This window comes from Podarcis melisellensis, assembly GCF_964234715.1.
Source record: "Podarcis melisellensis genome assembly, chromosome: 3".
Taxonomy (NCBI): domain Eukaryota; kingdom Metazoa; phylum Chordata; class Lepidosauria; order Squamata; family Lacertidae; genus Podarcis; species Podarcis melisellensis.
In genome coordinates, this window is record NC_138530.1 from 49,849,788 (window position 1) to 50,093,580 (window position 243,793).

Here is a 243,793-nt window from a genome sequence, read left to right on the forward strand (position 1 = left end):
TTGTAGCAAACCCAATGTCAATTAGAAAATGGGCAGCTCTGACTGCTTCAATAAAACAATAATAATCCCACATGAATGGGCATTAAAATGGCACATGTAGCTCAGTATAAGTATGTGTACATTCTGACAGCTTTGTTCTCTGAGCAGCTGGAACGTTTGAATTGTGAGCATTCCATATCATGACATGAATGCAGCCAATCAGTAGAGAATCTTTCAGAAAGTGTGGGTTTGATCATTTTGGCTTTAAATGCAAACTGATCAGAGTTCTCACCCAGCCCTACTCCTTGAAAATAAATCGGTATGAATGTTCAGTAAACAGGTTGTCTGGAAGTAACCCACATGCCTGTTGGGACTGATGGGAAATAACGGTGCGCGGAGCTGCTTTAGTCTAGCCCAAGTCCATTGCCACATAACCCTTCATTCTCTGCACCCTACTTCCTGGATTTCCTCCTCCCCCAGTGCCTGCACTCTCAGTGGCCCCTCTTGCACCTGGGCATCATTGGCAATGGACTCTGTTCCCTGGCTCCTCTCCTTGTGCTGGTTGGGGAGAAATCTAGAAGATGGTGCCAATCTTCATGCCTGTAGTAGTTTCCTGCGGTGTTCTGCCATATTATACCTTGCTGTCTTTAATCTTATAGCCTTTTTCTTAATGTGCCTAGAAACCAAGAGATCCTCATCTGTGATGCTCGATGATTGCTGCTTTATGAGACCATAAAGTATGTGCTGTGAGGAAACAACAGGCTCCCCGCTTAAATTTACAAATACTCCAGCAGTGAAAGAGATCTAAAATGCATAAATGAACAAGCCACATGAATAAAAAATGTGGTGGTTCAGTAATGGGGTCTGATTCACGATGTAATGATCATACTGGGAAGCCACAATAATTGCATAGTTACACCAAACTGAACAAAGATGCACATTTGCTCACAATATGAAGCTTGTGTTGTCAAAGGGTTCCTTTCACCAGGTTTATCAAGTCTTCTGCTCCGTTGGAAAGCAACTCATTTTTTCAGTAATTCAGTCCTTCACATTCAACAAACTGAACACAAGGAATGCAGAGAGCTATCTAACAATATAATCAAAGCCAGCTTGACTGTACACTCAGGCAAGGCAGCTGTTTTGTGTGGCACAACCCACTGGACAGTGGACAGCCATCTTGCCTGTTGCCCATCACAGTCCAACCCCGGAAGTGTGTTTTTAATGTAGGGAAAACTTAAGGTGACCCAACATTAAATTAAAATTTGAATTCAAAATGGATCCAAAATATACTAAAATGCACAGCTCGTGAATGTTTGCAGAATGCTACAACTCAGCTGTTATAATAAAGAGTACACTAACACATCGGTGTTGGGGGGCAGTAGGATCAAATGCACTAGTTCTGCTCCCATCATTATTCTCTTCAACTCGTAAGAACCATGGAAAACCAGGGTTGGCATTCAGCCAAGTTTTACTTAGAGTAGACCCATTGAAATTAATGGACCTAACTTAGTCATTTTTCTTAATTTCAAGGAGTCTCCTCTGAGTAAAGCTTAGCTGAATAGCAACCCAGGGCCTGAAATGTGCTGGGAGTTTTCGTAAGTCTCAACACTGCAGAGCAGACAGTTGCCTTCCACAAGTTGAAGAGAATGGCGGAGGGGGGGCGGAGATAGAGCTAGCCTCCTTATCTCCACTGCCCCCTTTCACATATTTAGTGTTCTGCTTATCATCAACACCCAAAAAGATCTCTAGAAGGTCACTCACTGTTCAGGGCTCAGCATCTCCTACTTCAGCCTCACCTCTGCCTCCCCACCTCCCCTCTTTCTCTTGCCACAGATTGTCTTTCTTCTCAGCCAAACTTGGCTCTCTCCAAAGCACAGCTTTGGTCCCCAGGAAGCACAGCAAGGCTGTTTTTTTCCTGATCATTCCTGGGTGGAGGGGACTGAGCTCCTCGCTAATCTTAGGGATTGCTATAGCTACCTCTCCTCCCCTTTCCAGGGGCCCTATTTGGGCTCTTCCTCTCCTGTCACTTCTTACACCTGAAGAGTCAACATGGTTCCAAGAGACCTTTGAAGATGGTACAAGATGCTTAACATTAACCAGGCCAGTCTCATATCAGCTATGTTGGTCTGTGGCTTCATGGAAACCCCACAACTTTGAGTCCCCTTTCATTTTCATGTAGCAGCACTGAAGGCTAGAAATCATTCGCAAAGCTTTTTATTAGTTTGGAGAGGCCCGATAGGTCAATCTGGGACACCTAATGCGCTGCAGTCATTGCCTTGCCATGTCATAGCTTATTTCCCCCCATAGCTCGTGCAGGCATTTATAATACACACAGAAAGAAACAAGAGCCGACAGAGCGATTATCCTATATTTAGGAATAGAACGTTGGGATTCTTGTTTTGTTCTGTTTTAACAAGGCAGAGAAATATAGGCCCGGACAGGTGTGAAACCGTGATTATGCATTGTTCAAAAATCCTGAAAGTCTCCGTTTTCAAGCCAAAGGAGCTTCCTTTTCAAATAAATTAACACTGTCAAGGGGATATTTTTAGAGCCCTCGTTTCCCCTTGTACTTTCACTTTTGATGAGAGTTGTGTGAACCCTTCGGCTACCAGTTCTGTCTCTTGACTCACTGTGATGGGAGAACCCTCTGCATCTGCTAGGCATGCTTGGCCTGCAGAGCTCTTGGAACTGTCAAAAAGATAAGGTGAGAAAACCATGGCTTTCAAGGGCCTGTTTGTCAAGGCACAGTTACATAGCCAGATGAGGTGGCTTCGGCTGTAGAGGGACAAAAAGAGTACAGTGGTACCTCGAGTTAAGTACTTAATTTGTTCCGGAGGTCCGTTCTTAACCTGAAACTGTTCTTAACTTGAAGCACCACTTTAGCTAATAGGGCCTCCTGCTGCTGCTGCGCCACTGGACCCCAATTTCTGTTCTCATCCTGAAGCAAAGTTCTTAAGCTGAGGTACTATTTCTGGGTTAGCGGAGTCTGTAACCTGAAGTGTATGCAACCTGAAGCATATGTAACCCGAGGTACCACTGTACATTGCCTGTGGCCCATAGTACTGGGGTGTGTGCCTTGGCCCCAATGTTGTGTCCTCAAGGGGAGTTACATGATGTCTCTGTTTTAATGACCCGGTTTCCCTGGAACGGTTGTATTGGGCAAAGAACATCTCAGGATTCAAGTGAGGATTTGATACGTTTCTGGGCAAAGTTGAATGATTTATTTCCGTTCTTCTCATGAAGGAGTGACTCCATAACTGCACAGGTACACAGCATCTCAAGGACGAATAGAACTAATGGGCTTTATGACAGCTAGAGCCTGCACCACGAGACGGAAAGGAGGGACGTAAACCAGCCAAAGCAGCCCCCCCTCCTCTTCACTGCCCCCACTGCCTCCTGTGGCAGTGAGTTCCATTGTTGCAGAAATTTGTAACTCCAGTCCCCTTTCTTTATGGGAAAGAGTGTGCTTTAAAAGTACAGGGTGTGTGCAGCTTACATTTCTGCTTAACTGGCTTCAAAGGGATGTTGCATGGCTAAAATGCTGCTCTGAGTTCCTTGGAGGAAGAAACATAATAATAAAGGAATAAACAAGAACCACCCGGAACGTTTAGTGTTTCGTCATCCAACAGCATTTTATGCTGAATCTACTTTCTTCAATACATGGGGATACAATTGCTTCCGCGAACAATAAATCAGCCTAGCTTCATTCATCAAGTATGGTGGAAAGCGAATGGAAGTCATCAGAATCTGTATCTTCACACCCACTGAATGGTGCAGTCACAGAGAAATCAATCTCTGCTTTGTTCTCTTTCCTCTGCTGCATGCTGAAGCAACACAACACCCCCCAATCCATCAACTTCCTCTCTTCTGGGAGCATCCAGATACTCATTCTGAACTTGATTTTGAACTATTTGACTTGGGCGTATCACTAGTAAATATTTGTTGCATGACTCATTTCTAGCCAGGATGCAGCCTGAATGCAGTCACATTCATCTACACAATAGCTTTGTGAAATAGTGCCCATTCTTCCCCTCTGAGGTAATAAACCCAGTAGCTGGAAGAAAATGAAACTGGTGTGTCAGGTTTCTGTTCAGATTCTCTCCCCACCCCTACAAACACACACAAACACACACACACACCCCTCATTGGCATTCTCCATAATACCTCTCCCATCCTACCTGGCAATGTCATGGCAGCATTCCATTTTTTGTCCTTTTGTTTCAATGGCGGTGCAAAAGGTTTGACGTAGTGATTAACTAATAGCTCAAAGCCCAGCCATGTGGGAAGAAGTGAGCTTAGCCAATCGACAGACAAATCAAGGCACTACTCCAAAAGCACTCCGTTTCCTTACAGTTCAAGAAACAAGTCAAATGAATCATTGGTAATGGTTGATTGCCATGCGCACATCCTTGGCAATCTTCTTGCATCAGGAAAGCTTTTGAAGTGTCATCTGGAAACAAGGGAAATTATGGTTGCTTTTATGTTGCCTGTTTTCACTATATCAAGCTGCCGTGATCTCAAATTCCTTTTACAAATCACAAGGCTTCTGCACAGGGACGTCTGTCCGTCCGTCCTCATCAACCTTCTGGAGTTCTTTGAGGGTGTCAACACACATGTCAATGGGGAGGTTCTGGCAAAGATTGTATATTTGGGCCTTCAAGAAGCATTTCACCAAGCCCTTCATCAAACGTTCCTGTGTAAGCAGCACTGCTGGGATATGACGGAAGTTCTTTTCTGGATCAGTGACTGGTTAAGCACCAGGAAGCAGAGAGTAGGAATCAACAGACAATGAAGGAAAATAAGAAACGTAGTCCTTTAACCATCTGTATTTGAACCAGTGCAATTGAATGCGTTCATAAGTGATATAGAATTAGGAGCACCTAATGAAGTGGCCAAATTTGTGGATGTCATTAAATTGTCCAGGATGGTGATACTAAATGGGCACAGCTTTTCTTGAACCAATTTGCCTCAGATTGGCAGCCCATTGGCCTACGAGCTACCTCTGCTGCGCCTTGTCAGTCTCCTCTCCTCAAGGAAAAAAACACACACAAGAGAAAGGAGTAACAGTAGGCTTGAAATATAATCCCTGGTAGGGAAAGAGGCATGCCAGTTATTGCCAACTTCTACCAATGAGGTACGTTCTCCCCTCTCACACACAAGCACCTTGGGGAATGGAAGGGAAGGGTTAGGCTACAATCAAACAACAACAAAAAATTAGAAACAGGAGCATGGATGAGCCATAAATCTCAGCATAAGTGTAAAAAGATGCACATTGGGATAAGAAAATAAAATAAATATTAATTTCACAGTGTGTGTGCATGTGATATGAATTGAATCATAGAATTATAGAGTTTGAAAGGGAACACAAGGGTCATCTAGTCTAGCCCCCTTCAATGCAAGGAATATTTTGCCCAACATGAGGCTTGAACCCACAATCCTGAGATTAAGAGTCTCATGCTGTGCCAACTGAGCTATCCCAAATATATATCTTGCGTTCGTAGTGGGTAGCTCAGTGAAGACATTGACTCAATCAGCAATTACTTTCAAGAGAGGGATGATGGGGAAAGGGGTATCATAATGTCTTCATTTGAAATCTATAGTCCAGTCTCAATTTTGTGACCACATCACGTAAAACTATTGTAGAGCGATTGAATGTGGATTGCAGGGGAGCAAGAGGGAGTGAGGGCTGTTGTCCTCAGGGCCTGCTTATGGCCATCTTATGCTTATGGCTGCTTATGGCTGATTGCTGTGCAAAATGAATGCTGGACTAGATGAGCCTTTGGTAAGAGTCCTTCTTGCATTCTTAAGGGCCACATTGGGCATGTCCATACGAGAACTTGCCCCACTCCCGTTTTGACGCCCCCAAACAGCATAATAATAAAAATATTAGTTGTAGCTGTGCTTGGGGGTTATTTTGAGCATATGCATTTTCCACATGCCTACAACCTGTGGACTACTGAGTGGCAGATGGGATCGGCATGGGAGCAACCTGGGTGTCTTCACTTTTGTAAAGATTGAGCATACCGAAAAATGCCCAAACTGGGATGGATAGGCCTTCTGCTGAAAGAAATTCTTCCCTGCAGTATATGGGAGGGTGTAACCAACCTTTTGCCTAATTGACAATAAGAAATATGACAGCTCTTCTTTGGCCTAGTCGATCAATCTCATTTTACTAGAGACTTATAATTAACCTTCATGTCAAACATAGTTCAGATGCCGGTGAGTTCTTTTTATCTCAGGGTGAGCACAGCTGTAATAGAAAACCAGAATTCACAGCAAATTCTTCAGCTGAGGTGTGAGTCCAGCCTCAGAACTGAAATGACAGACCGGGAGATACAGGACGTTGAGCAAACTGAACCCTGGCCCAGCTATGTGTCTGGCCCTTCCCTTCGATGCTTTAGGCAAGCTGTCTTCTTTTTAAAAAATAAACACTGAATTATCTGGAAAATAAGCTGAATAAAAATATGAAAAAGCCCAGGGGCCAGGTGTAGCCTTTTTACTTGTCCCTTGGAGACATACCTGCTTCCCAACCAAGCCTGTCTCTCCAGGCCACAGCCTTTCCTGGCTCTACTTTGGCACCCTCCTCGAGTGTTTTTGCCTGCCTGGAATGTGCCCTTGAACTTTGATCATGCTTCCTGCTTGCCTGGATGAAGGAACGAGAGGGATGTGCGGGTAGAAACTAGCCTGCTGCATAAACTTCACATTCCTTGCTTTGCCCACTTTGCCACTGGAATGTGACCCCAGAAGGTTGCACAGAAGGGAATGCAGTCCGCCCCCCCCCAAGGGGGCTGAAAAAAGTTTTCCATCCCTGTACTGCTGCAGCAAAGCTTTAGTGTTTACTGCTACTTAACTAGAAAGTCACTTTGGCAGATGGTAGTTGGTTTTCATCTTTAGTCTTTTTAGGGATGATATTAATTATTAGTCCCGTGGTATAGAGCCTAATACAATCTATCAGACCACAGGAGGTTGAAACCAATGGGAGCTTCACTATAGCACAAAATCTTCCACCGAGACCCCTATTTTTTGCTGCCACCACCCCCATAACTACTGCAACCCTCTGCTCCATATCCCATCCTGTTCTTCCATCCCTCAGAAGCAGTTTTTCAGGGGGGCATCAGTGGTGGGGGCATGCCAGATTTAGGTATAAGCTAAACAAACTATAGCTTAGGGCCCCACTCTCTTGGGGGACCCCCAAAAAATTAAAGGGGGAAAAACTGGGTGTACATTTCCAAAATATAAGATAAAAAACAAATAAAATATAACCTACTGTACATACAGCAACAGTGTTTTGTGTTGTGTAGACTCCTATGATGTAATTAGGTCCATAAATTACCATACAGCATATATTCAACACACACAAAACCAGCGACAATTTGTTGTTGACAAAGGACAGCTGGACATATAAAGGGCCCCATTACCTTCAGTAGCTTAGGGCCTCATCAAACCTAAATCTGGCCCTGAGTGGGGGCCCTGATGTGCATGAGCACATGCATTTTCCACTAAGGCAAAGTCCTGGATCCATAAGTGACAGACATCAAATGATGAGCTAATACCCTGAAACCGACTTGCTCATCTCCTTCAAATAGATCAGCACAGCTATCTTTCCCTCACAAATGTTTGCTCTGATGACACACTGTATTGTTGTGTTTCTAGAGCCACATAACAAAACACTGGCAGTGTTTCTGCTTAAATAACGTTTTACCCTTATTAATCTGCAAGCACATGCCCCCCCTCCCACCAGACTCTGGAGATTGGAGAGCGAAAAGAACATGAGATCTGTATCAACACAGACAGATAATAAACAAAGACTTAGCACTGTTTGTACTTCTCCATCATGAAAGAGATTGTGCTTCGGTGGAGAGGGTGCTGGAAGGTGGAACAATGAAAAGCCTGGTAATGGTGGGTGGTTTTCAACCTTCATAACACAGGCGGGGTGATCACCAACAAAGGGGAAATTGTCCCCCAATGTGTAAACAAGGGGAGAAGAGCAACTGAAGATAGCATGGTTGGATCTCTGTGTGATTCTTTTGTGTTGCTTGGCTTTTCGTCCTTCAACATGGAGAGAGAAAGAGTGCCTACAGAGCCTCACTAGCTTATGGTTGCAATACTTTTTGGCAGTGTGAATTCAAATAATCAACCAATTAGTTTCTAAGTTGCAATAGTACTCTTTGGGTATTTTCATGGTGCTACTGGAATGAGCCACTTACAAAAGCTGTCAGTGTTGGACAGAAAAGGACAGGCACAGATTTTTAATAACATGTAGTTCAGCGTAATGTAAGGCTTAAGTATGAATTACAGATGAAGATGGAAATGCATCGCTTCTTTGCTTAAACAGGCTTTGTATAGGAAACTGTCTTACACCAAGTCAGATCACTGGTCCATATACCTCAGTATTGTCTTCCGTGACTGGCAGAAAATCTTCAGGGCTTCAGAGAAGGGGCATCTCCAATCCCACCTGAAGGTGCCTGAGATTGAACCTGGGATCTTCTACCTGCAATGCATGTGCTCTACCAGTGAGTTAAGGATGGTTCAGATTAGATTCTTCATCATCTGTATTTTGTAACCTAGGGATAGAAACACACCAAAATGCTTCCGATTCAGGGGTTTCCCTTATGCTACACGTGGATGCGTGTTTGAAGCCACCATGCCACCATGAGAGGGCTGACTAGAACTTCTGAGACAACTGGGCAAGAGAAAGCAACACTGGAGTAAGAATCCTTGACAAAGTTGACTGTCATGAGCATGAATTGACTCGATCCACCACCTGCCTCCCAAAAATGTTCAGAATATAACACTGCAATGTTTTCGTGCAGTCCTAAAATGTGATCACTATGCATATTTTGAGAGAAAAAGTTTCAAAAACACACATTTTGAGAGTATATACCTTTAAAATACAATTTTAAAGACATGCACCATGTGCAGAACTGTTTTAAAAACCCACAGGTCTATGAATAACTGGGATGGAAAACATTTATGGATTAACACAAGGAAAAATAACAAGATCTGGAAATAGACCAACTTAATAGGCTCATCCTACTCATTTGCCTGATGAGTGCTGTGCTTTGTGGTTGTGCCCCAGTGGGGAGTAGGCCTCTCACTGACTCTGCTGAGATTTCAGTGCCAAGTTAAGATCTACCTTTGTAAAGTTGCTAGCATCAGTTGCTGTTGTGTGTCAGGCCAATGGGATGTTTTTTTATGGTTGATCTCCTGTAGATTTTAGATATGTTTTATCTACTTGTCTGTCATTGAGGTTCTTTGTATTTGAATTGATTCATAACCTGCTCTGAGATCATGAGACGAAGGGCTGAATAAAAAGATACCAATAAATAAGCAATTAGGCAGACTCCACCATAAGGAATACAACAGAAGCTGACCTGCTGTTTCTAAAATGTTCCTTTAATTTAAAAATAGCTCCCTTCCTTTTTAGATCCTGCATTATTACAGTTGACACATGCACATGGGGAAATGCTGTATGCACAGCCTTATTTCTGGCTCCCTTAACTATGTGTGAAACTGCCTTAGCTGGAAATATATGTATTATTACTGGGCCCTCCAGATGTTGCTGGACCACAGCTCCCATCATCTGCGACCATTGGCCACACTGGCTGTGGCTGATGGGAATTCATCAGCATCTGAAGGGCCACATGCTCCCCATCCTTGCTATAATGACAGGTGAAGACATGGACAAGTCTGATTACCTCCTACAACATACCTTAATACAGCAGGAATCCCTGTTTTTATGAGGTTAGTGCTGGAGGGTAGGAAAGCATTGTGCCCTACCAGCTGTTCAGATACATGAAGCTGAATATTATGCAGTCGGCCCAAGAACCTAAATGATTTAGTAAGCTCAGCATCACTGAAAAATGACTTCTTTTAGATTGATTAATAAGCCTGGCAGCATTTCTGCATGATTCTTCCAAAGAAAACAACCCAACAGTTAAATGACAAGGGCTGGAGTTTAATTCTGTCTTGGTCTGTTACTGTACATAAGGAATGCCATGCCAGTTACTTGTGCTCAGGAATTACCCTTGATCTCAGGATGGAATGTATGTTTTTGTGATTTTACTCCAGCATGCCCTATACCTGCGTAAATAGCAGCAAGAAGTTGTTTACAAAACTAGGAGCTCTGCATACTTAACCGTCTTGTTTGATGTCAAATAACTTATTGAGTGTTAAATAATATGGTAGAATATCTGTACACTCGGTTTAGCATTTGGTTTCTAACCTATAGAGCAAATATATCTGGGGTTCCCATTCACACTTTTTGTTATTTTCGGTCTATTTGGTTTTGTAAATAATTTTATCTCATTTTATTACAATTTTAATTGTGGGTTGTGATGACCTGCGGCTATAATAACCATTAAAGTTTTTTTCCCTTCAAGAAAGAGTTGGCACCCGTGATGCGTGGTGGGGTGGCACATGAGGTGGACTGCACAGATGCAGCTTTGTCTTGCATGCATGGTGTGGGGAATGTCACAAGTAGTCTGATGATAAAAGTGACAGAGGAGGGTGGCACCTTAAAGAGAAACACACGCATTTCCATGGGTCAAACAGAAGACTTTGTCCAATGCAACCCACTATAATTTTGTCACAGTCCACACTTCCCTACATAGGAGGCAGCTCCAGGGGGCTGTAGGTGCTTGGGCACCCACAATAATATAATTGTGGGGCTCTGATGGACATGGAGACAGAGTCTCTTTGCCTCCAAGTCTGAGAACCTCCCCCAAGGAAAAGGGTGCCTCGCTGGCTGTGAAGAGGAGGAAGAGGAGTCGCTACCGCAATGTGGACGTGCGATGTCACATGCACATGCCTGCACACTGTACATGTGATGTCACACGCACTATGTGCAGACGTGTGCATGTGATGTGGCACGTCTGCGTTTCGGTGGCAGGCTCCCACAATCCTGAGGAAAAGATGGCACCCCTGCTTCCCTATTGGATGTTACCTGGGGACTTCTCTGCACATGATTGGTAATATAGTCAGAGGTGGCATTCAGCAGCAGGCAGCATTGCAGAGTTGCTGCAAGTGGAATCCCTGATCTGAACTTTGCAAAGCAGGGGTCAGCAAACTTTTTCAGCAGGGGGATGGTCCAGTGTCCCTCAGACCTTAGGGGGGGGGACTATATTTTGGGGAGGAGAAAATGAACGGATTCCTATGCCCCACAAATAACCGAGAGATGCATTTTAAATAAAAGCACACATTCTACTCATGTAAAAATGCCAGGCAGGCCCCACAAATAACCCAGAGATACCTTTTGAATAAAAGGCCACATTCTACTCATGTAAGGACACGCTGATTCCCGGACCATCCGCAGGCCGGATTTAGAAGGCGATTGGGCCAGATCCTGCCCCCAGGCCTTAGTTTGCCTACCCATGTTGTACAGAGTAGAAATGAATGAGCTCCACCACAAGAATGAGTTTCAAAAAGTTTTACTGGAAACAGCCTTGAACTAGTTACAAGATGAAACATTGAAAAAAATTCAAAGTAGCACATTGCTCTTAAACAAACTAGCAATGCGGCCCCATCTTCTTCAAGTCCTTAACACAGTCCTGTAACTTTCCTCTCTCTGGTCCTAGAGAGAGATCCTAAACAAGCATCTTCCTTGTTCAGGATCGCTGAGCTTCTACTGCTGCTGGCTCCAAGGACTGGCTAAGATGCAAAGTTCTCAGGTTTCATCTCTGGCTGAGAAATATATGCTGGGGTTTCCAGGGATGAGTAATCAATTAGCCTTAAACTGTGCCCTTGCTGCATTTACCTAGAGACAAGCCTCACATGTCTAATGCAAACCTCTCTTTGCAAATGCAAACCTTTACGAAAGTTTTAAAAAAACGACAAAAAACACTTCAGTGCATGCACACATTAAACTTTTATCTTTACCTGCCTTACCATCTTATTTTAAAAGGTGGGCCCAGTGTATGCATCGCTGGGGAAACCAGCAGATGGGGTGGGGTATTCTTATCATTGTTGCTGCTATTTCATTGTTGTCTCCTTGTTTAATTTTTTACTTTTTGTGTTGGATTTTTTCTATATAATAGAGAATTGCTTTTTATTCTGTGTACAGGTAATAAGAAATTTCTGCAGATTTGACCATGGTTTTACTGCATATGTAGCAGCAGCTGTTTCACATCCTCCCTCCTTGGGATGTTGCCATGGCCTTTGGCTAGCACAAAAAAAAATGAATTTCCATTTTAAAAATAATAATTGTGGGTCACACACCACCACCACCACCACTAAATAGGCTACAGCAGGCTTCATAATACTTCAGAATCCCCCCCTTGGATTGTTTTAGAGGCTTCTTGGCACTCTCATAGGCATTTAATGCTGAAGGATGGCCCCTGAGGAACCACAATTTGATGCAATGTGTTTTTTCCTCTTATTCAGGGTGTGGGGAGAGGCTACCTTTTCCTTGAGTTAGGATTCCAAGCCTGATAACAGAACAGGATTGAGCAGACAGGGCTAGCTAACATTGGGAGGACAAGGACAATTGTGCAATGGTCAGTTAAGGAGAAAAGATTAAGCTCTGCACTCCCAAGAGACACTCCCAATGAGTTTTTTGGGGTTTTTTAATATTCACTTTATACTTTGAAAACTCCTTTTTAAATTAAATCCTTTAAATTACTCCCCACTCCCATTTCCATGAAGCCTTTGACATGTAAATCTGAGGAGTAGTTAAGCATCTCTATAAAGGAAAGGAAAGTAATTTCAGAAAATGTAACTCAGCCAGTCATAAAACGGGGGGGGGGGGGGGGACACACCATAGGATCCCAACCACAAAATTCTTTGACTGTTTCTGCTGTGCTGGTAGGGAAGAAAAGGGTAATCATGACACATCCTGATTAGCAAATTACTGACTTGTGTGTTGGTCCACATCAGAATCCATGCTTGAACGTCTGTGTTTTTCATCATGCACAAGATAGATTGCTATTTAACATTATGTATGAAGTATGGGTGTTCTCAGTAAAAAATAGCTCATTTCCACAGCTTTCTGTTTATCCTTCAGGACATGCTTAATTATAGGACTGCTTGGTGTCTTGTTTGTTATTTTAAAACTGCCTTTTTTGATTAGACTTTGTGGGTTCAGAGGTAGAAGTTTGCTGCAGTTGCAGGAAAGGCCCATCTTCTTCCACTTCTTATGGCTCTTCCTGTTTTCGCTTGGGTCAATGTGCCTTTTTCTGTTTGTGTGGACCTCTTCCATATTACCTACCCTGTTTGTGTTGAAGATTCATTCCCCATGTCTGCAGTCATGGGATTTTTGTTTATCACATGACTGTGTATGTTTTGACTCCACAGAGTGGGAAGGGACGGAGACAGGATGTTTGTGTTACTGTGTTCTGTGAAGTGGGACTATTGTCCTTTGTTCTTTTTCTCTTTGCTGTCTGATGCTAGAGAGAGAGGGAGCCATGTTGCAGTGTTCCGTGTGTGTTTATATGTAAATAAAGTAGATTAGCCAAATGCTGAGTTGCTGAGGTCTGTTACGGAAACTGTGAAGACTCTGCGGATCCCTAAGTGTGCCGGTGTCTTTTGGCATCAGTCGCTGTGATGTTCAGGCTGGAGAAAGCTTTTGAAGCTCCCGAACGATCGACCAGGAGGGAGGGAACATGCCAATCGGGCATGTGTCTCTGCCAGGGTCCTACTCGAGAGTCGGACGAGCTCCTGACAGTTTGTGTTCCTAACCCTCATGTTACCCTGCCATGAATGGCAACTGCCTCATTCCAGCACAAACCCAATAAGGAAACCCACCGGCAATGTCTCTACAGTCATGCAGCTATTTTCTTGCCACCACTCATTTATTTTTAGTCACTGGGGTTGGGACCCATCAGGCTTCCATGTGTCCAGTGAATGGACAAATCCGGGGCTTAGGTCCACCACTGACAACCATCCAGCTTCAAGACGGCGGTGGAACTGGAGCTAACCACAGCGTGGGATACTGTACCATATCAATATTGCCGAAATAATGCATTTGTTAAGGGTGTGACCCTTAAGAGCTGTGGTTTCTTGGAGTTCTGGATCTTGAGTAAACAAACAAAGCCCTTAAAGCAGGCATGGAGGATGTTTGGCCCTCCAGAGGTTGCTGAACTACAACTCCCATGATCTTTGGTTATTGGCCATGCTTGCTGGGGGGTTATTTGGGAGTTGTAGTTCAGCAGCATTTGGAGGGGTGTGCCATGCTCACCTTAACACAAGGTGTTAATTCAAAAGCTGTTGCTGTTCAATTAACCATTGTGCAGCAAAAAGTATGGCACTCTTTTCGCACAATATATTCTGCATACAACATAGTTTAAATCCGAGGAAATGTACAAGCTGCTTGATGACTTGAACACAGGAAATGCACTGCTCAGCAGTGGTATGCCACTAACCAGCAGTTTCTTTCATGTTCACAAGCCACCAAGTGGCCTGAAGACTTGTCTCAGAAACCAGGTTGTTTTTGTTTTGGGGTATTCAGCTTTGTAGTGGATTCTGGAAAACGTGTGGCCTGTGTGCAATTATCTCTTTTTACAACATACTGTCCTCCTGTCTTAATTCCACAAAATTCCCTATCAGTTCAATGTTATGAAAACCTCCTCAGCTGCCAGTGGGGACATTTTATCTTTCTGCTGGCATATTAAAACTCGACTCGCCCGCTCAGATTAGGCAGCTGTGTACTGGGTCTAGAAGGAGCAAATTTGTGGGGGCGGGCGGGCAAGATGAACTTAGGGCTACTCCTCCTTTGCCATTTCTATTTCTGTAATTCTTTAAAAGCTTGAAGCAGCAGAATGCTAATGTGGAGCTGATTCATGTACCAATTACTAGCTCAGCATCATGCAAATTTCCCGTAATGGCATTGAAAAAGATGGTGTGGGAGTGCAGCTGCAGGAGAATTGGAGGTTTGTATCAGGTTATTGAACTTTGGGAGGTTGGCAGCCTCAGCAGAGAGCCGGATACCTGGACCCATAGAATCAGAATGAGAAGGGACTTCACGAGCTAATCCAGTCTGATCCCCATCAGATACAGGAAATCTGGTCCATAGAATCTCTAGAAACCACTTTTTATTTCTTACCCTGCTATTTCTCAAGAGAGTTCTCTCGAGGCAGTCTCCCAATCAAGCATTTGTTTAGTTTCATGTGTTCTCTTGTGTCAGATGCCTTCTGCATCCTGCACCCTGGCCCATCCAGGCCATTTGATACACAACTGTCTGTGCCCAACACACCATGTTTTTAACCTGTGCCACCCCCAACATTTTTTGCCTGCAAAAGGAGTCAAGGTCAAAGTAAAACCTGTCAATTTTGGTTTTGCCTCATTTTTTTTCAATCTTAAGCTCAGCTCTTCACATTTCCACATCAGTTTGTGAATTTTTCAAATGCCACCATCAACATTTAAATGTAAAATTCCCCTGATATTAGCGCTTTTATATGCACCTTTGCCTAATATACATTGTGCAAAATAATATTCCCTGATATATTGCATTTTAATATTATTTTCACTAATATATGTATTTTATACACGCTTTATCATGTAACTATTACTTGGCTAGAGATCTCCATTGCAAGATTCAGAAAAGTAGGAATTTCAAAATATGACCTTTTGGTTTGCATATTGTCCTGGGAAAAAGAAACTGGGTGGGTTCACTGTTAAACAGGAACTGAAATTGCATTTCTTCCTCATCCCTAACCAAAATGCACCACTCATGTATAGCCTAAAGTTAATTTAGCATTATGCAGGGGTACATTAAGCACACGTTCATTCGTTCATTCATTCATTTTTATTAGGCATATTTATACTTCAACATATGGTTTTGGAACTTGGTTTTGATGACTGTCTGGAAGTTGTACCTAGTGCAGGATGCAGCCACCCATTTACTGAGAGGTCAGCTAAAGTGAAATTGTATTAAACCTACTCTCCAGTTACCAGTGTTGTCAGCCTCTTCATTTCTGGGTGCACTTAAGATGTGGACATCAACACAGAAGGTCCTTAAGGAGGGCATTAAGGAGCAAATATTTCCAGGAGTGCCTCTCCCCATATGAGAGAACTGCAGTTGAGAACTGCAGATGGAGCCCTTCTTGCAGTGCTGCCATTGGGAAATGCTCACCAGCTGGTGACCTGAAATAGGCCCTTCTCCACTGTAGCATCTCATCTGTGGAACTCCTGGCCTCTGGGGGATGCACCAGGCTGTCAACAGTGACTCTCTTTCAGTGCCAGCTTAAAGGGAACCTGCTGACCTGGGCTTTAGACATTCCATTTTCTGTTGGTATATAGCTGTAGGATTTGCTGTGTTATATAGACTGATGGTGTGTCTTGCATAGGCTTCAGTTGTTTTTGTGAAACCTCAGCGGCTAGGACTTGCCGATCGCATGGTCGGCGGTTCGAATCCCCACGGCGGGGTGCGCTCCTGTCGTTCGGTCCCAGCGCCTGCCAACCTAGCAGTTCGAAAGCACCCCCGGGTGCAAGTAGATAAATAGGGACCGCTTACCAGCAGGAAGGTAAACGGCGTTCCGTGTGCTGCGCTGGCTCACCAGATGCAGCTTGTCACACTGGCTACGTGACCCGGAAGTGTCTGCGGACAGCGCTGGCTCCCGGCCTATAGAGTGAGATGAGCGCACAACCCTAGAGTCTGGCAAGACTGGCCCGTACGGGCAGGGGTACCTTTACCTTTACCTTGCTTATTGTATTTTATGGTTTTTAATTTGTGTTTTATAGTTTTTAATTTGTGAAATGCTCTGGATTTTTTTAAAAAAGGAACAATATATATATATATATATACGAATCCAACAACAAATAAAAATACTACACACAACAGAGTGGCTGGGAAAACCCAGCCACATAAATAATAAATTTATTATTACCATTATCATTATCATTATCATTATTAACCTCCCATTTATGTGTGTTCAATAAGTGTGTGACAGTGCACACGCACATCACACCAAACCTGGAAATCACCCAAAAACATCACAAAAACATTAAAAAAAGCCAGGACTGCTAAGGCTTTTTCATTGCTAAGCCCTCCACCTAACCTCAGAAAACAAGGGCACCAGAGAACAGCTTGGGAGGGATGTATTGGAGGAATGTATTGGCAGTGAGGAAGCTTAATGTGGAAGTAAATGATCTTCCAGCTCCTAAACCATATGGAGTCTCAAAACCAGAAGTTTGAATTGTGTTCAAAAACCCAGTGATGTCACTTAAGAACTGGAAAGATATGTTCCGTACTGCCACTCCCAGTTCACAACAGCTGTATTCTGGACTAAACTGCAGTCTGAGTAGTCTTCAAAGAGAAACCCTTTAAAATGTCACAGTAGTCCAATCTGGATGTTACCAGAGCATGCATAATAGTGGCCAGGCTATCTATGTGTAGGAGGAGTCATAATAGGTGCACCAACCTCACCTGATAGAAAGAGCTTCATAGCATTATGGAGTCAACTACATCAACAACCTCAACTGAATTAGATGAAAATGTGAAGATCCTGGTGTTACCAACAAACTGATGGTACTTCACATCACCAGCTAACATCACTGAACAGCTTCAGTGCTCAGTGATAGAGCATCTGCTTTGCAAGCAGAAGGTCCAAGGTTCAATTCCTGGCATCTCCAAGTAGGGTTGGAAATGCCCCCAGGGCTGAGAATGCCCCCTAGAAAGTTGTTGCTAGTCAGTGTAGACAACATTGAACTAGATGGATCAAGGGTCGAAGGCACCTTTCTACATTCATGCAGCATGTAAGAACAAACTTCACAGCATAAGTATCACAGAGCAGAGCAGTTGTCTCCCAGCACCACCTTTCTGAAGAGACCATAAGAACAGACTTGCTAGAATGCAGCATCCCTAAACTCCAATCTTTAACGTCCAAGATGGCTGGTCCTGGAGGGTACCATAGTTTATTGCATCAAAAGTAGTCAGGAGGCATTCCACAGAGTCACACTCCCTTAGTCTTTCTCCTAGCACAGGCTACTCCTTAGGGTGACCCAGGCAGTTTCAGTACCAAAACCAAGCCAGAAACCGGATTCAAATGGATTCAGATATTCGGCATCATCCAAGAAGGTCTAGAGGAGATGTTCTGCAACTAAGTGCTCAAACACTATTAAAGGAAGATTTATGACTGGCTGCTTGAACAATATTGACGGGGGAAACTTTTTTGGGAGCAGCCTCATATCTGCATATTTCCAGGTAGCTAGGACCATTACCTCTTTCAAAGACGCATTAAACATTTTCTGGACCTAACCAGTGATCTTTAGCTGCATGTTATAAGCAAGGAGGGGCAAAGGTTGAGCAAGCACATGGGAAGATACTTCCCTCCACTCACTGTTTCCATGTCTTTCAGGTGTCAGTAACTAAACTTCATCAAACAAAACAAGAATAGACTGCCATCTGGACCATTCTGACACCATGTGTTATAGAAAGGGGCAACTGCTGCCAAGACTTATCAGTGAACTGGAGCAAAATTCCTCCCAAATGCTGATCAGTCAAAATGAAAGTGTGCAAAACAGTATTCTTCATAGTTTTTGTGGGTTTTTTGTGTTTTCCTTTTCCTTTTCCTTTTCTTGCTTGGGTAGAGCTTTCCAAGCATCTCAGTTCTGCCTGTGGCAATTTTCTACCAGTTTATAGTACAGCGGTTCCTCGGGTTAAGAACTTAATTCATTCTGGAGGTCCATTCTTAACCTGAAACTGTTCTTAACCTGAGGTACCACTTTAGCTAACGGGGCTTCCCGCTGCCACCACGCCGCCGGAGCACAATTTCTGTTCTCATCCTGAAGCAAAGTTCTTAACCCGAGGTACTATTTCTGGGTTAGCAGAGTTTGTAACCTGAAGCGTCTGTAACCTGAAGTGTCTGTAACCCGAGGTACCACTGTAATAGTGTTTACAAGGCAAATTTTATATATTCAAACTGCTTTACAATTTCTTCAATTATCCTTACAACAACTCTGTAAGGTAGGCACTCTTATCCTCATATTGCAGATCTTACCCCAAACTATCAAACCATGCCCCTTCCAGCCATCTTTGGCCTACCCATAGTACATCTGCATTCTGCATGCTACCCAGCATGCTGCTAAATAAATGTTTGTTGATAAATGTAATGTCAAAGGAGGTGGAGACAGAATCCAAAATCATAGTCCAAAAGGCCACTAATATGTCAATTAAAAATCATCATGCAAGCTCTGCTTATGACTGCCCTACTTCCAATAAGAGAGTGGTTTCTTTTCTTGCACAAGAGCTGAGAAACAATACCCAAATGAAAAGTGATTTAAGCATCCTCTACTTAACCTTATTAGGAAGGTCAGCCAGTTTTGAGAAAGAACACTCCCTGCTACCCACATGGGATAATAAAAAAGCACATGGAAAAAACACCATCTCCAGATGCTCAAAGAGCATTTGGTTTTGCCCTGCTGTAGCAAGTTTCACTGGAAATCTTTTCAGAAGTACAGAGTTTGCTTTGCTGAAGTTTTGACCCCTAATCTGCAAGAAGAGCTACCTTGTGAACTCGGAGCATCATCCATCTTGTTCAACATTGTGCTAGCATTATTGATCTGGAGTATTAACAAGCTCTTAAGGGAGCTATTATCCCAGAAAAGGTGCAGAGAGTATGGGGGACTTACACAGTCAATGCCTCTATCTGGTCCTCTGTTGGGTCATTGCCTGCAGCTGGGCGATGGCTTGCAGATCGGACGTCTCTATTCTTCTTGATTAGGCCCCTGCTGATCAAGCTGTCTGGCAGCCAAACTGATGTTCCTCCAACAGCTTCCCAGCTGGTTTACTATCACCATTGCTCCTGCGGCCCAAGTGTTATGTACGAGAACTGAGAATCAAGGTGGGGCTTGGGATGGGGTCATGGAGGGCAGATGAGGCATCTCTGATATAGTGCTTTCCAGGCTGCCCTTGGACTGATGCTGGTTATTCTTCTGTGCGAATGGGTTGCTGCATGGGGTCCCAATCCTTTTCCTCCTAAGAGGTCTGTGTCAACCAGGATCTTGACAACTAGGCATGCTTAAGACTGATCGATTTCAAGGAGACTTCAGTGTGTAGTGAACTACAGGAAAATACGAAGCAGCATTGGATGTTGCCTTATACAGTGGTGCCTTGGTTCTCAAACTGAATCTGTTCCGGAAGTCTGTTCCAAAACCAAAGCGTTCCAAAACCAAGGTGCACTTTCCCATAGAAAGTAATGCAAAATGGATTAATCCATTCCAGACTTTTATAAACAACCCCTAAAACATCAATTTAACATGAATTTTACTATCTAACAAGACCATTGATCAATAAAATGAAAGCAATAAACGATGTACTGCAGTCACACAATCAATCGATCAGTAGCTGAACTGAGTTCCACACAGTCACAAAAACAAAACAAAAAGAGCAGCAAAAACAAAAACACAAAATAATAGCAAAAACAGACAGACCTCAGAGTAACACTCGAAACGGATGTGTGGCACTCAAATCGGCAGTGTAACACTCAAAACGGAGCATGTTCAGCTTCCGAAAAAGGTTCGCAAAGCAGAACACTTACTTCCGGATTTGCAGCGTTTGGATTCCAAGTTGTTTGAGTGCCAAGGTGTTTGAGTACCAAGGTACCACTGTACCAGTCAGACCAGCTAGTACAGTATTGTCATCATTGACTGGCAGCCTGTTGTCGCAGCAACAAAGGGGCGGGGAAATCAGCCCATGATTTCCTGGACACAGAAAAACCTTTCTTACAAATGCAAGCCTTCCTTCCTCTTTCCTGTATTTCTTTTGAACACTTTTGAATCTGCCTTTTTAATAGACAAACCAGTCAACCCGCAATGGGCAAGACACAGCTTATGTCAGCCAGTCAAAGATGACCATTGCAAGGGGAAATTGGATTAAGCCCTGCTAAATATTGACTCGTTCACATGCCACTGCAGTGTAGTCTGCCAGGATGTCAGACCTTCATTTAGCCATCCACAGGTCACTCACACTTATTATAATCTCTGACCCAACAGCTTGGAAATAGGAAGACGTATCTGAGAAGTGGCCGGGCTCAATGACAGATTTTAATTCGCAAAGGAAATTACATGTGCACACACTTGTCCAAGCAAACCATCAGGCTTTAGGCAGGCCTCATATATGGATCTTGTCCAAGTTAGTTGACCAAACTTTAGAAATCCTTCTTATTCCTTCAAAATCACCTCTGGAGTACTGTTTACCTCACAAGGGAAGAGATTGCTAATGGGGAAGAAGAACAGGGGAGGACTGGCGAAGTGCTTAGTGATACTTCACTGGCTCCTAGAGGTTAATCTAAGATAAATGATTTTTGTATGTTTGACATAGGTAACACTGTGCAGCACAATTAGGATTGCCAGTTCTTTGCTTTCAGATAAAAAGAGCATCATTTTATGAGAGATGTAAACATTAATCAATGCAATTAATCATTTGATGCATTGACGTTGGACTAAAATGCCACAACTGATTTGTCATTTGAGTTTATATCTGTGTAGGGAAGATCAGTGCTGAGAGAATGGGCTAATTATTTGCGTAAGTATACCATAGATTAGGGGCCAAACTAATCTGAAACATCTTCTGTTGTGCGCAGTGCAGGGGAGGCAAACTCCACCTGTGGGATCTCTGCCTGTTATGCAAGTTATACAACTTTTGTCAGGGGGAAAGGTGGCATTTCCTGCTCTGATCTGATATAGCAGAAATTGCAAACACCCCCACAGAAGAGCTAAGATATATCTGGAATGAATTCTAAATAGTTTCACTCTTGAATGCTGCTTGACTTAAAGCTAGTGCAGCCTCATAATTTTACCAAGTATGCCAGTGGATAAACCCAAGAGTGCAGCCTGCAGCAGCTGTACCTGGCAGAGGATGTGAGAGATCTGCCTTTGGCACTGGCAAACTCTCTCATATCATAGTGAAAGCTTTCTGGCATTCGCCTTGTTTTGCAGTGCAATTAACTGGCACAAATTTTGTTCTAAGCACATTGAGACGGTATCTGCAACCAAAAGGGAGCAAAGTCCACATCCTTCCCCTTGGAATTATTAATTCTAATGCCAAGGCTACTGGGATTTTGCTTTCTGAACTAAAGCCAGCAAGGCAGCAGAGGCAATGTTGAATCTAAAATACTGATTCCCCCTGGAAGCATCTGATTCTATAAAGCTAAGTAGGATCTGGCCTGGTTAATACTTGAATGGGAGACCGCCTGGGAATACTGGGTGCCATATTTTGCCTCCTCGAACTGAAATGACTCAGTCAGTAGAGCATGAGACTCTTAATCTCAGGGTCATGGGTTTGAGCCCCATGCTGGGCAAAAGATTCCTGCATTGAAGGGGTCAGACTAGATGACCCTCGTGGTCCCTTCCAACTATACAATTCTACGATTCTATGAAATGGTGTGTGTGAGAGAGAGAGGTGTTAATACAGACAAACTTCAACCAGCATTCATCTGGAGGATTTCATATCGCGGTGATCCCTGGTGGTATTTCTGCACATTCTTTAATTTCTTATTTTGTCCTCACCTTGGCTATCTTCAGTTGTTACTCATATGAAGGAGGAATGTAAATAGGGTCATGCTTTTAGCCCCACCTTATCTTTTTGATGCTTTTGTGGGCTGATCACCCACAAAAGTTCAGTTGCAGCTTCACCAGTGAGGAGGTTCCTGGCCATCTGGGGTTTTAAACTGCATTGAGAGCCTTCATGAGCAGAAAAGGTTTCCATGCAGAAGTTATGGCTGAACTAGCAAGCAACCTGCACAATGGGGATGGAGCTAAAAGTGCAACTACAGCCCCTTTGTCCTCACTTACCCTCTTCCCATTAGTTACAACAGAAGAGGACTCCAGGGGCATGTTAAATGCTACTTAACAACATTATCGGTGGTGTTTAGAAACTTGCTCGGGCAAGGCTTCTCTGCACAATTAATTTAATAAGTCTGCGTAGCACTTTTATTCAAGGCAGTATAGCAGTATAGCAGCAGTATAACAAACCTTCTGATTTGTTTGGCATTCATATTCACAAATTGTTACATTTCTACAAACATATTATAACTAATTGTCCTTGAGGTTGCATTCCTCAATCACACACACACACACACACACACACACACACACACACACACACACACACACACACACACTTCATCCCAGGCCACTTTCTTACTGAGAAAGATATCATGTCACCTGGGCTACCCACAGATACATCTGCAGATTCCCAGCAGCAATTTCGACAATAGGCTGGCCCATATCACAGGCACGGCAATTGTTTCTCAAAGATCACATGCAGTGCACATGCACACAAAAATGCACATGGAACCATTTTTAAAATGCCAGAGCCATCTCTGTGAAAGGGGGAAGGACCTGTTCTCCTTCCCAGAGAGTTTCCTGGAAGCAGGAAACAGAGTTAAGAATCATTTTGGAAAACCTTGAGATAATGTCATTGAATCAAATCATTCATAGGACAAACAAAAGAGAAAAGTAAATAAAAACTCAATTTCATATTATTCCTGCGCACAAGACAGTTGCTCAATACAAAATAAAGGCACAACTTCCCCAGAAGTGCCTGGTGCTGTTTAGCTGTGTTTTTATGAATGCAGCTTATCTTGTATTTCCTGGTCCACTTAAGCCTGACAAAGAAAAAGAAAAAGAAAAAGAGACCTTGCTCAGTTCCCATCACCACTCCCGTACCGGGGGCTATTTAAAAAAATGATGTAAGTCTTGGCTTCCTTGAGGCCACCTGCTTTATTTTTTGCAGTGACCTGGTCTTGCAGGACACAGCAAGCCAGACCACAGCGAAGGGTTGTTCTTGGCTACAGCTGGTGGTTAGCAAGGAAAGGAGTTCAACCACAAGACTTGGTTTCGACACCGCACTAAGCCAGACTTTGGCTTAGCTCGACATGGCAGCATGCTTCTGAATACCAGTTACTGGAAACCACATGAGGCCAGAGTGCTCTTGTGCCCATGTCCTGCTTGCAGGGTTCCCACAAGCATCTGGTTGGTCACTGAGGGAACGAGATGCTGAAGGAGATGGCTCTTTGGCCTGATCTAGCAGGCTTTTCTCAGACCAGCACGAGGGGTATTTGCATGGTTTATGGGGTTGGGTAACACAGTTTGAGAGCCAGTGTGGTGTAGTGGTTAAGAGCGGTGGACTCATAATCTGGTGAACCGGGTTTGCTTCCCCGCTCCTCCACATGCAGCTGCTGGGTGACCTTGGGCCAGTCACACTTCTCTGAAGTCTCTCAGCCCCACTCACCTCACAGATTGTTTGTTGTGGGGGAGGAAGGGAAAGGAGACTGTTAGCCGCTTTGAGACTCCTTCGGGTAGTGATAAAGCGGGATATCAAATCCAAACTCTTCAAACTCTTCCTTTCCTCAGCTGGAAGAACTTTTTTTCCTACTTCTGCAAAGCAAGTACATTTTTTAGCACCAAGAGAAAGGAGACAACCACCCATGGTTGTCTTAAATTTGCAAGAAGAAAGAAGTACATGCTGGTTGTGCCTTACTGGAAACAGTCATAAACTCTAGACTGGTATTAGAGCCAAAGAATGACAACAATTTAGGGGGAAAAAGTGTGTGCATGTAGAATTGCACCTGCAGACCCAAACGCTAGCCTAAAAATCTCCCAGAGGCCTTGCAGTTATTGTTGTCAGCGGTGGAAATGTCTAAACCAGTTATTGGAAAATGTCATTCTATCAAATGTCATCCTAAATTCACTTGACTTGCTTCCACAGCTTTTAGGTATATCTATCCGCAGAGACATTTTGGTGAATGAGGTGGCAGAAAGTAATTCAGTCATACGGATGCTGTCTGGTTGGGGTTTTGTACTTGGATGGATTTTTTTTAATGGATTCTAGGCAATGCAATAAATTAACATTTCAGAGCTGTCTGTTGGTAGGGATGGTACATAATTCATGAAGGGTTTAAGGCATCTGAAGAGTCCACTGACTCCAAGGGAGGAATCTTAAGCATTCTGGCTTTATCATGTTACACTTGTAACCTCTCTGGTCAATGCTGAAGAATCTGAGATGTGTTGAAAAAAGTGTGATGGCACCTGAAGGTCATTCCCTTGCACAAACCGAATCCTTAGAAAGTCACATAAAGTAATGCTAACTATCTACCTATATGGGCTTTCAAAGTTTCCTGAGACTTTTTCTATAGACACTTAATTTTAATGCTGGCTTTTCCTTCCCTTTTATATTGTGTTTGTCATAAGAACATGAGAAGATAAGAAGAGTTTTGCAGGATCAGGCCAAATGCCCAGCTAGTCCTGCACTCCATTCTCATAGTAGCCAATCAGGTGCCTGTAGGAAGCCCACAAGCAAGACCTGAGCAAAAAAAATTGTCCAACAGCTCAGATGTGTCCATTAACCAACCAACCCCATGACCCACTTACTAGAGGGTATTAGCCACATGGTACATTGATGCAACATTTAAAAGACCCTTAGTCCATGACACAGATTCTAAATAGGCAGCAACAGCACAAAAACTGGTCTAGATGGAAGTCAGAGGAGTATCAGGATTTTCCTGTTGTTGCTGCTATTTGTTTTCATTGACTGCAGCTCCTTGTCAGCTTTTATCAGGGATGTGGAGAAATTTGGTTTAGTTTGCATTTAAAAGAGAATTTACCAAATTTGCTCTTTCTGGAGCAATATGAGAATTGAAATACAGCCATCCTGCAAAATTCACACGTATCTGAATTTTGTGGTGCAGTTTTCCAACCAAACTATGTTTCCAAAAATGCAGTTATTGGGGAAAGTGTGCCTAAAAATGAATATGGTAGTGGAAATAACATTAAAATGCATTCTATTAGAGGAAATTGCTTGCAAAAATGTGTCTATTAGTTCAAATTGCATATAAAAATGTATTTATTAGGAGAAATTTGCACTAAAATGCTGATGAATTTTCATGAGAAACATGATTTGGCTGCCAATCTTGTTTTTTGGAAACAGAATGCGAGAGGTGCCACTTCCGCCTTCAACTTAGGCAGCAAAAAGGCTCAGGCTAGTCCTGCACTTTGTTCTTATGTGTGAGAAAACCTGATTGGGTGCATAAAGCATGCATACAATCCCTTCCTAATATTTTCATCCAATCATTTTTTATGCCATATGTATGCACAGCACTTTGGAGACTAATTTAAGCAGCAGCAGAAGTCTGCTGCAGCGGAGGATCTCTGCAACAAAGAGATATTACATTACGCAGATTAAAATGTTCTGAAATAGAAAGCAAGTGTAACCATTAGATTGTTTGTTTTTGCTTTTGTTTGATTTTAATGACATAAACCCACAATTGTGCAAGGGTGAAATGGAACTTTCTAAGAAAAGCCCATCAGAAGGCAAAGGGTGCATGATCATAGGGTGAGAATAAGGATGGGGGGGTGGTTAAAAGAAAATATCTTTCTTAAAGCATGGAAATCCCTCAGAAATGCCACTAGAGTTCCTTAAATTAGAAATCCCACTATTGCCCAATGACCCCATGAGAAATGAAAATTAGTTTTTGAAAGAATAATTAGAGCTTATAATATTTCATCTTTGGCTGTGTTAAGGGACATTATGTTCATGTCTCTCACAGCTGGGTGATTCTGAGACATATTGAAAGGAAGGGAAATTCTCAGTTGATTTATTATTATTTAATTTTTTACCTGTGTGGGTGGATAGGCAGGTAGAGTGCCATTTGAATGTTCTGCCTCAGGGAGGATTGCCATATGTCCTCTTTTTCCAGGACATGTCCTCTTTTTCATGGGTATGTAAAATGACAGTTGTCATAGCGATCCATAGTTAAAAGTAGAAGTTGGCAAATGTGTCCTCTTTTTTGCTCTTCAAAATATGGCAACCCTACTAGGGGCCAATCAGCCTTGGGTTGACATGTCATGTCTTTGTTTGAATTTGGAGAAGCTCAAAAGTGCTCTCCATTCCTGTTTGAAGAGCTCTGAGCCTTCAAGGGCCATTCAGTTGGCGGGAATAACTTAGCGCACATCCAGCATGACAAACATCAACCTTAGCTGAGGAAAACAGGAAGAGCAAAACTTCCAACAAAATTGCCATGTGAATGTGTCCTATTTGGCACTGAGTTTAAGTCTCTTTTGCCATGAAGTGCTAAGCATTTCTAAAGAAGGGAGAAACGTTCATCAAGATTTACTTAAGGGTGATTTTCAATCAGTAGACCAGTTGAAATTAGTGTACTATGTCATGTTTATTCATTTCAGTAAGTCTAGTCTGCATAAAACTTAGTTGTTTACTCAGTTTACTGAGAATACCTTGATTCTGTTTTAAGGTTCCTCTTAATACAGGGCTGTCCCTACCATTAGGCAGAATGAAGCTGCTGCCTCGGGTGGCATGTACCAGTGGGCAGGCAGCAGTGGGTAGGTATTAGAGAGCAGAGCTGTGTGTGTCCCCTGAACAAGCCTGTTGCCCTCAGATGTGGTAGAAGATGCTGAAGAAAGGGTCAGCTACCAGTCTAGTTGGATTTGGTATGAGGAATTTGGGGAGGAATGGAAGCACCGTCTTTTCCATCATCTCAAGCGACATATTTGGAGCCACCCTGTCTTCACATGTTGTTTTTCTTTTTTTAAAAAAAAAATGAATGTAATATTTGAAGAAATCTCAAGCTTGTGTGAGTCAACCATGAAAAGCTTACAAACCCTTTTCTAAGTGGGTGGGAGAAAAAGAAGAAAAGCCATTGGATTAAGATCTGAAGGCGATATAGCTCTTCTGTAACTCCAACTTGACTTGATTATTAGGTGGCAATGGGAACAATTGGGGGCTCTGAACTATGGGAGGGGCATTGTTTATTGATTCTCCAAAAGAGATTCATTTGAGGGGTTAGTAGTTTTATTACATGTCAGGTCTCAGGCTGAGAAAAAGGAGGCAGAAAGGAAACATTTGCATTTTTTTAAAGGCTGTGTCCAATCAGCAGCCACATCCCCCAGGAACAGCGAATCGGAAAATGAGAGGCGTTGTTCGATTAGATGTAGCATTACCTGCAAGTGACCTTCTTTAAGCAGACAACCTCAGTGATAGGGGCAGGGAGGCAGGACAATGGACTGTTCACTTTGTAGACACCTGTCCACAAAGACATTTATGTTGGTGCAACCTCATGTGTGTAATATATAATAGCAGCTTAGTATAATGGGATTGCTTTTGAAAAAAAGGCAACACAACAAGCTGGGCCTCCTCCATTCACCTCTCAGAAAAAAACCACGAAGGACCAGGGTGCTTGGTAGGTGTATGGAGCAAATGCACAACAATAGTACCAGTCAGGGTTATTTTTGATCTTTTTAAATGATCCGTTTTGGTCAAAGCTGCATTTTTAGCAAGAAAACAGCTTAGCTGAAATTCTTCTCCAAGCAGAATTTAATCAAAACCTATCCCTGTTCTGGGATTTGGCTTTACTTACAAAGTAAACATAGCAAACATTCCAGACTCCACTTTCCCCACCGTTTGACCTCCTTTATATCCCATGATGAAGTTAACCATTCCGTTCCTGTCTTGCCATAAATCTTTGCTGCAGCAAACACATTCGTTCGGGGAAGAACAGAAAGGGCTGCAGACCTGGAAATTATCCTCCTGTTGCACACTATGCATGGTAGCGGATGGAAGAGCCATTTATTAAATAAAACCTGCATCTGATCCTATCATATAGAAAGCATGCAAGAGGAGGAAGTGGTAGAATGGACTGGGTCACTTCACAGTGAAGGTGTGTTCTACTTTTGAATCCTTTCTGTAGCCTCGTTCACACATTACACTGAACACATTTGCAAGGGGTTCTCTACACCTGCACAAGTGTTGGCGTGAAAATGCGTACACTCGTTGATTTGTACAGCTCCACTACTGTGTACACAGGCTGTACACTTGCTGAATGTTCACTTGCTGAATGTTACAATGTGAACACACTATTTGTGTACACGGGTGCACAGCTTGCACATTTGTTGATTGTAATGTGTGAACACCCCTTGGAAGTTGAATACTTCCAGCAAGTAAACAACTAGCATACAAGGGGGAAAGTTCTAGTATAAATGTTTTGGGGGTTTGTGAGCACATCTGGAACTTGGACACGGGGTCATGGGACCCCCCCCCCCGCTGCTCCTCACCCCTAGGTCAGGCCCACCCGCTTCACACAGAAGAAGCTAAAGCATGAAAGAAGTGTGCTTGCACACGAAAGCTTATACCCAGAACAAACTTAGTTGGTGTCTAAGGTACTCCTGGACAATTTTTTTATTTATTTTGACTGCGTCAGATCAACATGGCTACCTACCTGAATCATGAAAGCACACTTTCACGTTTTATACTGTATTTTATGCTGGTTTTTGTTGCATCAATTAAGTGTTTTAAATTTGTTGTTTTCCACCCTGAGCCCAGTTTTCTGAACTGGGAAGGGCGGGTATAAATAAAAATTTATTATTAGTAGTATTATTAAAACAATATTTATTCTGCTTCAGAGTAACTTTCTGGAAGATATCATCACTGGCAACAAAGAATTAGCTGCAAACTGAAGTACTGTTACCACATTGTGTATTTAGCTCTGCCGTCACGGGGCGGGGGCTTGACTTTGCAAAGCCTCCCAGATAAGTTTTCATTTCACTCTTTTTCCACTGTTCAAAACTTCTTTAAAAGTTTGTCTGCATTTTTTTCCTTGATAGGTTTTGAATCTCTGACATGCTCAAGGTTCCTCTACACCTCCCAGAAAAGCATCCTTGCTCTGCATCCTTGCGACAATTAGATCACCGCAGCTGAAAAATCAATCTGTGAAGCAAAATTGAAATCCTCTCAGAAGCTCAGCATGTGGTGTAAATGAATAGACTTGTCTGTACCAACCAGCAGGCAAGAGAGCAAGCCCGTGTGTCTGCTCCTGCCAGCTATTTTTTGTGGAGGTGGTTTTAAGTGTGATTGCTACCATAAATTAGAAAGAGTCACTATTAGGATGCATGCAGTAGTCACAGCAGCTATCCTCTTGTATGACAACATAGCTTGGCAAGGAAAACAGTTGGCTGTGCCATCTCTTGTGTTTGCCAGAAATGGTTGCTTATCATTCCCAGTAAGGGGGGGGGGAGGAAGTGTGGAGTGAAGGGATGGATTTAAGACAATAGTATACAAACACAGAAGACACTGCTAAAGCAAAGAGAGTAGGCATGGGATTATAAGACATCCTTCTGACATTATTAGGGCTGCCATCCTTTCCCCTCTCTCGGGGTTCCTGTACCTTTTAACAGCTATGTGAACAGGAAATCCAACAGGTGAAGCTGTCTTCCTCACATCATCTCTGCAACAGAGAAGTTCCATGTTGAATCTCTGCATGCTCTGTAGTCTTTAAAGGCCCAAGAGTGCTGCAAGGGGTGGGGGTGGGAGACAATTCTTAAACATAGGGATACCTGAATAATTTGATTTCTGTGAATTTCAATGCAGACCAACGCAATGTTCAGCTCCTGGCAGAGCATGTGGATCAGAATGTAATTTATCCTTTGGATTTCAGCCTTCTCCAAATTTTGTGAAATATCTTCTTCAGAGAGAGAGAGAGGGAGAGAGAGAGAGAAAGTGAGTGCAGGTTTAAAAGCCTATACAAACTAAGTGTGTAGTCTGATAGCATGTGTTCAGTATTAGTGACCACTGGCTGAGCCACAGTACACTTGTAAAAATTAGGTAGTGTATAAATCTGCATTTCAGTGCCGAAGGTTAACCAGATGCTATAAAAATCTCATTGCCTGTGCCATAAAATTGATCTCGGTGGACGTGGTGCAAAGCCTAAAACGCGTTGAAATGCATATATCTCCATATGTGCATTCATCTTGCAGGTCTAAAATGCACCTGGTATTAATCAGTAGAGCGGACATCTTTATTATCTGCCTGAAATGTCAGCATGTTAGTGATTTTACAAATGAAAAGGGGGTGGGCAGGAGGAGAGAAAATTACAAAGTGAAAGTGAGCTCAAACAAACATTAGGTAGCTTATGTAAACATCACATTTATTAAGGCTCCCATCTGCATGATACATTTAAAGCAGTATCAGACCACTTTAAACAGTCATGGCTTCTCCCAAAGAATCCTAGGAACTGTGGTTTGTTTGGGGAGCTGAGAGCTGGCAGGAGATTCACAGAGCTACAGTTCCCAGAGTCATTTAACAACCAATCCCTTTTCTCAAGGAACTCTAGGAACTGTAGCTCTCTGAAGGGTCTAGTGGTCTCCTAACTCTCAGCACCCTTAACTACATTTCCCAGGATTTTAAGTTGTCCTGCAAAGATATTTTTATTTCCCCGATGTTTTTTCCACTGTTGTGATTAGTTTCGGGGGCAGCTTGAAGGTGTAAAGTATGAGTGTTCATTATCGATCATCAAAGGGTCAGAAATATTTACAGAAGGGTGCAAATCTAGCATTTCATTAGAAGAATTTAAGATTACAGAACCTCTACTCTAGCCACCCTGTATTCGCAGACAACAAACTAGAGATAGAAAATGCATCATTTTAAAATGAAAGAAAGCTGGCTATGCTATGAAATAACAGAATACCAAAAAGACTTGAAACAGGTGTTCACGTGTAGTGGTTTAATAAGCTATTTATGAATGAAAGAGATGGCAGACCCCTCTAGCAGAGTATGGGCAAATGTTTCTCTGCTCTGGATAATAAAGAAGTGAAATGCTTATCCTCTCTGGAAAGCTCCAGTACACAAAAGGAGCCCTTGAGGAGGAAAGCAAACTGTAGGGGTTGATTCCTGCTCTGTGAGACTGAGGTTGACTCTTCCATTTCCTCATTGCTTCTCTTCTAAGTAGAGTTGGAGAAATTTGTGGATTTTGGTTTCCCTCGGTTTCTCCTTTTTCCAGACTTAACTTCAGTTGATCACAATTCACTGGCATTTTAATGCAAATCTCTCCTAATAAACACTCTCTGTAATTTTGCTCCATGTACACATTTTTGCCAGCAATTTCCCACAATATAATGAATTTTTAGATGCTGTTTTCACTAAGAGATGCCCTTTAATGCTCACCTTCACATGCAGCTCAGTGGTAGGGCATCTGAATTGCATGCAGAAGGTTTCTGGTTCAATCTCCAACACCCCAGGAAGGGCTTGGAAGTGGCCACTTCCTGAAACTGCCTGGAGAATCAGTGTAGCCAAGGACAGAACATTTTTTATGTACGCTACAACGGCGGCAAGGATACTTATTGCTAAGAGCTGGAAAACCCAAGATCTACCCACACTGGAAGAATGGCAGATGCAGCTGATGGACTATATGCAACTGGCTGAGATGACTGGCAGAATCCGCGACCTGGGAGAGGAGAGGGTTGAAGAAGACTGGAAGAAATTTAAGATTTATTTACAAAAGTACTGTAATTTGGTTGAATCCTAACAAGGAAGCCAGAGCAGAAATAACTGTCTACCATTAAATTATAATTTATTATTTGAGTTTAACCTAAATATTGCACTTAAGAGCATAAACAAGATGATAATTTGCTTGGAAAAATTCATTTTTAATGATGAAAGTGGAAGCGGGAGACGTGAGGGAGTCCGCAATAGAATGAAAGGATGTTATGAAACCTATTCTGTTTGTTAAATATGTATCTGTAAAAAATCTTAATAAAAATTTTTATTAAAAAAAAAAAAAAAAAGAGAATCAGTGTAGCCAATACTTCTTTTTTAGCCAGTTAAGTACAGTGGTCAGAGTGTCAGACAAGGACCTGGGAGACCAGAGTTCAAATCCCAGCTCATCCATGAAGCTCACTGGGTGCCCTGGGGCCAGTCATTTCCTCTCAGCATAACCTACCTCACAGGGTTGTTGTGGGGATAAAATGAGGATTGGAGAAACCATGTATGCCCCCTTGAGCTCCTTGGAGGAAAATGTGGGATATAAATGCATGAAACTAATTATTTGATTGTTGCATCATAAACTTATGGAGAAGTGTGGGTATTGAAGGATATTATTATTATTATTATTATTAAAATTTATATACCGCCCTATACCCAGGGGTCTCAGGGTGGTTCACAGAATAAAATCAAGATATAAAAAAACAAAATACATAATAAAAATAGAAACAACAACCCAATAGCCCCCCCCCAAAAAAAAACACATTTTAAAAGGGCTTAGGATGTCAATCAGGTCAACCAAAAGCCTGGTTTAAAAGGAACATTTTTGCATGGCACCTAAAGGTGTATAATGAAGGCACCAGGCAAACTTCCCTGGGAAGAGCATTCCACAGAAGGGGAGCCACTGCAGAGAAGGCCTGTTCTTGTGTTGCCACCCTTCAGAGCTCTCGAGGAGGAGGCACACAAAGGAGGGCCTCAGAAGATGACCTCAGGGTCCGGGTAGGTTCATATTGAAAGAGGCGGTCCTTGAGATATTGTGGTTCTGGCCCATTTAAGGCTTTATAGGTCAAAACCAGCACTTTGAATTGGGCCTGGAAACTAATTGGTAGCCTGTGCAGTTGGACCAGGATCGGTATAATATGCTCAAACAATCTTGCTCCGTTGAGCAACCTGGCCACTGAATTCTGCACTTAGCTGTGCTTCGGTTCTTTGTGTGAATTAAGTGGGCTCGCATCAAAATCTGAACCGAACCAAATTTCTCCACCCATCTCTGCTTTTAAGTCAGCTATGATCTGCATACCAGCTGAGTCCACTTCTAGTGGGGAAGGGCCATAGCTCAGTGGTGGAGTACCTGCCTTGCAAGCAAAAGGTCCCAGGTTCAGTCCCCAGCATCTCCAGGCAAGGGTGGAAGAGATGACTGCCTGAAATCCCAAAGAGCTGCTACCAAAGCATGTAGACAATACTGAGCTAGAGGAACCAATGCTCTGACTAGGTCTAAGGCAGCATCCTATATTCCCTGCAGTTAACCAGGAATCTCAGCAACCTAGGACAACAGCATTGTGATGCTGATGGGACAAAAGATGGGAGACAGGAAATATTTGCAGCCACTTGCTATTATTGTCCAAACTTATTTTGCAGTCCCCTAATCCTTCAGGGGTCCTGTGCTATAGCTTAATTTCAGTCCAAAGTCCTTTTCATCAGCTAGGCCTTTAATGCAACAGCACACAAAAATGTGAACATGCAGATGTTCGATAAGCACAAACAAGGGTGAGTGGGAGAAAAAAGGGGTTGGGAAAGGGTGTGTAAGGCTGGCAGCTCTGCTTTTATAACTCCCTGCTGCCCTTTAACTTCAAGGACAAAAAAACCAGAAGCAAGCTCTGCATTCAGGGATGAGTAATTACTTGGGGGAAAAATATCACGAGCCAAAAGGGTCACAGTTAATGACCATAATTTGGGCATAAATTGCATAACAGAGCTGGATGCCAGGCCACAGCTGGTCTAGGAAGAATATTGGTTTTATCTGCAATATTTTTCATCTAACATTTCCAGAGTCTGTGGCAACAGAAACAATATAGAGGTCTGTAGTAAGTTTAGGAGCCCTCGTGGTAAACAGGGGAAGGTTGAAGACTATGAAGGGGTTGGGTGCATTATAGAATCAGAGTAGGAAAGGACATTAGAGGTTAATCTGGTCAACTCACTTTCTTCATGTAGGGTCTGCAGTGCAGAATGAAACAATAGCATCCACGACAGATGGCCAGCCAGCCAGCCCCTAGGAAGGGGAAGTCCATCACCTTCCAATCGACCGACAGCTCTTCTCATTTGGATGTTTCCCCCAATTTAAAGGCTGCAATTTCTACTCATTGATTCTCATTCTGTCCTCTGGATCAAGCAAAATGGGGAAGAAATTGAATTCAGGTTGTGTTTAAAGGCAAAACTACACAATTGCCCTTTCTGAAACGATACACAAACCCGAAACACAGCCATCCTTTGGAATTTGCATTTCTTTGAATTTTGCAATGCACTCATCCAACCTCATAATGTGTACAAGAGGGGTAAAGTGAGCATAAAAATGCATATACTGGTAAATATAATATGCAAATATGCATTATATGAGGGGAAACTGCTTTGCAAAAACGTGTGAATTAGGCAAAGCTGCATACGAACAGGTATGTTTTGGAAGACATTCACACTGGATTACTGATGAATTTTACTGGGGAGTTTTCTTTTTAAAAAATACAAACAAATGTTGAAATGTGGAGAACTGAACTTAAGACTGGAGAAATGAGAAATGGAAAGAAATAGAAATTGACAGCTCCACCCATCCCTAGGAGCAAGAGAGAACAAGTCTGTTCCATCTTCTGCTCGAGGGCCCTCCAAGCTCTCTTCAGGCCTTGTCCTAAGCCACCCTGAGAACTTGCTTTTAAAGCAAAATTAAAAACATTCAAATCCAAGAGAGGCAAGAATCTCAAGACTTTGAAAACATTTGATTGGCACACTCACAAAGGCTCACGCCACTTTGAGGGCGAGCAGTGGGGTGCTCAGACCTCTGAATTTGGTCCCAGATGGAAGATCCCCTACAATGCACAAAAGGACCACTTTTGAGCAGAAATGGAATAACAGAAAGTGGCTGGATCCCCAAATCTGTTTGTGAAATCTTAGAAATGGTTGGCAAGAAGAAACTCTCTGGTTACTTGTGGTGTAGTGGTTAAGAGCAGTAGTCTCGTAAGCTGGAGAACCGGGTTCGCTTCCCCACTCCTCCACATGCGGTTGCTGGGTGACCTTGGGCCAGTCACACTTCTCTGAAGTCTATCAGCCCCACTCACCTCACAGAGTGTATGTTGTGGGGGAGGAAGGAAAAGGAGAATGTTAGCCGCTTTGAGACTCCTGAAGGGGAGTGAAAGGCGGGATATCAAATCCAAACTCTTCTTCTCTTCTTCTTCTTCTTCTTCTTCTTCTTCTTCTTCTTCTTCTTCTTCCCCATAAATGTCAGCTGAGCGACACCATTGGAGGCAGCCCTTCCTTTGGATCACATTTATATCACACTTTTCTTTTCTCTCTCTTTTTGTAAACCTCAGAGTGCAGTTTTTAACTTCACAGCCACAATACCTGGTAGTTTTTTGGCTGCAAGACAGAGATTTGCCTGGGGCCGCTCAGCACGTTTCACAGCAGAAAGAGGATTTGACAGTGTTTCCAGCTGGCTTCCTTAGACCTGGTTCTGTTGAGGTAACAAGCCTTTCATTTTTCTAGTTGCCTCGCTGCATCTCTCAAGGACATACCGGTACCTGACGTGAAACTTTGAAAGATAAGAGGCCCTTTGGTGTCGAGGGCGGCTGTTTTCGATGGCTGCATCTCCAGCCCCGGCAGACTTCTAAGGGCCACATCGCTCTCTTCAGAGCAGATTTGTTTTTCAAACAACTGGTCCCAAGGAGAGATTGTGACCTGCACAGCGTTTGTATACAACAGCGGCACTTTAAAACGGAGAAAATAATTATGTAACTTTTTCCCTTGAAACCCCCCAAAGCAGAACATGATACTTTGAAAGGATGAGAGCTGTTATAAGCCATTAGCTTTAACTTCCCCTTCCATTACTCCTCCAAAAGGCATTGATAAAAAGCCTACTCCAAAGGGACAGGTACTAATTCGATTCTCACAAAAGGACCTAGATTTGTGATTTCAGCACATCTGATCTCTCAGACAGTACACATGTCCAAGGTGCTGCAGACCACACTGGTGTTCCTGGGAATGCACATGAATGATCAGAGTGCTTCTGGGACCAGTGTGGGCTGTGCAATGTGGACATCCGGTCTCCTCTTGTAAAAAAGGCAAGTGCCTGGAGAAAACCATGCCTTTTGCAGTCCAATTGGCAGGACGCACAGCTGCAGTTTGGAACTTTTCCGATACTGATGAATGCACACACCCTATGTTTCATCCATGAAATATATATCAGCACACATCTTTATCTCATTAAAAAGTAAAACAGGCAATGTTGGCCAAAATCTTAAGCTACATATTCCTCCCCCTTCTCCTTCTCCATCTCCCTCTCCCCCACCCCCAGTCTCTCTTACACACCTAAGTTCTATGCCTCTGTCTTCCGGCACACAGTGTTGGCAAGAGGCAGGAAAAAACAGTGTTGAATCCTAGGCATGGAGGTGAATACACACATGCAGGCTGGTGGTCAAGTGTACACATTTTACGAGAGTCCATTCACAAATCAAATAAATAATCTCTCCTACACACATCCAGGGAGTCACATGAAGATACCTTTAGGGTTGCTAGGTTTTACTCATGGTAATGCTGAGGTGATGTCTGATAGTCAAATTTTTGAACTGGAAGGGAAACCAGTTCTAATTGGCTGCCATGACTTCCAGGGTTTACTTGTCCCTGAGCATAGCCTTTTGCCTGGATCTTTCACTAGAGTCACCTGGAATTCTCTGTTTGCTGGCACCTTGCAGCGTAATGTGTCTGGATTGCAGGTATTTATTTATTTATTTATTTATTTATTTATTTATTTATTTATTTATTTGCTTTTCTCTTTTTGCATCCATATACTGCCTTTTATCCATCATGGAACCCAATGTGGTGTACATATAGTTCCTACATGGTCACCCATCCAGGCAAGGGGCAGACCTAGACCTGCTTAGCTTCAGCGATAGCCTCATGTATCTTCAGGGTATACCCTGGAACCCAAGGAGGATGTGTGTTTGTGTATTGTATAGCCCTGCTTTATTACACCTCAGGGACAGAGAAGGGGATTGACCAATGGTCTTTTAGGACTTTCCAATCTTTGGCTACCTTCACTGTGTATTTTCTGTGTTCACCCTCAGCTGAAGACTATGGGGAGACGGAAACACTCCTCCCACTGGCTGAATGAATTTGCTGGCCAGCGAGAGAGAAGTCTGCCAGCACTGCTTGCAGTTTCAGCCCATTTCTTGCAGTTTGTGCTAACAACAACCACCAAGCCTAAATCTGAACCAAAGATAACCCAGGCTTAGAATACAGTCAGTGCTGGGGCTCATGGGGCATGTGAATAATGAAAGCAAGAGTGCTGTTGAGTATATACTGAGTATCTTTCACACAATAGTGAGGAAATGTTTCCATTCAGTAGGCAGGACCTGCAGACATCTCTTATTTTAGAAGCTAAGCACTGACACATTGGGCTACTGTTGGCACACAAAAGCCCTGGTTTCATCAGTGTCATCTGACAATTATTCTGATTGCCCTTGGCGCATCAATATTTTGCAAGTCTTCTGAGGCTCTGTTCCTCCTCTTCACTTGTGGATAATGTCCTCCTGACCCACAGTTTCAATAGAAAACACCTTCCAATGTCTCTGAAACAATGACAAGCAAATCTATCAATCACATTTTCACATCAGTTTGTGATTTTTTAAAGTCCTCCTGAAAATTCATCAGCATTTTTATGATAAACCCTCCTAATATACGTACGTTTGCCTACAACCTTCCCAAACATAACACATTTTGTTTGCTATTTTCAATCCTACATGCATTTTTTGACACATTACTTGGCTGAAGAGCTGCTTTGCAAAATTCAGAGAAGTGCGAATCGTGAAGGAGGGCTGTGTTCCAATTCTTGTGTTGTTCCAGAAAGTGTGAATGAGATGGGCTAGCCTTAATATTTGACCTGAATCCATTCCTTCCCCCACCTCTAATCTGATGTTACCTTAGTGGTGAGGCTGCTATTTATATTCTTTTGGCTGAGGAGTAATCATGCTGCCATGCTCTGTGATACCTGCAGTGAACATCTGGTGCAACCAAGCAGAGGTAAATGGGTAACTGTTGAAAAAGGTGGCAGCTGGCCTCACCATTTAGAGGAGGCTGCATCTGGTCTGTCACGTAGAAAAGCTCAGCCATCCAGGCCTGCCTCTGACTGCACTTCCACTTCATCTACACGAACCTCTTCAGCAGACATCGCCTAATCCCACCTAGAAATGGCAATTAAAATGATCGGTTTCTAAAATAAACCTGACGCAGAAAGGACACTCAGTGCAGCAGCCACAGCTAAACAACAAAGAGCTTGCTCTTTCAGCATTGACTCAGCTGTGGACAAATCTTCGGTGGGCGTAAATTAAGTGCTTACGCTGCTATACAAATCTCTTCAAGGGCGGATTAAGGCGTCTTTTAAATGGAAGCAAGGTTAAGAAAAGGAAAAGGTAGCAGCTGCGCCAGAACTAAATATGCATGCTGACCTTTCAGAAGCCTCGAGTTAGCTGTTAAGTGGCACCTGAACTTTGTTACATTGCGAGGCCTATATTCTCCTACTATCCAGAGAAAGCAGAGGGGAGTGTCATTCTCCCCCCCTCCTTTTATTGTGCAATGTACAAGAAAGATTATCCTTGTAGCCAATGTTCCGGTGGAAGAGAAATAGGCTTGGAAAAATCCCCTCCTCGTCCCACATTATAATTTTGTTGGGTGATATTCTCAAAGGGTCTGTTAGGCAGTTGCCAGCAGCACGCTTGATAATGCCTTCCAGTAGCTATCCAGGTTGGCCTCAAGGAGAGCCCATTGCTCCATTTGTAGAGCACAGTGGCTTACAAGGTGTCCGATACAATCCCTGGCACCTTCCATTTTAAAAGGGATAACAGGCACAAGTGCTGTGAAATCCCTCTGCCCGAGGGACTGGAGAATTGCTTGCAGTTAAAATGGAGAGGGTTGATGGTCCAAGTCAATATTTATAAAGCACTGTCATGTGTTCAAGATTAAGCTTTGAAATCCTTTGCCGTTTGAAAAATTGCCCGCTTGTCTAGAGTTCCTGTCTCTGGCATGATCCAACCTGTGTTGAGGTACATATAACCCAATTGTTGTCATACAGAACACACACAAAATGTACAACCACCAGGATAACTTGTAGGGCTGTGCAAGCCATTTGTCTGAATCTTGACTTGAACCAGGACCATTTGTCCTGATTTGTGCCAAATCCAGATTGGGTCAAGGCAGCTGCAAATAGCTATGGAGTGGGTCAGGTGGACCCAAATCGATTGGTGTAATATAAGGATTGTCCTAGATCTCAGTGAGCAGCCTACATCTCTGAATGGGCAAGGCCAGTTACCACCTAGCACCAACAGGATACCGCCAGAGTCACAACAGCGCTGTTGTCTGTCAAACAGCCACATGGTGCAGTCTTAGATGAGCCATATGCCACTCATGTACCTTTATAACAATTTTAAGGGCTGTGTGTAGGCTTCCTCCCTCAAACTGGTGATGGAGGAAGGGCTGTAGCATCTCCCTTGCACACAGAAGATTGCAGGTTCATTTCCAGGTAGAACCGGGAGGGGACCCCAGTTGAAATCCTGGAGAGTCAATCTAGGCAATTCTGAGCTAGACTGACTCAGTATTAGGCAGCTTCCTATGGTTTTTAAAATAGGATCTCATTTCATTTCAAAACATCTGCAGAGGTTCCAGGGGAGAGGGTGAGTACTTATATCATGGTTGGACAGTTCCCTTCATAGGGCAAATGGCTGCTTTTAGGAGGGGCTTTAAATCAGGAAAAGATGCAGGGATAAGGCCTCCTAATTAAGAACACAACAGCACACACGCATTCACACATGGCTGCTTATGTGGGTGAACGTGTCAATGGATGTGCCACATCACAGATTATGCCCACAGATTACTCTTCAGCCTATGATTCCCTTGCTCTTTAATCCTGAATCCTTAGGTAATAAAACACTTTTCTTTCTTTCACAAATGAGTACATAGCAAGGAATCAGTGAATGTCAATCCATGATTCTGAACTCATCGATAATCAAGTGACAAACGCTGCTCTGAATTTCAAGTGTGAAATTTGCACATCTAAAGCTACTTCATAAAAAGAGTTGAGTTTGGATTTCTGATGAGCTGTAATCAAGGGCATATTCAAAGACAGCAAGTCTAAGCACTATCTTGTGTACTTGATGAGAAATGCACAACCTTGAGGCTCTAAGAAGGATGCTCTAGTTTCTCTTTTCCATGATAGAAGTAGTGCAGTGTGCACTGTTTTCACTATAATTCTGTGCATGCCCCTGAACTACGTGATCACTTTGGCTTTTCTGGGTCCAGTGAGAGTGGTACCTCTGCAAACTAACAGAGGAAGCAAACCTTGGCTTAAATTGGCTGACCTCCCTAAACTACAAAAGTGCAAAATCTAATTAAATCCCTGGAATGCCATACTAATGTGAATTCTTCCATTCAGCCTGAGGGCTTCCTCCCATCTTCCACTGGTAAATAGACTGGGACTTAATATGTATTTCCTAGGAAGGCACCACCCACTTTCTCCATCTGTTAGTTCTGGTTGGCCTGAGACTGCTTGTGGTCACACTGCAACTATGCAAAAGGAAACATATTGATGTGCTTGATAACAACCCAGAACTTGAACCCATTAGCATTAAATATCCTCTCCATCCTGCTCTGCCTAATGAAAATAAGATTTTGCTTATGGTCTCACAAAGCTTTTTACAGCCTCAGCATAACATTACAATAAATAGAAAGCAACCAATTTACACAACTGCAGGCAGAAGCAGCACACTAGGTGCTAGCTTCTGGGTGTGTGCATCACTGTTGAGAGCTGAGGCAGTGAGAAGGTCAGCGCAGTGCAAATGGACTTGCAGAGCCAATTCAGTGCTCCTGTCAGTGACTTTGCAGAATGCCAACCTCATCACTTCCTTGTCCCCTGGTAAGCAACAGCACCCTATCTTCTGGGAAACTAGCATAGGGGCTCACCCCACTAGCAAGCTGCTTTTGACTGCATGCAAGGATCCCTCCCAAAAGCAGTAAGCTCTCTAAGAAAGAATGAGAAGGCCTGCACAATTCACTTAGTTTTTGAATGTTTCTATTTATTCTGAGTATTGCGGAAATCATGTGATTTAGCATAGATTCCTGCATTGCAGGAAGTTGTAGCCCCTTCCAATTCTCCAATTCCATGATTCTGTATTTCAGTTCCAACCACATGCATAGCTTTAAAAAAGAAATTGCATTTTCCCCCTTTCCACACTGCCACTGCCCTGCATCTTTTCTAGTTAGAAGCTGGGGTGGAGTGGGTGAGGAATAAGTAAAAAATACAGTAATAATAATCAGGTGGCATTTGGAAAACTTGCATGCAAAACAAAACATAACACTGAGGTCAGAAAGGCAAAGTTTGTAGGTTATCTATGACACTAATTGAGGGGCAGCATCTGGTGTTAAGTGCATTCTTAAATTCCATTGAGGCTAATGAAAGGCAGAATCTGATTCATCTTGTGACTGTGACTACTTCTTTAACAGAAAAAGAAAATCAGAGATAACAAGTCTTGCAAAAAATGTTCCAGGGTTCTGCTAAACACAAGTGAATATTGCATGCAACAGATGTTTGCATATTGATTTTTTCCCCTTGCAGTCCAAATAATCAGAAAACTTAACAAATAAGTTACAGTAAACTACATCTTGCATGCGGTGGTCTTGCACAGAGGTACTCAAACTCTGTGAGTCTTATTTATCAGGAAGTGAGCAACATCATCGGATGACAAATAACAAAATCCCTACAAGTGGCCTTGTTATGCCTGCTTACAGATAAAAGCATGGATTTACCCCATAGCAAAATCTTCATAGGCCACATTTCAGTGGCAGCAAGATTAACAATGACTAGGTATTGTAAAGATATGGAAGGCACCACTCTTAGATTAATGGTATGATGATTTTTGGCATGTTGCTTTAATAGTAAAATTCCTTTGGAAGGTTTGGAAAATATACTAGCACTTCCTAGGATTGGTATGACTTTATTGTGAATACGAATAAGAAAACGCATCACAATGGAGCACCTTCCTATTGTCTGATGGCTCACTTTTTGGGGGTTTTTAATAACAATTTATTAATTCCCACCACACCAAAAAAATAAAAAAAATCAAAACAAAACAAATTGACTTCCCCCTAGTCCCTTCCTTGGTTCCATTATTTATCAATGTACCCCATGTCCATTGTTAACCTTGAAATTCATGTAAATTACCTATTGTCCATTCTTAACAAAATTACAAGTATTCCTAAAACTCTGCTAATGTATTAATCTGTGTACAATGCTTCTGTATAAATGCAATAAACATTCCCATTCTTCCTTAAATTCATTGTTGTCTCTTCCTCTTAATTTCATAGTCATCTTTGCCATTTCAGCATATTCCATTAATTTGACTTGTCAGTCTTCTATAGCTGGGGCACCTTCTTGCTTCCAATGTTGTGCTAATAGTGTCTATGGCTAACTTCCTGGGGGCCATTAGCCAGTGATGGACAGCGCAGAGGAAAACAATGGGTGTGGCCAGAGATAAATGTGGGTGGAGCAATGGGTGGGACTTTTTCCTTTGCACAGTAGCCTACATTCCAGCCACAGGGAATCAGAGGTTTCTACCTCTCCCTCCCTCTTCCTTTTTTTACATCCAGGCAAGCAATAGGCATTATCCCACCTCGGAAAGTGGTATACACTGTTAGAGATCAGGTAATTATTTTATAGTTTAATTTGTACATTCCTTTTTATATAAATAAACCAATTGCCAGGGCAATCCTAAGTGCACTTACTCAGAGGTAAGTCTAGCTAAATTCACTGGGACTTACGCCTTTGCAGGTATGCTCAGAAGTGCAGCCTTAATGATCTCTCTGCTGTGCCAACTCACAGGCAGTGGGAAGACATGTTGCATGTCTAACACATCGCTTTTCTCCCAACACTCAGGTTCGTAACCTGAGTATTACCGATCCAGAACACCGGGGACTCAGCTAGAGTAGTAAAGAAAAAGCAATTTATATGCGTGGTGTGTGCGATAAAACCTTGTGCCCACAGATGGCGACGTGGAGTCCCGTTTGTCTCTACCTGTTTTCCCTGTTTAAATTTACAATGCTTTAAACTGAAACGCTTCTTTGATGTGTCTAGATTCAGCCTGGCTATTATCTAGCTATCTACCAGGGATCTGTAACATGCAGGCCTTACGCATTAATTTGGTTTTATAGATCTGCGGTGTTCAAGAATAGGTATCATCCTTTACATGAAAGGACAGCCCATAAACAGTGTATCTGGCAATTCTAGCTATAAATCACACCATTTCAGGCCTCCGCATGCTGTGTGAGTACCTCACTCTGGCTTACTCTTGTTTCCATTGATAAGGAATATCTGTCTGTGACCCGGTCAGAGCACTCTAATTGGAACCACGCCCCTCCTCTCAGTTTCTTTTCTTAGCCAGTTTTCCACACCTTCTGACATACGTCAGATAAAAATAGGCACACCAATTTTAAAGGAATTGACAAATGTGCATCAGGCTTTGTGGTGAGTAAGAAAACAGTATGAGCAAACCAGGTTTTTTCGAGGTGGAAGTGAACTGCGTACACACGTTGTTTGCTTCAAAAACTTCATTTCAATTTGCAATGGCACCAAAGTTTCTGATTACCTGGCTTGGGAGATTAATTAATTTAGCTCTCGGTGCTGAATTTCAAACAGAGGGTGCTTCCAAAAACAAACAAACAAACAAACATGTTAATTGAGCATTCATCCTTACTTTTTTGTGGGGAAGTTAGATGACTGTTGCATCAAAGCGTTACCTCACACTTTCTACTGCATTGTTCATTTTTGTGAAAAGTCTGATCTTTTGGGGAAAGTAGACTCATTTGGGAAGTCCCCCCCCCCCAACAAATCAACTGTCATTCATAGCCAGCTGACTCGCACCAGAGTGTGGGAACCAAAATGGGATATCCCAGGATGGAATCAGAAGCTACCCCATAGCTTCTGTAGTTCTGGGGTGTCCCACTTTAATTGGGTCAGTTGAGCGGTATGTCTCCCCTTGCAGACAGCAGCAAGGGATGAACGAATCTGTCCATTTCGGTTTCTTTCTTTTCTCTCTCTCTTATTTCAGTTCCCCACATTTCCACATCAGTTTTTCATTTTTGAAAAACCGAGTTTCTCCCAATAGCTTCATGAGCAATTCTGGCCCAATATATCATATTTTTCCATGTATAAGAGTATATTTCCCCCCATTTTTTCAAGTTTAAAATTGGGGGTTGTCTTATACATGGATAGTGCATAGGGGGGGATTTCTTTACTTGGAGTCCCCAAAAATAGGGGTTGTGTTATACATGGGGGCATGTTATACACGGAAAAATATGGTACTTTTTTTGCAAAGCAGTTTTCCCTTTTATAATGCGTTTTTGTCTCTTTCATAGCAGAGTGGTGGAGTTTTATAAGTTTTATAAATAAAGAAGAGATGGACCAATCTGTACCACCAGTTTTCTGGAATACCTGGTTGGTATGATTTTTGTATTCAGTAATGTCTTTGTGCTTAGACTGCTTAACTTGTGTGATGAATCATACCTACCTTTGTATGTTGTCCGTGGGAGGCATGACAAAATATGCATTTTAATGCATACGTTACCCTAGTATATACATTTTTGTACACATTACTTGGCCTGAGACTTGTGTTGCAAAATTTGGGAGAAATGCAAATGTTGAAGGATGGACATGTTTCAGTTCCTATATGGTTTCGGAAAGTATGAATTAGGTAGGTTCCTCTGTAAGTGCAAACTGAATTGAATTTCTCCCACATCCTTAACTGCAGCTGAATTTCTAAACAAGGGCACAGCTTAATTTCAGGTTCCAGCTTTTTGCTCTTGGCAGCTCCTTCTGATTTCAACTTCTCCATCCTCTCCAGGCCTAGATTTGGATATGGCCACCCCTGGCCCCTGGCTGTGTCCAGACACCAAGTGCCTGTGCTAATTCAGTCTGGCTGTAGCAGCATCTCCTGCTGAGTGCAAAGCTGATCAACCTTGTTTAGCCTTGTTGTTGGTTTACATCCTCCTTGGGACTCCAAACATTTCATTATCCCTCTTATTAATTATTTGTTTTATTGTTTTGCTTTTGTCTCCTTGTATAGCTCAAATGTTGTGTGACAGAACACATGAAACACTCAGGAGCCACATGAAAGATACCATCAGTCTGGCTTTCATGTAAAGAGATATATAAATGAACAGTATTTGCCCTGGCAGGGACATTCTGTAGCCCTAAGACGTGGTGAAATAACTGGAACAGGACACTCGGTGTTGGGTGAAAATCAGGCCACATCTTTTTATTGGTTGGCAGCATTAGTATGGCCATGTGGCAAGAATCAGTTCCTTATTCGACTCGGCCCTTATTGATGGAATGGCACTTATTGGGACTAGGAAGTATCCAAACCTCCTCCATAGGAGTTGCCCAGCTTTGATCCCTGTCATGCCAGAGGCACCACCTTCTCAGGATGATTGAGGGATCCGACGCAATATCCTGATGTCACATGCACAACGTCATGCAACATGCTGACATTGCACACATGACATCCCGAGGAGCTAGAGGCAGAGCCGAATGCCCTCTGAACATTAAGGGGGGACAGTCCCCTCAAAAAAATGGGGGGGCAAGTGCTTCAGCCCCTAGAAGCCAACACCGATGTGTCATGGTGAAAACGAAGCATCAAGAGTCTCACTAGGCGATCGGTGTGAGCATTCTAGCCAGGCAGAGACCCCAAACCAAAATTAGGGCATGCTGTAGCTAAACCTTTATGGCCCCTCCTTTACTATGTTGATCCCATCCAATGCCATATCTACTCACAGTTGTAAAACAAATTACCCTACACCCAATGTAAATAAGCTGCATTTCACTGTGGGAAAGGTGGGACAGCCCCCACCCCAAACCAAGGAGCAATAAAGGATGTGAGGAAAAATTCCTTGCTGGGAAGTTCTCTTTCAGATGGAATCGTTGCAAGCATGTGTATCAGCTTTACAGTGTAGACAAATAAGGCTGCATAAAAGACTGTCCTGGGGCCTGTGATACTGGTTGTAAATATCAAACAGAATGTGAATGCTGGACTGATAAGCTTAGGAGGTGTTGATGTGTGACAGCTGATTTATAAAGGATTCTGGCGATGCCAATATTGATGAGCCACTTGTTGAGCAATTGTACCCGATAAGTGCATACTATATATCTCAGCTGGAAAGTAAAGTAACTCGTGCAATAATAAAACACTGATGGAAGAAAGCTGTTTAGGGTCATGAGATCCTTTATTATGGAAGTAGCTGCAGAAATATCAAAGCAGAGAATTCAATTTTGTCATATCTGCTCACTTCAAAGGCCAAAGAGTGCTCCAGCCATTTTCTTGTAATGGTTTATTAACACTTGCATGGCTGATTATTACTAGATTTTGTTTCTCAAAGGTTAAGAAGCGGCTGTAGCCTATCACAGGTGGTCTCCCAAACTTCACTACTCTTTTGAAGTATATTGCTCTGGTCACCAGCATGCCTTTGATGCACATCAAAGCTCTCCTCCAAGTTAGAGCACACCAGCATTCTAGGTGGAGCTGTTAAAGCCAATCTGAGCATCTTTAGGAGCATCGTACATCACCTTTTGCAGTAAACAGCCACGGCTGCTGAAGTTGGTTTCCTTGGTAGCTACTTTTATGAGCTACCATTTTGATCCTGGGTCAAAAGAATGAAAAGACTTTCAAAGGAGCTGGAAGATGGGTCACGTACAGTACACTTTTCCTTTTCTGTTTCAGATTTGAGGATAGGAAGGTACAGTGGGCAGGTGGGGGAAGGGGAGGTGGAAACAGCAGCATAGACAACTAGATATTTATATGAAGATGGTTTGGGTGGTTTTCACCAAATCGCACAACTATAATAATAGAATCTTGCATGTTTGACATTTGCAAAGCCTGTAGAGAACCTGATCCTGTGCAGAGGAGATAGACATGCCTAAACCCAATGAAATCAATGGTCTTAAGCATGCTGACTTTGAAAACTCAGTTAAGTTTGGTTTCTCTCAGTTTCTCACTTTTCCAGTCCTGTTCAGTTTGGCCATTCACATCAGTTGTGATTATTATTATTATCTCTTTCTTTCTTTCTTTCTTTCTTTCTTTCTTTCTTTCTTTCTTTCTTTCTTTCTTATTTATTTGATTGATTGATTGATTGATTGCTTTCTATACCACCCTTCTTCACAAGATCTCAGGGCAATTCACAGGATAAAATACAAGGTAAAAAAACAAGTAAACAGTTAAAACCAAAACAACAAAACAATAACCCCCTTTTGCACAAACACATTTAAAAGACTGGAGAATACTAAACAGCCCAAGGCCTGGTTGAAGAGGAATGTTTTCACCAGGCACGTAAAGATATATAATGAAGGCACTAGGCGAACCTCCCTGGGTTGGTTTGTTTTTAATTATTTTTTAAATGCCTGCATGAAGATTTGCATGCCCCCTTTTGCCCATTTCTTCTACTACACACATTTTGCAAACAATTCAGCCTAAAATAATGCATTTTTGTATGTCATTTTCTTGAATACATTCCTTTTGGGTTGTTTAGCTTGACAATTGCATTGTGAAGTGTGAAGTTTGAATGAGACCTGTATTTTGGCTCTGAAAGTGCAAATTTGGTAGATTTGCCCTAAAATGCAAACTGAACCAATTTCTCCTCATCCCTAGCCCTGAAATTGTCAGCAACGGATCAGTATTCAGAGTCTGGAACTGGGAGCACCATTTAGACAGAGCACACTGTTTCAAAGCACATTTAATAATTCTTCAAGAGCATCTATACCTTGGGTTAAATTATTGGTTCTCAGACTACATGACAATTAGTCACTTATATCAACTCATTATATGTGCCCAACATATTTTCAACATAGTTCATCATATGTACAGGTTAATGTGTCTTCTTTCTGCAGCCATGAGAATGGTCTACCATAGGTTTGTTACAAACATACTGTCTCAGTGTATTAGGAGTGCACAACTGCTACATTTTAACTGCTACACGTTTTAACTGCTACACCACTGCTACATTTAACTTCTACACAACTGTTACATTTTGGCAGTTTAGGGTGATGACACTTGTCCCAGCACACATACCTGAGGCTGTGTATGCACTATACCTCTAACACATATTCAAAGCACATTCGTTCCTTCAAATCATTCTGGACACATTCGTCTATGCCTTCCCAGCAGCACTTCATATACTACAGTGCCCAGAATTCTTTGAGGGAAAGGATGTGCTTTGAATGTGCTTTAAAGGTATTGTGTGTACACAGCCTTGTTAAAGAGAGAAGCGGCCAGTTCCCACACACATTTCCTGACGTACACATGCTTCAAAAAAAAATTAAAAGGTGCTTGATCTCTCCTGGATGTTGAAAGCAATTTAAATCTCACCCTTGTTCACAAGGAGCTGCTAGCTCCACTGCTGGCTTGAAATTACTAAGCATTGGAAGTCTGTACTGGGTCCTTCTGGGGATGAATGGTTTGAAAGGGTGTCTTGTCTGAGCATTTAACCCAGCAGAAGAGGGGCTACAAAATGAGACCATTCTGATGTTGTCTGGTTTTTGTTTATATGCTTTTTAAATAAACGAAAAATGTGCTGCAATGACACACGACTCTATGCGACAATGCTATCTTATTGAATATGTACCTTATTTTTCCGTGTATAAGACAAGGGTTTTTTACGTAAAAAGAATGGTTTAAAATTGTGTTCGTCTTATGCACAGGTATTGTGGAGGGGATAGTGGATTGTTTCCTACTGCGAGCAGTAGATTGCCACTGGCGTTAGTGCATGTGATTGCTGGCTACAGCAATGGCTGTTGTTGATTTGGCACTGCTGCAGCAATTGTGTGGGTGATTGGCAGCTGCTGGTGGCAAGCAGAAATACGATTGGAGGCTTTTGTGTCATGTTCAATCGGAATCGTTGGCCAGTCAGGTGAGCGTTTTTAGGCATCCCCCCCCCCACAAAGCTCAAGAACTCTGGGCAATCTCTCACCCCCTTTTCTTAATTTTGAATCCCCCAAAATAGGGGGCGTCTTATATGCGGGGTGTGTTATACACGGAAAAATACGGTAACTCTTACTAGTTACAAAATGTCCCTTCATGGAATCCGTTTTATTATGATACCTCCTGAAAAAGTGCAACGAACCTTCTGTTTATTTTATTCCAACTGCCACGATGTGCTCCACGCAGTCATTGTTGTTTGTTTCCTTATCGTTTGTCTGATTTGCATGTTGTTGCCTTTGAAAACTCAAGAAACACTTTTTTAAAGGGCTACAAAAAACTCAATGCCCAAACCTAACCAAATCCAGCGAAGTAACCAGCAGAGTCAGTATACCTGGTGGCCAGTTTGCAACCGACTCTGGAAATGCATTTCATTTCCGAGCAAAAATTAATCCCACGGGTCTCCTTGCAACAGCCCGATCAATCAGTCCTAAGCGCTCAAATCCCAAAGAAAGAACATTTTAATACATTAGCTGCTCCTGCCAACTTGTATAAATTCTGTAAGGCAAAATAGATTGTATCTTTATTACTGGGATGCCAGCTCTCCCTTTCCTTAGGTTTAATTCTGAACACAGTTAACTGAAAATGAGATTGTTATTTAAACTCATAAATTTGATTAACTCTGGATGGTATGAGAGAGCTTCATCTCTAGGGAATACACACTTGCTACCCATTGTCATTCACATCTATGGTTTGCATAAGAAGAAAATCGCTTGGAAAATGAGGTCTATAAACAACATGCTTTTTTAAAAAAACACAAATTAGCTTGGATTTCCAGCGGAGGGAAATCTTCAGCTAGAGCCTATTTAGCTACTGTAGAATGAATGGCTTTGCTTCTTATTTGGGCCTCACAACTTTGCTAGTTCGTGAGAAATACTGAGTATTTTAATGTCAACAGGAAAATTAAAACATTTTGCATGATGAAACAAGTGGTGTTGTGACTGCAGAGTCCAGCAGTGACCAGGACACCACATCAGAAGCTACAGTAGCACCTGATGCTGTTGGTCAAGAGTCCACTGAACCAGAGTGGTTCAGTGAATCATCAGGTGCCACAGAGCTGCAGCCAAGACCTTCATGGGCTCAGGAAGTGTGATTATATATTGTGTCTGAAGCTTCAGAGCAAGGCCTTCTAGGCAAAGTCCACAGATATGTACATGAGTCATCACTGTGGTTTGCTGTGGCAGCTAGAATGCAAGCTTATGGCTTGTTGAAAACAATGGGGTTTATTTCTGATTAAATGTACATGGGATTTTACTTGAGTATCAAATTAATCACCTGTCCCCCGAGGACTGGTCAGTAGTCTCTGACATCATGACATAGCCTTTTATATACAGTGGTACCTCAGGTTGCAGACGCTTCAGGTTATAGACACTTCAGGTTACAGACTCTGCTAACCCAGAAATAGTGCCTTGGGTTAAGGATGGGAACAGAAATCACGCGGTGGCAGTGGGAGGCCCCATTAGCTAAAGTGGTACCTCAGGTTAAGAACAGTTTCAGCTTAAGAACAGACCTCCAGAACGAATTAAGTTCTTAACCCGAGGTACCACTGTACTAACCTTTTATGCACTTCCTTATCTGTTTAATGCTCCTAACCCTTCTTTTAGATTATTTTAGCTTCTTTCTGATTCTTACAGTCTTTTACATATACCTTCTGTTTTAATAACTTTAGATTTCCATAATGTTTTATAGTTTTTAAATGATTGTACCCCATCTTACTTATGCTGGTCTATGACCATAATAAAGATTTGACTGATTGACTGCATGGCAAAGAGAAAGACGTAAATCCAACACAAAGGCTGGGCCTACTGCAGTCACTCTCCACTGGAAGGCATGAGCAACCCAGATCAAACCTTTCCCAAGAAGGAAAACAGGAAAATTTAGAGCTAAATTAGAGTCTCTTGCCAAATTCAAAAAACTTCAGAGGCTTAGGGAGGAACTGGGACACAGTGTACTAGAAAACAGCAGCAACTTGGCTTCTTACCTCCTATTGTGTGCCATGTAGAGAGACTTAGGCTGCAGGACAGAGGCTCATTTAAGCACACTTTCTTCTGAATGGGAAAAAAAAATCATTTACCTGCTTCCTGGTATCCCCAATTTGCACAGTACATCATTTAATTTAATCTGTGCTCTGCATTTCCTAAGTTGGCAGAAATTAAAGTGAAACACTCTCCCTGTGTGTGTTAAATTAGACTATACCAGAAAAAAATATCTTATCACATTTTTTTTTTTTAAGGATGCAGGAAGGAACAGAAAAATTAAACTCGTATTGTTGAAAGTAGACTAATCATTTCTGGCTTCTCATGGTATTTCTCAAGGTCTTTGTACAACAAATAAAGCAGCATTAGAGTTTCAATTAGCCCACAAAGCTGTGTTCTGCTGTAGGTTAGCAAATATGTCTCCATTACTCCTTGAGCTCAAGGAATACTGCAGGCCCTTGTCTTGTTCATATAATTACATAGCAATCCAAACTCTCCCTGGGGACCAGTGTAGTAGAAGATTCACCGTCACATCTGGAACCTTGCTGGTTGATGCCACAGAAGGTAGACTGCAGGGTTTTTCCCTCCATTTTTTGCTACACTAGCTCCAGGCTGATGGAGCAGAAAGGCCCAGGGATCAAGCCACAGAGCTTTGCATTCAGCATCTTTGCATCAAGAGCCCTGTTTCATGATATTTCACTGCCTTCCACTCAGTGGGAGAACTGGCAGTAAGAGTGAACTACTGGGTGAAGCTAAATCCTCTGCTATGGCAGAGTTTCTCTCCACCACCACTCCTCCTCTCCACACTGGCAGAGGTCAACAGAGGGGACACTTTGGGCCATTCTAACTGTTCAAACATGAGTTTGATCAAACTGCAGGAGGCAGTGGAAGACAGGAGTGCCTGGCGTGCTCTGGTCCATGGGGTCACAAAGAGTTGGACACGACTAAACAACAACAACTGCTCCCCAGCCATCATGGTAGGGTTGCACTCTTATTATATAGTATATTACGTCTATACTGGTGTTTTACACAGTGACAGTAAACCTAGTGGCCTTCAGCTTTCATGGAACGTAGGCCCATGAGCTCCTCCTCCTAAGATAAACAAAACAGCTGCCACTCAGTTTGGAGGGAACAGCCTCATGTCAGTGCAGAGGGTCTGACTATGGAGGGATTCCTCCTTGCCAAACTGCAGTCTGAAGAAAGATAAAAACAAACTGAGCTGTTGTGTGGCTCACTCGAGCTTGCTTCTCCCCTCACCCAAACTGCATGTGGAATTAAATACATGTTCACATTATTGTGTGTGTGTGTAAAAAGTATTTACAAAACTCTCTGTGGGGGTGAGAGGGGTAACCTTTTCCCTCTGCTTCAGGGTCATAGAATCATAGAATCATAGAGTTGGAAGAGACCACAAGGGCCATCGAGTCCAACCCCCTGGCAAGCAGCAAAACACCATCAGAGCACTCCTGACATATGGTTGTCAAGCCTCTGCTTAAAGACCTCCAAAGAAGGAGACTCCACCACACTTCTTGGCAGCAAATTCCACTGTCGAACAGCTCTTTGCTCATATTTGCTCCTATTTGCTCCTATTTGCTCCTATTTGCTCCTATTTGCCTGACCTGAGTTGGGGGTTGTGGAGGAGAGGAGTTCTTGTGGGTGGATTTTGACTGACTGCTAGAATAAGCTTTAAGACCATAAGAATTATTTGTGGAATAATCTGCCTCAGTAGGAGGGGGTGGTCTTCTTTGCTGGATATATTTAAGCAGAGGCAAAGGGATGTGGGCGGTGCTGTGGTCTAAACCACTGAGCCTCTTGGGCTTGCCAATCGGAAGGTCAGCAGTTCGAATCCGCATGACAGCGGTGAACTCCCATTGCTCTGTCCCAGCTTCTGCCAACCTAGTCGTTCGAGAGCACACCAGTGCATATAGATAAATAGGTACCGCTGCGGCAGGAAGGTAAATGGTGTTTCCGTGCACTTTGGCACTCATCACGGTATTCCCTTGCACCAGAAGCAGATTAGTCATGCTGGCCACATGACACAGAAAGCTGTCTGTGGGCAAACATCAGTTCCCTCAGCCTGAAAGTGAGATGAGTGCCACAACCCCATAGTCGCCTTTGACTGGACTTAACCATCCAGGGGTCCTTTACCTACCTATGAGCAATACGACATTGACATCAAGATCAAGTAGCCATCGGTCTGCCTGCACAAACAGAGGCAGATTCCTGTTCCAAACCATTTCCATCTCGGTAACTCCAAAGTTGGACCGTTGGACTTAACCTTCTAGGGTTCTTTACTTTTTTAAGCAGTGGCAAAACAACTGTCTATCAGGGATTCTATAACTGCATCTTCCATTGCAGGTAAGTATTTTAAACAGGTTTTCTGTTTGGTTGCATAAGAATAGCTTCTGGTGTGCTTGTAGTCATTTGGTAGATGGTTGGTTATTCATAGTCCTCTTTTCTATTTTCTTTTCTTAAAAAAAAATCCACATAAGTAATCAGTGACAACTCCTTTCAGCTATAGAATTCTCTTTATATTTTTCAGACCAGCCCTAGATTTGATACTATTTCTTCTTTGGAACAAAAATAAACCTGTTGTACTTCACGGACAGCATATGTACCTTCTATATTAAGCCAAGCAGCTCATTGCTACTCCACTTTTAAAGCTACCATTGTGTGGGATGAGGAACAATTTGAAAGCAAAGAAAGAAATTTATTCAAGGGTTCAACTGTGCTATTTCTCATCCCTCTGGTTCTTATTTTGGGAGCAGTAATTTGTAGCACAGAGAAAATATCTTCACTTGATAGAAACAAAAATTAGATACAAGCACTGACTTGTGGTTGACAGATCCCCCCCCCTTCAGCCGTGTGGAGAAACTCATTAGAATTTTTCCCATGACACTTCACAAAAGATGGCTAGAGAAAACAAAGTGAGATGCTGGGGCTTAGTCGAAGCCTTTGTCCTTGAGAATCTCAGCCTTTCTGAGTCTCACGGGCCAATGCTTGCAGAATTTGGGGCAGCTGATTAATCTTTATTGTGTCCTCTTGCCTAAATATAAAGGTTGTGGGTTGGAGATACAATGTTGGGTTAATTGCAGGTTGTTAAAAGCTCTGTGATTAGCTTTAATGTTTACAAAATGCTCTATCATAATTGCCTCTGATTGAGCCTAACCTTTTCTCTGTGAGGTAGGGTCTAATTTTCATATGGGGGTGCTTTCAAACTTGCAACTCTTCCCCACACAAAATTAAACGTGGTATAATCACACGAGAGGACTGTACCACAGCAGTTTCTGCATAGTTGAATCTGTACACCAGAGGCATTTAGAACGGCAAAGAAAATGAATTCCACGTGTTCAGCCTCATTTGAATATCACACTTTAAGAAAGATGTAGACATTTCGGCTTCCCCTACAGAATGATCACACCTGCCCTTCCCTGTGTGCTGTTCTGGGGGTTCTGCTAACTCCCCGTCCAAGCTAAGTTTGGAAGCATGGGGGAAGGGGGGGGGAGCCCCATTGTGCAAACAGAAGTTTTTGTACAGTGCTTCTGTTCAGGACACATTATTTAAATCCCATCACATATATTTATTTTACAAATTCTATACCGCACTTCACCAATAATTTCCTACAACTATTACGCATATACTCTCAGTCTGCCTTCCATGCTCCAGGTCATGGATCTTTTCACAAGTGTACACATCCTTTACATATAATGCTACTACTACTACTTCCTTCCTGTTTTGTCTATCCCTTTTGAACGGATTACGCCCCTCAGTTTCTACATTCCTGTCACGAGTCTCATCTCACCATGGTTTCAGTAATGTCTACATTTGGCATCCTGTATTAAGAGTCAAAATTTGTCTTGTTTGTTTCCCATACTCTGTACATTAGTATAGAGACAACTGAAATCATGAGTCATTGCCTCCAGCTGCTACCTTCGTGTAGTTTCCTGCTCTTTAGCAGGTTGCACTAGATGCCCTATTAGACTACTTGCAATTCAGTTTAGCTATAAGTTTAGAAATCAGTAATATCTATAACAGTGTTTCAATCTGTTTCAAACTATGAATGCAGAATGTTTTCATATATTTGACCTGGCACATATGCTCCTGTGGAAGTATAGAATTACGTATTATATTGATGAGGATCTCAGGGCCTTTCTGCATGTTCTTTTTTATTATTTGAAGAAACAAGGCTTTCCTGTTAGTCATGTGTGTGTGCACGCGCGCGGGGGCGTGTGTGTGTGCAAGCGTGTGTGTGCGGGCGTGCTGTTGCCTATACATAAACCCTGAGGTTTGTGCGTGTGGTGTGGGGATGCCAGACTTTCTGAGAAAGAAACAAGCAGATTGTAACTGCTTTGGTTTATTTATAAAGCTTATATCCCCAGAGAAATAGTTACCTTTGAAACATGACAGAAATAAAGAATACAGCATTGCTCTGCATTGTTGTCACTTGCCTTCTGCTGAATTTAGACATTGTTCCATCTAGCCCTGTAGCATCTAGTCTGTCTGTAAGCAGCCTCAATCAAAATTTTAAGTGGAGATGACAAAAGAATGAACTTGGGCCTTTGCGCTTGCTAAACTCATGCTTCCTCTAAGGCCTGGCCACCTATCCCTAGATGTAAATGGTCCATGCCTAGGATGCATCACATATGCAGGTCTTCCAGCCAGCAGCCGCCAGAGCAAATACTTGGCTCTTTTACTTCCCAAACAATAATCAAGTAGCCCACCTACAGATAATGATGCTTCATAATGTCTTCCATGTGACTGGAAAACAGACAGGCCAGCTGTAGGCAGGCAGGCTGTGTGTGGTGATCTGCCACTTTAAATTGCCTTGCATGACTGCTGCCTCCATATGCAGATTGTTTGGAGCCATCTACTACCACCACCACAAAACCCACGGGTGGGTGGGTTTGTGGCAGTGCAGGAACACAGCACCTTTTCCCAAAAGGCAGATCATTCCAGACAAGCTCTGAGAATAAGGCGTGGGAGGAGAAACTCGTCCAACTCGCTTATTAATGCTTCAGAACCAGTTATGGGAGAAGTGTTTGTTTAATTCTATTAAACCAACATTGACAAGTGAATGATCAGTGGTGTGGGTCTTTTTAGATGCATGGGAAAGTTTCATATTCCACCCCAGGTCATTTTAGAACACCTAGCTTGCCCCCCCCCCCCCCCCGTTTATGCCATGACTCATGCAACAAATGTTCACTTGCCTGCTTCAAGAGGATACAAAGTTGCTCCTAAATGCTGCCTCGCTTATGAGTAGTATGATACTGCAGGCACTGGGCAAGGAAAGAAGTCAAAGCCTGTTGCGAATTGCAAAAGAGGTGCATTGTAAAATGGAAGCAGAAGAAGGCTTCTTTATACAGGTTAGCTTTGACATCTGCAAGGCTTACTTAGTGCAGGAGGAGGGATAGGTCCAGGCTAGCAGCTCAAGCTGCCAGCCTGTCACCTATGAGACTTCAAGGTGCAAGTGATGTTGCTGGAAGCATTGCAATCAGCTCAAGGCGGGTGGGGTGGGTCAGGCTACAAAGCATTCACAGCAGTTGGGACTAATCTGTGTTCAACAGAGGAAAGCTGCACTTGACAGGAGCCCTCCTCAGGTATTCAAGAGAAGAGCTCCAGCTCAGTAAGGATGCGGCCCCACTTCCTCCTCTCCCAACCTCCCTATGTTGAGTGTGACGTTCGGGTATTGGTTTCATACTGGAATGTGGTTAGAATCTTCCCTTGAGAATTGGGATTCCAAATAGAAGGGAAGATCTGAACCCCACAAGGACATTGGGGCTGGAGCTAGGATGCATGTGCCTTTGTCCCCTACCCAGTCTGAGCAACTGTTGCCCGCCCTGTTCCTTGCTTAAAGTGGGGTGTGTGAATCCCTTCCGTAAGAGGGTGAATCATTAAGAAGAAGAGGAAGAAGAGTCGCAACAGAGGTCAGATCACGAGCTTTTATATGCTAGTTGGAACCACAGAGCAGACTCGTTAACAAAGTTCCATGCTGTAGGCTTGTTTTGAGATCCTAAGTGGACTGCTGCAAACATTTGCTTTAAGGAATTGTAGGACTGACCAGACGCAAAGGAAGACAGGACACCTGAGCTTTGAATAGGATAGCATTTTGGAGAACAGGACTTTTTGGTAGGCTAGGCTCCATTTGTCATGCAGGGTTGTTGTTGGTTTTTTAAAAAAGATGCACCTGCTGAAATTCCTTCTTCTACATGACTTTTCAAGGTCTGACTTGAATTCTGTTTCTTGCTGCTCAGTAGGGGAGACCCACCTTTCTCTTCCATATTTAGCTAATCAACAGTGCGCTCCTATGCATGTCTACTGAGAAGCAAGCACCATAGAGGTCAAAGGGACTTACCCCTAGGTAAGTAAGTATAGAATTATAGCTGTCTGGCTAACTGAGCAATTCTCCTTATCTCTTTCAATGGAATTTTAGTCAGTGTTATTCACTACTTTATTTGATGGCATGTGCTGACTTTGCAGGGGTGGCGTCAGTTTTAGTGTTAACTTTTTTATATATATTCTGATATGGAATGCATTCAGGAAGCTGTTGGGTCAGTGAGAAGGATATGAATAATACTAAGTGAAAATGATAAAATTCTGTCACGTTACTAAACTTCTCCCTCAGTTTGGAAAAATAGTGGTCGTTGTCCAGTTCCCCCTTTAAAATGCATTACTGTAAACTGCTTCCAGTGCTGAAATGCATGGAAAAGTAGAAATCTGCAGCTTAGTGCAGAATATTTAATTACTTCCTGGCATTAAAAATATCTTATTACAGCATTTGTGCAGAGCCATTTATTCATTAGCATTTAATTTGACGGACATGGAAACAATTGCCCGATCTAAAGTGGCAGGCTGGGAAATCCAAGCTGCTTTTTGGGAAGGGCATCACTTGTAGCCTCATGGTTTATAAGCAGTTAGAGCTCGTACTGTGTTGAACATTTATCCTCACTTAGTTCTTGATGCTATTACCATTCTCCAGCAGTTAACAAGAAGAGAAATTGCGTTCGAAAAATATCAGAGAAGAAAAATTTGGTGAAATTTTCACGTGGGAGATGCAGGGTTTGGGTTGTATTTACTTTACTTCTAAGCTGGCCAAGGGCTGTTTATGAGTACTCTTTCCTTCTTTCCTGAAAAAGTCCTCAAGTGACTTCCACAAAGTCCTGAACTGGGCTTCCTTGTAAGGTGATTCCCAGTAGGTGATTCACTGCTGCTTACTGGGAGGAAAGAGCACACCAAGAACTCAGGCCAATATAAGTTTCAATAGTGGGAGTGGTCCCTACTCACAAATCAATAGTCAATTGTAACAAAAACTAATCCATTCAAAAGTATGTATTCTGACAAGAATTACAAACTCAAATAGAGATTACAAACTCAGAGATTACAAACTCAAACTCATAAGGATATGTATATCCAATTATGGATCAGAAACCAATAAGTTCATGTTAGTTCATAGTCAGATTTGACGTGAAGGTCTTAGTTTCAATCACCGAGCAGAAGTCAGAAGTCAATTATGGAACAAAAACCAGGACAGGGCCCTGTTTCAATGTATTCACCTTCATCAACTGGAAGTATCAAATATTACATGAAAATACATTTAAATTAACATAAATTGTAAAACAATCATAATCATGTTGAATCTGACTCTGGACTAACATGAACTTATTGGTTTCTTCATGAAGGCAAGTGGGGCACTGTCCCACCAACCTCTGCCCTGAGCCAGTCCCCACCTACTTGCCTTCTTACTTAATCCCGTCCAGTCCAGAGAGTGGCACTTCCTGTCAGCTTCCTCCTCATTAACAGTTAGCTCTGCCTGCCAACAGCACTGGTTGTACCTGGCATTAGTTCAGGTTCCACCTACTGCTTGGGCTCCTTGCCTTCTGCCGCACCAGTGCCAATGGGCATCAGTCACTACTGTCTAGTATCTAGAGAAGTGATGGCCAAACTTGGCCCTCTAGCTGTTTTGGGACTACAATTCCTATCACCCCTGACCACTGGTCCTGTCAGCTAGGGATGATGGGAGTCGTAGTCCCAAAACAGCTGGAGGGCCAAGTTTGGCCATCACAGGTCTAGAGGGTACCAGGTTGAAGAAGGCTGGGGTAAGAGGTCAGAGTTCCCAGGGGAAATGCTTGATTGTTAAACCACTCTGGGATTATGAGGGCAATAGGGGTGTCCCAGCAACTCTCAGCACCTTTAACAAACTACAGCTCCCAGGATTCTCTGGGGGAAGCCATGGCTGTCAAAAATGTGAGTGTGTGTGAGTGTGGCCCAAGTTGCTGGGAAAATGAGTTTTGAAAGGGTAAAAGGCAGCCCTCGGACCACCTCATAAATTCATAAGTATCTTTCCCCCCACTCTGCCTAAGCAATTTCTGATATATATATATATCAGAATACAACATGAAATGGAATGGGCTTAATATCAGTGATGTGTAGAATTGACATGGAGCAAATTGCACCTGATCCACCAATCCCTAGTCAGGAGTTTCCTGTTGTTGCTCTGTTGTTATTAGGAAGAGAAAATAAGTTCTTGTCTAACTCTCTGAATGCTGTGCCCTTCTCCATTACAGTCAATAGCAAGGTTTGGTTTTGTTTTTAAAGAAGAAAAACTGACCCTGCTTTCTAATGGCATATAAGGTCAAGTGCGATCTTGGTAAATTGTGTTGCGTAGAGCAGGCTTATCATCAAAAGCTTTCTGGCATCAAGCTTTTTACTGTTTACTCCTTTTTCTCTCACTACACTTCTTTCCAAGGACATTTTTATGTGTGGGCCTCACTGCTTTTAGGTGTGGGAATTGTGCAACTAAGTTGACCTGGTTTACTTTGGTCTCCTTTCAAGAAACATTAACTTAAAAGGAAAGAAAAACACCAGGAAACAATTTGCTCCTTTGTGAAGCTTGCAAGAACAATGCATGGGTTTGTAACAAAACTCTCTTTACGTTACCTGCAAGCTATTTACCTGCAAATTACCAGCAACTTTATTTCCTTGCATAACTTAGTTTCAATGTCCTGTATGTTAATGGAACTGGATGGAATTCAGAGAACTGCGCAGCTTCTCCAAGTCACGTGGCAACCTACTTTTGAAAGTAGAGGGGCATCAATGATGGGTTGTGTGCTATGGCAATATGTAGGGAGAGGGAGACACTTTGCTGTTCAAAGAGAAGAAGGGAAAAGAGAGTGCATGCTCAGAACCTCAGCTATATAGCTCCTGACCAATAAATAACAGCAAAGCAAGTGCTTTTCACAATGAACACCATATTCTATGAAATAGAGTGTCCTATGTATTTTGATTTAGTGTCTGCTCTGTGCCTCTGTTCATAATCTTGCACCAGTATACAATGGCTGGTTGGAACAAACACTGGCCTTTAGTTGCCATGTTTATTTTTTATAAAGTTGCTTATGTTTCATTTACAATATTCAACAGCAATACAACAATAATGCAGCAATAATACTCATAATAATAAAAAAGGTAAAAGAGAGAATTACAATTATATTCAGCACATATATTTAGCACAAGAAGGAGCATTTGCAGAGCCTAACACTTTATAGATTAAACTAAATGGTATGTAATAGCCCCAAAGCTACATTAAATTCAAAATGAAAACAATTCAGAATTTTCCCAGCAGAGCATGTGGATTTGTGCTTTTCTATACCTTACTGCACCAGTACATAACAAAGAAAGCTCATTTTTCAACAAAACAAAAAAAGGAAAAAAGTGAAAAATACAGTCATGTCAAATTGTAGAGCTGGAAGGTACCCGAGAGTCATCTAGTCCAACCTCCTGCTATCCAGGTATCTCAACTAAAGCATCCAGGACAGATGGCCATCCAACCTCTGCTTAAAAACCTCCAATGAAGCAGAATTCACCACTTTCCAGGGGTGTCTGTTACATTGTCAAACAGCTTTTACCACCAGAAAGTTCTTCCTGGTGTTTAGTCAGAATTTCCTTTCTTGTAATTTGAATCCATTAGTTTGGGCCCTACCCTCCAGAACAGGAAAAAACAAGCTCCCTCCCTCTCCCATGCAACAGCCCTTTGAATATGGCTATTATATCTCCTCTCAGTCTCCTCTTTTCCAGGCTAAACATATGCAACTCCCTCAACCGTTCCTCATAATCATGTGAAGTAAAGGCCTGCGTGAAATCACACCAATTACTGTTTCATTGCCTGTACATAGTAGGAAGCCACTGCTGAGTGCAATTTCCCAATGTCTACACATCCTGAAAAGCAAATATATGTCCAATCTTCATGCACTGTGACATACACAGATTCACCCACCCCGCCACTCATGACCTGAATTCATCACGAAATTTGGGTGAAGAAAAGATGGTGATTCCTGGGGAGGAATCCTAGCGTAGAGACTACCTAAATCTGAGAAGAAGAATTATCATGTGCAGGGAGAGACCTTCATTTAAATAAATAAATAAATAAACATTGCAAGTCATTTATGTTCTGTCATGTTCTTACAAGCGCCGGATTTATGTATAAGCCAAACAAGCTATAGCTTAGGGCCCCACTCTCTTGGGGGCCCAAAAAAAATTTAAAGGGGGAGAAAATTGGGTGTAGATTTCCAAAATATAAGATAAAAAAACCCCTACATACAGTAACATGTGTTGTGTAGGCTCCTATGATGTAACTAATGGGCCCCGCCTGCTAGCCTGCTCCCTAAAATAGCACTGGTTTGCTCATTTCTATATCAATTACTTGGATAAAATACTTATTTTGTTATGTGCAAATGGCTTTAGATACCTATTAGGTCCATAAATTACCATATAGCATATATTCAACACAAAAACAGCGACAATTTGTTGTTGACAAAGGACAGCTGGACATATAAAGGGTCCCATTACCTTCAGTAGCTTGGGGCCTCATCAAACCTAAATCTGGCCCTGCTTCTGACTCAAAAATTGTGGACAAAACCTTTTCAAGTTGCTTTGTCTTCTGCAGAAGGATTTGTGGGGAGAGGGGCTGCTGCTTCAAAACTCCCCCCCCCCCAATTCTCTTTAAGTTATCCGGAGACAGGGCATGGATTCTGCACAGCAGCCAGAGGCTGAGTTCAATTGCCTATAGCCAGTGCTTTTTTTCTATTTTTAAAAAAATGTTTTGGGGTCCTCTCATTTTCCTACTCATATTGAAATACTCCCCCTCAATGATGCCAAACTTAGATTCAGAAAATGTTTAGGGGTATGCGTACCCCTGCGTCCCCCCAGGAAAAAAAGCACTGCCTATAGTGCATGAGAGTAGACCCACAGTAGCTAAGCATAACTCTAATGAAGCGCACGACACTTTCATGGCTCTCTTAATGGCTGTTTCCATTCTTCTCTTTAGTCTGATTACAATAAATGATTCCCACTGGCCTGACCCTCCCTGGCACTTACTTTCCTTCTAAATGCTACCGAAACGGCTTCCCTGGGACCCGAAATCTAATTTATGCAAATTGTTACACTGCATTACTGCCGCTGTGATACTGCTACATTGTTGAGATGGCTAATTACTGGGATAATGCAATTTGTTCTTTATTCTCTTGTGCTCATGCTAAAAGGAAACAAAAGGCATGGCAAAACGGAGACAAGGAGAGTGAGAGAATTGAGTGCCCCATTAATAGGAGCCGTAAAGAAAATAAAAGGATAAGGTTGATTCCCAACACAAATAGTGAGATGTTGTCTGTGCCATCTTGGCTCTGTGTATGGAAAAGTTATTTGTTTCTCAACGGGCAGATAAATCCCAAGGCTGCAGCCCTGTGACATGGATGCAAGTCTTATTAAAATCAATTGGAGCTACTTTTGAGTAAATATGTATTGGGTCAGGCTGAAAGCGACTTTCTTTACTTGCAGAGATTGTTACTTGTCCCAAGATAATCATGAAGCCTGAGATGGATTTTCATTGCTGCATCAGTATTTGACTCCACGAAGTGTGCTCTGACAAATGTTTTACACCAATATGCGGAGGGTGGATAGGTCTTCCACCACCACTGGTGAGTGCAGATGGTGAGTGTGTGGTGTGCAGCTAGAGCCACTTACAGCATAATGTTACTGTTGGCCTTTCTGATTATTGGACTCTGCAATCAGAGAGGACACTTCTATTTTGTATTTACATTCTGCTGTTCTAGCTTTAACTGCAGAATGCAGCTTTTCAAAAGAACCGAGGAAAAGGAAAGAGGGAGTTTATACTCCTTTTGAATTCCTCTTAGTGCATTAAGTTTGCCAGGAATGGCTTTTTTAACCCACAAATAAAACTGAAATTGAAAGATGAGATTAGAGGCAGGCTGTGAAAAGAATGACATACCACTCTGGTTCCAAAACATTTCACAGGGACTGTGTAAGTCTTTTAACAGTTTACTTCTGTTTCAGAAGGCAGACAAATTGCCATACACATCCACAGATGTCATGATCAAATGTATAAAATGTATGGTTATGGCAGGGGTGGTGACAGTCTGTCTTCTGCCTGGCTTGTTTTGTCAGCAACATCAATTAGAGTCTCTTTCTGTCAACAGTGCAAGCCAATAACTGCTCTGTAGAAGTAAGGGCAGGGATGCTCTTCAAAACATTTTTATTACTTTAGTTCTAAGTGCATTGCAGATGATGATATACTTAAGGCTGGGTATAGTGAAATAATGCCACAAAGAGAGTCAGAGCTGTTTCACATTAGCTGTCATGTATATAGATGCCTCCAAGCACCTATAGTGGGTTCTGGACCAGACTACCACTGCAGGAACATGTGACTAGAAAACTTCCTTCCTCTTCAGGCAAGGAGGGAATCACCGGTCCCTGCTCACCTTAAAAAATATATATATTAACGATTTCTTAGTTTACAAAAATTACCAACAAGACAACAACAAGAATCCATAGCTTATGAATCAATATGGCTAACCTGATCCAAAAATCCACCCCCTCACACATTCATTCATTCACTCACTCACTCACTCACTCACACAAACAAATCTCACCACAGCCAATCAAAGACATGGGCCAGGAAACCGCAAACCTGTGCCTATACAGCATTGTTCAAAAGGTAAGTGTGGGAAAGCCCAAACAGGAAAGGTGAACAGAGAAGTTGGTGCTTTTTGTTTGGAGTATTTTCTTAGTGGGTATCTGAGATTTCTAGCCTTGTTTACTTCATCAGGCTGGATGAGAGAAAGAGAGAGAGACCATGATAAAGTTCATATTTTCCCAAACAACAATGGTCCAATATGTTGCGACATTCTCTGCCCTTTGGCAGAGTTAGAAAGAATCCATCTTGCTCTTAAAATAGTAAGTCAAATCTATGTTTGCAGAAGAGAGGTGGGGGGAATAATTTAGTGATTAGCTTCATTAAGGACAGGAACAAAGCTTGATGCCTTCTTCTGTTACTTTTCTGCTTACCTCTGGTTTTCAAGCAATATTATGTGCCTTCCATATTTGTGCCTCAGTAGCCAGATTCTTGCCCTCAGCTGAACATACTTTTTCTTTTCTTTTATGTCTTCATTTTTCTGCTCGAAATAGTATTACTTCCTTCAATCAAGCACAATTACCTTCCCTCCCATCTGCAATTCTTGTCTTTTGTGGAGACTGTTTTTCCCTTGGGGCTTTGCTTTGGATATTTGGGGAGGCTGCTTTATCAGCAGAGTGCATTGGGTCGGGCTATCTTTCATCTGCAGATACCTGTTACTAAACTGACATCTTATTACAGTGACTCGCAGCCAGTTCTGAAATAATATTTTGTATATATAGAATGACTTGGAGTTCCCCAGGGGAAATGCAGGCAGCCTGCTTATAGACAAACCACATCTATTTACAATCCAGTCCCATCCATCAGAAATATGTCTGACCCATTCAGATACCATTATTATGACTCAGAGCCTTGTTGGAAACACAGAAAGTAGAAGTGCAAACCACATGAGACCCTTTCATCATGCTCCTTAAGAAACAACACAGCAGCCATGGGGATAAGCCACCTTAATTTAACTTTATTGGCCAATGGCATAGTGGTGATGAAAAGTCCCTGGCATACACAGGCTTTGGTTACAGCATGCCACCATGAAACATTCTACCTGTGGGTTGGAAAGCATCCATAGAAGCTACCTTATACTGAGTCTAGTTCAGTATTGTCTACCTTGATTGACAGTAGTTATCTGGAGTTTCCTAGAGAGATTGGTTCTGAGCCCTACCTAGAGACCCAAGAGGACCTAGATGACCTGGGATCTTCTACATACGAGACAGATGCTTTTCACCATAGTCAGATATAACTTGAAATCCACTTAGGTTAGCATCTCCCCAAGCTGCCACGGTGTGAGATGCTAAAGGAGACGGGCTTTCAGATTACTTTCCTCTGCAGAGTTCCCATAAAGAAAGGGCATTTTGCCTCTCCTCATGTTATTCCTGAGAGGAAGTGCAGCTCAATCACGTATTACCAGAAAAGGCAAAAAAATAAAATAAAAATGCTTTCTCTTTTTACACTTCCAGTAAAAAAAAGAAAAAAATAGGGGAGGACACCTTTTACTGTTTCCTGTAATATATGAATAAGATTTCCCGCTTTCCCTAGTAAATCTCAGGATTAGCTTTGTTATACTTGGAAAGGAAATTATACCACGAGTCATCCTGTGGATATAAGATGCTATGCCAAAGCCAGCCTCCCGGCAGCTGAGAGTGAAGGAGGAGTGGGATAAGAGGAAATCTAAAAATGTGTATGGGGGATAGTTCAACCCATTGGCAGCCAAAATCTCACAGATGCCTAGTAGAGGTAGCCCATATGGAACCCCCAGAGTCCAAGGCCATGGAAATATGATATGACTCCTTGGAGCCTCCTGCTTGCCGTTACTCTTTCGACACGTATTCTCTCAGAAGAAGGTAAAAGAGGGAGACCTGAAATATATGAGATACATTTCTTTATTGTGCCCATGTTCCTAATGCAGCATCATATAAATGAGGTCATGAAATTATTATCAGATTCCAGGCACTGTATACAATTCTACACAGATTGAGAGGAAGCAAAAGAAAATGAGTTGAGTTTGAAGCATCTTTTTCAAAGCCGGTCTAGAGCTTACAGCACTTTATGGAAATTGTGCACCGATAAAGGCATACCAGAAAGATGAACTGAGTAAAAATAGACTTTTGAAAATAAATTGGCTGGTAGAATTCACTGGCCCCTTAATTTTAAAGGGAAATGGTTCATTTGATGGCTACACTGGAGCTGGAAGATCCAAACCAGGCTCAAGGGCATCCACACATAGAACACTGCAGTAATCCAGCCTCAGGGTTACTGATACATGGACTAGTGTCATCAAACGATCCCTGTCCAGAAACAGACATAGCTGGTGAAGGAGACAAAGTTAGTAAATGCACTCCTAGCTACAGAAGACACTTGGGCCTCTAGTGACAACTGTATATCCAGGAGTGGGTCACAGGTATGTTAAAAACATTCTTGCATCATAGTGTTGCCCACTGCCCTTAAAGAGGTGGTGGTGTGACCCACTCTTGAGAATATTTCAACTGAACAAATTAAAATAGAAATAAAAAGTGAATAATTTTTTAAAAAATAAATTAAAAGGAGGGAAATGTATATTATATCACTGTATATGCAAAAACCTACTGTTCAATATATGCTTGTCTGTTGTTGGTGGTGGTGGTGGTGGTGGTGCTGACCTTTAAAGCCCTAAATGGGCTCGGCCAAGAATACCTGAAGGAGCACCTCTACCCCCATCGTTCAGCCCAGACACTGAGGCCCAGCTATGATGGCCTTCTGGCAGTTCTCTCACTGCCAGAAGTGAAGCTACAGGGAACCAGGCAGAGGGCCTTCTCGGTAGTGGCACCCATCCTGTGGAATGTCCTCCCACCAGATGTTGTTGTTTTTTTAAAATGATATTTATTAGAATTTCAAATAGTACATAAAACAAGGGAAAAAAGAAAAACAAAGAAAAATCAACATTTGCAATCCATATTTTCAATACCTTCTTTCCACAACTTCCCCTCGCCTCCCCTTCTTGTATTCCATGTCCAAAAGTTTGTTCAACAAGTTCTGATCCCTAAATTTTTAACCTTAATTTGTTGTTATCTTTAATTCAGTTTATATATCAACTTTTAGCTTATATACATCAATCATTATACTTAAAAACTTTTTCTAACATCGACCCAGTTTCCCTTCCACGGATTCCCCATTTTAATACTAGTAACAACACAAAAAGAAAAAAGATAGAAGAAATCAAAATATTTTTGTACACCCTTTGGATTTCCAAACCCCACTCTCCCTTCCCCGGTTTCGATCCCCAAACCATTGTCCATTAGTCCATCTATTATCAGCCTGGCAACCTCACGTCTGAGGCCCTTAAATCTCTTTCAGTCCCTCTCTGCCGGTTTCTTTGAAAGTCCTTTATATTAAACACCAAGTCTCGGAGGGGCACTATCCCTATAATGTCCATGTTCCTTCCAGCCGGACCTCCATATTTAAAGGTGGAGCTCAAGTCTTGTTTCTCAATCCTTTTACATCCAAATAGTCCAAAGGCTCCAACTTCCACCTTGATCAGATTCACAGTCCATAGATCTTCAGATCTCCACAAAAGGAGATCTTTCCATTCCTCATTTTCCAATTCAAACCCAGTTTTTATCATCCAGTCCTTATTTTCTTCTATGTCCATCTTGACAGGCCTCCGGATCTCCTTTACCTTCTGCAGCATTGCAGCCCCTCCTTCCTGCTCCTCCTGTTCAACATATATCTCTTTCTCCACTTCCTCAGTTTTCTCAAGTTTCTTTTCTTGTGCAGCTGCCTGGGTTTTGTACATCAAGTCCTTTTCCAACTCAGTAGATTCCTTTATTGTTGGCTTCAAAGTTATGGCACTTGTAGACAAAACATGACCTTGCTCTTGCAACTTACGCAACTTTCTCACGAGAAAAATAACCTCATCCAGGTCAGCTAGTATTTTTCGACCTATTTCCATTTTTGTAATGTCCCTGAACCCCCACTAGAGGGATTCTGGTTATTCAGTATTCCTTTCACTTCCAACCCAAAAATCAAGTTAATTTGTTTCAGTTCTTCTTTATTTTCAGCGATTTGCAACTATATTATATCTAATGTAACCAGCAGAAACATCAGAAACAAAGTTCTCTATTTTTTCCGACTTTGACAGCTAATTTGACAGCTGTCAAAATCTTCTATATCTCCTCAGCAGGCTCCTCTCGCGGATCACTCCCGGGTCCTGGGGGGGGGGGTGGTCCTTTAGTTCACAAAGTTAGCTCTTATCCTCCAGCACAATTACTTATGCTATCAATCCGTGCAATTAATAACTTTTATCCAATAAAGAAAAGGCTCTTCTCTCGACCTTAGTTGTCAAATCCTTGCTTTAAATTATATACAATGGGGGGGGGGGAGACGGACTTCCTTTTTGCACCTCCCCCGCTCGTGCCAAATCCAAGAAAAATTTTAGTCCAATTTCCAAATTACTCACAGGTTGTTTTTAGATTTTAATCCAAATTTTCAAAAGAAGAAGTCAGCGCTCTCCATCGAATGGCATGCGGCTTCGCTCGGCAGGGGAAGCAGAAGTCTCACAGCACCGCACCGCTCCCCGTCCCCCGCTCCGCAGCCTTTAAAAAGGCTCCTTCATGGGTCGGGGGCGCAAACAGTGCCTGCCGAGTCACCAGGTCCATGGGCTTCCGCGCCCGTGGTTTTTGAGGGTCCCCGTGTCGCCGGCGCGGCAGGACCCGACCCCTGTCGAGCAGATTCCCTCCGGAGCTCGGAGGGAATCCGCCATTCGGCTATGGCGCCAACCCGGAAGTCGTCCTCCCACCAGATGTTAAGGAAATAAACAACTATCTGACTTTTAGAAGACATCTGAAGGCCACCCTGTTTAGGGAACTTTTTAATGTTTGATGTTTTATCATGTTTTTAATATTCTGTTGGGAGCTGCACAGAGTGGCTGGGGAAACCCAGCCAGATGGGCGGGGTATAAATAAATAAAAGTTGTTGTTGTTGTACATAAATGGTATTATTATCTAAATACATATGTGGTTCCTTGTAATCTACTTTATCTTTTATAAATTGGTTAAAGATGTTGTTTTTACAGGCAATCTTTTCAAGACATTTAAATCGGGGATCTTCCATTTTTCCATTAAAAAAAACTTTTTATCTCATATGTTGCAACCATACAAATCAGCTGCTCATCAACTCTGAGTAAACTAGCCAAGTGGTGTTGGTAGAAATCCTCTGTGGCCTATTCACATGCTGTCCCAGTTAGATAGGGCCAGATGAGTGATGGGGCAAATGACACAAATTTCTTACCACCTGAATCTTGCCCTTCCAGTTGGACCATGTTCACTGTGTGCGATTCCTGTATCCTATCATTACAGGAGCAGGGTTGGAAGAAGCCAGCAGAAAAAAGTTGACGTACCAGCAATCTGGTCCACCCATCACTTCAGCTGCTACCTCATAGTGATTGATGAATCTGTCCATTTCAGTTTCTCTCGGTTTCTCATTTTTCCAATCTTCAATTTATGACATTAGTCTGAGGGTTGTTTTTTTAAATAATAATAATAATAATAATAATAATAGATGTCTTTGTTAAAATTCATCAGCATTTAAATGCACCTTTTCCCTAAAAGGCATCTGTATATGCAATTTCCGTTCATATAATGCATTTGGTATGTTATTTCATGGAAACTACTGCATAATGTTCAACAACTGGTGTGAGTAACCGTCAGGAAGTTATCTCATCTGTAGCCCTGGAAGGCTTGTGCAGGAAACTATCAGATGTGCTTTAAGTAAAACATTTTTGGGGTTTAGACAAAGTTTGGGGAAGATCACTGTGTAGCTCCTACAAGGCTCATGTTCAACACATCTTTGATGCCAGAAGGCCAGTAAGGTAGAAAATCCTTGCTACTGTATAATTTCCTTTCCCTCTCAAATTTCATATAGTTTCTTTTCCCTAGCTGGAAACATCTTTTCTCTCTATCCCTTCCCCACACATTGTGATTTGAGCACAGTCTGCTCATGAATGCTGAATTACATGCGTGTGAATTTCCCTAGGCAGCATTGCCTGGTCTAACAGAAAAGCTTTCCCTCGGCAGCTGCAGAGGTGACTCTGGTTCTCTCCTTGAAAGACGGGGAGAGAAAGCTAAGTTAACGAACAAGGAGGGGAATCTAGGCAGCTCCAAACAAAACAGAATCTGAAGAGGGTATAATGAGATACAAATTGAAAACACGAGCAAGCATTGGCATGCTGTCCATCTACGCACAGCGAAAACATCATTCACCTTGCAAAACGCACACTGTGCAGCAAAATGCGTAGAAACCAGAGTCTGCTGCCTCCTGCATAATATTCCTGAGGAAGATGAGCTAAACAGTAGGTTTTTGTTGCAGTGGTGATGGTGAACATGTTTGACAGGTACAGCATAAGGTGATTATTATATCAGGAGGAAATGATATGAGCAACATCTGTGCAGGGGAGAAAGTCAAGAAATCCAATTCGTCTTTCTTTGTACTCAGAAAAATTTTCATTACCTTGAATAATACTGATGAAAACAAGAGAGGGATAATTTCAAGAAGGATAAGGCTGTCAGTGGCTACTTGTCACGGTGACTGTCTTCTACCTTCAGTGTCAGAGACAGAATAACTCTGAGTACCAGTCTCTGGGAATCACAAGTGTTGCACACACGTCCTGCTTCCAGGCTTCACCTAGGCACCTGGTTGGCCTCTGGGAGAACAGGATGCTGGACAAGATGGGCCATTGACCTGATCTAATAGGGCTCCTCTTATGTTATTAAAAACCTTGGAATTCAGAAATGGAAAGTTATATTTTTGGTTAGCACAACATTATCCAGAAGAAAAGAAGCCCCTGCTAACTGAACTGTGTTGCTATTCCATGCTACTTGTGCTTTGTGAATTTGCAGTCTCCTAAACCACTGAGCCTCTTGGGCTTGCTGATCGGAAGGTCGGCGGTTCGAATCCCTACAATGGGGTGAGCTCCCATTGCTCAGTCCCTGCTCCTGCCAACTTAGTAGTTCAAAAGTACACCAAAAAGGGCAAGTAGATAAATAGGTACCACTCCGGCGGGAAGGTAAATGGTGTTTCTGTGCGCTGCTCTGGTTTCGCCAGAAGCGGCTTTGTCATGTTGGCCACATGACCTGGAAAAACTATCTGCAAACAAACGCCGGCTCCCTCGGCCTGCAAAGTGAGATGAGCGCCGCAACCCCAGAGTCATACACGACTGGACTAAACTGTCCAGGGTCCTTTACCTTTTTATCTTTCATCCAGGAAAGTAAGAATATAAAGGAAAAGAGGGGGAAGAGAGGAAAAATGAGAAGAATAAAATTTAAAATTTTAACTGATGCAAAAGATAGAGGGGGCTTTGCCCTGCCGGACTTAAGACTCTATTATGAATCAGCAGCTTTTTGCTGGTTGAAACATTGGCTGCTTCTTGAAGATACAGACATTTTGGATTTGGAAGGGTATGATAATAACTTCGGTTGGCATGCATATTTATGGTATGACAAGGTAAAGGTGTATAAAAGTTTCAAAAACCATATTGTCAGGAAAGCATTATATAATGTTTGGATTCGATACAAAGACTTGTTGGAAAGTAAAACCCCCAGGTGGTTGTCACCAATGGAAGCCAAGGCGGTGAAAAAACTTAATATGGACTCTAATTGGCCAAAATATTGTGAAATCCTAGAACAAGATGGTGAGAAGTTTAAACTTCAGAGTTATGAGAAACTAAAGTCCAAAGTTCGAGATTGGTTACATTACCGTCAGATAAATGAGACATTTAAGCAGGACAGGAAAATAGGATTTCAGAAGGAGAGGTCAAAGTTAGAAACAGAACTGTTAGAACCCAATACTAAGAACCTGTCTAGAATGTACAATTTGCTGTTGAAATGGAATACACAGGATGAAACAGTGAAATCAGCTATGATTAAATGGGCACAGGATATCGGTCATGACATCATGTTTGCCGACTGGGAACAGTTATGGACCACCGGTGTTAAATTCACGGCGTGTAATGCCTTAAAAGAGAACATAATGAAAATGATTTACAGGTGGTACATGACCCCAGTCAAACTAGCAAAAATATACCATTTGCCCAATAATAAATGTTGGAAATGTAATGAGACTGAAGGTACCTTTTACCACCTTTGGTGGACCTGCCCAAAGATTAAAGCCTTTTGGGAAATGATCTATAATGAAATCAAGAAGGTCCTTAAATGGACTTTTTCTAAGAAACCTGAGGCTTTTCTCCTGGGCATGGTTGGCCAACTGGTGCCAAAGAAAGATAGAACCTTTTTTATGTATGCTACCACAGCAGCAAGAATTCTTCTGGCAAAGTATTGGAAGATGCAAGAACTACCTACTCTGGAAGAATGGCAGACGAAGGTGACAGACTTTATGGGACTAGCAGAGATGACCGGCAGAATCCGAGACCAGGGGAAAGAGACAGTGGAAGAGGACTGGAAGAAATTTAAACTATATCTTAAAAACTGTTGTAAAATTGAGGAGTGTTGAGATGTCAAGGGGTAAGAAGTAGAGAAATACAGCTGTAAATATTAAGTTTAAAGAAATTTAATGAAAGGGAACCAATAGATAAATTGATTAAAGGGTTGCTAAAGAACTTTGGAATAAGGATGCAGCGAAAGGGAGGTACGGGGAAGTCGGTATATGTTTAATGTGGTGGAAGGTTTTTGTTTTGTAATGTGTTTGTCTTTTATTAGGTGTTGGAAAAATCAATAAAAAATTTTATAAAAAAAAAAGAGAGAGAGGAAAAATGAGAAGAATGGCAAGAGAGTTGTGTGTTGGCTGGGCAGCCAGTCAGATAATATAGTAGGTCACAATGGCTGTTGCAATGTGGCAGTTTAGTTGTCATCAAAGCACTCCAGGAATGCATATAAAGCATCCTTCATATAAATGTTACATGCTTCCAGAACGGCAATTCTAGGAGACTGGTTACATAATATTATGGTACCAGTTTCGATCAAATATAATAGGAAATTGAGCCAGGGACTGTCTCCATTAACAGCAATAAACAACCTAAATAGCTATAATGAAGAAACACATGACCAAACATTACAAATTTGGAGTAAAAATGCTTTAATGTTTAATCTAATTGAGGAACTTATTTGTGAATGGTATGCTAAAATCTTAGAGACAAATCAGGTATGGTCAACAGGACCCACTTCTGGTTCGATAATTTCATATGATACACATTGCTATGTGTTTGTTGAAGGGGTGTGGAACCTGGAGAGCACTGTCAAAGGTTGAAACTTTAATGGCTGAATAACAAAACAGCAATGTTTGAGCAAACTACATTATACTATTATGAACTCAGATTTAATCAAAAATACATATCAAAACAACTGGGATAGAAAGAGACAATATTTCAGACAGAGTACAGAAAAGGCTCTGGCAACATACAGTATAACACAACAGACACTATTTGCAAACTTGAAAGATAGCTTTTAGAATCTCATTTTCTGTTAGTATCTAACACCTGCATGACTTAATTGAATGAACAGCTGATCAGTTAATATGCAGTAAGGCAAATGCTGACATGCTTTCCATTTTCTGGTTTTGACATAAAACAAAAATATTTTGGATAACCACAATAAATTAGATGAAACTCAGAACATGATAGCAAGTCATAGTAACAATATTATATGTCCTTCAGACAGTTCTTTTTTAAAATGTTCTGAATTTTGTGAGAGAAAATAAAATCAATCAAAAGTTGTCCACTGAAAATCCATGCACCATTTTGTTTTTAGACCACTTACAAAGTTTGAATGTATATTAAACAGCTGGTGCAGCTGGCTCTTCCTACAGAAATTCATTTTGTTAGTTTTGGCTAAATTCTCCAATCTGTTAAGATTATCTTGAATCCCAATTCTGTATTTGCGGCCTTGGCTGCCCCTCCCTCCCCTCCAATCTGCAAATTGGATGAGCGGATCCCCTCAATTCCTTCTGTTTACAAAGGTGTTGAACAACAACGGACAAAACCCTTCAACACCCCGCTTGTCACTTTTTTCCAGGATGACGAAGAACCATTACTGAGCACTCTTTAGGTTCAGTCAGTCAATCAGCTACAAATCCACCTAACAGTTGCCTCAACCAGCCCATATTTTACCAGCTTCTTCACAAGAATATCATGAGGGACTTTGTAAATGCCTTATTGAAATCAAGATGCACTTACATCCACAGCATTCCCCAGATCCCCCAAAATCTCCTGATTTCAATTTAAAGTTAAGAAAGATTAATGAAATGGCAGAATATATTAATTAAAATGAGACCCTATAATCATATTGCTGAGGAAACTGAATGAAGAATTGCCAAAAAATGTAAACACAGTAGGAGATATATTAGCAGCAGACACAATGTTGATTGCTAAACACTGTAATACCCAAGAGCTGTCATCTATTGTTGTAGGAACAAACAATTTGGCATAGAATAGTAATGTGTCAAACTTGTGGGTTGAGAAGCAATAAAGGAAAAAAATCACTAGACTGTTAGAAATTGATCCAATACTATAATAGTAAAACTCAGTATAAAAATATTGCAAAGGCTATGTGGCATGTAATCCAGAACTGTTTTGCTTATGAGTAAAGTATAAACTGGCAGCACAACGAAAAAAACACATTTAATTCTAAATCTTTATTCTTTGTCTTTTTGTGGTTAGTTTCCTTTATTTGTATTTTTGCTACCACAGTAAAGACCTTCTGGCGATATATTGTGTGCTGTGATGAAAAGTAAAAATATAATTTATTTCTGATAAATAAACATATATTAAAAAGAAATAAATAAAAAGAATGAAAGCGTGCAAATTAAAAATAATCTAAATTAACAGATTTTATTCTAATCTACAAGGAAGTCTGTTATATTAAACAATGGCATTGAAAGCAATGTAGTACAAATTATCTACATTCTGACATGAGAGAAAATGACTTCCTCTCTACATGGAAATTTATTTGAAATAAAGTTTAAAATATACAGGGAGCAAAAGGGGGAAAGACACACAACAACACACAACCTCCATGTCAGTTGCTTAGGACTGGACACTTGTCTCACTTTGAGCAGTGGAATGAAACTGTTTTGAATTCTAAGATTCTGGGGCAAGCAGGTTGTGAACTGAATGCTAACAGACTTGGCCAGGGAGATTAATTACCTCAGGGGCTGGCCAAACTTCAAATAAAGGAAAAGATTAGCACCTCATAACCTGTAATTGCCACAAAATTCTCCAGCAGGCCATGAGAATAAGTCTCTCAGGACCCCTTAGCCTATCCCTGTCATGCCTTTATGTCTCTCCCCGCCACCACCGCCATTTTGAGATCTGTTATCAGTGAATTATTTTGGGTTATCAACAGCCTGTTGTGTGAATCATTAGTACATAGCCAGGTCTGAAACAAAAAAGTCTTTCATCAGAGGGCCTCAGAGTTTGCTGCTTTTATATAAATAATCAGTGGTCTAGGGGGGGAAATAAACGGAAATAGGCTCTGAGAGTGAACAGCATGTGTTTATTGAGCATTTCCCCTGTTATCTGCTTCCAGCTGCTTCCTTTCCCAAACTCAGCCCAGCTTTTTATGTTTACCCCCTGCTAATGGCCACTTGCCTGTTGGAACATCCACTTGCCAAGCCTGGGTCGGGGACTCGCCAGCTTCATCCTGCTCTTTTTAATGGAAGTGGCATACCCATGTCTAATAGTCTATTTTATTCCACCAAAAACTGTCCATTTTTACCAAATCATTAGAGATTGTAACATACTTAGAGAGGTCACCCATTGTTATTCTTCTTTGCAGTGGTCCAGCACTGCATCTCACTGAGCTCCCAAAATTAAGATGGCTTCCTTTCACACACACTCTGGGAAACCATTTTCTAGCCCTGTCATCTCTCTTCTGAAAGGACTCTTTCACTTTTGGCTCAGTAGATCTCTTTATGGATCTCCTCTCATACAGCATCCATCCTTCTTTGGAAGGATGCTCAGTAGTGTGACCTGTGCTTTGCATGCAGATGTCCCCAGGTTCAATTTCTTTGCTATCTCTATTTAAAATGATCAGTGGGAGAGCCTGGAGAAGACAATGCTGGGCTAGGCAGACTGATGGGCTAACTCAAGGCAAGACTACTTCATACAAATGTGCATATGGTCATATGCAAACATTATATACACGCTTTTACAGAGATGTCTGTGCATGTACAAACACAAACACATACACATACACTCAGGTTCTCCACAACCTTCTGCAGCAGGACAAGTTTTCTCTGGCAAAAGTGTTAGAGGGATTACCCAACATGCTGTCCTATTTTAATGGCCAGTTCCTATGGGAAGAACACAGTATTGCTGCTGGAATAGGGGGTCTAGAGAAAAATAATAATGTGTGAAAATAACTAAGTGATTTCCACCTCCTTGTTTTCTTCTCTCCATCTGCTAAAGGGTGAGCCAAGAAAATATTCTCTTACAAAGTGATTTAACAAAACGGCATGAGAAAAACAGAGGAGTAACGAGTCATTCATTTCTATTTTTGCAGTAATGATAACGTGTGCAAAAATAGCTTGTGTAAGAATAGCTGATGCTGAATAATTCTATTATATAATAAAAGGAGGGACCCGTAAAAATTATATTATAGTTTGTTATTATTCCCATCACTCCTGCCAGATTTGGACAGCGATGAACTGCTATTTCCCTATGTCCAGGTTGCAGAGAATGATGTAATATCAATTTCCTTTTCTCTGATTACTTGGCAGCAGAATTATATCTATAAATAAGCACAACTGATTATGATGATTCCCACCTTTATTTATTATTTCTGTATACGTTGCAACCATAGCAGATCATTCTTCTCAAACTTTTTTAAATAAAAAAATATATTCTCCAAAGGAAGTACTTTTGCATAAAGTGTTGATTAAAGTTAGTGGGGAAAGGTTCATAAATGACCCAATTGAATAACCCCAGGCAGAAATCCAGACCACCCTAAGTCACTGTGATCAGGTTTTATACTCATCTAAAAAAATCAGGGAGCAGTCTGGGAAGACGAAGTGATATGTTATTGTACTGATAAATCTGCTGTATACAGAGCTTCATTTCCCAGAATGTTTTAACAGGCAATCCCTCTTCCTATGAAACTCTGAGGATTGTAGCTCGGTGGGATCTCCTAAGACAGGGGTCTGCAACCCGTGGCTCCGGAGCCGCATGTGGCTGTTTTACACCTTTGCCGCGGCTCCAGGGCAGATAGTAGCGAGGGGAGGAGGTGCATTGTGCGCCCCGACACTCCCCACTGTGACGGGCGCTGTACTGGCTGTGACGTCGCAAGGGGGCGGTGCGTGCGTTAGTCACGCACCGTCCCGACATCACCTTCCCGCCCACCCGCTACATTGTAAGGGGCATGTATGGTGGTCACTACTACATTGTAAGGGGCATGTACGCTGGTCACTGCATTGAAAGGGGGAATGTACGCTGTTTATATTTATATTTATAATTATATAAATGTATATAAATTTATATATTTATACGTACACTGGTTACATATACGCTTACAGATAGGTAGCCGTGTGGGTCTGCCATAGTCAAAACAAAAAACAAGCCAGAATCCTCATGCCTGCCAAAGCAAAGGAATGATGGAACAGGGGACAAGCACTTTGCCTCAAAACTCATTCCTAGGTTCATGATAATGGTTTGCAATAATCATGTGATTTGGACCTTTCTGTGTGCCTGCCTCACCCTCCTCCAACTTGTACATTTGTAAATAAAATAAATCTGGGCTACTCTTATTTTTCTCTCCCTCATAAAGAGAATGGCCAACCTGAAACTTGTGAAAATGTGAAATCCAACACCGGATGCTAATAAGTTGCCCATAGGGGCCTGCTGTCTATGCAATCACTTTGACTTCAGGGAAGTCATTTGATTTCAGTTTGATTATGATGCTGCTGCTGTAACAAAGAATGATAGGGAGGGTGGAAATCTCATTAACAGTGGTATAATACTGCCTAATTTGTGCAAAGCAGTGCCTGAGTGGCTGTAAATTAGATTACCATATTCAATTACTTACTGGAAACATTCCCGGCTGAGAATCACCTAGGTCCTAGCCCCTCACCCCCATGCCAAATGTACTGTACTTTTTTTGGTTTTTTACAATTCCTGACTCAGCACGCATAAAAGGAAAGACAGAATGGTCAATGACATGGTGTTTAATATTTTATTTGGGTGGATTCAGACAACCAGATATCTTCAAAGGGATTGTTTTTTCCTACCCATGGTGGATAGCCTCAGCTTGACCTACATCACAGGGTTTTTGTGAAGGCAAAACAACACAACCACATGTAGTCATGGAAGCAATGCTCTATAAATTACATACAAATAAATTGAATTTACACATTACAATAAACTAATCTGAGTTTACTTTTTGCTGTTGTTGATGTAGAGGTAGGCAGCACTGGGTTTCCAGAACACCCTTTGGCAGAAGGTCACCTGCTGCCAAGTCTCAAATCTCATCTATCTACAGGCCTTTCAATCTGTCTGTATTGTTGGGATACCATATTCATTTGATCTGAGCTGTACTGTGTAAGTTAAATTGTTATTTATATTGTTATTTATTTTATGTTCTCATTTGTTTTTGAATGTTGCTGTAAGCTAGTTTTCTTTAATCTGAAGGATGGGGTGTTGAATAAGTGAATCAATGAATGAATGAGTGAGTGAATTATGGCAAAAAAAGTATCCAAAATATCCTTAATATCTGTTTATTTAAGCAATTATATTTGTAAATATAAGAAAGGGAAGTGAGGGAGGAAATAAAAACATTGCCAGCTGACCCTCACAATGAAAATATTCCGTCAATCCTGATTTAAATGCATAGATGAATATAAGCAGTCCATCTGTCTAAATAAGTAATGAATCAAGATTGATTATTATAAGTCTTTTTTTTTCTTTTTTCTTTTGCTTTCAAAGGTAAAAAGTGCAGTGAGATCTTCAGACCACTGAGCTGTGAATCATGGGTGTTTGACCTTCCAGCTTTGCAGCAAACGTTTCTTAGCTACCACAAGGTCTCACAGACATCACTTTTGTTGTCCATCTGCTAGTTCCCAAAACACAAGGACATAAAGTAAGAGTGTATGAACATCCACAAGCATCAAGGATTTCTTCAAGACAAGGTTAACATAAATGTGCTGTGGGAGGGGGGTTATTATTGGTTTGTTGTTCTTATTTTTTACTATGTATTTTTACTATGTATTTACTATGTATATATACTATGGCTTTTATATTGTAATGTCATGTTGTGTATGGGCTTGAGATCTACAGATGTAGGTCAGTATACAAATATAATAAATTATAATAATAAATAGGGTTGCCATATTTCAAAAAGTAAAATTCCTGACACCCTGAACTTTATATATATATAAATCATGAATAGAAGTTATTAATTTTGCAGTTGTTGTATAAGGGATTATTATTATGACCGGAATGTAATTGAAATTATTAAGATTTTGGAACGCAGAAATAAAGAAAATCATCAAGCCATCAATTCTAGAATGTGGGGTGCCACTTTATATAATTTTATATTTGAATAATTTGTGAGATGAGCACCGCAAATCCATAGTCGCCTTTGACTGGGCTTAACCGTCCAGGGGTCCTTTAACTTTTTATCTTATTAGTAATTGTATTATAAATCGGTAATGTTATAATGAGGCTATTATTGGATTGTAATTGAAAACTAATAAAAATTATTATAAAAAAACATGTAGTGAAACATAAAGTCTTTAAATGGTTGTTATCCTTTAAAAGTAAGAATTCCCTTAAAGGTTTTCCAGTGAGCAAAAATTAACAATTTAAAGGGTTGTTTATATTGACAGAAGCACAGTTCAAGGACCATGGCTGATGAAATCAAGTCTGAAATGAAATCTCTGTTTGGAGGAAGGTGTAATAGTCAATAAATGATCCCGTGACCTTTAAGTATGCACAGGGCTGCTCAAGACTCTCCAGCAACGGTTCAGTAGTTTTGTTTGAATCACTCTGTTTCCACTAAGATTTCCTTTGTCCTTGAAATGACAATCTTCTAGCTAATCCTTTGGAGGCCACATATTCTTTGAATTCATTAAGCCTACATATTTTTTGCTCCAAAAGCAAAAAACCAAAACCATTACATTCTTTTCATTTCCTTGAGACAAGGTATGTTAAGTCTCCATATATTCAATTAGTAATTCTTTGTCGTTCCAAGATGATTATCTTGGACCAAATGACTCTCTCATAAGAGAAAGCCCGGAGGCCCACAAATCTGAGCATTATCTTAAAAAACTAGAACAGAACTACCTATTTGAGTCTTTGTAGCAATAGAATATACCTGTTTCAAATCACCTGCATCCCACTTATGAAAGTAACTCTGCCTTCATAAATTTAGTAAAGTGAAACATTTCTGTGTCTCTTTCATACATGGAAGAAGCAACCAAAGCATGCCAAAATACTAAGACTTAATTATTGATAGATTAATCAACTGAAATTTGATCGGTGAGGTTGAGTTGAGTCCTAAAGGCATACATTTCTAAGGTTATTAGTTTTTTATGTTCGTTATGATAAATGGGAAATTAAAATATCAAATATTGTATTTTTTTCTATCATCATTTCAATTTGTTAAATTGTATGCTATATCACAAATCTTTCAATATTTCAAAAAGTATACTGCTGGTGTAGCACAGTATCTAATAGTGCAAACCTTTTCACTGTGCAGCGCAAAAGTGATCCCAAATCCCATTATGCTGGCAGAGCAGCACATCACATGAACGTAAAAGAATCAGGCTGGCAAAACGTCACCTGCACAATAAAATAAACTTGCTTGTAGTGGGGGGATGCAGAAAAGGAACAGAGATTAGCTGGAATCCAAAATGCAGGGGTGGAGAACTTCTGGCCCACCAGTCTTCCCCATTTGGTTCACCAGTCCATTTTCCCCAAACCATGTCCACCTGACCCACACCTGATGTCGTATAGGTAATGTCACCTGTGGGGCAGGTAGAGATGCAGCTGGACTGGCTTCTCACACAGCTGATTCCTGCAGAAAGCAAGACTGAGTTCCACACAAACCTGCAGGTTTTGGGTGTGTGGTTTTGAGGAACTCTTTAACTTACCTGAAGCCTGCAGGATTGAATACCCTGCACATCTGCTGAAGTGCAGGGACTTTAATCTTGCTTGATATGAGTGTATAAGAGACATCCTCACAGGAAACTCTCTCATGCACCAGATCCCTGCAGAAAGCAGGATTCAAATGTGGGGTGTTTAATCCTACTTGTTCACTATCTCCTACCACATCCATGGGACAATTTTGGCAGGTGGGCAGGACCACCTGCATGTCAGTCACCTGACATGATTATGAAAATCTGGCCTGCTAGGCCTGAAAGAGCCGTACCATTGCTATTCTCCCTCAAGGGTTCATCCCATCTCTTTCCATTATACCTACAAAAGCTGAGGTATCACTCCATACAATGTGAAGCACAAAGAAGTTCCTTAACTTCAGTGGGAGATAAACAAGTTCATTTGCTGGAGCTCTTGTTTTTAATTGTCAACTTTTCATTCTGTATGTTTTAATCTGCTCTTTTATACAGAGCCCACTCCCCAACCTTTCTAATGTTGTAGGCTATAATTGGGGGGGGGGTTTGCAAATTATAATTTCGTTATTCCCTCTACCTTTAGCTTTTCTCTCTAAAGCATGATCTCTGCTCCCAATTCCATGGTTATTACGTTGCCCATATGGTTCACTGGTGCAGTTTGTACCATGTTCTCCTTGTAATCCCTGTTGTTTCTCGTGCCTAATTTTAAAGAAAAATGTATAAACTATATTACAGTATTTATTTATTTCAGAAGGGTTCTATCAGTGTGTATGTGTGTGTATGAGAGAGAGAGAGAGTGGGGGAGAGAATAGTTTTGCTATGATTTTAGGAAAGTGAAAAATAAAGAGAATCCACATATATGCTTTGTTCTGTGTCGTTATTCATTTCCCTAGGGAGCAGGAGGGGGGTCACGGGGTCTTGGCACGCAAGGTTTACAGGCTGAGCAGAGTTAGCATCTCTCTTCCTGACCAGACCCCCTTAACCCATGCTATTTCATTTTCAGCAAAGTTATCTAAAGCTGACCTTAGATCTTGGTGTAAACAAACCAGTGTAAGCCCCTGTCTCTTATCACAGTCTACGTGTGGGAGCTGCTTTAGCCAGAGGGGCACGTAGACTTCTTTGGAGGAAGAAGTTTCTTCAGTTAATCCTTGCTATCATTTGGAATGTTTTAAACATGTCTGATTTCTAATAGGGGGTGGCCATTAGACACCACAAATGGAAGGCCAGAATCACCTCCACCCAAATGCACCACAGACTCATTATTATTATTATTATTATTATTATTATTATTATTATTATTATTATTATTACTGTTTCAACAAAACAAATTATCAATCCAAATAATCCATTACATTATTTTCCCCCTTTTTGTCCCGTCCCCCATCCCTCCCTCTCTCCCCCACAAAGACTTCCCTCAGCTCCCCTCTCTGGTTTGTTTACACATTCCTCTTCTCAGCATATTAAAAATTGTACATATCATTACCTTGTCTATCATATATTTTTACAAACTACTTAAAAAAAACACACAAAATGATTTGGACTCCTTGGCAGGTTTTGAATAAACATCCACAAATTTATTAGTAGCACAGAATAAATTCACCACAGACTCTTATTCCCTATCAAACCAGACGTACCCACAGAAAACTGTAGAGCTGGAAAAGGCTCAGAAAAGAGTGACTAGACTGCTCAAGAAAAGTTTTTTCCCTTTCCCTGGGCAACTTAAACTTGCCAGGAGCTTTCCATATGTACTGTGTCAGGAAGATTTTGGGCATCACATGGCAGGACAGAGTTTCAAACAAAGATGTGCTCTCCCAAACCCACATTCCCAGCATGTTCCCACTCCTATTTCAGCAACATCTACACTGTCTTGGTCAGGGCCACAGAATGGAAGATGGCAGGATCTCCAAGGACTATGGGGATCAGGCTTCAGGCACCAGGCCTGTTGGCAGACCAACTCTATGTTACAAAGATGTCTGCAAATGTGGGAATCCCTTGCAAACGACTGCAGTGACTGGAGACAGACAATCGGGATATGTTTCCAGAGCAGTGACCAGAGGAGGGATGGATTGCTGGGAGGACTGCAGAAAAAAGAAGTGCCATGGTGCATCTGCAGCAGCAAAACTAGACATCTCCATCTGCCCCAGCTGTATTAAAACATGTCTCTCCTGTATCGGTCTCTACAGCCACAGCAGGTGCTGTAACTCTCAAACGGTTTGACTTTACCCCTGAAGCTGAACTCTTTCATTGTCTCCAGAGACAGACAGATGCCAGTCATCTCTAACACCAGAGTTACTTTGCTTCTGAATACTGGTTGATGGGAACCACAAATGGGTCCTAGGCTCAGTGGTTTAACCTACAGCGCCACCCGCATCCCCCATGCATGTGTACCTACTGCGTAAAAATGAATGAGAAGTCCTGTTCTCTGTGCAGCGGTATATAGATGGAATTGTTGCTCAGGTTAACAGTAGCTTTGCATGATTCCCTGGCAGATCCAGTGTTGTTGTACTCAGGTGCTACTTGTGGGCTTCCCATAGGCATCTGGTTGACCAGTGTGAGAACATAATGCTGATGGACCTTTAGTCTGTTATAGCAGGGCTGTTCTTATGAAATTATTCAACAATGGTGCAAATAATTATTATTTATTTGCATATTTATTTATTTATTTATTTATCAATTGCTTCCCCTGAGGCATTCCAAAGAAATCTGCAACACAACTTTGACTGTTTGACTGTTTGACTGCCACTCTCTATAGCCCACATTAGACAAAGAACGCCAAGCAGACCTGTCTCTTTTCCTGAAATGCAGTGACTCCTTGTGGATGTAGATGCAGAAGCTTTGGTGCACATGTGTGAGCTCCACTGCCCACAAGAGCATCATCTCTTACCTCAATGGAAGGAAGAGGGAAACCCATGCATGTGTACCTACTGCATAAAAATGAATGAGAAGTCCTGTTCTGTGTGCAGCGGTATATAGATGGAATTGTTGCTCAGGTTAACAGTAGCTTTGAATGATTCCCTGGTACATCCAGGGTGTCTTTCCCCCCCAGTTACCCATCATGTCTAGTAGCAATTGAGGAGAAAGCAGAGCTATGCCCTTGGGGAGGCTCAGATCCATTGTGAGGATGCTGGACTAGATGGGTCATTGGCCTGATCCAGCAGGGCTCCTCTTTTCTGGCCACTATTCCCAGCCAGAGACCACTCCAGAGAGGTTGGTTATGCTGTGTTTTTCTTGGCTTTCTCCTGGCTGCTACTCACCCCTTCTTCCTCCAGGTTTTGTTGGTCTCCTTGCCTGGACAATTGTTCAATATTGTCTACACTGACCCACAACAGCTCTCTAAGGATACCAGACTGGCTTCTCTTCCATTCCTATCTGAAGACCATGGAGACTGAACCCCAAAATCCAATAGCAGATGCTCTGCTATGGAGCTACAGCCCTTCCTCTAACACATTCTTTTAGGTGTCTCCTCCAGTTCACTCCCCACTGCTTCCACATTGCCAGACTGACTTCCATTCCTGGCCTTGAAGAACATCTGAGTGGTGTCATTCTTGGGTGACTAGCTGCAGCTGATTCCAGGGATTGTTGTTGAACTATCCACAGAGCTTCCAAGGATCTCATATGTCCTTAATCTAAACAGCGTCCATCTTTATTCAATCGCACACTACATGCTGAGTGTACCACAGCAATGTATTGTTTATCTAAAAGCACACTCTTGACTACTCTGAAATTGCTTTTGGCTGGCTAAACAAGTTTTGAATAATCTCATTACAATGCCTCCCTTCTCCTGATAATCTGAGTGGCTCTTCTTTCGCACTTGGCCCAGCTTGAATGAACTGTTCTTGGACATGTTGCAGGGCTCAAAACAGTGCACAAGAGAAGATTACTTTTTGCTTCTCTTTAGCCATTTTTATTTTAGGAAAACAAAATAAAAAAAATCCCCAAACAAACATCAAAACAAAAAGGAAACATAGATGCAGTTACCTCTACAAGTGAAGATGAATTTGAGCCGCATTGCATCGGGGCCTTAGTTCTGGATCATATAAAGCAATCATTGTGCACAATGAATATTATTGTGAATATGCTCGTGGGCCATGCAAAATAACACACGCTCTGTTTAGATTTTTGTTCAGCTTGGTACAGTGGTACCTCGGGTTACAGACGCTTCAGGTTACAGACTCCGCTAACCCGGAAATAGTACCTCAGGTTAAGAACTTTACCTCAGGATGAGAACAGAAATTGTGCGGCCGGTGCAGTGGCAGTGGGAGGCCCCATTAGCTAAAGTGGTGCCTCAGGTTAAGAACAGTTTCAGGTTAAGAACGGACCTCTGGAACGAATTAAGTTCTTAACCTGAGGTACCACTGTACTTTGTGGTGGCAGAGGCACCAACTTGAGCAGAAGATTGCAGGGAAGCAATGACATTCACATGGTGCAGGGAGTAGCCAGGGGACAGGGCTGAATGCAGTGGCAGCACAGCTTCAGTGGCTGGTGGCTCCTTCTCTGTGGCACTTGGCCTCCTCCTCCTGTTGCCACTGCTGGCCCAAGCCTGCTGTCCCCCTCCTTCCTTTTCACAGCAGCAGGAGGAGGATGAGCCACCAGCCACTGAAGCTGCACTGTGCTTGGCTGTGGACTCGGCCTCCTCCACTCCTAATTGTTCTCAGCATGGGGGGCGGGAAGGGACCTGGGCCTCTTCAGAGTTGGCGCCTATGGATGGTGAACAATAGGCTTTCTAAGTATCAGCTGGTGCAAACTAGGGAAACTTGTGTTAACTCCAGTCTTTATTTACCAAGAGGTTCCTGGCTCCCAAAAATTATCTTGAGGGTTGAGGTGATTAAAATCCACCACACAACACTATCATTTGCCTCTCAGTGGCAAATAAGGGACAATAGCAGCTTCAGGTGGGACGATTTTAATATGAGGAAACCATGGCTGTGGTTAGCTTTTAAAAAGTGGGAGATCCTGATCATGGATCCCCTGGATGACGGATCCATGCTTTCTACCCAACTGTTCAGCCACTGCATTTATGAATAAGCAATTTATTAAGAACAAACAGCACATCACAAGTCTTACGCCCCTCTCCTCTTCAAAAAGAAACTGCCCTTATAAAAACTCCACCTGGCCTATAGTTTGGATAAGTAAAAGATACAAAAAAATAGGTGTTTTATATACATATACATATATATATGTGTGTGTATATATATATATACATATATATATATATATATATATTCAAGGTTGATAATGATGAATAAGGAAGTGAGAGTGTCCTTTGAACATGTGCTGTATACTCCTTTTACAGCCCCAAGTGGCCCAAAATTAGCCAAGGATTAAGAGAAAGGGTTGTCAGGTCAAAGGACATGACTTTCTAACAAGCACTAGCCTTGGTGCCCCTTAGACATTCATAAGGCACACAGCATTCCTTGTGAGACCTTATCTCTTAGGCAGATGCCAGGGTTTTCTCCCATAGGAGTACAGGAATGCAGGACTAATCTCAGGCAGCTTTAATTGGTTTTAGGAGAATGCAACCTGGCTGAGGGGCAACCAACTCTTTGCTGCTTACTCCTACTCTAGACCAATACTCTTTCAAGAGGAAAAGGAATATACCGTACCTGTTAAAGGAGAAAAGGGGGAAGAAAGAAAAGTAACTAAACAGAAGATATGGGTGTAGTCAGTTGGTGTGAAAAAGCAAACATTAAAAATCCTCATCTGCAGAGAGATAAAAATAGGTAGCACATAGGAAGCTGCCTTATATAGACTCAGACCATTGCTCCATCTATCTCAGTGTTTTTTGTCTACTCCACACAGACTGCCAGTAGCTCTCTGGGGTTTTAGCTAGAGACACTGGGGATTGAACCTGGGACTGTCTGCATGCAAAGCAGATGCTCTACCATGGAGCTACAGTTGAGAAAGAGAAATTACCTATTTCAGCTTTCAGGTGTATCTCGACTTGGACACAAATGAAAGAGCAAACCAAGCTCTGCAGCCCCTTCAGCAAAGGTTGAACATGCACCTTCTCCAAAGCAGCCAGGTGCTGCTTAGTGTAAGCGTAGGAAAACCAGCCCATATAATAAAGCATTATGATACTACATGTGATGGTATCATTGCGCCACATTTCCAGTGTTTGCATTTTGTGTTTCTTTTCTGCTTGATAATTGGCTCCAAATATCACTCTGCCTTCCTTGGGCCATCTACTTGCATTGGTTGGGGTGTGAAAAACCAGCCAGCACCATTTGCAAATATTGGCCTATGGCCAACAAACACAGTTGCACAGTTAGCATCCGTCTGTTCAGCTGCCAAGGCTGCAAAACTCAGATTTGTCTCCATTCCTTTTAATTTTGCAAACAGTGTGTAGTTTGCTGTCAAAGAATAGGAACCTGGCTGGCCCAAATGCTGTCTTGCAGCCTTATGCTTTGATGACATCTGGCGGTCAGCTTGATGGATTATTTCCCAATGCCCTCAAACCACGCTTGCAGGTGGAATTTTGTTTCTCAAAATAACTGCTCACGTAAGGACTTCAGAAGTGTTTGATTAGCCATAGGGCTTTTATTGACTAAAGCTTTCTAAGGATGAGGTCTAACACAAAAATGCACTTGTTGTCAGGGGGGATTGTTCTCTTAAGTGAACACATCACAAAGAGGCATGAGTCAGTGCTTGCATTTCCCCAGTCACCATGGACAACTGTCATGGAAACAGATATAACTCTGTAATCTTGCCAAATCCATTCAGCTTTGTCACCAAGGGAAGTGTGTGTTTGAAGAGCGCAGGCATATGTGCTTTGGCCTCTGCTGAATAATGTCTGCCAGCATGAGTGTGGCTTGGGGGAAATGTGTGGCTGTACACAAAAATAAAATTATAGACATTCATAGAAATCCAGCCTCATACCCAGAACCTGGGCTACCCATGTAAGTGGACCTGTGCCCTACTTTACAGAAGAGAGATCTCTTTTCAAAGGGATGCGCTGTTTGAAGGATTGTCTGACAGAAAGATAAAAGAGCCCAAAGAAGGGGCTTGGAGAAGTAGTCCATCAGTTGCATGTAGATAGCAGATTGAGAAGGCACACAGGTCACTTGGTCATAGGGCAGGATTCAACAAATAAGTCCAGTCAGTGGAAGCCCTGCACAAGTGATCTCACTCAAAAAAACCCCCCAAAGCCTTGGTAAACTTGCAGGTCTGGAGTTCTCACCAGTCAGACAATTGGGATGCAAGCTTTTAACATGGCAGAAGTCCTATGTTCATATTTACAAACCATAAGATTGTGGGGAATAGTCATTTTTTGGATAATGCAATATCGGGGGAAATGTAGTGACATATCCCATAAGACAGTCTTCATTGTTAGCTTCCTTAAAATTAATGAGAGGCTTCTGGTGAATATAGAAAACTATCTTGAGCATGATTGCATGGATCTGCAAGACTCTGCAGTCAAGAGGTACTCTGACAGATGTTCTGTGTAGAAGCCACACATGAAGAAGTGGCTTCTGATATTTGCTGAAGCAGAGAGAACTAGACTATACAGTGCAAAATGTGGCTTGCAGTACATCATGGTGCCTATTTTATATCCAAGTAATTCCATTTTTCATTTTCACATATATTTAATATGTTGTATATCATTTAAAAGAAAATTTCCCAAAGTTTCATTATCTGGCAACTGTTTTTCAAAATGACATTTTAAGCCTGAATAAAACAACCAGAAGCAGGACATGCAAGATGACTCAGAATTTCTTTAATTTTTTCCTCTAATCTTCCATTAAAGGCCTCTCCAAGGAAATAGATAATAGCTTTCGTTGTATTGATAGTTTTGCTTTATCATTTGATAAACTGAGAATAGGAATAAAATCAGATGAGCTAAAGACAATAAAACTAGTCTCGGCTTTGTGCTATGTTGGTTACAAAAACACTTACTTTTCCCACCTAACCAAATGACAATATATATATGTGTGTCTGTTTGAACTTTATTCTCTTCTTTGAGTTTATTAGCATTAAGAAAACGTGAGAAGATGTTACCTAAAGCATTATTTACATGCAACAGTTCTTGTGACCAACACATCACAATATGCAACTTACAAAGCATATATGTGTTGTCATGCACATTTAAACTCCTTTTTAGGAATGTTGTAATTTCATCCCTGATTCTTATTCTTATTCTTTGGCAATCACTCGTAGCTGAGTAAGATTGTCTTCCATAAACACGGTTTTAAAGGTGAGTCTGTAAGTGACTGTGGAGGCCAATTCTGGATCCACACGTCCTTCCACAGTGGGGACATAGTTTTCTGGGTGGATGTTGATCATAATTATAAGGCCTATTATTTGTACAATACCATCAGTGTAGGGCACCTTACAGAGTTTTACAAAAAGAGACAGGCCCCTGCTTTCAAGAAGCTTACAATCTGAAAGATACTGTATTTTTCCGTGTATAAGACAGTGCTTTTTGCTTTTAAAAAAGGCAAAAATTGAGTGTCGTTTTATACACGGATAGTGAATGCAGAGGGGGCATATGCGATTAATGGCAGCAGCAAGCAAGCGATTGGCAGTGGCAATTGGGCGGGTGATTGGTGGCTGCAGCAAGGCCCGCTGGTGATTGGCTATGACTGCAGCAATTGGGCAGGTGATTGGCGGCTGCAGCTAGGTGTGTGATCGGCAGTGGCTGTGGCAAGCAATTGGCAGTGATGAGCATGCGGGTGAGTGATTGATGGAAGTGACCTCCCCCACCCTCCAAAAAAGCTGAACAATTCAATTTCTTGATTTTGGGTTTTAAAAATTAGGGGTCATCTTATACATGGGGGTGTCTTATACACGGAAAAATATGGTGACTCAAGCAAGAGAATGGTGGACATGTTACTGGCCGTTCTGTAGTTTGCCTGTGTAAAGATTAAAAATAAGACACAGCTAGCTTTTTGTACCATTTAAAGCACCATTCATTGTTTGTTTTGCAATGTTTGGCAGATAGCTGTTCCTAGACATTAAAATTTTAGTTGCATCTTGTGATCCTGTGTCTCCAAATGGAAAAAATGCCATGCCTCCTCATTAGGCCTGCTGGGCACTGCCACTCTGGTGCCATGTTATAAACCAAGTTGTTCCATCCGGAGCAGGAAATACTTCTTAACCTCTAGTTAAAAACCTCTCATCCAAAAACCCAAAATATCCTCAACCTACCCCAAGTCTCCTGTTAAAAAACCCATTGATTTGATGCATATGACTAACCACATTGCTTTTTTACACAGCTCCTGACACAACGCTTGGCAAATCCGTCCCTTTAGGCGCTTCCTAATGTCTTTCATGAGCCTGTTTGGTCTGTCTGCTTAAATGCTTTGGGACACCAAGTAGATGTCCAAAGGCATTTCCCATGCTTTTTGCCTTATTGTGTGCAATACAAATGTGCTGTTGGCTAATGAAATATCGGTCAGTGTATTGCTCTTTTGAAGCTGAAAAAAATATATTCAGATAAATTAGGTTAGAAGAAAAGGAAAATCTTGTAAAAGGGGCAGGACATAATCGTAAGAAACTTTTCTAGACTGTCGTTTTACCGCACAATAAATACAAGTTTTTGGGGAAGGGTGACTGAGCAAGATGTCTTTTATGGGCTCCTGCCCCCCTGCCTAGGGATGTATGCCTTCCCTTACCTCTGTGCTAGTTCCCTGTGTGTTGCTTCCAGGCTGCAGAGGAACTGGCTATCTTTCCTAGCCCTGCCAATACATTCTGAGATTGGTGTCCAGGAAGCGCAATGCCCCGTAAAACCTTTGGCTGTATCATCTGATCAAAGTAAACGTGGGCAGTAAATTATCCACACAGCTACTAACGTAAAAGAATGAGAAAGTGGGACAACTTGCCTCCAGCAAGGAGAGACTATCACATGCATTGAATCAGCTTGCATGAGGATGACATTTCTGAAAGATGGCATTGCACAGATGGGCAAGCATCATAAGTATAACCAACTTGTGGTTTGCTAGATTTCCTTTACTGGGTGGTATCACAGACTGATTAAGTTTTTTAAATCTTGAATTGCTTCTCTAGCTTAAATAGTTCTCCTTACAGTGGTAAGGATAAGTGCTTGTGAAATATTAGACACTGTCTTTAGATGCAAACCTGCACGACCCTAGCAAAATTGCCTGACATTAGCCACATTACATGCTAACCTGTTAACTTTGGGATTGATTAGTATAACCTGTTAACTTTGGGATTTATTAGAATATTGAATAGATCATAGAATCATAAAGTTGTAGAGTTGGAAGAGACCCTGAGGATCATCTAGTGCAGTGTTTCCCAACCTTGGGTCTCCAGCTGTTTGTGGACTACAGTTCCCATCATCCCTCACCACTGGTCTTGCCAGCTAGAGATGATGGGAGTTGTAGTCCAAAAACAGCTGGAGACCCAAGGTTGGGAAACATTGATCTAGTGCAATGCAGGCACTTTGTATTATTGATGGCTGAAGGTATCTGCATTGTAGTATAGATAAAGGTAAAGGGACCCCTGACCATTAGGTCCAGTCATGACCGACTCTGGGGTTGCGGTGCTCATCTCGCTTTATTGGCTGATGAAGCCGGCGTACAGCTTCCAGGTCATGTGGCCAGCATGACTAAGCCGCTTCTGGCGAACCAGAGCAGCACACAGAAATGACGTTTAGCTTCCCGCAGGAGCGGTACCTATTTATCTACTTGCACTTTGATGTGCTTTCAAACTGCTAGGTTGGCAGGAGCAGGGACCGAGCAACGGGAGCTCACCCCATCGCAGGGATTCAAACTGCCGACCTTCTGATCAGCAAGTCCTATGCCCTGTGGTTTAACCCACAGCGCCACCCGCATCCCCTTGTATATGCCTGGCTATAAAAACAAAGCTATGTGGTGGCTGTTGTAAATAGTACAAAGTGCCAGAAGTTCCCCATGTCTTTTGATTCAAAAAGAAACCCAAATCAGAAGTGCTGGAAACCCAGAACCTTCCCTGCTTGGAGAACTGGGGTATATGCATAACAGTGTTTTCTCAGCCCCTCCTTGCCATCTTGGTCTCAGCTCTTGAAACTTCCTTCGAACCCTCATCTTTTTTCCTGTAGCCTTTGGTAAAACACATTCATCCTCATGTTTTACCCCAGGCTTCCTCAAACTCAGCCCTCCAGATGTTTTTTGGCCTACAACTCCCATCATCCCTAGCTAGCAGGACCAGTGGTCAGGGATGATGGGAACTGTAGCCTCAAAACATCTGGAGGGCCGAGTTTGAGGAAGCCTGCTTTACCCAGACTATACCAAAGTACACATGTAACTGAACTGAAAATTCTGAGAGAACATTCCAAGCAGAGAGCTGTTGCGATTTTGATCTTCTGTTATCCTAACTGCATTGAGTGGGCTGTAAATCAAGGTGGAGTTCTCTTAACTGGCATCATGCAATAGTATTCCAGTCTATACTTTCTATTTTATTTACATATATACTCAGGTTATGCTTAGGTGGGGAAAGTATTTGACAGGATTACACTCCCTCTGAAGGAGCAGGTACACAGCCTGGGGGTACTGCTGCTGTCACCTGAGGCGCAGGTGGCCTTAGTTGCATGGAGTGCCTTCCATCAGCTCCAGCTGGTGGCCCAGCTGCACCCCTATATGGTCAGGGAATAGCCTAACTTCTGCTAGCTATGCTCTGGTAACCTCTAGGTTACATTATTGCACTATGCTGTGCTTGAGGCTGCCTCTGAAAACAATTCGGAAACTTCAACTGATGCAGAATTCAGCACCTAGGTTGCTCACCAGGGCAAGATGGTTTGAGCATATTACCCTGACGGCACTGACTGCCAAGTAGTTTCTGAGCCAAATTCAAAGTGCTGGTTTTGACCTACAGAGCCTTAAACAGCTCATGACTACAGGGACACTTGGAAGGTCTAGTCTCATGGCTCAATGTTTGCTGCAATACAAAGGAAAAGTAAGTCACTTGACATCGTTGGGATGACAGATGACTGACAGGTGGGCAGGCCGCAAACACTTTTCAAAGTCCATAGAGGAAGAGCAATATATAAATTTAATAAGTAATAATAAAAGTCACCCTCTGAGGTTGGGGGACACCAAATCTGGCCAGAAAAAAATGTTATGGTTCTTTGACATAAAACTTTAGATTCCAAAGGTTTCTGTCAAGAAACAAGACCACTGTGTAATAATTTTGTTCACAAGGAAAGTGTTTTAGGCAATGCATGTTCTACCCCAGATAAGTGAGCTGATTATCTAAGAGATCGGTAATTAGTTTCTCAGGCCTCTGGCTGAGACATTAGCTGACCTGTCTTGCCTGTAGTTTGTTTATAGAAGAATCAGACAAATGTCATTTTCTGCTTTGCCTTCAACTGCTTTTTGTTGTCCACACCCTTTGGTATAAGATAAAAGAAGCTAGGAGTCTCTGCAAACTTTGAAGACTAAACTCTTACCATCTTTCATGTTATCCCAGGCAGCCTCCACTTAAGAAAAATGCTGTATTTGAAACACCGCTCTTTGTAATAACAATCTTAAGATGCAGTGTAAGGAACCTTCATGCAAAATTACTGAAATAGCTATTTAGCGACAGTGGTGGGTGGGGTCGGGTGTAAAAGGCAGCGTCAGTCTCTCTCAATTACCCCAGAATACTTTCCCAAAATCGACCTTTACATATTTGAAGGCTTCAAACATTCCTTCCTCCCTTCTTCCAGCAAATTAAATGCTCAAAAGAATGCCAGTCCACACTGACCTGGTTTTATGACTTCTAGAGAAATTTTAAAAAAACAACAACCGTCATCTTAGATGTGACATGTGCTCCATGAATAGCAATGTTAGGAGCTGCTTGCAAGTGGGTGTGAGCCTCTTCTATTATTAGGATTTGTTTGGGATTTTTCCTTTACTACTTTGGATTATTTTATTTAAACAATTGATTTATTTTAAAATGAGGAATATATTTAGTTCAGCTTTGCCTGGGACCCTGACCAGAAAAAAATGTAACAGTATGTTTTTGATAGAACAAGAAAGCTACACGAATCTTGTTGATTGGAAAGTGTGGTTATCATTTTGTTTGAGCTGCTCAGAGGACATATTGTTACATGTCTGGGTCCCAAGTCGTGGGATCCATGGGCATTAGTAAAATTAATAAATTTTAGTAAAAGCTAGAATGAATCAAAGTTTGGTTAAAACTGTGCCAAATACTGAAACCCATTGATTAAGCTCAGTGCTTTTTTTCTGAGGGGACACATACCCCTAAACATTTTATGAATCTTTGTACTTTTGTCCAATTACTGTATTTATTTATTTATTTATTTATTCATTCTGATTTGAACTATAAAATGGTGATTTTCTTGAGTCAAAATGAGAGTAGCCCTAAACTTTTTTTTTTTAGAAAAAAGCGCTGATTAAGCTTATGCTAACAACATTGATCAGCTTCCTCCTGAGGTAATCACCAATAGTAGTTGAGTGATTTGCCTAACAAAAGGAAAGCAGATTGGGCCACTGAGGGATTCAGTGTGAGACAGCTAATGGATGAAGCCTCCCTGGGACCTGGTCTTAGCTAGTAACACAAAAGGCCAGTAGCTTTGGTGTAGGATTACAGTTTGCCTGTGGTAAACAACAGGGGGAAGGGCTATTTTGCAACAGGCTTGGGAAACAGGGGTTGCCAGGGTGACAATAGCTGATGATGTAAACAAAAGGGGGGCTTGCGTTTGGAAGACGGTCCGGGAAGAAGAAGCAGGAAATGGACCTAACACCATCCAGGCTGGCTAAGAGGCTGTGTCTGTGTCCCCACGAGACACAGAGATGGTGCCCTGGAATCCACGGCCGCACTCCGAAAGGAAGCAAGGCCTTCTTGAGATGTGAATGCTCTGAACTCTCTCCACAGTAGGCTCATGTGTAAATAAACCATATTTCATAAGGACACTTCAGTCTCTGCTGTGCCTCATTTTTCCAAAGGAAACAGAAACCCTGGTTGAGTGCTAAGACCCCTGGAATCTCGCACCACTCAGCAGAGATTGGGGTGGCCTGTAACATTATGTTAATTGGGAGGGGAGGGCATCACTACTGTAAAAAGTAATAATAAAACCACTGTTTCAAGGGGTGGCTGATGCTCTCGTCTTCTGTTAACAGAGCCATGGGCCAAGGCTATGCACTCCTACAGCAAAGATGTGTGGGTTACAGAGCCCACTAAACTTCTCCTGGTTTTTGTGAGGCAGCCTGCATATCATGGCATCTTCACCCTTGTGTTGGCAAACCCTTAGCAAGCTACTAGGTGGAAAAGGTAAGGTGTGTCGGATGCATTACCTTTCTCCCAGAACCAAGCCATTTTGTTCCACGGTCCTTCTTTGATCCTGCAGACGTGGGGGAACTGCCTGTGACATATATAGGTCATGAAAGAAGGATGTGGACATTGCAAGTGACACACTCAGTGTTCTTGCTCTTCTCCTTGTGGGTGTGCACCAGGAACTGAGAGTCTCACAAGGTGTTTCCAGGTAAAGGAAAAATGCAAAATGAAGTTATGCAATGCGGTTTGCGAGAGACTGGTAGGATGTTCCTGAAGTGGCCTTTTGCTTTGGGGTGACCTAGGAGATGGCAGTGCTGAGCCTCGGAAGAACAGGTGCTCCAAATCCTGAGAAGGGCAGGTTCTTGAGCCACCATCCTGGGAAGCCCACCATCACGGCTGGGACTGCAGTTAGCAAGAAGGCTTTTCAAAAGGTACCATATTTTTTGCACCATAACACTCACTTTTTTCCTCCTAGAAAGTAAGGGGAAATGTCTGTGCGTGTTATGGAGGGAATGCCTACGGGTGGCGGGGGGGATCTGCTGCAGTCGTGAGCAAAGGATCCATGGTTCCCCTTCCTTCCCTCCTCCGTAACTCGCTTTGAAAGAGCAAAGCGGGAGAAGAGCCACTGAGTGGGGAGGAGAGAGGGACAGAGAGCCTGCTTCTTTAAAGGAGCAAAGCGGGAGAGGAGAGGAGCCGCTTACACAAGTGTAAGTGGCTCCTGTCCGGTTGGTTCCTTTAAAGCAAGCAGGCTCTCTGTCCCTCTCTCCTCCCCACTCAGCTCGCTACATAGCAGCAAAGTTTTTCAGCTCGCTAAGCAGGGGATGAGCAGGGAGGAGGGAGAAAAGCAGAGCCTGCTTGCTTTAAAGGAGCAAAGTGGGAGAGGAGAGGAGCCTTCTCCCCTTATACCCCTTTTCCTCATTATTAGCAGCCTCCTTCTCCACCCACCCCACGCGTGCTTCTTCTCCCCTTAAACCCCTTGCCTGCATTATTAGCAGCATCCTTCTCCACACACCCCATGCGTGCTCCTTGTCCCTTGAGTGCTTTTCCTTCCCTCCCCACTTAAAATGTGGTTACAAAGCACGGATCCACATGGATCCTCAGGATTTTTGCACTGGGTCACCCCAAATTCACCATCAGATCACATAGCATGTCCATGGCTACATCTTGCACCAAAAAAATCACGCACCCACTGTTGCCTGGGGTGCAAAAACGTGGTTACAAAGCATGGATCCACATGGATCCTCAGGATTTTTGCATTGGGCTACTCCAAACTCACTGTCAGATCACATGTCTGTGGCCACAGCATGAACCACAAAAATCGTACATCCACTGTTTCGTTTGGAATATTTTTTTTCTCGTTTTTCTCCTCTAAAAATTATGTGCGTGTTATGGTTGGGTGCGTGTTATAGAGCGAAAAATATGGGTAACTCATACTGAATACACTGGAATGGGGGAGAAGGAAAGAAAACCCGAGGGTTCTTCCTGCTGTTTAGTGTGTGCAAGATATTGCAGGTCCTTCAGGCTCTGCCCTAGGTGGAAATCAGGCTCCACTTACATGGGGTCTGCCACAGAACTATGTCTCCCCCTCACTAAAGAGACCCGTTGGTTGTGGCAGATCACATGGTGGCATGCAGAAGATCCTGGGTTCAATATCTTGTGCATCCCAAGCTAGAAGGATCAGGAAGCAGAGCTAGATAAGATTCCTGCTTTAAACCCTGGAGAGCAATTGCCAGCCGGAATGGGCACTTCTAGGCTAGAGGCTTTAGGAAGGCTGCTGCTACTGCAGAACAGAATGCTCAAATGGGACATGGGACGGAATAAAGGGAGTGAGGGTTGGATTTCATATGCTGTATGGCTAAACTGGATGGCTTGAAAAGACAAATTCATGGGGGATAAGGCTATCAATGGCTACTAATTGTGTTGGTTGTACTTGCACTGTCTGAGTCAGGGTGCCTCTGAGGACCTGGTGCTGGAAACTCAGGAGGGGAGAGTCCTGTTGCCCTCAGGTCCTGCTTGTGGACTTCCTACAAGTATCTGACTAGCCCTTCTGAGAAGAGGGTGCTGGAGTAGATGAGACTTTGCCCCGATCCAGCAGGACTCATCTTACGTTTGGAGGAAGATGAGATGGAATTTCCAGATGGCTGGTTTTTCTGGATCCATTCCCCTGGCCCCACAGTCCATTTTAGCTTATCTCAAGAGCCATTCTGGTTGGTTTTGCTTTCTGCCATGATGGACTTATTTATTTAAATCACTTATATACAGCTTTATACATATATATATATATATTTAAAATCCTCAAAGCAATTTACAACCTAAAGCATGAAATAAAACATTGTAGATGAAAGCCAAATACACAAACAAGTCAGAGCGAAAACACGTCAGCTTGTGAGATTTCTCAGTGACCCTTGAAGGGTTTGGCTGCACTTATTTTTTAGACACCTCTTTTAAGGGTGCTTTTTAAAGGATATGGGGTGGGGAGGAACCTGACTCCAAAAAGCAGACACAGATCAAACCTAACTGTGCCCAAATCTCCACCTTGCAAACATTTCCATTTTCTCCTGGGGCAGGAAAAACATAGCACCCTTCTTCCTTTTTTCCAAGGCACACAGGGAAATTGGCACAGCAGCCTGTATGCATCATGAATGTGGCACAACTCTGGACAAAATGTTCCAAGAATAAGCACACCAGTAAGGAAACAACCATTCATAATTAGCTCTTTGAGGGGGCGAGAGAAGAGTAAATATAAAACCACAGCAACATAGAGATGTAGAGGGTGAAGGAGTGAAGAAGACCGGTTGTGCAACTCACCAATGAGAGCAATCTCTTATCCTGTAGTTGAATGAACGCCAGGGTAAGATTATGAATAGAAGATGACATTGTTTTGACACAAGCTTGTGGTTTCTTCTCCTGATACATGTACTGGGGCCATGTGATTGGCTTGAGTCACGTAGCCCTTTTCAAAGTAGGCGCTTGCTCTGGGAACGATAGACTTTCATATAAGATGGGTCTCTGCCTTTGATCAAAAAGATTGGCCCTTGGAGCTGTGACCACTCCAAAGTAACACTGAGTCCACCTAATTGTCTACATGCTTCCACAGTCTTTCCAGAAGGTAAAAAGAAATGAAGACTGAAGTGAGCACTGCTGAAAAGAAGATTACTAGATCATAGAATTATAGAGCTCTGGAGTTGGAAGGAATCCAAGAGCCATCTAGACCAACCCTCTGCAATGCAGGAATGACATTCTGCATTCAGAAATCAGCTGCGCTAGCAAGACGGCAGCATTGGAAACAACCCTAACAGCTGCTGATGCGACCAGTGCGCACACGTAAAGAACGGAAGCGCAACAACAAAATTGTGAAATCTTTCAAATAAGACTATAAAAAGGAAAGCTGGATCTTCAGGGGAATTGGGACACAGTTACCGTACATTCCTATAAAACAAAAATCTAAGTGAAGATGAACTTCCTTGATTTGGGGATCATTAATCTCGATGACTTCTCTCTCTTCCTGTCACTTCTACACTCTCTTGGTATGAGAGCTTTTAATGGGACATTTTTTGAATTCCCTATGTATGTAAGACCTGAGACTGAGACAGAAGGCCTGTTTGGTTCTTAGGAGGCAACCTAATCTTAGGTGCCCTGACAGAAAGAATGAAAGGGTGTCAGGACTGATAAGTAGCAGGCCTATGGAACATGTTCACAGCTTGGTACAAACTTAAAAAATAAATAAATGCCAGCCCTATCAGATTTCTGTGGTAAAGACGCTGCACATTCCTAAGAAGGAACTGACTCATGGGGAGTTGGAAAATCCATTCCCTGGACAGAGATATGGAGCAAGCCAGACTGATCTCAAATCAGCTGCCAAACAGGGCTGATGGAGGGCGGGGGAGCTTTCATGTCCTGGGAAGCAGCAAAGACTCTAAGACTCTGATCTACACTGTGGAATTCCACTGCCATGGTTTTGTGAGCATTTCAAGAGGATAAACTGATTCACTCTGCCGGTATCAGCCCAAAGGGTCAGAGATGTCACCCACCTGGGGAATCTCTGGGAATTGTCCATCACAGTTTATGCCTCACTTTGATGGAATGTAATACAATACCAGCTCCCTGAAGTCTGTCCTGCCCCAAGCAGGAGCTCCTTTTCACATTCCAGAGGAAGATTCAGGACCCTTCATGGCCATTTAGTGAACTGTTTTTCAAGCACTTTTGAGTATTTGGGCCACTGGAGCAGGAAGAATCTCTTAAGTTGTCTGGCCTTGCCTGGATCGCTGCTTGACCTGGGAGTGTGCTTTCCTCCTATGTTTTGCATTTTCTCACCTCTCTACTCTGTGCACAGTAAGAACTGCTCCCATTTTTACACATGACTAAATTATGCACCAGAGAAAGAGATGCCCAATGGGTGCTTGTGCTTCCTGCAACCAATGTCCGTACCATGGAGGCCCATTCTGACAACAGTTAGAACAAGGATGGGGAATCTGTGGTTCTCCATATGTTGCTAGATTGAAACTCTCCCTGAATATTGGCTGGGGCTGCTGAGAGCTGGAGTCCAATGGCATCTGAAGGACCCCAGGCTCCTCATCTGTGAATAAGATAATGAATAAAAAATATCAGTGAGAGATCACCTTGTTGCAAAGAGTCTACAAGGTCATTTGCACCTTCCAAGCATTGAATTGTCTCCTCCTTCACTGATTTTCCTTGCAATGTGGTGTTGCTCAGACTATTGAGCATTGTGTTCTCCCCTCCACACATGCACACCTTTTATTGCAAGTCAGACAGCTGCAGGGTTGCACTTCTGCTGTCTGTATATAGTTAGGTTGCCTGAGTGATGGGGATTAGTTTGAGCCTTCCCATTCTCCAAATGAACCACATTGTGTAAGGGGTTTCAGCCTGTCTTTAATCTGAGGGCTGCATTCCTCAGTGCACAATCTGCCAGGAGCCACATACCAGCATTGAGCATGGGCTTATTGCATATAGTGGGTGAAGAGATACCAAGGGAAGATAAAAGACTGTTTATGTATGCAACAACAGTGGCAAGAATAAATTTTAGCCCAAAAATGGAAACAGCAAGAAATACCAACAAAAGAAGAGTGGCAGATGAAAATGATGGACTTTGTGGAACTGGTGAAGCTGACAGGAAAAATCCAAAACCAGCATTATCAAGTACAGTGGTACCTCGGGTTACATACGCTTCAGGTTACATACGCTTCAGGTTACAGACTCCGCTAACCCAGAAATAGTGCTTCAGGTTAAGAACATTGCTTCAGGATAAGAACAGAAATTGTGCTATGGCAGTGTGGCGGCAGCAGGAGGCCCCATTGGCTAAAGTGGTGCTTCAGGTTAAGAACAGTTTCAGGTTAAGAACGGACCTCTGGAACAAATTAAGTACATAACCCGAGGTACCACTGTATTCCAAAAGGACTGGAGCAAATTTATACGAAATTTGAAAGATTACTGTAAGCAATTAACAACACTAGCAGGGTTATCTGAAGACTAGTAATGAGAAATTTTCTCCCTCTTTATTTTAACTTAATTTTTTTTTCATAATGAGTGAAATTAGAACTGGAAAATGTATAAAATGCAACGATATAAAGGCTGATTTTGAAAGGCATGAGGCGGGAGGGAAGGAAGTCAGTGGGCTCAAAAGAGCCATGGAGGTAAAGTGGATAACAATGATGTGATTGGATATTATTAAATGGAAAACTAATAAAAATTAGGTACAAAAAAAAAGAAAAGAAAAGAAAGTGGTGTGGTCAGACTTACACCAGACTCCATATTCTTCATCCAGACAAGCAAGAGATATTGCCATGGTTCAAGCGCACATGCCAGCCAAAATCATGAGAAAAGGATCAGAGGAGGGCCAGTGTGGAGTGTGGCCAGGCTGCTTGGCAGAGTCCCCACAGCTAGGCCGAGAGTTCTGAAGGACTCAGGGTGCTTATCCCTGACAAAGCAGATTTAGGTAGGACCTAACTTTAGGAGAGGGACGTGGGTGGCGCTGTGGGTTAAACCACAGAGCCTAGGACTTGCCAATCAGAAGGTCGGTGGTTTGAATCCCCACAACTGGGTGAGCTCCCGTTGCTCGGTCCCAGTTCCTGCCAACCTAGCAGTTCAAAAGCACGTCAAAGTGCAAGTAGATAAATAGGTACCACTCCGGCGGGAAGGTAAATGGTGTTTCTGTGCACTGCTCTGGTTCGCCAGAAGTGGCTTAGTCATGCTGGCCACATGACCCGGAAGCTGTACACTGGCTCCCTCGGCCAATAAAGCGAGATGAGTGCCGCAACCCCAGAGTCAGTCACGACTGGACCTAATGGTCAGGGGGTCCCTTTACCTTTTAACTTCAGGAGACATAAGCCCATCTATCCCAGCACCCTGTTCTCACAGTGGCCAATGACATGCCTGTGGGAAGCCGACAAGCAGGACCTGAGCACGAAACCACACTCTCTTCCTGCAGCTTCCAGCAACTAGCGGCCATCAATAGTCTTACCCTCCACAAACCTGCTGAATCCTTTTTTTGAAGCCTTCCAACATGTGGCTGCCACCAGCCCACATCTTCCGCACACACATCTCTCGAGTAACATTTGGGCTGTTGTTGTGTCACTGAGTTCATTGCCCACTCTCTCAAAGCAGCAGTCGATGAATGGGAGAAGGGAGCAAGAACATGTCAAGTCACTTTAACGATGTATTAACAGGATATCCTTTGGTTGGAAAGCTGCTTTTTGCCTGTTTGGACAGTGTAGTTGCTGCAACCAAAGGAAACTCCGGAGTCCTGCCTCATCTTGGAATCTCAAATATTGGAGCAAAGGCTGATTTTCTTTACCCTTCAGCCTGCATTGCTGAAAACCAACACCGTGCTGCCCTCTAGTGGCCCTTTCATTGGCTGCTTGGTATTCCCCAAGGGGATTCCACCCTGTATAGGAAATTCCTGCCAGCCTGTTGCTGCAAAAGCAACCAAAAGTCCTGCGGCACTTTAAACACTTACTCAATTTATTGCAGCATAGTTGTTTGTGGGCTTGGGGCCACTTTATCCAATGCATAAAGTGGGCAGAACTGCTATTCCTTCCATTTCATAGACTTTTTGGTGCCACTGTTTACAAACATTGTTCCTTTTGAACAGGTGTCAGCAACCTTTTTCAGCCATGGGCCAGTCCACTGTTCCTCATACCATGTGGAGGGCTGGACTATATTTTGAAAGAGAAAAAAAAAGAATGAATTCCTATGCCCCACAAATAACCCAGAGATGCATTCTAAATAAAATCACACATTCAACTCATGTAAAAACACACTGATTCCTGGACCGTCTGTGGGCCGGATTGGGAAGGCGATTGGGCCGCATCCAGCCCACGGGCCTTAGGTTGCCTACGCCTGCTTTAGAAGATTGAAAGATACAGTGGAATAGTTAAATCTACGAACAAGTAGAGCCTACAACAAAATATTGCAGTATGGGGTACAGCACTTCCTTGTCAGGTTTCCAGCCCCTCCATTCCATTGTCCTCCCCACCAATCTTTCATCTGCCCTGCTGGACCCCCAACAGTCAGAATTCCAAAACCAATGAGCATACAGTCTCTAGTGCTGACACAGGCAAACTCAACCCTCCAGATGTTTTGGGACCAGAACCCTCATCATCCCTGACCACTGGTCCTCTTAGCTAGGGATGATGGGGGTTCTGGTCCCAAATCATCTGGAGGGCCGAGTTTGCCTATGCCTGCTCTAGTGGGCTGTTGGGGGGGGGGTTCCCCCACTTTGGGTTGTTTCTCTCTAAATGTTTTTTGTACTTCTGCAGGCCTCAAAATTTCCCCCCTAGCCTGCTAATACCATGTGTGTATGTGGTGTGTGTGTGTCATTTTGGTTTAATAAGCAGCAGCAGCTGAAGTCTGAACACCAAAAATGGAGGGCATGGCACTGGAGGAGGTGGGGCTCTTCCCAAGGAATAACTTTCACATACACATGTGCCATACATTGAAAGCACATAGCTTCCCCCCCAAACAGGGAATAATTTTCATCCAGTTCATGTTTAAAGGCAAACTAATTAATTTGCGCTTTTTGAAACAATACAGGAAATAAAACACAGGCATCACACTTCTCAAAATTTTGCAATGTCTTTCTCCAGCCAAGTATTATGTACAAAAATGCACATACTAGGGCACAGTGCGTATAAAACACATATATTAGTGATAACAACATACAAACATGCATTGTACATAAAATGTCTTAGCAAAACTGTGCACTAGAAGAAATTTGTAGTAAAATGCCGATGTATTTTCATGGGAGTTTTTATTTTAAAAAAATAATTATACTCTCAAACTGATCTGGAAAAGTGGAGAACTGAATTTAAGACTGGAAAAGTGAGAAACAGTGAGGAATTGAAACTGGCCTGCCCCTAGTTGCAGGAGAGGGAGATAGATTATGATTTCATGGACTATCCTTATTTTTGCATGCAGTGAATCTGCAGTGGTTGTTGCCCAGAAGGAATGACAGTGCCCTGTTACCCTGTCATATTAAGATTCTGGATCATTAATAGGGACAATACCTCCCTTGCAAGCAATCAAGCAATCAGGTCTTCCAAGTGACCTGTCAGTCACTTCCCTTTATGGCTAACCTGTAACTGTATCCCACCCACATGCTACTCAAAAGGCATCACCTTTACGTTGCGAAAGAGCAATATGAAAAACGCTATTGCTATTGAACACACTTTGTAACTGGGTGTTAAAGGGCACAAATTATGCAAATAATCAAGTCATCTTTAAAGCCCTTTTCATCTAACAGAACAAGTGAATAAGTAACAAGTTCCTAAGGCATTTTCAATGCTGGAGAAGGTAAAGTTCATTGGCTTTAGCCCAGATGGTTGACTTGACATTTTTGCATTACAGGAGAAGCAAAGTTGTTGCTTGGCTGTCATTTCTCCCCCTTCCCTGGACTCCCCATCTGGAATGATTCAGTGAACACCTAAAACCTTGCAATAAACAAATCTTGTGGGACCCGAAAATGGAGAAGCATCTGAAGAATATTATTCTGGTTTCGGTTGGATTCTTGTTTCTATTTACTGCTTATGGAGGGCTCCAGAGCTTGCAGGTAGGTGGACCTTGTCGTGGAGTGTACATTTGAAGGGGGCATCTTTGAAGACGATCTGTGGGGATATAATGCAACAGGGATGCTAGCTCAGTGAAAGGTAGCATGGGTCTTCCATAACAGAAGAGAAATCCCTGGAGATCACACAAACTTCTGGATCAGGTTAAGGGTCTGTCTAGTCTAGCACCCTAGAGACCTTTGGAAGTCAACAGCCCTCTTCCACTGTTTCTTCTTAGTGGCATGTTGTCTTTGAATAGGAAAGTTCAACATCATCATCATGGCTAATAGCTGCTGAGATACAATGCTCCCATGATTTTGCCTAGTTCTCTTTTAAGCTAGTGGCCATCACTCCTTCTAGCAATGAATTGCATTATCAAATTATGCATTTCTTTTGTCTCCCCTGAACCTCCTACCAGTCGGAGCTAGAAGAGTCTGATATAATGACAGAGGGAGAAACCTTTCTCCCTCCTATCAACTTCTTTGACACCATGCATCAGTTTATAGACTTTTGTCATGTCCCCGTTGGACATTTGTTCTAAAAATGGTTTTTAACTTATTTTAATATTTCTTCCTCCAATGAGCTTAAGGTATCATGCATGTCTCTCTTGCTCTCCATAGTATCCTTAGTATTTCCATTGTCCTTTGCAGTGTTTGTGCTTCCAAATGCTCCACTTAAGTCCTTGTCTTAAGGACTTGCTGTCTTCTCTCTCTCCCACCCACCCTGGTCAGTCAATGTCCCCTTATTTATTGCAAAGTTGTTGATTCCATTTCATTTTGTCTCTATAGAGCAGCCTCCACTCTCAAGAAGGCCTGGGCGTTGCCTCTCTGAGTGTTGTCTATGCAGCCCTTATCCTCTCCTCCATGTTTCTCCCACCGATCCTCATTAAGAAGCTTGGGTGCAAGTGGACCATTGTGGGCTCCATGTGCTGCTACATCACATATTCTTTGGGAAACTTCTACGCCAGCTGGTAATGCTGCTAGCCTACTTCCGATGAGATCTGCCATATATTTGGGGACTGTGGTCTACTTCCATCCAAACTCCAGTGTAGAAAGGTTCAGATACTGAGTAAACAGCCAGACTTTTGTCCATAGAATGACTGTGGCATCACTGCAAGGCTGAAAACCATGTTGGGCGAGGGGGATTATATGAGCAGAAAATCTTCATATCTTAATTCTTTGTGGTGACTGCAATACAGAGGTGGGGGCCCTCAGCCCTCCAGATGTTGATGGACTCCAATACTTGTCAGTTCCAGCTGGCAAAGTCGATCATCAAGGATGGCAGGTGCTGTTGTCCAGCAACATCTGGATGGCCACAGGTCCCCCAACCTGCTGTAATATGTAAAGCAGCTTCTATAAGGTGGGTGGTTTCTGGGTCCCTGCCAGCAATATCTCACAGTGGTGTGGAAAAAGGCTGGAGAATGGTGCTCCAAAGAATCCCAAAGCTGACCCAGCCCTTTTAGCAGAGATGTGCTGAACGATTCCATTGGGTCTATGAGTGCAGCTTTAATGTTGTGTTTTTCAAATCACTCTGTTGAGAGCTGCATGAGCTTATTTCAACCCCCCACCCCCACTTAACTTGAAATGAACCTGATACACAATTATGCCCTGCCTCCTAAACCTGGGAAAAAACTTCCTGGTGAAAAGTCCAGTGCATATTGAGGTCTCTGTCTATCATGTATTAGACAAACATGAATTCTGAATATTGCTTAAAATATGATAAGCAGGGAGTTAACGGCAAACCTTCAATACAATCTAGCTCCTTACGGCTCTTATATCACATGAATATGTCTCCTTATGGTATAGGGGTAAACATTTGAGCAATTCATCTTGAATTTAATGATGTAACATTCTGTCTTTGGCCTTTCTTTCAAGAATGCTGGCAGCTTAAAAGAGATATCTAAATAGCGTGTTTTTTTGCAGGTACACACTGATCCCCACATCTATGATCTTGGGGCTGGGAGGAGCACCACTCTGGTCAGCCAAGTGCACATATCTCACCATCGCTGGAAACTCGTATGCTCGGAAAGCAGGGAAAATTGGGAAAGATATTGTCAACCAGTACTTTGGAATATTCTTTCTGATATTCCAGTCCTCTGGAGTATGGGGAAATCTTATATCATCCCTTGTATTTGAGCAGACTCCCAACCAAGGTAAATATTACACACCCACCGACACACACCCTAGGGGCTGTGTCCCTGCTTACACCACTTGCCAGCTCCCCTGCCATCCCGCCCCATACGAACCCCGCCTAGAGCTTGCCCACCCCACCCCATGCCACTGCTGAACTCTGCATTCACCCTCCCAGCCCTGTTTCTGAAGCTGCTTCTCTCTTCTGTTCTACAGTCCTGCTTTGCTCTCCCCTTTGCTCCCATGTCCTTGCATCCTACCTCTTCCATTTGTGCACCCTGCCCTTATGCACAAACCACCCTCATGGTAACCTCTGGCATCTTCCTCCTCTCGCTCATTGCAACTACCTTTTCACTCTGACTTCATGAAAATCCAGGATTCTGATGTGGCACTACAGATCCTCCAATAAGGGTTACGCGATGACAGCCTTACATTTTTATGAAATTACCATAGGGTACCATTTCCTTGCCTATATCTGCCTTTGGAAGTGCTACTGATAGGTAAAACCAGTTTTTCATCATTTTTTTTAAAAAAAAAACTGTGATACTGTATCAGATACAGTAGTATAGATGCAATTTTAAGGATAATGGAATAACCAAAGCCTAGCGTGATTCTCCCCTCTTCCAGCAGCCCCCATAACATACATACATTACTCTGGAGGGCATTCTGACACCAGTGTGGCTGCTGGGGAGGGAGGGCAGGAAAATACCTTCTGTTCAATTATCTGAGGATCTAAACTATTAAACCCACTTAAAGGATTGTTTTCTTATTGGCATGGGTGTCCAGTTTGCAGTTCCTGTGGACAACTTCCTAGAGCATTGGGAAGAGGTCTAGTGGAATGGACTCCTTCGGATGGTGGTGGACTCTCCTTCCTTGGAAGTTTTTAAGCAGAGGTTGGATGGCCATCTGTCATGGATGCTTTAGATGAGATTCCTGCATTGCAGGAGGTTGGGGTCCCTTCCAACTTGATATTCTAGGTCTTCTAATGATTCAGTCTATGGGTTTGTCTTCTATTTGTGTGTGTGTGTGTGTGTGTGTGTGTGTGTGTTCAGCACAGGAGTTAAAGGATTAACTGGGCAGTGGTTGTTAACTCGGGCCAGGTGGAGTAGGCCGGTTAAAAGCAAATCCAGGGATAACAATAAAAGCAGGCTGCCTCACGGGACAGATTAGGGCTAAATGCCACCTGAACTATATAGGGGGGGGGAAGCCTGTCCCACAACTGCAGTCTTAAGCTAGTTTAAGGGGATAAAACTCCACTGGCTGACCAAACCAAAAGTTACTGCTAGGAGATTAGAAAATGCTGGTAACGTCCTTGAAGACTGGCAAGGGATCAAAACATTTGATCATGGCTCAAAGGCACGGTTACTTTGGAACTGTGAAATACCAATACTGTATGAAATAGCAAAGCTTAATGAACAGAAGTAGCATTCTTTGAAGCGGTATCTGGTTTTTACACTGTTGTTCATACCAGTCCAAGTGAGCATCCTACGGCACCGTCAGAACTTATAGGACCAGAAAGGGCAGTTTAGATGGTCCTGATCTTTGAAGTACAGAGGGCACAACAGTGACCAGTTATACATTGATAGGGCACATCAAATGCCCTGCTGCTCAAGCAGCTGCTTCCACATGGATTTGTCCACTAAAGGAACCCTGTCAATTGGCTATGGCATTTCTGTGTGTTGCAAAGGATTCCTGGACAAGGTCCATTATTCCTCTCAAGCAGCCTGTCCACCATTATTGATTTCATTGGTGATGAGAACCTCAATCATATTTTGAAGTACCTACCTCAGGGTTTTTTGGAACACAGCTTGAAATCCATTGCGGATGTATGCTTGAATTTATGGTCTTGATTTTGACCACTAACAACCACTGCTCTTTTCTTTTTCCTATGGCCTAGTGGAACACTCAGACGCAGATCTGTGCTGTGGTGCAGAACATTGCACGGGGGTAAATGCTACAAACAGCACTGTGGCTCAAAAAAAACCACATGATACTTTAATCTACACTCTGCTGGGAATCTACACAGGTAGGTGCTTCCAGACACCATTTGTTTGTTTGTTTGTTGTTTGCTTGCTATTTCAATTGATATCCCTCCCTTCCTCCCAAAGGAGATCGGGACACCAAACATATAAATAAATAAATTTTAAAACTTTAATAATAATAATAAATAATAAATTTTATTTATATTCCTCCCTCCCCAGCCAAAGCCGGGCTCAGGGCGGCTAACAACAATAAAACAGTACAACCATTCTAAGAACAGTTATCTCAGGTGTGCCAGGAACAATGTCTTTTAGCCATCAAATGCCTAGGTAAACAGAAGTGAACTACATGTCCCAGGATTCTTTGTGGAAAGCCACAACTGTTAAAGTGTTAACTGTTAAAGCTTTAACATATAGCATAGAAGGTGTGCACCAGATCATCTCCAACATTTCACTTTGGATGGTCATTGCTGAGGAAGAAATGGAGTGGTGGGCAAAGTGTATTTCATGGACCTTTGTCTGCCATTATTGATTTTATAATCTAAGAACCCCTTGATCTGCTTTGTTTCCTGAAAAACCATTTGTAATATATTGTATTTGACAGTATTTTATGGTATGCAATATAATTTAACTGTTTTTGGTAGCTGTCTTGTAACTCACTTAAAAAATCTTACAGCATTTGATAAACAACATGCAGTAATTTTTAGTATTTGACAGCTTTCAATCTGCAAAATCTAGGACTGGTTATGATAGAGGCCCCCAAGCAATATTATAACTGTCAGAAAATACTAACAGTTCCAAAGCCTTCAAATTTTAATTTTTCGGGTCAAGATTTCATCTTCCAAATTGTTGATTCAGAATTTGAATATGAATTTTCCCACTCAGAACTTAACAGGAAAGTTCAGCAAATTTGGCGTATTCATGAATATTCATTTCAGCTGTAAATTGTATGGCATATCTTTGCCTATGAGTGATTCAGGCCTCAGTTAATGAAATAAAGTCCAACATTCCAGTTCCATAGTATAATTTCCCTCCTCACATGTGCTTTGGAAAAGACTGTCACTAATTCTGGAGCCAGAGGTTCAGGAAACAAATTCAACTAGAGGCAATGTTGACAGATGCAATCATGGTGCCCCCATACTGATCTCTCTTTAACCTCTGACCTAACCTGGAAGGGTAAGAAATCTGTCTTATGCAACAGCACAGTTGGTTTTTCCAGCTGCCATAGCACAAATGACACAGCAGAGCACAGTTTGCTGTGCATGGTAGATGCCCTGATATTGAAGACAGAGACTTCAAAACAGTTAATTTTATTTAAACTCTCTTGGCCTCTAGGGCTGAATTTAAAGACACTTATTGACTGAGTATTCTAAACCCATAACTGAGCTCTGAGAATAAATCTATGAATTGCTTGTCACTTGGGACTTGGTTCTTATTCCAATGCATCCAGGCAGTGGGGTGCTAGCTGTGTTGCTAGTTGCTATTTTTCTGGATCGGATCACAGACGACCAAGCAGAGGGTGAGAAAAAGGAGACACCTTCCTTGTGCTTCACTTTCATGGCAACATTTCGGCATCTTAAAGATAAACGCCAGTGTCTCCTGATTCCCCTGACCATGTACAGCGGGTTTGAACAAGGATTCCTTGCTGGCGACTACACCAAGGTAGGAACACGAGCGAAATGCGGTTGTTACATCACCTACCCTGAGTTCTTCAATGAATGCATGGGGAAATGTTCATGGGACACTCAGGACTCTTGAGTCCCAACTCCCACTACAGATGGATGCTATACTGAGACTACCCGAAACCTGCCCAAGAAGCCTCTGGAGTCAGTGAAGAAACTGTTTTAGGTGCCATTAGCCAGGAAGAGCAGGAATCAAACAAAACACACCAGTAGGTCCACCAAGGGACCAGAGAGACCTAATGAAAATCATGTGCCATCAGAAGTCAAATAAATCCCATGTGGTTGGCCAGGGTGAGAACAGGATGCTGGATTAAATGGGCCTTTGGCTCTTATGATACTCTTGCTATGTACTTATGTGACCCGCTGAGGGGAAGAGGGAGCAGACAACCACTTGGTGCTGCAGGTATCAGAGGGAGTTGGATCTGAATGGAGAAACATTGATACAAGGCGCAATTGCCATGGGTTAGAAGTCAAGTGTCAGGTTTATCACTTCTCTCACACAAGACACGACACGCTGGCAGTTTAACTAGTTGAGGTTTATTAGCAATAACAGGCTTCCAGCAATCCGAGCTTCCCACAGCTCACTCCTCACTGTCGGAGTCAGTTGACTCAACTGGCTTCCTGCCCTTCCCAAGGCCCAAGGCCCGCCCCTGCTTCCTGCTGGTCCTTCTTTGTTCTAATCACTTGTTCCGCCTCCTGCTTCTTGGAGACTCAGGTGCAGCCAATTCCTCCTACCGCCTGCATCCTGCTCCTTCACCTCTGTGCTGCTACGAAAACTACAGGCAGCATTCCAGAGCGAGAAGGGCTTACCTCACTTTCGTTGTGTGAAAGAATCAAGTTTCTATTTCCCTCTGCCTCTTCCTCCCCCTCTGCAGATTCTTCTCTGCTGGCCATGCCTCTGGCATCAAGCCTAGAGGAGAAAGGCATCTTTCTGCCTGCCATATTGATGGATTTGCTTTATTAATTTATTGTCCGTATTGTCCCCCAACCCAGAGTGCCTTGCAAATCACAGAGGTATTTCATATTTGGGTAGCCCTTGCATTGCCTGCTAAACAGCCCTATAGTCACACAAATCTAGCTGCCTGACAGTTTGCATACCCTGAATGCACAGGTACAGTATTAAAAAGATACAAGGTTAATGTGAGCTTACCGGTAGCTATAAGTGAGCATACAAGCAGGTCTTATGGTGCTTTTTTTGTTTTAATGATGCAGATCTTAGCCATATTTTTAGTACTAGCATATTGTTCCTGTGGTCTCCATCTGATTAAATGCATCATACTCTGATGTCCAGGAAGCCAAAGAGTTACTCATATGGTTGGCAATCATCTACCTTGTGGACACTTCCAGGCAGCCTGTTTATGATGTTACTGGCAAGTGTTATCCTAGATCCACACTAGATCCAGTGCATTTCCCCATCACTTTCCTTACTGCAAAAAATCCCATCTTTGGGGGAAGCAGGCATGTTATGCAAGACCTTCCAAATCAATTATTGTTGCCCAACCTGAACTTACTGGTGGTATGTGATTGAATCCCACCCCAAAATAGTGACAACCTGGAAGCGCTGTGTGTCAACTCCTCTCCCTACACACCCCCACTTCTTCTGCTGCTTTAGCATTTGATAGCACGTACAGCACATGAGCAAATTACCACACACACACACACCCGTCTCTCAGCTCCATCACTGCACAGCAGGCGCACACATTAAATCTGGAGGCCCTATGGCAAGGCACAGAGCTGTGCTTTATTGATCGCATCTTCTCTGTATGAATATTCACCCAGCATTCAGAAATAGACACGAAGTCCTAAGCCTCAGATGACAGAATCAACGTTGCTGCGTTGAATAATAATGCCATGTGCGCCTGTGTGTCTTTCTCTTTTTCTCTAGGCCTATGTGACCTGTGCCCTTGGGATAAATTTTGTCGGCTATGTGATGATCTGCTTCTCAGCTGCAAATTCACTCTGCTCCCTGCTCTTTGGGAAGATTTCCCAATTTACTGGCAGAAAAATTCTATTTGCAATGGGTATGTAAAGGCTAACGGAGGACCGGGGAGCTCATCTAGTGTGAAAAATTGGGTGTGCTCATACTAAGAGGCAGGGGGTATAATTTAATGAAGAACTGGCTAAAAACATGATCAGTTCAGATGAGGATTTTCCCCTCATTATTGGGAATGAAACAGTCTTGGCCAATTTGAATTTCAAATATGTCTGTTTGCTCAGTCACTTCAGAGAAAGTCTCAGCATTTCTAACACTGAAGGTGGTTCTCAACTCATGAATCACATATACTAATAGCAATCTCAATTCTCTGGGTGCCAGTTCTGAAGCAGTCAAAACGGCACTATTCTCACACATGAGAGTGGTATCAGCAGAGATGGTTTGCAGAAGGATAAAAAAAAATATTGAGGGTGGGGACCCCAAAACAATCCATTGAGGACTGAGGGTTGTATCCAATGTAATACTAACAAACACATTCTGTCAGGAAAAGATTTATTCTTGTGCAACAAAATGTTCCCCCCCTCTCCTCCCCCTGTGCACCACCTAAATGTGTTCTGGGGGTTCTCTGAACCCTCCGAGGCAGATTTGGAGAGGGCACAGAGTGTGCATGAGGAAAGGAGAAAGAGTTCCATTGCATAAGTGGAAATCCTTGCGCCAACAGAACACAATAGTCAATGTTACCCTGAGCATGCTCAGTTGGTGTGGAATGCTCACTGACAGCTAAGAGGGGGAACAGGGAATGGAAAATGGAGGTGGAATAGAGGATCCTAGAAAATAACGTGGCTGGTTGGTTGGAAATCTGAGCAGAAGCACTCCACACAGCAACATTTTGCTGTAGCTCCCCTTTGTATTTCCTACCTCAGAAACTTTTGTGTGTCCACAAGGGGTTCTTGAAGTAGTTGCATGACATACTGATTTATACCACGTAATCCTGAATGAAATGACCCACAAACAAATCCCATCCCAGTGTCCTGGACAGGGGAGAAGAAGGTTCCCTTCCTTTCATCTAATGACTGGCATTCCCTGAACAGGGAGGTGTCGTGGCTATCATGAAGCAATATGCTACGTATTTGCCTGTCCCTTTTGGAGGTGCTGATCTGACAATAGTATAATTTATAGGGTCAACTGGCAGCACTTGCTAAGGAACTGATCTGATCAACATCAGGGAGGGAGGGCAGACTATGAATAAACATTTGGGGAACTTGGCACTGCTGACAAATTATGTCTCTTGGGGTTCGATTTCCAATGTTTCACTGGACTTTTTTTTTTTAATGAGCTAGCTCTGCACATTTTCCAAACTGAATGTACTTCACAACTAATATGACTTAAGAGAAATGCTCCCAACTACACATCCTGGATAAAATTTCACTCTTGAGGAAACCAGCTGGCATTTTGCTGCCTACTTCACCCATGTCATTAGGCTGACAGGTGCCCATTATCTGCCAGGACTAAATTACTTGCCTTGACAATGGGCTGGCTGGCTTGTTAGGCTAAGCCAAGCCAAGCAAGAATGGGTGGACATGAGAGACCCCAAAGAAGAGATTGTAGCTCCTGCCCCCAATCCTCCTGCTGCAACACCACAGTGAACTAAGCTGTGGTTTGGCTTAGCCAACATGTCATCTGAACCAGGACTCAAGGTTTGTTTCCTCCAGGCAAGCAGCAGAAGAGATAGCAGGTCCTTACCTCTGTGACCTTGGGGGCCAATGGAAATGAGAAGACTCTTGATTTGTTTCCTGAACAGCAGGGTACATTGCCCAGCCAATGGGCTCCTATGCAGCTTCATTGCCCCTCTGTGACTCTGGTGGCTCTCCGAAACATTTATGTAGCTGGGAATTTTGACATCCCAGGTGGTTGCTTACTTCATCTTTATACTATAGCCAGCCTTGCTGATCCTGCTTCTTTGCTTCCAATGTCACCTGGGCGGCTGCCACTGCTGGGAACTAATGGACAATGTGGACCTTGACCTGGTGCAGCTATATAATTCTCACTATCTGAAATGGCCTACTTCTGAAACTCTTTATTGTTTTCTCTCAATCTTTCATCATCTTCCAGGTGGAGTTCTCAACCTTGCCTGCATAATAGGACTATTGCTCTGGAAACCTCGCCCAAGCCACCTTGCCCTCTTCTTCGTATTCCCTGCCCTGTGGGGTGCGGCTGATGCTATCTGGCAGACGCAGACCAATGGTAAGCCTTTTCTATCATGGAAGACTGGCAGCACAAGCTGAACTCTATGCAAGTTTACTTGGAAGTCAGTTCCACTGGGGTTTACTCTGAGGAAAGTGTGCATGGGACTGTGTGGCCTTAGTCTCACTGAAAGCAGATTACCTAGACTCCAGTAACTATCGGTGCTTGCAGATGGGGGCATAATATTGCAAATTGACTGTTGCAAATGGGAGTTGGTAATAGCTTTTAAAATAAAATAAAAACTGGTTCAATTTTCCCTAGAAAGGGTAACTTGAATTAAGTGGTGGGGTGTTCACTTCTATGCTGGCTGCCTTCTATGCTGGCATCACATGGATGCTGTGAAACATTTCTGTGCATGAGGAGCACCCGTCTGGAACCTCCTGAGATATGTCTGAATAGGATGCACCTTGGCAGAAAGAGTTGGAAGACTGGAGCTAGATCTACACAGCTATAATAATAATAATAATAAACCATTGTAAAGCTCACAATGGAAAATATCACTGAGTTGTGATTTCAGCTCTACAGCACCATCTGGTGTCACAGTGTTATAACACATTTTTAATGTTGTAATATAACTGATGTAGCTGAGTCCTGGGTCCAAAACAGGTATGCTGTAACATCACTGGGGGCGGGGGTGTTAAAACTTAAATAGCATTTTATGCTTGTGGCAAACTTTTCTTTAAATTTTTGAATGCTGCAGAATCAAACCTGGCTTATTTTGCTTCAAAGGAAACATAGTTTTGGTTTGTTGGTGCATTTCTTCCTGGCATGTAAGTGCTAAGCCACAGTGCTTTTTTCTTTAAAAAAATGTTTAGGGGTACTCTCATTTTGACTAAAGAAAATCACCATTTTATAGTTCAAACTGGGAAAAATAAATACAGTAAATGGACAAAAGTACAAAGATTCACAAAATGTTTATGGGTATGCGTCCCCCCAGAAAAAAGCACTGGCTATATGGAATGACAAATGGCTTAGGTGCTTTTCTGGCAACAACTAAAAGCATCAGATGTAGACAAAAAGAGACCCTTAAAAGAGGTATACACTAGTGTTGTATCAGACCTGTTCACTGATGCCATGCAAAGTACCCCAAATGATCTTCCATGTACAACAGGAAGAAGAACCATCACAGCTTTCCAAGTAGTGATAGTTGGGCATGTAGAGACTCTTGACAGAAGCTCGCAGCACTGGCATTAAGCCACAGGTGTTATGCATAACCCAATTCAACACCTGTAATTTAATACCTATGTGTCAGGAAATTAAGCCCCTTCCTTTATTCCTCTGGGATTGCATTCATAAGCAATGAAGAAATACTCTTATTATTACCACTTACCACAGATGGTATTCATTTGTATACATAGAGAGCACAGCCATGCCACACATTTCAAGCACATGACTTTCCCCAAAGAATCCCAGGAACTGTAGTTTAAGGGTACTGGGAATTGTAGCTCTGTGAGTTGTAAATGACAGTTCCCAGGCTTCTTTGCAGGAAGCCATTTGCTTTAAATGTGTGCTGTGGATGTGACCAGAGAGCAAAGGTTTGAAAGAAATCCTCAAATGCAGGCTGTGTGCTAAGTCAAAAGGAATACAGTGGAACCTTGGTTCTCAAATGGCTTAGTTGACGAATAAATCGACTCCCATTCCAACTTTTGAATGTTTCTCGGAAGCCAAATGTCTGACGCAGCTTCCGCTTGAGCGCAGGAAGCTCCTGCAGCCAATCGGAAGCCACGCCTCAGTTTTAGAATGGTTTCTGGAATTGAACAGACTTCTGGAATGGATTAAGTTCGAGAATCCACTGTACCTGATAACCAGGAGCTAATTGAAATGTTTATTATCCCTGCTGTGTGTGAGGGGAGGGGCACGAAGATTAAAATAACATTGCATAAGAAAAAAATAAAGATTAAAGGCTAGAAAGACCTTTTGTGTGTTGAAATATTTACACTGTCATCCAAGGAATAAATCCTAAACTAATTAGCTATGGAGATTAAATATGTCACCACGTTGCTTACACAGGCAAAATACAAGCACTTGCACACCTCACCAACAGATCTCGCTCCATTAAAAAGTACCACCTTACATACATTCTCTCTCATTTCCTGGGAATGTCAGGGCAAGAGAGTCTTTTGACAACAACAAAGCAGAACCAAGCAAGGATTACATACAGGTTAGATGAGGTCATGCTAAGGGCTTAACTACACTTCCGTGTGCCTCCGGTCCAGACCGCAAGTATTTTGCAGGAGGGGTTCAAGGCTTCGAGCACATAACAGGACTTCAGACTTACACATTTAAAGTGAGTTAAAGCTCTAGCAGTTTGGAAAGTGATGAGGAAATGCACTGAAAAGTGTGGAATGAACACATGATGAATTGTAAGAAGCATAAGCACCTTGTAATCAAATCAGAATGAATGCTCAACAAACCAGGAAATATAAAGCAAGCCTTCCCTCCAGATGTTGCTAGACTATTGGCCAAGTAGCTGCATCTGATGGAGGTTGCAGTCCAACAATGCCTTGAGGCTAGCAGGTTAGGGAAGGTCCTGGCCTTACATGGAGATATGTGGCTGTGATCTATTCCTTCTTTTTGCACATTACAGAACTGTGTGATATGTAGAAGAATATGTAGAAGTTCTGGACTTGGAGAAGTTCTGTTGTATGTTGTATGTTGAGGATATAACTAAGCTTATGAAGTTATTGGGGAAAGGGACACCCTTTACAGACCCTCCAAGTGTCCCTATTTTCTGGGGACAGTCCCAGATTTACAGTAGCCGTCCTGGTTTCTGATTTAATCCCAGAATGTCCCATTTTCCCCAGGATGTCCCTATTTTCATCAGAGAAACATTGGAAGGTATGGTAGGGCATCTCTATTTTCATCGGAGAAATGTTGGAGGGTATGGATTAAGACATCCCCAGGTGTTTTTTAAGCTGGAACTCACTAGAACTCAGTTCCAGCACCTCTCAGGTAGGCGCTATTGCCATTCTATGAGGGAGGTGTTTATGGTGAGTTCCAGCACCTCTTTTTCTAGAAAAAAATCCCTATTTTTGTCAGAGAAATGTTGGAGGGTATGCCTTTACAAACTTGGATCTGTATTCTTCTGAACAGGAGGCAGCACTTTGCTTAAAGGAAATCCTCTTTTAAAAAGTACGGTACATTGTTAAGGAATATGCAGGCCTTCTTTTGAGCCAAGGTTCAACTCCAGAACATGGGAGCAGAATCCCAGAACTTGATGTAGGTACCAGTTCTTGGATCTGGGAAATGTGAATAAACAATAAGAGGCTCAGCTCAAGTCAGCTGAAGTTGAAACTCCAAATGAACCGCTCTCCATGCAGTAAATAGGACTAGCCCTGAATAATCAACAGAATATTTGTGAACATGTGCAGAGTGCCTTGCAATTATCAACCGCTGCTTCTTCTACCATTAAAAAAAAACAACCACCAAAAACAGCAGCCTGTGGTACTTGATCCATTGTGGAAGCCGTATCTTATCTTTGCTGCTTCTGAGAAAGAAACACTCCACACGTGTTCAGAGCTCCACTCTTCCTAATTATTACTTCACACTGGAGGCACAGGTCTGCCATTGAAAACAGGTTCCACAGCAGAATTCAAATTAAACCCTGTGCTTTTGAATTACACACAAAGTGAGGTAGGCATGAGCTGCTCAGTTTAATTATCAGTTACATGAATCAGCTCTTACTTTAACAGAGTTTCATTACAAAGTTCCAAAGAGAATTCTAGAGACTAAAAATTTAACTCCTATCAGGGTTTAAGCAAGTAGCTGTTCCAGATCTCTTTTTGGTCGTGGAATCTAATATTGACCAAGGGCTCCCCCTAAAGGATTTTAATGGAAAATGCCTGAATCCTTGCCCTACTCCACATTTTCAGATTCACCTATCCAAAAGCCTGTGCCATATTTTGGCACCTCACTGTATTGTAAATTAAAGCTGTTTTATTTTGTTTGTTCTTCTATAAGAGCTGCTTTGCGTGTAATAATATGCATACTATTATGCACACACAAGCATCTTTCATGCTGGAGTTTTGCAGTAGTTGTGTTGCGGGTTCGAACCCCACGTTGGGCAAAAGATCCCTGCATTGCAGGTGGTTGGACTAGGTGACCCTTGCGGTCAGAGCCATCTTTCCCATAGGGCTCAGTGGAGAGTCGCACCAGAGCGCCGGCCTCTCAGGGGCGCCCCAGCAAGTGGGGGAGCTGCACGGCTTTGCTGACGGCCTCCCCTTTCCCTGCACGTCTGCTGGCTGCGCCCCGCCAACCATATGGCTGGCGGGTGCACAGCTTCCCTCCCAAGCCTCTGCGGGGATCGTTCTCCCGCAGCGGCATGGGGGAGAGTTGCACCCCCCCAATGCCTGGCAGTGCACAGCTATGGCCACCCCAACACTATCCGTGGTAATTTGGTGGTGCTGGGTGGATATTTGCACCCCGGCATCACATCTGCTAAAGACGGCCCTGCTTGTAGTCCCTTCCAACTCTACAATTCTATGAGTCTATGCTGTTTAAAGAGTTGCACGGGCCTGAAAAACACCATTATTATCCTCTTCAGCAGGATGTAAAAAGAGCCCTAAACATGTTAGAGCCTGAGCATGTTCTGCCTTTACTCTTAGAGGCTGTGAGCCTCTGGGTATCAGTTGCTGGGAATCACAAGTGAGTAGAGGCTGTTGCATTCAGGTCCTGCTTAATGCTTCTCACAGGTATCTGGCTGGCTAACTATGAGAACAGTAGTGCTAGATTAGATGGGCCTTTGGCCTGATCCAGCAGCTCTTGCATTCTTAAAAGTAGAACAGATGTTCTAGCCAGCAGCCTCCCCAATGTAGCATTTCCAACAGGTTAATTATAAACATAGGCACTTCCATTTGACGTGTGGATCATCCCGGGAAGTTATTCAGCCTCTGTATATTACATACCAGAACTGAAAGCAGATCTTACCATACCCCTATCCTTTTTTTAGACATGAACTGCCTTATGTCATCATGGGTTAGTTCATATATTCATTCCTGCAGCAACAGAGCCCATAGTTTGCATGCGTAAGGATTCCAAGTAGCACTGTTTTAAAGATACTGCTAGGAGCATGGATAACATTGGCCATATCCACACCATACATTTAAAGAATTGTGATGCCACTTGTCAGGGTGCCCCTGTTTTCCTCCACTCAGAGCTACAATATTCTGAGTGGTTTAACAATCCTTCACAAGGAACTCTTGAGCACTGCGGCTCTTGTGTCTCTGCCCCTTACACCGGCTGAAGGTGTCACCCTCCAAAAGCAGGCGAGAGAGATTTCCCACACCAAGGAACAAAGATCGTCTTATAATGTCCCTGGACCACTGTTGCCTGGCGATGGACCTGTTCACAGTAAACTCAAAACCCAGCAGTATATGGTTTAAGCTACAATGTTATGTGATCCTAAGCAGCTTCTTGGTACAAAAAGAGAAGACATCCATCATGTATTTTCTTGCAGCATGACCTTTACCGGGGAGAAAGAGGGTTAGCTACTGCTGCTACAGTTACAGACCTAGATGAGTGTCAGATTTAGGCTTCAAACATAAAGTATTGCCTAATTCTTCTCTTTCCATTTGTTTACAGCTCTCTATGGAGTGTTATTTGAAAAGCACAAGGAGGCCGCCTTTGCTAATTATCGCCTGTGGGAGTCCCTGGGGTTTGTCATCGCCTTTGGTTACAGCACGTTCTTAAGTGTCAGCATCAAACTTTATATTGTGCTGGCTGTACTGGTGGTGGCCATGGTATGCTATGCAGCAGTCGAGCACCTGGAATCACAGTCCTCTCCTGGTCCTGAACTACCCAGTATCTCAAAGCAGGAGCCAAACGAACTAGGCGAGAAAGATCCACAAACCCCTTTGTAGCCCAGCAAAGCAAACCTCTGTAAGGCCAAGCAAATGGCCCAGTCCAAAAGTGCCTAATTTTGCTCATGTGCATTTTGTATGGGCTACCAGAAAGTAGCTCTTGTGAAAGAGGCAGCGCATCACAGGACTGGTGCCTCAGAAGGCTTCTCAAAAGGCTCGACACCAAGGAAGGCTACCAAGGAACAGATACCATGATTTGTGCAATATGTAAATGGAAACTTCAGTTCTTTCGAACTGGTGCAAAATGTACATAGGATGTTTTTTTTCTGCCAATACAATAATGACTTCAATTAAGACAGTACAATACTAGGGACCTTCTCTTCTTGCTACTAGTGACCAAAAATGTTTTTAATGGGTCTTTGATATTTTTTTAATCGGGGGGGGGGAGAATAAATATACATTGATAATTCAAAAATGTTCTGTTTCTTATTAAATCACTCATATCCACATAGAAAATATAAATTGACTCTCAACCGGAATACAGGCTTACCACTCCCCTCAAGGAAATAAACATGAAACTGTAATTTCTCCATCCAAGTCTCCTAAGGAAATTGTTGGAGAATGCCCTGGGGGTGCCTGCAATCCCACAGAACCCTGAGTGTCCTCCGGTATGCGCAGCTCTGGAAAAGGCATCTCCCTTCTCTTCCAGGGCGCTTCTTGCGACATACATCATAATGATATATGCACACTAAGCTTCTGGCAGAACACAGCAAGAAGCGTGAGACATCGTAGAGCTAATCTACTATTTATTTACACAGCATGTAAATCTGATGAAATGGGGTGAAGGATGTGGCATGGCATTTGGATGAGGCCAATGAGCCGCACCGAGTCCACAAGACCAGTGGAAGCAGTCATGTGGTGCAATGAATGTCCCTCCCATCAATGAGAGGAATGTCATGGGCAGCCAAACAAAACTTCAGGAAAGGACAGGAGAGCACAAGAACCAGGGGTGCCAACTTTACTAAAATATTGGGGGGGGGTAAGCCCCACCCTGCATAATTGATCACATGACAGAGTGTTTGTTGTGGGGGAGGAAGGGAAAGGAGAATGTTAGCCGCTTTGAGACTCCTTCGGGTAGTGATAAAGCGGGATATCAAATACAAACATGATGCCGTGCATGGACACCATTTGAATGGCTATGCTCATCAACTTTTTAGGGGGGAGGCCCCACAGCCACTAGGAGTTGGCTGCTCCCACCCTACCAGCACAAGTCCAGCACAATGCTCAAAACTACAATTCAACCGCTGCCCCTTCCCTTTTGGATTGCAGCTTTAGTTTTGTATTAATTATCCCCTGCTTTGGCACATCGTGCTGTTATTATACAGACTGGGTTCCCACACTTCTCGTGTGATACAGCAGCCACCTGAATACCCAGAGAGAACCGCGTTCTTCTCCGCCCTCTACGGCTTCATTCTTTGCTGAAACGTTATGTTGGAATTGGACACAAATTCTGTGCCATGATTATACCCATGATTGTGCTTTAACATTGCAACCCGTCCTTGGACCTTAGCATGAAGGTAGGTCCATAATAAATAATTAGAATGAAGGCAAGTACCGTATTTTTTGCTCTATAAGACTCACTTTTTCCCTCCCAAAAAGTAAGGGGAAATGCGTGTGTGTCTTATGGAGCGAATACAGGCTGTGCAGCTATCCCAGAAGCCAGAATAGCAAGAGGGATCACTGTGCAGCGATCCCTCTTGCTGTTCTGGCTTCTGAGATTCAGAATATGTTTTTTCTTGTTTTCCTCCTCCAAAAAGTAGGTGCGTCTTATGGTCTGGTGCGTCTTATAGAGCGAAAAATACGGTAAATAATATTAATAAGAGCATAGCAGCAGGGCCTGTGAAAAAGCTGGCTCAGTTTGAGAAGAGGCTTAGAGTTCAAGGAAGGGGGAAGTGGAAAAAGCTCCTGTGACCATGAGAACATTCGCTTTTGTTCCCAGGATCTGTTTTGCATTGCTAAGCAACCAAGCTTTAACCCTCCTGGCTGGCTGGCCATCCAGGTGAAAGCAGGAAACAGGTGACGATTCAGGCAGCCCACAAATTCCTCTTCAGGTCTCAAAAAGAGACTGAAAGAAAAAACCCTTTACTGATTCCCTCAGCAGTGGAGCTAAATGTGTTGCACTGATGACTCTGGGGATAATTTTTATGCTGAAGGAGAGGAGTGCCATTGCCCCAGTGCAGGTGTTCCCAAGGGGAAAGGTATGTGGATATTCTTGCAATAAAAAAGTAACAGCAATTAATGTTAACTATGTGACCATGAATGAATGAATTGGGCCACAGGCAAGCCGCACACTCTGGGTTGTATCCAATGGGAGTGGGGTTCCAGTGGTGCAACAGGACTTCTGTTTCTCCTTCTCCCTTCACGCACCCCCCAGACTCTGCTGTGGGATCCCCCAACCCTCCAGAGCTGATTTTTGAAGTTGGGGGGACTGGTGGGAACAGGAGAGCAAATTCAGTTGCACAGATGGGGCACTTGTCCAAGTGGTTAGGGCCCCCAGTCCCAACCCCAGATTAGGATGTAATAGAGGTACACTGGCCTACCTTGGAGTCATGTTGTAAGATTTTCTGAGGTACGGTATGAAACGCAACATGAATGCTCTGGGATCAGCAACTGGGCATGTTTCCAAATGTAGGGTACCCATTTTACTAATGGGATCGTGATTATGATGTGGCTGCCTATCAACAGGATTATTCTTAAGTGCCATAAAGGGAAACAAATTGTTAGTACTTAATTTATGGTTATAGCATTCCTGCTCCCAGTCAGGGAAAGACATAGGTGGGATTCTCTGCCTCAAGCGTCAAATAACTTAGCCAGCCATAGATACTTACAACGCTATGCACATTGCTGTTCTCTCTTGGGCTGGCCTTGCTATAAGGATGCAATCTTATGCACACTTATATTGAAGTAAGCACCACTACATGGTGGGATTTATGTCTAAGTAAATATTATAGGACTGCTCCGTAAGTAAATCAACGTTCTTTTAAATCTATGGCCTGGCCTAAAAGCTGATACGTTTAATATACAATCTAATTTTTAAAAAGTTAACATGAAAACGACATCAAAATATAACATACAGGGTGATATTCAGCGATTTTTAGTCCGTGTAGGCCAACTGGAATTAATGAGCATGACTGAGTTAGGTCCATTAATTCCCAATGGGTCTACTCTGAGTAATTTGATTACCACCCATGGCTTGGGAAGTAATGTTTTTATCAAATGCAAGAGTTTAATGCAGAGGGAAATCCACTGAGAGTTTTCCTCCTGGAAGCCCATTTCAATAAAAGTGAATTGTGGGGATTCTGCAAAGATAGATTTGAAGTAACCGCTAGGCTAAGCTGGCACAATCTGAAAGGCTGTTCTAGCTGTGAGTGACTGGGTAGCAGAACAATATGTGAAATGAGGGTGTCCCTGAATATTCTACAGAAAGGGCGGGAGGGAACAAGGAAACAGAATGCTGAAGTGTGTGACATGCTGGCACAGTGAAGTTTCTATGGTGATTTAGAACTTGAGAAATATACATTATTATCAGTTTTGCTTCGAAAGCTGGGATTCCAGAAAGGAAGAAAAATGGATTCTCCAACCCAGCATGAGATGGTAACAATGTCACTATGGCAAAAGGCGAGCCACAACTCTGAAAAAGAAGAACAGATTTGCACAGCTACAAGAGAACTAAGGTTTGCACATTTTCTTTTTGAAGTAAATGTGGGTATTCAGGGATAAGGGATCTTCTGTATTACAGATATATAACAGGGAAGGGGAATCATAGCAATACAAGAGGACAGAATAGCTAAGGACTGCCACTGAAATAGGAAAAGAGCTTGCAGCTCTGATTCATAAATATTATTTAATTTTATATGGTGCCATCACCACAGCTGGTTGTATACATAGAACCAAAATAAAAGTACTTGCCCCAAATAACTTACGATCTAAATTTAGATGGGGAGAGACAAGAAAACAACACTGGATAGGTAAGAGAGACAAGGGACAACATGGGGACTAATACAAATGGAAGCATTTGAGATGGAGATGTATGCTGCTATGTAATACACTTTTATTTGACAATTTCTCATTTGCTCTTGCATATTCACAGTACTGAACAGCTGGTGGGATTGAGGAGTCCGAGAAAAGGTATTTGGTTTTTTGAAAAATTCTCTTTAAACCTTCCATAAACTCAGCTGCCTGAGTTTTCCCAAGCTGGTATAAAATTATATTCATCACTGAAGCCTGTTTGGCAGCCTAATGCAAAGCCTACAAAACAACTTAATTTCTCCTGGGACCTGAATATGAATAATATTGTACTTTCCCTTGTGCTGGTTTGAGCACCTGTCATGGTTCAAATCAAAACCTCTCTCTGCTCCCCACCACATACTTGCTGTTTACAATCAAGCAAAAAATAAATGGGAGCTTCCCTCCCATTGTAAACAGCAGGTATGAAGGCCCATGATTTGGATCGTTTCTGCCACAGCACCAATCTGGCTTACACGCACAATGATGTCATTTTTTTAAGTAAGTATGGCATTAGCAACATCACATCAAGCTTGGCCAACCCAATAACCCACCATGCTAAGGTGGTCACAGACATCACAAGGAGAATACAAGAGATGGGAAAGAAATTTCCAGACACATAATTTATAAGTGTTTATACAAATTTAGAAATACAGTGGTACCTCAGGTTAAGTACTTAATTCGTTCCGGAGGTCCGTACTGAACCTGAAACTGTTCTTAACCTGAAGCACTACTTTAGCTAATGGGGCCTCCTGCTGCCCCCGGGCCGCCGGAGCACGATTTCTGTTCTCATCCTGAAGCAAAGTTCTTAACCTGAAGCACTATTTCTGGGTTAGCGGAATCCGTAACCTGAAGCGTATGTAACTGAAGTGTATGTAACCTGAGGTACTACTGTAATTACTAGAATCTAAGCAGAACTACAATGCAGCCATTTTCGCATGATGGGGAAGACTGCAACCCAGTGACCCAAGCGTCAGCTTAATTTTTGTCTAGTAGTTAACTGTTGATAGGCATCTTCAAGCTCTGCTCTCCTTTCTTAGGGTTATCTTTAAACTGACTTTGGGCCAGGCAGTCCTACAAATAGAAGACTTTCCTGTGCACAGTAGGACGCACAACCACCTTAAGGAACCCAGGGTTGGAGAACACATGCTAGAGGTCCCTGTTACTCATGACTCTTCCCTGGGGATCAAATCTATGAACATCAGTGTGAGTCACTGGACTCACATGCTGAAAATGCATGTTGTGTTTTATTACCATGCATCAATCAATGTGTTTCTACCTTGCATATAACTATATATGGAACTCAGGTTCCAATCAAAGGAACGCATTCCTGTTGCTATTAAATTACCCAAACCGATAGACTCAATTGTTTGCTTCCCCCACAGAAAATACCGATTTTCCAGAAATTCAAAGCTCCACCACAGCAAAAGGGGTTGATTCAGCAGGCTCCATCAAGCCACTAGTCTTCCGGCTACAGGACAGTGTTCCTGAATTAGTCCGTGAGGTTCTACTGGAGCGTGGCTGGATTGAGTATGATGAGCACAAGCAAGATAACGAGGACTGGAACCTGTGCTGGCAGAACCAGCCTTTCCGGATGACAGACCACCGGAGCATTAAACCGTGGCAGAGGCTCAATCACCATCCAGAAACCGTCCGGATCACCAGGAAGGACTATTTGGCAAGACATTTGAAGCGCATGAAGGGAATCTACGGAACAACCCTCTACGAGTTCAGTCCAGCAGCCTTCATCATGCCCAACGACTACATTAAATTTATAACAGAATACACCAAGGAGAGGCAAATACCCGGCAGGAAGCTGAGCTACTGGATCTGCAAGCCTGTTGCCAGGTCTCGTGGGAGGGGCATCCTCATTTTCAAGGACATTAAAGACTTTGTTTATGACTGCATGGTGATTGTGCAGAAGTACATCAGCAACCCCTTCCTTATTTCCGGGTACAAGTGGGACCTCCGCTTTTACGTATGCGTCGCTAGCTTTTGCCCCCTCACTGTTTACGTGTACGAAGAAGGGCTGGTGAGGTTTGCGACGGAGAAGTTTGACCTCGAGGCCCTGGACAATGTTTACGCCCACTTGACAAACACAAGCATCAATAAGTTTGGGCCCTCGTACAGGAAGGACAAAGACATCATCGGCTCCGGCTGCAAGTGGACGTTCAGCCGTTTCCGGGCCTACCTACGTAGCCGCCATGTGAACGATGTGCGCCTCTGGCAAAGGATCAACCACATCATCACCCTTACCTTGCTTGCCATCACCCCCTCGGTGCCGTTTACCTCTAACTGCTTTGAGCTCTTTGGGTTTGACATTCTCGTGGATGACAAGATGAAGCCCTGGCTCCTGGAAGTGAACCACAGCCCGGGTCTGCACCTCGACTGTGCCACAGATGCAGCTGTGAAAAGAAGGTTGCTCCATGACATTGTCGACTTGCTGAACTACAAGGAGGCCGACGCGCTGAGAACAAGCAAAGGGGTGATCCGGAAAGTGTCGTCCTTTGGCCGAACGCAGTCTTTGTTGACTACCAAAACTGACGTCTCTCTAGATTTCCTGGCTTGTGGGAAAAGAACCAAGTCCGCAGTTACTTCCCCATCCCCATCACTCTTGCAGGTTAATAAGAGGAGCCCAATGTCTGGCAGGACAGGCAGCGCATACCCCAAGAAAACCTTAACCTCACAGCTGCGTGAACGAATGAACACGCCCAAAACATCCCCGCTGCCATCTAAAAGCAAACAGTTATTAAGAACTAGTAGTTCCCTATATGAGCCTGTTCAGTCTACCCCGTGGCTTAATTCAACTGAGCTCTGTACACACAAGCCATCTATCCCTCCCTTTTTCCTCTCAGATAAAGACAAAAAGCCATTCCCTCGGGTGGGTGACTTTGTCCTTATATTTCCTTTCAGTGATGCAGTCCTTGAAGCATCTAGGAATGGGATCCATGTCAAAAGTGTAATAAAAGAAATACACAAATTAATGAGCAAAGAATTGCAGCCAGAGCACCAGAAATCAAATAAAAGCTTATTTCACCAGTAGATGAGCGGGACGAGCAATCCTGTATGTCATTTACACCAGAGGGTGCATGTGCTGCAGTTACGCTGGCACACTTTATGCCACGTTCTATAAGACTCCCACAAAAGTTGGAGGAAGGATGCCACTATGAGGACACATCTGCACCACAGAGCAATGGCTACACCACTTTAACAGTCAGGGCTTCACTGCTATGGATCCCTCTGACCTGAACAAACATTAGTTAGTGACCCCTTTTTTTGGGGGGGGGGGAGTGGTGACTTCAACTCCAGGTGATTCTGGATGAGACAAATTGTATAGACTTATTTCAGTTAGGATTATAGCTTAGATCTGGGACAGAAACTGTTTTTTGGTGGCCTTGGTAGATTGATTTTGTTTGTTTATTTATATAAACTGCCAAATCATAATAAAATATTACAGCAATGCACACACACAAAAGTACAATACAAGTTCATTAGCTCAACAGCTTATGATATTATTCTAAACCCACCCTACTGGGTTAGGGCTGAGTGGCAAGAGTTTTGTACTGGCATTGGTCCTCCCCGAATGGTAGACCCCAGAAGATATTGCTGGGGAATTAAACATTACACTCATTGGCCTTTGACACACAGCATCTCACAGGGATCTTATTCTCTCACCATGAATCTCCATGAAACTGTGGGATCATCTGTAGCGTCTGAGTGCAGTCCAATCAATATGCCAATGATACCCAGTTCTCCCTTCCTTTTCCATCAAACCTGAGGCTATGGAAATTTAGCACTGTAGTTTCTCAAAACTGAGGCACCCATTTTAGTTGCCTCATTTACAGGACACATTAGAGTTCCTTTATAATCTTGGTGAGTGCAGGGCTGAGCTTGCCACACCTTTGCAAGGTGGCCAAAGTTGTGTATGTTTCTTTAATTTTGTCCAGCACTCTGCAGTCTCCCTAGCTGCCACATGCTGCCAGTCCCAGGCTTTTACGTGAAGTGTGGGAGGCCAAGCAGGATGATTACTAGGAGCCTGAGATTGGGGCACTTGGTGGTTTTGTTTTTAAGGGAAGTCACTGGTTATAAAACAACAGCAACACTTATTTCATTAAAAATAAAAATACTTTCAGTTGGAAGTGGTCAAACTCACATTAGGCAGCCTCCCCAGCTTCCGGTGCTTCCAGGAAAGCCCAGCCAGGAATGTTATAAGGCTTTCAGTAAGCACAAGCACCTGGGAAGGCTGCAGGTTGCAGACTCCTGGAGAGTTGATTTGTAGAACAAACAGAAAGGACACTGTAAAGCTTTTAGCCATCACAAAAGTAAGGTAAGTGCACCACAAACCCCACACCCTGGACAAGGTGACTCTTGGGCTGTTCCAGCAGGGCTCTTATTAGATTATTATTGTGGCTCCCAGGCTTTTGACCTCCAGGTGGGGTCCATACTCCTTTCTTTACTTCATTCTTATGACAGAAGGAAGTAAAAAATTAAAAGCTATTTGGATGCAGCAAATCTGTGTGGTTGTTTAGAAGACATTACTGATATGTTACCGTTTTCAGCAGCAGTAATTGTCAGTTATATTTTACTGTATTGCTCAAATGGTGTACAGTCATACCTTGGTTCTCAAACATAATCCATTCCGGAAGTCCGTTTGACTTCCAAAAACTTTCGAAAACCAAGACACGGCTTCCGATTGGCTGCAGGAGCTTCCTGCACTTAATTGGAAGCCACATCGGATGTTCAGCTTCCAAAAAAGTTCACAAACTGGAACACTAACTTCCGGGTTTGTGGCGTCCGGGCCCCAGAACATACAAGTACCAAGGTACAACTGTATTTGTATTTTTGTGAGACACTTCATAGACCTTTCTGGACAAAAGATGGAATAAAAAACAAACTATAACATAACATCATGAAACACGACATAAGAGAACATAATGAAATGCTAAGACCACCATCCAGGGAACACAAGTTACTCCTTATCCAGGATGACGATCTCCTTCTCATCTTTGATTCGAACCCGTCCTGAAGAATACTTGGTTTCCTGCTGGCCATTTGCATAGACAGTCTTGACAGTCCCATCAGGGTATTCCCTTCTCGTAGACTGTGCCATATGAATCTCCTTTTGCCCATTATGGAACTGGATGGTTTTAACTCCACTTCTGTAAAGCAATAAAATAAAACAGTCCACTTCAGAGCATGTATACCCATGGGAACCCTGTTCATGCCAACAGACTTCACATTTTACACATAAGAACAAACCTAGCAAATCAGCCCAGTTGCCCATCAAGCGTAGTATGCTGTCTCTGGGAATGGCTAGAGTTGGATGCTTGGGGCAGGGGGATACACACAACAGCACAAGTGCCCTCTAAAGCTGCAGATCTAGAGCAATTTAGAGCTTGGAGTAACATGTCTTATTGTAATGAGGACCAGGGCAGACAACTCCCTGGCTTTATTGGATTCTGGCATAGGGGCCAATATGATTTTGCTGGCCAAAAGTTTCCTTGTAATACGGCATTGCAAATTCTGAGATCAAATATTTTAATATCCTTTGTACCTCAGCACCGACAATCAACACAAGGAGTTGGGGCAGACAGACTAATGGATTCCATTGACAGGGCCCATTTGGGTTAGCACTGGCTCTATGTTCCCTGGCCCCATTGGGAGACATAGTTATGGGGGTATCAAATACAAATGTTTCTTTTTAAGATTATGACAAACATTCCCCGTTGCATTCAACCTCAACTTTGATTGTAATTCTCAAAAGGGTAACCATGCTATTCCACTGCAGCAAAACAAAAAAGAGTCTTGGAGCAGCTTAAAGACGAAGAAATGTATTACAGCACAAACTTTCATGGACCACAATTCATTGGATACACAAAGTGTATCCAGATTTTTTAAGCAATGAGGTCAGAGGGAAATGAATGCAGAAAACACAGAGGCAATGTTGATTATGTAACTGACAGTGGTTATTCTCGTTTTAAAAAACCACCTTTGGTTTTGCTTGTATTTATGTAAATGGGAGGACAGAATCCTAGCAAAACACAATCCCTTGCAACACCTTTGCCTTGCAGAGCTCTACAAAATTATCCAATGTGAAGAGCAGAGTGTTGAGACAGTGCTGAAATGGCACTTCTATTGAATGGTTCCCCCTTTCCAGTTCCTGAGTACTTTATTACTTACTTGTCCACTTTTACAACTGTGCCGTCTGGGAAAACAGTTTCTTCCACCATACCTCCATCATAGCGGCGTTTCACAGTCTGGTCTGGAAACACAATTTCTTCAGTACCGTCAGGGTGGTACTTTTCTGTGGAACAGGACAGTGTTAAGAAGTCTCATTTGAAACATGTGTGAGCTTACTTTCCCAGTGTGGGTACATCATGCCTGATACATTGACACACGTGCATACACTGCATATTATGACCTACACACAGATTGCATGTTATTTCTTATGTGGATGTGCCTCAAATGCAGATATCTGGCATGTCTGAAGCAACCTGAAATTTGCCACTGGGGATGCTTCACAACTCAGCAGGGATTTCTGCACAGGCTTGTTGGGTCCCACCTCAGTGTGTGTCAGGGAACTGCCATCAGGGCCGGAGGGAGAGAGCGGGCTCCAGAGGGGTTCCAGAGAGCGTCCCGGGATGGGGAGAGGCAGCCCATCTTCTGGGGAAGAGAATCAGCATAGCACCAGTGGAGAAGGGGGGCAGATGGGGGAATCGGCGAGGCGGTCCCTTGACTCCTTGCCGGGGACCAGCGGGGAGAGTAAGGGTCCTCCGCTGCCTACACCCTCCTTGCGCAGAAGGCTTCCGCGCAGGGAGAGTAGGAGGAGACTAGGCGTCAAAGAGCTTCTTTGCTGGAAGAAGTTCAAGAAACGCCCACTGACGGATTCTGCCAGCGATTGAGACAGCCACAGGTGAGTGGCTGTCCGGACAGAAAAGGTTCACTCAGGCAACCCAGCCAGGTGTTGGCACCGGCTTACGCACGAGCAAGCCCTAGAACCATTACAGTGTGCAAACTGAATTTCTGAATGATATGCAATATGGAAGTTCATTTATTTATTATATATAAGTTCTGACATCATTTTTAAATTTATCGCCCTTAAAGGAGAAAAAGATAGAAAACTTATTATCTGATACGCATATCTGTTTGGTAAACATTGCCTTTAAAATGAGTTTTAAATTCATAGTAAATTGACGTTACCAATCTGATTATTAGGAAACTGCAAGACTTCCAATCCATTTGGGAAAACGGTTCTGGTTGTCTGTGTCTCTGCATAGTAATAAATCTGCATAATAATAAACAAGGAAAATGATAGGAAAATGCATTGGAAAGTGTGGAATAACAATTGTCGATGCAAATTCCCAAACAAATCAGAACGAATGTTCAGTAAACAGCTGACATCATCTAACCTCCCCACAAACATTCTGCAAATAAATCAAGATGAATGCTCAATAAACTGGTTGTGTGGAATAGATCATAGTTCCCTGTCCAATGCTGATTTAATCTTCACTTTTGCCCCTCTCTCTCATCTCTGGTGAGTCGTCTAGCTTTGTATTGCTTCAAGTATATACATCAACACCTTCAAAGGTTTGTTGACTTATTTTGAGGTGGAAAACTGCTCAAGAAGGGGGAGAATATGGGTGCCACCACAGTGACTTTGTTACTGTTTTTAATCAAACTGTTAAGCACTCTCAGAAGCCAGGAGGGTGGAACTGCTGTACAGGATTACTCTTCCCAAGACTGGCAGAAGTGAAATAAATTATGCAAAGTTAGGATTTGCAAAGTAAGCATTTGCATAATTTATCCATCGCAGAATTCAACCATTGAGTTGCTCTGGCACAGATTTCTTTCAGCACAACAAATGTGGAGACTTGCTAACTTGCGTATAAAAGATTGTTTAAGCTCAGGTCAGAGCTCAGCTAAATATTTATTTCCCCCTACTTGGAAATTAAGACATTTAGAACTGAGGTCCATCTTTGTAATCACAGTTTAAAGTCCTCCTTCAAAGCAAAATAAAATAAATATACACACCACTCTCTGATCTGGCAAGATCTTCTTAATATCTCCATTGTAAAAAGTAACAACAGTTGTTCTTTTATCTGTGCTAATCTCCATTTTTGTCCCGTTTGGATATTTAGTAATCCTGCGCCCATCAGTAAACAGTTGTTTCACCTTTAAAACAAAGACCAGATGTGCAGGGTTGGTGTATATTCACATTCTCTTTCTTCCCTCTCTTCCCCCCACAACCCACCCCCCTGTAGTTAAACTGGAATACTTGAATTGAAGAAGACTCTGATTCATCTAAATGGATCTCTGTGCTTTATTACATTAGATATTTAAACATCTGTGACTTTTAATAAGCTTCAGCCCAGAACACCAATTTTAACATGTTTCACCAGGTTAATTCAGAAGGGCAGAGCTGCATCAGAGGTGAGCGAGCAGACCAGGGGTCATCCAGTGTTCCACCTGAATGCTCCGAAACCCTCAAGGGCCTGTGTGCCGGCATTTGAAAGAAAGCTAAAAGGAGCCAATTGATTTCTTTTGTCCAGAGCGAACTTTCCCCCTCTACTTATTCCCAAGTGGGAAAGTTCACAATGGGAGTCAGGAAAGAATAGCAGGCAGCAGAGACAGTTCTCATCCAAGATGAAACAGTCCTCTCTTCTTTCCTCTTGATTCTTTGTAAAATGAAAACACGCTGCCAGCACCACTCATGATTCCTGGGGGTGAGGTGGGGGAAGAGGCTGACAGTGGCACTGTGTTGGCAGTGGCTTCACTGGGAGAAATATGAGAGGCCCACCTTCCGGGGAGGCCTTTTCACAAGAATTTGAGAAGGGGTGTTAGCCTATGCAAGCAGTCCTGGTCAAATTCCCATGGCACCACGCATAAACTGCACCTGCCTTAAACTAGTTTAATACAGTGGTACCTCGGGTTACAGACGCTTCAGGTTACAGACTCCGCTAGCTCAGAAATAGTACCTCGGGTTAAGAACTTTGCTTCAGGATGAGAACAGAAATTGTGTGGTTGCGGCACAGAGGCGGCGGGAGGCCCCATTAGCTAAAGTGGTATCTCAGGTTAAGAACAGTTTCAGATTAAGAACGGACCTCCAGAACTAATTAAGTTCTTAACCTGAGGTACCACTGTAGTCATTCCCTACTCACAGTGAAATCTGAAAACTACTTTGTGTCAAGAGCATGGGATCTCAAACAGAGAATTTGTAGGGGGGAGTGGGTTGGAGGAAACAGTTAAGTTTGTGGTGTAGCTATGCCCTAAGACCATAATTCCACAGAAGATGGAGCAAACTTGTATTCTGCTGCTGCAGAGGGTAGGACCTGAACAAATGGCTGCTAAATAGAACAAAGGAGATTCTGACTAAACTTTAGGAAGAACTTTCTGATGGTAAGAGCTGTTCAACAGTGGAGGACTCTCCTTCATGGACGGTTTTTAAACAGTGGTTGGTTGGTCGTCTGTCAGGGATTCTTTAGATATGATTCCTGAAATGCAGGGGATGGACCAGATGACCCTCAGGGTCCTTTCCAACTCTATGATTCCATCTAAGGTGGCCACTGTTCTTGTCATGTTTGAGTTTCGCTTCTGCTTCCCCCACAACATTGCTCTCCTGTCCTGCTTCGTTCCTGTATGGCTCTTTGCACATATGCAAATAAGCATGTGCAAATATCAGCACAAGCACAAGGTTGAGTTTACCAGCAGTTTACGTGTCATTTGAAGTGAGAGGCTGGAATGTCTCTACTCGCAAACAGGCACTCTGGCTCCTTCCTGTACAGTGGTACCTCGGGTTACAGACGCTTCAGGTTACAGACTCTGCTAACCCCAAAATAGTACCTCTGGTTAAGAACTCTGCTTCAGGATAAGAACAGAAATCGCTGTGGCAGCAGCAGTGGGAGGCCCCATTAGCTAAAGTGGTACCTCAGGTTAAGAACAGTTTCAGGTTAAGAACGGACCTACAGAACGAATTAAGTTCTTAACCCGAAGTACCACTGTACTGTTATAAATGGGGAATGCAAAGCAAGGACACTGGGGAAGTTATTAGAATTTTGTTCTGTTGTTGGTGGGTTTTTTTGGGGGGGGGCAAGGATCAAAAGAAAAGGTGAGTTGTCCCAAAAGTGTCCTAGGCCTTTCAGAAGAAGTGCCAAAAACAGCCACCTGGTTTCTTTAGAAAGCTTCAGGTTATAGGAGGCACATGCCTGCCATTCACTTAGGCTGATTTGAGATCTATGACCGGCACAAATGGCATTAAAAATTCTATCCGGCAACTCAGCATAATCTGCATTCCCCTGGAGACCTCCGGTGCTGCAGAGGGTGCTCCAAATTGCGCTTTAATGAATTACCATATGGCAGAGACATATGCTTGCAGCACTTTTATTTTCATGTAACGTGACCCCCATCGCATGCATGCCAGCTCTGCAGGAAGTTAGCTTCGTTTCATGCAAAGAGCTCCTGGGAAATCAGCCAAGACCCCTCGATGAGCAGATGGGGAACGCAGCCCTGGTGATGTGTGTGCCACACGGAACCAGCTGCCTTGCACTCCAACACAACCTCCAGTGAAGACTGTGTACAAGAGGAAGCTTCCCTGGGTGGTTTGCAGGTGAAAGGCATATTAAATCAATGGAGCCAACTGTGGGGAGAGGCATTTGGAGCAAGGAAGGGTTTATGCACACAAATCAAAAAGCAGTTCAACACTACATTGGCACCAATGTAGATTTGCCTTGGGGGTAGGGTTTGCAAGTCAGCTTCAAACCTGGTTGCAGATACTAGCCGAAGGAGTTCTCAACAATATCAAATCTGCTTAATGTCAGTGATTGAGGACAAGAGAGGAGAGGATGGGAAGAATGGGATCCTATAGTCCACTCCCGATCTCTTAACCATGGTTAAGAGATCCCTCCACCAGTCCAGTGAGAGAACATACACCGCCTTCCAAATTCGCTGTCCATTTTGTAATTCTGTAAAGCATCTGCCAACATAAAGGTGCAGAAATCTGGGGTGCAAGGTTGGAAGAATATTCAGATGCCCTCCCCAGTGGCATGGGGCCATTCCACAAAGAAGCAGCTCCCATCATTGTACAAAATGAAGCTAAATGTGAGGATATGAAGGCCAGAAGACCCTTGTACAGTGGTACCTCGGGTTACATACGCTTCAGGTTACATACGCTTCAGGTTACAGACTCCACTAACCCAGAAATAGTACCTCGGGTTAAGAACTTTGCTTCAGGATGAGAACCGAAATTGTGTGGCGGTGGCGCGGCGGCAGCAGGAGGCCCCATTAGCTAAAGTGGTGCTTCAGGTTAAGAACAGTTTCAGGTTAAGAACAGACCTCCGGAATGAATTAAGTTCTTAACCTGAGATACCACTGTAACTGAATGAATTGCTCTGTATTTCACAGGTTCATTGTATTACTGCTTTGACTTGTTTTACATTTTCACATACACTGGGTTTAGTTCCATTGGTTGCTCTGATGTTCTGTGTTAATTAAGTTGCTCGTGGTGATTCGCTTTGGTCTTCCTTTTGGAAGGAAAAGTGCGACAGAAGCAATAAATGACGTTTTCAAATATTATGCTACCTCTGTAGTAGCAGCATGTGGGGTGGGGTGGAGCCACCCTCCCTGGAGTCACTGCTGCCTAAGCAGCAAAGTCAGGGCTGTGCAGGTACACCAGTGCAATTTCTGGATTGGCAGCAGGGGTCCTGGCAGTGCACCGCATAGCCCCCACCTTGCTTCTGCCCAGCCCTGTCCAGGTAAGTCGCAGTGCTACCAATGTGGGGAGAGTTGCTCTAGGGCCATGCTCCAGGGCCACACACCCCACTACTTCTGTCACTTAATATTTCTACTGCTTTTATACTTAGCTAATATTTCTTACCTTTCCATCGGGGTACTCTATTATTTCTTTCACTTCCCCATCCTCCTTTATTTCAGTATATAGTGATGCTCTTCTGGACAGTATTGATTTGAGAGGAGAAGCCTATCAACAATCAAACATGATTTTTAATTGCATGTATTTTTCTGCACAGAGTGGCATGATCTATAAAATCCCACATAAGAGGGGGAGTGGCACAGTATTTTATTCAAGAAGAGGGTGTTAGGGATTCCCCCCCCCCAATATATATCATTTCCAACTGTGATGCCCAAGCTAGCTAATTAAAACAAATAATGAAAAACAATATAAAAACCATAAAACAACACATAGATAAACCTGGTGTAAGTCTAACAGAGCTATCTCCGGCCAACAGAATTGAATGTTATCTTAGCACTTGGTTGCATGACAGAACAAAAAAGAAACACTACTGATACAGAAACATAGACATACAAAGAGAAATTCAGACACCCAGAAGACCAAACCTTATTTTTAGTCTCCACAAAAATAGGAAGGTTTTCCACAGGTGTATTCCTGCCATTTGAGGCAATGCTGTTTTTCCGGGAGGTGGACATAGAAACCACTTGCTCAGAAGATTTATTGGATCTCTGAACCCTTTTATGGCTAGGATTCTCTTTCACCTGTAAAAATTGTTACCTGTCAGTAATCATCTGAAACCACTTAAGCCATATGTTTAAAGGAATCTGCTATATTTAATGCCATATGGTTTAACTGATCAATAAAAGAACCCTGTTTTCCCCACCCCTTTCCTCCATAGCAGTGGCGTAGCATCGGTTACCAGAACCTGGGGTGGTGTGGAGGGCATGGGTGGGTGGAGGGAAATGGGCAGAGTGCGCATGCACATTTAACAGCCTAATGGGGTTTGTGTCACCTAGGAGATTGCAGCCACAGAGATAAGAAGAGAAGAGTTGTTCTGTTGTCTGGCGAGGTCACTTCTTGGTTCGTATGGAGAAGCCATTTTTAATCAGAGCTCAGTGTCAGAAACAACTGTGGCAACTGCCCCTGTGCCCCCCGCCAAGCTACGCCACTGCCCCAGAGACTCTTATCAGAGTAGGTTTTTAGGCTTGCTGTAAAATATGCTCAAGGCTTATACATAAACATACCTGTATTCCCACATTACTCAAGGATGTGGTGCTTAAACTGTCATTGCTTTGACTATTTAAAAATGCTGTGTCTTCTGAACTACCTGAAGTGGAAGAGAACGTGCCTAGTGGGATTAAAATATTTACATATTAAGAACTGTCAACAGCCACATATGAAAGCACCGATATTTCAAGTCCTGTATTCTGACTCCAAAACATTGATACTGGTGTTGTCCTTGGCCAGCAAAAGGGACATGTTTGAACAACACAGATTCATAGAATTGGAAGGGACCATGAGAGGGTCTTCTAGTCCAACCCAAGATTCAGGAATCTTTTGCCCACCATGGGGCTTGAACCCATAACCCTGAGATTAAGAGTCTCATGCTCTACCGACTGAGCTATCCCAATAGGAACTAGGAAGTACACAACCATTTGAACATACTTTACCTTTCACATGCAGAGCTGGGCTGGTAAGTACGCTTGGTTCCGATTCAGACACAGGGGTCTTCCTTCCATAACTGTGCTGCTGACTGTGAACCAACTGAGGCAAAGCCTATACAATGAAGAGGAAGCCTTTAAATGAAGGCACACAGTGCTCCTACGCACTTGAAGTGATTGAACAGGCAGGCTTTCCTCACTGTAGTGATGTGGAGCTGAGCCAAAAGCATCAGGAAATGCCATGGCTCTTGGAGAAAAAGGTATTGTGTGGTTTATAAAGACACCAGCTTGAAGATACGTTCCAAAAGGTTTAGATTTAGATGTCACTGGGCCACACATTGTAGATCTTGTGAAGATTTATTTATTTAGAGCATTTGAACCCTTCAGCCAAAGAGGCTCCCAAAACAGTCCTTTGGCAGAACAAATTCACTGGAAAAGGAGACAGGCTTAGCCAAGATTAGAATAAATGCATTCAAATAATGCCTAACTAATGTATATTTTATGTAAATGGGTCGACTATAGGTTTATATATATGTAGCAGGCTAGTTTAATTATATGCCAATAAAGAAAAAACCTTTTGTAAGAGGAAGAGGCAGTAGGCAATAATCTTCATAGCACCCTGCTTTGCAATTTGCAGGGTTTTTCCAGAAATAATAACAACAAATCAACGCTGCCAGTCTCTGTAGACAACACTAAAGTAGATGAACCAATGGTCTAACTCAGTACAGTGGTGCCTCGCAAGACGAAATTAATTCGTTCCGCAAGTCTCTTCGTCTTGCGAGTTTTTCGTCTTGCGATGCACGGTTTTCCATAGGAATGCATTGAAAATCAATTAATGCGTTCCTATGGAAACCGCCTTCCCCCGACCTCTTCTGGCGGGCGGCATTTTAAAATCGCCCGGGACAGCGGAGGACTTCTCCGCTGTCCGGGGCGATTTAAAAGCCCCTGGGAAGGCAGGCAGGGGGGACAAAGGCTTTCTCGCCCCGCCGCTCGGCTTCGGGACATCGTTCCGATGCCGGGCGGCGGGGGGAGGCTTTCCTGCCCCACCGCCCGGCATCGGGACGATGCCCCGAAGCCGGGCGGCTGGGGGAGGCGTTCCTGCCCCACCGCCCGGCATCGGGACGATGCCCCGAAGCCGGGCGGCGGGGGGAGGCGTTCCTGCCCCACCGCCCGGCATCGGGACGATGCCCCGAAGCCGGGCGGCTGGGGGAGGCGTTCCTGCCCCACCGCCCGGCATCGGGACGATGCCCCGAAGCCGGGCGGCTGGGGGAGGCGTTCCTGCCCCACCGCCCGGCATCGGGACGATGCCCCGAAGCCGGGCGGCTGTGGGAGGCGTTCCTGCCCCACCGCCCGGCATCGGGACGATGCCCCGAAGCCGGGCGGCGGGGGGAGGCTTTCCCGCCCGGCCGCCCGGCTTCGGGACATCGTTCCGATGCCGGGCGGCTGGGGGAGGCTTTCCTGCCCCACCGCCCGGCATCGGGACGATGCCCCGAAGCCGGGCGGCGGGGGGAGGCTTTCCTGCCCCACCGCCAGGCATCGGGACGATGCCCCGAAGCCGGGCGGCTGGGGGAGGCGTTCCTGCCCCACCGCCCGGCATCGGGACGATGCCCCGAAGCCGGGCGGCTGGGGGAGGCGTTCCTGCCCCACCGCCCGGCATCGGGACGATGCCCCGAAGCCGGGCGGCTGGGGGAGGCGTTCCTGCCCCGAAGCCGGGCGGCGGGGGGAGGCTTTCCTGCCCCGCCGCCGGGCTTCGGGACATCGTTCCGATGCCGGGCGGCGGGGGGAGGCGTTCCTGCCCCGCCGCCCGGCATCGGAACGATGCCCCGAAGCCGGGCGGCTGGGAGAGGCATTCCTGCCCCGCCGCCCGGCATCGGGACGATGCCCCGAAGCCGGGCGGCGGGGGGAGGCTTCAAAAGCCTTCCGGGGGCTTTTAAATCGGACAGTCCCGGGGCGATTTAAAAGCCCCCGGTTAGGCAGGCTTCAAAAGCCGTCCGGGATAGCGGGAAGCGCTTCCCTGCTATCCCGGACCGCTTTTAAAATGCTGGCGGTGGGGAGCAAAGCCTTTCGCCCCCGCCGGCCTTCCTGGACCTCTTCTGAAGTCCGGAGGGGGGGGAAAGGCTTTGCTCCCCACCGCCAGCATTTAAAAAAAGGTCCCCGAGATTTCCCTATGGGCTTTCGTCTTGCGATGCAAGCCCATAGGGAAAATCGTCTAGCGAAGCGTCGCAAAAACCGAAAAACCCTTTCGTCTTGCGGGTTTTTCGTCTTGCGAGGCATTCGTCTTGCGGGGCACCACTGTACAAGGCAGCTTGTACTCAAGACATTCCTGGATTGTTAATATCAGCAACTGTTGTGACATGGTTACTGTGTAATCTGTTGCACTGCATTTCATGCTATTTTAAAACTTTATTTATTGTACACCGCTCAGAGGTTTCTTTTTTAACATAAGCATTTTTATAAATTTCCTAAATAAATTCAAAGAATGTGCATTACTTTTTGTAGTCCAAACGGTGTTTGATGAGGGGTCCTCTGGCTTATGGGTGTCACAGTTCTGTTATGAACTGCTTTACACGGGCTCTTCACTCTTTGTTCTCCTGCTGCAGATTTCAGTGACTCAGACCTTTGCAGAACCCTCCTTGTTGCCTAGAAGAGATTAAATGCTTTTTTAAAATCATTGCATGGTGTTGGCCTTTGCTGTCTTATTTGTGAGCATGCCACTAGGAATACTTAAAAACTGAAGATTTAACATGTTTCCCCAGTATTTAATAATACCAATAATCGTTAACATTTCCATAATACTTTCAAATGTGCTTCATTATCTGGATGTAATTTTTACAGCAATTAGGGATGCTCAAGGAATTCTCCATTGATGGACTAATCTGATTTATTGAAGCATGACTGCATCCTGTTTTTGTTTTATAGATATAATTTTGGTTTTGTTTTATAGATATAATTTTATTGCAGATGTTATGTTGTTATGTTCATTACAACACACCAGCTGTACACTGACTGTATGTATGCTAGAAGCAGTATAAGGTTATATGGGGACTGGGGAAGGATCAATATATCTTACCTGTGAATCTCTAGGGGCCAATTCATCTGGTGGTACTATTTTCCTTCCCGTAAGCTTATTGTCAGGGCTCTTGTGGCTATTTTGTGACGGATTCTCTACCAGGGTGCCTTCAGGTGGTGTCCCTCTCAAAATAGCTGCTGAGACCTGATAAAGAAATTATAATGTAGTAGCACTTAAGAATGTCTCATGTGCCCAGTAGGTTCAGCAGCCATTCTCTAGGCAGAGCCGGAGCACCCATGAGGCAAGGCATATAGACGAGCCTCAGACTGCAAGAGCCACAGGGGCAGCGGATGTGTCCTCCAAGGAATGCATTCAGGTGCCAAAATGTTCTGGGCCAGCCTTGTCTATATGTCTAATTTAAAGAGCAGACAAAATTAAGGCTGCTTGCAGGCCAGCCACATTCTTCCTGGGAAAAGGACAGCAACTCCCTGTAGTTTCCTGCTCCTCCCTGTAGTTTCCTACTCAAAACAGATGTGCTAGTTGAGGATGGGCTCCAACTCTAGCCTGTCGCTTCTCAGAGGACCCATTGCCTACCTGTGAAAAGATCTGCTAGTGGGGAAAGGAAGAGAGAAGGTGCCAGCTTCCCCCCATCCATTTGGGAAGAGTTCTGAAGCCTGCTCTAATATAAGAAGCAACATCCTAAGAGCCGTAATCCTTTCCTCATCAGTGGATCTTTTAACAATGAGCATGGCTACATCAAAACAGCCACAGCCCATTCCCAACAAAGCAAGCCAAGAAGCCAAACACAAACAGGAGGTCTGCCTATCCTACCGGCGTTTCTCTTTTTCTGCCAATCAAATCCACAGCTCCATGTTTCCTTTCGCTTTCCATCTTCTGATGCTCAGAGATCCTGAGCTCGTCCTGTAGCTCCAGGTTCTGTTTGGTCAGTGCTTCGACCTGACTTCTCAGCTCACCATGGGCAGCGTGCCAGCGGGTCTCATTCCTTCTGAACTCCTCCTGCAGCCCTGCTATTTGCTGCTTTAACATCTGTCATTAGGAAAACAGGGTTGTTGGTTTTCCAGGGAAAGGTGTGTTGCCATTTCTGTGTTGCAACATGGCTGAGTGACATCAGGCCCTCTCCTTATTTCACTAAACCCCACATGAGTACTACTGCTAGGAAGCTAACCTACATGTGGTTAATACCCAATTGCACCACTGTGGGCAACTGTCAGCCAAGGCTGGGTCTTCTGACTCAACTCAAGCAGGATTTCTAGGAGGAGAGCCGCGTTCACTTTAGGGACAGGAATAGATCACAGAAGGCACAATGAGGGTAATCTTGTCCAACCCCCTGCAATGCAGGAATCTTGAACCCCCAACCCCAAGAGTCTCATGTTCTACTGAGCTAGCCCAACAGGTAATATGAAACTGTTCTGTTGCATATGATTAGCTGCATTCTGAATTTAAGCTCCTGAAAGTGCAGCTGAGGGAGAATAAGTCTATTCTCATGTAATTTGGGGGTATGGTGGACATGTGTGCCAAAGTGAGGCAGGGTGTAAGCACCATTTGTAACCTAAGGACTTGGGAGGTAAATCTTGAAAGGACCAAGTCCAGGGTAGTGATAAAACAGGTTCATGCATGAGAGGAACTGACAAGCCAGGAAACAGAAATGTAGGGACTGGCAGTGGTCTGTGTAGGAGGTAGAGATGAAAAGAGTTGATGAAGGACAAGACAAAGAGCAGGACAGAGATAGGGGAAGTCATTAGTCAACTTAACAGCAATAGGAAAATCTCCTAGGTACAAGAACAAGTCCTCCTTTCCCCTGCCCTTGCAAGTAAGCTCCCCTGTTAAATTGCAATGCAGCCCTCACCATTTTTCCAGCTCCAGTAAGAGGAAGTGTTCTGATACACTAAACTAAAGGAGGCCAGGCTAACGGACAGCTCCTCTAAATCCTCTAAATGGGGAAGTAGCTCAGTAGTAGAGCATCTCCTTTGTGTACAGAACAGAACGGGTTCACTTCCTAGCATTTACAGGTAGGGCTTGGGGGAAGCCCTGTCTGAAATCCTGGAAAGCCATTGCCAGTGTAGACAATACTGCACTTAATTTTGAGGTTTCTATGATGCAAAAAGCATCATTGTGCAATATACAACTTACTTGTATTTCCCCTGATTCTCCTTTACCTACTGTCGTATGCTTCTCAAATTCTGCCTTTTCTTTCTGCAATTTCAGGGCTTCCTCAGTCTTGCACTGTTCCAGGGAATGCAACTTCTGCGACCTCTTGGCCTCAAATTGATTTATTTGTCTTCTGTTGAAAAAGAAACAAAGGGGTGAGGTAAAAGACCAGGGTATCACATGTACAGGAACTCAAGGGTTTGTTTTCACAGATCTGAGCCTTGGGCATTTTTTTAAAAATAGGGGGAATATTAAAATCAGGTATGTCATAGTCTTGAAGAAATCTATCTGTACTGGACCACAAGGCTGGAATGGAGTGCTGTTACCCTCATGTCCTTCTCAAATTTTGTGGTGTCTTCCAAATAAAGCTCAATAACTTTGTGGGTGTCAGGATTTTTTGAAATCTGGCAAGCCTAGTTTAGTAGAACTTGGAACTTTTGCACTATTCTATGACATTTTGTTTGGCTTGCGAAAGGTCTTTCCCTGATTTGGCTTGATAACGCCATCTGCGCACTCAGTTGCAGGCTGGTTTATATCAGTGTACAGGTGACACTGGAACAACCTACAATTTCAGAAGCTTCTAAGACTAGACGGCAAAGTTTGGAAACCTAAATAGCAGTGCTTTAAATAAAGATAATGATGTTGTTCTTTGCCTCAGATACAAAGGGATTGCACAAGAGCTACCCACGGGAAGGATGGCATATGAATTCCTATAAGAAAATAACCACAAACAATTTCCTTACCTAAGAAAGTCCATGGCTTTTGCTTGTTCTTCTTTCATCTGAGCTAGGAGAGAAGTTTCTCTCTGATGCACCTGAACTTCCGGTTCACATTCTAACTTATCAGTGTGCCTTTTCTGCACTTGCTCTACAAAGAGATTTATGTTAACATGTGTTAAAGCACAAAGAGTCAAGTCAGTCTGTGTAACCATTTTGGTTGAATTTGATAACGGAGGTGTCTTCAACAAAGCTTTTCTACTGCACCATTTATCCGAGCTTGCTGAATGCAAGCTGAATTTTCTGGATATTAAATAAAAATCACTTGTCATTTTAAAATGTCTTACCTGGAGTAGCTCTTTTATCATCCACTTTTGCTTTGCTTTTGAAAGCAGGGAAAAGGTTGGCCACAAGATCACTTGTCAAGGAAGGAGGTTGCAAATTGTACTCTGAATTGCAATTGCTGGCAACACCATTGCTCTGTGTTTTAGACTTCCTTCCTCCTCTTCTAGTTTTTGAGGGGTGGCAGGAAGATCTTCTAAGCGGGGAGAGAGTCTTTCCAAATTTCAGGCTGCCATCGTCAACACTAGATTCATTGCTGCTGCTGCTGCTGCTGCTGCTGCTGCTGCTACTACTACTTGTGATAAGAGTGGCCTCCTGTTGACCTGCTGGCTCCTGGACACCAAACTTACTGGCAGGCAATTTTCTATGGTTTTTCAATGAGTAATCATCTGCTTCACTGGGTTCATCAGTGGCATAGTCAGCATCAGAAAGATCCATGTTCTTGCCAATGTTAGCTGGTCTATGGTTACTAGGCCTTATTGCGTACTGAGAACAATGAGATTTAGGTTCATCTTCACTATCAGTAGATGTGCAGAGTGAATCACTAGAGAGGGGTTTTCCTTCCCATGCATTAGCAGCACCTGCATTGCTGTTCTTTTGGAAATTAGCCATTGTGGTGACACATCTTCTATCTGATTTAGGTGTAACTTTTATTATTTGATCATTGACTTTCTTAAACCCAGGGTTGACTTCCATTTGGCCCTCTGGGCTTTTCCCCTTAGCAATACAATGCTCATTTTCACATTGTCTAATCTGAGTCACACTTTGAGCAACCTGAAGTCCAGAGCTCTGCTCCTCTTGATTGTCTTGGTTGCTTTCTAAGTTATGAAGCTCAGGGACATCTGGTGAAGCATCCATGGACATTCCTACCACCTGTGATACACTGTCTTCTATGTTTTCCATAAGCCACATTGGAACCTTAAAATCCAGGGATCTCTTGTCAACTCTAACCAAATGATCTTGAGACCCAAGACTTGAGGTTTCATTTTTTTCAGTCACCTTTGCTTTAATGTCAGTTATTTGTTCATGACATTCCTGTGAACATTTGGACCTGTCAAACTGAGGTGGTACACCAGATTCTTCTCCATTTACCATCCCTTTGCTATCACAACCACCAGATTCGCTGCTGTCTTTTATTTCATCTGACCTTTGCTCGCAATTATGAAGCTGGCCTTTTACATCCCCCTTGAAGGTGATACAATGTGTGTTTTCATCATCCATGATCAGCACGGTGGGGCTAGTGACCTGCCTTTTCAATTGTGGGTGTTTCCCCAATAGTTCTTCTGCATCCCATTGAGCGGGCCATGAGAATTTATTTTGACAATCAAAGCTAACGCGTCTAGGAAATCTGGCTGGTTCCTTGCCAACACTGTTTCTCTTTTTTTCAAGCCTTGCAGTCCCTTCCCCACGTTTCAGAAATGACTTCTGAGCAGTGGCTTTAGTCTCACGGAAGTTCTGTAAGGAAGGCAGTGACATTAAAATGTGGTGGGATATCTCATCGTTTCTAATAAATAATGAATCCCATTAAAAACAAGCAATCTCAAAGAGCGTGGGTGTGAATTTCCAAAGTTTCTGAAGAGAAGAATTCTGGCTCCAAAGACAATGGTTAGCCTCCTCTTGATTTTATTGGGGATTTTTAATAGGCTGCAGTGTTAGTGGTCCTTCACCTCAAGATGGTGGTGGTTTCCCACAAGTCACTATGTATCCCAGGCCACTGCAGGCAACCTGGTGTTCTCCTGACCTCATGGCCAGCTCGCTTGATGCCTGTCCCAAGGAATGACTCTGACACACACAGAGAGACACCTGCTGATCCTAGGTGTCTCAAACCTTACATCTACACACCAGAGTGTATAATCCGAAGCCCTGCAAACATAGGAGCTTCCAATTTTCTTCTATGGACCAATAGGTGTTGTTTATATATGAGAAGTCCTCAATAAAGAATGGCAGGCATGTTCCTGCTCACAGAAGAGAGCAATGAAACCCCTGTTCAAAGAATGAATCACGCCAAATGGGTTTCAAAATCATGCAGAACCATAGGGTTTTAGCAGCATAACAAACATTATATTAACACAACTTATGCTCTCGTACCTGTTGCTGCTTCTCTGCTTGTTGAGAATCGACTTTAAGTTGCTCCTCAACAAATTCCTCAAACGTCTTCCGCCTCACTCCAATTCCAGGTCTGATTGGTCTAGGGAAGTAATAAAGCAGATTTGAACATAAATATTCTGCAGCCATTTTCCATGATGACGAATGGCAGCTGAGGCATGTTACGCTGCTTCAAACTCGGAAGGGGAAATGGCAGAATACTAATAAGAGAAATGGCAATGGATATCCTACCATTGCGTTTCCCCCCCAAGAGGTTCAGAATTTCCTCACTGTGTCAAGTCTAATTAGCTCACATTTATCAACACTCTCATGGGGAAAGGGCCACAGCTCAGCAGTAAAACATCTGCTTTGAATGCAGAAGGAAAACCTGCCAAAAATCACAGAAAGCTACTGCTACTCTCTGTAGACCATACTAAGCTAGATAGACCAAGAGTCTGAAGAAGTATACGGCAGCTGTCTATGTCCGCGGACTGATTTTATGCTAGTTTCTTAATTTTAAGCTTGAAATAATGCTGTTTATGTAAAAATGCTTCCATCTCTAGACAGTATTGAATATGGATGTTATAAAGATTATCAAGGGATCCCTCCTATATGAGGGGTGAGGAACCTATGGTCCATGGGCTGGATCTCACCCAGTACTGAATTTCATCTGGACTGCTTTTAAAGTGTGGGTCTTTAAAGGTTTAGAGAGCTTTGAAAGTGCAAACCAGATTGGGAGACAGCTGGGCCAATCTGCACATTCAAACCTCTCCCTTCTCAGGTGGGAAAGTACAGATCAGCACCAGTTGTCTGCTGATGTGATACAGTGGTACCTCAGGTTACAGTCGCTTCAGGTTACAGACTCTGCTAACCCAGAAATAGTACCTCAGGTTAAGAACTTTGCTTCAGGATGAGAACAGAAATCGTGCAGCGGCATCGGGAGGCCCCATTAGCTAAAGTGGTACCTCAGGTTAAGAACAGTTTCAGGTTAAGAACGGACCTCCAGAACGAATTAAGTTCTTAACCCAAGGTACCACTGTACATGCTTTCAGTGGTGGAAACCTGGACTGAGTCAGCAATCGGCTATTCAATACACATTTTCAAAACTCTCTTCAGGAACTTTTTACTTTTCTGTGGCCCCTGATTGACTCCTCGCCCCTCCACCCCATGGGACTTTGGCTCCTGAGAGAAAAGTTTCCCCATCCTTATCCTATACAAAAAGGGGATAAATCAAATGTGCTCCTTTCCCCACTTAACATTTGCACCAAACCTTCCACCAGTTGTAAATGTTTTAACAGTTTTAGAATTTTTTTAATGTTTTAAGAGTTTAATAATATTAGATTTTCCCCTCACCTGTCATCTACATTCCGTGTTTTCATATTCATTCTTAATCCAAAGGGGGAAAGAGAAGCATTTTCCTCTAACTGTTGCTCCCCTCTTTGTTCTGTAACAGGTGGCAAAGTTTCAAGCCAAGGTTCTCCACCTGGCAGACTTGCTTCTAAATATCAGGAAAGAACAAAAAGAATAAAGGCTTTTTACAGGGGAGGGGAGAAGGAGGGAAAACTGGTAACAATGTCCCAGGGAACCTTTTCATGTATTAAAGTGTGGAAATATACTCCCAAAATAGAAGCTGTCTGTGGACGAATGCCGGCTCCCTCAGCCTGAAAGCGAGATGAGCGTCGCAACCCCATAGTCGCCTTTGAATGGACTTAACCATCCAGGGGTCCTTTACTTTTACCTTTTACTCCCAACTAGGGCTGGTGGACAATTTTGGTTCACTCTGTAATTTGGAGGGAACCTCTCTGGTCCACATTCAATGGTTCATGCTCAAATTAGAACTTAGACACATAGATTCAATTGCATGTCTACAAATCTTTCCAAGTCTGATTCACTCCAACTTATGTTTTATGGGCTTGTGTGGAGAGAGAGAGAGAGAGAGAGAGAGAGAGAGAGAGAGAGAGAGAGAGAGAGAGAGAGACTGAGAATATAAAAACAAAAAATCATTCATTCTGTGTTTCTTTCTTCTGTTCAAACCATTGCTAGGTGCTTGCAGCTTTACTTTGGTTATTTTACTTTAGCTCATCACCTTTTTCATGAGGTTCATGGTGCTCCCTTGAAACTTCTAAGAAGTTGCTGTTTGCTGAGGTTTCTGTGGCAACTTGCTGCAAAGTAGGCTTTATTATCAAGGGACTGGTTTGTGAGCTTCCATTATTCTGAGCTTGCAAAGAATTCTCCAAAGGGAATTGGAAAGGGAATAAAGCGGCTGGGACTCCTGGAAGGGATGGGATCCTAGCAAGAAGGTGAGGAGGAATACCAACAGAAGCTGAAAAGCCTGGATAAAGAAACAAAGCAAGGAGCAAAAATTAGTGTGGTCCTTGATGTCTATCTCCCATTTATTTCCTATTTCCCTGTTGTTAGCTGCTCTGAGCCCGGCTTTGGCTGGGGAGGGCGGGATATAAATAAAATTTATTATTATTATTATTATTATTATTATTATTATTATTATTATTATTATCATCATCATCATTATCATCATTATCATTATTATCATCATCATCCTACAATAAACACCTGTCTAGATGCCCCTTATTCCATCTGTGTCTATCATTTATCAACAGAAAATGATGTTTTGTGTGTGACGTCATTAGAATGTCCCGCTTACCCAATCCTCCTGAAATCCACTGTAATTTCTTGCATCCACCCTGTTCTTTTGAAATGTGTTTAAAAAACCAGCAATTTGGGTCAAGATGACCCAAAGAGCTGTGGTTCTTTTTATAGCCTCCTCAAATTATGCTGGAAGATATAACACACTGATGAAAAAGGCAGGAATCTGACATTCCTTGCAGTACCTGAATTAAAGAATGAAATTATTTTCTGCTGTTCAGCTACTAGCTGTTGAAGCTGCTCCATCTGGTGCATTATGAGCTGTTCCTGCTGCCCTGGACTCTGAAAGAAGAAAATAAAATGAAAAATTGTCTAATTTAACCCTTAAAAGCAGTAGGACAAGGATGGGGAACCTGTGGCCCTCCAGATTGTTGGGCTCCAACTCCCATCTGCCCCAGCACGGCCAATGGTTAGGGATTATGGAAGTTGTAGGTCAACAACCAATGGAGAAGGTCCACAGCTTCCTCATCTCTGCCACTGGGCTTAAATTAGTCATGGAACTACAATCCTATGCACATCTGAGAGTAATTCGCACTGAGTACAGTGGGACTTGCTTCCAAGTAATTTATAGTCAAGGAATATATGGTCAGGACAGATAAAAGAAAGTATTTCTTCACACAGCACATAGTTAAAACTACAGGATTCACTCCCACAGTGATGGCCACCAATTTGGAGAATTAAATAAATTTATGGAGGATGCAGCTATAAGATTCTCTCAAGGCAAATCTAAAAAAATGTAATATAAACACTGACAATTGGAAAACACTGGCCTGCGAGTGTTCCAGTTAGAGAAAAACTTTTACCATGGGCTTTGAAGATGCTTAAACTCAGGACAAAAAGGAGAAACGTGCTAAGAGGAAGGCACGTTTGGCAAACCCTCACTGTGATCAACTCCCATCTGGAAACCTACCGTATTTCCCCACTGTGGAAGGACATGTGGATCCAGAAATGGCCTCCACAGTCACTTACAGACTGTTAAGACTGTGTTCATGGAAGACAATCTTACTCAGCTACGAGTGATCACCAAAGAAGAAGGAGTTCTAGTTTCACTGCTCGGAGGCAGTATGCCTCTGAATATTAGTTACTGGGAATCACAAGGGGGGAGAATGCAGTTTCATTCAGGTAAGACTAGCCTATTTCCCATAGGCATTTCATTGTCCACTGTGGGAACAGGATCCTGGACCCAGCAGGCTTGCGGCCTGATACAGTAGGGCTCTTTGTTGTTAAATGCAGATTATATCTTTAAGGGAGTGTGGCGTTTGCCCATTCATTTAGGAAATGTTTGAACAGGTGGGGAAGATAGGGTTAAAAATATAGACCAATAGGAAAGCCGGAGGCGGAGCCTCCCTGTATATAAAAGGGCTTAGCCCCAGGTTTGAGTTAGTTGTCGTTGTTGGGAGTTGTTGCGGGGGGGGGGGGGGCTAGTTGGTTGGTTTTAGTGGGTTGGCTGGTTGGGAAAGGCAGTTGGAGAAGCAGTTGGTAGGCAGTTGGTAATGGAGAGACAGTTAGGGCAGTGGGTTCTTGAGTGAGGGGAGGTAGAAGAGATAGAAAGAGGAAAATAAGACTAAGAAAGTAAACGGTAACAACGTTTGAAATGCCGTAAAGGTTTGTTTGTGACTGAAATAAAATATACTCTTTTCTATTAATTGAGAACCTGACTGAGGCTGAAGTGATTTTTTACCAGGGAGGACCTGGTTGGTGGCAGTGGATTAGTGGTGTACGGGTCAATAGTCCGTGAGACGACCGGGGGCTCCGTACTAACGCCACAGGGAGGAATAAACAACTACCTCTCACATTATCTTTAATCATTAGCCATTACTGGGTGGGGCTAATGGTAGTTGAAGTCCAGGTAATCCATTTATTTAGCATTCATCATAATTTGCCTGCACAAAACTTACATGGTTGTTAGAATATGTCCTTATTCTTATGGCTTTCATTCTGATATGTTTACAGGGCAGTTGGACAGCAACAAACTTTCATCCTCATTTGTTTGTGGGGTGTTTACATGCTGCCCCATTAATCATTCAATCATCTCACATTTTTCAGTCCATTTCCCCATCACTTTCTTAACCACAAAGTGTCCATTTTAAAATTATTTTTAAAAGTGGATTTGTTGTACTAGAACAGAGTGCTTTAATACACTTTAACTGTGGAAATCCTAAAGTTCCAGTGTGCGTTTAAATTCCTCCTGTAAAATAGTGACAGTCTGGAGACACCTTTTGTTTTGAATAGACTCTAGTGCAGTATTCAGCAGGGTGTTCAGAATTAGAGGGTTTGGATTGTAATATTGTTAACTTAGTTTAAATGGAACGCAACCTCACCTGTTTCTCGTTTTGACAGCATATAGCATCTTGAGTTATCAGAGGAGGAGGAGAAGTAGCAGCGGCAGCATTTGGGATTCCCAGGGTTTCACTGGTTTTACCAGCAGGGACTGTTCCTGCCTGAGTTGGTGGTAATAAGTGAGGAAAAAGAATAGAGCTGGCTGTGTAACTGAATGGCTTGGCATCCTGAAAGGTTTGAAGGTGGCCTAGGTCACCAGGTAGGCCAACGTCTCTTCCCAATGTGCTGGACGTGTTCAAGGATTTAAACTGTGCAGGAAAGGGGCTGTTTGTGCTGCTTACCCAACCCAGACTTAAGGAAGATCCCGTTGTTTCATCAGTTGTGCTATGATATGATGCTTGGGCTGGTGAATCTTTTACAACCTGCTCAGATAAACAGTCTTTCCTCTTGAAAATATCTGATTCCATTTTCTACCTTTTGAAACTCTTCTTATGGAACTGTGAATGTAGCTGAAAATGAGTAAAATTTGTGGAAACTAATCCTAATGTCCTTCATTTTTATTTAACAGAATAGGGTTTTTTTGCACTGAAGGGTAAAGTTCTTTTTTTCAATAAAACCTGGAAAAAATATGCAGTAGTCAGGTTTTAAGTAGCTAAACAGTAAACATTAAGTAAGCTGTTGCTGTTGTTATTTATTCTAAACCACCTTTCCTCCAAAGAGCTCAAGGCAAAATACATAATTCTCTCCTTCCTCCCCTCTCCATATTATCATTTTCTCAAAAGCACTGGGGTCTTCTTGCTGACAGAATGATGGACTCATACTAATGCAGATCTTAGTTTGTTCTACCTGTCCCTCTTTATTGAACTTTCTATAGAACGTAGCATGTTTTAGTGATGAAGAGTTTGTGGTGGAAATGTGAGGATGAGAAGGGATTGGAGTTAACCCACAAAAATCAGTTGTATCCAGATGCCAGGATTTCTCTCTTAGCCTCTGCCAATACTGTATGCTTAGCCACATAAAGACAGCAGTGGTTTTGTACAGAATCCCTCAGTAGCTGCCTTGGTAAAAACTAATCATGTTGCTAGAGGCCTTTATACAGGCTCTGTGCCACTACACTTGCCTCATATGGATTGAACCCTTCCTCACATCTACACACTTGGTAGTTTTGGTCAAGGGCACAGACACTCTCTGTCATTGGCCAGCCACTACCTAATGATGGAAGTCAAAAGTGGACACACCATCACCCTGGCCATGGCTGAAAGAACCTCCACGTGGAAGAACAACAGAGAATACTTTAACAATTAAAGACTAACATAGTGATAATGGCATAATAAGCTTTGAAAGACTAGAGTTGGTCAACAACCTCTCTGATTTTGCTGCAGTGGATTAACCTGGAAGCCATCTAATGAGGCCCTCTTGTCCAATCCCCTGGCCTGTTTCAAAATATCCTACTTCATTAAAAGCAGCTCTGCATGGTGCTTGTCCTATCTTTTGTAAACAAAACAGAACAAAACAAAACAAAACACCCAAGAACTAAGATTTCACAGCTGCTCTGAGCAGTTTCAGTCCAGAACTATATAGCAATTCAGCTTAAGGTTTAACTAACGTCATTTCTGAATACTTTTTTCTTATTATATTTTTTTTTACACACACACTTTAAAAAATGCAGCAAGTGCAAGAATAGTCAATGTTATAACAGCTGCCATTTGCACGTTTGAGAGGTTTAAGATGAAATACTCAAAATCAGATTACGAAACTGCAAAAGGCACCTGCGTAATGCAATCCTATGCACCTCCATGGGAACACGGTGAAATTTACTCTTGAGTGAAGCTGGCTCTTAGGTACTATTTGGTACAAGGTTCATGCATTATACATTGTCCAGGCATGAAACATAACGACTGAGAGTAGTGGGAATTGCTCCCAGGGAACTGTGAGCAGGATTGTAGCCTTGGGATAGCAAAGAACTTGAACCATACACTTCAGTCACACAGCCATCAGAAATGCTGTAAGGAAATAGCATTAAAACGCCATGAGTGTGCTATGTATCCCCAGCAAAATGTGCCAAGGAGCCAGTGTGGTTCTAGACTAGGGCCAGGACATCCCAGGGTTCCAATCCCCACTCAGCCACGAAGCTCCCTGGGCACGCTTGGTCCAATCACTGTCTCACGGCCGAACCTACCTCACAGGGTTGTTGTGAGGAGAAAATGAAAATCAAGAACACCACCTTGAGCAACTCTGCGGAAAGGTGGGCTGGGTTTGTGACAGACGAAAGAGCCCCCCTCTGGCGCTCATCCAGACGCGTCTTCTCCACTCTGACCGTCTCAGTCGCTGCTGTGTCTGCATAGGAAGCCTCCCGGGGCTTGAAGGAAAAGACCTAATCCTTCGAGGAGCGACAGCGAGGCGTCGAGGGCTGCCGGCGTAGCTACAGCAACCGTAAACAGGAAGGGCTGAACCCTCTGCTCGCCAAGGAGCGGGGAGGGGCGGCAGCGCGGGGAACCCCGCTTTATTCCCCCCCCCCCCAATCGGAAGAGAGCTGCTGTGCTCCTCGCCTCGCCGAGACAGCCCTGGTGGGAAGCCTCTCCGATGGGCGCGGAGGCATTGCAGAGAACAGAGCAGATCCTGGACGTGCACAACCGGCAGGTCCTTCCCCCTCGTAGGCTCAGCCTCTCAAGCCTCCCAAGCAGCGTCCCTAGGCCCCGCCACGTGGCTCCGGGATCGGCAAGGAGCACTGGAGAAGGAAGTGTTGCCACTGCCCCGTCCCGGCCGAGACCCACCTCGGGCTGAGGGGGCAGACCCCACACATCCCTGGGAGGCGAGAGCGGGGGCGCGCAAGGCCAGCTCCCTGCAGGACTTCGCGAGCTTCCCGTGGTTCCATAACTGCAAGCCCAGCTCAGCTACAAAGAAGTGCATGCATGTCTGCATTCTGCAGGGTCGCCTCCCTTTCTCTGCTGGGACTTTTGTCTTCTGCTTCTGCACTTTCCTAGCTTCCAGTACGACACCATCAAGTTCAGCTACTGCCTTGCACGGGATTGTCAAGTCCTTCGTTGGAAGCATTGCCTTCCTCATCTCCTCGCTTTCTTCTTTTATTGGGGCCCGAGCTATAAACTTTGATTGCAGTTAGAAGTGTGGGAGAAAGGAGGGGGAAGCCCTGTGGCAAGAGCGCAATTTCACTCATGCAGGCAGGGCAAGATACAACCCACGGTATTGTGATACGTTTGTGGGGTGCCTGGACCCCTTTTCTAATTTCTAGATGCCAGGCATAGTAAAATTGTTGTTGTTTCAATTATATACTGCCCTTTATCAAAAGATCTCACGGCAGTGCAGAACATTAAAAACACATTGGAAACATTAATGATAATCTCTTAATAAAAGCACGGAGAAAGGCATCCTGAGCGACAGCCTATTAGTAAAATAGCCATCATAATAACAGTCTTCTCCACACTTTCACAGAACAAACCAGTCTTCCTGAGTCCAAGCCAATCTGACTAGCCAAGAAAGAAAGACAGGGTCAAGATCCATTCAGGGAGCCATCAACAAGGCAAAGAATCTTTGCCCAGGTGAATCTTTGCCCAGCCCAGAACATCTCCCAAGGCACAGAGTTCACCATTCCACCTGCCCAAAGTGCAGGTAGAACTACTGCCAGCAGGCTCTCTTGTCAGCAGCAACCCACTCAGAGTCCCCCAATGGAGTTTCACATGGGGGGACTGTGCCTGCCCAGGTTCCTCTGGCTCCTGAAGCAGCCCCAGTGCCATCACTTGATGACACTGGGCCGGATTGCCACACCATCTCCAGGCTAGCACAACCCACAAGCGTGCCCGGGCCAGCATAAGTGATGGGGTAGCGGGTGTAGCAGTGGCTCTGCTGCTGTGTCTTGCCCTGCCTCCACCTGGCCAGTGTATAGATTCCTCAGTCAGACTCATCTTCATGCTGCTCTGTCACTGTATTGGTAATAAAACTAGTGAAACACTATGCCATCTTAGGAAAATAATTGAATCTGCAACACAAAAATCTTTTCATGTTGGAGGTTGGGGGGGTCAGTCTGGCTAATGCCCCGAGTCCCTTCCCATTCTTGGGGCCCTGTATCCAGTGAGGGCTAAAATCTAATAAAGGAGGTTGCTGAGCTGGTCAGCCATGTTTCTTTGGCCATTAAGTGTCCCCAGCACCAAAACAATGAGCTAGGTTGCAGGAACCTTTCCTCCAGACCCACTCACCTAGCTACTAATTATGAAGACAGTAGCCAGAAGAGTTATGTGTGAAGAAGCTGGAAGCAGGAGACACAGAGACATATTTGCTCTCTGCTTGATCCAAAGCTGCAACTAATAGAGAAGCAAGATCTTCTGGGGTGTTCATGCTGCAAGGTTATGCTCAGGTTGTATATATGCAGAAATAAAAACATAGTTTCAAGCCAATCCAGCTAAAGAAAAACAATTGAGGAACTTTATTTTGTTTTTAAAAAGCAATTGTCAAAAACTTTTCAACCACACTAGAAATCCAGTCAGTTACAAATTGTTTCTACATCTAAGTTACAAAAATAATATACAGCCAAGAGAAGTGCTTTTTAGTAAATGGTATTTTGTGAATACTACTCAGACATATAATGAATATAATGAATACTATTCAGACATACAGTGGTACCTCTAGATACAAACGGGATCCGATCTGGAGCCAGATTGCATCTAGAGGTAAACATAAATAGCGACCGCACATCTGTGCACACACGCATCGCTTTTCACCGTTCTGTGCATGCATGTGACATCATTTTGAGCATCTGCGCATGCGCAAGCGGCGAAACCCGGAAGTAACAGAGCAACTCGAACACGCTCAATTCGAGGCATATATAACCCAAGGTATGACTGTATAATGTACCAGCTGCACTGGCCTCCCATCAGCTCTGCTCTCAGGATGCTCTCCTTTATCCTCAGGTTGGTCATCTGCAAAAGATACTCTGAGCTCTGTTGGTCTGAAAGATCCCAAGGTTTCTGCATCCTATATGGATAGCACTTGCCTTGGCCTCAAGTCAGCTAAGCTCCCAGGATGTGCACCTTCAGCATCATCATTTATTCATCTGATGTGGGCAGCACCCATACCAGTTTCAGCTTCAACTCTTTTGTGGTATCAAGTTTCTCTTCTTCTTCTTCACCATCATATTCATTGACGAAAGCCACTACATCTTCTCTTTTATGGGGAATGCATTCCGACTGTTTTGTAGATTCAAAAGTTTCTGCATCTGACATGGTTAGTCCCTTTTTTGGCCTCAAATCAATTTCACTTACAAATTTCTCTTCATCATCAGCCTCATATGTGTTTAGAAAAGCCAATGCATCTTTTTTGTAGGAAATGTATTCTGGATGTTTTATCAATCCACTTTCACTTTTAAATGATGTTTCTGGTGTGCTTAGCTCTTGCATTGGCATCAAATCTGTTTTTCTTTCAACCTGTTCTTGGGAGTCAATCTCCAATGTCCCAGCAGAAGATTTTGGTTCTGCTTTTGTCAAAGGCCCTGTTGCATCTGACTTCATTATGCTTTTTAACGATTTCACACTGAATGATTTAATACTACCGGTAAATCTTTTTGAATGATAAGATTGAGTTTCATCACCAGCATAAAGTGTTTTTGTGTAGGAGGAAGTTAGACTCTGAAAGAAAAGAAATACAGTAAAATTATTATAGAAATATTATTTTCTTTTTTCTAATGAGAAATTGTTATAGGGACTTGATAGGATGAAGAATCTGATGCAAACAATATATGATCTTAAGAACTGTCTCTGTCTTCATATACCCTGTCCCAAGGATCATCACTGTTCTTAGAAATTAAGAAAGCTTCATCAAATTATATTGAAATCTAAACATCTGCCTATTAAATAACAAAATCCACAGAATCTTAATGATTACTCAAAGCTCTTTCCACAAGAAATCGATAACCAAAACTATTTCAGGAGCATATTCTCTGGGTCAAAACTGAATCCCAACAAAATGAGTCACATTGGGTTGGTGGTTCTCTTTTTTTCTATAAGCAATTTTTATTAAAAGGTTTCAACATAATATACAATAAATGTCAAGCAAATCTAAAGAAGAGAAATAAGAAAGAGATCAGAAATTCCCTGTCAGAGGCCCAGCTCGCAATGAGTATATTTCAGTGCCAAGTCAAAATCTGGTTTTTTTACTCAGTAATCTGGGCCACAGTGAGGGTCACAGTCATAGTCACGCAGTGTTTGGCGTGCTTGTGTTGTTTGTTGGTGTTGAATAATATTAATTTCTGTAGCACTTTTAAATTAGTGCTAAAAAAAAAAAATCAAACCTACACCAAGGGGAACTGCACACCCAGCATCACCCACACTTTTGCCCTGTACAGATGGTACAAATTTCTGTGGCAAAGCCAGATTCTACTTGATTAGAACAGAGTGTAGAATAATGGTATTTACCCCTAACGAAGGAGTGGGTGATTGCCAAGGAACTATGGTGTTTGTTATCACACATACAGAAGCATTAAGATAGTTTTTCGATGACTGTGTTGTTTCTCTTTGCAGCCATGGAATGAAAGCAAGGATGCTAGCTGCAGCAATATTGCAAATTCCCGTTACTACAAAGCCAATATTGTAGTTGCCGAGCAAGTCATACATTGCACCTGCAATAAAAATAATTTCTCAAGGATTAACTTTATTTCAGCTGTTCCTGTAAAACCTTGCATTATAATGACAAACCAAAAGAAATTTTAAAAATTCTTGGCCACATCCCAAACACAGGCAGCATAGTAAAGAGACTGCTAAATAACTGTAAGGTGGGGAGTGGTAGGAACTAACTGCCTCATAAAATAACAGATTTGCATTGGTTGATTTACCTGCAAAGGGTGCACCAAAACAACTGCTTGCATTGACAACCATGAGAAATCCCCATGCAACTGGCATTTTCTCGGGCCCCATCAAATCAAATGTAAGGACAGGTAAGAGAACATAGTTTCCTGCATCAACAAATCCCAAAACAGAGCAAGCTGCTATTAGGGAGGGAAAGTTTCTACAGTGAGGAATGATAAAATATACCACACCTGGAAAACAAAACAAAAAACTACATTGAAGGATATTTTATTACAGACAAACATGTTTACCGATTCATTAAAACATGACAATACAGTAACGTTACAGCCTTAAAAGTCCACTATCCAGCCATTATGAAAGCTCAGTGCTCCATACTCAACAAATTTCTGTTTCTTAAACAGCTTCCCATCTCTGAAGGTGCTACGTAGTATTATAATGACAAACCAAAAGAAATTTTTAAAATTCTTCCTACTTTCCGGGGCCACATCCCAGACACAGGCAGTGTAGTAAAGAGACTGCTAAATAACTGTAGGGTGGGGGGTGGGGATGGTATGAACTAACTGCCTAGTAAAATAACAGATCAAATGTAAGGACAGGTAAGAGAACATAGTTTCCTGCATCAACAAATCCCAAAACAGAGCAAGCTGCTATTCGGGAGGGAAAGTGAAAATTCCACTGTGTACACCTAGACTACGTCTCCATCCAAGTGTCTAAATTAAGTACTCGTGAAGTTTATTAGGCACATAATTTCCTTCGAAGCCTCCTTTTATAAGGTTCTGGTTTGTCTTTTCTTTTTTTCTTTATTTCTGCTGGAACTTCAACACAGCCCGGCAGAAAGTAACGAGTGCTGTATGTATATTCAAGGCTGGGCGGGGGATTTGTGCTCCTTCGGGTGTTGCTGACATAACAGCAGTAAACGCAAATCATAGGAATAGGAAGAACCCATTAGACCAAACATGACCACCATTGCTCCAGTTATTGCAGAAAGAAAGAAAAAAAGAAAGACAATCCGGAACCTTATAAAACGTTGCACCAAGAGTAATAATACCAGTTAAGTGGTCTCAAAACATTCCCACAAGAAGCAGCGCTGCATTGAAGGAAGGCGCGCTTTATATACTTCCCTTAACGACGCACTTGCCTTCTTTACTTATTTCTCAAGATTTAGGTGCCACTTGATGGCAATAAAACTTCATCGCGGTTGACAAAAGCCTCGAGTCTTGGAACCTTGAAGTGGAAGTGCGCTTCTCATCTTTCTGTCTCTGTGGCAACCTTGAAAGCAGCCCCGCCCCGTGTGCGTGTTCGACCATATTCCCATTGTCCCCGCCCCCGCTTTGGAATGGAGGCGGGGCCTAGGCTCCCTTCGGCTGCTGGGATGCTAACAGTGGACTAGGCAGGAAAGGGACGAATGTTGGATGAGACATCAGCTAACTTTCCCCCACCTTTCGCGAAATTGCGGTGCGGTATCCGCTCCCGTTTAGCTCCGTCCATAGAAGGTATTGGTCAGGAGAGTATAAATAGGAACATCCGTGGTTGATAGCGGGAAGAACAACTTGAGGAATCGAATGTGTAACCTGTGGCCCTCCAGACATTACTGGATTGTAGCCCGCACCAGCGTGGTCAAATGGCCTGGGATGACTGGAGTTATAGTCTAGCAGTGTTAATTGGGAACAGTATGGTGAACATAAAGCCTTAAGTTTCCTCATATTATTTAAACAGTTGAGGGATTATTATTATTATTATTATTATTATTTGCTTATAAGAGGAAAAGGCAATACAGAAATTAAACAGGGAATAATACTTATAGGCTCAATAAAAAACCCACCTCATTGTTTACCTCCCCACAACCCAAAAAGCCCCAGAGGTGGATTTTATCATGTTAAAAAACAGTGCATGCACCAAATTAAGTGGAAAGATGGATCTTGCAGCAAATCAGTGTGTACTCAAAGATTCCCTTAATGCTCTGTATTTAAAGAAAAATCAACGTGATTAACAGAGTTACTTGCAGGTTTTTATAAAATTAATCATCAATAAGTGAGTTCTGTGGATTACAACCAGTTCAACTTTGTTTGCAAAGCAGGTCTTTGTGCATCAATAATGAGATTGTTAGATTATATAGTCGATATATTAAGAACCCTTTTCATGTTTTGCAGGCTAACAGACATCCATTTACTCCCCCCCCCCCCAATTACAGGTCTCTGTTTTCCATCATGAGCATATTGCAGAGATTTCAGTCTGTGGTACTGTTTGTTAGACATGGCTTGAGGCGACAGAGAACTCTGGCTGAGATCAATGCAGATGCTTCTTTTGTACACCCCGCTCCCGATGGGGGCTGGGGCTGGGTTGTGGTGTTGGCAGCAGCCATCCATTCCTTGTTTATCAGTGGCTTCCACAGTGCTTTTGGCGTTTATATGACGCCCCTTCTTACAACCTTCAAGGCAAGCAACTCACAGATAGGTAGGTCATCGTCACATGTTATATACGGTTGGATTAAGTATGATATAATGGGTGGTGTTCAACTAAGTTTTACACAGAGTAGACCCACTGAAATAAGCAAACATTAACCAACTGTGGATTTCAAAAGGTCTACTCTAGTGGGTGTTCGGGAGGGGGTGTTATCTTGCGCAAGGAGAAATCTTTGTGCTGACAGAACATTCAACTTAGTGCTACATTGACTACAACCTTAAGGGTTAATACAAAAAATAAAGAGGGAGTTGATATTACCTGTTGCATCTTGTTGATGTGTTGAAATAACAAAACAATATGGCTTGTATATGTTGCCGCATTTTCATAGACCTCAAGGGTTATAGTATTTCATACCTGTGAAGCATATGGCAATCAGTTTTACTATATCGTTCGTGGCATGTGTGCATTTTCCTTCATTTAATTAGAGCTGTTTGTCCTTTTTTAGCCTGGATCGGATCCATCAGCTATGCTTTCATTATGATATTTGGTCCTGTATCTGGAAAACTTCTGGTGAAATATGGAGCCATCAAAGTGGCAATAATTGGAGCAATGGTTGTCATGATTGGTCTAATATGTTCTTCCTATACCTATGATTTGCGTTTACTATTTTTCACTCACGGAATCATTGTTGGCGTGGGATCAAGCCTGGGCACCACTCCAGGTAACACTTTTTTTAAAAAATCAGTCAAGCAACCTGAATCACAATAAAATACCAAGTTGCATTCTTTGTTCTGAAAAGTTTGCTGTGTGTCCGTGAAGAAAAAAGTCACTCCATAATACAGGACTCATATTTTTCATTATAACCACTAAATTTATCTGGTTATTTTGACAAGCTGGGTACTTCAAAATAATACATACTGTACCTAGTATAGACTACCATTTATTTATTTGAAGCATATATAACTGTTCAGGTGTGCAATGTCCTGTGTGTAGAGGGTGTGTGTTTCAGCTTAGGACAGTGTGTTGTGAGGTAAAATTTCAGTGTTGGGCACTGTGATGTGGAAGTCACAGCAGGGTGGAGTGTTATGGGGTTGAGGTGTGAAGAGTGTGAGCGGTTTGCAGTGGGTGGGGGTGACCTCCATGACAGTTCTTCAGGTTTCTGAAGGTGCCCATAGACCCAAAATGCTTGTGAGTTGTGACCCTTCATCTACCCACTGCACCACACTGTCATATGGGGTGTTGTGTGGATATGGGGAATGGCCTCCTATGGCATTTCCTCAAGTTTCTAAATATGCTCATGGGCCCCAGAGAGTTGATGGCCTCTTGTTCAACCACTGTTCCACCCTGATACTTCTTAACTAAAAGAAAAGGCATGACACATCGCATCCACTAGGTGGCTCCCCCTGCAGACATGGCAGTTCTGACAAAATTGTAGCTGCACTTGTACTTTCAGTCATGCATGACACTGTTTTACCAAACCTTGTTTTGCATAGACTTTGATGGGGCCGGAAAACCTTAGTAACTTTTGCCATTTGTTTTTTGTAGGCCTGATAATGGTCAGCCTTTACTTTACTAAAAAGCGCTCATTTGCAACTGGAATAGTGATGGCAGGAGGGTGCGCAGGAACTTTTGTGCAGAATAAACTTCACGAGTACTTAATTCAGACACTGGGATGGAGACGTAGTCTACGTGTATACAGTGGAATTCTAATAATATGCATCATTGCAGGATTTGCATATCAGCCTCTTCAAAAACGTATGTAATGTTTTGGTCGTCTTAGTTAGCTTTCCTTCTTCTTGCCTTTGTTATATTCTGGTTGCAGATATGTTTTCATTTGCAACAGGCCAACTAGATGTGTCAGGAAGATAGGAACAAGGAGTCTATGGCCTTCCAGATGTTGCTGGACTACAACTCCCATAATCACTAACCATTAGCTGTGCTGGCTGGGGCTGATGGGAATCGGAGTCCAGCTGGAGAGCCAAAGCTTCCCCAGCCCTGCTTTGAAGGGTGGCCATCATTAAGAAAAGGTGGTCCTAAATAAATAAGTTTTGAAACCCTGCTTAAAAATTGGAAGTCAGGGTCATCCACACCTCTGTGAGGAGGGAGTTATAATTTGGCAGTCATCACAGAAAATATTTTGTCTCTTTTGCCCGGCAGCTGAATCAGTCTCACTGGTGGGCTTGCAAGCAGGGCCTTCCAAGGCAGATCTTAATGTCCAGACAGACTTGAACCATTTAAAGCAGGTGCAGGGAAGCTTTGCCTCTCTAGATGTTTCTGCACTATGACTCCCAAGAGCCTCTGCAAACATGGCAACTGGTCAGGGGTGATGGGATTTCAGCAACATCTGGAGGGCCAAAGGTTCCCCACAGAAGAAAATGAGATTTTGGAAAGTATGGTTTGCCACTCCTGAATGAAGAGTAAGGAAAGCTGCACATGCTGAAATTGCTTCTTGCATTTCACTGTTCAGTCTTGTATCCTACCTGATCACCCCACCTGGCAAATGACTTTCCATGGCTCCTTTCTCATTTTCATGTTAAGAATGCATAACTTGCATTGACTCAGAATCATCTGTAAGATGCAGAAGTAATTACTGAGTTAGAACCAGAGTTTAGGGCTGCAGCTGAAAAGGATGTTCATATGTCCCCCTTCCCCCACCAACAATATCTGATTTATTCCATTAGATATCTATGAAATTCTAATTTCTCCCACATCCTGATACCATTATAATGTGTGATTCCTTGCCAGCCATCAGTAATGTGAAATAGAGCAGGGAATGCACATTATAACGACATTAGGTCATGGAGTCAGTTGAACTAGACATTACAGAGTGGGGAACAGGAACTTGAAAAATACATGAGAAATTTGTCTTCAGTTAACTTCAAGGACAGGGCTATTATTCTAGAAAAAGAGGTGCCAGAACTCACCGTGAACACCTCCCTCATTCTCTTAGAATGCCAATGGCACCCACCTGAGAGGTGTCGGAACTGAATTCTGGCAAATTCTGGCTGGGAAAAAAGCTGTACTCAAGGGGCTGAGTAGAGTACAGTGGTACCCCGCAAGATGAACGCCTCAGAAGACGAAAAACTCGCTAGACGAAGGAGTTTTTCGTTTTCTTAGCCGCTTCGCAAGACGCATTTCCCTATGGGCTTGCTTCGCAAAACGAAGCTTGCCCCACAAGCTCCGGAGATAGCGGTGAAGCGCAGCGTGTCTTCCCCGCTGTCCCCGGACCTCTTTTGAAGCAAGGGGCGGCGGGGAGAAGATCGCTTCTCCCCGTTGCCAGCCCCGCAATCTCCGGGGACAGAGGGGAAGGCGTGCGCGCCTTCCCCTCTCTCCCCGGACGCCTTTTGAACCAAGGGGCGGCAACGGGGAGAAGCGATTCTCCCCGCTGCCCCTTCCCTTGCTTTAAAACAGGTCCGGGGACAGAGGGGAAGGTGCGCGGCGCTTCCCCTCTGTCCCCAGACGGTCTCCATAGGAACGCATTGATTGATTTTCAAGAAGAAAAAACTTGCGGAATGAATTAATTTCGTCTTGCGAGGCACCACTGTAGTATGATCAGGACTCCCAGGTCACGCAGTGGCTGAAACTAGGCCAGTATCCCACAACAGAAGCCCCTCTTTCCCCAGGATTCAGTTGCTAAAGGGTTTGGTGCCAATGGGGAAAGTAGAAGATTTCCATCTTGTTTTGTGAAATTTTAGTGAGATATGAGCATTTTAATTCTATTGTAGCAAGCTTCCTAAATTTAAGGGCGAGGTCAGAGTACCACTTATGCAGACATAGCAGACTAGTTAGGAATATCTTTTACCTTTTGTTTATTAAGCAAAAGGCACTTTCCTATGTCTCTATGTACTTAAAGCAAAAGTACAAATTAGATTTTTGTGCATTGGCTATATGTGTTTGAAACCTCATATATGTGCTTAGGGTTTAAAACACGTCTTCTCATCCCTACTGCTTCTTGATGGTGGGCCCTCGTCCTTATTAGCCATGGTATTTTGTAAATATTATGCAAATAATAGTTTGTTTCAATTGTGTGTTTTTTAAAGATAGAGCTCATCCAAGTGTAGTCGAAAAGTTTAAAACCTCCCCCCTAAGAGGTTTTATTGTTGATTTAAGTTTGTGGAAAGATCGTATCTTTGAAGTTTGGGTCTGTTCTCTTGGATTAGCCAAATTTGGATTCTTCATACCATTTGTGCATATGGTAAGAACTAGTTTGTACACTTGTTTTCATGAGAAATCCTCAGTATGCTTCTTTTCTGCTATGTTTTATATGTAATTTTATATATGATTACGATGCAACAACATTCAATATAGAATCAAACGTTTCATAATAAAATTCTTCTAAATAAGTATCTTCCTTGGGACCAAACCCAGTAAGTGTTTGGACAATTTTAAAAGTGTTAGCAAGTACAGGTTGTACTTCGGTTCTCAAATGCCCCGGAACTCATACGTTTCAGCTCCTGAACAATCGAAAACCGGAAATGAATCTTCCCGTTTTTGAACATTCTTTGGGAAGCTGAACATGCAAAGGGGCTTTTGCAGCTTCTCATTGGCTACCGGAGCGTCCTGCAGCCAATCAGAAGCCATGCTTTGGAAGTTGAACGTTTCGTAAGTCGAACGGACTTCTGGAACGGATTCCATTCGACTTCCGGGGTACAGCTGTATTGTGGTAATATGTAACCTTATTCATATGCCAGATATGCAATTTCTTGTCATTATAATTTGTGCTTTTACAACTATGCTCTCTATCCACATTTTACAGATGGTCAGTGGTGGCTGAGAAAAAGTGACTTACACAAAGCTGGTACAGAAAAGCGAAGTCCTTGGTTGTCTTCATTTTGAGAATAGGAGATATTTGTGATCTTAGATCAGTGCACCAAAAAGGATAACTTTTTATTGTTTTCATCTTAAATAACCCCGGGGAAGGCTGGCAAAGGTTGATGTGCTATAATTACCAAGGGACCATATAGATCTGATGACACTTTGTAGGCACAGATTTTGTTGTTGCTTACTTATTTTTACATTCAACTTTTATGCTGGCCTGCGAACATTACAGTGCTGAAGGTGTAGGGTGTAAATAGACTTCAAATAAATCATTGGTGGGGGTGGGCAGGGCAGACTCACCTAACAAGAACAGTGTGGTGTAGCGATCAGGGTGTCAGACTAACAGCTAGGAGACCAGGTGTCAGGATGCTGTCAGCAGCTCCCGGCTGGTTGCCCAGGAAAGTATAAAGACAAGAAAACGTTTCTCACAGTCTTTTTTTATTTACAGAGAGAGGCTGTAGAACCCAGTCTCTTGGATAACGGTGTTGTCCTGAGTGAATCTCCACACACACACCCCACCTCTCCCACTTCCTCATTCATCATTCTCACCGTTTCTTCTGTGGGTGCTGCTACATGCCCTCTGTCTTCAAACTCTTTGTTCTCCTACTTTTAAGGCTTGATGGGTTCTGGAAGATGGAGGGTCTGGAATGCTTTCTAATGAGAACATGTCAGCCAGGTGTTGCTCCGGCTCTCCCATGTTTTACCAGCTTTTCCCTTCTTCTGCCTCTGAGCTGCAACCTCCCACAAACCCCTGCTGTCAATCTATACTGTCTTCCACTTCCTCCTCCCTGGAAGGGTCAGGAGGGGGAGGCGGTCTCCACCACTCCTCCTCCTCCTCCTTGGCCCAGTCCCTTACACTAGGGTACAAATCCCCACTTGGCCATGAAGCACGCTGGGTGACCTTGGGGCAGCGATCACTGCCTCTCACCCTAACCTACCTGATAGGTAGGGGAATAAATGAGGAAGAGGAGAGCCATGTACTCCACCTTTGGTTCCTTGAGAAGAAGGGATATAGATGCAATAGATAAATAAGCTTGAGAAAGGGACCTTTAGCTGTTCCTTTTGAGACCATTTGCACTTTCCTTCGTTGTTTACTCTGCAGAAAGGCTTAAAGATGGCTACCAAATTATTTTATATGAAGAACCTGTCAGATGCAAATTATCACATCCCTTTATTATGGCAAATCAATGATATCATTGCCTCAGTTCTATACTTTGCAGCTGTCCACAGATTCTACTGAAGAGGGAGAGGGCAAGAAGAAGAAAGAAGTAGGAGGTTTGATGCTTCATGGCAAATTCTCAATTAATTACATTAATGTATGTTTTGCCGACTCCCGGCAGTGTGCGTTCAAACACTCCTACTTACACAAGGAACCGCTGTAACACTGAAAGACCTGGATTGCTCAGTTGTAATCAGCGCTCAGTTGCCTAAATATACATTGTATTTTTGACAAATGCATAGAGAGGTGAATATAAACTCAATGGCCTTATTTTGCAGATTAAACTTGCTGGTGACCTGGGCATTCCACTGGAGAAAGCATCCTACATTATGGTAGCAATTGGAGTGAGCAGCATGGTTAGCTCTCTTCTATTTGGAAAACTCTGTGATATTGAACGAATCGATCGGCTGTATCTTAACCAAGTGTCCATATTGTCCGTTGGCAAGTATTCATTTGATTTTGTTGGAATAGTGCAAAGCTTTTAAGAGACTAGTCAGGATTAGAAAAACTACTCCCATGGTGAGCACAATTGCCGATTAGGACTGTGACTGAAATAAATGAAGTTCTGCTACTTGATCCAGCCAGGTGTGTGTAATCAGAACTCTACCTCTGTCTCCATAGCTGGATGGTGTGTTGCATATGTGTTTTCTCTCTCTGGTCAGGGTATGCAAAGCCTTATTGTAAAAAGTTGAAAATGTGATCAAAAATGGACCCACTCCTTTCTCTTATCCCTGCCAAGTGTCTTGGGGGGGGGGGGCGGAGGTCAGCTAGTTAGGGGTGGGCTCAGTGGAATGGATATTCCATTTCTTCGTAATTATCGGCATGTATGGAATTTGGTAGATGGAAAAGTCATCCCAAACAATACACTAGGCTGATCATAAGAATGATAGGGCCTCTATATACCTAGGACAAGCACCAGACTGATACTTTTTCATTGGATACTTGCCCTTTAATGGCTCAATAAATAAAGAATTATCAGCAACAACTAACTAGTATTTGTTTTTAAGATTAATGCTGAAGTATACATACCTTGTGTATGCAAATGTAGTCTCCCCCCAACTATTTAAGAAGATTTGTGACCAGTTAAAAGAGTCAAATGGGTTCCACCATCATTTGAAATATGCCCATTAATGAGTCAACCAATGATATTGTTTATGTATCCTACAAAAAAAAAACACTGGCCCAGTAAAGAGAGTAAAAAGCCCTCGGTAGGATTCATTTATTTTGGAAGTGTTCTGAAAAAAGCCTAGGAATAACAATGCAGTTGTTGAGGTAATCTGAGATTCAAATGTGTAGTTTAGAAAATGGTTAGTGTTAACCCAGTAGTCTTTTGATTCCCTGCCCATCTGCTTATGAAATTCTCCTGTGTTTAAGCAATCATAGAATCATAGATATTCTAGTCCAACCTCTTGCAATGCTGGAATCTCAACTAAAGAATCCACAACAGAAGACCATCCAACCTCTGCTAAAAAACCTCCAGTGTATCAGCAGTGATTTACTACGTAGCACCTTCAGAGATGGGAAGCTGTTTAAGAAACAGAAATTTGTTGAGTATGGAGCACTGAGCTTTCATAATGGCTGGATAGTGGACTTTTAAGGCTGTAACGTTACTGTATTGTCATGTTTTAATGAATCGGTAAACATGTTTGTCTGTAATAAAATATCCTTCAATGTAGTTTTTTGTTTTGTTTTCCAGGTGTGGTATATTTTATCATTCCTCACTGTACAAACTTTCCCTCCCTAATAGCAGCTTGCTCTGTTTTGGGATTTGTTGATGCAGGAAACTATGTTCTCTTACCTGTCCTTACATTTGATTTGATGGGGCCCGAGAAAATGCCAGTTGCATGGGGATTTCTCATGGTTGTCAATGCAAGCAGTTGTTTTGGTGCACCCTTTGCAGGTAAATCAACCAATGCAAATCTGTTATTTTATGAGGCAGTTAGTTCCTACCACTCCCCACCTTACAGTTATTTAGCAGTCTCTTTACTATGCTACCTGTGTTTGGGATGTGGCCCCGGAAAGTAGGAAGAATTTTTAAAATCTCTTTTGGTTTGTCATTATAATGCAAGGTTTTACAGGGACAGTTGAAATAAAGTTATTCTTTGAGAAATTAAGTTTGGAAAATTAACCTGCATATTTTTATTGCAGGTGCAATGTATGACTTGCTCGGCAACTACAATATTGGCTTTGTAGTAACGGGAATTTGCAATATTGCTGCAGCTAGCATCCTTGCTTTCATTCCATGGCTGCAAAGAGAAACAACACAGTCATCGAAAAACTATCTTAATGCTTCTGTATGTGTGATAACAAACACCATAGTTCCTTGGCAATCACCCACTCCTTCGTTAGGGGTAAATACCATTATTCTACACTCTGTTCTAATCAAGTAGAATCTGGCTTTGCCACAGAAATTTGTACCATCTGTACAGGGCAAAAGTGTGGGTGATGCTGGGTGTGCAGTTCCCCTTGGTGTAGGTTTGATTTTTTTTTTTTAGCACTAATTTAAAAGTGCTACAGAAATTAATATTATTCAACACCAACAAACAACACAAGCACGCCAAACACTGCGTGACTATGACTGTGACCCTCACTGTGGCCCAGATTACTGAGTAAAAAAACCAGATTTTGACTTGGCACTGAAATATACTCATTGCGAGCTGGGCCTCTGACAGGGAATTTCTGATCTCTTTCTTATTTCTCTTCTTTAGATTTGCTTGACATTTATTGTATATTATGTTGAAACCTTTTAATAAAAATTGCTTATAGAAAAAAAGAGAACCACCAACCCAATGTGACTCATTTTGTTGGGATTCAGTTTTGACCCAGAGAATATGCTCCTGAAATAGTTTTGGTTATCGATTTCTTGTGGAAAGAGCTTTGAGTAATCATTAAGATTCTGTGGATTTTGTTATTTAATAGGCAGATGTTTAGATTTCAATATAATTTGATGAAGCTTTCTTAATTTCTAAGAACAGTGATGATCCTTGGGACAGGGTATATGAAGACAGAGACAGTTCTTAAGATCATATATTGTTTGCATCAGATTCTTCATCCTATCAAGTCCCTATAACAATTTCTCATTAGAAAAAAGAAAATAATATTTTTTTTTAAGTCCCTAGAATAATTTTACTGTATTTCTTTTCTTTCAGAGTCTAACTTCCTCCTACACAAAAACACTTTATGCTGGTGATGAAACTCAATCTTATCATTCAAAAAGATTTACCGGTAGTATTAAATCATTCAGTGTGAAATCGTTAAAAAGCATAATGAAGTCAGATGCAACAGGGCCTTTGACAAAAGCAGAACCAAAATCTTCCGCTGGGACATTGGAGATTGACTCCCAAGAACAGGTTGAAAGAAAAACAGATTTGATGCCAATGCAAGAGCTAAGCACACCAGAAACATCATTTAAAAGTGAAAGTGGATTGATAAGACATCCAGAATACATTTCCTACAAAAAAGAAGATGTGTTGGCTTTTCTAAACACATATGAGGCTGATGATGAAGAGAAATTTGTAAGTGAAATTGATTTGAGGCCAAAAAAGGAACTAACCATGTCAGATGCAGAAATTCCAAAACAGTCGGAACGCATTCCCCATAAAAGAGAAGATGTGGTGGCTTTCGTCAATGAATATGATGGTGAAGAAGAAGAAGAGAAACCTGATACCACGAAAGAGTTGAAGCCGAAACTGGTATGGGTGCTGCCCACATCAGATGAAGAAATGTCAGGAGAGCGCAAAGTGGCTTTTGCAGATGACCATTATGATGACGAAGATGTGCACTTTGGTAGTGAAACTAACTTGAGGCCAGTACAGGTGCTAACCATATCAGATGCAGAAACTCCAGAATCTACAAAACCAGCCGAGCGCAGAGTGGCTTTCGCAGATGACCAACCTGAAGACAAAGGAGAACATCTTGAGGGCCGAGCTGATACGAGGCCAGTGCAGGAGATACCAGTATCAGATGCAGAAACCTTGGGATCATTCAAACAAGCAGAGCGCAGAGTGGCTTTTGCAGATGACTATGATGATGCTGAAGGTGCACATCCTGGGAGCTTAGCTGACTTGAGGCCAAGGCAAGTGCTATCCATATCGGATGCAGAAACCTTGGGATCTTTCAGACCAACAGAGCGCAGAGTGTCTTTTGCAGATGACCAACCTGAGGATAAAGGAGAGCATCCTGAGAGCAGAGCTGATGCCAGGAGTTCAGGATCTACACATCCAACAGGATACCCTCCCCTAACAAGAGGAATGGCTTTCCTAGAGAACTCTGAAGGTGATGAAGAGCCCAGCCAATTCGAGACCAATAAAAACCCCCTTTAGAAGTGAAACTTCAACACATGTAGTACAGGCACAGCAAATGCCTTCGACTTCCCATGGAAAAGAAGGAGGTATGGCATTTGCCAGTGATAATGATGATGGTGAGCAAGCACCACAACAGAAATGATCAGAGTGCAGCAGCAATGTTAATGATACTGGATCAGTTACAAATCTGTCTGTCTGGCCCATCAAGGGTACATTACATAGTACCCTTGCTTGATGTCTGAGTAGTATTCACAAAATACCATTTACTAAAAAGCACTTCTCTTAGCTGTATATTATTTTTGTAACTTAGATGTAGAAACAATTTGTAACTGACTGGATTTCTAGTGTGGTTGAAACGTTTTTGACAATTGCTTTTTAAAAGTAAAATAAAGCTCCTCAATTGTTTTTCTTTAGCTGGATTGGCTTGATACCATGTTTTTATTTCTGCATATATACAACCTGTGCAGGCAAATTATGATGAATGCTAAATAAATGGATTACCTGGACTTCAACTACCATCAGCCCCACCCAGTAATGGCTAATGATTAAGGATAATATGAGCGGTAGTTGTTTATTCCTCCCTGTGGCGTTCGTACAGAGCCCCCGGTCGTCTCACGGACTATTGGCCCGTACACCACTAATCCGCTGCCACCAACCAGGTCCTCCCCGGTAAAATCGCTTCAGCCTCAGTCAGGTTCTCAATTAATAGAGAAGAGTGTGTTTTATTTCAGTCACAAACAAACTTTTACGGCATTCCAAACATTATTACTCTTTACTTTCTTAGTCTTATTTTCCTCTCTCTATCCCTTCTGCCTCCCCTCACTCAAGAACCCACTGTCCTAACTGTCACTCTGTTACCAACTGCCTACCAACTGCTTCTCCAACTGCCTTTCCCAACCAGCCAGCCCACTAAAACCAACCAACTAGCCCCCCCCCCGCAACAACTCCCAACAACGACAACTAACTCAAACCTCGGGCTAAGCCCTTTTATACACAGGGAGGCTCCACTTCAGGCTTTCCTATTGGTCTATATTTTTAACCCTATCTTTCCCACCTGTTCAAACATTTCCTAAATGAATGGGCAAACGCCACACTCCCTTAAAGATATAATCTGCATTTAACAACAAAGAACCCTACTGTATCAGGCCACAATCCTGTTGGGTCCAGGATCCTGTTCCCACAGTGGCCAATGAGATGCCTATGGGAAATAGGCTAGCCTTACCTGAATGAAACTGCATTCTCCCCCCTTGTGATTCCCAGTAACGATATTCAGAGGCATACTGCCGCTCAACAGTGAAACTAGAACTCCTTCTTCTTTGGTGATCACTCATAGCTGAGTAAGATTGTCTTCCATGAACACAGTCTTAACAGTGAGTCTGTAAGTGACTGTGGGTGTGCAGCTTCCTTCCCAAGCCTCTCCATCTGCTAAAGATGGGGTCCTTGTCGTCCTCCTGCTTCCTGGCAAAAGGCAGTGTGCAGCCTTCCCGGGCTGCCTTCTCGGGTGCCCCAACGCTGGAGACCATGCCTGTCATCATGTTTTCCTGCTTGATCGCTGCCACCATGCCTGGGATCAGGGCGGTGGGGGAGGCAGAGGACATTTTCCACTGCCCCCTCCCTTGTTATGGAGTTGCGGGGGGGGGGCGCGTGTGCGCCAGAGGGATCTTTGCACCACCGCACCGGATATGCTTAAGGCGGCCCTGATGTGAAGGTATCAATTCATCAGATAAAACTTTAAAAATGATGTACCTTCACCTTGTTTTTATCATTTATTTCTTTATTCAGCTTTTTTGAAAATACAAATTGAAAATCAAGCACAACAAAACAGGAGCAAAGGAACAGTATTAACAGGTCTAAGGCACCTCAGTGACTATATATACTGATAATCTTAAACATTTTCTCCTTTAAAGTTCATTTACAGCGTTTTTCTTTACAAGGTTTCAAGACAAAGAGAGAAAATAACTCCCAATGTCTATAGTCTGGTATATCAGGGATGGAGAGCAGTCATTGTCCTTTACACTTGACTAATCAATAAAAAAAACTTCCTATATCTTCTCAAATGGGTCCTTTATCTTTTGTCCCCTCATTACCCTTAGTTTTTGCATTTTTGACTACATATGATAAAATTAATACAAATTATAATTCTAAAACCCTTTTACGGGCCAGAGAGGGGAACCACGCCTATTTCAATCAGCAAAAGAAAAGCCTATTCCCAGTGGTCAACAGGTGCCATTGCTAACAACTTAGCCAATTCAAGAAAGCAGTGGGGCAAACCATAACAGTACACTTTTGATAATTCTTATAATATCAATAGCTGAAGTGGAACTATAACAAAACAAACACAGGAGCCAGCTGCACCCATGAAAGGAAGAAAGAGTCCCTGCATTTCCAGAAGATGGCAATCTTGTGTTTTTCTGGTATGTCTGAAGAGAAGAGGTATGCATGCAAACACCCGGAAACCTGGTCCCACTATGGGAACAGGGAGACTGGCTTTATTTGAAATGTGTAAAGAGCTATTAACTGCTTTTGAAACTGACCAGTTTTCTGTGGCAGAAGCTTATACGGGCACAATGTATTAAGTGAACTGATTTGAACAGTATAAAGAAGCCAGCATATCTGTGTGAGGCCTAAATAATGATTCTACCCCAGGATAACCATGTTGCATACACAATAATCCATTATGTCATTCACAAACTTCACTTGTCTGTCTGGAGTGGACAGTATCGGAACTTATCTTTGAACCAAGTGTAGTTCCACAGTTCATATGTCTCACACAGCACAGGCTTGTAATTATTTTCACAAAGTAGTTCCTGAACTTCACACCAATGAATGCATAGAGCACAGGGTTCATACCACAGTGCAGGAAAGCCAGAGTTTCCGTTACATATTTTGCGTAAGCCAATTGCTTTTCACTCTGGCAAGCTTTGTCCAGTTTCCCCATAGATTCTGCCGTCACCAGGAGAACCATATTGTAGGGAACTTGGCACAGCAGAAAAACAACTACGATAGAGATAATCACACGTATAGCTTTGCTTCTTTTGGAATTCTGAGCCTGCACTAAGGTTTTGAGAATGAAGGTGTAGCAAAAAACCATGAACAACAGAGGGACAAAAAACCCAAATAAAAGCTGGAAACTTATTATCAGCAATTTCAGTTGTACATTGGAATTTGCACTGGATTTGTGATCACAAATGTATGTGGTTGCATTGCCTGGAAGTGCGTAGCTTTCACTGAACATGAAAGTAGCACTTGAGATTAACATAGAGGAGACCCAGACAGCCAAACAGATCACTTTACTGTGGGCTAGACACCTTGCTCGAAGCTTAAATGACTTTATGGCCTGCACAATGGCAACATACCTGTCTATGCTTATGCAGGCCAAGAGTAACATGCCACAGTTGAAGTTAATGGCATAGATACCTTTGGTGAGCTTGCAGAGGAAATCCCCAAAAATCCAGTTGTCCAGAGCGTAGTTTACTGCCCAGAAAGGAAGAGTGAGAACAAACAATATGTCCACAATAGCCATATTGCAGAGGCAGACATCAGTTATAGAATCAGACCTCTTATATAAAACAAATGTCATCACTACAAACATATTTCCCACGAACCCCAGGACACAGATCAGGGAGTAAGCAATGGGAAGAAAGGCTTTCGTGAAGTTTCTGACTTCATCCTTGTCACATGGCATCGCAATCTCAGCATACAAATCAGAATAATCTGCAGTGGTTGATTCTTCCTGAAAGGACAATGGATTCCGTTAAACTCACATTTCGGCAAGCTCTGGTAAGGAAAACTTTTGATAAAAACATTTGGTCTTCATTTGTTTGGTTCTTAAATGTACATTCTGAGGCAGGGGGAAATCCATGCTCCATAGGAAAGGCCTGGAATATAGCAGGGGGGAGCATGTGCTGTAGTGGGAATGGAGAATCACCAAAATTAGGGCAGGGACAGAATTTATTTGTTCTGGAGAGAGCAAGGTACATAGAATGGCACACATGTCTGTCTCAAACTATGACCCAAAAAAACTTCCTGTATGAGGCTCAACACACTCCCTCACTCCATCTATTCTAGCAGAGAACCTGGGCTGGCAAGCTTGTCGTTTGGAATGTTGTCGATTCTGTTATAACAGCGCTTAACTTCTGATTGGCTTCAGCAAATCTCATAAAATCACGATATCCCACATAGCCACAGCAAAATAAATTACCACAAACATGGTTAAATGTGATCGCACAGTTTGGTCTCAAAACTTTCCCACACAGTAACAGTCTTACAGCCCAGTCTTCCCCTTCCCCCACCCTAAAAAAACCATCAAGACACAGTTAAAGTGCATCTCCCCACATACCCTATTCATGTAGCTTTATATTCACACATTATAGGATGTGTGCATGTAGAGGAAGGAGGGAGAAATACATTTCATAAACTCACACAAATTCATAAATGAATCAGCAGTTAGATTAGCACACTTAGGGGTGCAATACATCCAGGAATTCCCGGACATGACCTCTTTTGGGGGTCCTACATGCCCATCCAGGGGGAATTTTCCATTTGTCCTGGATTTGGGGTTTAAAAAAGAAATTGTGCACGGGTAGCTCTGGTTCAGGCTCTGGCACAGCAGGATCTTGGGGTCAGTGCGGCAGTGGAGGGGCTATTGGGTGATTGCCCTAAAAAAGCTCAACAACTTTTTGTGTCTGGATTTTTACCTCTTAAAATATGGCAACCCTAACACTGAACACATTTCTCGGCAGTCTATAATACAGTATTGGAATAAACAGAATTTCATATAATGGGTTGCACCCCCACATGAGTGGAAGGCAGATCACACAATGCATTTTTTCTTTCCCCTTCTCTCCCCTGCAGTCCCTGGTATCCCCTTCCCCAGAGGAGAATACTGTGGACCAAATACTGGGGAATTCCTCTGGTTGTGGGGAGGAATCTTGCTCCACTTGAGCACAAGATACCTCCAGCCAATTTGAGGCAGTTCACCTCTTCCATTGCAGCCCCAGATTGCACAGTCCACTGTGTTTGGTAAGTCACTTCAACTCCAGAGGGGCTTTTCTGGGGGTACAGAGAAGGAGGGTAGGGAGAGGAAGATCCATTATGTGAGCTTGTGCATTCTGTTTGTGCAGTGTTTGTTACAACCCAATACACTTAGGAATTATGGACATCTCTGTGAAATATTTTTCACTGAAGTCCTGTACGGAGGATAGTTAGGAGAGGCATTTCAACGTAATATGAGTTATATGCAGTTGGCAGACTTGCTTAAGAGAGCTGGTTAAAGACAGGATTAGGAGCAAGAAACTTAAAATAGTAAATAAACATAATCTCCAGTGGTCTCTTGCACCCAGCATTTGTCTCCAGTGCATGTGGCAAATCTGCAGGTATGGTAAATACAGTGGTACCTCGGGTTACATACGCTTCGGGTTACATACGCTTCAGGTTACAGACTCCGCTGACCCAGAAATAGTACCTCAGGTTAAGAACTTTGCTTCAGGATGAGAACAGAAATCGTGATCCGGCGGCACAGCAGCAGCAGGAGGCCCCATTAGCTAAAGTGGTGCTTCAGGTGAAGAACAGTTTCAGGTTAAGAATGGACCTCCGGAACGAATTAAGTACTTAACCCGAGGTACCACTGTATATATATTTCAGAAGGAGCCAGAAAAAAATTGACCAATGAACCAGAGCGAGAAAAGCTGTCATTTCCATTGTTACTGTGCAGTTCCAAACATGTTTATCAAGTTCAATGAGAATTACATTGCAATCCTAACTCAATGGGACTTGCTCCTAGGTAAGTGGAATTAGGATTGCAGCCTAAGGGGGCTTCCAAACTGTCACTGTTTTCAAGTGAGATTCAGTCGCTTACACAGGCAAATTCAGCTTGCACAGATCAGACTTTTTGCATTAAGGAAAGTGAGGGGAAATGCAATGGAAAGTGTCAGGTGCCACTGGTTTTGACACAACAACCTCTAGCCAGTGTTCTCTTATCTGCCTGCAAACAAATCAGGATGAATGTGCACAATCTAAAATTCCCCCAAGTCTCACGCCAAGTATGCGCAGGTTGCAGCCTCAGAGGAAGAAACAGAATTGGCTTTGAAGTTCAAGGCAGCTCTGCTTGATCTCCCTCACCGGTTTCAGTACACATAACATAGTATTGCTTCCTCTTTTACCCTCTGTGGTGAAGATAACTGAGTTCAGAAAAAGACATACCCCGCTCATTATGGTGCTTTGCCTTTCTTTTGATCAGAGGAGACTTGTAGCAATAGCAATAGCAGTGGCAGTTCAGTTGGATTTACGGAAAGTCTCTGCAAAGAAAGGAAGCGGATTAGGAAAATGAAACAGGAAAAGTGTGTGTCTAATAAGCCCTATGGAGAAACTGGTCAAAGTCTAGATCAGTGTCTCCTTGAACTTTTTGAAGTACACCTATTAGCTATTGGGCTGTCTTTGATTTCATAGGACTCTGTATATGTTAGTTCTCCCAGAATTTCAATATGTGGAATAACATGGAGGACTGAATCCAAGTACCGTATTTTTCGCCCTATATTGACGCACTTTCCCCCCTCCAAAAATGAAGGGGAAATGTGTGTGCGTCCTATGGGGCGAATACAGGCTTCAGGACGCACCAACCCCTCTCGCTCTCCAGGCTTCAGGCAGCTCTGCGCAACCCTTGGGAGACTGGCATGACTTCGTGCTGGGCTCCCGAGGGTTGCACAGAGCTGCCTGCGCTCCAGGGCTTCCCGGAGAGCTGCCTGCATTCCGAAGCCTGGGGCGCGCTGAAGAGTGCGCCCGGTCTTCGTGCAGCTCTCCGCAAGCCTGGGGAGACCGGCGGGGCTCCCTAGGCTTGCGGATAGCAGGCTGTTCTGGGGGCTGGGGTCGGGGGAAGCTCGGGCTTCCCCCGTGCCAGCCCCGTGCCTGGGGGGGGGGGAAATAATTTTTTTTCTTTATTCCCCCCCCCCCAAAAAAACTAGGTGCGTCCTATGGGGCGGTGCGTCCTATGGGGCGAAAAATACGGTAGGTCAGACTTAAAGCTATTGAAATCAATGGCTGTGATTACATGTCCATTGATTTCAATCAGTCTGAATATGATTTGGTTGAATTCAATCCAGACTTTTTACTGTTTAATGAACGTGAACAGCTTAGCACAAATCCCTTTATGAATAGTGGGGTGTTTTTTAAAAAATAAATAAATAAGTAAGTAAAGAATGCTTTTATTTTTTATATTGGTTTGTTTTCTGCTGCTTTATTATGATATAGTTGCATTTTAGTTGTTGAAAGCAAATCTGAGCAAAGGGAAAGTAGATGGGTGGGGCACAGGTTTCTAAACCAACCTTTTTCCTCCAGTGCAGCCAAGGTGATCTACATACAGAAGCAGCTTTCACTTCTTCCTCCTCCTCCTCCTCCTCCTCCTCCTCCTCCTCTTCTTCTTCTGGTTGTTATCTACTTCCCGCCCTTCACCCTAAGGTTCCATGGAAAGTCACAACATTAAAGAACAACATTAAAAACACTAAAAACACAACCCTCAAATAAGGTCCTACAGCCCTGTTTAGGGAAGTTTTTAATGTGAGACATTTTAATGTATTTTTAATCTTTGTTGGAAGCCCCCCAGAGTGGTTGGGGAAACCCAGCCAGATGGCTGGGGTACAAATAATAAATTGTTGTTGTTGTTGTTGTTACAGGTCAAGTGTCAAAAGCCAAGGTAAAGGGGTGCCTTCAGCATTCACCGGAGGCTGTATAATGTGGGGAGGGAGTTCCACAGCTTAGGGGCTGGAGAATGTAGCCCCATTGCATCCTTCAAGTAGCGCAATGGGTTAGTGCATCTGGCTAACCAGAAGGACTAGATGACCCCTGGGGTCCCTTCCAACTCTACAATCCTGCTTCTACGGGTCTATGACACTGCAACATTCATCCAGGTCCCATGGAACTGACCACATGCATCTTCCCATACAGCTGTGGAACACACATCCCCATGCATGGCAATCAGCAGTTACGCACAACTAGTGTCCTGTGTCAAGAGCTGGACCAGGCCAAAAATGACATAGAATAAGTGAAGATGCAGATTTGGGCTTTTTAATGAGTTGCTGTTTTTTTAAGTCACTGCACATGGGGGGAAAATAAAGTGTAAAAAGTACATGGAACTGAATGAAAAACTCAGCATAAACCAAAGGCTGCAACACAAGAAAGCTTACTGTGAAAAGTGAAAAGTATTGGCTGAGTGGTGCCGATGAAGACGAATCTCCTTGTCGAACAAAATAAGTGTATCCAGTAATGTCTGAATGGTTGCATGCGTGCTTTGTGGCTTCCTGTGCACACAACACAAAAGTCCTAAACACAGCACATTTTAACCTTAAAAGATGTTTCAACCCATTTACCTGGGGCCAAAGTTAAAGTGCTTGGACAGTTGATCTGATTTATTTCATTCAGTTTATGAATAGCTTCCTGTAAAACAAAATCTTTTTTAAAAATATGGTAAAGAATTAGTTCATTACTTTTATATTCTGCCTTCTCATCAGAGAGCTCAAGATGGTATATGTGAGGATAAAAAGGGTCACAGGGCTGAAGGTTTATCCAGTGATCCAGAGACTAGCCATTACACCACAGTTCCTTTCAATTTACTGTGGACTACGCTTGGTCCAAATAAATCTAGTAAGGAAGGATGATACCTTCTGCAGAGAAGGCAGATTAAAATACTTAATTTTGCTTCTCTGCTTCTTTGTTTGAGTATTTCATTTGCATGTTTATCCTCTAACAACTCCATTGCCTCTCCTCCTTTAATGCATTTACAGCACAATCCTATACAGATTTACCTGAAAGTATACCTCGCTGTGTTCAGAAGAATTACTGCCCTTGTAAGCAAGTTTAGACTTACAGTCTAAAAGAGGTTTTAATTAAGAGTTTGTGGAACAAGCAAATGCTAGCAAATCATATTATTAAATCTGATTATTTCTTCATCTGAATTACTGTCATGGTATCCATTAAGCAGACATATATACAGTGCTTTTTTCTGGGGGGATGCAGGGGGACGCATACCCCTAAACATTTTATGACTCCTTGTACCTTTGTCCATTTACTGTTATTTATTTTTCCCGATTTGAACTATAAAATGGTGATTTTCTTGAGTCAAAATGAGAGTACCCCTAAACATTTTTATTTTTTTAGAAAAAAGCACTGCATATGTATATCAGTGCGTTATACTCAGCAACAAGAAAATACCTGAAGAACTTTAGTTTCTATCATGCCTATTGCAGTTAGCTGGACTTACCTGCTCAGTGTGATACGTTTTGCCGTAGTTATTAAAATCTGCAGAAAAAGAGAGATGTTTTCCAAGTGCTGAAAACACATATAAAGTATTTTCTAAAGCACCTTGCCTGGAAGTCTGTTACACATGCAAATAAAACCTACACATTGAAGTCTTTGTTCTTCTGTCTCAGTTTGAAAAAGAACATTGACTTTGCTAGTGTGGTTACTGCGGTTTTCCAAATCTCACCATGTGTCAGCTCTTGGCTACCACAAACCAAAGCAAATTAACAGATAAGCTGAGAGAAAACAGGCACATGAAACTCAGCGTGCTCCAAATAGGTTCCCAGGTGCAAGCAGCTTTTCCTGTCCCCTGCTTCTAACCTTCATCACAAACACACAACTTATTTTAACAACCTGCATAATTGCAAACATTTTTATACATACAGATTAGTTTGGCATTTCTGCACAAAGGATACACAGCTTGGTACATGACAAGTGTTCTATGCATCTTATTTCATGGCTTACTTAGGTAAGTTTGTGCCTACAAACAGTGCTGAGTGTGGCTTTTTTTTTCACTGCAGAAGTGAGTCTGGCTTCTCAGCAACTTTCCACTTCAAATGAGGGCAGATACCTGTTCTGAATCAACACAGATTTCCTTTTCAATGTGGATGTCTGCATTTTAAAGAGAGTTTTCATGTCTTCAGTCATGATGCGATCAAATGTTGGCTTGGCACAGGGATCTGAACCTGTGCCCCCTGCACCAATGTTTTTGGGACTCCAATTCCCAATGATCATGGGTGATGGGAGTTGTAGTCCAGCAACCTCTGGAGGGCCACAGATCCCCCACAAGTGGTTCAATTCCTGTTTTCAAACTTGAAAAAACTCCTGAAAGATGGGATACACGTAGCCCTGCGGAGGGGGACTCTGTGTGAAGCATCTAGACCACATGTAGCTTGCTCAAAATATTGTTATGAGTTGGGGGGCGGGTTAGGTTGTATGCCGGAACCCCTCTTCTAATTCCTGGATCCAGCACAGATTCAATTGCTGCAAGTGCCAGGCCAGCCTGGTAATTGCCCTCTCAATTGCTAAGGGAACAAAGGGAGTGGCTCTGTGCAAAAGGGCAAACAGGTGGGCCTCCCTCCCCAGTCAGTTAGAAAGACAAAAGGCCTGAGTTTAGAGTGGAATTGTGATGTGACCTAGAAGCAAAGCAGCAAGATGGATGGAGAGAGAGAGAGAGAGAGAGAGAGAGAGAGAGAGAGAGAGAGAGAGAGAGAGAGAAAGCAACGGTTCAGAGCAATGGTCGATTTCTGTGGGTATCCAAGGTTGTGGCTATGAGAGAAGCAAGACTCTTTTGGAGTGCTGTGAGCCCTCCATCATAGAGTCAGCAGGGGCATAGGAAGGGTGTGTGTGCAAGGGTACAGATCACCCTGGGTGACATCATGATGGGGGTGACAAAATGCCGGCTGAACTCAAAGCTGCCTATGTAGTGGAATTGAGCGGGGTTGAGTTGCATCGTGATGCCGACATGTCCCCTTCCCACCTCTGTGGCCGGGCACATGTGCTGTTGGCCAGGCCCTGCTCTCCCTGCCTGTCCATGTGCCGCCCTCGCTCAGGTGCTTTGTGTGTGTCTGTGTGGCCAGGGTCAAAGCTGTGTTGCTCACAAGTCCTTCTGGGGCTGACGCAGACTCCGAGAAGAGCACGGAGGCGGGAGAGGCTGCAGTCACCTGCTTTCGCCTTTCATTTAAGAGCCAAGGTGTGCTGGTTTGGGGGTGGGGGGGTAGGAGGAGCAGCGCCTAGGAGAGCTCCGCAGCCCAGCTGGTTTGAGGGGACAGAGAGAGATCACACACTGGTTTAGGGGTGGAGAGGAGAGGAGGGAGGTGACAAGGAGCCATGTCTCTGACGAGGCAAGGCAGGATCAGGACCAGCAACAGCACTGCTTGCGCAGCTTTCTTTGATGGGGGGAGGGGGAGGGAGGGGGAGAAGGCAGGATCTGCATTGCAATTGCCTGCACGGCTCTCTTTGACAGATTTCAATTTCAATGGGGGGGGGGGGACACACACAAAATTATGCACCGGGTACCACCTGACCTTGCTAGGCTCAGGTTGTATATATGTGTAAATAAACTATCGTAATGACACCACAGTCCCCACTATCCCTCATTTCAGGAAACCAAACCCTGGGTAAGCACCTGAACCCCCTGGAGTCTGTACTGCTTGGAGATTGGGGTGGCATATAACCTGGGAGAAGAAAGGATCGAAGAAGATTGGAAGAAATTCAAGATTTACCTACAGAAATATTGTGATTTAGTGGAATATTAAGAAGGATGCTTGGTTATAAATAATTGGCCATCATTAAATTGGATTAGAATTTGATGATAAGAGAGATTAAGAGAAACAAAATTTGTAGGAGAACTATTATATTGTATTTAAATATGTGGTTATAAAATTGGAAATAAGATGATAATTTGCCTGATAAAAATTCATTAATGATGTAAGTGGGAGCGGGAGATGTGAGGAAGTCTAAAGATGTTATGAAATCTTGTAAAAACAAAGTAATGCTGTTTAATATTTCTGTATCTCTTTTATTAAAAACTCCAATAAATATTTATTAAAAAAAAGAGAGATTGGGGTGGCATATAACTATATACATTTCCCTGAGCTCAAGGGAACTTACTCCTAAGTAACATGCTTGAGAGCACAACTTTAAGCTTTAATCTTGTGCCCACCTTCTTAAGAGTAAAAATCATCCTGAAGTAGGACATGCCAGAATAAATAGGCACAGGAATGGTTTTTATTATTTCTCTAGATAATTTTAGATATTATCAAAATTCACTTCTTATAATTTATTATGTATTCTCACAGCAGTTCATTTCTCCTTCCTCAGAATATGTATTCCCCTCCCCCTCAAATCTTTAAGACTCTTTCTTGGAATATAATCAGTGAAATAAATGAAAGTTGTTACCAAGAAATGCTCACAGGAAACGCACATTTACTTTGGTGTACATTGTTTCTAAGTATGTTAGACAGACTTAGAATCACAGAACAGTAGAGTTGGAGGGACCCAAAGGATCATTTAGTCCAACCCCCTGCAATGCAGAAACCCTGACAAACCCAACCTGTTTATAAACATCCAATGAAGGAGAGGCCACTACCTTCTGAGGGAGTCTGCTCCATTGTCAAGCAGCTCTTACCCTCACCTCCGAGTCAGTCAATAGGCACTGGAGTAGGTAGTATGTGCTGAATTTGGGTGCTAGGCACTGGCCACCTCAATCCTTCGTCTGGTTTTCCAAGCAGTTCATGGTTGCTGGGTTTTACTTCTTTTGCACTCTCCTGTTTCAATTCCCTCATCACCCCAAATAGTTCAGCCATGTACTTGAGGTAGCTGCTTGTTTCATGGATGTCCACCACCTCAGACCCGTTTCTACTATTCACAATAGCAGCCCACACAGTATTCTTTTTATGCATTAACTAGAGCTTGAGTTCAACCATGAAATACATAAATAATAATGAGAAGAGTTCCTATGAACACATATAGAGTGCTGGTCCCACTGCCTCTAGTAATACACAGCCATCATGACTCATAGTCATTGATCACCTTAACCTCCATGAATTTTTCTACCATAGCCATAACTTGTGGCAGCGAACTCCATAGTTTAAGAATGCACCATGTGAAACAAAGGCAAATGGATGCAGTTTCCATTACACAGGATCTCCCTGTTTAAAAAAATAACTTTTAATTATTACTTCTATTTCTGCTGTTTAGGCTTCATGTGCTTTTATAGTATGTCACTGGAACAAAACCAATGATACGAGAGACCTTGAGGTTGCAGAAGTCCCCAAAAAAACGGTTTTAGAAAAAACCTTTAGAAGCAGAAGTCTCCCCCAAAACAGCCCAACAGGGATTGAGCATGCTCAGAAGCCATGGACTGCTGATAGAGCATTGTGGAGGAAGGCATGGCTGACTGATTAGAGCAGTGATCAGAAGCACCGCATGTGCCAACCTTTTGTTGCTGGTCTCATGTGCAGTTCTAGAATTAATACCTTTCAATTCTAGAAGTCTTTCTGGATCTGGCTTAAGTGTTTTGAGCTTTGTTTCACAAAGAAACTCATCTTTCACAGTGTCCCAGGTAGAACAGGAAAAGGCGACACCTGGCACAATCTCCCCATCATTGTTAAATGCAAATGAGCTAATATTTCCTGAAAGACAGGAAATTGTCTTTTGCATCAACTCGCTACAAGTCATAACTTCAGTTTCTTATTTGAAAAACCAGAAATCACATTAGCAACTCTTTCCAAGACCATTTCTTAAGTCTGAAGCACTTCCAAGAGGTGGGAACATTTAATGTGATTTCTTGAACGCATTAAAAAGGTAGGGACATGATTATAGCTTCAAGACCTTGGGTGAAATTCAGCATTGTGCTCTTCTGGCCATTCTATCTACAGTGGTACCTCGGGTTAAGAACTTAATTTGTTCTGGAGGTCCGTTCTTAACCTGAAACTGTTCTTAACCTGAAGAACCACTTTAGCTAATGGGGCCTCCTGCTGCTGCTGCACCGCTGCTGCACGATTTCTGTTCTCATCTTGAAGCAAACTTCTTAGCCCGGGGTACTATTTCTGGGTTAGCGGAGTCTGTAACCTGAAGCGTCTGTAACCTGAAGCGTCTGTAACCCGAGGTACCACTGTACACAAGCATTGCAGCTTGCCAGGTAGAACAATTGCCCCTTCTCCTCCCCCCACAAGCTGTTATGGGGGTTATCCCATCACCACCACCACCCCGAACCAATATTAGGTGCAGGTGGAGATGGAGGAAGCCCCATTGGAAGAAGAAGAAGAGTTTGGATTTGATATCCCGCCTTTCACTCCCCTTCAGGAGTCTCAAAGTGGCTAATATTCTCCTTTCCCTTCCTCCCCCACAACAAACACTCTGTGAGGTGAGTGGGGTTGAGAGACTTCAGAGAAGTGTGACTGGCCCAAGGTCACCCAGCAGCTGCATGTGGAGGAGCGGAGACGCGAACCCAGTTCACCAGATTACGTGACTACCGCTCTTAACCACTACACCACACTGGCTCCCATTGTGCGAGTAGAAGTCCTCACACAGAGCTTCTGCTGATGGGCCTAGTTAGGTAAATCCTACCCCCTTTTTTCCTGGACTAGTTTCAAATGAGGGACCTAAATCCATGATTTTTTTAAAAAAAGAAAAACAGCTTTGCTTTCCAAGACTGTTCCAGATGCACACTTGCCTTCCAGATGCACACCCATGCCAGAAGATTCTGTTGTGCAGCACACTACACAGAAAAACAGACACAGCCCCTAATTGCAAGAGATAAGAACATCTGGCTTAACATCCATCTGAGCTTTTGCACTCATCTGCTCACTTCCTTGTTTTACATAATTTGGTTAATGCGGTTAATTATCAGTCATAAGATTTCAGAAATTTTCTATCTATCTCATCTTGCAGTTAGTATATGCGGAAGGAAAATGGTAGAGATGAGAAAATAGGTCATCTGCCATCTGATAATGCTGAAGAACTGCAGAGAGAAATTTCTTCCAAAGCCAATATGGTAAACATCATCCTGGAGATGGATGATGATACTCAGTCTGGGGAAGAGGGATTTATCTCTGTCTGGAAAAGTAGGATCACAGCTGCTAAGCCTTGTGTTATGGGTTCAGGTTTTTGGTTCTTCTGTGTAAACTGGCAATAAGGCAAAAGAATGATGTTGTATTTCTAGCTTCTCTCTGAAAAATCATAAAGGAGCTGATGACAGGGGTGATTTTGGAAGGGAATTATGCATAAGGCACTAAACAGCATGTTTAAAAGAAACATGTAACCATTCCCCAGTCTTCTAAGCGGAGAGAGTAATCTAAAACGTTATAAGGCATAATTATGCTGGGCCCCCTTTGTGGATTTTCTTTCTACCCTGATTTTTTTTTTAAGCGATTCATGGAGGTGTATGTTAAAAATGTCCCTGAAGACGACAGAATTAGTGAGTGCCTTATTTTAGATGACGGAAATCCCTCTATTTTCACATTTCAAAAAATCCACATTACCCCGTCTCTAAGCAGCTGGCAAGTCTTTTTTAAAATGTACAAATGGGGGAGGGGGTCTCTGTTACACCTGTAATGAAATCTTAAGAAATCCACTCATACCCAAGAAGAGCCTTCTTTAAAATAAATAAACCCTCTTTGCTCAACCTCCTTAGACTTCTGGGTACCAAATACATAGTATGGTGAGGACACATTTGGCCTGAAAATTCTACCAGTGGCACAGACTCCCTTTGTCTCTGGGATCACTGTCCCCGATTATTATGGCACACTGAACCCTCTCACCAGGTAACCCACCCTATGGCTTATGAATAAGGAACTCTGGTACTGGTGATTCTTGAAAGGGCATGTTACACAGGAAAGCACCTCTCTCTCTTGATCCTAGCTTAACTGCACCAGAATGCTCTCTGTTCAAGCAAAGGGCCTTAACTAGCAATTTGCTGCTCAGAATGCTGCTTGCTCTGATCCAACACTACTTCTCTGATTAGCTCCAGCAAATCTCACAAGACCTCTATTCTAGGTACATAGCTACAGGAAAGCAAGTTCCCGTAAATATCTCAAAACATGCAAAGTAGTCACAATTGTTTTCCTCTAGAACTATACTCTCCTCTGGGCCTTGGATCTGCTCCTAGCAGTTATGGCTGCTTAAGGCAGGAAGTAGTTATTCCTGATTAATTAACCTGGTATGAAATTATTGACATCTGCCATCTTTAAAAATTAAGCAGCCCTTTTTAAAAAATCTACGTATTATAGATGTAGCTCATTCTAACAAACTTAAGTGCTCATGAAAAGTTCTGCTAGCTGGTTAACCATTTTCTAGTTTCCTGTTTGCTATTTATGTAACTGGCATGTATTTGTAAAACACATTACATTGGTCTAAGACTCTCTCAATTAAGGAGGCAGGGAAACTGATAAATTATGTTTATGTGTACATGTATGAAGGGAACATTGTGTTTGTTGGTTTCTCTCCTCTAGTATAAGGGGGATCAGGTACCTAGGTTATCTGAACAGAATTATTAATCCCCGTTATCAATACAAATGGCTCAATGACAGATAAATCTCTAGCTAGAATAGTATTTTGTAGTTGGCAGCATTTGGGCAGTGGGGGGTATGGTTAAGGACAGCAGTCAGTGCTTTCCTCCATGTTACCTTGCTGACAGAAGTAAGATGGGTGGTGAGCAGGGAGAAGCCATGTTTTAGTGCTGGCACCTCTTCTGTGGAAGGACCACCCAAGATGCTTTTGTAGGCAGCGGGCAAAAGTTTTTTCAGTGAGTCTGCCATTTTAGGTATACCGTTTTTAATTTTTTTAAAAAAATATATTATACATAGAAAGATCTACAATACTAAGAAAAAACAAGCATTAAACAATAATAACAACCACTTACAAAAGGACCTTACATGATGCAACAAGTGTTTGATTTCAATAAAGGAGCATACTTGCAGAATTAATACAGTGCAAGTAACTGACGCTACAACACACCTCATAAGACAACATGGTTGTGCGTTATCTTGAACCTTGTTATTCCAGAATAGAATGAACAGATACCATTTTTCAACAGCTTGCCTGCCTTCTCTGTCTTTTAGCTTTGCTAAAATTGTTCATTGTTTTCTATGGGCTGCTCTCATTTCTACCACAGGTAAATGGAAAATGAGCTCTTAAGAAAAATGGAAAGCTGGCTAAAGTATGCAAATCTAGCAATGAAGTCCATGGCTGGAGGTTGCTGAAGCTGCAAATTGAGCATTTAATGCTGCCAAAATTATGTATCAAAGGTCTAGTTTCTCAAATATAGTAAGCCCATGAAGTAATTCATCTGGAAGTAGTCTTTAGCTAGTATTTTCCCCATTTGTTTTCCTCATCCATGGCTGACCTTGTCTATTTTTCCCCTACTGTTTCCGTACAGTTAATACTAATGCTATTGCATTAAAATAAATGTAAAATCTGATGTGTATTTTTTTGTCTTTTCTTTCTTTTTAAAAGATGTAAACTCACTCAATTAAAAATAAAGTTTAAAAAAAGGGGAGATGGAGAGAGGAAATTGAAGGAGGGGCTCAAGCAGGTTAAACTGTTTTTGTTATCATGTATATGAATGTCAGGATCAAGGGGAGGCGCACTGTAACATCAAAAAAGAATCCTTGCTATATTGCCTCCTTCCCCCAGCTATAGAGAAATTATCAAGTCAGTGCTGGTAGTCTTTTGGTACTAAATAAATGAGAATTAAAGCTTCTGCTAGATCATACCAAGGCTCATCTAGTCCAGCACCCTGTTCTCCAAGGGACCAACTAGATGCCTACAGAAGACTGCAACTGAACTCTCCCCACTTGCAATTCCCAGCAACCAACATACACCAGCATTCTGCCCCTGACATGGGTAGAACACAGCCACTGCAGTTAATGAATACCACAGCAGTGTATGGTTCAGAAGGATAGGCGGGGCGGGGGGGGGGGGAGTTGTACACTACTAGTCTCAAGCACCTCCACAAGGTTTTCGTTCCAGCCTTTAGCCCTTTTGTCAGGGCTGTAGATATACTACTGCATTTCGTTCTGAGGATGGTAAAAATACATATATTCATGGCACACAACTGATCTCAAGCTGTAGAGACTTTATCACATCAATTACAGTCGAACCTCTACTTACCATCACCTCTTCTTATGGTTGTTCAAAGTCGCGACCGTGGCAAACCTGGAAGTAACCTGTGGGTTTGCCAGCGTTTGCACATGCGCAGGAGTGGCGATCGCCGTTTGCACATGTACAGAAGCGGGCAATCACCGCCTGTGCCTGAACACAATGGCACCTCTCCCAGAGACCCATTTCGACCTCTAGACGGACCTCCGGAACGGATTATAGTCACAAATAGAGGTTCCACTGTAATTGTGAAATTTAGGTCCTCAACTATAATGGACAAATCACATCAGTCCTGATTACCAGAACTACTGCTAAGAAAGTAGTTTGTAGACTTAAACCTTAAAGTATACTGCCAAATACAGTAAATAAATGCTTACTGGCATTTGTTAGGATAACTGTTATATCAAGAAGCAAGCTGCTCGAACAGAAGCTATCTTTTTTTTTTTTTACTTAATGTAAAAGTTATTTTTTTACAGTACCCAAAGAATTACATTTTGAATTTCAGTTTCACAAAATGACCAGGACTTAATTTAACATATCATGCAGCAGGTATTGCTGAAGTTGTATCAACTTTTGCATCAGTGACTCTATTTCACAAAGCTTACGGTTAAAACCTGTTTCCACATACATTTGCTCACAAACAAGTCCCACTGCGGTAGGGCATGATTTGAGATTAAGCATGCAGTCCACCAACCACTACACAGCCTCCCTATGTGCTTTTATTTGGAAGCTTTTGTATTGTCACTCTTTGGTGAACTGCAGCCTAAAGCTGCAATTCTGCAGTTACATACATCCAGGTCCCTTTGAAATAAATGAGGCAAATATACACACTTTTAGGACTGAAAGCTAATTTGCATAGGGGGCTTCAATGAACTTACAAAGGGATGCTTTAGATGTTTGCCATTTTTACATATTTAGGTTCAAATTGATGCAGAAGGTGTGATCCACAACTTCAGAGGCCCAGATTAAATGCTCTTCAAATCCACACATAAAAAACAAAAGACCACACACACACGCAATCATTTTAAGTGAAGGATTCTCATCACATAACATTCCCAAACTTTAAAACAGTCCTTCTTGGAATAGTTTTATTCAGTATTAAGCTGTGTTTCAAAGAAAAAACCCTCATGCTAACAACCATTTATAGCTTTCATTAAATTAACAAACAAAAGGCTATCTTAGAATAACAAATGTTTAAATATATAAAAATAAGTTTAGAGTTAAGGCTCATATTCCAGCTGCAATTTTCAGAAGTACCTAGTGATCTTGGCCATGCAAAACTAAGCACCTAAGTTGCAACAAGGGACCAACTTACTAGAAACCACAGGGATTCATGATTCAGCCACTAAAGTATTTTAATATGCCTCATGTTAGGCAATCTAACGAGTCAGTTTTGAAGATCTTGGTTCATATCTCCTGGCCACTAAAGTAATTTCAACAGCTAAGAGAGAAAAACTAATTTTAATTAGGTCAACAGAAGAGCAAGTTCAAATACTGTTTGTTCTTCAGCAAAAAGCCAAATGGTTGCCATGACATTAAGCTATGTTTGCCACTGTTTATCTGTTTTGTAGATCTCTTCCCTTATGAATTCTTGTAGATCAATCATCTTGATGTGTCTGTCGCCTGCAACGGACATCTTTCTGGGAAATATTTGACATATTACACATACGAATTAGCTTAACGAGACCGCAATACCACGCTCCAAAATTACTTCTTCTTTCAGTTCTTACAAGTTTAAAAACTCTTATCCCAACTCCAGTTTGTTGGGGGAGTTTCTGTTGAAACACAAGGCACAATTTGGGAGGGGATATTTCAGCAGAGTGATTGTCTTAAAATATAGTCTACAAAGTTCTTCAAGTCAACAAATTAAGTTCTTTGCTTGTTCTACTCATGCAACATCCTCCAAGTAATCTGCTTCACCACTTAACTGAGAAATGGTGAAATCTTGTGTGAAGTCTTCAAGCTAGGAGAAAAGAAAATATTAAAATGTTAACTGATGTTTAAAATCCATTGTATTTTATAGCTAAACTGTTCTTTAAAACATTATCTTCTAATAAAAACTTCTATCAAGAAGATCTCAAGTACTTTCCTATGAGTAAGAGACAACACACTACTATCTATCTATATGGGTTGCCATATTTTAAAGAACAAGGAAGAGGACTTTTAACTATGGATCGCTATGATGACTCTACCCGTGAAAAAGAGGACATGTCCTGGAAAAAGTGGACATATTGCAACCCTACATAAGTCTCAGTGAGTTCAATGAAACATATTCCTAGGAAAGATTGTATAGGATAGCAGCTTTAGTACATTAAATTTCCAGTAAAATAAGGAAGGAGAGCATATTTTAAAAATCAATATTTAGAAGCTTTGTGCCACTGCTGATGCTTGTGTTCCTTTTATTATTGTAATGCTACCAACAGGGCTTCCCCTTCTCTTCTTCCCTACAGCATGCCCCTAAAATCTGCTCCAGAAGACTGGGAGACTCTCTGCAGCAGATTGTGGTGCAGGATGGAGCAGATGCAGGCATAAGGAGAAGAAGGGGAAGTTCCACTGTGTTTGCTGGCAAGATGATGGATTTCATCCATAGTTGGGGAAATATATTAGCAATTTCATATATTCAAACACATTATTAATTTCTTTTCAGTGAAGATTAAAAAATGAACTTTTACAATATATAGTTGCTACTGAAGCAAAATGAAGAGTGAAATGGCATTTGTTAATATACAGAGAGGCTACAGAATACTCCTGAGGTAAGAGAACAGTGATTGAGATCATACAGATAATTCTGTTGCTTGAACTGTAGGCTTAAAAGTATTAATCTTTATTAAGTGCACATGAGACTGTTAGTTACTTGGGAAAATCTCAGTATGTTTCAGAGTCTGCCACCCCTCCCTCCCTTATTTTGACCATATGGAAAAAGCATGTGTGAGCTATACTGTGCTATGCTTCTTGAAATATGTGGTATCCCTGAAACCATAACCTCCACCTCTCGTCCACCTTCAAACAGAGAATATACTGCAATTATTAAGGAGATCTTACATTCAAATAAATTAAGCAGAGCTCAGTTCACACATTACTTATTCTGCACAGTAAAGAGAAGGGCAGGGGTTGCTAATATGGTACCATCCAGATGTTGTGAACTAGAACTCCCATTCCCCTTTGCCTGCCCTTCAATCCTATCCCCCTGCCTGGTGTTCCAATCAGTGCTGCAAGGCTAGGTCTGAGAGCCATCAGTTAAATTTCCTACAGTATCCCTGATGTAGTGTTGCTCTGGGGCATTGTGGGATTGAAATGCTGATTCCCAAACTCAACCATCAGGCATTGTTTGGAGTACCCCTGCTGCAATCAAGTAAACCGCCTGGGGAGTGAGGATCCCACCAAAAGCAGGTGGCCCACTAGGTGGCGCTGGGCAAGGGTCCTTAAACACAGTTGCAAACAGGTACAGCTATTGTTTGGCTTAACAGTTTCTCACAATAACGATATGTTTGCAAGCAACCTTCAGAATACAAAAATGGGATTCTATGCAAATAGCTTTCTACTGAGAATGAAAATGGATACATGCCCACCCGATGTAAAGTATAATGTACATACTTTATCACTAGGATTGAAGTCGTCTAATTCTACGGAAATGTCCTCTATTTCTTCACCAATGCTGGCTTCACTTTTCTCTGACCGATGACTAGTACTGACATGAGGAAAACAATAAAGAAACAATAAAACTCTATTCTTTAATGTTAAAGAACACCTTATCAATTAAAATATCTATGATAAACATTTCTAAATACCTAATAAATAAAATGTTTAATTTCAAAGTTACGTGTGGGCTAAACTGCTTAAAAGATCCTACATTAAAGTAAATTCATCAAATACCGGGAGTCGTTACTTCAAAGTGCCAGTGACTTACATGGAGCTCCCCACATGCCACAAAGTGATTCTATAGAGAATTGTGGGTGCCATGTGATCACTTAAGGAAGTGTATATTTACTTGACTTCAGCTTTTACTCTACTCCTTTCGACTAGCAAGACGGAGAAAAACACCATGATCCTTGGCTTAGTGTTACATCTGAACCAGGGATCAGGGTCTTGTTTCACTCCAAACAAATCATTACCTGAAGCAAAGGTTTGTGCAGAGTGAAACAAACATGATCCCCAGCTCAGACACAACACTAAGCCAAGGATCATGGTTTGTTAACAAAAAGGAGCAAACTGGAAATTATCAGCATGTTCACTAGCCATGACTTTCCTTAATGTGTGAACATGCCCAGAGTATTAGAACGTCAAGAAATTAATAAAAGAGCAGTAAATAGTTTGAAAATGCTTGTGTGGTGTATAGCTATATGGAAGCACAACTTTTGAAACCCTTTTTGAAAAATACAGTGGTGCCCCGCAAGACGAATGCCTCGCAAGACGAAAAACCCGCAAGACGAAAGGGTTTTTCGGGTTTTGCGACGCTTCGCTAGACGATTTTCCCTATGGGCTTGCATCGCAAGACGAAAGCCCATAGGGAAATCTCGGGGACCTTTTTTTAAATGCTGGCGGTGGGGAGCAAAGCCTTTTTCCCCCCTCCGGACTTCAGAAGAGGTCCAGGAAGGCCGGCGGGGGCGAAAGGCTTTGCTCCCCACCGCCAGCATTTTAAAAGCGGTCCGGGATAGCAGGGAAGCGCTTCCCGCTATCCCGGACGGCTTTTGAAGGCAGGCAGGGGGGCAAAGACTTTTGCCCCCCCGCCCGCCTTGGGAAGAGGTCCTGGACCACTTCCCAAGGCGGGCGGGGGGCAAAAGTCTTTGCCCCCCCTGCCTGCCTAACCGGGGGCTTTTAAATCGCCCCGGGACTGTCCAGGGCGATTTAAAAGCCCCCGGACGGCTTTTGAAGCCTCCCCCCGCCGCCCGGCATCGGGGCATCGTCCCGATGCCGGGCGGCGGGGCAGGAACGCCTCCCCCCGCCGCCCGGCATCGGAACCATGTCCCGATGCCGGGCGACGGGGCGAGAAAGCCTCCCCCCGCCGCCCAGCTTCGGGGCATCGTCCCGATGCAGGGCGGCCGGGCAGGAACGCCTCCCCCCGCCGCCCGGCTTCGGGGCATCGTCCCGATGCCGGGCGACGGGGCGAGAAAGCCTCCCCCCGCCGCCGGGCATCGGAACCATGTCCCGAAGCCGGGCGGCCGGGCGGGAAAGCCTCCCCCCGCCGCCCGGCATCGGAACCATGTCCCGATGCCGGGCGACGGGGCGGGAAAGCCTCCCCCCGCCGCCCGGCATCGGAACCATGTCCCGATGCCGGGCGACGGGGCGGGAAAGCCTCCCCCCGCCGCCCGGCATCGGAACCATGTCCCGATGCCGGGCGACGGGGCGGGAAAGCCTCCCCCCGCCGCCCGGCATCGGAACCATGTCCCGATGCCGGGCGACGGGGCGGGAAAGCCTCCCCCCGCCGCCCGGCATCGGAACCATGTCCCGAAGCCGGGCGGCCGGGCGGGAAAGCCTCCCCCCGCCGCCCGGCTTCGGGGCATCGTCCCGATGCCGGGAAGTGGGGCAGGAACGCCTCCCCCAGCCGCCCGGCTTCGGGGCATCGTCCCGATGCCGGGCGGTGGGGCAGGAACGCCTCCCCCTGCCGCCCGGCATCGGGGCATCGTCCCGATGCCGGGCAGTGGGGCAGGAACGCCTCCCCCAGCCGCCCGGCTTCGGGGCATCGTCCCGATGCCGGGCGGTGGGGCAGGAACGCCTCCCCCCACCGCCCGGCATCGGAACGATGTCCCGAAGCCGGGCGGCCGGGCGAGAAAGCCTCCCCCCGCCGCCCGGCATCGGAACGATGTCCCGAAGCCGAGCGGCGGGGCGAGAAAGCCTTTGTCCCCCCTGCCTGCCTTCCCAGGGGCTTTTAAATCGCCCCGGACAGCGGAGAAGTCCTCCGCTGTCCCGGGCGATTTTAAAATGCCGCCCGCCAGAAGAGGTCGGGGGAAGGCGTTTTCCATAGGAACGCATTAATTGATTTTCAATGCATTCCTATGGAAAACCGTGCATCGCAAGACGAAAAACTCGCAAGACGAAGAGACTTGCGGAACGAATTAATTTCGTCTTGCGAGGCACCACTGTAATGGGCATTCTTTTTAACTTATATCAAATGCAAATAAATGCTTGAAGTATACCACTCTGAATTTTCTCTTACCTATTGAAGTCATCAGCATATTCCTCTTCATCCCCTGCTTGTAAATTATTAAAATGAAGGATTAGAAAACTTGAAATTACATACAGTATTTAATTAGAAAGATGTGTTTGCTATGGAAATAGGACCATGAGGATTCCCCCTGAAAAACAGTAACTGTAGAACAGTTTTTAACATGCTGCAAAGCATTTCATCAAATGTATTACATTAATCTATGCATAGAAATAATTTTTATCTTTTGTCTGAACAATTACCAAACAAGATGTGGCAATAAAAAGTTCTCAATGGTGTCCTTCTGAAGAAGAGCTACTTGCCTAGTTCAAGTGATCCAAATTTAGAATTCATCATCTTTACATCTTTCAAAATTGAGTTTGCATCTGTAAAACAGAGGTTAGGAAGATCAAAAGTATGTAACCGCTTCCTACAGAACCTACTCAAAATGCACGTTAACCAGATAGATGACAGAGTGAAAATGTGAAGTTGCTATGTTGGTAATAAGAGCAGCCATGCTGATTTTCTATGCTCATGTTCTCATGTCAAGATAAGACAAAAACCATGGCTTACTATGTATGAACAACAACAACAATTTATTATTTATACAATAATAATAATAATAATAATAATAATAATAATAATAATAATAATAATAATAATTTATACCCTGCCCATCTGGACGGCTTCCAAAAAAATATTAAAATACAGTAATCCATCAAACATTAAAAGCTTCCCTAAACAGAACTGCCTTCAGATGTCTTCTAAAAGTGTGGTAGTTGTTGTTCTCTTTGACATCTGGTGGGAGAGTGTTCCACAGGGCGGGTGCCACTACTGAGAAGGCCCTCTGCCTGGTTCCCTGTAACTTGGCTTCTCACAGTGAGGGAACTGCCAGAAGGACCTCGGCGCTGGCCCTCAGTGTCCGGGTAGAACGATGGGGGTGGAGATACTCCTTCAGATATACTGGACCGAGGCCACTTCACTACTCCTTCCTGCTTGTACTGGAAGCAGTTGCAGTTGGTGTGAAGGCTGCACTGCACACCTGGCTTCTGAACAGCAAGCACCGGTACTGCTTTCTGAGCAGAAAAGGGGCAAGGTGTGGGGAGCTCAACACTGTGTGGGTCCAGTGGTGGAGCCAATCTGACTCTCCTGCTCCCCCTCCCCATGAGCTCCCTGTGCCTCTTGGCTCCTAGTAAGTGGGAGAGGTGTCTGCCAGGTGTCTGCCAGGTGCCCCGCTGACTGCCATTGACTGGGAGGAAACAAAATATGATCAGTAAGCCAAGAAAAAACCTTGGCTACAGACTGTGTTTCTTTGTACTGAAATAAACCATGATCCCTGGTTTAATGCCAAGCCAATAATATTGGTTTCTTTCATCCTAGCAATGAGTAGGGAGAAGAAAAAGCAGGTGAGATTTGTTTATGCACAGTAAGTCATGATTTATAGCTTACTGTGACATGTGAATGCAATCTTCATATAATACTGGAAAACATACTTGCCAATTCATTCTCCTACTGTTGCAGTTGAAAACTGATAGCTATCCAAGAAATATAGAATGAAAGTGTGCCTAAGATGTTATTTGATTGTTTTGCTGATTGAACAGATTCTTTTTAAAAATTGTAATCTGCTTTGGGTCCATTATAATAGTCAGCAGATCATATAAAAGAGAGATGCATGCTGTCAGGGTTTCTGGGAGAGAGGAGGAGATGACAGAGGAGACGGAGAGCGAGTGGGAGGAGGGGCAGAAGGATGAGGAAGAAGATGACGGAATTCTGAGGGAATCCACGAGTCTGAGCAGCGAGTCAGAGGATTCTCAAAAGGGGGTTACCTTAATCAAGCAAAGGGGAGGAGAAGGGAGAAGCGGAGAGGAGCCCAGTGGAAGACAGAGGAAGCAAGAGACGTCTCAGCCGGAACGGAGTAAAGGGGGTGGAGTCGTCAGCCTCTCGGAGGGAGCAGGATTAGGAGAGAACAGAGAGAGGGGGTTGGAGCAGGGTGTTCAGCCGGAAAGGGTGGAGAGCAGAGCAGGGGGTGGTGTAGCGGTCGAAAGAAAGGTCAGCAGCAACGTACGCGCGCCAAGTTCAAACGTAGAGGCGCGCGGAAGTGGAGAGAGCTCAGGGGAGGAGCCCGGCCCTAAAGCCAGAAAGAGGGGGGAAGAGGCGGCAGAGGATTCAGCCTCAGGCGAGTCACGGAGAGAGGGAACCCAGGGGGGCAGGAAGACCCTGCGGAAAAGAAAGGAGAGGAAGAGGTGGTCTAGAGCCAGGCTATTAAGTTGGTGCGGAAGAGGGGAGGAGTCAGAGGGGACTTCAGCGGTCTAACGTGGCAGACGTACGGCCACAATGCTGAACTGTATGAGAAGCAGAAATCTTCAATAAACTTTTCCTGTAAATAAGCTGCAACGGAGTGAGGTCTCTTGTGAGCTGGGACCAGACCTGGGTGGCCGTGACAGTAAGTCCCCTCTCTCTAAAGCAAAAATTTTTTTTTGCGAAGCTCACGAACGGGAGCAGCCATGAGCGCTGAGGAGCAGCTGGTTGCATTGCGGAATCAGGTTACCGCTCTCACATCGGCAGTCATTGCTTCGCAGAAGAAGAATGACGACTTGGAGAAGACGTGCCAGGATTTGCAGGCAAGGTGGGAGCGCGCGGACAAGGCGGGGGCCCCAGGATCCAGAGCGGAGGGCATTGCGCTTGGACGGAGGGGGGGTGCCCTAGTTCCGCATTTTAATGGCAACTTGCAAGACTATCCCAATTTCAGAGCGGACGTTGTATATGCACTGCACTTACTCCGTCACGATTTTAAAGATGAGGAGGAGAGAGTGGGGTTCATTGTTTCGCACCTGCATGGGGAGGCCAGGGCTTGGCTACGCAATTTGTGGCGCGAAGATGGACCGGCCCGTCGCGATTCAACTGCGTTCATCAAAGCGATGGATTCTTGTTTTCAATCCTCTGTGGATGTGGACATTGCGCGCCGTCAAATGCACGGGCTGAGGCAGGGGAAAGCGACTGTGCGCCAATACCACTCTAAATTTTTTGCATTGCTCACCGCCTTAGATTGGCCAAAGGACAGTAAACCGGTCAGAGATCTTTTTTGGGAGGGATTGAGCCCCCCCATCAAGGATGAGATCGCTAGGGGGGACAGACCCCAGACCCTAGAAGACGTGGTGCAACGGGCTTTAGCTCTTGGAATTCGACATGAGGGGCGTCCGTGGCATGAGGAGGACGGGCCCCAAGCGCGTGCGCAAGCAAGGACTCTCCCTTTTGTGCACAGGGACTTCAGCCGTGCGCACCCCTCGCCAATGGGGAAGGACAGAGGGGAGCCAATGGAGATTGGTGGTGCTAGGGCTCAGAAGCCATCCCAGAGCCCTGTCCCTGGTGCAGCCAAAGCGAAGCCTCCTAGAGGAACCAGGAAGTGTTACATCTGTGACAGTGCGCACCATATGGCGAAAGAGTGCCCCCAGAGGCTCCAGAAGCACACTGCAGCGCTGGCAACTGTAACAGCAGAGGTGCAACCAGGGGAGCAGCTTCAGGGAAACGACAGTGCCTGGCTGGAAGCAGAGCTACTGGGGCTCAGCCAGGCGGATCTGTAGACAAGCCCCCAGCATCACTGCAGAGCGTGGACCCTTTGCCTCCCAAACCGGCAGTTCTGCTCACAGCAACACTCCAGTTGCCTGATGGGAGGCTCCTCGAGGTTCCAATAACGATCGATTCGGGAAGCAACGCCGACTTCATGGGACTGCAGTTCGTTAAGCAGCACAACATGGCGCTCCTGCCTGCAACGACGCCTCTGAACGTGGTCACGGTGGACGGCAGGAAGTTGCTGGGGGGGCAAGTGGTGCAGCAAACCCCTCCCATGATGATGCAGATTGGCAACCATCGAGAGCTTATTAGTTTCAATGTCACCCACTTATCGGACACACCCATCGTGTTAGGCATGAGTTGGCTGGAGAGGCACAGTCCCGCGGTTGCGTGGTACCAGAGGCAGATCAACTTTTGTTCATCGTATTGTGCTCAGCATTGCTTTCAGACCGATCAGGGAGGAGAAGCCGAGCAGCCATTGCATCTGGGTATGGTGCAAACAGTGCCTCACAAGTACCAGGAATTCTTGGAGGTTTTCTGTGAGAAGGAAGCTGACAAGTTGCCGCCTCATAGACCTTACGACTGCGCGATTGATTTAGTGCCAGGGGCGCAATTGCCTGCTGCCAAGCTGTACTCCATGTCGGAGGACGAAATGCAAGAGCTTCGGGAGTTCATAGACCATAACCTCAAGCGCGGTTTCATCCAGGAATCTAAAGCAGCTGGAGGCAGCCCTGTTTTCTTTGTGAAGAAGAAGGACACGCCCCAAAAAAGGCTTATAGTGGATTACAGGTTCATCAACAGCTTGACTAAGCCCAAAGCTTTCCCCATGCCCAAGATTGACGACCTTTTAGCGACCGTCAGGAGGGGCAAGATTTTCACCAAGCTGGACCTACGTGGAGCTTACAATCTCATCCGCATCCGGAAAGGAGATGAGTGGAAGACCGCCATGTTCACCCCTCTGGGCACATACGAATACAGAGTCATGCCTTTCGGCCTCCAAAATGGCAGCCACGTTTTTCAAGCATTTATGCACCACGTGCTAGCAGGTCTCCTCTACAAAAAGTGTGTCTGCTTTCTCGACGATATCCTGATTTTCTCGGAATCGCCGGAGGATCACGATAAGGACGTGAGGGAGGTCCTGCAGAGGCTGAAGGAACACAGGCTGTACGCCAAGTTGGAAAAGTGCCAGTTTGATGTCAGAGAGGTTGATTTCCTTGGCTACAAGTTGTCCGACGAGGGACTGGCCATGGACAGGGCTAAGGTTCAAGCGCTGTTGGACTGGAAAAGCCCTCGAAATCGGAAAGAGGTCCAGAGGTTCATCGGCTTTGCCAATTTTTACCGCAAGTTTATTAAAGGTTTTGCGAACGCGACGGCGGCGATCACTGACACCCTCAGTTCCAAGAAGAAGAAGTTCGTCTGGACCGAACAAGCGGAGCGGTCCTTCCGGACGCTTAAGGGTCTTTTCGCCTCCGAAGAGCAGCTGCTCCACGTGAATCCCGGCAGACCCATGCGGGTAGAGACCGATGCGTCAGATAGAGCGGTTGGGGCCGTTCTTTTGCAAGAGGATTCACAAGGCAACTGGCGACCGGGTGCGTTCTACTCCCGGAAGCTCAGCAAGACGGAGCGCAATTATACCATATGGGACAGGGAGTTGTTGGCCATTCATGCAGCTTTCAAAGCGTGGCGACACTTCTTAATAGGAGCCAAGCACACGGTGCAGGTCCGCACGGATCACAAGAACTTAGAGTATTGGCGGACGGCTAAGTTGCAGACCCAGCGACACATGCGCTGGGCGGAGTTCTTTGCGGACTTCGACTTCAAAATAGAATACATCCCAGGAGACTCCAATGTTATTGCAGACGCGCTGTCCCGAAAGCCGCAATACTTGGAGGAAGCAGCTCCAATCGCAGCAAAGCACATTTTCGCACCGCAGGCGTGGACGTGCGCTACCATCGCAGTCGACCTGGACGCGGTGCGACGCGCGTTGCAAAGGGATCAGTTTGCACAGTCTAAGATGGAGGAGCTACGCGGAGGGTCGCGACACAACGATGAGTTTCAATTACAAGATGGACTTTTGACTCGTAAGGGTGCCCTTTACGTGCCCACCGACGATCTTCGAGCCAAGGTTCTGCAACAGTTGCATGACGCCCCTAGTGCAGGCCATTTCGGCAAAGAAAAGACGATGGAGTTGGTGGCTAGAGACTTTTGGTGGCCCCAGATGAGAGGAGAGGTGGCGGACTACGTCGCCAGGTGTGATATCTGCCAGAGGTCCAAACCAGTGCACCAGAAGCAGGCGGGATTGCTAGAACCGCTGGAGACACCGCAGCAACCATGGGAGAGGGTAGCGTTGGACTTTGTTACAGACCTGCCCAGCTCCAGAGGTAAGACGGCGGTGTTAGTGGTGGTGGACTTGTTCACCAAGATGGCGCACTTCATCCCTTGTGCCAAGGTGGCGACGGCAGAACAGACCGCAAAGCTCTTCATCGATCACGTCTTCAGAGTGCATGGACTTCCGCAGTCCGTCTTGTCCGACAGGGGGCGCCAGTTTGTTTCCACTTTCTGGCGAAAGCTTCTGGGCATCTTGCACGTCAAAATCAACCTGACATCGGCGAGACATCCACAAACCAACGGTCAAGCGGAGAGGGTCAACGCGATCATGCAGCAGTACCTGCGGTGCTACGCCAACCAGCGACCTGCGGCGTGGGTGGACTATCTGCCGATGGCTGAATTCGCCTACAACAACACGAAACACGCTTCCACCGGGGTGACGCCTTTCTTCGCGAACAATGGCCGTCATCCCAGAACCTTCCCGAGATTTGCGGCACCAGGAGGGGGGGGGCCTCAAGATGCCGACCAGTTTGCAGCGGAGTTGCAAGAGGTGCACGAGGAGCTGCGGAGACATTTGGAGCTGGCAAAACAGGCGTATAAGGTGCAGGCCGATAAGCACAGGAGGGCGGGAGAAGACATCCAGGTTGGGGACTGGGTGTGGTTAGCAGCCCACGCGATGCCGGCCAGGTCATTGGCCAAGAAGAAGTTAGGACACAGGCAGCTAGGGCCATATCAAGTTGAGGCTAAGATCAATCCGGTGGCTTTTCGTCTAGCCCTTCCGGAAGGTTCCAGGGTGCACCCGGTCTTTCATAGGTCGGTGCTCACTCCCTACAAAACCCCACACAGGTTTCAAGAGTCAGGAGCACCCCCAGAGCCACGTAGGAGGGCGTCTGAGAGGGGGGAATCGCCAAGACCAGAACCTCTTAACGAGGTCACAGAGATACTGGACTCGAGATGGGGGGAGGAGGGAGTTGAATATTTTCTCGCCAGGGAGGGCACACCAGCCGCTGCTAATAGTTGGGTGCCAGGCTACGAGTTAGACGAACCCCTTTTGAAAGAAGAGTTCCATGCACTTTTCCCACATAGACCCATGCCAGCTGAGTACTTTGATGACTGGCTTTTCACACCCACATTGTCAGATAGCACGTTCAGGGGTTTCTCTTCCCCCGAGGAAAGAACACCAGAATCAAGCCCGCCCAGGGGATCGTGCTCGGGGGTGGACACGGAAACCCCTTATTGGTGGGAGGAGCAGCCAGAGGAGGAATGGCGTAGGAGGTGGCTGATAGGTCCTTGGCGGGCAGCACCGGAGGAAGTAGCGATGGAAGCAGAGACTGAGAAGCATTTGGGGGAAGAACCCGACTTCGAATACACTTACACAGAACTGCCAGCAGAGAACATTGACGTAGACGACCTGTATCCTGAGCCTACCCCCGAAGAGCCGCAGTTTCCACAACCGGTCCCCGGCGAGCGGGAGGGGGGAAGGGGGGGCTTCGAGGGGGGGATGGATGTCAGGGTTTCTGGGAGAGAGGAGGAGATGACAGAGGAGACGGAGAGCGAGTGGGAGGAGGGGCAGAAGGATGAGGAAGAAGATGACGGAATTCTGAGGGAATCCACGAGTCTGAGCAGCGAGTCAGAGGATTCTCAAAAGGGGGTTACCTTAATCAAGCAAAGGGGAGGAGAAGGGAGAAGCGGAGAGGAGCCCAGTGGAAGACAGAGGAAGCAAGAGACGTCTCAGCCGGAACGGAGTAAAGGGGGTGGAGTCGTCAGCCTCTCGGAGGGAGCAGGATTAGGAGAGAACAGAGAGAGGGGGTTGGAGCAGGGTGTTCAGCCGGAAAGGGTGGAGAGCAGAGCAGGGGGTGGTGTAGCGGTCGAAAGAAAGGTCAGCAGCAACGTACGCGCGCCAAGTTCAAACGTAGAGGCGCGCGGAAGTGGAGAGAGCTCAGGGGAGGAGCCCGGCCCTAAAGCCAGAAAGAGGGGGGAAGAGGCGGCAGAGGATTCAGCCTCAGGCGAGTCACGGAGAGAGGGAACCCAGGGGGGCAGGAAGACCCTGCGGAAAAGAAAGGAGAGGAAGAGGTGGTCTAGAGCCAGGCTATTAAGTTGGTGCGGAAGAGGGGAGGAGTCAGAGGGGACTTCAGCGGTCTAACGTGGCAGACGTACGGCCACAATGCTGAACTGTATGAGAAGCAGAAATCTTCAATAAACTTTTCCTGTAAATAAGCTGCAACGGAGTGAGGTCTCTTGTGAGCTGGGACCAGACCTGGGTGGCCGTGACACATGCTATATAAATTAGAACCTATGTACAAGAAAAGTGGGGGACGCAGAAATTTGAATGGATTCTATACAGAATGGGTGACTAGCCTGTGGCCTTCCAGGTGTTACTGCACCACATTTCCCATCATTCTTGACCACTGGCTATGCTAGTTGAGGGGAACTGGAATTCAACAATTTCTGCAAGTCCACAGGTTAGTTTTATAGCATCTGAACTGGTTGTCGGGAGTAACGTGCTGCAACCCAGCAATGCACAAGAACACAACATCACTATTTGCCAACTAGTCCTGGTTGCACAGCATTTATCACAGCTAGGTACCTATCCTCTTTTTCTGGTGCAAAATAATAACTTTAAACTGTTTACAACAACACCAGAAAGGTAATGGTCTAGCACAAAGCTAAGTGAAGGTATGCTCTTGTAATGCAAGATTATTATAATATTTAGGGCAAGGGAGTGTAATTTCTCACTCAACAACTTACTGTCAGACTTTTTCAGAGGAGGTGCTCCAGACAAAGAGCTCAGACCAGTCTTTATAGGTGGTACATCAGAAAGAGAAGCATTTCCTTCCTTGATAGAGTCATTCTTCCTTTAAAAAGGAGGGAAGGGGGAGAGATACATTATTTTTTAACTGCTTCAAACTGAGTCATGAATGCCAGATGCCAGATATGGCAAGAAAAGCTCAGCACACATTCTCACCTATTCCAAAGCCTCTTCAGTGTAACTGTTTATGTCATGTGATGTTTTATCAACATAACCCAGAGGAAGAGATTCAGATGTAAATATAAATATAAACTGTATCAACCATGTTATGATTTTGAATTCAAGTAAAATTTTCTTCAGAAGCAGACATGGCATCAGAGCTGATTATTCCTTGAACCTGTATAAAGTAGTATGCAATAACAACCATTTGGTTGTTACAATTTTTCCACTTGCCTCAAGGAAAATATTCTGTGCACAACATACCATTTGCACGTGTGCAGAGCAATCCACCCGCCCCCCTCAATACATCAGCTTGTTGTTCACTTTTAGACAGGGTTGAAGTGTCTTCTGCTTTCCTCTCCCAGCTAAGCTGGACTCTGCAGGCTGCCAAAAGTGCAGGCTGCCTGCTGGTGGGATGCCTGGAGGCAGCAGTTAGCAGAAAGCCCTGAAACAGTGCATTCCAAGACTAGGGAGGGGCTGAGCTAGTCCAAGATCTGCTTGATCAAGTCTCACTTCTGTCATGCAGTGACATTGAGTTTGATCAGTGTTGGCTTGTGTTGGAGGCGGGTTTCGAAGTGCCATTTAGTTTCTGGGACAGCTTAGTTGATGCACAAAGCTACTTTTAGACAGAATATTCTGAAGCTCTGCTGCATGCAGGGCTTCATCCATCATTCTCTAAGTTGAAGCACTGGTGTCCCGACACTGCCAGCCTTTGCAAACACACTGAAGCCATTATGGTGTCATCATCACAAAATACATCTGCATATATAAAGACATGAATATAAATATTTCTGAATTACAGGGTTCTATTGTCAAGTAGGAAATATATTTTCTTATTTTTGAAAAAAGTGATTTCTGTAAATGGGAGAAACACAAGGGCAATCTATGGGCACTGAAACAAACTGTTCTTCTACATTTTGTGCAAAACATGAACCCTCTCTTTTATTTATTCTAAGGTAGAAAAGTGCAGCATCCTGCAGCCTAAAACGTCTAACTATTTTATTGTCAAAAGGAAACATTTATAGTTGTAGTTCATTCAATTTACCAGTCATAATTTTGTTCTGGTTTTGGTATGGGATCATCAAAGAAGGAATCTCCCTCTGCATCATCTTCTCCTACTGCTAGATTATTCTTTTCTTTGGTATCTACATCTTTGCTTGGTTGAGAAATTAGTTTTGTTTCATTGGGTAAGGAGTGAATGCTGCCTTTGCTCTTTGCTTCTCCAGACAAGATGCTTGTATCACTATGACTTGTTCCAGTAACCTAAAAAACAAACAAACCATTTCCTTAAACAAGTCATATAATTTGCTTCCCTTGACCTATAATCCATTTTTATATACAAAAAAAGTAACATACAGTAGTACATCAATAGTCATGTAGGCACAATGTCATTTCAACTTCAACTTTGCACATTGATTGCAATGTGTAGACAGAAATGCCAGTTTCACAATCTTGTAAAGAAAGAAGCTTAAAAGATAAAGGTTTCCCACTTATTTATTTTTTAAATATGTGTATTCCACTGTAGCATTAAAAAAAAATCAAAGTATGTTTACAGCAATAATGCCATATAATAACACCATAAAAAGTTAATGAGTTATTATAGTTATTAACCCGTAACAGTTATAGTTATTAAAGTTTTGAGATGTTTGCTATTCACTTGAGCCCCAAATTAATTTTACAATATAATCCTAAAACACACTTACTTATCAGCTTCATTTATATGGGATATACAACCCTTACACTGCATGAGCATCCAAGGCAACATAAAAACATTATCTAGAAGAAGTATTAAATACCATCCTAACGCCCAACAACTTCAATGGAATTAAATCCCAGGTTAAATAGATGTAGGACTTCAACCTAAAATTACCAGATTAACAGAAGCAAAATAAATAAAATGCAGTACTCAATAAAACAGCAGTATCATTTTTCATTCATAAGACTGGTAAATTTATTTCCACATCTGCACCAACCATTTTGCCCAAGCCTGCATGGAGTTCCACCTCATTATCAGCCTGATGGGTCAGGACATCACCAGCATTCCAAGCCAGCACTCCACACATCAGCATAGGCAGCCACATGCTTGAGGTGGTAGACTGGGCTTCACCATAACCAGCAAGCTTTCAATTGATGTTGAGCTGGACAATCGTATTGGCAAGGCAGCTACAGCAATGGCTCACCTCTCCAAAAGGGTATGGGAAAATGTGATGCTAACAACCAATACCAAGATGAAGGTCTACCAGGCTTCTGTACTGAGTACACTGTTTTATGGAAGTGAGTGATGGGCAACTTTCACCCGCCAGGAGCGATGCCTCAATGCCTTCCATTTGTGCTGCGTCAGGCAGATTTCCCGCATCACATGGCAAAACAAAATGTCAAAGAAAGAGGTGCTCTCCCAAGCCCACATTCCCAGCATGTTTGCAACCCTGTCTCTGTGACATCTACACTGGTTTGGTCATGTACACAGAATGGAAGATAGCAGGGATCACTAGGCCTGCTGGCAGACCAATTCGGTGTTAAAAAGATATCTGCAAATGTGACATGAAGGCTGGTATGGGAATCCCTTGCAGACGATTGTAGTGCCTGGAGACAGTCAGGTCATGTAGCCATAGTAGTGACCAGAGGAGGAATGACCACTTTGAGAAGCAGAGGGAAGAAATGCCATGGCACACCTATAGCACCAAAACCAGATGACTTCATCTGCCCCACCTGTAATAAAATATGTCTCTACTGTATTGTTCTCTACAGCCACAGCAGCTAACTCTCCAACGGTTTGACTTTACTCCCAAAGGCACACTCTTCCCAAGACAGACAGATGCCAACAATATCTGCATAAGGAGTGTCAGCGATTACTTTTAAATTCAGGTCCCTTACCCCAATATAAAACATATACAGTACGAGAGTTAAAAATTTAAAAGGTGTGGTATCAAAAACTCTTCTTCGGGCTCTCACAATTCAACAAAGCTACAATTTTTTTAGAATATAATTTTTGTATTAGTAATCTGATTAATTTTATAGTTAAGCATTTATGTCAGTTTCATTGTAACCAGTTCTGAAACCAATTTAGTAGTTTTAGGAGGTAAATTGCCATTAACCGCTCATCTAGAAATTTCATCTAGATTTTGAAGGCTGACTAATGCAAATTTCCATATAATCAAACAAATTACAACTTTGGGTGAATGATTTAAAAACTATTCTGAACATTTAAAATGTGGTATACAAATACTAAGCATTACTATTACTACTTCTCAGTAACAGCATCCTAGAAGGATGATACCCAAACCCTTGTCCTTTGATAAAGATTTACAGGCTGAAAAAAACTATGCAATGCAAACAGGTAGGCACATCATTCCTCAAACACCTGCTATATAGTTAATAGCAATATTGGGGAGGGGATTAAGGTGGGTTTTAGTGCAGTATCAGAGGGTAGGAGTGCTTAACTTTTTCCTTCCCCCCACCTATCATTCCTTCCCAATTCTTCAGCTGGGGGCCTATTTTTTATCTCTGATCTGGCAATAAGGGGGAAATGGCCACTGAAAAAGGTTGCAAATGAGAAAGCAGTGGCCACAGCTCAGCGCTAGAGCATGTGCTTTGCATGCAAAATATTCCAGGTTCCATCCCCGGCATATTCAGGTAGGGTTTAGAAAAAACCGATTGAAATTCTGGACAGCCACTGCTACACAGTGTAAGCTGTAATCTGCTGGGAGTACCAATTGTCAGCCTCAGTATAAAGCAGTTTCCTCTGCTTATCTGTCCAACTGATATATTTATTAAAATATTTCTATCTTGCCTTTTCATTAAAAACTGCTCAAGGCAGCTTATAGAATAGTGGAGGTGACATAATGAATCCAGGGAAATATAATCTTAAGAACAAATTAGAAACTAATAAAAAATAGAGAAGCATCACAGCGTGGAAGAAAGGTTAAGCATCGCTGCATACATGCAAATGTCCCCCGCCACCCCACCAGCATTCACACAATAGGAGGCAAAGACAAAGCTGGGGACTGTCTAGTTTCATCCTGAATACACACCAGTGAAGTTGGTTCAGAGTTAGGTCACATCCACCCCATGCATTTAAAGCACATGGCTTTCCTCAAAGAATCTTGGGAACTGTAGTTTGTTAAGGGTTTTCTGTGTATGAGTGTGTCTTCATGTGGGTAAACTTCAGTTCCACAATTCTTTGGAGGAAGCCATGTGCTTTACATTACAGTGCAGATGTGACCAGCTGAAAGTAAAAGCTGCTTTCAGAATAGAAAAAATGCTGAAACACTTAAAAAAAAGCAATCCCACAAATGCCTGCTAGCCCTCAAACCATCTTATGACCAATGGCAGTAAAGTGTTCAAAAAGAACTAAAGGTCAAGTGCAGTCATCCATTACTCGGCCTTTAAAGAACCTTATGGTATTTTCCTATATGCACGCACTAGAACCTCAGTTCATAACCCAAGGCCTGCTCTAAGTGACTCTGCCAATTGAGGTAGAGGTAGTAGCTATGCATGAAAATACATTTTTTGCTAGTAGCCCCATGATAGTTGTACAGTCTCCCTAGAGAGACTTTGCTGGTATCTACTTTAACATATTTTTAGTGCCAGGCAAATACATTTTTATTTTCCCATTTTTTTAATTTTTGGGTTATTTTACACTTTGTGGATTTTATCCCTTTGTTTTATATGATTTAGTGCTCCAGTTTTTGATTCTCTGCTTTCTATTTTGGTGTGATCTGTCCTTAGACTTGATACCTGTTTTTATTATCTGCTTTTTACCACATTTCAATTGTAATTGTGTTCATTTTTTATCTTGTTAATCTCCCAATAGCTTCTGTTACAGGAAGGCTTATAGACTTTATATGCAAATAAATAAATAAAACAAATACACTACTTGATGGTGTAGTCTTTGCCTTCTCCAGTCCTTCCGGACAAGGTAAGGAAGGGAATATGATAGCTACCTCATAGGAAAAACAGCAAACCACCAAAAGCATCCTTTCCTAGCTCTCTTCATGCCTTCTGGACTGGCTTTCAAAAGATGCACAAGGTTAGGGGTGGAGCAGAGGAGCAGCAGTACTGTATTCAAGTAAGTGAAACAGGAAATGGGTGGCTATTCCCTGAAATCTTAATTGCAACTCTGCCACAAAGCTGTTTTTGTATAAGGGACAAGTCCAAACATCCTAACAGCCAAATTGAAATGTTTCAGATAAAGTAATTCACTCAAGATTATGCAAGATATACACTCCATTATCTCAGCACCAGTACACACTATGTTTAATGAGCAACCACATGTAAGTCAGCCCTGCTCTGCCTGGTTGGAATCCTAAAGGTTCTCCCTTTATGCAGGGAAAGTTAGATAGTCCTCAGCTGCTTGCCTGCCCCTCACTTTGATGGGGGGAAATTATCGGGTCCTCAGCAAAGTGAAGGTCAGGTAAATGCTTCAAATTTTAAAGTCATATTTGGTATGTAGAAACATTCAGAATTCCAAGTGGGTAGGAAAGGGTTTAATTTCATGAGTTAATGTGTGAACTGGCCATCAGTTAACCAAGAACTAACAATACACAGTAACATAACTGAATGAAATTGTCTCAAGATACCTAATTGTTAAAGTTTTGGAATCCAAAGATGTGACATTTTGATACAAAAACTGCATGGAGAGTCATAAAATGCAGGAAGGAGGGCAGGCAAGCAAGCAGCCGCTCCATAAATATAGGTAAAGCTTATTAATAAGCTTTGCATTAAATTTACATAATGTAATTAATATTGTGCCTCAGAGTCTGTGTTACATCTACATATTTGTGGAGTTAGTTTACCAAATGCCATGAGTCAGTTGCAATGATTTTTAGTGCAAGCTGCTCTTTCTTAAAGGTAGAACTAGAAGCACCTGTCAGTTTCTTCTCCTCATGCATTTTACCTGCTCAGTTGTGTCCAAGCACCTTTTCTGTTTACGATGTCCTTTATACCTTGGTATCTGAGCACAAGAATAAAATAATGGCACAAAAATGAAAACAAATTATATGTGGGTTATGTTATGTGAAATCTAGATTATTGAGTTAGATCTATGCTATCATTCTAAAAACCCGATTAAAAGCCTTGCCTACTAATCAACATTCTCTCTCTGCTTGACCTGTAGATTACGTCATGAGCTGTCACCTCCCACCTATTTAAAAATAATCACAAGCTTCACATGAAATATGGTAAGAGATGTGATGAATCAGTCTGATAAATTTCATAAGCATTATCATCTACAAAATTTTCTTTCCAGTTTCTTGCCACAGGAAAAAATTCTGTGTTCCACCACGCTTTACTTACACTGCCCTAGCACACATGTCAAATTTTCACATTCATATTTGGAAGTGAAACAACTATTTTGAATATGTCCTCTATACTTGGATATACTTTTTGGAATAGTACAGGAAATACATCCAGTGTTACTAGACAGCAGCTACCATTTCTCCTTTTAAGAGAGATGCATTTTCTACTTCTACAGCATTTCATTACCTAGTCTACCTTCTAGATAAAAAATCAGAGATATGAAAGGCTGGGTCACGAGGAAAGAAAAATTGGAAACTTTGGGAAACTCTGAAAAGAAGCTCTCCTGAAATTTTGGAATGAGTGAAATGCTTTAATACAGGTTTAATTTACAAAAGATGTGCACTATGAAGATTTACATAAAATAATCTAAATAATTAGAGAATACTTGTGTATACTGTACCTATAAACATTCAAATGTGAAATGTATTGCTTAATTCAGTATCCAAATAAACTAGGAGATTGTAATACTGTAATTGTATGAAACCATTTCGTATATGCTGTTTACAACAATATTTGTGGTTCTATTTTCAATGTTTATTTCTCAGATGGCAAAAGTTCTGTGCACACAGTTTAGGTAGCATACAGTGCAGTTCTCTTTCTTGAGTACTGGGTTCATTCACCATTTTGCTTGCATAAAATTAAGGCATTTATACTTTTGATGCTGTAAGCTACACTAATCAAAGAGTAGGTTTTACATATGAGTAAATGAGCATTGGATTAGTGTGCAAGATCCATAAAAATGCCAAAGAGTACAATTTTATATGCCAAGTTATAAAAGGTGATATTTTGTTGTGAAAAGTAATAAAATATATGTAGGTTTGATAAGGAAGTATTACTACTTCAATTTCCCCCTGAGGAAAACAAATTGGTGGCTTTACATCTCTATACAGGATAATTTATTTATCTACTAGGAAGACTGTAAGCACTTGGTAGGATTCAAATGCCTTGAGTCATGTAACCTCTGCTGCTATGTACAGAATTCTGTTCACAGATATGCAACTTGTGCTTAAAGACTCAGACTGAAACCTTACATGAGACCACAGCCAGTATGCAGATTTTACAATTATTACTTATACACCTTGAACAAGACGTTTTCATTGTTCATTGTGGGAAGTCATGCCAGTTAAAATAGTTTTAAACTAGTATAATTTAGCAAACCACAAAGTTCTAGCATGTGACATCAAAATCATATTCCAGTTTCTCAGCACAGACAGTACCATTATGAGTCTCCTTTTGACCATCAGTCATTTTTAGAAGTGTTCAGAAATACATAGTTTAAAACACACAAACAAAAACAAACACTTTAGTATTGCCCAGCAGCCTAACAAAAGGTAGCCATCAATTGTAATCTTCTTACAAGATTCAAAAGAATCGTCTTACAACTATCCACAACAGTGTCCTCACAAAACAATACTAAAACATTTTATCTTCAGAAAAACATTACTAGCACATTGTTAAGTTTAATAGTTCTTGTGATCCCAAATGATTAGCCAAGCACTGGAAGTAAGTTCTGTATTATTAGCTATAAACATTTAGAAACCTTGAAAAAGTGACTTGGGAAAAACAATTGGAGTGCATTTTTGTGAATATACTGCCACCTTGCTTTCAATATTTACTCTTCAACAAACTGCCTTTAAAAAAGAAAACAAGTATTGTCAAGATTTTAACTTTGGATCACACAAGGCATTGTGCGGAGAACAGTTTTCACCTAGATTTAAGAAAGGGCCAATTCATCCAGTTTATCCTCTTGCCCCCAATAAAGGAAGATTCATATGAAATGATGCTGTGGGAATAATCCAGGTAATGAAACCCATAAAAGGAACTCTCCAAAGCTAGAACAAACAGCTGCTACTTTAAGTATTCCAAGAAATTAACAAAGACTTTGGGCTGCATGACAAATTGTTAACATGTACTTTCCAATGTTGTAATGTATGCAAACAGAAACATTAAACAATGCATTGAACTAGGGAGTCAGGATTGGCAACAGCTTTCTGATACATGCATACATGGTGGAAAATGTTACTGATGCCAAGTGACATAAAACAACATTAACTTACAGGAAGGCACACATTACTGTTCAACACATCAGAGTGTGGTTGGGTTTACCTTTACAGGGCTCCACTTTACTGATGAAGTAAGTGGCAGAAGTTCTCTCTGCAATGTTGTTTCTACATGTAGACAAAGTCATCTCTGTTCTCTGTCCTACAAGAAGCTCATTCATGCTGAAACAAAGGTACCTTTTGCTCTTCACCATCACATCAGTAGCGATAATAGCTACACTGAATACATAATCTCTCTGTTTTAACCACAGCTAGTGCAACTGTTTAGCCGGTAAGAGGATTTTCTCTGTTCCACAGCAACACCAGCAGATGTCTTACCAGTTCATGCCAGTTTTTTATTGTCACCTACAAAACACATTATTTCAATGACCTGATCATCTTATTACCCTCTGGTATTTTCTCTTGCAACCCCAATGCTCCCAAAAGAGAGGTGGAAGAATCCTCATTTGTACTTAAATACTTTCTCCAGCAGATCAAGAACCAAGCACCTGGCCTCCGGAAATAGAATGGTGGACTAGATGGGTAAGAAGCCATCAAGCCACCTAATCCAGTATCCTGCTCTCATAGTGGTCAACCAGATGCCTAAGGGAAGTACAAGGCTTCTAGCAACTGGTGTTCAAAGGCATACTACTTTTGATCCATTCATGGAATCACTATTCTTTCAGTTAGTTTACCTCTGTCTAGTACTTCTCTATGTATAGCATTCTTTATTCAGTCTTTATTAAAATAAGCAAGAATCTGGTTAACAAATATGAGTCACTTGGGAAAAGGTAGAAAACGAAAAAAGCAAAGAGGTTGCAAAGAATTTCTCAGTAACTCTTCTAACAATGTAAGGCTTTAATCAAGATAATCAAGGGTGAAATTTCTTCTTAATATTCTGCTGGATAGTCAATACCTCCTTTTTTGTATTGGCACACTCCTTAGGAAATATATGTTTCTAAATAGACATTGCTTCTTTTGAGGCTCCCCATATTCTTGTTCTTTTGCTAAAACTACGAGAAACACAAAGCCAATCAACAAGTTAGTCTTCTACTCGAAGACATGTATCTCATTAAATCTGTTTGCTCCTACAACCAAGGTTACATAGAGTAACACTGATACAAGCCTTTACAAAATCAAACTTGCTGCCACCATGGTTCTTTTGTTTAAGTTGTAATTTGATACTAGGAAAAAGAAAAAATCAACACTACTAAAAATCTAACCTTCCTTATCTGATACAAGGAACAAACAAAAACAAATATGAAAATAAACAAGTCACATATGCTCCATATGGTCTACAAAACTAATTTCCAGCAAGTATGCCAAACTCTTGTTAGTACAGGCTTGCCCAATTTATTATGTAGCAAAGTAAATACAGGTAACTCAATAAATCCACAATATTCAAATCAGGCAAGCAACCTTAAGTAAACAAAGCTGGTGCAGGCTGCCCCCAACATTAAGTTTCAATGGCCTAGTTTGCACATCACATTAAACCACAATTTAAAACAAAAGTTTCTGCAGTGCTCCTTCTCTCTCCTAGCATAGACAAAAGAAGCTAGAGCCTTGATTGTTATATCAGCTGAACCTGTGCTTGTGGTTGGTTTTCACCAAACAAACCATGAACAATAAGCCAAGCACAAACTTTGGTTACACTTGTAACCTTTTGTTTCCTTCAGATAAACCACATGCCTGGATATGAATCACATGGCCATCCAGACTTTGGCTTGTTTATCTACAGCATAGCAGCAGGAGTGTGGGAGAAAAGCAGTAGAACTTTTCAGCTATTCATGCTCTGCTTCTCAAATGAAGTAGCAACAAAAATTGCACATCACACATTGTCATTCTAGTTTTATAATATCGCATTCCAACTTCTTTCTAATTTATACCTGCATCCCATCAGATTATGGTTTTATTTCATTAAACAGTTATCTGCCTTTACCATTCCCTGATATCTTACTTCCTGTTTAGAAAGTCAAACAGGGTCTATTAACAAAATGAAAGACTTGATAGACAAGAATGAACAGAGAAAAAAATTGAAAGTTGAAAATCTGCTTCTCAAATAATATTAAGCTTAATTCCAGTACTCTGACTTACCTTACTTGGCAATGAGTGTATGTTAGATCTTCCATCTGATGATTTTGGAGGAGAATGTATACCATCAGATATTATAGGGGCTACCTAAATAATAGTTTTAGAATAGAAAATAAACAATTTTAAACACACCAAAATTTAAACATTTAATATGCTTGTCATAGTTTGTTTAGCATGCCTACATCAAGATAAACAGTTTATTAAGAAAGTTGGTATAACTAAAATACTACACATTTTCAAAATCCTTACCTCTCCAAAGTTAGACACTCCCTTCTTCTGCTGGCATCTTCTGATCACTTCCAGCAATAAGGGCCCTTCTTTTGTAGCTTTAGCTTCTATAATTCCCAAGTCCCGTGCTAAATTCTCTCGAGCCTCAAGCCCATTTAACTAAAAATAAGCATAAAGCATTCCAGGCCATTAACACAATATATTTTACACAATTGTTCTTTCTCAAATTCAAGATTTGACAGCTGACTGACAGAAAAAGAAATTGTCCCTAAAGTGCATGAGCACGACATTCAAGTTAAAGTTCTTAATATCTTCCCCCCATTTATTCAAAAGCAGAACCAAAGGTTTAAACAGTGTTCCATTGTATTTTGGGGGGAGGGGGAAAATCAGATTAGCACTGCAGTCTTATGCATGTCAAATCAGAAGTAAGCCGCACTGCGTGCAATGTCTACTCCTAAGTAAACATGCTAATGAACTGGAGAGATGATGCAGAAAAATGAAATTGGGGACAAAATTGAGGATGGGACAATTTCAAGCATTTTGGTCAAATTACTGTGTTATAATGTGTTATTATAATGATTAAATGTCTTGTTATATTATGTGTTGTTATAAGAATTAAAATGAATATAATGTGTTATTCTCTAATGTGTTGTTATAATGATTAAAATGCTTACTTACTGTGCTTGATTCAGGCTGAAAGACAGCCAAAGTAAAATCAAGGTTGAAGAATTGAAGAAATTCAGCAACCAGACTAGCCACCAATCGACCTACAAAAAGAAATGAGCCACATTTGGTTTTCCTGTACAGCATTTGCACTCACTATTAACGTTTTCAGTTGAAATGTGAGTTAAGTGCTACTGTTTACAAAACAGGTATGATATAGTGAAAAAATGCTTTGGGCATTCAATAATGAATTTGTTTGTAAATAAACAAGTCTTCCTATATTTCATTGAATTTCTTCAAAAACTGCTCCCAAACTGGCGTTCAAAATTAAAACCTAAATGTAGTGAGGCTGGGCGGGGACAGGACGAAATTCTAAGCAAGGGAACCCTTTTCATTGCATGGTTATTTTGAAGGTAGACAAGGAAAGGAAGATCCAGTGTTATTGATACTACACTTGAGAACGGGAAAATAGGAAGAATGGAGAAATAGGTGGAGGAAGGGCTAGTACTATGTAAGTCATATACTCTGAAACACTCCTTTATGAAGGGCTACAAAGACAGGGAGGACTTCCCTTTACACCAGCAGTGGGGAACCTCTGACCCATGGGTCTAATGTGGCCCAATATGGGTCTAAATTTGGCCTTTAAGGCAGTTCCCCACAAACCAGACCCACCTGCCTCACACTTGATGTCATATACAAGTTCCTAAATGCTTAAAGAGTTTAGATTTTAGGTCCTGCGCACTTATCAAAGTTGACCCATGGGTTGTGTGGGGGGCAATCAGGGATCTGATCCATAGGCTAGATTCAGTTCCCCACCCATTTTACATCTTCTAGAAACTAAAGTCTTATTTCGGACAAACACACTTCTGTAAATTCCAAATTACGTCAGGCCTAAAACCCTAGCAATTACTGGTTAGCAATTCAACTGAGCACATTTCCCCGGAAATATCCATTTCCCAAATGTGGCAAATAATCACTCTGCAAACTTGCTATAACCTACATTTAAATATGAAATGCAGTCTTGTTTCCACTGAGGTTGCTGAGACTGACCTTTAACTGTAAAGCTATGTCGTTCACTTGAGTTTGGGTTTATTATGAATAAAGGATTTATTAAGCCTTTTAAATCTTCAAAATATTTTACAATCTTTGTGTTCTTTATACAATACAACAATCATGATAGCTTACTATTCCTTTTTTACATTGGCAGAAGCAAGAATGATTTGCTCAAGAACATACAGAAAAGTACCAGGTCCAAGTACAGCTTTTAATCCATTTATTAATTCCTGTTTAGTTTCCCTTCCTCCAGTTTTATAATTCAAAGGTCTGGAATGAGCAAAACTTTCACTCTGAAACTGCTTGAAGTTTTATGCTTATACTTGCAGCCAACAAAAGTATAGCAAAGTGTAGAATTTGCAGATTCTGTCAACCAAATGCTGACAAGATGGAATTTGAATTAAATTAAGAGGGATGATGCAAAGTTAACAGAATTTGGAGAAGCCCTTGTTTGGGAAAATTCTAGCATAAAAAAAGCAGAGGATTATAAAAAGGGCAAAGAAAAAACAGAAAGTAAGCAAGTAAGAACATCCGACACAGTTAGCTGCAGTGGCATCAGTTGTAGATGAGGCCTTTAAAAACTCCCTGGACAACAGACTGCTGAATGTTCTGCCTTCTACATTAGTGAACCTTTCTCTGAACTAACCAGAAATTGTCTATGGCTTGCTTTTAACTATGGAAGGACAGGCTAACCCCTGTTTGCTGTACATCTACTTCCCACTGCAATGAGCCATCTTTGAACAGTACTGTAATGATATCTCCTGTTGTCATTTAAGCCTGCTTACGTCACCAAAGAACCACAGAAACTCCCTCACTGATCTGCATCAGTGTACACACATTAATTGGGAATATATATGGTATCTTTAACTAGCAGAGACACAGCTTACCATCTTTTGTATTTAAAAACTTTTTCAAACTTTCATTTACCAGAGGTGTTTTGTTCTGTCAAAAAATGAGAAGAACAATTAACGATTACAGACAGAGATATAAAACAGGTAGATAACAATTATCTATATATACATGAATGCTTATGCATCCTCATGGTGAAGCCAAGCCTATATCATACAGTACCAGAATTTGGCAGTGATTAATTTTGAATGCCCAAACCAAGCTGAACTTGGGTATTCTAGGAAGAAAAGAGCAGTATAAAACATTAAATAATAACCAATGCTCTGTTTTGTGCAACAACACACAAAGTTTGAAATTTCAGTTCTGGAAGTAAGTTGGCAGCAGAAGCACCATTTTATTTACTGTTGACTCATTCTTTACCTACTTGATGATGCCAAAGGCTAGGGAAACAACACCCTGTTTTTTCTTGAGCATTTGGCTTCCATCAGCTGTAGACTTTAAAGTAAGCAGAAAGCACACAGTGTTTTCCCCTCCTTCTTTCAATTTGCAGCAGTAGCCCTAGAGTTCGGCATCTCAAACTATACTGTCTACCTTGGGAGACAGAAACAGTTGGTTAGATTTTGGGGTGCTTGAACAAATAAGACCCACAAGCCAAGACATAGGTGTAACCTATGTGATTCTACTTCTACCTGAAGGCTGGCTTCTAAGGACAGAAATGAGGGACACTTGTTCAACTCCCTAAAACTTGTGTTGTGAGGTCACACAGGTTTCTATTATGCTTCTTAATGCTTTTTCCACATCTATATGAAATGAAAGTTCATTGTTTTGGCAGCTCCTTACCTCTACTTTCTCTTGCTCTTCTAGTGCTAAAAATACAGCTGCTCGCAATTCTGCCTGTAACAGAGAACCAGCATTTGTATAAATGTATAGCATTTTGCAACTATATATTAAGAAAACTAGATACCAAGACAAACCTCACACAGAAGGGTCCAATTTATTACACAGAATGAAAAGAAAAGAAATATTATATTTTCACTTGAAGTTTTACAAAAGTATGCAAATGCTTTAAATAATGTTTCAACACAACTGGAAATGGCTAAAAATACAGCTGACAAGGGATAATTTTGGGTAATGGATTGTAACTGGAGATAATGTAAAATACTTAACACAGTAATATTAGAAGCTAAGGTCACATCAACAAAGGCAAGTGAGAAGTCATTTAATCAAAATTGTATTGATTTGGTATAATTTGTGAAGATTGGGTTGAAATTTTTAACCCACATGGGATTGGTTTCCTTTCTCCAGGCTCCATCTGTTGGGGGTCTTCATTCTCTACTGACGCATTCTCATCCATAATTCAAATCCTACACCCCTTCTCTCCTACTCCATCTAGGGACGTTCACTTCATGCCTACCCTCTCTACGCAGCAAATTACCCAACTGTTTAAGAATCAGTGAATTGTCTCATGCTGCAAGGTGATACTCTGCCACACATTGCATCCACTTCTGAAAAATGAACCCAAGTAGTGACTGTGCTAACTTATCATTGTAGAACAAAGATCTATAAACCCTTTTCTTGGAGGGTAATGTGTGTGTAATCCCAAAGAATGAGAGAAGTGGTCAAACTCCAAATAACAATGCCAAAAGGCCATTGGAAAGCATATATCCTGTGTCTTGGGGAAATGCTATACATTCTAGCTAATATATGTCATGTAACTGTCTATGCTGCCTGTCTGACAGTAAACATTCTAACAACTGTGTATTAAATATCAGTGATCCCACTTCTACACTGTAAAGAACGAAAACACAGACCAAGCTAAAGTGAAAAAGTCAATCAACAAACAGAAGTATGGCTTCAGCCTTCATTTCAGGGTCAATGTATGCTCAGCTTGAGCTTTAAGTGCAGCTTATGAAGTGTAGGCGTTGACCTCAGATTAATTTAAAGAGTCAGTTTTTCGTCATTTTAAAACCTACAGTGCAAGTTTAGAAAAGTGCACACTGTGGTGTTCATAACTTATCTAGAGATAGGGTAGCAAAACCAAAGAGGGATTGGGAGGAGCTCCAAAAGGAACTCCCCAATATAAGTGAATTGGCACAATTTAAGAAGGATATTGGGACGCAGGTGGCGCTGTGGGTTAAAGCCTCAGCGCCTAGGACTTGCCGATCGAAAGGTCGGCGGTTCGAATCCCTGCGGCGGGGTGCGCTCCCGCTGCTCGGTCCCAGCGCCTGCCAACCTAGCAGTTCGAAAGCACCTCCGGGTGCAAGTAGATAAATAGGGACCGCTTACCAGCGGGAAGGTAAACGGCGTTTCCGTGTGCGGCTCTGGCTCACCAGAGCAGCGATGTCACGCTGGCCACGTGACCCGGAAGTGTCTCCGGACAGCGCTGGCCCCTGGCCTCTTAAGTGAGATGGGCGCACAACCCCAGAGTCTGGCAAGACTGGCCCGTACGGGCAGGGGTACCTTTACCTTTACCTTTACCTTTTAAGAAGGATATTGACAAGCTGGAATGTGTGTGCAGAGAAGGGTAACCAAGATGATCAAAGGTCTGGAAACCAAGCCTTATGTGGAATGATTGAGGGAGCTGGACATGTTTAGCCTGGTAAAGAGGAGACTGGGACAGTAGACCTGCGTCCAATATTGACTAAAACTGCCAATATTGTAATGCCTTGTTAAAAGTTTATGTTATGTTCACACAATACTTTGTGTAGTTCTTTTTAGCAAAAGGTGAGAACGGGGAGAACGAAATGTTTATAAAATAACACATACTGCGGGAAAAGCACGAAAATACATCCTCTCCCTTTCTCATAATACTAGAACTCAGATCGCCCAATAAAGTTTAATGGTGTCAGGACTTTTGCACACAGCACTGCTAAACTGTGGAACTTGCTTCCACCAAACGTAGGAATGGTCATCAACTTAAATGGGTTGAAAAGAGGACTGGAGCATAAGGCTATCAATCGAGAAGCCAGTAAATAGTATGCCTCTGGATGCCAGGTGCTGGGGAGCAACAGCAGGAAAGAAAGTTCCCACGTCCTGCTTTATGGACTTCTCAGGAGCACCTGGCTGGCCACTGCGGGACAGGCCTTTGTTCCGGGGCAGGAAGTCTCTCCGTTATGTTCTCCTGACCACCAACCAACCCTCTTATTGCTTCAGGAGGAGTTCCACTCATGCGCCACGAAGCAAAAGGCAGCGCGCGACACTTATGCCTAGGCGGCATTGTCCAGAGGGCGGGAATGACAGTTGGGAGTCCGTTAGCGCCGTTGGTGTCGACCCGCTCTCTCGCGAGGGCCGCGCCACCAGCACCTCCACGCACAGCACGCCTCTCCCGGCGTCGGGCGGGCATACGCCGACGCACTTCTGAGGCGCTCCCCTCCATCCCATAAAGCCTCCGTCCCGCTCCCCGCCAGCTCCTCACCTTGATTTTATTCAGCACCCCGCTCGTCTCCAGCGTCTGCACGAGGAGATCCCTCAGCTCCGTGTCTTCCTCCGTCGCCGTCGCCATCTTGCTTCTCCCTGACAACCGCCTAAACTGAGCTAGTGACGAGACGAGCCCCCGCAGATTCGTCGCTCTGGGCCAAAGGGGGATATTTGCCGGGAAAGAGGCGGAGCGCAGTGGGCCAATGACTTCCTGACCGCAGTCGCCGCCCACTTCGGAGGAGGCTGCCCAGCGAGCCGCGCTTCCGCGCGCGTCGAATGTGCGGGTACAAACCGGCTGCTTACGATCCGGCTCCGCGATTGGCTGGGGAGCGCAAGAGGCGGGAGGTTTAGAAGGAGGCGATGTTTCGCTAGATGGGGCTCTGCGGTTTTTGCTGCCGCTGAACGAGGCTCCCGGCGCAATCCTAACCGTGCCTACTCAGAAGTAAGTCCTGTTGAATTCAATGGGGCTTACTCCCAGGTAGGTAAATGGAGGTTAGGATTGCAGGCTCAGGCTCAATCCTGAATGGAAATACATAGAGCGGGGTTTTGTTGGTACTTTTTTCCCCCTCCGGCTGGCGTGCAAAATGGTAGAATATGCACTGCACTTTCATAAGGCATAGATATGATAGAGTTCATTTGCCACACGGCTCTTTGCGTACTATTGTCCAATGAAGGTTCATTATCGCAGAATATAACTAGAGGAGAAAGGGCCTGCATAAACAGAACTGCAAAAATACCAAACTCCAAAACAACGAATACCTGCAATCCAATTCAATGTACATGGATTTGGAAGAAAGTATTTTGAACCACTAGGCACTATTTTTTGTTAAATGACTGGTATCCTTAAATGTACTGTAATTCATGAAGCATTTACTTATGCTCCAATTCTAAAACTACTTAAACTCAAGCTCTATTGGTTGTACCCAATGTTATGACTCCTCATAGTATACGACTAAAGTCTGCATTCACACTTCCGTTTACTATGCACTTGTGTGTGCAGTGCTGGGTGTTTAATCTGTTCTTACATGTTGTCTAAAACACTTTGTTGTGAAATATTACTTACTGTTTGATGTACAGTACTGTGCTGTTGTTCAATCCATCTTTACACCAATGAAACCTTTAAGGTAATTCATCTCCAGCTAAGTTGTGAACACGTTTGCATGCGTAAATACATCCCTGCCTATCAGTGTCCACTGGTGTGTACACAAACAGAAATGAATCTGACACTTAAACTGTTGATGTCAACAGCTAGGGGCAAAGCGATGTGATGGGGGAGCAACATTGTCTCTAAGATGGAATTGTGAACACACCCGTAAGTTCTAGTTAGGTGTCTTAAGGGCTGTGTCCTGAAAATATGTATGTGATAACTGTAATAGGATCAAGAGCTGAAGGTATCTTCAGAAATTATTTAGGCTGCACCTGTCTATGAACACTTTATCTGTGAGTAACATGCACAGGATTGGGCTGCTTTGCTGGTTCCTGCATGCACCTATTGTACTAATTATGGTTTAATCAGATAACAGTCCAAATAAGGAAGGGTGGAATTGTAAAATGGTAGATGCTAACAAAATTGGAAAGGGCTAGAAATGTTTATTTTATGCCACAATCTTATGCCTGTTTACTAAGAAGCTAGACTCACTATGTTCAGTGAGATTTACTCCCAGGTAAGTGTGCATATGATTGCAGATTTAAGAATTCATTAGAGCAAGGAAACATCCAATGTAACTATGATGCGGGGTGGGGTGGGGGAATCTCACTCAGAGTGGATGTTACTGGTCAGCTCAAAACACTTTAGTGATACCTGGGTGTAAGTAACATCAGAATCAGCTTACCTTTTAAAAATCCTTCACCCCTTTTAAATTTTGTTCTGCTGAAAGCAACAAGAAGGGTACACAATCACCTTGGGGATTTTAACCTATGCTGAGCAATACTTCTAGGGCCAGTTTTTGCTGGAATTCTAAACCAGTCTGCTGTAAACCGAGATGTAATGTACAGTACTGTTTTGAGTGTTTATCATTGCACAGTGGCCCTGCCTTACAGAGATGAAATAAATAAGCCCCCAAACTAATGCCGCTGCCAAGCTTGTAGAAATGTACATTGTACTTAGTGTGAAAAGCTACCCTAATATTCAATGTGATTCCTTTTTTCACATGAAAATTGCATGATTTTTAGTGTTTGTTGTTTCTAGAATTATGCTGCAGGTGGCACCAAAAATCTGTTCAGTACTTTAAAACTGCTGACTTCTGAAGCCAAAGACAAGTATGCAATTCTATGCTTACAGAATTAAGTTCTTAACCTGAGGTACCACTGTACTTGTTTAGGAATAACCACTACTGAATTTCATAAGACTTGTAAATAAGCACACCATGTGAGTCTTTAGCTTATGGGTCTGTTTGTTTGTGCTTGGTAATTTGTAGTTTCACTATTATTATTATTATTTAAATTTGTGCACTGCTCTTCATCTGAAGATCTCAGGGCAGTTCACAGCATAAAAATACAAGCGAAAAAGACAAAATACATAATAAAAAACAAAACAAAAATGTTTAGGTTTGGCATGTGTAAGCTTTCTGCTTTTACAGAAACCGAAGCAACCAAAGCCTTCAAACTCCAGTAACCTTTTGTAAAACTAGGAAGTTGTAAGAAAGAAAGAAAGAAAGAAAGAAAGAAAGAAAGAAAGAGAGAGAGAGAGAGAGAGAGAGAGAGAGAGAGAGAGAGAAAGATCCTAAACAGAGCCACTCTTTTTTCTAAAGGGGGTGGGGGTGGGTGGAGACCCTGAGATCTGAAAAGCCATCTGAGTAGTTGTAGCAAACAGCAACAGAAAAAGAAAAATCATTTTTATTATATGCAGGAGACAAGTGGAGGCATAGCAGTCCGCTCGCTGCACTTACGCAATGCCTCTTTTCCGTTGACTAGGCACGAACGACCCGCAAGGGGCTCAGCGAGAGGCTGTGTGTGGGCGGGATTTAGTCGCCCAGCGGAAGTGCTGGTTCCTGTAGGGAAGTGAAAGCTGATGCCGCCCTTGCACCAGCTTTCTAGTTCAGCTCCTGCAAAGCAGGTACAAAAACAACCGGTTAAACTTGTGAGTTGATTTTTTTTATAAATCGTAATCTCTTGAAAGATTGTAACTTGGAAGTTAAGTCTCCCTGGTGCGTTTTGTTTTGTTTGTTTTCGAGTTCTAAGCAAATATGCAGCTCAGAGCGGCAGCTGTAGAGCCGGGTATATGTTGATTCGAAGTAAGTCACACTGTGTTTAATAGGACTTACGGTACTTCCAATGACTAGTGGAACTTCGTACCTACACGATTTGGTATCTAGTCCTATGTACAAGTACGCCGCAGCGAACATAGCGGGATTTTCTCGTAGCCATAAAGAAGACGCTGAGCGAGAGGCGGCAGTTGGAGGCTGTGGTTTCTTAGGGCTTTTCTCCTCGAAATCATTCCGGGCGTAGGGCGTTTGAACCCTGTGGGCGGTTGGGAGATTGTAGCATGTAACTCGGCAAGGATGACTTCGAACAAAGGGGGTTAGGGAGCAGCTGTATGTGTTTATTTGGCACTTCAGTTATGCGAGGCTGCCTTGGGTCGGAGCTGTTCTGTAGCAAAGTGTATTGGCAATATGCTGCGCATGTCAAAAGGGAAAGAGGTTTTGAATTATTTTATAGTGAATTGCATGGTGGAAATTCTAGGTAGAAGTAAAGTTTGGAGGAATTGTTTTTAGATTTGTGGCCTCTTTGTTCTCAAAAGATTTCACAATATGCATTTTCCAAAGTTGCTTTTTTAATTGATTACAAGCACCTAGTTTCAATGCTTGGTTTGACAGTTTTCTGGCTTCCAGTATTTGTATTGATATACTACTACCTTTCTTCTCTAAGGCAAGATATTGTCCCTAGGCATCCCACGCAGCCTCTTGTCTAACCACCGAGTGGTCTTAGTCTGGATTAGTTTCAGATTACTGAAATGTCCACATTACTGTATCATGTGGCTTGATGCCACACTCATCCTTCCTATCCTATGACAGGTATTTCCTGTACTCTTTAATGAGGGTGATGCGAGTGGATCTTCCCTGCAGTTGTGTTAAGCTTTGAAGGGCTCAAAAATAATGGGAAAGAGTCCTTCTCTACAGTAGGTAGCCAAGGTGCTCAGAATCTTTTGGCTGTGCAGAGCCACAATGAGCCCTAGACTTTTCCTTTAGTTCTGTTGGGGAAGGTTGGGACAGGCTGTTCTCCCAGTGTGGTGTAGTGGTTAAGAGTGATAATCTCAATTCGTAATCTGGTGAACCGGGTTTGCTTCCCCGCTCCTCCACTTGCAGCTGCTGGGTGACCTTGGGCCAGTTACACTTCTTTGAAGTCTCTCAGCCCCACACACCTCACAGAGTGTTTGTTGTGGGGGAGGAAGGGAAAGGAGAATGTTAGCAGCTTTGAGACTCCTTCCGGTAGTGATAAAATGGGATATCAAATCCAAACTCTTCTTCTTCTTGCATTGGGCAGCCAAAATGCTCAAATGGCTCAGTGGGCCATCATGAAAAAAAGCCTTTTCTCAAAAAGTTGGAGTTGGAGAGCAGAACAGGGCCTCACAAGGTCAGGAGCTGAGGCTGCTTACTTGAGGATGAATCCCATTGTACACAACAGAATTCATTTCTGAATAAATATCTTCTGTATGATATAGTTGAGATTCCTGCATTGCAGGGGGTTGGACTAGATGAACCGTGGGTACATTCCACCTTTACAGTTCTATGATTCTCTGCATTTGCTTCCACTGAAGATGAGGAGCAGAGTCTTGTCAGTGACAGTTCTTGGCTTGTCTGGCAAGGCCAGCCAACATTTGTGTCCCCCTGATCAGCCTGTAGACCTGTTCCTGTGACTAGAGTCTTGTGCTGTTTATAGCTGCGGAAGTGGTGCTTCTTTGTCTTGAGGCTAGTGCCAGCCATCTGTCATTCCCTCCTCTTGTCCCCTTCTCAACAGTTAGCTAGCATTTTGTGGCCACTAAGTATGCTCAGACCTCATTGACCTGTTTGGGAGGTGTTTATTGTTTATCCCACACTTTTAGACAACTACTGTATCCCCAAACAAACAGCTTGCATCAATAAGGAAAAAAAGAGAAGTCACTGTCATTATGCTTATGAAGAGACACACAGAAAGAAAGAAAATTGGTGGGGATAAGTAGAGAAGGAAGTTCGCTTATTTAAGACTAGAACAAAATGGTGAGCTAAAAGAAGGCATTTGTACTGAATGAGGACCAGATAAATCTTCCCTTGCTCTTGTTCTTTCTTGAATAGCAGTTAGTCTCCTGCCACCCATTTTTTGGCTGATAAATGGAACAAAATGTCCTCCTCCTTGCTTCTTCAGCCCCAAGATAGCTAACAGCTGAAACCAAGGGTTGTTTCCTGAAGGAGAGGAAATCAAACTTCCCTCAGCTGCTCATTTTCTGGTCGATGAAGGGGGCCAGGTTTGTCTCCCCCTTTCCATGAGCAGCCTTATATGGACTTTGGTCCCCTAGACATTGGCTGGTGTATGCTGCTTTCAGTGTGTGCTGCTTTCAGCACTGTAGTCTCAGGGTAAATGTCTATAGTCTCAGGGTAAAATGTCTATAGTGTAGTCCCCAGGTTAAGATGATAATTTTTAAGAGACGATGTTTTTAACGCAAATAATAGAGCATTGCTGAATGTTTTAGAAACAGCAGAATGCGGGGGACCCTTCTAATTCTAGGGTAGTCAAGCTGGTAGGGAACTAAGATGAGAAATAAATGAAGTTCAAGGAAAAGCACAAGAAGTGAGTGGTAGTGAAGAGGAATCAGAGTTCTGCTTTATGCATATATATTTTATTGTGTTTGAAGATGATTCTGTTTTGACTTGATCTGACTGGAGTTGGTTATGTGCCGGGTAAGCTGCTGCATGAACAGAACAGAATCAGCTTAAATACAAATACTCCCCTTTAATTGACTTATGGAGAAAGTTTTGGCTTTTTGTGATCCGTTGCCTACTTTTTAACGCCATTTAATTCTCAGGGGTTTTATTTGAAGACATTTAAAAAGAAGTTTTTAGTAGTGCTCAGATAGGTTCGCATGCACTTAATGGCTTTAGCAAAGCCAGAAAATATAGAAGGCCCAAACCGCTTGGTTTGTTTATAAGGCTCACTCTGTTCTCGAGCCCAGTTATATGCAGTCTCATCAAGTCCTGTTTTTTCTCCCTTCTCATGAACGCAGTCATTTTGCCAAGTTCCTGCAGGTTCCTTCACCTTTCATATTTATCCATTGCCAGCTCCTCACCACCACCACCTTATCTGGTCTCAGATTTATGCACACCTTTCTCACTGCAAAGGGAATGGGGAACAGAGATCTGCGATGCTCCTTGGGATCCATCTGCATGTGGATATTTTACCTACAGTAACATTGGAATAAGCCCCCGTATAATCATGTTAAGATCCATGTTACTTCAACAGAGAGAAAAAGAAATCTCGCAGGAAACATTAGGAAGCCTAGCAAGGAAGAATGACATCCAATAAGATACTTGCATTACCACTGGAAACACTGAAACAGTTCTTAAAGGTTCTTAATAGTAATGTCACCTGTTTGTGGAATTAGTTTTCCTTATAAATAGTGTGTCTCTGCTGAGTGCTGTGTTCATATCTCAGTCTGCTGTCCAAACAGCCAGTGTTTATGGAGAAAAGCAAAGTGACTCTTAGAGGAATATATTCCTTTTTAAATGTGTTGTGTTCAGTTAATCAGGATAAATGTGTTTTAAAGCTGTGATTGAGAATCTGTATCCCTCCAGATGTTGCTGCACTACAAATCCCATCATCATTAACCATGCTGACTGGGGCAGATGGGAGCTGGAGTCAACAAAAGCTGGAGGGTCAAAAGTTTGATTTCTCATTCACTTCTAACAGTTGCCTGATTGAGGTCTTGTGTTTACATATTTTCTTTTCTATCATAGAGTCACCAAAAAGGAGCATGAATCCTATTACTCCATACTGTTTGTTTGTTGGGTGCTTTTGGCTTGCTATCTTTGGTGGGACTGCTACGCATGAGTTGGAGGAATCGTAAGTATTGGAACATCTTGTACAGTGAAGAAAGGCAGTTTTAATGACCTCTGTGCTCTGTGTCCTATTTCAGCCAAATACTATTGCAGGTGTGGATAACCTCTTTTCAGCCAGAGGCAAAAGTGGACGGAGCAATGAAGATACACTTTATATTTTCTACACACCTCTGGTTTTAGAATCAGCATTGCATGAAAAGAAATCCAGAAAGTGGTCTACAAACTGACCTACCAAGTCTGGGGGTGGAGGGGATGTATGTCCGTCTCGCTATAAATTATTCCAGTTAGGTGTGCCCCACATTTTACTTTTAGAGTGTGTCTTTGTTAAACAGTAGTTCTCTAAGTGAGCTAACTAATCTCAAAAAACAAAGTGTTTCCCATCATATTGTATTACTCTTAATTTAATTATTTTTAATAACCATAGCAGTCATTTTCTTCTAGTTAATTTCACTTTTTCTTGCCTATGTTTATTTGCTATCCATCACATAAGATGAACTATCTCAGGTTTTTCTCAAAACAAATGTGGTAAATGAATGCTTTGAACCACGGTTCACCAAATCTTTTGAAGCATACAATGGAGAACTGTGTTTGCAATAAACCAAAAACTGCAAGCAAAGTCCAAGGTTTGTTCTGAAGCTTCTACAGCAACTGTTCAAACTGCTGAAGAAACACGTTTTTCATTTTAAAATGAAGCTTCAACAGTTTGAACAGTTGCTGTAGAAGCTTCAGAACAAACCTTGGACTTTGCTTGCAGTTTTTGGTTTATTTTTATCACAGCCTTAACATTCTTGTTGTAGTAAAGGACCATAGAAAATGGCTCAAGTTATCTTATACTAAGCAGTAGAAAATCCCATTATAGTATTAGGTTGCTGTGTACATAGCTGGTAAAGGTAAAGTTAAAGGACCCCTAACAGTTAAGTTCAGTCACAGACAACTCTGAGGTTGCGGCGCTCATCTCGCTTTACAGGCCGAGGGAGCCAGTGTTTGTGTGCAGACAGTTTTTCCGAGTCATGTGGCCAGCATGACTTAAGCCGCTTCTGGCGAAACCAGAGCAGTGCACGGAAATGCCATTTACCTTCCCGTCGGAGCGGTACCTATTTATTTACTTTCACTTTTTGGCATGCTTTCAAACTGCTAGGTTTGCAGGAGCTAGCTGGGACCGAGCAACAGGAGCTCACCCTGTCATGGGGGTTTGACTCGCCAACCTTCTGATCGGCAAGCCTAAGAGGCTCAGTGGTTTAGACCACAGCGCCACCCACGTCCTACAAAGCTGGTAGAACAGCACATTTTAACAGCTGTAAAAATTAATACTAAAGATCCAAAAAAAGGTTCCCGAAAATTTTTATTGTTACTTGCTGCCTTTCTGTTCTTCAAATATCTTAAAAATATATATTTTTATGTTTCAGTGATGAGCATCCTCATAAGTGGGAAATGTTGTACCTTGTGCATCAGTGGCCAGTGACAGTATGTAAGGTGAGTTATTAATAAAAGGTAAAGGTACCCCTGACCGTTAGGTTCAGCCACGGCACCCGTGTTATTAACACACTGTTGTTAATAAAGGTGTGCATTTATTCAAATGTATACTTAGCCCTATCATAAAAGCTAGTGGTAGATAACCAATTTTACAGCAGCATAGAAATTTAATAAATGTAATTTAATAAATAATAATAATATTAATGTTCCTGTTCTTTTAACAGCTACGGCAATTGGCAGGTTTAGCTAAGTTTGAATATTGGAACTATTTAGCTTAAAACTGTGTGTGTTTTTGTTTTAGCATAAAAACTGGCTTTCCCTGATAAATTGGTTGACTTGTTTTCTGCAGATGAATGAACATGATTGCAAAGAAGATCCACTATTGTACTGGACAATCCATGGACTCTGGTAAGGTTTTAACTTTGAAAATAATGCTACATTATATGACATTTAATTAAGAGTTTGGCCTAGATGACCTATATACAGTGGTACCTCGGGTTAAGTACTTAATTCGTTCCGGAGGTCCATTCTTAACCTGAAACTGTTCTTAACCTGAAGCACCACTTTAGCTAATGGGGCCTCCCGCTGCCACCACACCGCCGCTGCACGATTTCTGTTCTCATACTGAAGCAAAGTTCTTAACCTGAGGTACTATTTCTGGGTTAACCTGAGGTACTACTATAATTCCTTTTGGTCAAAGCCTGTGTATCTAAAGGTATATTATTGAAACCCCACAAAAAAAAAGAAACTCATTGGAATGTGATGCATAAGATCCAATGAATGGTGGTGGCCTTGAATTTGGATTCTCCAGGGATTGGATGCTTAGCTGCAAGGCCACTGAATGCTCAACCACAAACCTTGGTGGTTTTAGTGCCAGGCTGGGGAACCTTTGGCCCTCCAGACATTGCTGGACACCAACTCCAATAAGCTCTAGTCTGCACAGCCAATGGTTAGGGATGATGGGAGTTGTTGCACAACAGCATCTGAAGGGCCACAGATGCCCCACCTCTGTTTTAGTGGCATCTAACCCTTACTATTTTACACCTACTTTATGCATGTCAAACTATTAAGTACAGCAATGGCCACTTACACTACATCTGTTTACAAGCTGGTAGTGTCTTACATTTGACAAGACTATTACAGTAATAGTATACCATCTCTGTTCATTTGGAATAAATAACCACCCTATCTTAAAATATTCAAGAAAGGCAACAACTTTAAATGCATAATCACAATATTTTTAAAATATCTTCATTCCTGTTTCCATTGCCCTCCACCTCTATGAGAAAATGCAAGTACAGATCAGCACCTTGTGGTTGAAATTGATGCATTTCTGCATATTTCATTATCACTGAAGTTTGTCCTATTTTTAACAAAGAAAAAATCATTTGTTTAGGAGATAGATAGATAGATAGATAGATAGATAGATAGATGCTTGATAGACAGGTCAAGTTCTACTGGTACATGCTATTGGATCTCAAAGCAGTTTGAAACTGCTAGGTAAGCTTTGGTGTAGCTTATTTGTTTTTATAGTGATATACTGTGAAAGCTTTGTCTTAGGCATAATATTGTAGAAAAGGGATTCATTTTTCCCAAATGTAATTTCAAATTGAAATATTATGTAGACCAGTTTCATCCACCACCACAGTTTAGGGGCATTTAAATTTTGTTCTGTTTATTCTCTCTTAGGCCTGATAAAGCAGAAGACTGTAATAGAACTTGGCACTTTAACTTATCTGAACTTCAGGTATAAATTATATGAAAATGTAGATTCTTAGTATGGTTTTGTTTTTTGCTGTTGCCTCATCCAGATTTTTCATAGCCTGTCAGTTGCTATTAGAGGTAGATATGCTATTTTATTCTAAAGCTCTTTCTGTACCATCCCACTCTAAGGGTTTGTGGTAGATCACAAGACATTTTATTTTATTTTATTTATTTTATTTTATAGATAAAGTGTTTGTTTTTTCATTTATTGTTGTTGTTGTTGTTGTTTGTTTTTTCTATTTTCAAAAACAGGAACAGAGAGCACACTTAACACCCTCCCTCTTCCTCCCTTCCCCCTGCCCCACTTACAGCTTCATACCAAATACAGCATTTATAAATTAAATTAAGAGTAGATATGTGACATTCTACAAAAATAGAAGATTCAACATTGTTGCTCTGTGCCATGCGTGGAAGAAGCTTATGCATGAGATGACCACACAAGGTTTTTGTTTTGTTTTTTAATGCAACTGTAGCTGAAGAGATCTGATAGTCCCCTGAGCCCCATCTAAAAAACTTGCTGAGTAGTCCATAGCTTTTAATACTGGCATAGTCCTATGGCAGCCAGGAGCTGAAATACTGGGTTTGCTCTTTATGATTTACAGTCTGCAGGCATAAGTGTACATGGAGATGCTGCCATACCTGTGTTTGCTCTACAGTCTTTACAGCCAGGGATAGGGTCAGGTTCTCAGTGTAGCTGCATGCTTTATTTGGAGCTCAGTGCTGCTTTTTAGCTTATGAGAGCCTTTACTTACATTACTTACTTACTTATTTACTTACTTATAGGATCTCATGGGTGACATGAAGAAATATTGGCCAGATGTGCTTCATCCAAACCATACTTTTTTCTGGTGAGTTGTGCCACTTTAAAACATTTTGGTAGTGTTACAAAATTATTCATTTTCAGTTCTTTTTTCCAGAGTGGATAGACTCTAGACATCCATAGGAACTAGGTGAAAGTGAAATCTAGCACAGAACTTCTAGAAATTATTATGCCTTTGCTTTATTTCCCTTTTCACCCACACAAATCTCTGCATTAGATCCAGTGTTTCTCTGCTGACAGCAGCAGCATCTGAAAAAGTGGACCATTGCCACCCATTTCCCCTCACCCCTTGCTCCACCCCCCATGCTGTGCTTGGGTGTTTCCTAACTGCCAGATGGGCCTCTGCAGGAGGATGAAAGAACTGACAAAAATGCCCCCCTTTCTGTCAGTGGGACTGCACTGGATCAGAAACTTTGGGTAGACAGATGGGAGTCCTTCTGTTGGCAGAAGGCAAAGTCTGGATCCAATCCTCTGTAGGTTTGTAGGATATATGGAATTTTATGTCAGAGGAATATATGTACCAGATCTCAGTGCTATTTATTTATTTTAGACCACCTTTCAGGAATAAAATTCCTCCCAAAGCAGGTCACAAGAAAAACAACAATAACATACAATAGATAACATTTTAAAACAAATCAATAAAACAATCCCATATTGTTAAAATTAGCAATTCAGTGTCAAATATACAACATAATAAAGTAATAAAGTCACCAAGGCCAGGCCACACAACTGAATCCTGAGCCACTGACATTCTCAGGCAGAATTTTAGATTTCTGCAACCTTATATTGTTTATTTTGGGGGCAGAGTTTATTTCTTTCTCGAAGTCTGATATAGCAGAAACAGCATTTATTCTTTAGAGCAGTCCATCAAGCATGGTTGAGGTATAATTCCCATTTCTTCCAACTGAAGGTGCTTTCTGCTCAGGTTGAAACTGGACTGAAATACAGGCCAAAACTAGCCATTATGGGGAGCATATTGCCGTCACAACCAATGTCTCCATGGAACTGTCTAGTAAAAATGATATGTGATATAATATCCCCGTGCTCAGTGTGTTCTTTGCCCTGTGCAAGCGGCAGCCAATAAAGTGGAGTGGGCCCAGGAGTAGTGCGCACAGTGATAGTGTGTCATGCCATATGTCTTACTTTATGAGATGTTGGTTAGAGCCAGCCACACATTACCCTTAATGGCAGTGTTGGGCCATAGTTGCAGCATCACACTCTTGATGGTTGCATGCACAATTCCATATTGGAGCCCAAAGCTATATAATGTGAACATAGTGCAAAAGTCCAAAAAGTGGAGAATAGAGAATGGAGCTTGCTGTAATGTGTGCTGCTTTTCTCTGTTCCCTAGCTGTCCCATTGATATGTCAGGAACTTACCCTAAATAAATAAATAGAATTTGTATGTTGAATGTGCAAAGTCCTATCTGTTTTCTATGGTGCTCCTCTTTCTCTAACCTCCCCTGTAACCTTGAAAGGAGGAAAAATCTGTACAAAGCTTTAGCGCTGACAACACACACTGAAAGAGAATATTGAACAATTAACCTTTGTCTTTTTCTGTGATGCAGTCAAGCTAGTGACATCGTGCTTCATATTTGACAAGTGGAAATCTGCTAGGAACAAGGACAAGATGGTTTTCTTGTCAACTGACAAATAAAAAAAAAACCCTAGTGTTTCTTACATGCAGAAGCTTTCAGCGTTTGTGGTTTCCATAGTTTCCAATTTCATATGAAGCAGAAGTAGAAACACTATGTCTTTGAACTGAAGCATTCTACTAGTTTATCTCTTTCTGAGTAGCAACAGGTTCCTTGCAAAATACAGAACCAAACACCTGAAGAACTCCATTAATACAGAAAAAGATTCAAGAGTATTCAAGCATACAAGTTTCTCTTCAATATGGGGAATAATTTGGAACCCAAAATCACAACGGGAAAATATCCAGCAGGCTTCCACTTATGCAGCAAGACTTCCCCTTCCTCTCCCCTTCTTGCATTGCCTCCCAATCGCCTTTGGAGGATCTCCCAACACCCAGGAGCTGATTTGGGTGGGGGCTGTAAGGGTTATATAAAAACTAAACTATAAATATAAGGGGGAAATAGGAGCAAGGTATAGGTAACACATTTCAGATATCTGTTTGGATCCAAAGTTAAATTAACACAAAGTTTTCATGAAAGGAAAGCTCCCCATTTCACGCTAATCACCCATCCCTATCAACACACGCTCTTTCTTCCCAAGCCCCCCAACACCATGACGTATAGTCTCAGAAATTGTAAATCTACAGAGTGTACATATATATACCAGCACTACTAGTTGAGGATATATGTTTGTGAAAATGTACATATTTTGCAACTATCCAGTATGAAGAACATCCCACATTCCTGAGAGGAAGATGCATGTTTGGGTGGGAAAGAGAAAAAGTTGCAGAAGGACAACCAGGGACAAATAAAACAGGATTGTTACTGCTTACATATCCTTTCTGTACTTCAAAAATGCAACTTTTTGTATCATTTTGTCCCAAACTGAAATGGGGATTTTTCTCTCCTGAAATGGCATCTGTTAGGACAGGCATGTCAAAGTTCTGTTTTGGGGGCCTAATCCGGCCCGCCCCTGTGGCAGTTTATTTCCTGGAGTAAAATCCTTTAAAAAACCTCAACTGTTTCAATCCTAGAAAAAGGTCAACAACTTTGGTTGGCCCTTTGGTTGGCTCCCACGGCCCTCTTTGAAAAAAGTGTGGACACCACTGTCTTAGGAAGTGCACCCATAGGAATCTGCAGGAATTTTTGTGGGGAGGGGGCAGAGTAAATACACCAAACAAATGAATAAAATATGCAGAACTAGATAACAGTTCTTCAGTGTCTGGGATGCTTCCCAATCTTCATGTTGTTAGGGCAGAGTACAAAATTAATAAATAATAAAAATAAAATAATCACACCTATGCTACTTGATTCCCCCCCCCCCCCAGGGCAGCAATCACTTCACCAGGGAAAACAAGCATAAAGAGTTTGAAAGCAAACCAAGAACTTTCTTCTCGAGAGTCTGGCAATGACTTGACTTTGTCTAATTGGCTAGATCCTAAATGTGAATCATTGCTCTGGCTTCATTCATCGGTGAAAAACACCAGTGGTGCCTGCAAGTTTTGTGGTTTCTCATACCACAAATGAGGATGGTGCCTGCAAGTTTTGCCTCATATATCAGGTTCTACAGTTGCTAGACAATTACTTTTTATAAAAACGAAAGCTGGGAATCTAGAGATTGTGGTTTAGTGGGGCGGGGTGGGGGGTGGGGAGAACAGCCTCTCTTGCCCTCTTGCTACATTGGGAGTATACTCATAGAAATGAACATTGTGATTGAGACTTCTGAAATGTTTAATGATATGAAGAATGAGAGTGCTTAAGGGGAAGAGTGCTTTGAGTTGGAAGTTCAACCAGCTACACATTTGAAATGTTCTTCTGAAATTTTAAGTATTTTTGCTATAGAATTTTTTTGTAGACCTCTGAATACATCCAAATCTAAAGATGTAACCCAACACTTTTGTTTTGTTTATGTAGGAAGCATGAATGGGAGAAACATGGGACTTGTGCTGCTATGCTGGAATCCCTTAATTCTGAAGAAAAGTACTTTAGTAAAGCTCTGGAACTCTATAAAAGAATTGATCTTAACAGGTGGGGAAATGGATTTCTTTGGAGACCTCTGCAGCATACAGGCATTCATCAGCAGCTATATTTGCTATAGATAGCACTCCACGAATGTTAGCAAGCCACTGCTTTCCAACAGCCAGGACTTTCCATTGATACAGTATATGTCTATATCACTTTAAATGTTAATTGTTTCTTTATGTGGGCCAGAACTTGAGTTGCCAGTAAAGTTCAGGGTTAAGGTAAAGGTAAAGGTACCCCTGCCCGTACGGGCCAGTCTTGACAGACTCTGGGGTTGTGCGCCCATCTCACTTAAGAGGCCAGGGGCCAGCGCTGTCCGGAGACACTTCCGGGTCACATGGCCAGTGTGACATCGCTGCTCTGGCGAGCCAGAGCTGCACACGGAAACGCCGTTTACCTTCCCGCTGGTAAGCGGTCCCTATTTATCTACTTGCACCCGGAGGTGCTTTCGAACTGCTAGGTTGGCAGGCGCTGGGACCGAGCAGCGGGAGCGCACCCCGCAGCAGGGATTCAAACCGCTGACCTTTCGATCAGCAAGTCCTAGGCGCTGAGGCTTTAACCCACAGCGCCACCTGTGTCCTGAAGTTCAGGGTTAGTAGAGAATATATTTTAAAAATCCTAAGAACTCCAGTTCATTCTTATTGAAAGCATCTGTTCTGTAGGTCGCTGGCAAACAAGTAGCTACGGAACACAATGCATTTAGATATTGGGGATCAATATTTTGAGGAATACCAACAGCTATCAAAAATAACAAAGAAGCTGGTGGGAAGATAAGGAGAAAATTAAGTGCATGGAAAAGTAAAGTATAGATAGAATCTAAAGTGCTCTGGACAAGTTTCATGTGGGTTGCTAGCCACACCTCTAGGGTCTCATCATCATCCTACCCAAACTGAGGCTAGGGTGTCTTACCTCAGTACAAAGTGAGAATATTGGCCGACTATAACACAGTTGTATGTAGTGAATTTTTCCTGTTCAGTGCTAGATGAAATATGTCTCTTTTTCAGTTATCTCTTGAAAGTTGGGATAACACCAGGCAGTACCAGCTACCAGGTATGAGGAGAAATTGTTTTGCATTGTTCTATGCCATTGTTTTGTTGTTGTTTTTTAATAGGTCTTTTGGTGTATTGTTTTAATTCTATTTGTGTTTGGTACCTTTTTAATTATTAGCGTTCTATGGTTTTAGCTTTCTCTATTTTATCTGTAAGATATCTAGAGCCCCTTTCTGGGGGAAAAGCAGAGTATAAATAAATACAGAGTAGTACCTTAGTACTCAAATGGCCTGGCTCCTGAACAAATCGGCTCCCAAGCATCGCAAACCCGGAAGTAAGTGTTCTGGTTTGCAAACCTTTTTCAGAAGCTGAACATCCAATGCAGCTTTTGCTTGAGTGCAGAAAGCTCCTGCAGCCAATTGGAAGCCACGCCTTGGTTTTCGGACGGTATTGGGAGTCAAATGGACTCCCAGAATGGATTACGTTCGAGAACCATGCTACCACTGTAATAATAGTCTTAGTAAACTGTTAAATGTTACTGTTGCATCGTAAAACAAAATTTAAATATAATTCTTTATATTTATTTTCCATAAAGTTTTTTGTGTAAATATTTGTTGAAGTGGTATTTTAACTCTTTCAACTCTTTCATGTTTAATCCCTAGCTGGCAGCCATCAGAGATGCTCTTATAGATGCTTATGGTGTAACACCAAAGATTCAGTGTCTTCCTGGAGAAGAGGTATCTGTTTATTAATCTTTGTCAACCTTTCTCTTTTAGAAAGATTGTTTTTATTATTTGATATCTTGGAGTGGGGATTGCCCCCAACTTTTGAAAATAAAGATGTCTTACAGAATTGTATCCATTATGTTAACCTTTCAGCCCACTCTATTCCTTGATGAAAATCTGTTAAACAATTTCTCAACATATGTTGGAGGGATGTCATCCACAAATTTTGTTAAGATCCACATTAATATTCACAGAACTTGAAACCTTCCGAATCTGAAATGATACATTTTAGTTTATGTTTACTTATCTTTTAGTCATCTTGATACTATAACTTTTTAGTCTAATAACAAAAAATTACATTATAAAATCAATATTATTTAATATGAAAAAATGTAGTATACCTTCATCTCATTAAATGCAGCAATTAGCACTTATCAAGATAAATTAGCATTTATCAAGATTGTGGCTTCATTGCACCCAAATGCCACACAACTGATTAACCATTAAAATTTCTCTTTAGTGTTGGCAATTTCTCTTTTTCTAGAAATGTCTATCATGGACTTTTAAAACAGAAGCTCCATTTTTGCTTTATTTTCCTACCAGGGTCATATACAGATAATCGGCCAGATGAAATTCTGTATCACCAAGGAGTTTACCCTGAGAAACTGTACAGAGCAAAAGGCTGATCCCTCTCCTGCCCCTGCGGATCATTTCTACCATACGGAAGATTTGGAAATATGCAATGATACACTGACATATTATCCTTCACATCTGCATGAATGAAGCAGGAAGAAAGTGAAAGTACTTTTTGAAATACCATTGAGATTTAACAAAGCATATTACATTATTTAGAGAGAAAGCCATCTTTTTATCCCACAAAGATACTTACTGTAATACTTCATTTGAAATTTTGAAATCCTACTTGCTTTGGAACATGTGCAAATGACAGTATTGGTACTAAAGCTATATAAATGGAGAAGATTCATTCTATGGAATAGCTATTCTTTCATTTGGGCAACTAAATTACCATTTTTATATTTTAAAAGGGGGCTTCATAAAGCTTAGCTTTTCTTTATTGAGGAGTTGTAACTACTTGAAAGTGTTTTCACTAAAGCAAAATTCTGAATTAGGATTTTATGGAACAGCTTTCACACTGAGAGCCAGTGTGGTATAGTGGTTAAGAGCAATAGACTCCTAATCTGGGGAACCAGGTTTGCGTCTCTGCTCCTCCACATGCAGCTGCTGGGTGACCTTGAGCTAGTCACACTTCCCTGAAGTCTCTCAGCCCCACTCACCTCACAAAGTGTTTGTTGTGGGGGAGGAAGGGACAGGAGATGGTTAGCCGCTTTGATACTCCTTCGGGTAGTGATAAAGCAGGATATCAAATCCAAACTCTTCTTCTCTTCTTCTTCTTTATGTTTCAGAAAAGGCATGAAACATTCCCCCCAGCCCCTCCCCCATTAAGCAGTTCTGCAGTTTGAAAATTGTTGGCAACAATGAAGGTGCATTACTGATTGCTTCCTTTCAGAGAAAGTGAATCTACATAGTTGGTAGCTGGTCGAATAGCAAGCTGCTTCTGGTCTCTATGGCAAAAGCAATAATGTATAGCTTACCTTACTCCAAAGCAATGCCATTGGCATCAGCAGAGTGCCTCTAGAACAAGTATGTTGAAGCTTGAAATTACCACAGGCAGTGACCATTTTAGATGTGTCTGATATGTGTGCAAGCACACATGCGTGCATCACGCTGAACCCAGAAGTGACCCAAAAACATCACCAAAAGGGGTGGGGCAGGGGCGGAACAAGGTGTTTTCGAGCTTTTCCAGTGATGTTTCAGATGTACACAATTTCACGTTAAGCGTGTGGTGCCTTGGAACACAACCCCCATGTAAATTGGGAGCTGCCTGTGTTCAAACAAACATGGCCAGTACTTTTTATAGAAATGTTGGCTTGGGCCTGCAGCAGTTTATCATCTCACATTCCATGTGTACTTTTTCCATCCCCGCCCCCCCCCCCAAAAAAGTCGCTGGGATTTCGTCTGTGGATCTTAATTTTTAGCATTGAAATGAGTTTAACAAGATTCAGGATCCATTTCTCTGTATCAGTGATTACATCCAGCACTTTCAAATGCATGGGGCAAAAGTTCATGCATAAGTTGGAGCCTGTCACTTCAAGCACTCTTCTGGGAAATGTCACTAAAAAAAAAATACTCGTGTTGAGAAATTATGTGTTACCTTGTCAGCTCTTCTTTTTTTCATATCATGGTATCCTGGACTGGTTCTGTGGGATGGTAATTGGGGGCACTGTGCTACAGTAATTTAGATAATAGCACTGGGAGAGTGCTTTTTAATCCTCTGGTGGTTACCTTATCAGGGCAGTATTTGGTCTCCAGTGCTATTTAATGACTATATGAAGCCACTGGGAATGGTCATTAGGCGTTTGGGAGCAAAGTGCTATTAGTACACTGATGACATTTCAGCTGTGTTTCTCCATAACTTCTGAATTGGGGCAGGCCATGCGGGTCCTAGGCCAGTGCCTGAACACAGTAGTAGAATGGATGAGGTGAGTGGGAGCTGAGCTTGAATCCTGAAAAGATGGAGGCACTGTGGGTGAATGGTTCCTGTGTCCAGGAAATTGGGCAATTTCCTTCCCTGTGTCAGGAGCTAAACTCTGTGGACAGAGTTGCACTCCCCCTGATAGCTCATATGCAGTCGGGTGTGTGGGGGGGATGTAATTCTGGATCTAGCTTTGCAAGTGCAGGCCCAAGTAGCCCCAGTGGCTAGAATCACCTTTTAGGAGCCATGCCTGGTGTGACATCTGCAACCGTTGAAAGAGGTTGACCACCATGGTTCAGGCAACACTGACTTCCGTATTGGATTAATGCTATGTATTCTGTGGAACATCCTTTGTGCTTGGCCTGGCAACTGCTGTTACTGCAGAATGCTACAGCATGGTTACTGGCAGGAGTGAGAGATCTCTGCTCAAAATTTGCTGTGCACTGGTTGCTGAGTTGTTACTGAGCCAATTTCAAAGTTTTACTATTGACTTGGGACTGTGGGGGTCCTGGTTTACTTGCAGGGTCGCCTTATCCATATGTACCCACTCTACCTCTTTGAATTGCAAACTGGCACTGCGACAATTGCCACATAATACTCATCCTACAATTGTAAGAAGTTTATCTTTTGGTGTGGCAGAACTTGCACTCTTTGAACTCCTTACCTGTTGACATCAGACAGGTGCCTTTGCTGTACTTGTTCTGGTGCCTGCTTAAAACATTTAGCCAAACCCCCCCCCAAAAAAAACCCCCACATACCTAGATGTTGATGTGCCTTAATCTTTTACTGTTAATTTCGATTATCTTTTTAAAGTTTTTAATTGCTTTTATTAATAATTCTAATATTTCTTGTAAACCACTGAGTTTTTATTATAATCAAGCAGTATATAATTTTTTTGATAGATTTTGTAAGCCAGTAATCAGTGCCTTAAATGAGACCTTTCACAGAAACATGGGTTCCTGATTTGTCTGATTAGTGACTAGTACCAATAAAACTACAATCTACAAATTACTTACTGTTTTTCTTCAATAAAATTGTTCAGTGCCATTTTTTCTCTTTAAGTTTATTAGCTTGTATGCCGTTAAATTAAAACAATTTGATGAACTATTGCAAGCTGTTCATTTGAAGGAGCTTGACCACCCTTTTGCAGATGGTCTTTTTCCTCTTATGAGCTTTAATACTGTTATAATAATAGTGACACATTCCCATAGACTGTTTCTTCTCTAAAGGTAGAGGATAACCTTGATAATTTATTAATTTATTTGTTTAAAAATATTTCTAAACTGCTGAATATTTTTAAAGAAACTTTAAGTGGTGTGCAAACAATGCAAATCAACATAAAAACCTAAAACATGATCTAGTCTTAGAGCAGGGAAAGTCTGTACCAAAAAAAAAGAAATAAAATACATTGTTACAGGACATCTGAAGCAAATAATTGATGTTATTCTCATAAATAAGTCAAGTGGACTTTAAGTAGGTGCGGAATCATTGTAAAACAGTGTCACCGACTCATAGGAATATATCGTCAATAGTATAGAAAACATCTGAGAGTGGCAAGTTTGTATTTCCTCACACACACACCCCAAAAAATAAGGTCACCCATAAGGGTGACCAGAACAAATTTTGTCACCAAATGGCTGAACCCAAGCTGAAATGGGTCAGCTTAATCCGTTTTCTCCAAGAGTGTCTGCAGCTGAAATACTGCTACCTTCTCAAGCATCTTGCTCAGAAAAGGCATTTGTGACTGAACTGGTTGTTAAGTATCTCATGCTCCAACAATGACTTTTTTTAGGAGCAGTCAAACTTCTGCTTTCCTCAGGGTGTCATGCACCATCTCATGTAAATATACATTACTACTGGTCTCACACTGGGTAGCTCAAATAAGGCATGCTGGGCAAGGATTGAGAAAGTATGCTTTGGCCTGAACCATGACAACAACCTCGTTCAAGTCCTCAAGCCTCATTAACTGAAGCTGATCTCACCAAATCATGCAGTATGTTGCAGCAGACATCTCAACTGGCTTTGTAATAACAGCAGCATTCAACTCAGCATGAAGAGCTAGCAATAGTTCCTCATTGAAGCGCCTGACAAACTTGTCACAGCAGACCCTCAACATTTCCAACACTCCATTCCCTAGGACAGATGTCAGCAGTCCTCTTGCCATGTGGCATAGTGTTTGTGGCCTTGATGGCCACACATCAGGTGTGACTTTACTCTTAACATGTGTCCAGTTGCCTAATACAATTTATGTTCTAGCTGCCATCCAACCTGCATTATGGCTTGAACCTCCCTGGTTTTAGGCTCGGGAGCATTCTGGCTTCATCACAAATCTCATGCCAATACAAATGAACATTAATTACATATTAATATAAAAAGCCAAAATCAGTTTTTAAAGCTCTGGACATTTAAAACACCTATATTTTCCTCTTCTAAGCAGAGCCGAAGCTAGGTGCATCCAGATTGTGCCCCCTAGCCACGGACAAATTAGCTGTTCTTTCTGCCTCCCCTCCATACCCACCCACCCACCCACCCATTCAATTCACCCTCTATTTAAAACCATTTCTTACGAGGCAATAATCAGTAGATTTATGGACATATATATTTTTCTGATTTTGCATCCCCCAATCGCCTGTGCCCCTGGCGGGGGCCACCTCACCACCCCCTAGTCACAGCCCTGCTTCTAAGGACCTCAGAGTCATACATATGTTATTGATGTCTGTTTTATAATCCTGTCGTGAGGAAGATTATGGTGAGAGATTAAACCCTGGGCTAGTCTGCTTAAATCTCTTACAGGTTCACAAATCAATAAGGGAATATTAGCTGTTCATTTTATGTGTGCCTATCACTGTAATAATAATCTGCTGTCACTCAGAAGACAAAATAATGACTAAGTCTTAACCTTGCAAGAGATATGGTAACCTGTTGTGGTTATTTGTTAGCAGAAAATTGCCTGCACTTAAATTGTCACTGTAGAAATTAGGTTTTGCTAGACTGTTAATAATCTTTAGCTCCCTTGCTGTTAAATGTCTGTCTTTTGGAGAGTGTTGAAATAGTACTTCTAATGCACTTCTGCAAAAATTCAATAAAATTCAATTTTTTAAGGAAATAATCATTTTCTTCTTCATTAAATGTTTAGGTGCATCGCTATTGAAATAAGGTGAGATATTACCATAATATGTGGTTTATGAAACTTCCTGATGGAAGAGTCTGTCTCTAAAATACAGTTTTAATCGAACTGAAGTACCATGAACAGCAATGATGGAAACATGTTAATAACTCTAGATATATTTAATATATGTATTTCTTCTCTGTTTTGAACTGTAAAACTCTTGTATAAGAAGCCTCCTAAATTAAATGCAGCCTGGTTTAGCTGCAAAGAACAGTTTGTTTCTGGAGTACTGAAAGACACACAAAGCTCTCAAGATGTTTTGGACAATACCATTATTCTGATTCTGGTACTCCACAAGCAGAAAATATGAGACAGCCAAACGCAGAGGTGCAGGATGAGTAAAGGTACGTATATAGTTAAGACTTCTTAGCTAGTGATGGGCAACCAGTGGCCATTGGACTACAACTCCCATCATCCCTGACCATTGGCTATGCTGGCTGAGGCTAATGGGAGCTGGAGTGCAACAACATCTGGAGGGCACCATGTTGGTGGCAGCTTCTGTAATTGTCCAGCTGCGTCAAGACAACAGAATAAGATGGTATAACATTTTCTTACTCCTGAGGAAGACTAGAATTAAAATTTGTTGGACATTTCACATGCTTTAAGAAAATGCCTTTAAGCGATATATTCAGGTTTTTATATAGAAACAAAATGGCAGAGAGAACTATCGCCAAAATATTGCTGCAAATCATTCCACAACTGGAGTGAGTTAAAGCAGTGTGCTATGTCAGGAAAAAGGAGATCACCTGCCTTTGGAGTGTGTATAATATTCTGTAAGCAGATACAGTCATACCTTGGGTTACAGATGCTTCAGGCTGCGTGTTTTCGGGTTACAGACGCGCCGAAACCCGGAAGTACCGGAATGGGTTACTCCTGGGTTTCAGCGCTCGCACATGCGTAGAACCACTAAATCACACTTTGTGCATGCACAGAAGCGCCAAATCGCAACCCGCGCAGACGCAGTGCTGCCGGTTGCGGACACTGTGGATTGCGAATGTGCCTCCCGTACGGATCATGTTTGCAACCCGAGCGTCCACTGTACAGTCAAACCTTGGTTCCTAAATGACTCTGTTTTGGAACGTTTTGGCTCCCAAATGCCAAAAATGTACATGCCCAGATGTAAATGCTCTGGTTTTTGAATATTTTTTGGAATGTCCAATGTGGCTTCTGCTTGAGTGCAGGAAGCTCTTGCAACCAGTTGGAAGCTGCGCCTCGGTTTTCAAACATTTTGGAACGGATTATGTTCGACAACCGAGGTTTGTACAACAGAAAGTAGTGGTACAAGAAAGTGGAAGTAAATATTGTTGCCATACTCCTAGCTGCT

General features: G+C 42.8%; 8 protein-coding genes across 20 annotated transcripts; 4 read left to right on the top strand and 4 right to left on the bottom strand.

Moving 5' to 3' along the window:
• Window positions 1–104,278: 104,278 nt before the first annotated feature.
• UNC93A (unc-93 homolog A) lies at window positions 104,279–120,939 on the top strand. 2 transcript variants are annotated; one of them, XM_081905305.1, is made up of 9 exons: window positions 104,279–104,427; window positions 104,503–104,704; window positions 105,488–105,669; window positions 106,622–106,851; window positions 108,726–108,854; window positions 110,258–110,469; window positions 112,375–112,510; window positions 114,535–114,666; window positions 120,247–120,939. In XM_081905305.1, exons 2-9 carry the CDS (start codon window positions 104,618–104,620, stop codon window positions 120,522–120,524), a joined length of 1,386 nt encoding a protein of 461 aa, XP_081761431.1. In that variant the 5' UTR covers window positions 104,279–104,427; window positions 104,503–104,617; the 3' UTR covers window positions 120,525–120,939. The 2 variants fall into 2 exon arrangements, with proteins under 2 accessions (XP_081761431.1, XP_081761432.1); XM_081905306.1 differs by lacking the exons at window positions 104,279–104,427; window positions 105,488–105,669 and having other exon boundaries at window positions 104,436–104,704.
• A 1,589-nt stretch (window positions 120,940–122,528) lies between these two features.
• Window positions 122,529–127,576, top strand: TTLL2 (tubulin tyrosine ligase like 2). The gene is made up of 4 exons (XM_081906871.1): window positions 122,529–122,722; window positions 124,054–124,198; window positions 124,615–124,652; window positions 125,915–127,576. The coding sequence occupies exons 1-4, from the start codon at window positions 122,635–122,637 to the stop codon at window positions 127,570–127,572; spliced, it is 1,929 nt and encodes a 642-aa protein (XP_081762997.1). The 5' UTR covers window positions 122,529–122,634; the 3' UTR covers window positions 127,573–127,576.
• A 1,764-nt stretch (window positions 127,577–129,340) lies between these two features.
• Window positions 129,341–155,383, bottom strand: LOC309367464 (uncharacterized protein). Of its 4 annotated transcripts, none has more exons than XM_081906802.1 (20): window positions 153,424–155,383; window positions 151,241–151,816; window positions 149,105–149,201; window positions 148,342–148,587; window positions 147,609–147,753; window positions 146,259–146,358; window positions 144,176–145,625; window positions 143,856–143,979; window positions 143,095–143,245; window positions 141,775–141,990; window positions 141,004–141,147; window positions 140,424–140,573; window positions 137,943–138,048; window positions 137,517–137,620; window positions 136,878–137,033; window positions 136,399–136,500; window positions 132,561–132,701; window positions 131,730–131,814; window positions 130,710–130,833; window positions 129,341–129,688 (listed from the first exon to the last, which is right to left on the bottom strand). In XM_081906802.1, the coding sequence occupies exons 2-20, from the start codon at window positions 151,664–151,666 to the stop codon at window positions 129,499–129,501; spliced, it is 4,257 nt and encodes a 1,418-aa protein (XP_081762928.1). In that variant the 5' UTR covers window positions 151,667–151,816; window positions 153,424–155,383; the 3' UTR covers window positions 129,341–129,498. The 4 variants fall into 4 exon arrangements, with proteins under 4 accessions (XP_081762928.1, XP_081762927.1, XP_081762926.1 ...); XM_081906801.1 differs by having other exon boundaries at window positions 153,379–155,383; XM_081906800.1 differs by having other exon boundaries at window positions 151,241–155,383.
• Window positions 155,384–155,394: 11 nt separating this feature from the next.
• On the bottom strand, window positions 155,395–159,270 carry LOC309367536 (uncharacterized protein). Of its 2 annotated transcripts, none has more exons than XM_081906966.1 (3): window positions 159,150–159,270; window positions 157,622–157,824; window positions 155,395–156,835 (listed from the first exon to the last, which is right to left on the bottom strand). In XM_081906966.1, the coding sequence occupies exons 2-3, from the start codon at window positions 157,817–157,819 to the stop codon at window positions 156,257–156,259; spliced, it is 777 nt and encodes a 258-aa protein (XP_081763092.1). In that variant the 5' UTR covers window positions 157,820–157,824; window positions 159,150–159,270; the 3' UTR covers window positions 155,395–156,256. The 2 variants fall into 2 exon arrangements, with proteins under 2 accessions (XP_081763092.1, XP_081763091.1); XM_081906965.1 differs by lacking the exon at window positions 159,150–159,270 and adding an exon at window positions 158,038–158,388.
• A 98-nt stretch (window positions 159,271–159,368) lies between these two features.
• On the top strand, window positions 159,369–171,174 carry LOC309367471 (monocarboxylate transporter 8-like). 3 transcript variants are annotated; one of them, XM_081906822.1, is made up of 9 exons: window positions 159,369–159,504; window positions 160,203–160,465; window positions 160,920–161,135; window positions 161,960–162,169; window positions 164,455–164,609; window positions 166,730–166,892; window positions 168,148–168,351; window positions 168,600–168,802; window positions 169,601–171,174. In XM_081906822.1, the coding sequence occupies exons 2-9, from the start codon at window positions 160,219–160,221 to the stop codon at window positions 170,771–170,773; spliced, it is 2,571 nt and encodes an 856-aa protein (XP_081762948.1). In that variant the 5' UTR covers window positions 159,369–159,504; window positions 160,203–160,218; the 3' UTR covers window positions 170,774–171,174. The 3 variants fall into 3 exon arrangements, with proteins under 3 accessions (XP_081762948.1, XP_081762950.1, XP_081762949.1); XM_081906824.1 differs by having other exon boundaries at window positions 168,232–168,351; XM_081906823.1 differs by having other exon boundaries at window positions 159,403–159,504; window positions 160,162–160,465.
• A 276-nt stretch (window positions 171,175–171,450) lies between these two features.
• On the bottom strand, window positions 171,451–181,592 carry CCR6 (C-C motif chemokine receptor 6). The gene is made up of 4 exons (XM_081906931.1): window positions 180,006–181,592; window positions 178,075–178,202; window positions 176,957–177,049; window positions 171,451–174,488 (listed from the first exon to the last, which is right to left on the bottom strand). The coding sequence occupies exons 3-4, from the start codon at window positions 176,963–176,965 to the stop codon at window positions 173,436–173,438; spliced, it is 1,062 nt and encodes a 353-aa protein (XP_081763057.1). The 5' UTR covers window positions 176,966–177,049; window positions 178,075–178,202; window positions 180,006–181,592; the 3' UTR covers window positions 171,451–173,435.
• Window positions 181,593–189,717: 8,125 nt separating this feature from the next.
• On the bottom strand, window positions 189,718–222,535 carry CEP43 (centrosomal protein 43). 2 transcript variants are annotated; one of them, XM_081905075.1, is made up of 14 exons: window positions 222,445–222,535; window positions 220,291–220,576; window positions 217,716–217,769; window positions 216,914–216,968; window positions 214,989–215,077; window positions 214,332–214,469; window positions 214,086–214,169; window positions 209,552–209,608; window positions 204,701–204,918; window positions 203,436–203,542; window positions 195,113–195,175; window positions 194,802–194,835; window positions 192,242–192,335; window positions 189,718–190,610 (listed from the first exon to the last, which is right to left on the bottom strand). In XM_081905075.1, the coding sequence occupies exons 1-14, from the start codon at window positions 222,453–222,455 to the stop codon at window positions 190,536–190,538; spliced, it is 1,365 nt and encodes a 454-aa protein (XP_081761201.1). In that variant the 5' UTR covers window positions 222,456–222,535; the 3' UTR covers window positions 189,718–190,535. The 2 variants fall into 2 exon arrangements, with proteins under 2 accessions (XP_081761201.1, XP_081761202.1); XM_081905076.1 differs by lacking the exon at window positions 209,552–209,608 and having other exon boundaries at window positions 222,445–222,532.
• On the top strand, window positions 220,444–237,736 carry RNASET2 (ribonuclease T2). Of its 5 annotated transcripts, none has more exons than XM_081905079.1 (10): window positions 220,444–220,576; window positions 227,219–227,324; window positions 228,727–228,793; window positions 229,143–229,201; window positions 230,483–230,540; window positions 231,341–231,405; window positions 234,925–235,038; window positions 236,037–236,082; window positions 236,684–236,758; window positions 237,350–237,736. In XM_081905079.1, exons 2-10 carry the CDS (start codon window positions 227,236–227,238, stop codon window positions 237,527–237,529), a joined length of 753 nt encoding a protein of 250 aa, XP_081761205.1. In that variant the 5' UTR covers window positions 220,444–220,576; window positions 227,219–227,235; the 3' UTR covers window positions 237,530–237,736. The 5 variants fall into 5 exon arrangements, with proteins under 5 accessions (XP_081761205.1, XP_081761207.1, XP_081761204.1 ...); XM_081905081.1 differs by lacking the exon at window positions 220,444–220,576 and adding an exon at window positions 222,465–222,551; XM_081905078.1 differs by lacking the exon at window positions 220,444–220,576 and adding an exon at window positions 223,222–223,371.
• Window positions 237,737–243,793: the final 6,057 nt, after the last annotated feature.

What these genes read in the sequence shown, in the direction of transcription:
- UNC93A (XM_081905305.1), top strand. Translation starts at nt 104,618, where the DNA reads ATGGAGAAGCATCTGAAGAATATTATTCTGGTTTCGGTTGGATTCTTG. An exon ending in AAAAATTCTATTTGCAATGG is followed by an intron (nt 112,511 to 114,534) that starts GTATGTAAAGGC and finishes ATCATCTTCCAG; the next exon opens with GTGGAGTTCTCAACCTTGCC. An exon ending in CTGGCAGACGCAGACCAATG is followed by an intron (nt 114,667 to 120,246) that starts GTAAGCCTTTTC and finishes ATTTGTTTACAG; the next exon opens with CTCTCTATGGAGTGTTATTT.
- TTLL2 (XM_081906871.1), top strand. Translation starts at nt 122,635, where the DNA reads ATGTGTTGCACTGATGACTCTGGGGATAATTTTTATGCTGAAGGAGAG. An exon ending in AGGTGTTCCCAAGGGGAAAG is followed by an intron (nt 122,723 to 124,053) that starts GTATGTGGATAT and finishes CATTATTATCAG; the next exon opens with TTTTGCTTCGAAAGCTGGGA. An exon ending in ATTGAGGAGTCCGAGAAAAG is followed by an intron (nt 124,653 to 125,914) that starts GTATTTGGTTTT and finishes CTTCCCCCACAG; the next exon opens with AAAATACCGATTTTCCAGAA.
- LOC309367464 (XM_081906802.1), bottom strand. Translation starts at nt 151,666, where the DNA reads ATGGAATCAGATATTTTCAAGAGGAAAGACTGTTTATCTGAGCAGGTT. An exon ending in GAGAATCAGGGGAAATACAA is followed by an intron (nt 141,991 to 143,094) that starts GTAAGTTGTATA and finishes TCCTAATGACAG; the next exon opens with ATGTTAAAGCAGCAAATAGC. An exon ending in TTGTGGAGACTAAAAATAAG is followed by an intron (nt 136,501 to 136,877) that starts GTTTGGTCTTCT and finishes GATTGTTGATAG; the next exon opens with GCTTCTCCTCTCAAATCAAT.
- LOC309367536 (XM_081906965.1), bottom strand. Translation starts at nt 158,119, where the DNA reads ATGGGGCCCGAGAAAATGCCAGTTGCATGGGGATTTCTCATGGTTGTC. An exon ending in TTTTGGTGCACCCTTTGCAG is followed by an intron (nt 157,825 to 158,037) that starts GTAAATCAACCA and finishes TTTTTATTGCAG; the next exon opens with GTGCAATGTATGACTTGCTC. An exon ending in CACCCACTCCTTCGTTAGGG is followed by an intron (nt 156,836 to 157,621) that starts GTAAATACCATT and finishes CTTTTCTTTCAG; the next exon opens with AGTCTAACTTCCTCCTACAC.
- LOC309367471 (XM_081906822.1), top strand. Translation starts at nt 160,219, where the DNA reads ATGAGCATATTGCAGAGATTTCAGTCTGTGGTACTGTTTGTTAGACAT. An exon ending in AGTGTCCATATTGTCCGTTG is followed by an intron (nt 166,893 to 168,147) that starts GCAAGTATTCAT and finishes TTTGTTTTCCAG; the next exon opens with GTGTGGTATATTTTATCATT. An exon ending in TTTTGGTGCACCCTTTGCAG is followed by an intron (nt 168,352 to 168,599) that starts GTAAATCAACCA and finishes TTTTTATTGCAG; the next exon opens with GTGCAATGTATGACTTGCTC.
- CEP43 (XM_081905075.1), bottom strand. An exon ending in AAGAGCAAGAGAAAGTAGAG is followed by an intron (nt 216,969 to 217,715) that starts GTAAGGAGCTGC and finishes ATTTTTTGACAG; the next exon opens with AACAAAACACCTCTGGTAAA. An exon ending in TACACTCATTGCCAAGTAAG is followed by an intron (nt 209,609 to 214,085) that starts GTAAGTCAGAGT and finishes TCTTGTGCTCAG; the next exon opens with ATACCAAGGTATAAAGGACA.
- RNASET2 (XM_081905077.1), top strand. An exon ending in TTAACTTATCTGAACTTCAG is followed by an intron (nt 230,541 to 231,340) that starts GTATAAATTATA and finishes ACTTACTTATAG; the next exon opens with GATCTCATGGGTGACATGAA. An exon ending in AGTGTCTTCCTGGAGAAGAG is followed by an intron (nt 236,759 to 237,349) that starts GTATCTGTTTAT and finishes TTTTCCTACCAG; the next exon opens with GGTCATATACAGATAATCGG.